Here is a 288,358-nt window from a genome sequence, read left to right as displayed (position 1 = left end):
CATAATAGCCGACTTCCTGTTGGGCTGGCGTAAAACTTGACCGGGGTAAAGTTGTTCGGCCCGATGAGATCTATATGTGTACCGAGTTTCATATTAATTCATGCGAGTGTGTTTGATATATGGATCAAGTTTTAGAACCCCGTTCAAGGGGGCACTGTTGAGCCCCCCAGCCATGCCCGGGTACCAGCTTCAGCCCGGCCCTGATGGCCGTGGGTTCTGACCTGTGTGCAAAGTTTCAAGAGTTTTTGAGCACGTTAAGGACCCCAAAAGCCCCTGAAACCTTGATTAACAATATAAAAGCAATAGTCAAATCCCCCCCTCCCCTCACACACACACAGACACAGAGAGAGGGAGAGAAAATTCTTCAGAAAATCCACATTCAAACCAAAATATCTCTCTTCCTGTTGGTCGGAGATGGTTCATGTAAATTAGAAAGTTGTCCGTCTTGATGAGAACAATACACATACCAAGTTTTGTTGCTGTTGATAAAACTAACCCCCCCACTTATGACTAAAGGTGGCGCTACTGAGCCCCTCACCACGCCCGTTTCTGAAACTTTGCACATGTCTACTGGATAATAAATGTGATGTGTCTGTCGAGTTTCATGCAATTTCAAGTATGTTAAGAGTCTCAAAAGCATAAAAAAAGAATATTAAAGTTTGATGCGTTGCCACGGCAACAGTATCTAAGATATCAATAATCCTTTCACAGGTTTACATCTGCCGTGTGTCTACATTGTACACATAAAGTTTGAAGCAAATCTGGTAAAAATAAGACAGTGATTTCAAAGCATTTTAATAGTGATGTACTTCCTGCTGCCTGTTGGTGGCGCTATAACTTTGACTCACAATAGTCACATCTGTGCGATCGGCCTCTTACAACGAACACACTGCTGAAGTTTCATCAAGATCAGTTAATGTATGCAGAAGTTATAACACACTTCCTGTTTCATTTTTTCGCCATAAATTCGTTTCCTCGCCACGGCCAAACCGTTCGAGATATCAAAAATCCGTCCGCAATTTAGCATCCTCAATGTCTTGACTTCATGCACACCGAGTTTGGAGGCGAATCGATGAATTCCCTAGGAGGAGTACATTAAATTCCACAGCATGCGTTTCCAAACAACCCTAAATAGCCGACTTCCTGTTGGACTGGCGTAAAACTTAGAGCACGAAAGTTGTTCGGCCCGATGAGATCTATATGTGTACCGAGTTTCATATTATTACATGCAAGCGTGTCTGATTTATGGACAAGTGTTCGGATCCCGTTCCAGGGGGCGCTGTCGAGCCCCCCTGCCACGCCCGGGTACCAGCTTCAGTCCGGCCCTGATGGCCGCGGGTTCTGACCTGTGTGCAAAATTTCAAGAGTTTTCGAGCATGTTAAGGGCCCCAAAAGTGGCCGAAAGGTTGACAAAATAATAATAATAATAAATATAGCTGCGAGCAGCGATTGCGGGCCCAAGCCGGTGGCACCGCCACCCTGGTGCCTTTAGTTACACTAAAGACCGCAGGGTGGCGGTGCTGCCGGCTTGGGCCCTCCATCGCTGCTCGCAGCTATATTTATATATATACATATATACATATATATATATATAACAAAAGATATATACAATATATATATATCAGACAAGTAATATTCTCTGTCTTGTCACTTCACAAAAAAAATGGTACAAATTGTACTACTAACTACTTAAACAGAGCAGTGTAATTTTAATACGTTAGGTTGACTATTTTATAATTATATTTTATTAGGGCTATAATGAACAGGCTGCGATGTCAAGATTGCAATGCTGGAGTGTGTGTGTGTGTGTGTGTGTGGCGTGGGCGTGATTGAACAGTGGAGACATAAAAATATACTTTATGGTGCTAACTTTAAAATTGAAATAAAATGCTCACGGCTGCACGGGCATTCATTCCTACTTCCATAGGAATTAATTGAAAATGCTCGCTCTGCTCCCAACCATAATCAATGTCAGTGCGGACGAACATATTTTACTTTCGTTTTTAAGTTAGCGATTCAAAAGCCCCCAGCGGTGTCACCTATTTTTTTACAGTCTATGGGTGTCACACGTCGATTAACCGGTGCTTATATTCTCACTGTCACATACCTAGTATAGGCCGCCTACCTGAAAGAGAGTTTAGCTTGCCCAACCATAGTAGCCTGATTAGAACGTCAATGACAAAAAAATAACTTGGGAATCACTAAAACGAGAGATTATTCTAATTATATTACATTAATTTTAAGTTGCAATCAACAGTTGATAATAAATGTATTACTGATCAATGGTAACAAGGTTGCGCTGCTGAGGCTCGTGCAGCTTCTCCAGGAGAAACGTAAACAACTGAGCGCAGCACACAAAAAAGAAACCCAGTTAACAACATACTGACTATAAAAATTACAAATATGGAGTTTTTATATATTTTATAACATGATAAGAGCAACCTCACTTGACGAGTAGGCTGTGTTTCCTGAATACAATCACGATTGAAACTGCGACGTTGATTTCATCAACAGGTTAATAAACAGTTACAATTAAGTCACTTACATTTAAGATGCAATATTGACTGTTTTTGTTCTGTTTCAGCAGCAAAAATAGTTAAACCAAGATCACAGCAGAACCATCGCACATCTCACAGCAACTTGTTTTCTCATTTCTGAATGATTCAGCATTTTGAACGAATCGGTTGACTCAAAGATTCAATGACCAATCCATAAACATCTGTCTCAATCATGAATGACTCAGTCATTCGAACGAATCGTTTGAACGAATGAATTAATGACTCGCTCATTAAGACGGTCGCCTGGCGACACCTAATGGCGGTTTAGTGTTATGTTTAAAAGTATCTTTCTTTCCAACGTGTGTGCACCATTATCAATGTCTGTGCGGACGTCTTTACTTTCACTTTTATATTAGCGATTTAAAAGCACCCGCTCGTGTCACACATCGATTAACCAATGGGACAATATCCTCACCGTCATATACCTAATAAATTTATATTTAAATACAATAGGCCTACCTAGTAAAACGTTTTATATACTATTTGGATATCCTTTTGGACACAAGAGGGCAGTATAGCCCTATGTTTGCTTTTTTGTTGAACCAAATAGCACTAAATAGCCTGTTTTTAACTTTTTCATACTTCTTGAATTGCAAAAAAAGAATAAAATAGGTTTAGTTCTAATATTTGTATAATTTTATATAAAAATAAATGGTGTATAATTACATTTTTAGAAGTTATGAGATGTTTCCTGCTTCCTTTTTGACATTAATTTAATCCCTCGCCATAGCAAAACCGTTAGAGATATTCAATATCTGTTCACAATTTAGCATCTTTAATGTATTTTCATCATGTTGAAAAAGTTTGGTGGGAATAAAATAAATAGTTTAAGAGGAGTGGCTAAAAATTCAGAGGCTGATTTTGCAAAAAAAATCCACATTCGCATGAAAATATCTCACTTCCTGATGGGAGGAGCTAATGAATGTAAATTAGAAAGTTGTCCGGCTTGATGAGAACAATATACAAACTATTTTTTTTTACTCTAGTTAAAACTAACCCCCCCACTTTTGTCAAAAGCATGTTGAAAGTGACACACTTCCTGCTGCCAGTTGGTGGCGCTATAACTTTGACTCACAATAGTCACATCCATGTGATCGGCCTCTTACAACGAACACACTGGTGAAGTTTCATCAAGATCAGTTAATGTATGCTGAAGTTATAACACACTTCCTGTTTCATTTTTTCGCCATAAATTCGTTTCCTCGCAACGGCCAAACCGTTCGAGATATTCAAAATCCGTCCGCAATTTAGCATCCTCAATGTCTTGACTTCATGCTGACCAAGATTGGAGGCGAATCGATGAATTTCCTAGGAGGAGTACATTAAATTCAACAGCATGCGTTTCCAAACAACGCTAAATAGCAGACTTCCTGTTGAGCTGGCGTAAAACTTAGAGCACGAAAGTTGTTCGGCCTGAGGAGATCTATGTGTGTACCGAGTTTCATATTATTACATGCAAGTGTGTTTGATTTATGGACACGTGTTCGGATCCCGTTCCAGGGGGCGCTGTCGAGCCCCCCTGCCACGTCCGGGTACCAGCTTCAGCCCGGCCCTGATGGGCGTTGGTTCTGACCTGTGTGCAAAGTTTCAAGAGTTTTTGAGCACGTTAAGGGCCCCAAAAGCCCCTGAAACCTTGAAAAACAAAAAAGCAAATCTCACCCAACAGACAAATCCCTCCCACCCCTCACACACACAGGGCCCTATTTTAACGATCTGAAACGCAAGTGTCAACGCGCAAAGCGCATGTAACTTTGTGGGCGGGTCTTGGCGCTGTTGCTATTTTCCCGGCGGGATAAATGACTCTTGCGCCAGGCGCAAATCTAAAATGGGTTGGTCTGAAGAGCTTCATTATTCATAGGTGTGGTTTGGGCGTAACGTGAAATAAACCAATCAGAGCGTCATCTCACATTCCCTTTAAGAGCAGGCGCGCTTGTTCTAAAGCGGATTCCTATTATAACGGCGGGTTTGCCAGACGCACGCGAGGAGCGGTTCACAGCCGAGGAGAGCAACGCTCTCGTCAGGGACGTTGGGGATGGAGAAACCCACCCAAATTAACTTCGGTTAAAAAGGCGTATGATAATTTGGGTAAATGTGTAAGCTAGATGTATGCTTTTATAATAAATTATCTATCTATCTATCTATCTATCTATCTATCTATCTATCGTAATAATGTATGATTTGCAAAAATGAAAACTGCTGCTTCTGTGTAGATGAGAGAATCAAAGTGTATGCGCGTTGTGCACACGCTACATTGATTATGGCCAAGCATGCGCCCTTAAAATAGCATATGAATAACATGCGCAACGCGCCACTGACTTTAAACCATTTTTTCCTGGTTTGTGGCGCAACTGTTTTCTAAACCTGCAAAATAGCATGAAGGAACGTTTGCGCTGGAACACGCCTCCTTTTTTGCGCTGAACCGCCCAGGGAGCGCAAGTTCATTCCCTAGTTTAGCGACGTGCTTCTGTGGAGGAAAAAACGCGCTTTGCGCGGGTGCAAAATAGGAATGATACATGCGTCGGTGTACAAAGTCAATTGCGCTGGGTGCAAGATAGGGCCCACAGAGTCAGAGAGAGAGAGAGAGAAAATTCTCCCAAAAAATCACATTCAAACCAAAATATCTGACTTCCTCTTGGTCTGAGAATATGACTGTAAATTAGAAAGTTTTCCGGCTTGATGAGAACAATATACATACCAAGTTTTGTGATTCTAGGAAAAACTAAGCCCCCATTTTTGACTAAAGGTGTCGCTACTGAGCCATTCCACCACGCCCGTTTCTGAAACTTTGCACATGTCTACTGGCTAATAAATGTAATGTGTCTGTTGAGTTTCATGCAATTTCAAGTATGTTAAGAGTCTCAAAAGCATCAAAAAAGAATATTAAAGTTTGAAGCGTTGCCACGGCAACAGTATTAAAGATATGAAAAATCCTTTCACAGGTCTACATCTGCCGTGTGTCTACATTATACACATAAAGGTTGAAGCAAATCGGGTAAAAATAAGAGGGTGATTTCAAAGCATTTTGAAAGTGACACACTTCCTGCTGCCAGTTGGTGGCGCTATAACTTTGACTCACAATAGTCACATCCATGTGATCGGCCTCTTACAACGAACACACTGCTGAAGTTTCATCAAGATCAGTTAATGTATGCAGAAGTTATAACACACTTCCTGTGTCCCATTATTCGCCATAAATTCGTTTCCTCGCCACGGCCAAACCGTTCGAGATATCAAAAATCCGTTCGCAAGAATTCATCCTCAATGTCTTGACTTTATTCTCACCGAGTTTGGTGGCGATCGGATGAAATCCCTAGGAGGAGTATTTCACATTCCATTGTATGCGTTTTCCAAACAACGTATAATAACCGACTTCCTGTTGGGCTTTTGTAAAACTTAGAGCACGAAAGTTGTTCGGCCCGATGAGATCTATATGTGTACTGAGTTTCATATTAATACATGCAAGCATGTTTGATTTATGGACCAAGTTTTCGGACCCCATTCCAGGGGGCGCTGTCGAGCCCCCCTGCCACGCCCCGGTACCAGCTTCAGCCCGGCCCTGATGGCCGCAGGTTCTGATGTGTGTGCAAAATTTCAAGAGTTTTTGAGCATGTTAAGGGCCCCAAAAGTGGCAAAAAGGCAAAAAAAAAAATAATGAAGAAAAAGAAAAAAAATAATCCTTACGGAAACAATAGGGCCTTCGCCCTTTCAGGGCTTGGGCCCTAATAATAATAATAATAATAATAAACAATAATCCTACCGAAAACAATAGGGCCTTCGCCCTTTCAGGGCTTGGGCCCTAATAATAATAATAATAATAAACAATAATCCTACCGAAAACAATAGGGCCTTCGCCCTTTCAGGGCTTGGGCCCTAATAATAATAATAATAATAATAAATAATCCTACCGAAAACAATAGGGCCTTCGCCCTTTCAGGGCTTGGGCCCTAATAAATAATCCTACCGAAAACAATAGGGCCTTCGCCCTTTCAGGGCTTGGGCCCTAATAATAATAATAATCCTACCGAAAACAATAGGGCCTTCGCCCTTTCAGGGCTTGGGCCCTAATAATAATAATAATAAATATAGCTGCGAGCAGCGATTGCGGGCCCAAGCCGGTGGCACCGCCACCCTGGTGCCTTTAGTTACACTAAAGCCACCGGGGTGGCGGTGTCACCGGCTTGGGCCCTCCATCGCTGCTCACAGCTATATTTATATATATATATATATATATATATATATATATATATGCCAGTTGGTGGCGCTATAACTTTGACTCACAATAGTTACATCCATCTGATCGGCCTCTTACCACGAACACACTGCTGAAGTTTCATCAAGATCAGTTAACGTATGCAGAAGTTATATTACTTGGTGTTTCTCTTTTCTCGCCATTGTTTCCTCGCCACGGCCAAACCGTTCGAGATATCAAAAATCCGTCCTGAATTTAGCATCCTCAATGTCTTGACTTCATGCTGACCGAGTTTGGAGGCGATTGGATGAATTCTCTAGGATGAGTACATTAAATTCCACAGCATGCGTTTTTCAAACAACCCATAATAGCCGACTAAAGTGGCAGTACCGCCGGCTTTTGCCCTCCATCGCTGCTCGCAGCTATATTTATATATATATATATATATATAAAAGACCAAAAATATTGCTTGACTTACCTTATTCTGATTTTATGATACACTCAAAATATTCCACAACAAATCCTTTAAATTTAATGTAAAAATAAAAATGAAAGAAAGCAGTGTTGGGCTCACGTAACCCTCTCATTAGAATCAAAATGTTTCAACATTTGCGATGTATTTGGATGCTAAACTATTCTTTATTATAGGCTTTGTTCTTCACTCGTGTTCCAATATCGACGCAAAAATGTGCTTGGAAACACCACAGTGGAGCGGTGCTTACTGTGAATGTATGAATTGTACTACTGACTATTTAGAGCAGTGTAATTGTTATATGTTAGGTTGACTATTTTATTATTATATTTTATGAAGGCCATAATGAACAGGCTGCGATGTCAAGATTACAATGCTGGAATGTGTGTGTGTGTGTTCATGTTTTTCTATCCCGGTGGGGACTTCAACCTGAATGCATACAGACTCATGGGGACTCGTGTCACAGTGGGGACCTAAATAGAGGTCCCCATGGGTAAACAAGCTTATAAATCATACAGAATGAGTTTTTTTGGAAATGTAAAAATGCAGAAAGTTTTCTGTGATAGGTAGGTTTAGGGGTAGGGTTAGTGTGAGGAGATAGCATATACAGTTTATGCAGTATAAAAAAAATTAAGGCTATGGAGAGTCCCCACAAAGATAGTAAACCGTGTGTGTGTGTGTGTGTGTGTGTGTGTGTGTGTGTGTGTGTGGCGTGGGCGCGTTTGAACAGTGGACACATAAAAACATACTCCGTCATTATACAGGACGACATTCAAACTGCAAAGTGTTAACTTATATTTGTGTACAGTCGCAATAAAACACAACATTGTGCTTTTGTAAAATAATTTCAAGCAATCCACCCCCCGAAAGGCGCTAATTTTAAAATTAAACTAAAATGCTCACGGCTGCACGGGCATTCATAACGGTGCGCGTCCACGGCGAGGAATGAGCGAGGAATGTTTTTCAGTTAATTCCTACTTCCATAGGAATTCTTTTGAAATGCTTGCTCAACCACTATCAATGTCAGTGCGGACGAACATATTTTACTTTCGTTTTTAAGTTGGCGATTCAAAAGCCCCCAGTGGTGTCACACGTCGATTAACCGGTGGTAAAATATTCTCAAAGTCACATATTACCTAGTATATTTTTATATAGATACAATAGGCCTACCTGATTTTGAACACAAGAGGGCAGTATAGCCCTATGTATAAGCAGGAGTAACTAAAAACTCAGAGTCTGAAATATCCAAAAAATCCACATTCAGACCAAAATATCTGACTTCCAGATGGCCGGAGCTAATGAATGTTAATTAGAAAGTTGTCCGGCTTGATGAGTACAATATAAAACTTTTTTTTTTTTTACTGTAGTTAAAACTAACCCGCCCACTTTTGTCAAAAGCATGTTGAAAGTGACACACTTCCTGCTGCCAGTTGGTGGCGCTATAACTTTGACTCACAATAGTTACATCCATCTGATCGGCCTCTTACCACGAACACACTGCTGAAGTTTCATCAAGATCAGTTAATGTATGCAGAAGTTATTCCACTTCGTGTTTCTCTTTTCTCGCCATAAATTCGTTTCCTCGCCACGGCCAAACCGTTCGAGATATCAAAAATCCGTCCGCAATTTAGAATCCTCAATGTCTTGACTTCATGCACACCGAGTTTGGTGGGGATTGGATGAATTCTCTAGGAGGAGTACTTCGCATTCCACAGCAAGCGTTTTCCAAACAACCCATAATAGCCGACTTCCTGTTGGGCTGGCGTAAAACTTGACCGGGGGAAAGTTGTTCGGCCCGATGAGATCTATATGTGTACCGAGTTTCATATTAATTCATGCAAGCGTGTTTGATCTATGGACCAAGTTTTGGGACACCGTTCAAGGGGGCGCTGTTGAGTTCTGACTTGTGTGCAAAGTTTCAAGAGTTTTTGAGCACGTTAAGGACCCCAAAAGCCCCTGAAACCTTGATTAACAATATAAAAGCAATAGTCAAATCCCCCCCTCCCCTCACACACACACAGACACAGAGAGGGAGAGAAAATTCTTCAGAAAATCCACATTCAAACCAAAATATCTCTCTTCCTGTTGGTCAGAGATCGTTAATGTAAATTAGAAAGTTGTCCGTCTTGATGAGAACAATACACATACCAAGTTTGGTTGATGTTGATAAAACTAACCCCCCCACTTATGACTAAAGGTGGCGCTACTGAGCCCCTCACCACGCCCGTTTCTGAAACTTTGCACAAGTCTACGGGCTAATAAATGTGATGTGTCTGTCGAGTTTCATCCAATTTCAAGTATGTTAAGAGTCTCAAAAGCATCAAAAAAGAATATTAAAGTTTGAAGCGTTGCCATGGCAACAGTATTAAAGATATCAAAAATCCTTTCACAGGTCTACATCTGCCGTGTGTTTACATTATACAAATAAAGTTTGAAGCAAATCGGGTAAAAATAAGAGGGTGATTTCAAAGCATTTTGAAAGGGACACACTTCCTGCTGCCAGTTGGTGGCGCTATAACTTTGACTCACAATAGTCACATCCATGTGATCGGCCTCTTACAACGAACACACTGCTGAAGTTTAATCAAGATCAGTTAATGTATGCAGAAGTTATAACACACTTCCTGTGTCCCATTATTCGCCATAAATTCGTTTCCTCGCCACGGCCAAACCGTTCGAGATATCAAAAATCTGTTCGCAAGAATTCATCCTCAATGTCTTGACTTTATTCTCACCGAGTTTGGTGGCGATCGGATGAAATCCCTAGGAGGAGTATTTCACATTCCATTGTATGCGTTTTCCAAACAACGTATAATAACCGACTTCCTGTTGGGCTTTTGTAAAACTTAGAGCACGAAAGTTGTTCGGCCCGATGAGATCTATATGTGTACTGAGTTTCATATTATTACATGCAAGCGTGTTTGATTTATGGACCAAGTTTTCGGACCCCATTCCAGGGGGCGCCGTCGAGCCCCCCCTGCCACGCCCCGGTACCAGCTTCAGCCCGGCCCTGATGGCCGCGGGTTCTGACGTGTGTGCAAAATTTCAAGAGTTTTTGAGCATGTTAAGGGCCCCAAAAGTGGCAAAAAGGCAAAAAAAAAATAATGAAGAAAAAGAAAAAGAAAAAGAAAAAGAAAAAAAAATATAGCTGCGAGCAGCGATTACGGGCCCAAGCCGGTGGCACCGCAACCCCGGTGCCTTTAGTTACCTAAAGGCACCGGGGTGGCGGTACCGCCGGCTTTGGCCCTTCATCACTGCTCGCAGCTATATTTATATATATATATATATAAAAGACCAAAAATATTACTTGACTTACCTTATTCTGATTTTATGATACACTCAAAATATTCCACAACAAATCCTTTAAATTTAATGTAAAAATAAAAATGAAAGAAAGCAGTGTTGGGCTCACGTAACCCTCTTGTTTCAACATTTGCGATGTATTTGGATGCTAAACTATTCTTTATTATAGGCTTTGTTCTTCACTCATGTTCCAATATCGATGGAAAAAATCATCCTCTTCACAAGCGCAAAAATGTGCTTGGAAACATCACAGTGGAGCGGTGCTTACTGTGAATGTATGAATTGTACTACTGACTATTTAGAGCAGTGTAATTTTTATATGTTAGGTTGACTTTTATTATTATATTTTATGAAGTCTATAATGAACAGGCAGCGATGTCAAGATTACAATGCTGGAATGTGTGTGTGTGTGTGTGTGTGTGTGTGTGTGTTCATGTTTTTCTATCCCGGTGGGGACTTCAACCTGAATGCACACCGACTCATGGGGACTCGTGTCACAGTGGGGACCTAAATAGAGGTCCCCATGGGTAAACAAGCTTATAAATCATACAGAATGAGTTTTTTTTGGAAATGTAAAAATGCAGAAAGTTTTCTGGGATAGGTAGGTTTAGGGGTAGGGTTAGTGTGAGGAGATAGAATATACAGTTTGTACAGTATAAAACCATTAAGTCTATGGAGAGTCCCAACAAAGATAGTAATCCGTGTGTGTGTGTGTGTGTGTGGCGTGGGTGCGATTGAAAAAAAAAACCATACTCCGTCATTATACAGGACGACATTCAAACTGCAAAGTGTTAACTTATATTTGTGTACAGTCGCAATAAAACACAACATTGTGCTTTTGTAAAATAATTTCAAGCAATCCTCCCCCCAAAAGGTGCTAATTTTAAAATTAAACTAAAATGCTCATATTAGCGATTTAAAACGGTGCGCATCCACGGTGAGGAACGAGCAGAACAGAGTGAACGTTTTTCAGTTAATTCCTACTTCTATAGGAATTCATTTGAAACGCTCGCTCAACCACTATCAATGTCAGTGCGGACTAACATATTTTACTTTCGTTTTTAAGTTGGCAATTCAAAAGCCCCCAGCGGTGTCACACGTCGATTAACCGGTGGGAAAATATCCTCAGACACATACCTAATACATGTATATTTAAATACAATATTGGCCTACCTGGTAAAAAGTTTTATATACTATTTTGATGTCCTTTTGGACACAAGAGGGCAGTATAGCCCTATGTTTGCTTTTTTGTTGAACCAAATAGCACTAAATAGCCTGTTTTAACTTTTTCATTCTTCTTGAATTGCAAAAACAGAATAAAATGGGTTTAGTTGTGATATTTGTATACTTTTATATAGAAATAAATGGTATATAATTACATTTTTAGAAGATTTTTAGTGTTTCCTTTTTGGACATTATTTAATCCCTCGCCATAGCAAAACCGTTTGAGATATTTATTATCCATTCACAATTTAGCATATTTAATGTAGTTTCATCATGTTGAAAAAGTTTGGTACGAATAAAATAAATAGTTTAAGAGGAGTGGCTAAAAATTCAGAGGCTGATTTTGCAAAAAAATCCACATTCAGACCAAAATATCTGACTTCCTGATGGCCAGAGCTATTGAATGTAAATTAGAAAGTTGTCCGGCTTGATGAGAACAATATACAAACTATTTTTTCTTTACTGTAGTTAAAACTAACCCCCCCACTTTTGTCAAAAGCATGTTGAAAGTGACACACTTCCTGCTGCCAGTTGGTGGCGCTATAACTTTGACTCACAATAGCTACATCCATCTGATCAGCCTCTTACCACGAACACACTGCTGAAGTTTCATCAAGATCAGTTAATGTATGCAGAAGTTATTCCACTTCCGTGTTTCTCTTTTCTCGCCATAAATTCGATTCCTCGCCACAGCCAAACCGTTCGAGATATCAAAAATCCGTCCGCAATTTAGCATCCTCAATGTCTTGACTACATCCACACCGAGTTTGAAGGGGGCACGGTGAATTTTCTAGGAGGAGTATTTCACATTCCACAGCAAGCGTTTTCCAAACAACCCATAATAGCCGACTTCCTGTTGGGCTGGCGTAAAACTTGACCGGGGTAAAGTTGTTCGGCCCGATGAGATCTATATGTGTACCGAGTTTCATATTAATTCATGCGAGCGTGTTTGATATATGGATCAAGTTTTAGAACCCCGTTCAAGGGGGCGCTGTTGAGCCCCCCAGCCACGCCCGGGTCCCAGCTTCAGCCCGGCCCTGATGGCCGTGGGTTCTGACCTGTGTGCAAAGTTTCAAGAGTTTTTGAGCACGTTAAGGACCCCAAAAGCCCCTGAAACCTTGATTAACAATATAAAAGCAATAGTCAAATCCCCCCCTCCCCTCACACACACACAGACACAGAGAGGGAGAGAAAATTCTTCAGAAAATCCACATTCAAACCAAAATATCTCTCTTCCTGTTGGTCAGAGATGGTTCATGTAAATTAGAAAGTTGTCCGTCTTGATGAGAACAATACACATACCAAGTTTTGTTGCTGTTGATAAAACTAACACCCCCACTTATGACTAAAGGTGGCGCTACTGAGCCCCTCACCACGCCCGTTTCTGAAACTTTGCACATGTCTACTGGATAATAAATGTGATGTGTCTGTCGAGTTTCATGCAATTTCAAGTATGTTAAGAGTCTCAAAAGCATAAAAAAAGAATATTAAAGTTTGATGCGTTGCCACGGCAACAGTATCTAAGATATCAATAATCCTTTCACAGGTTTACATCTGCCGTGTGTCTACATTGTACACATAAAGTTTGAAGCAAATCTGGTAAAAATAAGACAGTGATTTCAAAGCATTTTAATAGTGATGTACTTCCTGCTGCCTGTTGGTGGCGCTATAACTTTGACTCACAATAGTCACATCTGTGCGATCGGCCTCTTACAACGAACACACTGCTGAAGTTTCATCAAGATCAGTTAATGTATGCAGAAGTTATAACACACTTCCTGTTTCATTTTTTCGCCATAAATTCGTTTCCTCGCCACGGCCAAACCGTTCGAGATATCAAAAATCCGTCCGCAATTTAGCATCCTCAATGTCTTGACTTCATGCACACCGAGTTTGGAGGCGAATCGATGAATTCCCTAGGAGGAGTACATTAAATTCCACAGCATGCGTTTCCAAACAACCCTAAATAGCCGACTTCCTGTTGGGCTGGCGTAAAACTTAGAGCACGAAAGTTGTTCGGCCCGATGAGTTCTATATGTGTACCGAGTTTCATATTATTACATGCAAGCGTGTCTGATTTATGGACAAGTGTTCGGATCCCGTTCCAGGGGGCGCTGTCGAGCCCCCCTGCCACGCCCGGGTACCAGCTTCAGTCCGGCCCTGATGGCCGCAGGTTCTGACCTGTGTGCAAAATTTCAAGAGTTTTCGAGCATGTTAAGGGCCCCAAAAGTGGCCGAAAGGTTGACAAAATAATAATAATAATAATAAATATAGCTGCGAGCAGCGATTACGGGCCCAAGCCGGTGGCACCGCAACCCCGGTGCCTTTACCTAAAGGCACCGGGGTGGCGGTACCACCGGCTTTGGCCCTTCATCGCTGCTCGCAGCTATATTTATATATATATATATATATATATATATATATATATATATATATATATATATATATATATATATATATATATGGCTATAATGAACAGGCTGCGATGTCAAGATTGCAATGCTGGAATGTGTGTGTGTGTGTGTGTGTGTGTGTGTGTGTGTGTGTGTGTGTGTGTGCATGTGTGTTCATGTTTTTCTATCCCGGTGGGGACTTCAACCTGAATGCACACAGACTCATGGGGACTCATATCACAGTGGGGACCTAAATAGAGGTCCCCATGGGTAAACAAGCTTAGAAATCATACAGAATGAGTCTTTTTGGAAATGTAAAAATGCAGAAAGTTTTCTGTAATGGGTAGGTTTAGGGGTAGGGTTAGTGTGAGGAGATAGAATATACAGTTTGTAAAGTATAAAAACCATTAAGTCTATGGAGAGTCCCCACAAAGATAGTAAACCGTGTGTGTGTGTGTGTGTGTGTGTGTGTGTGTGTGTGGCGTGGGCGCGATGGAACAGTGGACACATAAAAACATACGTCATTATACAGGACCACATTCAAACTGCAAAGTGTTAACTTATATTTGTGTACTGTCGCAATAAGACACAACATTGTGCTTTTGTAAAATAATTTCAAGCAATCCACCCCCCGAAAGGCACTAATTTTAAAATTAAACTAAAATGCTCATGGCTGCACGGGCATTCATGGTGCGCATCCACGACAAGGAACGAGCAGAACAGAGTGAATGTTTTTCAGTTTATTCCTACTTCCATAGGAATTCATTTGAAACGCCCGCTCAACCGCTCACCCTGTGGTCTGTGTGAGTCCTAATGCCCCAGTGTAGTGACGGGGACACTATACTGCCAAAAGAGCACCGTCCTTCGGATGAGACGTTAAACCGAGGTCCTGACTCTCTGTGGTCATTAAAAATCCCAGGATGTCCTTCGAAAAAGAGTAGGGGTGTAACCCCGGCATCCTGGCCAAATTTGCCCCTTGGCCTCTATCCATCATGGCCTCCTAATCATCCCCATGTACTGATATACTGATTGGCTTCATCACTGTCTCCTCTCCACCAGTAAGCTGGTGTGTGGTGGGCGTTCTGGCGCAATATGGCTGCCGTCGCATCATCCAAGTGGATGCTGCACATTGGTGGTGGTTGAGGAGATTCCCCCCATCTATGTAAAGGGCTTTGAGGTCTCAGAAAAAGCGCTATATAAATGTAACAAATTATTATTATTATTATCAACCACTATCAATGTCAGTGCGGACGAAAATATTTTACTTTCGTTTTTAAGTTTGCGATTCAAAAGCCCCCAGCGGTGTCACACGTCGATTAACTGGTGGTAAAATATTCTCACCGTCACATACCTAGTATATTTTTATGTAAATACAATAGGCCTACCTTATTTTGAACACAAGAGGGCAGTATAGCCCTATGTATGACTTGACTTTTATGAGACTAAATAGTACAATTACTATTTTTAAACTTATAAATAATTATTAAATTAAAAAAAAAAAGAATAAAATGAGTTTGGTTGTGATATTTGTATACTTTTATAGAAATAAATGGTGTATAATTACATTTTTAGAAGATGAGGCTTTTAGTGTTTAATTTTTGTACATTACTTCAGTCCCTCACTATAGCAAAAACATTTGAGATGTTTAATATCCGTTCACAATTTAGCATCTTTAATGTATTTTCATCATTTTGAAAAAGTTTGGTGTGAATAAAATAAGCCAGTTTGGAAGAGTAGCTAAAAACTCAGAGTCTGAAATATCCAAAAAATCCACATTCAAACCAAAATATCTGACTTTCTTTTGCTCTGAGCTAATGACTGTTAATTAGAAAGTTGTCCGGCTCGGTGAGACCAATATATATACTCATGTTTGTAACTGTTGGTAAAACTAACCCCCCCACTTTTGTCAAAAGCATGTTGAAAGTGACACACTTCCTGCTGCCAGTTGGTGGCGCTATAACTTTGACTCACAATAGTTACATCCATCTGATCGGCCTCTTATCACAAACACCCTGCTGAAGTTTCATCAAGATCAGTTAATGTATGCAGAAGTTATAACACTTCGTGTCTCTCTTTTCTCGCCATAAATTCATTTCCTCGCCACGGCCAAACCGTTCAAGATATCAAAGATCCGTCCGCAATTTAGCATCCTCAATGCCTTGACTTCACGCTGACCGAGTTTGGAGGCGAATCGATGTATTTCCTAGAAGGAGTACATTAAATTCCACAGCAAGCGTTTCCAAACAACCCTAAATAGCCGACTTCCTGTTGGGCTGGCGTAAAACTTAGAGCACGAAAGTTGTTCGGCCCGATGAGATCTATATGTGTACCGAGTTTCAAATTAATTCATGCAAGCGTGTTTGATATATGGACCAAGTTTTAGAACCCCGTTCAAGGGGGCGCTGTCGAGCCCCCCTGCCACGCCCGGCTACCAGATTCAGCCCGTCCCTGATGACCGTGGGTTCTGACCTGTGTGCAAAGTTTCAAGAGTTTTCGAGCAAGTTAAGGGCCCCAAAAGCCCCTGAAACCTTGAAAAACAAAGATTAAATGGAATATACAACCCCCCCCCCCACACACACACACACACACACAGACACAGACAGACAGAGAGAGAGAAAATTCTCCAGAAAATCCACATTCAAACCAAAATATCTGACTTCCTGGTGGTCTGAGGTTATGACTGTAAATTAGAAAGTTGTCCGGCTTGATGAGAACAATACACCTACCAAGTTTAGTGATTCTAGGAAAAACTAAGCCCCCATTTTTGACTAAAGGTGGCGCTACTGAGCCATTTCACCACGCCCGTTTCTGAAACTTTTCACATGTCTACTGGATAATAAATGTGATGTGTCTGTCGAGTTTCATGCATTTTCAAGCATGTGAAGAGTCTCAAAAGCATCCGAAAAGAATATTAAAGTTTAATGCATTGCCACGGCAACAGTATCTAAGATATCAATAATCCTTTCACATGTCTACATCTGCCGTTTGTTTACATTATACACATAAAGTTTTAAGCAAATCGGGTAAAAATAAGAGGGTGATTTCAAAGCATTTTGAAAGTGACACACTTCCTGTTGCCAGTTGGTGGCGCTATAACTTTGACTCACAAATGTCACATCCATGTGATCGGCCTCTTACAACTAACACACTGCTGAAGTTTCATCAAGATCAGTTAATGTATGCAGAAGTTATAACACACTTCCTGTTTGAATTATTCGCCATAAATTCGTTTCCTTGCCACGGCCAAACCGTTCGAGATATCAAAAATCCGTCCGCAATTTAGCATCCTCAATGTCTTGACTTCATGCCGACCGAGTTTGGAGGCGAATTAATGAAGTTCCTAGGAGGAGTGCATCAAATTCCACAGCATGCGTTTCCAAACAACCCATAATAGCTGACTTCCTGTTGGTCTGGCGTAAAACTTAGAGCACGAAAGTTGTTCGGCCCGATGAGGTCTATATGTGTACCGAGTTTCATATTATTACATGCAAGCGTGTCTGATTTATGGACAAGTGTTTGGATCCCGTTCCAGGGGGCGCTGTCGAGGCCCCCTGCCACGCCCGGGTACCAGCTTCAGCCCGGCCCTGATGGCCGCGGGTTCTGACCTGTGTGCAAAATTTCATGAGTTTTTGAGCACGTTAAAGGCCCCAAAAGCCCCCGAACCCTTGAACAACAATAATAATAATAATAATAATAATAATAATAATAATAATAATCCTAACGAAAACAATAGGGCCTTCGCCCCTTCAGGGCTTGGGCCCTAATAATCCTTACGAAAACAATAGGGCCTTCGCCCTTTCAGGGCTTGGGCCATAATTAGAACCCTATATAATAAGATTAATAGCTCTGTAAAATTGACATATGGAACTTCTCATAGATTCGAAATTAAAAGGGGTATTCGACAGGGCTGTCCTATTAGTCCATTGCTTTTTTTGTTGGTTACACAAATTATGGCCATTCATATTAAGAAGGACAATTTTCATGGTATCAAAATAGAGGATACAGAAATTAAATGCACACAATTAGCTGATGACACTACTCTTTTCTTAAGAGATTATACTGAAGTTGGAAAAGCAATAAAGTGTTTGCAGTTATTTTCATCTGTATCTGGTCTTTCCCTAAATATTAATAAGTGTGAGCTTATGGCTCTAGGTTCATGTGACTTTACCACAATATGCAATATTCCCGTGAAAGAAGTTGTCAAATATTTAGGTATTAAGATATCAAAAAATAAGGAAGTCAGGAATGAGTTAAACTTTACTCCTATCATTCAATCATTTGAAAAGAAACTGAATTCTTGGCTGATGAGAGATATCTCTTTAACTGGTCGTGTGTTATTGGTTAAAGCTGAAGGTTTATCCAGGTTGGTTTATAATGCTCAAGTGTTAGAGGTACCCCCATTACTAACTAAAATGATAGACACTAAACTTTTTAAATTTATTTGGAAGAACAAATCACATTATATTAAAAAAGAAAATATTTGTAGATCAAAAGTTGAAGGAGGATTGAATGTTTTGGATTTTAAGACCTCTAATATGATATTTAAAATAAAATGGCTTCAAAATTATATAAAATATAAGCAAAGTATATGGTATACGGTACCTAATTTTATCTTTCAAAAAGTAGGTGGTATAGAATTTATACTAAAATGTGATTATGATGTTAACAAAATACCCGTTAAACTTGCAAGTTTCCACAAACAAGCATTACTTTCATGGACTCTTATGTATAATCATAATTTTTCCCCCCATAAATGTACCATATGGAACAACAGATGTATAAGGGTTAGAAACAAATCAATATTTTTTGAAAATTGGTTTGAAAAGGGAATTATTTGGGTTAAGCAGTTGATCAAAAATGATGGTGTTTTATACAATTATAATGAGTTTGTTCATATTTATAACTTTTCAGTTGATCCTGTCCAATATCTTTTGGTTTTACATGCAATTCCCAAGGAAATTTTGAGATTGATTATTAGAAGGTCATAATAATTGTTCTCTACAAACAACAGTAGAAGAATTTACTTCTTGTATTAAGTTGCAGGGTAAGGATTTCACAAGTTCTGGATGTAATAATATCTTCTTGCGGTCCCTTCTTCAATCTAAATGTATACTTGCTGTTACTACTCACTGGAATTCTTTATTTAAGAAACATATTGAGTGGAGTAAAGTTTGGATGACACCTCATAAGTATTGCAAACAAAGTAAAAGAGGTTTCATATAAAATTTTCCATTGAATTTACCCAGTTAAGTCACTTGTGGTACAGCGTTTTAAAGTGAACATTGAAGATATTTGTGCTTTTTGTAAAATTACCCCTGAGACTATTAAGCATTTATTTTGGGAGTGTCCCAAGACCCAAATGTTTTGGAAAGAACTTAGTAATTACTTGCAAAGTAAAGTTATGACTCTTGTTAACTTTGAAGAAATTGATGTTATGTTAAAATGTTTTTCATTTGAGGGTGATAAAGATCTTTTGTTTATATTTGATTTAATTGTTATAATTTCCCGTTACTATATTCATAAGGTCAAATGGAATGGAAAGATACCAAATTTTGAACATTTTAAAATTGATGTTAAGATATATTTAGAAACTATATCCAAAAGTAAAAACCTGAAAGCTATGAAAACTACACAGCTGTTTGACAAGTACAAGCTTTTTTTGTAAAAAGCCTTTCTTCTTTCTTTTTTTTTTCTCTCTACCCCTGACATGTATGGTTATATGTACTCTTGTATGTAAAATGTTTTGTTATTATTGAAATTTAATAAAAAAAAAAAAACAAAAAAAAAAAACATTCGTCTTTTAGCGCTCGGTAAGTAAGTAGGCTACTTCTTGAAATTAAGTAGCCTACCTACTTACTAGTTAGTGAGTAGGCTATGCGGTTTCGAACGAAGCCATCCTCAACAGAGCGACGAATCAACAAGTCACCATGGAAATGGACACTAAGAAAAAGTGCGCCATACTACTTCTTTCTTTCATCTTCTTTTGTTTAATGCTGATTTACATAGTGAATAGATCGCCACCTATTTGGTGGTTGAGCAATCATTGTTCAATCTTTTCCTTGTAATGATCTTTAAAGTCACTGTGTGGTCAATCATTTTATCCCTTAAATATTGTCTTTCATCACCAAAATGACATATTTAAGCGCTTTTTCCTTGAAAAAAAAATTATTCATGCCTTAAAGGTGGTATCAGCGATTTTTAAAGGTTTTCGCGTGCAGCCGTCATAGGCAGCCGTGCACGAGCGCAAAACCTCACAACACCCGCCCCTGTCGGTGATTGGTTGGAACACTATTTATTTTGGTTTTGAGTGTTTGGCTAAACCGGGTGAAAACAACTGTTTTTGTGTGCAGATCTCAGAGCCTAGGCTGCCTACAGAGACGCGGTTTTTTGACAGCATGCTTATGGGACGGGCAGCTAGCGGATCGTTAGGTAAGATTAGATGAATGTGAACATTTATGTTTGGGCCTGAAATCGCTGATACCACCTTTAATGTAACGTTTTTTGGCTTTTAGTAGGCTATGAATATAGCCTATGTTAGCCTTAAGGTTATGAATAAGCTGGTGTGTTCCAAAACAATGACATAATTCGAATTCAGGAGATATAAGCATTCAAATCTTACAGTCTCTCACTTCCGCAAAACATTATCACGTATTTTTATGACATCACCGCGAACTTCAGGTTCTCGTCACATCTTCTGTAAAGCGTCCTGCCCCCTACCTGGCCAAAGCGACCGTTGACATGTTACGGAGCAATATGAGTTGGAGATGTGTGTTTGATTGCTCAATTGCTCGAGTTTTATTCCGTTTTCCAACTGTACGTTGGTTAAGAATGAAATGGCTAGAATTTATTCACACCTCTACAACTGAATCCAACGTAGGCCTATCATCAGCGCTCGGATATAGGCTAAAATTACCTTGTTTTAATAGTGCTTTAATTAATATATATAATATATATATATATATATATATATATATATATATATATATATATATATATAAATATAAATTAAAGCACTATTAAAACAAGGTAATTTTTTATTATAATAGTTTCAGTTACTATCTATCTATATCTATCTATAAAATAAACATCTTCTTTTTCTTTAATAGTGCTATATAACTATATATTGTGCGCAATCCTACCTCTGAAGTACAGTAAACTAACCCTGGAACAGAACCCTCTCCGGAGCAGGTTGTGAGTGAGTTGCTATGGCTACTTACATACACTGAGAGTTACCTCCTTTATTTAACCAAATGTTAAGGTTATCCGCTACTTACCCTTAAACATACCCGGGCCGGGTAGGCCTACACTGTTAGACATTTTATCGTATTTTTGCGGTAACTTACTGGCAATAGTGCTGCCAGTAAGTTACCGCAAAAATACGATAAAATGTCTTACTGTAAGTTCCCCTTTACAGTAGCTTACCTGTAAATGTGTTTTACGGTAAGATGCCCTTACCGCAATTGAATTTTACAGTAAGATGCCCTTACCGCAATTTTATTTTACAGTATGATGCCCTTACCGCAATTTAATTTTTACAGTTAGATGCTCTTACCGCAATTTCATTTTACAGTATGATGCCCTTACCGCAATTTCATTTTACAGTATTATAGCCCATTTTACACTATTTTATTATTTATATTTTACATGAATGCTATTGAATTTAATAAATTCCAAAAAAGCGACTTGAGTCCATGTACATCAGCATATTCTTTATTCACTCTCACAATCAATTACATCCATTTTATTTATTTATTGTGATGCAACATTAGGCAAGGCAGTTTTATTTATATAGCACGTCATACACTTTGGCAATTAAAAGTGCTTTACACAGTAAGGAATTAAAATAATCACAAAATAAAAGCAAGGAAAATTAAAGTGCCCCTATTATGGATTTTTGAAAATGACCTTTCATGTAGTGTGTAACAGCTCTAAGGCCTCGTTTACAAGTGAAATGTAACCCAATTCTGATTTTTTGCTCATGTGACACAGATCGGATGTGTTCTATGACAGTATAAACAGGAAAAAAACGCATGTATTCAGATATTTCGAGATCGGTTTCAGGCCTCATTCATATGTGAAAATAAATCAGATATAAATCGGATATGTGCCAATGCGACTGTCATGTAAACAGGCTGATCGGATTTTCTGAGGCATTAGGCTACTTCTCCGCGGTTTAATGACAAGAGCAACCCCGATGCGCGTCTGCAAAGGGACGGATGGCCTGTCGAAACGTTGTGTCGTCGTAGGAGAGGAATGTGGACAAACGTTGACACAACATATCAAAGGTTGGCTTGCTCATCCTAAAATTTCGGACCCACTGCTTCTCGTTAAAGCTCGCCACAATATGCTCCTACCAGTCCTGAGATCTCTCTCGCACACAATAACTGAAGCATATGAACAGGCTGCAATGATGGCACTTTTCGTCCTCCTCCGCCTCATAATCATGGTGATGTTTGGCGAACTTCGCATATATCGCAGAGCTAGCATCAAGCATATTTCGCGTTCGTCCATCTGTGTAAGATAATTTAACCCTTTAAGCATGCGCAATGTTTCAGTTTCATTTCAGTTTTATTTTCACTGCCCAAGGACGAGCATGTGAAGAATCAGTGGTTAAAGTTCATCTTTACCATGATATCACAGCAGTATAATCCTAAACTTTTGCTGTGTTCCCTTTATTTCACTGACGACAGCTTCTCAAATCTCGGAGTTCAATGCAGGATTCGCAAACCGCTTGCTCTTGGAAGATGGAGTTCAAAATACTTAGTTTTGAGTTTTATATTGTAGCCTAATAGGTCTCCTGCTAACTGGCTAACTCACATTATCACTGTCTTACTTAAAGGGATAGTTCACCCAAAAATGAAAATTCTGTCAGTAATTAGGCTACTCACCCTCATGTTGTTCCAACCCCGTAAGACCTTCGTTCATCTTCGGATCACAAATTAAGATATTTTTGATTAAATCTGAGAGCTGGATCACTCTTCCATAGGCTTCTAAGGGATTAGAACTTGCTGGCCCAGAAAATGTATACACATCGTTAATATAGTCCAAGTATAATATAGTCTGCCTTTACATTGCTTTAAATGCCTTACTATTTTAATATGTCATATTTCGGTCCTGTGCAAAGTGAATCCAGCATTTATACGTAGCTGTCACATCTCTTACATCGTGTCTACACTTTGTTAATGAGAGTTTTCGCGAGCCTGCATAATTCGGCACTGAATAAAAACTCCTGCGTTCTCCAGAGCGCCAAAACAAATAAGCACAAATATGCACTGGAGCGTTTGGTTTGGCAAATCTGTTCGCCAATATATTATAACAGTATCAAAGTAGCTATCTCTTGCTTGCGTTTGAGGGTGCATATCACCCCCATAGAACCGGGCCTGGGGCAGAGAGAGCGCGAGGGAGTGCCTTTGAGAAAACGCGCTAGGCCTAACTTACTTCAAAACGCCACACATTTAACTGACGAGTAAAATATGCCATAACTGGTCGTAAAAAGGACAGAAAACCTTTGTTTGTGTAAATATTAGATTGGGTCCATCTACTGGAAAAGGCAGTCAGTCAATTCTATGGCATTTAATGGGATATTAAAGCGGCAGTTTCGAGGAAAATTAGACTGTCCTGTGAGCTGTTATTAAAAGCCTGTTAGATTTTATTATTTACTTTCTTCATAAATTTAGCTATATTTAATTGATATTGGTAATGGTTTACTTTGTAAAAGTAACTTATAAAATAAATTTGTTCAGAAAAAAAGTACTTACCTCAGAAAAAACCCAGCTGGCGTCTAGCGATCCACTCTCTCTCAGCAGGGACGTCCGTTATGCGCGCACTCGACACGTGACGTCACACAAACCTCAGTTTACATTCTGCCAGGTTGTGGCGGGCTTTGCAACAATTTAAATTTTGTGAGGTGTAAGCAAAGTTTATATATATAAAGTTTATATTAATTTAAAATAAAATAAAAATACATTTATATCATTTATTGCCTGTATGGGAACCAGTTGTGAATTTTTGTGTGTATATGTATATATATATATATATATATATATATATATTTTTTTTTTTTTTTTTTTTTTTTTTTTTGTATTTATTTATTTTATTTTTTTTTGTTATTGGAGAAAATGCTAATATAAAAATTACTCTGGTCTCTCACTAAGAACTAATTTTAAATCCTTCCATCCACGTGTTTTTATTTATTTATTTATTTTATTTAACTTTTAAACATCCAGTGTTTGCATAGCTTAAAAATGAGAATGCAGATTCATGATTTTCATCTGCAGAACAAGATGGGGGGAAAAAATATAAAACATTATCATATGATATTTTAATATGCCTAAAACATAAATACATATACAAACTTCAAAAAGTCTGTCTTCTTCATTTACAGTAGCACTACTGCTTTTGCGTAAACAGTAAAGTACTGTAAATTCCATATACAGTAAGTTACTGTAAATTTCATAAAAATACCAAGCGGCAACCTCCCCGTCTCTCTCTTGAAACCAACACGGAAGTGAGTTAAACTGCAATTCATTGACTAGCCGCTTGAGGCTGTTGTCAAAAGGGAGTCAAATCTGTATCTCCCCCATGTTAAAATGCCAAATTTTACAGCAGAAAAAAACGTGTTTACAGCCTGGTGTCTGTATGTGGCTTTGGTCTATACAGCTAAGTTTGCCCTTCATGACAACTGTGAGGGGGGTGAATTTTTTTATAACTCATCCGTTTAGTTGATTAATATTTAGTTCTGCATAATTAAGGGTGTGGCGTGGCCACTTGAGTGACAGGTGGATTGCCGCTGATGTCAATGCTAGCCGTTTGTCTGCTGTTAGCCGCGTCACTTCACCTCAGCAAATTTTAGCTGCTGAACTTGCCATCTCTGCAGTGTGTTTGTGCTTTTTTTCGGGATTATTTCATACAATTTAATACACCCATTACTTCGCCCACGGCTTAGGATTCCGTCGTTGTCGTCGAGTATCGAGAGAACAAACAGCGCTGTATTTCAGTTGTTTTCCTCTGTGAACATGCACTAATGGATGTCTGACAATTTCGTTGGTTTTGGGGGTTTTCAGATTTAAAAACGTCAATAAAGGCTCGTTCGTTCTGCTCTCACGGAACAGATAGATTATAATATGCTTATGTACCGTCAGGTGAAATCCTGCAGGTGTCGGCGCTTTCTCCGTCCATACTTGATCTTCATGGGCAGTATATCTATGATTTAACCCATTTGAGAGGCGGCCAAAATCAGAATTTAAAATGTACTGAATAAGCTCTCTACGAACTTGACGAGCGATGCCGCGCTGACGGACCATAGACTATAAAAAAAGTGACTGACATGTATGCACAAATCACTGTCACACACACACACACACTCAAGCGTAATATTAACTTAAGTTACTGCATAATACATTTTCAACTAGCAGAATAGTACAGAATCACGATACACAGTCTCACTTGCAGCCATGTCTTTTAACTATTATAATATTTCGAAGGGCAAAAATAGGAACTTTTAATTGGCTTTACATCATCAACTGTCACTATAGCGCGAGGCCCTGTGCAGTCGCGACTTGGTACTGTAAGCAGCATAACGTTATAGCATTACCTCCCCAGCCTGAGCTAACCATAGACAGTATCTGAGCTAACTCGATCACGTCGAGCTAGGTGGTGATTTCAGATAGACAGGCTCCTGAGTTCCACTCACGCCCCGCCTCTTTGCCCATTTTCTGTTATCCGGGAGTGACGCGAGGTGACGCGAGGCCAAGATGGCGACGGCCGGCTCCGCCCACTTTAGGCTTCAAAAACGGTCTTCAGAAACCTACGGGTGACGTCACGGATACTACGTCCATATTTTTTTACAGTCTATGAAAAATACCCATAATGCAGTGCATATTACAGTAGTTAACCGTAAATAATATAAGTGGTATTTTACTGGGCTTTTTTGCAGTAAGTAACTGTAAAATTGCGGCAAAGTCTAACAGTGTATGTCACATAACTTGCTTTCTGGAATACCCAGATGCGTGTGAATGTTGCGTTCGTTATAGCATAACAGAATTTAAGGCTCACTTGCGAGTTTTCTTCAGAAACTTCGTAAAGATAATTAAATAAAAAAGTAAAACCTGTAGTTTATAATATTTAAGAACAATCTATCAATTGAAGCATTGCTATTGGATACACTGGTGATTGCAATTTAATTAATTGTATTGGTAACACAATCATTATGAACTAACATGATCTAACAGTGGACAAGTGTATGTATATTCATAGATTAAAATTAACCAAGATGAACAAATGTGTGATAAAGATATGTAAGGTAATAGGCTACTAATAATGTTACATGTGCAAACGGTAACAGTATTTTTGTAAAGCGTTACGAATCTCAACATTATAAGTGATCCCCAGACCACCCATAGCCTACTCTCTGAGCCTGTTATTGCAGTGACGGCAGTTCCTGTGGAGTGTGCCGTTTTGAAGGAGACAGATTTTCACCTATGAGGTTGTTTTTGTAGATGTTGTCTGAATCTGATATGTGGCTGAATACAGCTAGCTCAAGGACTTTGATTTACAAGGGCAGTAAAGATAAGAAAAGTCTCTAATTCTGGATGTCAGGTGTTGTTTTTGCATTAGGGGTGTGTCACTAATGTACTTTGGACACCAAAAGGCTTCTGGCACCATTCGGCCACATTTATCAAATGCTTTCTAGAGGCCTACTTTTTTATATATATATATATATTTGCCTTTTGTTTGCATATGTTTATTTTATATAACACATCTTTTGTTAATACATATATTCTACTGTATACTGCTTGCTTTCAGAGATGTGTAGTTAAATAGTTTTATAATTCAATGAATATGAATTCTGATCACACATCAAGTCAAGATCAAGTCTAATCCCATACAGTGCAATTCAACAGTGTATATATCCCTGTATGCGGTGTAGGGGTATATATAAGTATTGCAAATAACGTAATTAGATGACTTTTTCAAGTAACTAGCAAAGTAACGGATTACTTTTAAATTTACTACAAAATATCTGAATTACTTTTTCAAATAAATAGCGTAAGTTAGGCCTACTTTGTTTTCACATTTATTGACTCACTGACACCTCTCCTGTCCCATTGAGAGAAATGGGGAGTAAGGTGTGCTGAAGTTAGATTGTTGAACCTTCTTCTCTTGCATCCTATTCTTCATGCCATCCAAAATGGCAGCACAGCTAAAAGGTTTGTTTGAGCTATGGCCTCTACTGTACATGCGTGAATTTGCATTTCCTTAAACCCGAGGCTTATTCATTTAACTTTTGGTGTGAAAGGGCCTTCACATTTGCCAAAAAAATTACTTTTTTTAATTTATTTTTTATTAAAAACAAACAAGCAAGCCCAGATGAGAAAAAGTTACACAAAAGAAATGTAACACATTACTTTACATAAAAAGTAACCAAGATATGCAGTTTGTTACTTTTTAGGGAGTAACTCAAAATTGTAATGAATTACTTTTTAAAGTAACCTTCTCTAACAGTGCATGTATATTAAATTTGGTAATGAACATACATGCACTTTGCATGTTCCAAAATGGTTCCAAAATTGTCATTTTGACACCCTTCTACAAAATGACAATTTTGGAACCAAATTACAGCGGGGTAAAAATTACTTAAAGATGGCAGCATCATTTTTTTAATTTTTTTATGCAGAAACTGGTATGTCTATTAGTTAAATCTGTTGACTATAGCAGTCTTTGTTGGATTACCGTAACAGTTTAAAGGTCCCATATTATGCCCCTTTTCACAAGATGTAAAATAAGTCTCTGATGTCCCCAGAGTGTGTATGTGAAGTTTTAGCTCAAAATTACGGTGGCCCAGTAGTGCACAACACAACGACATTTAAAAAGCAAACATAAGTTCACAACACAACGGAAACAAGCCACAACACAACGGAAAATCTACAACACAACGAAATAAAGCCACAACACAACGGAAATGAGCCACAACACAACGGAAATGAGCCACAACACAACGAAATAAAGTCACAACACAACGAAATAAAGCCACAACACAACGGAAATGCTCCCGACCAATAGAGGGCTCTCGGAGCGCGATAAAGTTAGTTTTCCTTGCCATTGTACATTAGAGAGTCAGCAGTCTATAAAAATATATCAACACCACGATTAGTTTTAACAGTATGTAGCTAACCATTGTATATCGACATTTATTAATTCAAAATCACTTACGTGCATTATAGCTGCATATTTATACTCTAGAATGCTTTGACGCGCTACCACAGCGCATGATCCCTGAGGGAACGTCTGCCAATTCCTCCAAGTTGTTAAAACGTATAATTTGTATTAATTAAAATTACTTTTAACATTCAAAAACAGACATGTTCAAAATCCAAAGCTTGATTGTATTTGATAGTAGACTGACTTAATAGAGGTGACTTTTTTCCAATACATGTATTTACAGTAAACAATTTTTTTTTTTTAGGAAATTTCTGTAAAAGTTTTTTTTTTCTTTTATCATGTTTCAAATGTTGTAGCTCCTATTAACCAGACTGACTTACAACTGGTGAAATTGTGCCAATAGCTCGTATGCACAGTTAAGATTTGTTTTTTATGCAAACACCTAAATCAAGTTTTTTTTTTTTCATGTCACAAAGCTTGTGGTTCCTAGTGACCAGACTGACTTATTATAGGTGGAATTGTGCCAATACCTTCCTATTTCACCAAATGGTTTTTATTTTTATCAAATTATATTATAATAAATTATACGTTTTAACCACTTGGTGGAATTGCCAGACGTTCCCTTATGGATCATGCGCTGTGGTAGCGCGTCCAAGCATTCTCGAGTATAAATCAAATACGCAGCTATAATTCATGTAGGTTATTTTGAAGTAATATTTTATGTCGATATACACTGTTAAAACTAATCGTGGTATTGATATATTAAGACTGCTGACTCTATAGAACAGGAAAACTAACTTTACCGGGCTCCGAGAGCCCTCTAGTGGTCGGGAGCATTTCCGTTGTGTTGTGGCTTTATTTCGTTGTGTTGTGGATTTTCCGTTGTGTTGTGGCTTATTTCCGTTGTGTTGTAGATTTTCCGTTGTGTTGTGGCTTATTTCCGTTGTGTTGTAGATTTTCCGTTGTGTTGTGGCTTTATTTTGTTGTGTTGTGAACTTATGTTTGCTTTTTACATTTCGTTGTGTTGTGCACTACTGGGCCACCATACAAAATACCCAACAGATCATTTTTTACAGCATGTTTAAATTGTCATTTTTTGGGGCTCAGAAAAACGCGCTGTTTTAGTGTATGCCCTTTAAATGCAAATAAGCTGCTGCTGCACGGCACAGGGGGCGGAGCTTCATGAGCTCGCGCTCAGTCTCTCAGGACAATTTCATCTCACTGAATGATGATAATATCAGAAACTCTCAGTAACGGTGTTCATTTCGAGTCGGACAATAATGCCTACAGAGTCAGAGTGCTGTATAGAGATGGAACAGGTATAGTTTAGTAGTTTAATCACGGTTATAACGTATTTGTCATCTGCTTGTATGTATCCATTATTAATAGCCTACAAGTCTGCTGTTTCGGACCAGGTCCGAATGATGATCAAACATATACTGATGAGTTTAATAAAGTTTATTGTACATCACACAAAAGATGAAGCGTCAGTTTTACTTCAGAAAATCACCGTAAGAGCTGAGTAAACACAGTAAGTTATAAGAAGTGCGCAAGTAGCCTACATAAACGAATTTCGGTAGAGTTGAGGGAGCATTTTCTTTAAAAACAAAATAATTCCACCTCGTCTTGGCTGCCTCAGATTTCGGGAGTAAATAGTGAGAGTTATGTGGATTAATACATCCAGCCACACAACACCTACAATGCTTGGGAGACATTCTCGTCAGTGCAGCAGCTGTGAACTCGATCAGGGCGGGTCTATGTTGAAACGGCAGTGTCTGTCAACACTCGTGGGCGGGGCCTGTGCTTAGTGACGTCACTAAAACAGCATTCTGAAAACAGGTCGTTGGGAGACACTGCTGATGATTTATGGGGATTAATAAAAAAGGAGTGAGTGGATTTTTATCACTATTGGCTGGTTGTGTACACACACTGCCAACACACATTTATGTCCAAACAGCATGCAAAAGTGAATTTTGCGTAATAGGGGACCTTTAAAATGGGAAACCCCACCCAAGAGGTATCAAAGTTATCTTACAGTTACAGTTTAACCATTTATTCTTGGATGGGATGGTTATTCTTGGGTAACTTTGAATACAGCTGATACTTGCATTCTTTTAAAGGGGTCATGAACTGCATTTTTTTTTTTTTTTTTACTGTGTTTTTATTGAACTTAATTCAATTCAATTCAATTCAATTTATTGTTCAATCTGCTGTCATCTTCTCAAACATGTATATCTGTTTCAGTCTATGTGTCCATTCTGTCACAGTGGGTTCACGCACCTTCATTCAGTTCACAGTGATTATCTTCCTAGCTGCCATTAACAATATATGCAATACAAATAAGTGGGATTTACTGAACTGATCTGAGGGGAAACCATCAAGCAAAAAAAAATTCTGGGTGCATTGGAATATCTCTTTCTAAAACTTTATTGATTTCCCTTTTAACCCCCTGCCAATACACTTGTATTTTGGGACATTCCCAGAATATTATGCTCATAGTCCCCCTCCATCCCACAACCTCTCCAGCATTGTGATAATGGCGAAGTACTGTCAAATTTGTCAACCACCAGTGGAACTCTAAAGAATCTCATTTTCATTTTCCAATCAAATTCCTTCCACATTTGACTGCTGATACCCTTATGACAGCCAGCACATATATTTATCCACATCTCATCCTCTATTACAGTATTTAACTCTAGTTCACAGTTTCTTTTGATATGAAATGTGTCATCAGATCGGTCCTGCATTAACTTCCCATAAATATGTGCTATAGTAGGTTTTTAGTAGGTAGATCATGTTCAATAATATTGATAAAATATTTTTCAACATTTGTTGGAGATCTTTTAATTATGTCCCAATGTTTATGAATTGTGATATAGTGTCGTAATTGTAAATATCTAAAGAGATCATTCGATCTCAGTGTAAACTTGTCACATAATTGAGAAAAAGATCTTATGGTTTCTCCATCAAAAATTTTATTAATTATCTTTAAACCATTCTCTTCCCATCTACTAAAGGCACTATCCCATTGTCATGATTCCTGTCCTGTGTTTCCCTTGTCTTGTGTGGACTTTTGTTATTTCCTGTCCTGTGCCATGTTTTGTAGTCCTTTGTAGTTTTTCTTGTTTATTAGTCTCCCCAGGTGTTTCTGATTAACCACACCCCCTTGTTATCTTGTTTAACTTGTTTGCCTGTGTATATATACCTCTGTGCTTCAGTTGTTGTTTGTCGGTCATTGTTACGGTGGCCGAGAGGTGCAAAACAAATCACAATTACAAAAACAAAATAACAATTCAGAAAACACAACGACAATTTATAAAACAAAATAACAATTCAGAAAACACAACGACATTTCAGAAAACACAACGACAATTCAGAAAACACAACGACAATTCAGAAAAAACGGAAAAGGTAGGTATATTTTGAGAATGACGTACTTATCACTGATTGGACGAGATACCTGTCAATCAAGACATTTGTGATCAACTTTGTTTTGCTATGCGAAACTAGAACACATTAAACTTTTACTTTGAAGAAGGACATTCATGTGCCGTGATTGTGGACGTGCTGGCGACATACCACATAATATTTACTATATTAGCCTAATAGTGTGTCATGAGTTTAGTATGCCTGAGCACATGGTTAGCATGAGTGTTTCGCGATTAGCGCGATAGCCCGCTATTCATTATAACTGGTCATTATGTCGATGTTATTTGAGTGTATGAGAGTACATGATGTTGTTTCAGTCATATTTAGTTTGTAAAAAGCATGAGATTAGAGTGTTACTACCAGCTGTCACACGTCATTTTGGGGCTAGCTAGAGCATGAGAACTGCACAGAGAGAGAGAGTGTTAAATAGCTTGTTGATCATATTTTTCCTTCTAGTGTAATGGAATGTGTACAACGGTCATTACTGTAAAAAAGTGATATACATGTTGAGATTGTATGTTTTGAGCTTTTGTTATGCATATTCTCTTATGCTTCATTCTGAGTAAATACACCAACAAAGAAGCCTTCACTGCAATGCTCTCTTTTATTTCATTTTTCGACATACCACTACACATGGGCGAGGCTAGCCCCTTTTTAGGGGTGCTTCAGCACCCCTAAAAAGGAGCTCAGCACCCCTAAAACTTGGAGTAAGAAATGTTGTTATTCTAAATATATATATATATATATATATATATATATATTTGTCTTTGACAAGGTTAAATAATGTTCTTCATCTTCAGTCGGCAGCAGCGCCAAGCAGAGCGCAGGTCAGAAACAGAGGCGCGCGCGTGTGTGTGTGTGTTTGTTCATCTGAGCCTCATTGGTCTTTCACTTCTCGTCAATGTCAGAATATTTGAGATGACCAATCAAATCAAAGTAGGCGGGCTTTATGTTCACAAGAAGCTGCTGAGCGCGAATTTTACATGGAATTTTAGCAGCACGACTGACGCTTCAGTTTACGGTCAAGTGCGAGTTAAGAAGATGTAAGTAGCTAAACTAAACATTTTATATTTGACAGTTTTTTAGGTCGTAGGCTAAATGTTAAACGAATGACAAAAATAATTAGAAAACTAATAAACTTTTGTCTAATTTCGCCATTTTGAGCTGAAAATAGGCCTATATAACGTGTAATTATGTCATTGTGAGGGGACAAGAAACATTAACAAAGCCGTTTTCATAGGCACAAGATTAATAGTGCACGTGTACATGTTGAGAATTAATATAATACAATTTGTAGCCTTCAGTAAATTAAAAAAGTTCAGCTTTAGGAGGGGAAGAGACAGGGCAAGATCAGGAGACTGAGAGAAAAAGACAAAAAGAGTAATGGAGATGAGGAGAGAATAGATTTTCTTATCCTTTTTTGGCCTTCAAACGTCTTGAAATGCACATATCAGAGAAATAAAAATGTTTAACCCCATAACAACTTCAAATGTATGACCTCTTTGATTATAAAGCCCTGTCTACGGCCATATATTAGGCCTAGATCAATATTGAATGTGTACATATTGTGAATGAATTTAATAAACTTAGTTACCTAGCTTTCCTGGTAGCTTTGTCTGAGAAAATGATTCATAAATCAACCTATCAGTTGACCCTATGTTTACTTTCTTCACTGACAGACAAAAATGAAAAGCCTATATCAGTCAAAGCTCAGCTTTAGGAGGGGAAAAGACAGAGCAAGATAAAAACAAAGAGAAGAAGAGTGTGATGCTGATGAAGTGTGGAAAATAATCAGCTGCCCGCACATGGTTTTAAAGCTTTTGTCATCCAATTTTTTTGGCCTTCAAAACATCTTAAAATGCACATATGTAGATCAGAGAAATCAAAATTTTCTCGGGGGAGCATGCCCCCGAACCCCCCTAAATACCTCGCATTTGGTACCTCAGTGATTATAAAATATAGTTAATAATGTGCATTAGACCATAAACTAACTTTTTTTTTTTTTTTTTATCATACCCTCATTGGGGGCTGAGCCCCCCTAAAATGAAAATCCTAGAATCGCCCCTGCCACTACATTAAAAGCTGCGTCGACCAGGACAGTTGTTCGGCTACCGGACAACGTGGTTAGTAGCCTACTTCTCTGCAGAAGTTGCGTGTTAAACGTGATGACATATGCGGCTGCTGCAAGAACTCGACCCACCAGGGACAGAACAAGGACACGTCGTAGATTCGTTAGGCGCACCTATCACTCCATGGGACCGAACTATCTTTGGCACGTTGATGGGTACGATTTGTTTCTACCGGTACTTCCAGACAGTATCGCTTGATTTCGGTTCTGGCTTGATTGACAGGTATCTCGTCCATTCAGCGATAAGTACGTCATTCTCAAAATATACCTACCTTTTCCGTTTTTTCTGAATTGTCGTCGTGTTTTCTGAAATGTCGTTGTGTTTTCTGAAATGTCTTTGTGTTTTCTGAATTGTTATTGTGTTTTCTGAATTGTTATTTTGTTTTCTAAATTGTCGTTGTGTTTTCTGAAATGTCGTTGTGTTTTCTGAAATGCCGTTGTGTTTTCTGAATTCTTATTGTGTTTTCTGAATTGTTATTGTGTTTTCTGAATTGTTATTTTGTTTTCTAAATTGTTGTTGTGTTTTCTGAATTGTTATTTTGTTTTCTGAATTATTTTGTTTTTGTAATTGTGATTTGTTTTGCACCTCTCGGCCACCGTACATTGTAGCTGTTTCCATGTTTCTGTCCTGAGTTCTATGTTCCATTGTTTGCCCTGGTTTTCCTGTTTTGTTTCATTAAATTAAGTGCTTGCATATGGATTCTCTCTCTGCTTCATTCCTGCCTCTTTGTAACACCCATATAGCAGGGAGGAAATCTGGGTTACCTTTAATAGGTATTGCACGTGATAAGGTGATTACTCCTCTAAACTTTTTTTTGTATTGTGGACCAAATTTTGACAGTATGCTGTATCCATATATTTGTTTTCTTCACTCTTTTCTGTGCTTGCAAGTCCATGAATGGCAGAACTGTCAAAGAGACTCCAGGAAGCGAATTCTGTTCAATATTAACCCATTCTGCCTCCTTATCGATGCCAAGCCAAGCAGCCATAGCCCTAAACTGAGCAGCCCAATAATAGTATTAGTTAGGGAAAGGTAGGAATTTTTTTTGCCAATCTGCAAAAAAAATTCTTACCAATAGCTTTTTTTACCATGTGTTCCTATAGGTGTCTAGTAACACCTCCCAATTTATCCACGGCCAAATCCTCGGGGAAACGCCTGGAGAGGCAATCAAAGTTGGGGTGCCCAGACGGCCTGGGTAAAAATAATGATTTTTTTTTTTTTTTTTTAATATTACCTTTTGAGATGTCTAACTAGGGGTTTTTAGGGGTGCCAAATCTATCCCAGCCATTAGTTTTGAGTAAAAATGACTTTACAAAAAAAAAAAAAAAAATGACCACATAAAATGGTTTTATTGAACAATTACAATACAAAACTTACTAAATCGGTTTAAGGCGAGACACTACAGGTGAATAGAGTCAAATTTTTAACTAGCAGATATCACCATGAAACTTTCCCAGTTGATTACCTATATTACGATGAGAAAAAAATGTATTACAAGTTTTCTGTAATTTAATGTTTAAATATGCAAATTAGGCAATATCTAATTAAATATGCGCTAATTTGCATATATTTTAAAAAACGAAATCTGAGTATTGGATAAAGCCAGGTTAAAAATTATTTTTTCATTGTGTTCACATATTAGATGGGAAAAAAATTACTGAGGGATTTATGGATATCTACTTTTGTTATCCTGTAAATCCCAAAAAAACTGTCAATAGCCTTAAAAAAATGATTTTCGCCATGTTTTTTGGAATAAAATGTTATATAAATCAGGCTAGGAATAATATATTTACAAATCCCTCTGTATATGTCTTCATAATATAACTAAGTACAAGACTGGGATGTTTGGTGTATATAGGTGCTACTGAATTGGAGATTTCGGACTTGGAGTATGAGAAAAAAGTCATTTTGAGAAAACGGGCTTTAAAGATTTATCATCAGCCAATGAGATTGTGCATTCAGCCCTTTTACTTTCACGATTGGTTGCTGATAAAAAGGAAATGACCATATTTGGATCCGACAGCATTGTACAGGAGAGAGAGAGCTTCCTAACGGTGTGTGTGATGACAGGGTGACGGCAGAGATCGCGGAGCAGCGTGTTGATTAAAGGTATAGCGGAGGATTTTCTTTTTCCGGGTGGATCATCAAGACTATTGGTCCTTCTAAGTGTCAATCATTCTGGTGATATGTTTACGTAAGGCCGTCGTACGTGCTCGTGCACACGATTCACACGATGGCGTGCGCTCAAAACACAGGTTGGGCTTCCCACTGATGCCTCAGTCGTGAAGTTTCTACTTGACAGGTAAAGTTTGGCATGCTATTTGGAGAAATCCATTTAAAATCACTGCTAGTAAAAGTTAATGTAAGCTATGATTAGCTCGTGGATGCTCTCTCGTGCACACGTTTAATAGGCGTTCCCTCTCGGGAGCAGGTAGAGTGTTGCGCATGTACATTTTTTCAAAAAGTGGAGAGGGCGGTTCTTTTCTAAAATTCGGGAAAATCCTCCGCTATACCTTTAAGGACGCCAACTTTTGTTGAATTTATGAGAAATCTACAGACGCAAACAGACAAAGTGTAGAAAAATAAAGACCTAAATGTGTATTTCAGACTTTTTTTCACCACAAGTCTGAAAGAAGACTTGTTATTGAAGACAAATATCCAAAAATCTCAAAATTGACCAGTAAAAAAACACGATGTTTTTGCCTGCCGTGTCTCGCCTTAAAATTTAACAAACCTCATCCAACTCCCCTACATCTCACTCACGCCTGTTATCATCTGGCTGGTTGATGTTCTGGCAAGAGTTACCATGACAGTTCCCACAAACAGAAATACGCTTGACACCTTGCTTTTTACAGCAGCACCTGAGAGTGTCACAGTTCCCTACAGTAAAAATCGGTCTTTAGAACTTTTACTTGTAACGGAGTAATATTTGACCAGTAGTATCTGTACTTTCACTCAAGTAAGGAAGTTGTGTACTTTGTCCGCCTCTGCCTCTCGAGGATAGGTGGAAGAATGGTGTCATTCAAGGGAAGACCGTGGTGACGGTCTGAGTGAGGTCAAAAAAGATCTGCAGTGAACTAAAGACAGTTTCAAAAATGCGATTTGAAATCACTGGTGTTTCTGACGTCACAAACTACCTTAAAGACACATCTTACGATGTCAGAAAGATCTGAAAGGCCCTCCCGGAGAGATACCGTAAATACCTGATCTTCCTACACAGCTTCTCTGGTTGCGATACCATATCAGCAATTTCTGGGTTTAGCAAACCAACTTTGCTCACCAAGCTCTGCAAGACTGACAAAGCAGAGGGGGCCATGGATGTGTTCAATGACATCAGAGCCAAGAAAAGTGACATCATCAAAGCTGGCTGCGAACTGTTCAAGCTCATTCTGTGGAAATCCACCTGAAGATTTGAAAGACTTAAGATTTGATATCATCAGCAAGCGGGTCGCAGCCGGGAGCATCAGGAGCTGCAGCACAGCACTCTCTGCGGGCATATCTCCAGACCAGAGATCGGCTACTGCTACAAAGTCCATCACTGGATGTCCTTGAGTATGGATGGAAACAAGGAGAACAAGGTTAAGCACCAGTCCCTACAACAGATCCCATTGCACTGCACTACCTTCTGAAGTTTGTTAGCTTCAACTGTGCAGGGGACTGTGACACTCTCAGGTGCTGCTGTAAAAAGCAAGGCGTCAAGCGTATTTCTGTTTGTGGGAACTGTCATGGTAACTCTTGCCAGAACATCAACCAGCCAGATGATAACAGGAGTGAGGAAGATGCAGGGGAGTTGGATGAGGTTTGTTAAATTTTAAGGCGAGACACGGCAGGCAAAAACATCGTGTTTTTTTTTACTCAATTTTGAGATTTTTGGATATTTGTCTTCAATAACATGTCTTCTTTCAGACTTGTGGTGAAAAAAAGTCAGAAATACACATTTAGGTCTTTATTTTTCTACACTTTGTCTGTTTGCGTCTGTAGATTTCTCATAAATTCAACAAAAGTTGGCGTTCTTAATCAACACGCTGCTCCGCGATCTCTGCCGTCACCCTGTCATCTCACACACCGTTAGGAAGCTCTCTCTCTCTCCTGTACAATGCTGTCGGATCCAAATATGGTCATTTCCTTTTTATCAGCAACCAATCGTGAAAGTAAAAGGGCTGAATGCGCAATCTCATTGGCTGATGATAAATCTTTAAAGCCCGTTTTCTCAAAATGACTTTTCTCTCATACTCCAAGTCCGAAATCTCCACTTCAGTAGCACCTATATACACCAAACTTCCCAGTCTTGTACCTAGTTATATTATGAAGACATGTACAGAGTGATTTGTAAATATATTATTCCTAGCCTGATTTATATAACATTTTATTCCAAAAAACATGGCGAAAATCATTTTTTTAAGGCTATTGACAGTTTTTTTGGGATTTACAGGATAACAAAAGTAGATATCCATAAATCCCTCAGTAATTTTTTTCCCATCTAATATGTGAACACAATGAAAAAATAATTTTTAACCTGGCTTTACCCAATACTCAGATTTCGTTTTTTAAAATTTATGCAAATTAGCGCATATTTAATTAGATATTGCCTAATTTGCATATTTAAACATTAAATTACAGAAAACTTGTAATACATTTTTTTCTCATCGTAATATAGGTAATCAACTGGGAAAGTTTCATGGTGATATCTGCTAGTTAAAAATTTGACTCTATTCACCTGTAGTGTCTCGCCTTAAACCGATTTAGTAAGTTTTGTATTGTAATTGTTCAATAAAACCATTTTATGTGGTCATTTTTTTTTTTTTTTTTGTAAAGTCATTTTACTCAAAACTAATGGCTGGGATAGATTCGGCACCCCTAAAAACCCCTAGTTAGACATCTCAAAAGGTAATATTAAAAAAAAATAAAAAAATTCATTATTTTTACCCAGGCCGTCTGGGCACCCCAACTTTGATTGCCTCTCCAGGCGTTTCCCCGAGGATTTGGCCGTGGATAAATTGGGAGGTGTTACTAGACACCTATAGGAACACATGGTAAAAAAAGCTATTGGTAAGAATTTTTTTTGCAGATTGGCAAAAAAAATTCCTACCTTTCCCTAACTATATCTAAGATTAGGAAGGTTCAACCCCCCTACGTTTCTGAAGTTTACACGGAGATGATAACGTTTTTTTTTAAAAATGCAAAACTTCCACCTTGGAACCTATTTCAAAGTTTGCATTCTCGAGGCACCAAACACTGTTGTCGTGCAAATGAACTACCAGAACGCATTGAAAGTTTTCTGTTTTCAGCTCAAACGGTGTCTTGTGGGTGTGGTGTGGTGTGGGGTGGGGTGTGGTTAATGGCTAATATGAGCCTATAAGTTATCCTTGTGACCATCTACTGAACTGGTTATAATGGTAATTTAATGTCTTTTTAAATTTTAAAATAAGTGTTAGTTTTCCAATATTATGAAACTTTTGGACCATCTTTGAAAATAATATGTGAAAGTCCTTGAAAAATTCCTTGATTCTTATAACAGGTATATAACTGTCTAATTTGCTGGGTTATGATCAAAGCAATTTGTGATTTATATTTGGATGCACCACACACACAAGGTTGTCAACAGCATTTTGGTTGTTTTTCTCTCCCCTATCATTTATGCATTTCAATTTGTCAAATGGCGGTATGTGTAAATGTGCTTGTTGTGATAATTGAGGAAAGATCATGGCTGCTGCAGCAGCATGAATAGGGTCAGGATTATCAGGAATGAAAGAAAATCTGTGGGATGAGGCAGTAGGATTTGATGACATCATCAGAGTTCGCCATACCTTGGCTTTTGGTGAATTGACACCACTGCAGTCACTGATAAACTCTTGCTGTGTGACTGACACCTCAAGAAGTCTTAAAGATATCTCAATATGATTTTACATTCTGGTTCTTAGCTAACTTTTCTTTTGGTATGTTAATTTTTAAGATCCTACATGGTTCAATCTAATAGGTATGAGGATCTCAACGCGACTCCATATCCAAATTGATGAATATTACCCATTTTTAATGATCAAAACCAAATGTGGGCCACTTTGCAGTTTGCACAAGGCTGATGCTTGTATTTAACCAAATCTGTGATATTTGTCTAATTGCATTGTCTAATCGCTTAGGCCAGAGGCTCTAATGATAAATTAAAAAGCAAGGGTGACAGAGTCATTCTTGATGAGTTCCCCTGCCAAGAAAGAAAAGAGAAATATGAGGACCAGTAAGTACTCTGGCTGAACATTCAAACATTTATCAGCTTGCAAGAAAAAAAAGCCAAACCCAAAATGCTCCAGGACAGACCACAAAAAATTCCACTCAAGTCTGCTTGTTGAATAATATGAAGAAGCTTACGCATATTGTCCACAGCAAATCTCCCCCTTAGAAAACCTGACTGATCATAATTGTTCAAGTCTCCTACACACCAATCCAACCTTAAGGCCAAGACTTTTGCCATCAGCTTTGAATCTGTGGATAGAAGGCTAATTGGCCTATAGCTACACTCAACACTCTGGTGCAATGTGAATCCAATTGCAAATCACTTTATTTTACACAAGATGATAGAATTCACAAGATTCTATTAAGAATCAGAATCAGAATGAGCTTTATTCGCCAAGTGTGCGCAAACACACAAGGAATTTTTTGTGTTTTTTACAGGAGCTCTTGGTACATACATACATACATACATACATACATACATACATACATACATATATGATATGAGAACAGGCATTTAAATGAGGCTAAGGAAAAACCATAAATAGAATAAACAATAATAATATTGTGGTATACGAAACAGAAGACTTATGTAAAGATTTGTGCATTGTGTACTGTGTGTACAGCTCTATAAATAAAATTTGTAAATGTATTTACAAAAAAGCTCTAATTGTTGCTTCTCTCAAGTGCTGAGAATGAATTATACAACAGGTGTTAATTGCTGTGTTAGCTGTTTAAGCTGGAGATGGCTTGGGGGGAAAAAACAGGTTTTGGCCGGGGTGGGAGGGGTCTGTGATGATGTTACCTGCCTGTTTCTTCACTCTAGCATTGTACAAGTCCTGAAGGTTGGGCAGGTGCACACCAATGATCCATTCACCTGTCCTAAAAGTCTGTTGCAGTCCTCTTATATCTGATTTGCTGGCTAACCCAAACCAGACAGTTATAGAAGTGCACAAAACCGACTCAAGTAAAGTCAAGTAAAGCTGAGTAAAACTGAGTCATCTGGGCTTGTGGTAGGTTGAACTTTTTCAGGTGACGAAGGAAGTACAACCTCTGTTGGGCCTTTTTGACAATGGAGTCAAGTCAAGTCATCTTCATTTATATAGCGCTTTTAACAATGTAGATTTTTTCAAAGCAGCTTTACAGAGACAAACGTATAATTTGAGGTAACAGAGATTGTTTTGGCTTTATAGCGGTTCTTTAATAAAGTTATTTTCCAGCTAAAGTTAGTTTTGATTGATTCGCTTCCATCGCAACAATGTGATTGTGATTGATGGTAGTGCCCAGGAACCTGAATGACTCCACTGCTGTCACAGTGCTGTCCATATTGGTGAGAGGGGGGAGTGCAGGGGTTGTTTCTCCTAAAGTCCACTATCATCTCCACAGTTTTGAGCATGTTCAGCTCCAGGTTGTTAGCACCCAGCTGTTCAACCTCTTGTCTCTAAGCAGACTCGTCACCGTCCTGGATGAGGCCAATGACTGTGGTGTCGTCTGCAAACTTCAGGAGCTTGACGGAGGGGTCTTTGGAGGTGCAGTCATTTGTGTAGAGGGAGAAGAGCAGTGGGGAGAGAATGTACTCCTGGGGGGCGCCAATGCTGATGGTGAGGGTCCGAGATGTGAGTTTTCCCAGCCTCACTAGCTGCTGCCGGTCTGTCAGGAAGCTGATGATCCACTGGGCACAGAGAGCTGGGTTAGTTTATTCAGGAGGGTATCCGGGATGATGGTGTTGTCCAGATGTTGGAGGATGTAGTGCAGTCCTAGCCTGGGTTTCCCCATGCTGCCTTGTGCGCACCGCGATTTTATTCACGCTGCTAGGCAGCCTGGATTCCATGGACCAGATTTTCGCCTCAGCTAGGGGACCAATCACAGAATGGGGAGGGAGCAGCAAGACGATGACGACATCTATGTGACACACCGAAGCAGTTTGTTTATATCTATGGATCTAACATGGCAGCAGACGCAAAGTTACCTTTCGGTGCAGCCTTAGATAGTGTTCCAAGTAGTTTAGAACGCAAGTTTATTTTGAAAAAAGAGCAACTTTTGGCGTTAAACCATTTCATAACCAAGAAGGATGTTTTTGCCCTGCTACCAACAGGCTTTGGCAAAAGTCTCATATATCAACTAGCCCCGTTAGTGGCTAAGGCAATGGGGCTTAGCGAGACCCCAGTCGTTATGGTTGTCTCGCCATTAATCGCCCTAATGGAGCACTAGGTACAGGAGGCGCCCAACCTTGGAATCTCTGAAGCTCAGCTGGGTCCAGAGAAAGACAAGGCAATAAAGAATTGTCGATACCAACTTCTGTTCGGCAGACCCGAGGCCTGGATGAGTGCAAAGTAGGAAGACATGTTAGCCACGGAGTTGTATAGGACCAACCTGCTAGGCATCGTCGTCGACGAAGCTCATTTAACTTATAAATGGTAAGAGGTATTTATTAATATCATATTGTCATTATGCCAGTAGCTTTCATACTGTGGTTGTCACAGTGCCACTAAGTTGTGTTGCTTTTCAATATCAAGATACAGCTACCGCTTTGGTAGCATAACTTTCAGCTGTGTGCACACGTACCCGATAAAAGTTGTTGACACTTGAGTCATTAAGTTGTAAATACACGTGTGAAGTACAAGCGCAAACAATTTCCAATGCAAATGACAATTTCAACATCTATGTTAAACTGTACTTAACACTTTGTGTTTTTCTTTTCTCTAACAGGGGGAAGGCTGCGAAAGGACAGAAGGCCTTAAGGGAAAGCTTTGCAAGGTTGGGGGAACTTAGAGCAATCGTAAAACCAGGTAGGTTAACAATAACACTTCAGAAATTACTGTAAGCTTTACCTGGCTCGACACTACCTATGGCATTTCTGTTACTTGGGCACTGAACTTTATTGACTCACATTACCCTTTCGACGAGAAGCCATCTTTCTAATCGTGGTTTTGCTAGTGTAATATCACACCACTCTCACACCATTGATTTACCAGTGTTAAGTAACTCACTGTCTGAACAAGAGTATTAGCCTCTGTGTAAACACTGACATTATAACATTACACATCGCAGATTTATCAGTTAATGCCTTGTTGTCGCTTTGACATTGTTTCTTGCAAAGTATTTCAGTCTTCAGTGTAAAAAAAACTATGCAGTGGGATAAATATTATGTGAATGACTTCAAGGTTTCTGAGTTGTTTTATTTAAACCTTTTTTTAGGAACTCCGGTACTGGCATTGACTGCATCTGCGGATTTGCACTCAAGAAACATTGTCAGGAGACAGCTACACTTCCAAAATGCAAACAACATCACTGTTAGCCCCAATCGAACCAACATTAGACTTGGGGTAAGACGACTTACAACAGATTCTCTGGACTGTTTCGACTGGCTGGTAAAGGACTTAAAAGAGAAAGGACTGGAGATGTTACCGATCATCATATACTGCCGGACAATAAATACTGTTACACGAGTATTCTGCCACCTCAAGGCTGAACTTGGGGAGAACGCCTGGGTCGGTGAAGAGAAAATAGGTAAAAACCTATTGATTGGAATGTTCCACAGCCAGACTCTACCTTTGAACAAGAGCAGGGTACTTTCTTCATTTAATGGAGAAGGCAGCTGCAGAGTGACTGTAGCAACTACAGCACTTGGAGTCAGCCTAAATTTCCCCAAGGTCTCCCATGTGGTCATGTATGGGTTACCAGAGGACCGAGAGGCCACTCTCCAGCAGGTTGGAAGAGCAGGCAGAGATGGCTCTCCCGCTCATGCTGTTCTCTATGCAAACAAACAGCTTGCCAACACAGACAAGGCAGTAAAGGGCGTTCTTCAAAAAAGCCTAAATGGCTGTTTTAGGAAGGCCCTATACTCACATTTTGAGAAAGATACGTGTAGTGTTGAGCCTGGACATTCTTGCTGCACCTATTGCCATTCAATATGCAAATGCAGCTCTGACAGTTGCTCTGTAGAAACACCCGATTACGAGATGTCAAAACAGATTCCATCACCTGTCAAATGCAGACAAGTCACATTAGATGAGCAGGGATTGGTCATCTAATGTGACTTGTCTGCATTTGACAGGTGATGTAATGCAGACAAGTCACCTTAGATGAGCAGGGATTGGTCAGAGAGCTTTTAGAGAAGTATAGGGACAGTCTAATTCCACCAGATGAACACCTGTACACAAATGCCTCATTCTGCACCGGTTTCAGCAATGTACTAATTGAGTCAGTTGTTGAAAGTGTTTGTGAAATATTTGACATCACCTATGTCATGTATAATCTACCTGTATTCGACATAAACCATGGCCTGGAAATCCTACAAATTGTTCACAAAGTATTTGAAGACTTTGATTTATGCAAGTTCCCAGACATGCCTGAAGAACCATATTTGCAGCCTGATATTGACTTCAAGGGGTACTTTGATGTAGAGGATGAGGATGATGAAAAATCATTAAGCAAGCATTGAGTCAGGCTTATCTGTGCTTCCAATATCAGATTAATTACTGAGCCCCTGTAAATAACTACACAGTTGTAAATATGTTTGATTCTGAATAAATATTTCTATTTAAACTTCATGTATGCAGTAATGTGTCCCCTGTGTCAAAATTCCTGAATAACCAAAGTTATAACAAGGCTTGAAAACATGTATTTTTAATAACACCAATGAGCAAGAGAAAATGTGAAAATATTTTACAAAAAAAAAAAAAAAAAAAAAAAATGTTTAAGTAGACATACAGCACAATTAACACAATATGGGCATGTTCTCAAAGTTTACAAAGGTAAAATGCGCCATTCATTGAGTTTGAGCATCATCCAGTTCCACAGTGCTTTATGATCCAGCTTTGCCAATAGGTTTTTTCGGAAGCCAGGAAAGGCAGCATACACTCGACCTGGTTGTTGTTTAAAAAGCTCTGCCTCTTGCAGAGTGTCCACCAAGGTGAGGATGTCTTTGGTCATGTCCACATGGTGAGCACCAGTTTGCCCAGATATGCCCAGCTCCATATCAGTGACTGCCATCATTTCTTTCACGACTCCTATAGTCCTGCTTATTCTGGCCACTGAAGTCTCATTCAGGTTAGGCCCCAGGCCCTTCAGGAAAGATTTCAGGAATCCATTTAAGTGCTCAAGATGTAAATGCTCCAGAATCTGTTCCACTTGAGACTGTGAGCAGCTTGTGGAGACAACGTGGCATTCATTTGTACAGTAAGCAGAAAAGTACTGTATGCGTAACTAGTGTGTCCGTAAGCTTTGTAGAACAACAGGGCAACTGTGTAGAGACGCATCAGCCTTTCACCATCTCCTTCCTTTACTGCAAAATGTCCAAAAGAATAAAACTGAAACCCAGTCTGGCAACGGTGTGTTCATACTTGTGGTCACAGTGAGTGCGGATGATTGGTTTGGAGTCTGTGGGCACAACCAGGTTGTGTGTCTTTATTTCGTGGGTTTGTCTGCTTTTGAAGTAAGTGAATATTCTTGAACAACCCTCCATATGACAAGGGAGCTTATTCTTTTGAATTGGTGTGGCTGATGGTTTACTTGCAGCCTCTGTAGCCTCTGTGATGTCAGGAAGAAGAACATATTTGTCTACGATTGAGGCAGTTAATCTGTTGAACCATGTCCTCCTTGCTTCTGGAGAGTCCTCTTTAATGTGTTCCGGTATGAGGGACTCAGGACGATCTGTAACAGGACAAACAAATCACGGACTAAGTAATAGAGAGAGTATTCAAACCCAACACATGCAGACATTTATTTGGCAGCTTCAATATTGAATCAGTGATCATGATGGTACCAAGACCAATGTGCGAGTTAACAGTTGTTAACAGTTGTAACTGTAATGACAGTTTGAAGCATAATAACTCGGACCGCACTTGGCCATCTCCCCTCTACTGTGTGGAGTTGAACCGTGACTGGGAGGAGGCTTTACCCTGGTTGTTACTTGCAGCTAGAGAGGTACAACAAGAGAGTTTGGGTTTTAGCCCGAATGATCTTGTGTTTGGTCACAGTGTACGTGGTCCTCTTTCTGTTTTGAGGGAGGGATTGGGAGAAAAGGATCCTCCTCAAAATTTGTTGGAATATGTAGATGGTTTCCATAGACGTTTATTTTTAGCTGGAATGAGTGCTCAGAAAAATCTTGTCGGAGCACAAGATAGGATGAAGAAACACTTCGACAAACATACAGAATGCCGTGTTTTTATACCGGGTGATCAGGTGTTGGTTTTATTACCTTCATCTGGCTCTCCTTTTTGCGCACGGTTTACTGGTCCGTATACTGTTCTTCGAAAGATGACTGACCAAAATGATCAAATTGCAACTCCAAATCGGCGAAAGGCTAAACAGTGTTTTCACGTAAATTTACTTAAGCCTTATCTTTCTCGTAATTCTGACATTCCACTGGTTAAGCCAGCTGTTACTGTTGCTGCTGTCCTTCTGGATAATTTTCAACCTTTTTCTGTAGAAGGAGGGGAGGATGTGATTGTACCTGGCGACTGTGTTTTGCTTCCACGGTTAAAGAATTCAGAGACCCTTCAGAATCTAGATGCTTTGTTTTCACATTTGTCTGAGTTAAAAAGGTCAGAATTGATAGTTGTTGTTTGATTTTCCTAGTTTCAACTTCGTCGAAATCTTCGTGCGCTTCTGCTGCGTTTGGCTGAGTCATGTCTTACGGTTAATGTGTTGGATTCTCTTTTTGCAGCCTTACAGTTTAACTGTAAAACACATCAAGGGAACTAATAACGTAGTGGCAGATGCGTTATCTCGTGTTCCTGATTAGATCGAATAGTGTACTGTAAGTGTTTGGACAGTTGTTACTATTTTTCTGTGCTCTCTGTTTGTTGCCTTAATGTGGTGATGCGCTCCATCATGATAATGATTAGGGGCGGACCGGGTATGCGCGGCGGATATAAAAGAGGGACGGGAATGGCGCCTAAGCGAGCGCGTCATTCTCGTTCTGGAAGTGACGTCATCCTGGCACGCAGTGTTTACGTTTGGGAGGTAAGAATTCTGCTTAATTCTGAACGTGCGTTAGAAAAGATAATTTAAGACTCGTTCAATTCACAGTGCGACTGAGGAGGACTGTAAACTCATTGATAACGTATCCGTTACGGCAAGCCTGTAATTTGCACCCTATTGAGTGTACTGAGCGGTGTGATTCACCATTTACCGGTAAGTCATACTCACTTCAATATCAGGTTCACAAGACCATAAATTCGCAAATTATAAACGATGCGATATATTGTTTTTTAGTGATCGATCCTATAATTCGCACCCTATTGAGTGCACTGAGCGGTGTGATTCACTATTTACCGGTAAGTCATACTCATGTCAATGTTAAGTTCATGAGATCATAAATGTGTAAATTACAATTATTGTGTAAATTACAATTATCGTGTGTTATATATTTCTTTAGTAATACAGGGGTGGTATTACAGCAGGCTTGGTGGGAGTAGCTGGGCTTAGTGACGACCGATTGGATTGTGTCTCCCCTTGCCAGAAACTCCTCGACCATTTCTCAGTGACTATTACTGGAACAGCGTATTTGTTGTGATCATCTGACTAATACTTTCTCTTATCTCTCATCCGTCTTGAGACGGCCGGAACAATAGCGCATTTTCGGCCGTAGTGACGCATTCCAAATCTAGCAAATTCAGTGCTGATCTTTGGGCTGGAGTACAGCGGCGAATAACTGGGTTGTCATTTCTACTTGCTCTTTTAGCAGAAACATTGTCATTTAAAGTATTTACGTTTGTAAAATTGTTATTGTCTGTTTTTGAATGTCTTACATGTATTTCTAAATCCGACCTGAGAAGGATATACTTTTAAAATACTGTAATCATCAGGCGACGCAGTGTTGGAAAGCTATTAATGAGCGTTGGCCAGTGAGTGGTTGCTTTTATTTTCTTTGTAAACAACTGATTCCATCTGTCCACATGTGATAAGGGTTCAACCAAAAGACTATTACGTGGAAAGTGTGTGTGTGTGTGTGTGTGTGTGTGTGTGTGTGTGTGTATGGTTGCTTATGTCTCAATTTGCCCTCTCTTCTCTTTATCCAGAGTTGGGGTGCCAGCTCAACGCCCACGTCCTCCGGTGTGGTGGTGGTGTGCTTATCGCTTGCAGTGTTCACAGAGGGTGATTAGGTGCTGTGTGGTGAGAGCACTAATAGTTGCAGTGTTCACCGGGCAGGCAAACTGAATCCCCAATTCTGAAATGGATAAGTGCTATGGTTGACATATTTATTCTAATATGTGTTTGTATTATGCCTTTTGATATTTTTCTTATTTGTATTTAATAAACAATTCGAAACGTTTCCTTGTCTGTTATCTGACCCAGTCACCGCGTATCTGTGTGCTTTGCACTGGATGTACAAGCGGGTCCCCGGCCCATTTCCCGGGGTGGCGTAGTCTATTTTGTGCCATAATTGGTATTGTATTGCGCTTAAGAGAGCAAACTGCCACATTAATATGCTTTCAGGATCCAGATTGCTGGGGATAAATTGAGTAGTCTAGGAGAATGGAGGTGACTGTGGAAAACGCTTGTAATACGGGAATCGGATCTCATTAAAAAAGAATGCTTTTGAAAGGAAAGTATGATTCGTTCATTTATTTTTATTTGTTTTTTGAGATTCTTTTTGAGAGGTTTTGAGGATCCTTATAAGATATCGGATCTTTTAAAGGGGGGGGTGTGACGGTTCAATGAGTGGTTGTGCAGTGTGTGTTTGTCCCCGAGTTACAGGCTGATTGCTGGGGGGCGTGGCTTTACACCTGAACCAGATCATGGTACTTTAAAAGACACTGGGTCAAACAGAGAGTTGAAACAGAGACGATGGCTCACTGGTGTTGTTGCGGCTCTGGAGGCTTCCGGAGAGCTGACGGGATGTGTGGGCTATGGGAGAGCACAACCGCTTCGGAGATCTGATGTGATACTTTTCCCTGATGACAATATTTTGATTTGGACTTCTCGTTATGTTTGGTTGAACTGATATTGAGCTTGCTACTTACAGTTACATGCTGACACGCTGATTAACATTTATACTGATCTCTTGACATTTCATGTTTATTACTTTATTTAAATAAATCTTATTGTTTACGAAGCGGTTGTGTGGCGTCTCCCTTACTTTGTTGCGATCTTTGAGAAGAATCGTAACAACAGTTTGTTATACACCACAGGGAAAATTTTACATTATATAATCATCAGTTTCATTTCTTGTGACACCAACATGTGTTGGTGTTAATTGATGGTTTACCTGTGACATGATGAAAACCAAGATGCTCAATCTGCTGGGAAGGAATAGAGCAGTCGTGTCCTTGATCATGAAGTCCCGGTAATCATTAAACGCAGCACTCTTGGCATTGCTGCACCTGGGGTGAGAAACTGTTTCAATATAGTGTAGGCCACACACATCATTGTCTTGTGTCACAAAGCAACCAGTCTCTCTGGAGCTGCTTCACATCCCATGTAAGTGCAGTAACTCATTCACTCACTCACTGAAACAATCAATTAGTAGCGCTGCGCGCACAACAGTTAGTCTCTCTGAAGACGCTTCACATCCCTAGGAAGCGCAGTGACACGTACACTCATTCACTCACTCTATTATGTTATAGTACGTTATAATGTGAGTAAACAATCAAACATCACATTCCACATTCATACAGTTCATAGATGAAATCATACCACCATAACAATGGCATAAACCACCTCCCCGGGAATAGCACAGCTGAGTTCATGATTTCCCATCCCACAATAAAGAACTTTATACAGACATGTTCGCAGTGGATTTAGAGTCATCAGAAACTGTGGGAAGCATTATAGACCGTTAACTCAACAAACACAATACACAGTTCAATGGCTTTGCAGTCAAAGTGCTTGAGGTGCCGAACAGCGTTCACAACCTCTGTCACAAAGACAATGTTATAATGTATATGTCGGTGAATACTATAACAATTAAAAAGTCTATAGTCATACCTCAACTTGGTCATGTTCGCAAAAAGTGTGCCAGGGTCCTTGGCAGACTCCTTGAAGAAAATCTTGTGATGGATCTACAATGTAATAATAAATACAATGTAAATAATAAAAACACATCCAAACATATATACAAGTGTACTAGTTGAAAATCCATGCTTTTTTTTTTTTTTTTAAGTATTGTACATAACCAAATAATGCAAATTTTTGTTGTTTTTCACATGGTCTCTCACTTCAAAGAGAACTCGAATGGTGTGCCAGTCCTCGAATTTAAAATGCATCCCCTCCATTCTTTCCTCCTCAGTGTCTGCATCTGAAAATCCCCACTGTACATTACGGCAGTTAGCCTCTGTGAGACGGTCCCTGTATTGAAGGCTGTAGAATGCACTGATTGCTATTACGGTTCTAAATCACCTTAGAGTATTAATACACAATTAATGTCCAGTAACTAGGTGAGGAGTAAAGAAACCAGAGTCAAAGATCAAATTCACTCACTGTATTGATACATTTTCTCACAATGTCAACAAAATGTAAATATCACAATAAACAGCGTAGGCCTACGTAAAATAAACAAACAATAAAAACAATGTGGTTATAGTCAAAAAATACAATTATATTAAGAGAGGGCAACAAAGTGGTGGTAATAAGTAAGTGTACTCAGTTTTAAGAAGTCCCAAGTATTCCAGAGGAAGTCCACTTAATGGAAGAAGGGTGCAGAAACGTCGGTCCTCAGACGCGATGCCGTCTGGTCCTGATATGATGATGTTCAAAAGGGCCTGTAGCTTCGTGTGCTGTGATGTTCAGTGTGTGTTTGTGTGATGGGTTTGTGTGATATGGTCAGCTGGACAAATGTAGATAAACGTGTGTGTGTGTGGTTCTATAATAAAACAAACAAACTCAATTAGTTTCTGTTACAACTCTTACAATAAAAATGCTGCGTCATTATCACTTCACGTGATTGAACATGAGAGACATCACAACTTGTGATACATGCATAATATAGCAGCTGTTCTTTTATAACTGAAGAAATATCTTGTTGATGCATTAAACAGAATATCAAACAATGACTATTAGACAAAATAAATGTAAGATAATCACTTACAGTCTGCAATGACGCACGCGCGAATATTCACCACAGAAATCCAACAACCTCAGGAGCGATCACACAACATCAGCCGCCCATCACATATGAAATACCAAACTGCTCACCAGCTATATTATCGATCTATAACTTTATGGCCTTCTGATGCACCTTAAAGGGGCATTCCACCCATAGGAACATTGTTTTTTATTGAAAAAGTGGGTCATATATGTAGTCAAAATGTAAAATAAATTTTGAATTTGGTGCCTTCGTGACCGAGGAAAGACAAAAAATAACTTCAGGACGCATTTGTATGAAAGACAACAACTCCCACAATGCACCACATTGCACAGCTCCGCAAGCCACTCCCACTAATCCAGAACACCGCATATCTGCCTATAGTCAAGTTTCCTGAGTGAAATAGGCGGGCCGCCATTAGCCTTTCACTCTGCCAACGACTTCAGGTTGTGTCTGCCAATTACTTCCGGTTAGCGAGTTAGCGTCTTTGGTTAGCGTGCAGAAAAAGTAAACTATGGATGGTGTTACACGCCGACACGGCTCCGGGACATATTGTGCTGTTCGCGGTTGCAACAACTCGTGGCGATTGCTGAATGTTTGGTCGGAAGGAGAATGTTTCGACCATCAACCATCTACAAGGCGCCAATGTGGATGTGCTCCCCCGTATGCGTTGTATGAGAAACCAAAAACAGATGTTGAATCTCGGAAGTGGCTAGCGGCTTTGAAGTTGAAGAATCCGCCCAAAAGACTGTTTGTTTGTTCTTATCACTTCATTGATAAAAAGCCCACAGAGGAAAACCCTTTCCCGGAACTAATAACCCCAGTACACATAAGCAGGTCATGCTGATTTTACAACATCCATGTATCTGGAACACAACTCCAGCCTTCCATCATCTAAGTCATCGACAACTTTTGGCAACATGTGGGTGAAATAGAAGGAGTGTAGCCTTGAGATATGTCCCTCAACAAAGGTTTGGTCGTAGAGCACGCTGAGCTGCAGACATTCAGTGTTACTCCAAATCACCAACAAGGCTTGCCGTAGCCCTGTGCAGTGCATGCCCAGTTGCACCTGCATGTAATATCCCTTTGGCCCATTGAAGGACAGATGGAAGTCCCCTGTGGGCATGCGTTTGATCTCACTGCTTTTAGCAGCAAGTGCTTCAGTAAGGGACTGGTTTTTGACTAAGACAGGGCACTTGATCTCCAGTAGTGTGTCTCTGTTCATGACACCATCCGGACTCGAAGCAAGCCATGGCTCACTCGGGCAAACCACCAAACCTTTCACATCGATGTCATGACCTTGGTCTTGCAGGTATTGCCTGGCGTGCTCTTCACCCTCTGCTCCTTGCCGGGTTGCCGCGTTACCGTGAAAGGTAGGATGGAGGTGTTCAGACAAGAATTTGTCTGGTGCTGTGGTAGCCCGAACTGGCACATTCTTGGCTGTGCTTGCTGTTATCCGTACCCGTCGCATGTCATGCCACAGTTGTTCCCTGCTCTGTTCTTTTGTGTGCTGCTCAATGTACATAAATTGGGTTGTGGTCATGTCAATGTATGTGGTGTAGAATGCCCTACATTTCTCACATTCAAGTTGTGTGTTGTGATCACCATGATGTAGGGGCAGTGGAGCTTTTGATGTCTCGGCAGACTGAGCAGGGAGGCTGGTGTTAAAAGTGAGCTGCATTAGTCCACTGCCAGGTGCAGTAAAAAGTGCTGCTATTGGTGTGGAGAGACAGTAATTTTGCCATTCTTCCAGTGTCTCATGGACTTTTACCTTGCGACTAGGTGTAGAGACTATGCTGGAGGAGGATGCCTGTGATGCTGGTTGGTATAGATTATTTCTGCTGTGTCTTCGGAAAGACACATCTCTGATTTTTTGCTGCCCAGTATTGCTTTTTGTCCCGGCATTCCAGCAATTCTGCACATCAGTGCAGGCAAGCCCTGTCTTCCCTTGCCTCACAGCATTTTCTACCTGCAGACAGATAGAAACAAAATCACACACTTTTTAAATAATGGTTTGAGCATCACAGCACAATTGACTTCTTTTAGAGAAAACATTTTGTAAATCAAAATAACAAGGGTATGATGAAGGTAGAGCGTTTTTGTTACTTTTCAAAACAATTAATGAGCTGGGCCTGCAGCCATCAACATCAATGTTTAACCCCTTAATGCCTGAATTTATTTAGACTTATATAAAAAAAATCTGGAAAAATCTGAAAAGAATAATAAAAGAATAAAAGAAAATATAATTAAATATTAAATAAATAAATAACATTTAATAAAGTGATAAATGATACGATATGGTTACACGTTTGCACAATAAACTTAGACACAATCTCTCTCTCACATGCATACGCACACACACACATACACACACACACACACACACACACACACACACACACTCACGCACACTCATGCACACACACTTGGATATGTGGTTTGCGGGGACTCTCCATAGGCGTAATGGTTTTTCTAATGTACAAACTGTATAATCTATCCCCCTACACTAACCCTACCTCTAAACCTACCAATCACAGAAAACTTTTGGCCTTTTTTGAATTTCAAAAAACACCATTTAGTATGTTTTTTAGCCGTTTGGTTTATGAGAACACAGATGTCCTCATAAACCATGTTTACGTTGTAATACCCATGTCATTATACACATTTGTGTCCTCATAAACCACACACACACACACACACACACACAAGGGTTAAAGCACTGTCAAACACCCCCGCATTCTGCGCTCACTGTAAACACCTTGCTGTTGTCTTAAAAGTAACTCTAAAAGTAAAAGTAACTCGCAATGTATGCAAAGTGTCTCTCTTCCTATCAGCGCCGATCAACGAGCATTTAAAATGCTAGGCAGGCAGGCTAGAGGGGATTACTTTTTATTTGTATTACTCTTCGTGTTCTGTTATAGATTAACACACGGATACATACAAACATCTTAATACAAGCATAAGATGGGCTAACGTACCTTCCACAGCACGGCGGCTGCATGGCTACAGGAACATCCGGGTCCGGCGATACAGGTACAGCCTGCAGTCTCCACATCTTCCGTCTTGGTAACCAAAACCCAGGCGTTATGCGCTGAATTGTTAACGGACTGGCTTGGTTGAACATCGGCCTTTAGGTAAATTAAACTACCCATATCGTGTAAAAGTACACAGCCCACTTTGTCGGAATGGAGGTACTGAAACGCCTCTGAGCTTTTCAGGTTATTAATTGCATTCCCATCCACCGCCATGGAATCAATAAAATAAGAAAAGATCTTGGATGTTGTGATGCTGGGCCATATCGACATGTTGTCTGCCCATGATGTTACCTTACTTGGATGCGGAATGGTCAAAACACCATTTTTAATAAGATTTTCGGTCGAATGTTGCCATTCCAAAGCCATTTTTACACCACTACTCAGCCTGCGCCGGAAGTTCTTGGCAGAAACAGGAAGTAAACCGGAAGTGCCCGGGAAACTTGTCTATAAGAGAAATCACTCTTCCGTCTACAAGGCTAGCTACCACCAGAGCTTGAAATTTATTTCACACAAAATGTCTAGTTAGTTGGCGAACTCATTAATGCATTACTCCTCGTTTGTATTTCTTTCGAAAAGGTGAATTATTGCATGGTACCGGGATGTTCAGTCAGAACATATGCGGTGCGAAACTAGGATAGTTCACAACACAAACGTCCGTGTCCTCGTCTGATTCAGAGATTTCGTCCAGGAGAAATTGTCATTGTTGAAATTCTTTGCCGCAGACGGACTCTATCTCTGTGTTCGTAGTTGCATCTTACAGTCTATGAGTTGCATAGTGAGATCACTGGCGCCACCAGTCCGCCCTAACTCGAGCCAGTCCGGGCTCCTCGTCCGCGGCAGGCAGGTCTTCTGCCTCGGCTGCTCTTCGCTATAATGCGGCTTGTAAAGGTAGCCACAAACACCTGATTCAAGCATCAGACTTCCGAAATCATCTTCTTCTATATCATATTGAGTACTCTCCTCCGCTATTGTCATAAATGTACATCTGTCTCCACAGCGCCTGTTAGCTTAGCTTCAAACAAGATGGAGGATATTGCTTTCAGTTTCAGAGAGTAAAGTCCCACCCACTGATCTGTAATAGGTCTGTAGCGTGAGCGGGTCCCGCCCCCTGGGAAAGATGAGGAACTAGTGCTTGTAGTCTCAACAGAAATCCCCCCCTCTTACACTTCCTCCGACAATGACGCAAAATGACGATTTTTGCGTCATTGTGGGAGGAAGTGTAAGAGGTAAATAACGGATTTCTCCCGTCTCAGGGGAAAATGAGAGCGTGTTGCACGACCATTCAATAGTATGACTGGGTTTCTAACAATGCAAAGCTTAGTGCAAATGGGTGGAGTGTCCCTTTAACTCGTCTCGTTTGCTCACAATAATAACTCGTGCCACATTTCTTCACTCTTTCCTCCATTGCCACGAATATGCGATCTCGCGTCATTCTCACAGAACTCGCGAGCCTTCCGATTCAAACCCCGCCCACTCGGCAAACTCAACACTTGAATGGAACAATGTAAACTATAATAACAACAAATATAAAATGACCATGCCCTTTTGCACAGTCCCCTCCAATTAGTAGGTGTTGTGCCCCATCAGGGTCTTTGGGCATACCTAAGCAATAAGGGACACAATAACATACTTGAATGCAAATAAAAGTGTGACGGAGTAACAGAATTGGTATATGATTGTCATAGGCTTGTTCACGACAGATTGTAACAGTTATCATGTTCAATACTTACTCTTGTTGTATATGTCTCATAACTTCCACCAAGTTATTTCTTTTATTCTCGTCCTTGAAGTAGAGGCCTAAGGGGAACTTCAGAAAGAGATAAAGGAAAAATAGAGATGTATGAAAATTCTAAACAATCTTAGAAAATATCGGCACATTTGAATGTCCTTGTAACATCTTACATCGGTTGAGTGTGTTGACATTTCACTTGAATATTCGTGAGGAATGTGATGCACCACACTGTCTCCAAAGCTTTCAAACATGGCCATGTGCTTGTTCAGCATTCTGGTGCCAAGAACAATGAATTCGCTGCGCATTAAAGCCTGGGTGCTCCTCTGTGGAAGTGATAAGGCAAGATTATATCGTTGAATGTCTGTTGTGGGTTTGATATTGGAGATGTGGTGGGTGGGTATACGGTCTTTGACGGCAATATGGTGTATCCAGTGTAGACTGCGGTTGCTGTTATCGATTGACTGGTTGTGTCTGTGTACAAAGAAATCCAGATTGTCCATGATGATTGAATATGATGATGGGCAGGTCACACGGCTGTCTTTCTGTCTGGGGGAAGATGCGCTGTTTTCATCTGTATAAATGCATCATTTGTGAAAAAGAACATTAGATCACCACATGTACTTAACAACCAAACAAACATTTAATGTAACTGTGTTTTATTTGGGGTGCATTTCTCCCTCACCTGACAGATGAAGGTCCTCCATGCTTCTGAATGCTTCTAGGAATTCTTCATCGGTGTCTGTAGCTCTGAAGCTTAGTTTGAATTTTTGGAAGTCAGCCTCACAGTCAAGTGCCAACTCATGTTGCTTCTTTATGGCTCTGCCGTGTGATGTGGTTATTGATAACTGGCTCAATCGGTTGAAAACTGACTTTTTGGCTCCGCCGTACTGAAGAATGGTGTTGACGTAATATGATAATGCAGCCAGGCAGGGTTGTCTGCCTCTGATTGCGATAGCTGCAGCAGTACATACTGTTAAGTTGTTGTTGTTGGTGATGCAATTGAAAATAGATAGCAGAAAGGGAGCAAGCCGATGGAGGTCATCTCTTAAACTGTGGAAAGAGAATGACTTAAGGTCTGCTGGTTTAGACCTCCATAGAATGAAGTCATTCCTTCGAGAGCACAGTACCTCATATTCTTCCCGAATTAACTGAATGATTCCAGATTTGAGTTCCTCTTGCAGGTGTTTATGTTATAGTGTATGACTGGCAGCCTCTTTCCATCTCTTTAGAATTATGAATTTTATGATTGGATCTTCCTCAGGACTGCACACCCTTGATAGTGTTTGCGACGGATATGTGATGGTAACCTGAAAGAAATGCTACACTTAGTTTCAGCAGTTATACACAATAGTTTCAGCATTGAAGTGCTTTCGTCTTTTTTTAAAATATTTAATGTCACATCTTAGAGAGATTTTTGATAGTTTTATAGTCACTGATCAAACATATCTGTTAAAAATGCTATATGCTCAGAGCCAAGTTAAGATAAGTCACAGCCAGGCAGATCGGTTGTAGGTAGATTACAGAGGAGATTTTATGATTAACCAGGTACCATTTGGCCATAAACAAACGTAAACCTGATAGTAGGAGTAAAGCTCTGGGATCCTTTTCTACCAGTGTTGGGGTATGGGGAAGTCAAATGCTCTCCCCTCTCTAGATTGTTTGGGAGAACTAAATAAATAACAAACCGTTAACTTTGTTCACTTTATATTGGATTCCAATGAAAAGTTACTGGCAGAGAGTTCAATAAGGCAGCGCCAAACAAGAGCTTCTAGGTTGCTTATCGTGAGATTTTAATGGGCTGTTACATCATTTAGTTAATGCATGCTATTTAAGAAGCTGGAACGACTGAACAGAAAATTAAACGTATGATACCTTTGTTGTGGTTTTCCTGGTGGAGCTGGCACATGGACTCGGTGGGTTTGGGCAGGTCTTTTTCAAAGCCCTCGGGGTCTTTGATGGTGTAGGCTTGCGTTGCCTTTTGGCTATGTTGCTGTCTGTGTTTCGGAACTCTTCTTCCCATTGCCTGAATGTAGGCAAGTCTCTTTCCAGCCTGGTAATTCGGGAGGAGCAACGCTGGCAGGATCTTCTTGATTGCCCTGACTCCTGTGCGACTGTCACCCCTAATAATGCTAACCTCTCGGATAAACTTGGTGGTTTTTGCGATAAAAACATGTCTGTAGAGTGTCCATATATACCTTCTATCCTCATGTTTGTCTTGCATAAACGGCAATAGTCACTAAACGACATCGCGTACACATACAGCTCTGAACCATCGTCCTCTTCCTCGTCGAATTTCTGTCGCTCTACATACGTCATCTGGTATAATTGAAACGATTGGCTATGAGCTACGTGCAGGCGCATTTGATAGACATTCGTATCGCACAATAAACGGCTCTGGGCATTCGTAAACCACGCCTCAAATACAAGAAAATGAACATGTGGTTCCCAGACCACGTCTCAAAGAGAAAGAGGTCTGACTTTAGCCAGGCTAGTGCAGTCCCATGTTGACTGCATCATCCACAGACCGGTTTGCTCGATAAGCAAACTGCAGGGGGTCCAGCAAGGGTTCAGTGAGGTCCTTCAGGTAAGCCAGCACCAGTCTCTCAAATGACTTCATGACCACAGATGTCAAAGCAACAGGTCTATAATCATTAAGCCCAGAGATTGTAGGTTTCTTGGGTACCAGGATGATGGTGGAGTGTTTGAAGCAGGAGTGGACTTCACACAGCTCCAGTGATCTGTTGAAAATCAATGTGAAGATGGATGACAGCTGGACAGCGCAGGCTTTGATACAGGCTGGTGAGACACAGTCTGGGCCTTTGGCTTTCCTTATCTTATGTTTCCTGAAGACTCTGCTTATATCCTCCTCACTGATCTGAGGTGCAGACTGAGAAGCGGTAGGGGGGAGGGAGGGGGGTGTTGATGGTTGTGTGTAGAGATGGTCAGAGTGGGTGTGGGGTGTGAGAGCAGGCTTTCCAAATCTGCTGTAAAATACATTGAGATCGTCGGCTAGTCGTTGATTCTCAACAGTGTTGGGGGATGGTGTCTTGTAGCTGGTGATGGCTTTCAGGCCTTTCCACACTGATGCAGGGTTGTTAGCTGAAAAAAAAAACGGGCTTTTCGGCTTTTCAGAGTAGCTCCTCTTAGCTTCTCTGATCTCCTTTGTTAGTGTGTATTTAGCCTGTTTGTACAAGGCTCTGTCCCCACTCCTCTAGACATCCTCTTTGGCCTGGCGAAGCTGTTTTAGTTTTGCAGTGAACCATGGCTTATTGTTGTTATATGTTAAATAAGTCCTGGTGGGGACACCCATGTCCTCACAGAAGCTGATGTAGGATGTCACAGTGTCAATGAGGTCATCCAGATCAGTGGCTGCAGCCTCAAAAACACTCCAATCAGTGCAGTCAAAACAACCTTGTAATACTGCTCTTTTTTGTTGGTCCATCTCTTTACAGTTCTTACAACAGGCTTAGCAGATTTAAGTTTCTGCTTGTAGGCTGGGAGAAGATGAACCAAACAGTGATCAGAGAGTCCCAAAGCTGCTCTGGGGACAGAGTGGTAGGCCATTAAAGCAGTGTAGCATTGGTCCAGTATGTTACTGTCCCTGGTGGGGCAGGTGATGTGCTGTCTGAATTTAGGCAGTTCGCGGGTGAGATTATCTTTATTAAAATCACCGAGAAGGATAGTGAAAGGGTCCGGGTAACGTTGCTCCGACTGTGTGATCTGATCAGCCAACTGTTGCAAAGCCACGCTCACACATGCGTCAGGATGAATGTACACACTCACCAGAATAAATGAGGAAAAATCCCGCGGCGAATAAAAAGGCTTACAGTTAATGAAGAGAGCTTCCAAATTAGGGCAGCACATCTTCGTCAACACTGTCACATCTGAAAAACAGCCTTCGTTGATATAAAAGCACAATCCACCACCTCTCGTCTTCCCAGTTAACTCAGCGACGCGATCCACTATGAACAGCTGGAAGCCCGTTAGATGTATTCACAAGAAGAATATTAGATGTACCGTTAGATGTTTTCACAAGAAGAATAGAAGTTATGAAATAAGCAACCCTGCTAAACTTTCACAATTAATTGTTTTAGTTAAATTCTACATAATAATTAATAATAGACCATTTAGTGCATATTTATTGTAAATGGCACAGACAAAGGTTAGCCTACTTAAGGGAGTAGTTGCAAGTTGCTGGATAAAGAGAACTATGTGATAAAGATTTATTCACAAATGTGGAGAAGATATGACATGCATAATTACCAAAACTAAATGGGAATTTATATGCATACTGACAAACACAAATAGGTGCTTTTCAAATGGAAGGCTACATCCTAATGAGCCTGCGTCCTTCCTTCAGAGGCTGGAGTCGTCCTCAACATTAAACGCTAGAATGAGTCTAGTAAGTCCGCAATCTCCGCATGGCTAATACTAATAAAACTTAATTTTTGAAAAACACTTTGTATTAAAAATCTTTATAGTAACATACTTTCTATAAATGTAATACAGTTAATGACAAACTTCTGTGGTCACTGGGAGACACTTACATTATTGGCAGTTTAGTGCTGATTAATTTAAACCAAAACAAAAGTTAACGTATGATTTCATCTCCGAAAACATTAATTGGTAACACTTTAACCAATGTTAACTAATTAACCTTATTCTAATGTATTAGTTAATGTATTAACTAACATGAACTAACCATGAGCATTTGTTACTGTATTTGTTAATCTTTAACGTTAGTTAATAAAAAATACAGCTGTTCATTGTTAGTTCACAGTGCATTAACTAATGTTAACAAGATTTTAATAAAGTATTACGAAATGTTGAAATTAACATTAACAAAGATTAATAAATGCTGTATACATTCAGTTCATTATTAGTTCATGTTAACTAACGTAGTTAACTAATGTTAACTAATGAACCTTATTGTAAAGTGTTACCCATTAATTTTGTCTTGCATTTCATAATGAACTCAGACAAGCTCGGTGCAGACTTGTTTCCATCAGTTCTTTTTGGGAATTGGAATGTGTGCAAAGGATTGTGGGTGATTGAAGGATGCAAAGAATACACCTTATGCATCCTTCAAAACCAGATGAATTGAAGGATGCAACATGAAGGCTGCTGTGGCAGCCGAGATATGTAGCCGTTTGAGAAGCACCTCACAGTCTGATCCCAAATATGGCCAGCATGCTCATGAAGTCCCAGTGATACCATTTACAACACACCTGTATGAATAAAATCTTGCCATTTAAAACGTTGTTTTCAAAAAGAAAAACTCAGCTTATCCCTACCCAATAACCCTATCCCCAAACTGAATTAGGTCAAGCTCCACTCATTAGAGGTGGACGTCATTTGGCTCTGCAGTGGTTTAAGTGAATATTTTGCCTGATGTATACAAGGATATTAATTGAAACAAGCCAATTTGGCTTTATTTGTGTGTAACAAGCACAAGTAATTTAGAATGTCTTCGAAAAGGAATCAAGGTGGTATTATGCATAATATTGGTTATAGCGTGCATCATCAACACACATTTTGAATGTCTCTCTTATCTGACACACTTACGCCTGGTTCACACCGGACGCCGAAGCGGCGCGGAACGGAAAATCACGCGCGGTCCGGCGCCTGCCTGTTCACACCAGACGCGTATTCTCCGCAGCGGTCGACAAGCGCTTCTGCTCAGTTGTTGTTTATTCAGAGCTATTTTTTACATCATAGGTAAGTAAATAACCTCATAAAATGAATACACCATGTTTCTGTAACCAAGAAGTTTGTACACTTCTTTTATTAATACGTTGTCGAGACACACACGCAGCCAGAGAGAGAATATGGTAGACAGTAGTAGTGTAGATATACCGTTGAAATATACATCCTCTCTTCAAATTTATTAAATCTATTTTGTTGTGTTTTTTCTTTGTTTGTTTTCATCTTTCTAGTCTGTTTAGATACACAAATATGATCGCATTTGTCACTCGCGGTATTTTAATTTCTGAAAATTGCTTATATTTTGACAATTGACCAGATTGTCTCGTGTTTCTTGGTGTGACTTCCTGCCGGAATGGACACGGATCACTCGCGGCTCGCGCCAAAAATAGACCAGACGCCGAAACTGGCGCTTTACGGCGCGGGCCAGCCACTCCGCGTCTGGTGTGAACGACACCATAGGTTAACATGGGCGCCGAAAGGAAGCGGCCTCTGTTCCGCGCCCGGTGTGAACCAGGCCTTAAGGTACATTTACACGCCAACGATATACTAAAAACAGAAAAGTGTTTCCTTTGCATTTTTCGCATACAGACGACAATGTTGTCAAAACAATCCCCATTCACACAGTCAGATCTGGGAAAACAACTACAAAATGCTGAATTACACATGCCAGGACAGTAGTTGGCGATGTCCCTTTGTAAAGGAACACTTAACGACTAGCTAAAACATTCTAAGACTGAAATGAACACACTTACAGACTGTTTCCAATGACCGGAGCAGTTGTAAGTATCAAATTACATTTACAAACGGCCTTACATACGTTAGCAGCGATATACTGTTAGCGGCTAACCCTTTTTATGGCTTTCCTTTTTAGGGACGTGTCCTTGCTGAAATTAAGAAAGAACTGCAGATTGTCTCTTTCGTAGCTCAGGGATGACCACCTTCTAGCTCCATTCAGGATCTCTTGCCCTTCAATTTCAATCATCTTCCCTAGCTGGACTGGTATTCACTTCCGAATTTTGGTGTGCAAAAATTTAGATTGCATTTAGCTCCTTCCCCTAAACACACCAGCCTTAGATTATTCTCTCTGGACTTGTCTTTGTAGAGAAAAAAACTACTTCTACAGTTCTTCCAGGCGAGACTTGCATCAGAATCTTTTTTAATACGCTGAAACTAGCTAGCATGCAATTAAATCTGTCGCTAAATGATTTGACATCTTCCAATGAGTAAAGTAGAAAATATTGATATTTACTTGCGAACGATCAACTTTTGTCTTTTTTATTTTTGGAAGGAGAGTGTGGTAATTCCTATTTGGATGCCAAGTCCGATTATGAATGTAATTTGATACTTATGACTAATCATAACCAAACACGCCGAGTAAGAGACAGTTGCATTCAGTCTGTGTTTAAAATCTGATCCAGAAATTGGAAGCAGTCTGTAAGTGTGTTCAATTCAGTCTTGGATTATTTCAGCTAGTCGTTAAGCGTGTCCCCGGCGTTAGCAGGGACAGGTAAAGAAAATTGGACATCCAAAGTGATGTGTAATACACTTAAGCCAGTGGTTCCCAACCTTTTGTCTTTGAAGTCCCCCCTCCTTACATAAGAAAACCTGACCAGTAATTATCAACTGGTTCCGATCAGTGACCGATCATTTGGAGCATTCCTAAAAACTACCTATGAAATGTTTTTTCATATCTATATTTGACCTAAAAGCATACAAGCTCCCGCAATCCACCTGCAAACTTCACATGGCTGTATCTAAGCAGATAAAAGGACTGAAATTAACTGTTGTATAATTATCTTTTGATAATGTGGTACTTAGGAGTGTGAGGATATCAAAGCCCAACTAAAAGCCATCCATGATCAAAAACTTTATTTTTTCTGATATGGACTGCCCAAAACAACAGCCAACACAAATATTTGAATAATCAGCAATTCAACAAAACATCTATTTATTAACAACAAATATCCTCAGAAAAAGAACACAATCTTTGTAACTTTACAACACAGAATAAAATGTTTATATTACAATTCTAAAAGAAATGTTTAAAATTAGTTCCTTTGTCACCAATACAATTTCATTTCATACAAACATTTGATTTCTATGGCTGCATATATGCAACAGTTTTAACAACTGATTTGAGGTCTGAAATAAAAGATTACATGCCAGGAATTATATAAAGTGTCCATACATTTGCACGTCTGGAAGAAAATTGGTCAAATCCCAAAAAAAGAGAGCGAAAACAGCCAACTTTACATATGTTCAACACCTCTGATTCGCCGGGCAAGCTGTATGTCACGTGGAAACAATGTCACCCTCTTGGCATGAATAGCACAGAGGTTGGCATCGGAAAACAGACGGACCAAGAATGCTTCTGCAGCCTGAAAGCACATAGAAGAGTAACAATTTAACAACTATAACATACTTTAGATGATTATAATTAAAGAAAAAAAAATCTAACTCCTAGTGTGAAATGTGCAGTCAATGCAATGAAAAAAATCATTAAAGGCAATGACTAAAGCAACTGCCATGATAAAAAGTGTGTGTTGCAGGTGTGACATTAGCTGTGATAGAGTTAATCACAATTACACTTGGTATTTACATGCATTTCAAATGTGTCTTCTGTTACTGCATGCTTTTCAGCAGGTCTGATTCTGCTTGTTTCAGATTCTAAGCGATTCTCAGTTTCAATTCCAATAAGGTAAAAAAGATTTTTTTTAAATGTGTCAAACATTTAGATAACAAATAAAGTAGGCGAAAATAAACCAGCCGCATTTCAAAGTCGTTCCCGAAATGACCGCCAGGTGGCGCAAAGGGACATTGTGCAAAACAGCAGCAATAGCCGTATTTTAAAATGTAAGCGGATTAAATATAAAACCCTAAGCCTGATAGGCATATTTTTCATATAGGCCTATTATGCTACAACAGAATAGAACCAAAGATAGAATCAATTTTAGAACTGAAAAAAATAGAATCAAAAGTTAAAAATAGAGACGATATTAGGAGCAATGACGCTGAATATTTTTACTATTCTATTGAGGAATTAGATAAATGAAGAGCTCTCGTGAGCGATACAATTGCATAGTAATTTATAGTGATTTCAAAAGCAGTCCTTAAAAAAAAAAATACATGGAGTAGTGTGGTATAATTTTTCAGAGATTACGCGGAACGGGTTTTAGTTAAGATCCTGGTTCCAATGCCCTTAATGTATAGGCTAGGCTACTGCTTTAAAAAAATGTCACAACGCGTTTTGAGATTGTTTTGAATTAAACATTGAAGTTTAAAATGTAGTGTTTTGGCACACCAGGCCGAGTGGCATGACGCATCGTTCAAAAATCAAGTTTTATTCTGACATGTTGAATTGGCGTTAGAATTTTTTTTTAGATTTATTAGATTTAGATTTTAGATTTCGTTAGATTTATTTTTCTCATAACAGCTAAAATAACTTAATATGCCTTGTCTTAATATGACCTACTTAATATAGGCAATAGGCATATACTAGCCTATATAATAGCCTAAATTAGCAAAACTTGGCCACTAAATATTTAATTTTCAATTATTTTAATTATCACAATTAAAGTTTTAATTTTATTAAATTGAACAAGCGCAACAATCAGCATTTAATCAAATATTCTAAAAGATGTATTATTAATAATAATGTTATTTCAACATAATATTTCGTTTTTTTGACATAATATGTGTGCGTGCAACAAGCAAGATGTGTATTTGTAAAACAAATATGATACTAAATGAGATTATTTAATGGCTACAACAGTATAGTAGGCCTATAGACTCTATTTGTACAAATTGCTGCACATTAATTTAATTAAATAAAACCTTGTAACGAATTCACTGTATGGTAGACTGTGTACAGTTGAGACACCTTAAATAACTTGCGTTCGCAGCAAGCACAAGTTGTGATTTTTTGTGTCAGCTGGGAAGGAAATATATACCAGACCTCTTGGAACTTTAATTGAATACATAGCGTTGGTGAAGCATACTGAAATTACATCCCTACAAATTTATTAGGCCCTACTGAAAATAAATGTATCGAATTTAAGCAAAGTAGCCTAAATATTAAGACTGTAAGCCCTTTGCTTTTTACTTAGCCTATAAAGGACTCTTGTAGCCGACTTTGTGTTAATTTAATTTGTAGAGGATTTTTTTAACTCAAACATTAACACTGAAATAAATTAAACTAAATTATTGTAAATTTTTTGGCACACGACGACGAGTGGCGCTATGCATTGTTCCAAAGCCAGGTTTTTTTCTGGCATGTTGAATTAGTGTTCGACAAACGCGGCGGCGCGTTCATTTGAATGAAGACACACTGGAACGTTAGGCCATGTCGCAACGAGTGAATCGTGGCCGAGTGGTTGAACTTACGTTACGATCATTTAGATGACACGGGTTCGAATCCCGAACTAACTTGGATTACTGATATTTTTATATTAGCCTATTAATGCATTTTATAGTCTATTGTTGATGCAGAGAGATTTGTCTAGTTCTAAAACATAGTTTTTTGCTTATAGCCTATTTACAAAATAAAATCACCATGCATTTCCATTTTACACTAAGGAACAAATAGCCTATTATACAATGACTTTACTTCTGTAACCTATAATGATTCCAATCGTAATTTCAAAAGCAGTTCTGTTAAAAAATAAATAAATAATAAAAAATAAAATATATATATATATTAAACGACAAACAATAAAATCAGAACCAGTATTTGCGTTCATGGTTCCAGTGGCAGTAATGCATCCACGGCTTTTCAAAATGTCACAAAGCGTTTTGAGATTGTTTTGAATGAAATATTGAAGTTTATAATGAAGTGTTTTGGCAAACCACGACGAGTGGCAAACTCTTTGTTTTGTTTTGCAAACTCAGCTAGCCTGTGGGGGGTTTGGAGAAGGCAATAGTTGCTTTATCGTGGGGGTGCAGGACAGAGGTGTTAATGTTCCGTCTTTCATATGGAGAGTGTCGGAGCCAGCCTGATGAGCAGGCAAAGGCAAAATTCTTTTAAGGATTAATCTCAAAATCTCCAAAAGTCCATAGCCTATGTACAGTAGGCCTTATATCTTATTAAATTATATATTGTAGTTTTATTGATTGTATTTAAAGGTTTTCCACACACAATTTCAATTTAGCAGATACAGAGCTCTTTAATTCGCGACCCACCTCGTTTTATTGTGAGGTGAATTCAGCAAGGCATGTTGTATCTTTGAAGGAACAAAAGCTATTTGTTACAGTTTTTTCTTTCGTGATTTGTGTGGATGACACACAGCGACATATACAGTATTATCAGCTGTATGGTGTTTTTTTACGCTGAAATGCTTAATTTCGAGAGAGACCCGCCGCGCGCAGTGAGGGAGACCAAACTTACTAAAAAAATATCCAGCGCGAGAGAGACAAAGAAAAACGCCTGTTCTTAATTTATGTTGCTTTGAACTTTTTTCGTTTTGTACCGTTTTAATTTTTTAATTTAGCTGCAATTTCTTTGACAATAGAAATTTAAAATGTTGCAAGAATAAGATTGTGTTTCTTATTTTGCATCACAAAGGGAATAAACTCTATCGATGCAACCCTGTTTAAATAAATAAACTGTTCCGACACTTTATTCATACCTTGAAATGTGCGATGGGTTTTCAAACTTAATTAATTTTCTTTTTCTTTTACATTTTCATTGTTTATTTTTTAATTGAAAGCAATACTGTATTGAAAGTATTTTTCTGATTTGTTCGATCTGTTTTGAAAAATGTCTTCCGTTGCTATGGCCGGGTATCACTGTCAGTCATCTCAATCTCGTGAATGATTCACACACAAATTTCTTTTTAGCAGATTAAAGACGAGCTTCATCATCTTAATTTTCTGGTGCAATCGGCTGACAGTCTTCCTCATCAGATGTGTCGTCTTTGCAGCGGCTCAACTGGAATGTAGCAAATTTATGTTGTAAATTGATAATTAAACAAGATGATTGACTTTAATAAACAGATGCATATTTAAGCATCAAGAATGGAAAAACACAAACACTGTCGGCTACACTGAGATTCGATCTCAGATCGTTTGAAGCTCCGAGAGGCTATTGTTAATGCATTGACCACAGAGCTATCGTCTGAATAGCCTAGGTCTACTATTTTCTCTGTTTTAAAAGTTTGTTATATTCTTTTTTTATTTGCTTATGTTTTTTAACATTGGCAATTTACTGTCTCGAAAAAAATTATAAAAAAAAGTGTTTTTACAAGACCTTGTGCGGTTTATTTATTATTATTATTATTATTATTATGCAGATGTTAATTCAGCCATTCTGTTGGATAAAAATTGTCCCTAATGTAAAATGGAAATTAATGGTAATTTTATTTTATAAATATAAAATATTTAATATAGGCTATAGGAGAAAAAAACAATATGGTGTAGCAATATTTTAGAACTATCAAATCTCTCTGCATTAATAATAAAAAAGTAGCCCATGTTTGTTCGGGATTAGAACCCGTGTCATCTGAATTATTGAAACGTAAGTTATAGCCTACCACTCGGCCACGAATTTGTTTTGTTTTAGTTTGTTTGAAATGTATTTTTACATATTTTGCTTTCGTTAATGTTAACCAATTCTGCTGTAGCATAATAGGCCTATATTTTTCCCCTAAAAGTTTGTTTTATTCTCTGCTTTGTTTGTTTATATTTTTACATATTCAATCAGTCTCATTTTTGTTCAAATAATGAAAAACGTTTTTTTTTTTTACAAGATCTTGCGCCATGTTTTTTTTTTTTTTTTTTTAAATAAACAGATAGGAAACTTACCTTTTAAAATGCCGCAGTTGCTGCTGCTTTGCCCTGTCACTTGCGGCACCCGGTATAGCCTAGTCATTTCGCGAACGACTTTGAAATTCGACTGGTTTATTTTTGCTGCGGCAGTAATAGGCATTGTGGTTGATTATTTATTAAAGAATTCAATTGATACAACATGTAAGCCTATTTAATTCTGAATATAACAAAGAATGCTTAAACCGACTAACATCGGTTAGTAACTGCAAGTCCTGAAAATGTTTTAATTTTACGGTAAATTATTTTAATTTATTTCACTGTTATGTTTCAGTTAATAAATCTACAAACACATTAAAATAACACAAAGTAAATGACAAGTAACCTATTGACATAGCCTTTCTAAATTATAGAAAAACTGGGCACACAATGTTAACGTGTGTCTACTTTGTTTAAATTTAATGAATTTGAATTCGTTTAACCACAATATTTATCTTGAATTTATCTGTGACCTCAGCTCAGATTACTGCCGCGGCAGATTACGTCATAAAGAGAATAAACTGACACTTTTCAAAGTCTGTGATTACAGCGCCACTCAGTGGTAAAAGGCAGCAAATACACATCCCAATTTTGCCGCCGCGGGAACGGCGGCGGTAAAAGTCTCATTCTGGTTGGGCACCATCTGTACAATGATTGGCTTCATCACTCTGCCTCCTCTCCACCAATAAGCTGGTGTTGCACATTGGTGGTGGCTGAGGAGATTCCCCCCTTCTATATAAATATAACAAATCATTATTATTGGGAATAACTGTACTTTATTACTTGGGGTTAATGATTGTACATTTTATCTTGTTATACTTGGATATATTTTATTGGAATGAAATCAAATCAAATAATCAGAGAAATTGTTAGTGCAATTTCTATGTCTTAATGACTGATGTGACAGATATATCAGGATGTCACAATGTGTTGCATTATTGACCTGCTCATTCAATATTAAAGAGCATTTTCCACACTTTAGAATAATATTCCTCAAAACAAAAAACAAAAAAAAAATGGAAGCATTGAAAATATCAAGTTCTGTCACGAATCTCAAGATGGCACAGGCTGATAGGTCCTTAGTGGAATCTGCAAGCTATCACATCATTCACTGCATGGTGAATGATTGGTCTGATTGGTCTCTGTTGCATCTGCAGCCAATGAGCTTGCTGCTCAACATTTAAATACTTTGCTGTTAGCAAGTCTTGAAGTGCACTAACAGAATTAGGTAAGTGAACAGTCTTTTCAATATTCCAGCATTCCGGCCAGCATTTATAAGTTCCTCAATTAAGCAAACATACACATGGTACAAAATCATGTTTGATGTTTAAGTTGTACCCCAATAAACAAGTCAAAGGTGACACTATCCAGTTGAAAATGAAATGTAATCATATATGTATAAAATGTAACCATATTATTATCATAATGAATCATATTTTTATTGTTGTTTTAGGAAGATTGGTTTACATAAATTTGCGATAAGCTAGATGGTGCTACAGTTTTTCATTGTGAAAGTAGACTAATACTTTATTATAAAATAAATTATAAAAAGCCGGGTAGTCTGGTTGAGGAGTGCCGGGTAGACTTAAGGGCTGCAACTAGGGTTGCAAAATTCTGGGAATTTTCAAAGATGGAAACTTTCCATGGGAATTAATGGGAATTTAAGGGAATTAACAGGAATTTATGGGAATAAACGGGAATAAACTGGGAATTTTCAAAGTTGAAGGTTGGCTCTTCATAGGGAACTTAAATATAGTTGAGGAAAGTATATTTTTAGCATAATCCTGACTAAAACAAACAGATGCCATTCAAATAAACTTGAATATCCATGCCATTCCTCAATCACATACACATAGCACACTGCTTACTGCATGGCTATTGAGACCACACCCCCTACTGGCACAAGACTATTGAAGGCACACATTTGAGCCTGTGGACTAAACAAAGTGAAGTAAGTTTTGATGATATTATGGGGAAATATATTGATTAAATGTTTAAAATGCAAATATCACATACAAATGTATTCATCTAGTAGATGGCAAGCTGATAGGTTAGATGCTAAATAAGCTAGCATAACTTTATTTACTACATAAGTAGGGCTGGGCGGTATGATGGTATATATCGTTACCGCGGAAGAAAATGTCCAGCGTAACAGATTTTTTTATTCTGTGTATACCGCGACATGTAAATAAGTAGGCGTGGTTAACTCACGTCCAGCGTACGTGAGACTGAGACACTGATATTTGTCAAAGAAACATGAAGAAAGACCAAGAGGATCCACAAAAGGAATTACGTTTTCAAAATTAACGTGATATTTTCAGGGGGGAAGGTGCAGAAGTCAACTAGAGCAGTGCAGCACACTGAAAGTTTAGAGAGACGCACATGCTCGCAATGGGGCTTTCTTGACAACAAGTTCATATATCAATATTCTAACAAATAGAAATAACCTTAAATAATGTATCTATCCGTCTCTTATGTGTACAGTTACTTTCAGAGTGGACGCGCAAGCGGTTGCCGTGGTAATGAATATTTCCAAAATTCCCCAGCTTAACTTCCCATGGAAATTTACCGGAAACTTTCTGGCAATTTACCGGAAATTTTCCGCCCCTTTGCAACCCTAGCTGCAACTAATGATTATTTTGATAATCGATTAATTGGCTGATTCTTTCTTAAATTAATCGGATAAAAAGCCCAATTTTATTTTATTTATTTATTTAATTGACAAAAAAAAAACACTATTCCACATCCTGCCCAATGCTGTCCTTCAAACAAACGTGCCAATTGAATGCTATGAAAACATATAGTGAATATATCTATAGCTATACTAAAGCCCTATTTATACTTCTGCGTCGAACTTACGCCGTAGCTACGTCGTAGGCTGTGTGTAGCGCGCGTACCCTTTGGCGTACCCTGACGTGCACCTCTCCAAAAATTTAACAACGCGTCAACTCTACGCGGCCGCAAGCGCTGTGATTGGTCTGCTAGGACCGCTCCCTCGGGTTTCACATGCTCCCTCTGCGCGCGTCAACGCGGACAATGACGCAGAAGTATAAATGAAAACCAACGCGTTGCCTACAACGTAGAGGCTCCGGCGTAGGTCCGACGCAGAAGTATAAATCAGCCTTAACTTAAAGTACATGAGTTATAAAGCAAAAGGACAGTTTAAATCTCAACATTAAAAATGAAGATAAAAATATAGATAATAAAGAAAAATATATAAAAAAAACCCTCAGTGTTAACAGATAAGAGGAATGTTCTGCAGGAACACACATTCACTCTGGACACAGTAACCGGTTACTGTCATTTCTTTATCCTGTAAATGTAAGAAACGTCTTACATTTAGATCTACCAATGTCGTTAATGGGGAAAATAAATACTCTCAAAATGAACGTACTTCCTAAACTGTTGTATTTATTTCAAAATTTGCCTCTGCCACCGCCAAGCAATTTATTTTCTCAGCTGAAGACACTTTATCAAGTTTCTATGGAACAATAGATGCCCCAGGCAGCACCTATCATTGTTGTATTTGCCTTATGATAGAGGAGGGCTTAAATGCCCAAACCCACTATGGTACTACTGGGCGGCACAACTGAGAACAATGATGTTCTACTACTCTGAGGAGAATGTGCCACTGTGGAGAGAAATGGAAGGTGATACATTGAAGCTGCCTTTGCCCATTTACCTGTACTCAGCTAAGTTTAAGAAACTCAAAAATAACACCAAGAATCCTATGGCTAAAAATATGATTAGCATGTGGCAACAGGTTAAGAAATATCTCCAAGTAGCTGACTCGCTCTCAGTATTTAGTCCGATATGGGGAAATGATCTCTTCCCCCCAGGAGGAGGTGGTGGGGGGTAAAATTTGGGCTGAACAGGGGTTACAAAAAATAGGAGAACTTTATAGTCCTGACGATACACATCTGATGTCTTTTGATGAAATTGTTGTCAAGCACGACATAGCTCGCAGCTAGTTCTTTAGATATTTGCAACAGAGATTTTATCAGAACTCAACTAAATCAGTCCCTGTCCATTCCTAGCCTATCAAAGCTCGAAGAAATGATGGTGAGAGACAGCCAGGGAGTGGGCGTGATTTCCAAAATATATAATGAACTGGTTGGTGAATCTTCAGAAACGTCAGTACATAAACTTGAGTCCTGGAGAGAGGACCTACAGGAGAATATCTCCATTGAGGAGTGGGAGAGGGCGTGTACCAAGGCACAAATACAAACAGTGAACTCACGTTTGAAACTTCTGCAGTACAACTGGTTAATGCGTTCGTATATAACCCCAGTTAAAGCTGGGGTAGGTAAGAATGGTCTAAAAAACTTATTTTTCAAATTTGTTTAAACTTTATGTATCAATACATAATTAAAATGTAAGTATTCTGAAAAAGAAAGTATAAAAATCGAGTGTATGTAGACCTCTAACGACTGTTTTAAAGACAGCTCATTATTTCCATTCAGTCCACCCTCTCCCTTCTGGGGTCCTTTCAAAGCCACGCCCCCAAAACACATGAACGTGCGACTCCGACCGAAGACGCATTATTTACCTGAGACAAGCGGAGAGGAAGGAGCGCAGTGCATGTAGCATCATGTCAGAATCACATGTAATGTAACTTTATAACGTTGCACTCTTTCTATGAGTTATAAATAGCCAGTAAGATAATATAACGGTAACTAACGTTGCAGTAGGCTATGTAAATAATTATTCTAGCGATATGTAATGCTAAATAAGGTTTGCTAGTACATTATTTTAGCAACATGACAAGCCAGTGAATTAGCAGGTTTCAATTGTTGCTTTGCACAGTGCGTGACATTTTATCTGTATGTTATGCGGCTAGAGTTTTAACACTGAGTCAATGTGCTCCGACGGGCTTGTTTATCGTCATCGATCTTTTCCCGTTTACCTGTCTTTGTTGTATGAGCAGGTTCCACTCGAGAAATTGGTAGTTTTGGTTGTTTGTCCGCCATTAGCACAGCTGCTCGGCACACCGGCAATCTTGATTTTGAATGACGGTACGCGCTGTGCAAGAGAGGGGCGATCAGCGCGTACGCGAACTTGATTGACACTGCTAAGACACTCCTCCTGGCTCTGAAGGCATCTGATTGGTTCTTTACACTCGAACCGAGTGGCAGTGATTGGTCAGAGTTTTTACTGTCCTGCAGCTGCTACAGAGGTCTGATTGTTTTCATTCCTTTTTCTGAACACAATGTATTGACTACTCTCAGGATGGAAGGACCATTTCACCCAGTATAAAAAAAAGTGTTTCTGAACAGGATTACCTACCCTAGCTTTAAACTTAAATTCAATAATGACATACCGGATGTTTGCATACAATGTGACAAGGAAAAGGGCATGATATTCCATTGTTTGTGGCAGTGTTCTCAAATAAAGGAATTCTGGGGAGAAGTGAAACAGTGTATTGAGGAAATATTAGAGATAAAATTACATTTAGAACCAAAAATGTTTCTATTGGGTATCGACCCAGCTAACTGTAACATATTTTTAGATATAGGTCTGTTGTTGGCCAAAAGAGTCATTGCAACTGCTTGGAAAGAGGTGGATAGACCAAGGATAGGTAGATGGCTTTTAGAATTAACAGCAACTCTGCCCTTAGAAAAGATCACGTATGCAATCAGGGGAAAGCAACCAATTTTTGATAACATCTGGGGCCCCTTTAGTAATTTCCTTGCTAATAAAGACTTGTCTCGTTTGGTGGAGATACCTGGGGATGACCCATAAGTAGCCTCCTGCAGTTCACTTGGGAAAAATGTTTACTGTCTGATTTTTAATGACCACTATCTAATTCACGTGTAGTGCACACTGGTGAGAGCTGTGCATGGTAGGATTTGTACTTATTCCCTCCATTTTTATTTACTTATGTAGCATGTTTTATTATTTTATTGTGTATTTCCGTTTCCTTTGTCTTTAGTTATTTATATTTATTTAATTATTTATGTTGTGATGTCATGTCTCGGTCAGGTTTTATGGACAGGGTTTGCAGGGTTTGGGGCAAGAGTTTTGAGTCCCAATGGTTATATGTAAATGTTACTATGTTTGGAAATAAATAAAGATATTGTTGGAAAAAAAAACTAGTATATATTATGTTAAATATAAATGTATAATAATGCAATGGGGGAATATTTGTGGGTCCTCATAATGCCAAATGTCTAATGCTATCAGTAAAAAGTGGTCTACATTATTTTAAAGGCACACGCTGACTTTTGGGGACTTTAGCTTATTCACCGTATCCCCCAGAGTTAGATAAGTCCATACATACCCTTTTCATCTCCGTACGTGCCATAACTCTGTCTGACGCACCCACCACTAGCTTAGCTTAGCACAAAGACTGGAGGCTCCAGCTAGCATACTGCTCCCAATAAGTGACAAAATAACGCCAACATTTTCCTATTTACATGTTGTGATTTGTATAGTCACAGTGTGTACAAATAACAAGATCACATGAGACACAGCTATCTTCTAACCGTATACATACTGGGAACTATATTCTCAGAAAGCGAAGCACTGCTGCTTGGGCAGAGTGATTTGCTCGCAGCACCTGAGAAGCCCTGTGGTGAGGAGCAGAAAGTTTGCTTAGAATTGCAAATGGTCCACGTGGAGGAACGCAGACCTGTAAACGCCCATTACCTCAAAAACAAAGAATCAGAGACTCCAGTATTCCTCTGCTTTTCATCGAGTTTAGAAGACTGTGTTTGTGCTGTGCTGTTTACCTTGGATTTACCTCAGAAGAATTAGAAGAACACGATTTGATTATGAGAAAGATTTTTAAGTTAAGACACTCATAACAGTAAGCATGTTATTGTTGCATAAACTTCACATTGTAGCTACTAGTTAAACTGGTGCCAGACTAAAATCTATGTATGCATGTATGTATGCATGTATGTATCAGTGATGCGCGGGTCAATGTATAAACAACCCGCACCCGACCGACGTTTTCAACTAACCCGCCCGCAACTCGGACCGCAAAAAAAAAGTAGAAAATATTGTACCCGACCCGCTTCCTGACCCGGACGGAGTGTTAAAAGGACGGAGCGTCGCCCTATTTCCCGCTCCAGTTTCGCTCCGCGCACACCACGATTCTGAAGCATGCTCAGTCAAGCCTGACTCAGTCTACTGTTGATGACTGCAAGATGGATTCTATTTTCAGTCAAAACTCGGCTCAATAATGGAGTTCAAAATGTAGGCTACTTCAAAAAGGAAAATAAGAAGTCACAGGTGTAGGCTATAATGTGGTAGAAGAAAACGAATGTGGAGACATCATTCCAGTCAGTAAAGATTCATTTTGGAATCTAAAAAGACACATCTCTCGTAAACATGCAGTGTGATGTGAACACGCTGGGAAGAAAGCAAAAGGTTAGCAAATTGAATACGGTAACCTGTAACAAAGTGTAAATTAAATATAGCGTAATAACAATTGATACAAGCCCATTTAAATTTTAATCCTGCGCGCTGCGCAAAAGTTCAGTTATAAGAATGTTGGCCTAATAGTTAGGTTAATTTAGCCTACTTTTAAAACGTTTATGTATATATTTTTTATATATTTTTGTTTATATAAATTTTATTTAGCCTATATTATTAGGCCCATTTATTTGTTTTATTTTACAGCAGTTTGTGTGTACAATGGATATACGCCCATTTAAATTGTAATCGTGCGCGTTGCGCAAAAGTTCACTTATCAAAATTCTGGCCTAATAAATTTACTTTTAAAATTTTTATGTAAGGCTATATTTTTGTTTATATACTTGTTATTTATATTATTAGGCCCATTTATTTGTTTAATTTTACAGGGCTTTGTGTACGTAGGCTATATTCCTTCTTACATAGGTCTAATTTGTAATTTGAAATAAAATTTCTATTTGAAAAATGTTGTTGTTGCTCATTAATTCTTTAGGAGGTAAGGCTGTGGTCTAAGCTAAAAGTGATATACATGTAGATTTTTTTTTTCCTTTTTTGGAGCGAGCGGGGGGCGATTTGAGTGGAGCACAGAGCAAACTGCGTTGAGCGCTGAGCGATGATGAGCGGAGCGGCCTGATGTAGCTTTGAGCGGGGGAGCGAACATTTCCGTGAGCGATGATGAGCGGAGATTCTTACCGCTCCACTCCGCTCATATGCTCTCTAGTACTATATAAATTACAAAGGTTTAATTGGCATCTTTATTTCAAACTACCCGACCGACCGCGACCCGAATATCATTAAAAATATTTTTGGATGACTCATAACCGCGGGTAACCGCAGGCACCCGCTCATTTCGGATCAACCCGCGCATCACTGGTATGTATGTATGTATGTATGTATGTATGCATGCATGTATATATGTACGTACGTACGTACGTACGTACGTGCGTGCGTGTATATGTATATATATATATATATACACTCTGGACACAGTAACCGGTTACTGTCATAAAAAAAATATCGCCGTTAATCTATTCTCAAAGTTGGGTTGGGAGCTGGGTCTATACTACGCCAGCTATGATGACTTTCACCTTGATATTTTAGCGCGGATGTATACCTAGCCGAATTCCGTTCGGTGTTCGGTATGCATTTTCAAACCGAACGGTTCGTTGGACCATTTTTCCTGCCGACCAAAATTTCGTTATTTCAAATGTAGGCGGGTCATTTGACATCACAACATTGCCCAACATAAAATGGCAAACGTAATGCAAGCAGAACGAAACTGAGCTACTCATTATTGTGTGGTTGAAGGACCGTTTATCAGTTTGGACCAAAGCAGCGTGAGCCGATCTTGATCATGCGACACTGTTACTACACAGCGCTAAGAGATCCAGTAAAGAAAGCATTTGAATTCGCTACTTAAGTAATAACATTGCTGCAAGATCTAGTGAGAAACATTCACATTTCTCCATTATTAACGGATCAAACTGTGCCAGGAAGCACAGTGGAAGCCAGGAAGAAACATTGTGCCATGAATGAACTATCCAGTGTCCACAGATCTACAACATTTACCATGGATTTACTGTAGTAACACTAACTGCAACCATGGAAGTTTGGCAGGAATAGTAGGCTATAATGCTTTCAAGTAACATTACGTTGGTTTTATTTTGACATTATGAATAAAATTGCTGCCTTCAAATGTTAATCTGAACTAAAAATAGACCTTTGTTTATAACTACTACAATATTAGGCTACATTTCATTTTTTCCAAGGAGCTGTTTTGTTTTATATGCTCATAAGAAGAGTCTATTATAGCTCCATCATTGCTCAAAGTAAAAAAAAAAATTGCATTAATGAGAAATTGAACAGGTGTTCCAAATAATCTTTTAGGTGAGTGTATAGGATTATTAGGAACACCTGTTCAATTTCTCATTAATGCAATTATCTAATCAATCAATCACATGGCAGTTGCTTCAATGCATTTAGGGGTGTGGTCCTGGTCAAGACAATCTCCTGAACTCCAAACTGAATGTCAGAATGGGAAAGAAAGGTGATTTAAGCAATTTTGAGCGTGGCATGGTTGTTGGTGCCAGACGGGCCGGTCTGAGTATTTCACAATCTGCTCAGTTACTGGGATTTTCACGCACAACCATTTCTACAGTTTACAAAGAATGGTGTGAAAAGGGAAAAACATCCAGTATGCATGCGGTAGTGATCGACCGATATTGATTTTTTATAACCGATACCGATTATTTGCGTGTTTATGTGCCCGATAACCGATATGCAGAACCGATATTTATTTACTGTTATACTTCTGTTTAGTCTAATGTTTTCATATGGAGAAAATAATTGACAAGGGAGTCATATCACCTTTGTAGAAATGTAATTCATTTTAAACAGTTTTAGAAGGTTTATGTGCCGTTTAATAGGTTTAAAGAGTGAGGAATAATTCACTGGGTAATATTAATCCACTGAATAATATTAGCTGGAATATAACATTGTCAGGAAAGTAACAAACAAAACAGCATATTTGCATTTTCCAACTAGTACGTTATTCATTATTAATAATGTTTTTGTCGGTCTAGATCATGAAATGCTTTCTGACAAAGTGCTGTTTATCTATGCATTTACACAGAACTATAACTTAGGCTACTCAACCGCGATCGCGCGTAGAGATAATAAATAAATTAATTTCCACAGAGCGGTATTTATTTAGATTTGTATTAGCAAAATAATGGTTATGTAGTAAATGATAATATAATTTAGGGTGTTTAAACGAGATAATCTTGTCAAAAGTTTCATGCAGTAGCCGTGCTTGAGCATGATCATCAACCCAGTGAGGGCTTAGCAATATGAACAAACTTTTTTTTTCAAGACTATATAAACAGCACTTTGTCAGTTGGCATTTCATGATCGATTGAATCTAGATCATGAAATGCCAACTGACAAAGTGCTGTTTATCTATGCATTTACACAGAACTATAACTTACTCAACCGCGATCGCGCGTGGAGATAATAAATAATTAATTTCCACAAAGCGGTATATTTAGATGTGTATTAGCGAAATAATTGCTATGTAGTAAATGATAATATAATCTAGGGTGTTTAAACAAGATAATCTTGTCAAAAGTTTCATTCAGTGGCCGTGCTTGAGCATTCCTGATCATCAACCCAGTGAGTGCTCAGCAATATGAACGAACTTTTTTTTCGAGACTAATGGTGATCAAATACAACAGAGAGAGAGTTAAATTCAGCGCTTTTATTTTAAACATGCACTCATTCATGTCTGTTTTATTTAATTCATGTAAAGTTACGTCTTTATTGGGGCAGGACATGACGGATTACGCTACGTGACTCCATGAGTTCGTCTCAATTTTTTAGAACCAAGCTGCATAACTAAACTATATCAGGCATTTATGTCTCAAATCATTTCTGCATGTCTGTTATGTTAAATAAAGTTGAATAATTAAAGCAAAGCAAGCAGAACATATACTTTACGTGTGCACAGAGTTGTTGTTGACTGATCTCCTCAGACGCGGGCTGCAATGGCGGAATTCTCAAAACGGCCACAAGATGGTGTCGTTTATCGGCGAATCCGATATTACAAAACCGATACCTGATTATGGGAAAATGCTTAAAGATCGGGAAAAATATCGGTAAACCGATACATCGGTCGATCACTAGTATGCGGCAGTCCTGTGGGCGGAAATGCCTTGTTGATGCTAGAGGTCAGAGGAGAATGGGCCAACTTATTCAAGCTGATAGAAGAGCTTCTTACTGATTGTATGGGGTGGACAGGTGTCTTTATGCAGCTAACGACCTCAAACAGGTGCATCTAATTTAGGATAATAAATGGAGTGGAGGTGGACATTTTAAAGGCAGACTAACAGGTCTTTGAGGGTCAGAATTCTAGCTGATAGACAGGTGTTCAAATACTTATTTGCAGCTGTATCATACAAATATATAGTTAAAAAATCATATATTGTGATTTCTGGATTTTATTTTTTAGATTATGTCTCTCACAGTGGACATGCACCTACGATGACAATTTCAGACCCCTCCATGATTTCCAAGTGGGAGAACTTGCAAAATAGCAGGGTGTTCAAATACTTATTTTCCTCACTGTATATATATATATATATATATATATATATATATATATATATATATATATATATATATATATATATATATATGGACAGAAACATGTTGAAATATTTTCTCTGCACACTCCGCATATACACTCACCTAAAGGATTATTAGGAACACCATACTAATACTGTGTTTGACCCCCTTTCGCCTTCAGAACTGCCTTAATTCTACGTGGCATTGATTCAACAAGGTGCTGAAAGCATTGTTTAGAAATGTTGGCCCATATTGATTGGATAGCATCTTGCAGTTGATGGAGATTTGTGGGATGCACATCCAGGGCACGAAGCTCCCGTTCCACCACATCCCAAAGATGCTCTATTGGGTTGAGATCTGGTGACTGTGGGGGCCATTTTAGTACAGTGAACTCATTGTCATGTTCAAGAAACCAATTTGAAATGATTCGAGCTTTGTGACATGGTGCATTATCCTGCTGGAAGTAGCCATCAGAGGATGGGTACATGGTGGTCATAAAGGGATGGACATGGTCAGAAACAATGCTCAGGTAGGCCGTGGCATTTAAACGATGCCCAATTGGCACTAAGGGGCCTAAAGTGTGCCAAGAAAACATCCCCCACACCATTACACCACCACCACCAGCCTGCACAGTGGTAACAAGGCATGATGGATCCATGTTCTCATTCTGTTTACGCCAAATTCTGACTCTACCATCTGAATGTCTCAACAGAAATTGAGACTCATCAGACCAGGCAACATTTTTCCAGTCTTCAACTGTCCAATTTTGGTGAGCTTGTGCAAATTGTAGCCTCTTTTTCCTATTTGTAATGGAGATGAGTGGTACCCGGTGGGGTCTTCTGCTGTTGTAGCCCATACGCCTCAAGGTTGTGTGTGTTGTGGCTTCACAAATGCTTTGCTGCATACCTCGGTTGTAACGAGTGGTTATTTCAGTCAAAGTTGCTCTTCTATCAGCTTGAATCAGTCGGCCCATTCTCCTCTGACCTCTAGCATCAACAAGGCATTTTCGCCCACAGGACTGCCGCATACTGGATGTTTTTCCCTTTTCACACCATTCTTTGTAAACCCTCGAAATGGTTGTGCGTAAAAATCCCAGTAACTGAGCAGATTGTGAAATACTCAGACCGGCCCGTCTGGCACCAACAACCATGCCACGCTCAAAATTGTTTAAATCACCTTTCTTTCCCTTTCTGACATTCAGTTTGGAGTTCAGGAGATTGTCTTGACCAGGACCACACCCCTAAATGCATTGAAGCAACTGCCATGTGATTGGTTGATTAGATATGAGAAATTGAACAGGTGTTCCTAATAATCCTTTAGGTGAGTGTGTGTATATATATATATATATATATATATATATATATATATATATATATATATATATATATATATATATATATATATATATATATATATATATATATATATATATATACAGGGTGGGCCATTTATATGGATACACCGTAATAACATGGGAATGGTTGGTGATATTAAAGTCCTGTTTGTGGCACATTAGTATATGTGAGGGGGCAAACCCATCTTGAGGAGTTTGCCCCTCACATATACTAATGTGCCACAAACAGGACTTTAAATCACCAACCATTCCCATGTTATTACGGTGTATCCATATAAATGGCCCACCCTGTATATATGGACAGAAACATGTTGAAATACCTCAGATAAATAAATAAAAATAAATTAATATTTATTTATTTTATTATTTCCATTAATTAATAAATTCAAATCAAATCAAATCATTCTCATCAAATTCAATGATTCTCATCATTCATCAAATCAAAACGTAATATCACCCCCTGGCCCCGCCTTCACAAACACGCTTCCCGACGTTATGTTCTCAGTCAAGGTTCTCCTGTCTGATTTAAATGCATCTACACATATGATCTACACCGGTTCACGCATGCAGAAAGTCATTCCTCCCTCCCGCTGAACGCCAGCGATTACTAATGCGTGAAATGCACTCACGGTGGTTTAGAACTAACTAAAGTCAGTTTTAGATTCAATATTTGCCGGACATTTGTTTTCCCTTGTATTATATTTGATTATTTATTATTATATTATATATTATATTTATACCTGAGAATCCTAATTTTCTCGGGGGAGCATGCCCCCGAAGCCCCCTAACTACCTCACATTTGAGTCAGTTTTGGACTTCCCATTTTTATGCTTAAATTTACATGTGAAAAACAGGCTTGTGTTACATATTGTGGTGGTCAGGAATTTTAACATAGTATCATCATCATATCAGTGTGTAGATGTAGATGGTCCAAAATAATACCATAAAAATATCAAGTAAATAAGTATTGTGATACTTGGTGCCACAGTGACACTCTTGTTCCAAAAAGTATTGCTATACCACGATACTCAATATGTTGTCCCATGGTGAGTAATTTTTCCCTGTAGCACCTACACAAAATTTGAGGGTTCCCCCACCTGCCGAATCCCACTTTAACCACTGCCTATTTTTATTATATTTATATGCTAACAAAGCACAACAAACCTGGTGTATATATATATATATATATATATATATATATATATATATACAGAGCCGGACAGTAAAGGAGTACATTTACTTGAGTACAGTACTTAAGTACAATTTTGAGGGATCTGTACTTTACTCGAGTATCATTTTTGGGGAGTACTCATGACTTTACTCAAGTACATTTGAGAGGCAAATATTGTACTCTTTACTCCACTACATTTCTATCCATAACCGTGAGTACCCGTTACTTCTAAAAAAAAAAAAAAAAACGAAACATCTCGGAAACCCTCAATTTGTTGTTTCCCTCTCAAATGTGATTGGATTGTGCAGGCGCCACTGTTTGGGACAGCCTATCAGCAATCACCTTCAGCTTTCCGCCAAAGTCAACTCCATGGTCAGATTTAGATAAGAGACGAAACCATGGACTAAACAATGGATGAAGACGCAGCAGGTCCATCCCGGGAGCGATATTTTTTTCCCCAGGATGGTAGGGGAAGACTGATGAATATTCATTAGGGAAGTCATCCCCGATTGGTCTTAACCCCAGTGCCGGGTAGGTTTAGGGGCGGGGTTAGGGAGGTCATAAGACCCCCAGTGAAGGGTAGGTTTAGGGGTGGGGTTAGGGGTAGGTCATCAGACCAATCAGGGATGACTTCCCTAATGAATATTCATGAGTTTTCCCCTACCATCCTGGGAAAAAAAATATCACATCCCGGGAATGTGCCAACCCCTGCCCCACCTTGCCAGACTATTTCAATTTTCTGAACAAGTTAATGATAGTTTTCGCTTCAAGTGTTTGCTGTGTTTACCAATGTAAGCACTGTGGCAGTAGTAATGCAATATTTAGAAAATGTACTCTTGTACTCTTGATACTCAAGTACTTTTAAAAACAAGTACTTTAGTACTTTTACTTAAGTAGACATCTGACTGTAGTACTTTTACTTGTACTTGAGTAAAATTTAGCAAGGGGTATCTGTACTTTTACTCAAGTAATGTAGCTGTGTACTCTGTCCGCCTCTGTATATATATATATATATATATATATATATATATATATATATACACACGTATACATGAACACTTTACAGTTGGTTTTATGACTGCAAGTCATTCTCTTCAAATGCTATTGAAGTTAGAAACGTGTGTTCCAATGTCTTATGTAACTTTAGAGACGGTCCCTAAATGTGCGAATATCCAGTGTCAGCCGAACTTATGCCAGTATATCACTGGAAAACCCTTAGCATGAAACTTTGCGCGTTACGTTCATATTCTGGTCCATCTGCTTGCCTGTAGCCTATTAATATAGCCTACATCCCCAATAAGGTGGGAGTTTGGTCTTTTATATCACTGTATTTTGTCCATTGAGTTACTTTGAGTGTCCTGAGACTGCAGGGGAATCCTGGAGACTGACCTATTGAGGGAATCCCCAGTTCTGAAGCACAGCACCGCAATATAAAGTTAAGAAAACTAAACAACCGAAAGAAATATATGTCTACTACCTCAGATTTAACGTTTGATCTGTACATCAGCATCGGGGGAATTACAATCTCGGTCACGACAGAGAAAGCTGTGCAAAACTTACACGTACAAAAGTAACAGTGAAGACTTAAGTGTAAACACAGCTTTTGTGTCTTTATCAGCTTTTCCATATAATAATCATCACAATTCATCACCCTGATAATAATCACAAATAGCCTACTGCTTGCTCCATTTCTGTAATTCAACGAATGAATGAGTCTCTCACCCGTTGCTCTATAGTTTTCTTCGTCAACAGCCGCTTTGCACCCCCTGCTGGTGAGGCCGACTAACAGCTATGGAGATCATCAATCGGCAATCTACTGATATTCCTGCAGTTCCCAGATGTCAAATGTTGAATTTTCTGTCGAATTTGAACCACTGAATTTGTGGAAATAAAATGGACCGAAAATTGCCGGTCGAATATTGTAGGCTGTATTTTTAAACAGAATGAACATTTTGGAAGTGAAATCTGAAAGGTGAATATGGATTATTGAATTTTTAATAATGAAAACGTGTGTGAAATGTTTTGAATTGAAATATTCACAGCTTAAAGCTACAATGTGTGATTTTTACCCCCATCTAGCGGTGAAATTGTATATGACTACCCAGTGAATATTAGTTTCTGTTCCTCTCAATTCCGAGGGCGTTTTAACTCCTACGGTGGCCGTATTATTCCAAGATTAACATGGCTTCCAGTTCGACTTCGTCCATGACAATAATAAACAATGCGTCTAAAATGAATAAAACTACAGGACAGATGTCAGGAGGTAAACGTCACCCTTGGAATCGGCTATCCCAGCATAATCAGATTAGGCTAACGTTACAATGTGTACAAAGTAAAAGCAATTAAAAATAACTAAAATTTACAGTGTCCTTTTTTTATAGCTTAAAAAATTGCGCCTTTAAAACTATTCATCACCTGTGATCCGTCGCAGCACAGATTTATGTTACAAGGTAAACAATACTTTTTCACCATTGACGCGAGGATGAAGTTATACTAGAGGTCGTTCTGGCGTTATGCACAACCATGCTATGGTTAGACAAGCAACTATAAAACTTAGAATTTACACAAATTAATTACAACAGGCTGAATTACCTGTCGAGAAGAAAGCAGGCAACCTCGGCGTCCGTTTTAAAATCGTCTCCTCATGAGCTCTTTCCATCTGGGAAAAGTTACTCCAATATTGACTATGGTCTTGCTGATTTGTCTGTCGCGTTGACGTTTTAATTCTCTCTTTCAAATGTGAGTACGCACGCACGCACACACACACACACACCGCACTATCTTTCAAATCTGCCGGTGTTGTACCGAAATCCGACTCCCCGGACAAATCGCACTCCCCTTCGCGTGCACGCGCAAGCGAGTTTAAATCTAAATGCACTTCCTTTGCCATATATCCGTTTATCGATCGATTTTTCACACAACAAGCACCCAGATCCTGCATGGAAGCTTTGTCTACACTTAAGGGCAATTCTTAGACTACGGGCACTTTCATGTCCTTTGATCATATTTTATAAAAAACATTTAATTTTGAAAAATTAACACTTTCATAGTTAAATTTACAATGAAAGTACTTTAGGAACTTTTTACCGGTAGTCTACAATGATTTTTTCACCTTTTTAAACATCATTATACATGCAAATATTGCTGTTTTGTGCTTGTCCCACACCCAGACTTTTGATCTTCAATAATGAAAAAGAAGTGTAAAAAAATTATTTATCTTTTTTTTTTATTATGACTGAATAAAGTTTCAGTAAAAGAATCAAAACATAATTGAGGTATTTAAGGTCAGACAACTATTAATGTGATTTTATATACAAAATATAGTTGTCCCACAGTATTGCCGTCATTTCCACCACAATGCTGTACCTTTAAAAAGTTTTTTTGAAAGATTGTTTGGGTAGTTTCTATGGAGATGAACAATGACATCAAAGCACATGTCTGACATGGAGGAGATTTTAAATTTCTTCAGCAACTTGGAGAAGAAAACTCAAGGTAAATGTTGCTTAAAATTAAAATATTTTTATTGTATGTCATTTCCAAACATGGCGTAACAATAAATGAGTTTGTAAATAAATTGATTTTTTAACACAAATAGATGTATTTTGCATGCATGCAATGCTAACTAACAGTTCATAGCTAATATGTAATACTAGCTTGGATTTTTTTACAAAATACTGTAGGATTATCATTTCCACCACCGTCATTTCCACCACATTACCTTCTTGGGTGGAAATGACAAAGGTGAGGTGGAAATGACATTTATGCTTACAAGGTGGAATTCATAGATTGAGTGGCTACATATGAATATTTTATTTATTGAAATGTACAACACTAATGTATTTATTCAAATATATATTTGTTTAAATGCCTTTTCATCTATTTTTAAGATGCTGCGGAGGTCAACTGGATAAAGGTCTCACTATTTGTGGTTAAAGTTGTTTACAGTAAGACTGTAACTGTTCATCTGGTTATGGAACCAAACAGACTAATGACTAATGATTTGTTAAATGGGTTTCAAATAAATGTTTTCTGTTTTTCTACATGGACGTCCATTCATTGTCATTTCCACAACACCCAGTCATTTCCACCACCTCATAACTTAAAAAAAAATATGTACAAAATTTTAATCACTCATTAAAAGATTCTGCATAGTTTATGGGATAATGTTCCACTTAATGTAATAACACAAGTAGTTATTTTTCTGAAATGTATCTAACCAATGCAATATTATATTTCAGGTTGTGGTGGATGTAAGCTTTGTGTTTGGGCCTCATGACAATTAATTTACTTAATCCACAAATCTATGGTAATTGCAATATAGGTATAAAGTGGTAAAACTATGTGTGGAAGTGGTTTTACACTGTTAAGAAATTATGTATATCATAAGAATTTTAAATAATAATAAAATATTTGCATGTGATGGAAATGACATTTGTTCAGTGCGGATCGGAAAATATGTCAAAAAACACCAATTTGTCTTATAATGTAAGTGCGTTCTCTTATGGATCATTAAACTAGACTAGTTATATTTAACTGTTAGACTGTGACAATTTTGATTGGAACACTTTTTTTTTACATCAAGTTCACAAGGCCAAAAGTGCCCGTAGTTGAAGAACCACCCTTAAATAAATTAACAGAAAGTGAACTAGTGTGGATAAAAGATGCAAAAAAACAAACACAAAACAAACAAACAAAAAAAAAAACATGGCAGATCGATTCAAACTATAAACTTCGACGGGTAAGGAATAAAGATCCAGCTATCAAAACAAAACTGTTCATTTCACTTAATTTAACTGAACTTATCGTTTGTGTGTTAAACACGCTGCGGTTCATAGTAAAATATTGTATTACTCTCCCCATTGCACATGAATGTCATTAAAAATAATAATATTTAACCTTTTTTCAAGAATAGGCTTTAAGAGTTCTCTTACGAGAGTCCTCTCGTACTGCGTTTTTGTAAAAACGCTACGGGAAAAACTCTTTTTTCACGAAATACTGAAGCAAAAAATTATCCTTAATTTTCATACATGTAAAGCGCGTTGCAGCAGTACTCAGCTATGGCGAGACGGCTTGCTCGCTCATTGGCTGCTCTGCGGCAACTGCATAAGCCTATCGAGCGAGGCCTGAGGTGACGTCAGGCCAATGAGGGCGCTTCGCGCCCTCCTTGCCATTTCCTGCCGAGACGGGTGTGGCTAACCTCTATAAAAGGAGCTCGAAAAGGCTGATTCACTTGATTTTTCATCTCTTCAGCGAAGCGCACGCATCGCTGGATCACGAGGAAGCAAGCGTCGTCTGAGGCAAGCACTTCAGCGGGACGAGCCCTCGAAGCCGCTGGCCAACGGCGTCTTCTACAGCCGTACCTGCTGCGCTTTCCGACGCCATATCCTTTCTATTATTACTACTGTTCTTGTGTGTGTGTGTGTTCACCTTGCGACACTCACCCCCTAAAAGAGCTGCGTCTTTTTAAAGATGCCTTCATGCGGCTCGTGCCGAGCCCCATTCACCGAGGGAGACCGCCATCTCATCTGCGTCTCCTGTTTGGGTGAGGACCATGCAGCGCTCGCGCTCGCTGACGGCGGCTGCCCTCACTGCGAGCTTTTGCTGATGGTGACTCTGCGGACTCGCCTGGCATTCTTCTCAGAGCCTGCATTCCCCGCCGCGCTGCCACGCCGTAAGAAGCGCCGCTCGCAGCGGGTCCCGGAACCCACTCCAGCCCGACTAAGCTCGCCGGTTCGCCCGCCTGCTTCACCGGCTTCTCCTGAATCACTTCCTGATGCTCAGCGCCCGCAGTCTGCCGCCGCTTCATCAGAGGAAGTCGTTTCCGAGGCCGCGTCGGGGGAGAAGGATTCCTGCTCTCTGCTAGCTTCAGGCAGCGAGGACTGGGCGAGCTCCGAGGATCTCGCGCCTCCTGCCCGCAAGCCGAGTACGAGAGTACGAGAGCCAACATCGAGAAGGAGCTCATGCGAGTACTCGCGCTGGCCGCGGCGAGCCTCGGCCTCGAGTGGTCTGCACCGGAACTCCCCTCTCGCACCCGGCTGGACCTAGCTTCCTCCCTGGTGAGCGCACTTCTCCGGAATCAAAGCCCGCTCCTTTTCTTCCTGAGCTTCATGAAGAAGTTGCGAAGGCCTGGAATGCGCCCTACTCTGCGCGAACGCGCTCGTCTGTGTCGCCAGCATTTTCCTCCCTGGATAATGCGAAAGACCGAGGCTACCTTTCACTTCCGCCGGTGGAACAGGCGATAGCGACCCACCTTTGCCCGCCCTCTGCTGGACGGCGGACTAAACCGGTGTTGCCTTCAAAAGCCTGCCGCATGACGTCGACGCTGCTCGCGCGAATTTTCTCCGCCGCTGGGCAGGTCGCGTCAGCACTACACACCATGGCTACGCTGCAGATATTCCAGGGTGATCTCCTTCGTAAGTTGGACGAGATGGGACCTGACGCTATCTGCATCGCGGATTTGAGGAGCGCTTCAGATCTAACACTCCGCGCTACCAAGTCTGCTGCACAAGCCATGGGAAGGTGTATGGCTTCCGCCACTGTTGCTGAGAGGCATCTATGGCTGACGCTCACGGAGATGGCTGATTCCGAGCGCACCGCGTTTCTCGACGCCCCGCTGTCTTCTGCTGGCCTTTTCGGATCTTCTCTCTCCGAGTTCGTGGAGAGATTTACCGAAGCCCAGAAAGCGTCTCAAGCCTTCAAGCACTTCCTCCCGAAGCGCTCCGGTTCTGCAGCGAGTCGTGAAAAACAGACTCCGCGGAGCTCTCAGCCTCAGCCCCCGCCTTCGGCCGCATCTTCACAGCAGGGACAGCAGCGCAGCTCGAGGCCCCGCTCTCGCTCTACCAACCGACGCCCCGCTCAGCGCGGGCCGCGGCCGAGGATTGTGGTGAAGCCGGAAGCCCCGAAGAAGTCCTAGCACCCCAAGACTTGCGACTGTTCCAGCGTTTTCTGCAAGACGCAAGCCCGCACAGTTGCCCGCTTGCCTGCACACAAAAGCCGTTTTCACGGCTACCCAGATATATCCCGAAAAGAGTGTATTTTCTGGTGTCCCGGCCACGGCCGATGGTGCTATAAATGTAGTGTCGATGCCCACTCCTCAGTGCCCATCCCTACACACAAGCACAGCCCTACACTTAGGGCTCGCGCACATAAAATCGACTCAGGTCGATTGCGCTTCCAATATAGTGAAAGTGCCCACTTCCCAGTGCCCACAGACACTATGTCTCACAGACCACAGGCTCTCTGTAAAAACGGGACCTGTGCGCGCTCGCTCTGCTCAGGCAGGCAGCGCGTCCAAAGCAGTGAATGTGCCCGCTTCCCGCCCACATTTACTCGCAGACATGAGTCCCGCGAGACTCTCTCAGCCCTCCCTCACTCAGTTAAGCACTGTAGTAAGGTCGAGGACGAGCGCTCTGCCCGCTGTAATAAGCGCGCCCCCCGCCTCAAATGCCACAGGCATAACGCCTATGTTATTGCGCCCCGAAGCACCTCTGTCGCACGGCGAACAGAGCGCGCTTCGCATCCAGCCCTTAGCCAGCCATGCAGAAGCATGGGCAGCGCTTCCAGGGGTTTTGGACTGGGTGCTAGGCATTATAAAGAGAGGCTTCTCGCTACAGTTTTGTCGACGCCCTCCCCGCTTCACAGCGCGCGTCGAAACTAAGGTGATTTTAGAAGTAGCACACCTACTTCGCGCCGAAATATCAAAACTGATAAGCAAAGGGGCGATAGAGCATGTACCCCAAGCTCAAAGCGAAGGGGGGGCTATACAGCAGATACTTTCTAGTCCCCAAAAAGGACGGTGGTATCAGACCCATACTGGATCTAAGACGGCTGAACAAAGCATTAGTGAAACGCAGTTTCAAAATACTCACGACCAGGAAAATCCTCGCGCATGTTCGCCGAGGAGACTGGTTTATGTCAATAGATCTGAAGGACGCGTATTTTCAAATACAGATAGCGTCACATCACAGGCGATACTTGAGATTCGCCTTCGAGGGTCAGACATACCAGTATACAGTCCTGCCGTTCGGCTTGTCCCTGGCACCTCGTACATTTACGAAATGCATGGACGCAGCGCTCGCCCCTCTCAGACTCAGAGGCATGCGAGTGCTGAACTATTTGGACGACTGGCTGATCCTAGCTCAATCACGATCACAGCTCGTGGAGCACAGAACCATTTTACTCGATCACCTCGAGAATCTTGGTATCACGGTCAATTGGACGAAGAGTTCACTGAACCCCAGTCAAACGATTTCGTTTCTTGGTACCATTCTGGACTCACAGTCTATGACAGCGCGGCTGTCGCCACAGCGCGTGCTGCACATTCAGCGCGCGGCGAGATCCTTCCGCTGCGGCGCGACTACCCCGCTCAGGACGTTTCAAAGGATGCTAGGTCTCATGGCCTCAGCATCACCAGTTCTTCAGCTGGGCTTGCTCCGCATGCGCCCTCTGCAGTTCTGGTTGAAAGCGCGAGTACCGCGCGGAGAGTGGGTGTCCGGCCGATTACGTCTCAAGGTCAATCAGAGCTGTGTGACAGCCCTGATAACTTGGTTGGCGGACGACTGGTACCGATCAGGTGTAAGCCTGGGGACTTCCTCGGGAGTGAGGATGGTGTCGACAGACGCATCCACCTCGGGATGGGGAGCGCTGCTCGAGGGCAGACCGTTCTTCGGCCTGTGGTCGGAACGAGAAAAGCTCCAACACATCAACTGCCTGGAAATGCTGGCAGTGCACAACGCGCTGACGCGTTTTTGTCCCCAAATCAAGGACCAACACGTCGTAGTACGTTCGGACAACACGGCCGTGGTGTCCTATATAAATCGCCAGGGCGGTCTGAGATCCACATCCCTGTACAGGCTGGTGAAACGCCTCCTAATATGGGCTCAGCACAATTTGCGCTCGCTGAGAGCAGTGCATGTGCCTGGGCTCCAGAATGTGGGCCCAGACAGACTGTCCAGAAAACAACATTCCCCTGGGCGAATGGTCTCTACACCCACAAACAGTCCGGCTGTTGTGGGAGAGATTCGGCAGAGCGGAGGTGGACCTATTCGCGTCCCGCGAAAACGCTCATTGCCCCGTGTTCTTTTACAAGAACGACCCAGATGTGGCCGCGCTGCCCGCTATATGCTTTTCCCCCCGTCTCCCTCCTGCCACAGGTGTTAGAGCGGGTCAGGGAAACAGAATGCCCAGTGCTGCTTGTAGCACCGTTCTGGAAGAACCAAGCATGGTTTCCAGTCCTGATGCAGCTAGCAGACATCGCTCCATGGCCAGTGCCATTGAGGAGAGATCTCCTCTCGCAGGCCGGGGGCTCGATTTGGCACCCACACCCGGAGCTGTGGTCCCTTCATGTGTGGGCGCTCAACGGATATCCGTTGACCTCGCAGAGGGAGTGATAAATACCATCACTCAGGCCAGAGCACCGTCGACTCGGCGGCTTTATGCCTCAAAGTGGTCGGTTTTCTCCGGCTGGTGTACAGCTCGGAGCCTATCACCTCTCGATTGTGAGGTGACGGAGGTTCTCTCCTTCCTACAGGAGCTGTTGGATAAGGGCAGATCCCCTTCCACGCTCAAAGTTTATGTGGCGGCTATTACAGTGTTCTCTGGAACAACGCTGGGTCAGTCACTAGGAAGGAACGATTTAGTCATCCGCTTCCTCAGGGGAGCTAGGAGGCTGAATCCACCCAGACCTCCTTCAGTCCCTATGTGGGACCTTTCTACGGTTTTGGCGGCCATGAAAGGTGCCCCTTTCGAGCCTATCCAATCTATTAGCCTCAAACATTTGTCTTTCAAAACAGTGTTTTTGATGGCTCTCGCTTCGGTGAAGCGCATAGGCGACCTGCACGCGCTCTCCGTGAGCCCAGCGTGCTTAGAGTTTGGACCTAATGACTCTAAAGTCATACTCAAACCTAAGCATGGCTATGTGCCAAAGTCCCTCAACACGCCGTTTCGGGCTCAGGTTATCTCCCTGTCTGCCCTGCCGGGATCAAGTGAGGAAGGGGACTCAAGTTTTCTTTGCCCCATTAGGGCTTTAAGAGCTTACGTGTCCCGCTCTGCTGTCTTCAGACAGACTGAGCAGCTCTTTGTCTCGTTCAGTGGACGTTCCAAGGGAATGGCTGTTTCGAAACAGAGCTTATTCAGATGGATAGTTGACGCCATAGCGCTGGCTTATACTGTCAAGGGCCTCCAGTGCCCGTTGGGAGTTAGAGCGCACTCCACGAGGGGCGTTGCCTCCTCGTGGGCTTGGTCCAGCGGGATTTCCTTACAGGATATATGTACGGCGGCAGGCTGGGCCTCGCCGTCTACATTTATTAGGTTTTACAACCTAGAGGTTCCCGCCTTGCAGGCTAAGCTACTATCGGTGTAGTCGATTCAGCTGTCTAACTAGAACACTGAAATCGCATGCGCAACGCGCTACCGACTGTCTTATGGGCAGAATTGTGTAAGACCCACATTTCCCACATTTAGTTCAGGTTCCCCACCCTGTCTATGTGATGTCATATTCGCGTCTGCTGACGCGACCATATAAGGACGGAGGGAATCCCCTCTTGTCTCTAGACTCTCTCTGTGAGGTCATGTTTTACGTCTGCGGACTCTACAGTATAGGGAATTAAGGTCCCCCTCCCTTATTCCCAGACTCTTTGTGAGTCTATCTGGTGGTTATGCACTGTACACCTGGTTTAGCTTCCAGTGATCGGTGTCTTTATCCCAGCACGCACGGCGTTTGACAAGGGGTTCCCGTAGCGTTTTTACAAAAACGCAGTACGAGAGGACTCTCGTAAGAGAACGTACTCGGTTACTAACGTAACCTCGGTTCTCTCTAGAAGAGGGAACGAGTACTGCGTTCTCTGCCGTGCGTACGGTTCACTCTGGTTCGCTTCGGCGATGAAAATCAAGTGAATCAGCCTTTTCGAGCTCCTTTTATAGAGGTTTGCCACACCCGTCTCGGCGGGAAATGGCAAGGAGGGCGCGAAGCGCCCTCATTGGCCTGACGTCACCTCAGGCCTCGCTCGATAGGCTTATGCAGTTGCCGCAGAGCAGCCAATGAGCGAGCAAGCCGTCTCGCCATAGCTGAGTACTGCTGCAACGCGCTTTACATGTATGAAAATTAAGGATAATTTTTTGCTTCAGTATTTCGTGAAAAAAGTGTTTTTCCCGTAGCGTTTTTACAAAAACGCAGTACTCGTTCCCTCTTCTAGAGAGAACCGAGGTTACGTTAGTAACCGAGTACGTTCATCAAATATTGTAGATATATGAGGCAAATACCTGTCTTTTTGTTTGTTTGTTTTTTGCTTAATTGCGTCGTAGAAATAAAACAAATTATTAGTGATAATTGACACTTAAAGCTAAGAATGTAAAGAAACCTTAAACATTTTTTAATAGTTATTTTCCAGCACATTAGGGCCCCAAAAAGCATTATTTTATTCATTCTTTCAATTTTACATCTTACATAGCTTATGGATATACAATTAAAATAGCTGGAGCAATTGCTTTGCGGTCAAGTGCCCTTTAAAAAAAAAAAAAAAAAAAAAAAAAACCTGCTAAAAAACAAGATGGGTTTAGCAGGGGGAGTCGGATTTTTACAGCATTAAAATATGGACTGGTGAAATCACACTGCCCTCTCCAGCACAGGTGTTTAAGGTCATAGACTCACCACACTACTGCCCCTGTCACATCTTGGTTTAGTGATTGTGTGTGGTGACAAAAGCATTTGATTGTAACTGCATTAAGATGGGTTTTCCAGGGGGAGTTGGATTTTCACAGCATTAAAATACGGACTGGTGAAATCACACTCCCCTCTCCAGCACAGGTGTATAAGGTCATAGACTCACCACACTACTGCCCCTGTCACATCTTGGTTTAGTGATTGTGTGGTGACAAAAGCATTTGATTGTAACTGCATTAAGATGGGTTTTCCAGGGGGAGTCGGATTTTTACAGCATTAAAACACGGACTGGTGAAATCACACTCCCCTCTCCAGCACAGGTGTATAAGGTCATAGACTCACCACACTACTGCCCCTGTCACATCTTGGTTTAGTGATTGTGTGGTGACAAAAGCATTTGATTGTAACTGCATTAAGATGGGTTTTCCAGGGGGAGTTGGATTTTCACAGCATTAAAATACGGACTGGTGAAATCACACTCCCCTCTCCAGCACAGGTGTATAAGGTCATAGACTCACCACACTACTGCCCCTGTCACATCTTGGTTTAGTGATTGTGTGGTGACAAAAGCATTTGATTGTAACTGCTTTTTTGCGTAGTGTTTTTTCCGTCTTGCTCAACCCAAAAAATATCTATCATAATACTAATATAATAAATATAATATTTATCATAAAACCAATTTCCAAGTAAAACCGTATTTTTTAATTATTATTAAGTTATGTTTATTATATTAATATAATATATCATAAAACTAATATCTAAGTAAAACTATATACATATATTGTAATTTTTATTATGTAATTTGTATTTTTATATATTATATATATATATATCTTAATGCATCCATCCATCCATCCATCTTCTTCCGCTTATCTGGGGCCGGGTCGAGGGGGCAGCAGTCCAAGCAGAGATGCCCAGACTTCCCTCTCCCTAGACACTTCCTCCAGCTCTTTCGGGGGGACACCGAGGCGTTCCCAGGCTAGCCGGGAGACATAGTCTCTCCAGCGTGTCCTAGGTCTTCCCCGGGGTCTCCTCCCAGTGGGACGCGCCCGGAACACCTTCCCGGGAAGGCGTCCAGGAGGCATCCGGAACAGATGCCCGAGCCACCTCAGCTGACCCCTCTCGATGTGGAGGAGCAGCGGCTCTACTCTGAGCTCCTCCCGAGTGACCGAGCTTCTCACCCTATCTCTAAGGGATCGCCCAGCCACCCTGCGGAGAAAGCTCATTTCGGCCGCTTGTATCCGGGATCTTGTCCTTTCGGCCATGACCCACAGCTCATGACCATAGGTGAGAGTAGGAACGTAGATTGACCGGTAAATCGAGAGCTTCGCCTTGTGGCTCAGCTCTTTCTTCACCAAGACAGACCGGTACAGCGACCGCATTACTGCAGAAGCTGCACCGATCCGGCTGTCAATCTCCCGTTCCATCCTTCCCTCACTCGTGAACAAAACCCCAAGATACTTAAACTCAGGAACTTTCCACCAACCTGAAGTGGGCAAGCCACCCTTTTCCGACTGAGGACCATGGCCTCGGATTTGGAGGTGCTGATTCTCATCCCAGCCGCTTCACACTCAGCTGCAAACCATCCCAGTGCATGCTGAAGGTCCTGGATTGATGGGGCCAACACAACATCATCATCCGCAAAGAGCAGAGACGAAATCGTGTTGTCCCCAAACCTGACACCCTCCGGCCCCTGGCTGCGCCTAGAAATTCTGTCCATAAAAATTATGAACAGAACCGGCGACAAAGGGCAGCCTTGCCTGAGTCCAACATGCACTGGGAACAAGTCTGACTTACTGCCGGCAATGCGAACCAAGCTCCTTCTTCGGTCGTACAGGGACCAGACAGCCCTTACTCCCGGAGCACCCTCCACAGGCCGCCGCAAGGGACACAGTCGAATGCCTTCTCCAAATCCACAAAGCACATGTGGACTGGTTGGGCAAACTCCCATGAACCCTCCAGCACCCTGTAGAGCAGGTGTGTCAAACTCAGTTCCTGGAGGGCCACAGCCCTGCAGAGTTTAGCTTCAACCCTAATTAAACACACCTGATCAGCTAATCAAGTCCTTCAGGCTTATTTGAAAAATGCAGGTGTGTGTGTGTTGAAGCAGGGTTGGAACAAAACTGTGTGGGGCTGTGGCCCTCCAGGAACTGAGTTTGACACCTGTGCTGTAGAGGGTATAGAGCTGGTCCAGTGTTCCATGGCCTGGACGAAAACCACACTGTTCCTCCTGAATCCGAGGTTCTACTATCGGCCGTATTCTCCTCTCCAGTACCCTGGCATAGACTTTCCCATGGAGGCTGAGAAGTGTGATCCCCCTGTAGTTGGAACACACCCTCCGGTCCCCCTTCTTAAAAACACCACCCCACAACATCCAGAGACTTGAGGTACTCAGGGACGGATCTCATCCACCCCCGGTGCCTTGCCACCGAGGAGTTTCTTGACTACCTCTGTGACTTCAGCTTGGGTGATGGACGAGTCCACCTCTGAACAAACTATAACTAGCACAAAAGTCCAATAACTGAACACCGCTCGGGTTCAGATCAGGGGGGCCGTTCCTCCCAATCACGCCCCTCCAGGTGTCACTGTCCGTGCCCACGTGGGCATTGAAGTCCCCCAGTAGAACGATGGAGTCCCCAGTTGGAGCACTTTCCAGCACCCCTCCCAGAGACCCCAAGAAGGCCGGGTACTCTGCACTGCCGTTTGGCCCGTAGGCGCACACGACAGTGAGAGACCTATCCCCGACCTGAAGGCGCAGGGAAACGACCCTCTCATTCACCGGGGTGAACTCCAACACATGGCGGCTGAGCTGGGGGGCTATAAGCAAACCCACACCAGCCCGCCGCCTCTCACCATGGGCAACTCCAGAGTGGTGAAGAGTCCATCCTCTCTCGAGGAGTGTGGTTCCAGAGCCCAAGCCATGCGTAGAGGTGATCCCGACTATCTGTAGTCGGAACCTCTCAACCTCACGCACAATCTCAGGCTCCTTCCCCGCCAGCGAGGTGACGTTCCACGTCCCTAGAGTTAGCTTCCGTGTCCAGGGATCGGGTTGTTGGGGCCCCCGCCTTCGACTGCCGCCCGATCCTCTCAGCACCGGCCCCTTACGGTCCCTCCTTCAGGCTGAGCCCGGCCGGACCCCGTGGGCCCCCCACCAGGCACTCGCATATGAGCCCCAACCCCGGCAACCAGGCGCTCGCATACGAGCCCCAACCCCGGCCACCAGGCGCTCGCATACGAGCCCCAATCCCGGCAACCAGGCGCTCGCATACGAGCCCCAATCCCGGCAACCAGGCGCTCGCATACGAGCCCCAACCCCGGGCCTGGCTCCAGGGTGGGGCCCCGGCTGCGCCATACATTAATGCTGTGAAAATCCGACTCCCCGTGGAAAACCCATCTTAATGCAGTTACAATCAAATGCTTTTGTCACCACACACAATCACTAAACCAAGATGTGACAGGGGCAGTAGTGTGGTGAGTCTATGACCTTATACACCTGTGCTGGAGAGGGGAGTGTGATTTCACCAGTCCGTGTTTTAATGCTGTGAAAATCCGACTCCCACTGGAAAACCCATCTTAATGCAGTTATAATCAAATGCTTTTGTCACCACACAATCACTAAACCAAGATGTGACAGGGGCAGTAGTGTGGTGAGTCTATGACCTTATACACCTGTGCTGGAGAGGGGAGTGTGATTTCACCAGTCCGTGTTTTAATGCTGTAAAAATCCGACTCCCACTGGAAAACCCATCTTAATGCAGTTACAATCAAATGCTTTTGTCACCACACACAATCACTAAACCAAGATGTGACAGGGGCAGTAGTGTGGTGAGTCTATGACCTTATACACCTGTGCTGGAGAGGGCAGTGTGATTTCACCAGTCCGTGTTTTAATGCTGTGAAAATCCGACTCCCCCTGCTAAACCCATCTTGTTTTTTAGCAGTTTTTTTATTTTAAAAAAGGGCACTTGACCGCAAAGCAATTGCTCCAGCTATTTTAATTGTATATCCATAAGCTATGTAAGATGTAAAATTGAAAGAATGAATAAAATAAATAATGCTTTTTAGAGCCCTAATGTGCTGGAAAATAACTATTAAAAAAATGTCTAAGGTTTCTTTACATTCTTAGCTTTAACCCTTTCACGCATAGTGGTCACTACAGTGGACAGCTATTAAAAAATCATTTTCTTGATTTTGCACGGGTTTTTATGGCAAAGTTGCACATCAGCCTCTTCATTGGACCCTGGTGCATCATCCTATACACTGCAACCAAGTGGCAAGCCGTTGTGTTTCGATTTTTTCCCCCTCCAAATCAAGATGGCCAAGGGTCAGTCAGACATGCTAAGTTGCTCCGGAATATCCACCCATTCCTTCTATTCTAGGAGACTCTTGTAGGTAAAAAAAAATATTGCAGCATCAAGCAATATCTAATGAGTCATTTCACAGTAAAAATTTCCAGGTTTTGATTTTAGATTGAGAGAAAACTCTGCTTAATCACATGTCCACTGTGGTGGACGTCATGCATCAATTGCTATATTTCAGCTACAATTCACAATTATAATGTGAATATTGTTTTTGAAACTTAAAACTTAAAAACTTAATCTGCAGTGACTTTTTTTACTGTAAATAAATGTATTTGTATTATTAGAATGTAATTTTCATTGACATCGAAAAAAGTCATGTGATTACGTAATGTATGGCACTTGTAATGCATTACTTTACTTGTTAGATCAAAAAGTAATCTGATTTCGTGATGCACGTTATTGTAATGGTTTTTTTACTCATAACATCAAAAAGTAATCTGATTATGTAATGCATGTTACTTGTAATGCGTTTCCTTACTCATAACATAAAAATTAATCTGATTATGTAATGCGCCTTATTGTAATGTTTCTTTACTCATAACATCAAAAAGTAATCTTATTATGTAATGCATGTTACTTGTAATGCGTTTCTTTACTCGTTACATCAAAAAGTAATCTGATTAGGTAATGCACATTACATGTAGTTAATTACTTGTTAGATCAAAAAGTAATCTGATTAGGTAATGCATGTTACAATACATTACTTGTAACATAAAAAACAAATCTAATTACATAATGCATGTTACTTTTAACACATTACTTTACTTGTAACATCAAAAAAGTAATCTGAATGCGTTATGCATGTTACTTGTAATGCGTTACCCCCAACAATGATCATTTCAGATGAGATTGAAAAAACTTATCGCTAGGTTTTCTCAGAGGAGGGCTATGATAGAAATGTGCATGTCCATCTTGAACATAATCAGAATTATCAGCTAATAAGGGTAAATCTCCATACTCTGGTGCACTGGAGGGAACATCTGAGTGGCTTCCACAGTTGTAACTTGACAGGCTGTAGAAAATTCTGATGGAATTACATCCTCATGTTCTGATATCAAAGATACGCGAAGTGCAACTTGTATGAAGTTGTATGAAGCCTTTGCAATATTTTGCATTTATAGTTTTTGTATATATCTTATAGTTTTCACATGATTTAATATAATTGTATTGATTAGTTTGTTAAATTCACATACTTTATCTGTTTGATTATTGTCTTATATTTAATTCTTAATATCTTCAGTTTAAACCATAACCGCATGCTGTCCACTCAAGTGGACATCTGAAGATCTCTTTGAAAAATTTGTAAAAAAAAAATAAAATAAAAATATTCAATTCTTGTTTTCCATGCCCTAAGAGCAATAAAAACACAGGAAAAAAAAATCCTGACTGAGGTTATCATAATTCATGCATGAAAGGGTTAAGTGTCAATTATCACTAATAATTTGTTTTATTTCTATTTTAAGACGCAATTAAGCAAAAAACAAACAAACAAAAAGACAGGTATTTGCCTCATATATCTACAATATGTATTTGATGAACTCTTAAATCCTATCCGTGAAAAAAGGTTAAATATTATTTTTAATGACATTCATGTGCAATGGGGAGAGTAATACAATATTTTACTATGAACCACAGCATGTTTAACACACAAACGATAAGTTCAGTTAAATTAAGTGAAATGAACAGTTTTGTTTTGATAGCTGGAGCTTTATTCCTTACCCGTCGAAGTTTATAGTTTGAATCGATCTGCCATGTTTTTTTTTTGTTTGTTTGTTTGTTTTTTTTGTGTGTTTGTTTTTTGCATCTTTTATCCACACTAGTTCACTTTCTGTTAATTTATTTAAGTGTAGACAAAGCTTCCATGCAGGATCTGGGTGCTTGTGTGAAAAATCGATCGATAAACGGATATATGGCAAAGGAAGTGCATTTAAACTCGCTTGCGAAGGGGAGTGCGATTTGTCCGGGGAGTCGGATTTCGGTACAACACCGGCACTCGCGAGCTCGCGAGTAATCTCCCCCTCGCATTCGTCACGGTGTCACTGAGTGAAAAACGCAAAAGGCGAAGCTTGAATTTACAGGTATGTCCCTCTTTAGCTAATGTAGTTTCAAGATGGAGGGGCAACATGGCGACCGGCATTCGAACCCCTCACCCGTATGTACTTTCAATGGCAGATTATAAACTTAAGAGAATACTTTATTACGTGAAAGAAGTAAATATACATTAATGAGCACATATATTTTTGAAAGAACTAAGTGTTTTTTGCTAAGAATCAACTAAAAAAGTTACACAGTGTAGCTTTAAAAATATACAACCATGTTGGATTTCAGCCCATTAAAATGCAAGCAGGGTTAATGCAATGCATATTTTTTCAAGTAGTGCAATTCAAGCTTTTTTGTTTCAAAAACATTTGTCATTATTTTACTTCCATAATTTTGTCTTTTGTAGTCTGATTAACTAGTAAAAAAAAACACAAAACAAAAAACACAGCAGCAGGTTTATTAGGCTGCTGTCCCTTTGAGACCGAATGTACGGATTCAATATACTGTATGCATTTTATTTGTTTGCGTTCATTAAAATATAACCGACTATGTTTACCAAGATCGCCAACACGGACGTTTTACATAATTTTGTGTGAATTCATCAGTTCAAACGCAAGACTGGAAAGAGAATTCAATTAAATTCGTGAGCTGTATTTTTTTTGGGTGCGCACTTCGGATGTTTGCATTTATTTATGAAACTTCTTGACCTACAAACGTCCTGTAATAATATAGGGAACCACTCTTTAAATACATAAATCACGAAAATGTTCATGTTTTCCTTGCATATATGATTTACTTTCTGTCAAGACCACTATCATCAAATACGATTAACAATTAGCATAAAGTATGGATTGGCGGTATGGTTCTGTTCTGGGCAAAAACTTGCACATCCATGCAGCCTAGTATGGATAAGAGCAGGGAGAGCAGCAATAATAACCCCCCTTAGGGTAAACAGAACAGAACCAACATGAATGTATTGCATTTATCAACACAATTTTTCCTTTCGTTTTGTTAATCTGTAATTATTTAACTGAAATATATTAAGGCATTGGGCCTATATATTATTTTTTATATGTAGCTTTATTCTGTTTTCTCATTCACAGAAGCGCTTTAAGTGCGTGATGTGACGTTGTGTGAATTCATGTTCAACACTATCCTGCAATTTTTGCTGGTTTCAAAACACACAACAAGCTGCATATATATTACCTGCTATTCATTTTCACTTAAATATAGGCCTAATGCATGACGGTTGGTGACATATATCCTTGGAAAAACTAACGCCAGCACATTGCCATTGCGACCAAGGCCTACCTATGATGACTTGACAGTGAAGCGCGGGCATTTCACTCACGTTGGATGCGTCAACATCACATTTGCATAGTCCGTACTATTTGAATTCGTGATTGTTTAACTGGCAAATTAAAATATTAAACAGAACGATAAAATAAAGTTATCAACCGGTTAATGGCCATTTCAAATAAGCGTTCTGTTCAGAACGATTAAATTTGATTTCGTCTCTGGTTGTTCCTGTCAAAATTTCGTTCATTTCCGATTTTGTTTTCGTTACTTGAACCGGTTCGGAGCCCTGCCTGGGGACCTTCAGGGAGCAGACACACTCTGACATCTTGGCAGGTGAAGAGGAGGTTCTGGTGTGCCTCGTAAATATATAAAATGCGATGAAGAACTCTTTTCAAAACTACTTTAAATCTTTTTAAAAGTAGCCTACTTTAAATCTTTAAATTTGTGTTTGTTATTTTTAGGAGTATGGTACTGAGCTGGGGCTAAGCAAATTCCCAACAGAGCTATATGACCCACCCTAGCGAAGCCAACATGCTTAGAATTTTGAGAACATTTAAAACAAATGTGTTAACTTTTTTTAAGAAAAACAGTTTCAATTTCAATTTATTTTTCTTTATTTTTCTTTTGGGGTTATTTGTGACCTGCACATTTACTGACATTTACCTTACTACATAGGCACAAATTTTCCCTTAAAAACTAAAAAAAAGTTCATAGTTGGCCTCTATCGTTACAGTGCAGTGATTTAGATACACTAGTAGCTTTTGCCATGGACCAATAATGGACCCATCCAAGAACTATACATTTTATAATACAATGTAAATGCAAAATAAATACTTTTTAATCGTCACCTACCTCCTGTAAAGCCATTAAAGCATATCCCTGCCACATCATGTGCTCTCGACTAAATGTCTGACACACCTCTCGCACCTGTCAGGAAAAATAAAATAAACTTTTACATCACTGTTACATCTATGAAAATAGCTTGTTCATGTTTTGAATTAGGTGTCAAAGGCTATTCATGGGGTCTGAAGTAAATTTTAAATGATGCACAGAACCAGTAGTACCAGTCGTGAAAATGGGGCCTTGCGCAGCAACAGATCAGTAGACTTCTGATATTTGCGTATCTCCATGAGAGCTCGCGTGCCAGGGCGAAATCTGTGTTTCTTCCGCGGAGATGCTTCTAGTACAAAAACAAAACAGTAGGTATTTAGCTGATACTTTGACATACAGTTCACTTTTTACAGGTGAAGCACGGTTAACCACTGATCTATATAGAGAACATTATACAGATCAGTGGGATTAACTGACCGTCCCATAAACCCAGAACTTTCGTTGATTAACCTAAACCTTTCTTACTCGTAGGTAGTAAGATAAGACCAAAAAAAAATAAAATAATCGCATTTAACGATGTGAAAACCTTATTTCATGATAATGAAATACAGGGGCGATGCTAGACCTAATTTACTTGCCACAGATTTGATCGATAACGTAGCTTGATAACTGCTAAAAGAATGCTTGCTCGCAAACAATGCCTTCTTATTTGGCATTTTTGCGAGTTGATTTAGTCATCATCAGTGAAATGTTTGTTACATAATGTATTAAATAAAATTAATAAATAAATATGACCCACAATGCCACCAGAATGTAATATTTTGGTGCTGTTTTTGCCTACTATGCCTATTATTTCTCAGTTTATCTCCCATAATTTAGATTTTTTTAAGAACCATGAGATATAAACTCAGAATTGCAAGAAAAAAAAAAGTCTGAATTGAGAGAAACTCGAAATTACCTTTTTTATTATTTTATTCCGTGACTTCCATAGACTGCTACTGCAGAACTGTTATTTTCTGCTACCAGGTAGCCCACAAAACACGTCATCGCTGTTTGCAAACACCCAAATGGACTAAAGGAAATATTGTGACGTGTACATACTCGGAAGAAGACTATAGAACAAGACGACTCAAGACTATAAATCAAGAAGTTTTAGCGATCAGATTGCTAATTCAGTGATGACAGCAGAACCTGGTATGAGATGCGATGTTAAACCTCTCATTGGTAACTACTTTCTGCACGTTTCTTCATCCACAGAAAAAGTGTGAAAACTCAGTATAGAGTTGCACTGACACAAGGCCTCACATAACGGGACACAATGTTCAGCCGAACTACTGTCTTCTTGCTTTGATACACATCACTATTGTGAAAAAATTATTCATATTAGATTTTGGTCATTTCGTCCACTCCTTATTAGGGCCCAAGCCCTGAAAGGGCAAAGGCCCTATTGTTTCCGGAAGGATTTTTAGGGCCCAAGCCCTGAAAGGGCGAAGGCCCTATTGTTTTCGTAAGGATTATTAGGGCCCAAGCCCTGAAAGGGCGAAGGCCCTATTGTTTTCGGTAGGATTATTGTTTATTAGGGCCCAAGCCCTGAAAGGGCGAAGGCCCTATTGTTTTCGGTAGAATTATTGTTTATTATTATTATTATTAGGGCCCAAGCCCTGAAAGGGCGAAGGCCCTATTGTTTTCGGTAGGATTATTGTTTATTAGGGCCCAAGCCCTGAAAGGGCGAAGGCCCTATTGTTTTCGGTAGAATTATTGTTTATTATTATTATTAGGGCCCAAGCCCTGAAAGGGCGAAGGCCCTATTGTTTTCGGTAGGATTATTGTTTATTAGGGCCCAAGCCCTGAAAGGGCGAAGGCCCTATTGTTTCCGGTAGGATTATTTATTATTAGGGCCCAAGCCCTGAAAGGGCGAAGGCCCTATTGTTTTCGGTAGGATTATTTTTTTCTATTATTAGGGCCCAAGCCCTGAAAGGGCGAAGGCCCTATTGTTTTCGGTAGGATTATTGTTTATTAGGGCCCAAGCCCTGAAAGGGCAAAGGCCCTATTGTTTTCGGTAGGATTATTAGGGCCCAAGCCCTGAAAGGGCGCAGAGCCCTATTGTTTTCGTTAGGATTATTATTATTAGGGCCCGAGCACCGATGGTGTGAGGACCCTCTTGGAATTGCTCTGTTTATTATTATTATTAGGGCCCAAGCCCTGAAAGGGCGAAGGCCCTATTGTTTTCGGTAGGATTATTGTTTATTAGGGCCCAAGCCCTAAAAGGGCGAAGGCTCTATTGTTTTCGGTAGGATTATTGTTTATTAGGGCCCAAGCCCTGAAAGGGCGAAGGCCCTATTGTTTTCGGTAGGATTATTAGGGCCCAAGCCCTTTCAGGGCGAAGGTCCCTATTGTTTCCGGTAGGATTATTATTAGGGCCCAAGCCCTGAAAGGGCGAAGGCCCTATTGTTTCCGGTAGGATTATTATTATTAGGGCCCAAGCCCTGAAAGGGCGAAGGCCCTATTGTTTCCGTAAGGATTATTTTTTTTATTTTATTTTTTATTTTTCTTCATTATTTTTTTTTTTGCCTTTTTGCCACTTTTGGGGCCCTTAACATGCTCAAAAACTCTTGAAATTTTGCACACACGTCAGAACCTGCGGCCATCAGGGCCGGGCTGAAGCTGGTACCGGGGCGTGGCAGGGGGGCTCGACAGCGCCCCCTGGAATGGGGTCCGAAAACTTGGTCCATAAATCAAACACGCTTGCATGTAATAATATGAAACTCAGTACACATATAGATCTCATCGGGCCGAACAACTTTCGTGCTCTAAGTTTTACAAAAGCCCAACAGGAAGTCGGTTATACGTTGTTTGGAAAACGCATACAATGGAATGTGAAATACTCCTCCTAGGGATTTCATCCGATCGCCACCAAACTCGGTGAGAATAAAGTCAAGACATTGAGGATGAATTCTTGCGAACAGATTTTTGATATCTCGAACGGTTTGGCCGTGGCGAGGAAACGAATTTATGGCGAATAATGGGACACAGGAAGTGTGTTATAACTTCTGCATACATTATCTGATCTTGCTGAAACTTCAGCAGTGTATTCGTTGTAAGAGGCCGATCACATGGATGTGACCTTTGTGAGTCAAAGTTATAGCGCCACCAACTGGCAACAGGAAGTGTGTCACTTTCAAAATGCTTTGAAATCACTTTCTTATTTTTACCCGATTTGCTTAAAACTTTATGTGTATAATGTAGACACACGGCAGATGTAGACCTGTGAAAGGATTTTTGATATCTTTAATACTGTTGCCATGGCAACGCTTCAAACTTTAATATTCTTTTTTGATGCTTTTGAGACTCTTAACATACTTGAAATTGCATGAAACTCGACAGACACATCACATTTATAAGCCCGTAGACATGTGCAAAGTTTCAGAAACGGGCGTGGTGAGGGGCTCAGTAGCGCCACCTTTAGTCATAAGTGGGGGGGTTAGTTTTATCAACAGCAACAAAACTTGGTATGTGTATTGTTCTCATCAAGACGGACAACTTTCTAATTTACATTAACCATCTCGGACCAACAGGAAGAGAGATATTTTGGTTTGAATGTGGATTTTCTGAAGAATTTTCTCTCCCTCTCTCTGTGTCTATGTGTGTGTGAGGGGAGGGGGGGAGGGATTTGACTATTGCTTTTATATTGTTAATCAAGGTTTCAGGGGCTTTTGGGGTCCTTAACGTGCTCAAAAACTCTTGAAACTTTACACACATGTCAGAACCCACGGCCATCAGGGCCGGGCTGAAGCTGGTACCCGGGCGTGGCTGGGGGGCTCAACAGCGCCCCCTTGAACGGGGTTCTAAAACTTGGTCCATATATCAAACATGCTTGCATGAATTAATATGAAACTCGGTACACATATAGATCTCATCGTGCCGAACAACTTTCCCCTGGTCAAGTTTTACGCCAGCCCAACAGGAAGTCGGCTATTATGGGTTGTTTGGAAAACACTTGCTGTGGAATGTGAAATACTCCTCCTAGAAAATTCACCGTGTCCCCTCTAAACTCGGTGTGCATGTAGTCAAGACTTTGAGGATGCTAAATTGCGGACGGATTTTTGATATCTCGAACGGTTTGGCCGTGGCGAGGAATCGAATTTATGGCGAGAAAAGAGAAACGCGAAGTGGAATAACTTCTGCATACATTAACTGATCTTGATGAAACTTCAGCAGTGTGTTCGTGGTAAGAGGCCGATCAGATGTATGTAGCTATTGTGATTCAAAGTTATAGCGCCACTAACTGGCAGCAGGAAGTGTGTCACTTTCAACATGCTTTTGACAAAAGTGGGGGGGTTAGTTTTAACTACAGTAAAAAAAACTCAGTTCATATATTGATCTCATCGACCCGGACAACTTTCTAATTTAAAGTCATTAGCTCTGACCATCAGGAAGTCAGATATTTTGGTCTGAATGTGGATTTTTTTGCAAAATCAGCCTCTGAATTTTTAGCCACCTTTATCTAAGTGGTTTATTTTATTCCCACCAAACTTTTTCAACATGATAAAAATATATTAATGATGCTAAATTGTGAACAGATAATAAATATCTCAAACGGTTTTGCAATGGCGAGGGATTAAAGTATTGTCTAAAAAGGAAACACTAAAAGGTTCATATATTCTAAAAATTTAATTATAAACCATTTATTACTATATAAAAGTATACAAATATCAGAACTTAACTCATTTTATTCTTTTTTTTTTCAATTTAAGAATGAAGTTTAAGTTTAAAAACTGCCAGAATGGTTGTTTAGTCTAAACCAGTGGTTCTCAATTCCAGTCCTCGTGACCCACTGCTCTGCACATTTTGTATGTCTCCCTTATTTAACACACCTGAACCAGATCATCAGGTCATTAGGAGAGAGTCCATGAACTGAAATGAGTGTGTCAGATAAGAGAGACATACAAAATGTGCAGAGCAGTGGGTCACGAGGACTGGAATTGAGAACCACTGGTCTAAACAATAAATAAATAAAGTCAAACATAGTGCTATACTGCCCTCTTGTGTTCAAAATCAGGTAGGCCTATTATATCTATATAAAAATATACTAGGTATGTGACGGTAAGAATATTTTACCACCGGTTAACTGACGTGTGACACCGCTGGGGGCTTTTTAATCGCTAACTTAAAAACGAAAGTAAAATATGTTCGTCCGCACGGACATTGATAATGGTGCGGAGCAGAGCGAGCATTTTCAATAAATTCCTATGGAAGGAGGAATGACCTAAAAAACGTTGACTCTGTTCTGCTCGTTCCTCGCTGAGGACGCGCACCATTATGAATGCCTGTGCAGTCATGAGCATTTTAGTTTAATTTTCGGGGAGGATTGCTTGAATGTATTTAAAAAAAGCACAATGTTGTGTTTTATTGCTACTGTACAAAAATATAAGTTAACACTTTGAAGTTTGAATGATGTTCTGAACAAAATGACAGAGTATGTTTTTATGTGTCCACTGTTTAATCGCGCCCTCGTTTTAGAGATTCCCAAGTTATTTTTTCATTAAGTTTTTTCATTGTTCTAATCAGGTCAGGCAAGTAAAACTATCTGTGTCTTATCCATTACATTTTTATATAATATATATACACTACTGTTCAAAAATTTGGGGTCAGTAAGATTTTTAAGCGGTTTCTTCTGCTCACCAAGGCTGCATTTATTTGATTAAAAATACAAACAAAAACAGTAATATTGTAAAATAGTATTCCAATTTAAAACAGCTGCTTTCTATTTTAATATATTTTAAACTGTTATTTATTCCTGTGATCAAAGCTGAGTTTTCAGCATCATTACTCCAGTCGTCACTGTCACATGATCCTTCAGAAATTATTCTAATATGATGATTGATGCTCAAGAAACATTCATTATTAATTTAAATGTCGAAAACAGTTGTGTACAGTCTTTGATGAATAGAAAGTTCAAAAGAACAGCATTTATCTGAAATCTAAAGCTTTTGTAACATTAAACACTACCGTTCAGAAGTTTGGGGTCAGTAATAATTTTAATTTTATTTTTGGGGGAAAGAAATAAAATAAATCAATACTTTTATTAATCGAGAATGAGTTAAACTGATCAAAAGTTACAGTACAGACATTTAAAATGTTAAAAAAAATTATATTTGAAATAAATGCTGTTCTTTTGAACATTACATTCATCAACGCATTTTGAAAAAAAATTTGTACACAACTGTTTTCAACATTGAAAATAATAATTAATATTTATTGACCATCAATCATCATATTAGAATGATTTCTGAAGGATCATGTGACACTGAAGATGGGAGTAATGATGCTGAAAACTCAGCTTTGATCACATAAATTAATTACAGTGTAAAATATTTTAAAATAGAAAACAGCTGTTTTAAATTGGAATAATATTTCACAATATTACTGTTTTTGTTTGTATTTTTAATCAAATAAATGCAGCCTTGGTGAGCAGAAGAGACTTCTCCTAAAAACATTAAAAATCTTCCTGACCCCAAACTTTTGAACGGTATATATATATATATATATATATATATATATATATATATATATATATATATATACACATATATAAATACATATACATATATATATATATATATATATTTATATATATATATATATGTTTGTATAATATATATATGTTTGTATAATATATATATATATATATATATATATATATATATATATATATATATGTTTGTATAATATATATATATATATATATATATATATATATATAAATATAGCTGCGAGCAGCGATGGAGGGCCTAAGCCGGCGGTACCGCCACCCCGGTGCCTTTAGGTAACTAAAGGCACCGGGGTTGCGGTGCCACCGGCTTGGGCCCGTAATCGCTGCTCGCAGCTATATTTATATATATATATATATATATATATATATATATATATATATATATATATATATATATATATATATTTATTATTATTATTCTTATTTTTCTGTCAACCTTTCGGGCACTTTTGAGACCCTTAACGTGCTCGAAAACTCTTGAAACTTTGCACACGGGTCAGAACCCGTGGCCATCAGGGCTGGGCTGAAGCTGGTACCCGGGCGTGGCAGGGTGGCTCGACAGCGCCCCCTTGAACGGGGTCCGAAAACTTGGTCCATAAATCAGACACGCTTGCATGTAATAATATGAAACTCGGTACACATATAGATCTCATCGGGCCGAACAACTTTTGTACTTTTACTTTTTACGCCAGCCCAACAGGAAGTCGGCTATTATGGGTTGTTTTGAAACGCATGCTGTGGAATTTAATGTACTCCTCCTAGAGAATTCATCCGATCGCCTCCAAACTCGGTCAGCATGAAGTCAAGACATTGAGGATGCTAAATTGCGGACTGATTTTTGATATCTCGAACGGTTTGGCCGTGGCAAGGAAACGAATTTATGGCGAATAAGGGACACAGGAAGTGTGTTATAACTTCAGCATACATTATCTGATCTTGATGAAACTTCAGCAGTGTGTTCGTTTTCAGAGGCCGAACACAAGGATGTGATTATTGTGAGTCAAAGTTATAGCGCCACCAACTGGCAGCAGGAAGTGTGTCACTTTCAAAATGCTTTGAAATCACTCTTATTTTTACCTGATTTGCTTCAAACTTTATGTGTATGATGTAGACACACGGCAGATGTAGACCTGTGAAAGGATTATTGATATCTTAGATACTGTTGCCATGGCAACGCATCAAACTTTAATATTCTTTTTTGATGCTTTTGAGACTCTTAACATACTTGAAATTGCATGAAACTCAACAGACACATCACACTTATTATCCAGTAGGCATGGGCAAAGTTTCAGAAACGGGCGTGGTGAGGGGCTCAGTAGCGCCACCTTTAGTCAAAAATGGGGGCTTAGTTTTACCTAGAATCACAAAACTTGGTATGTATATTGTTCTTATCGAGCCGGACAACTTTCTAATTTACACTTATTAGCTCAAAGCAACAGAAAGTCAGATATTTTGGTTTGAATGTGATTTTTTGGAGAAATTTCTCTCTCTCTCTGTCTCTGAGTGTGTGAGGGGTGGGGGTGATTTGTCAGTTGAGTGAGATTTACTTTTTCATTTGTTTTTCAAGGTTTCTGGGGCTTTTGGGTCCCTAAACGTGCTCGAAAACTCTTGAAACTTTGCACACAGGTCAGAACCCGCGGCCATCAGGGCGGGGCTGAATCTGGTAGCCGGGCGTGGCAGGGGGGCTCAACAGCGCCCCCTTGAACGGGGTTCTAAAACTTGGTCCATATATCAAACACGCTTGCATGAATTAATTTGAAACTCAGTACACATATAGATCTCATCGGGCCGAACAACTTTCGTGCTCTAAGTTTTACGCCAGCCCAACAGGAAGTCGGCTATTTAGGGTTGTTTGGAAACGCTTGCTGTGGAATTTAATGTACTCCTCCTAGGAAATACATCGATTCGCCTCCAAACTCGGTCAGCGTGAAGTCAAGACATTGATGATGCTAAATTGCGGACGGATTTTTGATATCTCGAACGGTTTGGCTGTGGCGAGGAAACGAATTAATGGCGAGAAAAGAGAAAAACGAAGTGTTATAACTAATGCATACATTAACTGATCTTGATGAAACTTCAGCAGTTTGTTCATGGTACAGGTAAGAGGCCGATCAGATGGATGTAACTATTGTGTGTCAAAGTTATAGCGCCACCAACTGGCAGCAGGAAATGTGTCACTTTCAAAATGCTTTTGACAAAAGTTGGGGGGGTTGTTTTACCTACAGTAGCACAACTCAGTACGTATGTTGATCTCATCGACCCGGACAACTTTCTAATTTAAAGTCATTAGCTCCGACCATCAGGAAGTCAGATATTTTGGTTTGAATGTGGATTTTTTGCAAAATCAGCCTCCAAAAGGCACTAAAAGCCTCAAATCTTCTAAAAATGTAATTTTATACCATTTATTTCTATATAAAAGTATACAAATATCACAACTAAACCCATTTTATTCTGTTTTTAAAAATAATTTTATTCTAATTTTATTCTAAATTTTAAAACAGTAAAGTAAAAAAAAAATTCAAGTCATACATAGGGCTATACTGCCCTCTTGTGTCCAAAAGGACATCAAAATAATATATAAAACTTTTTACCAGCTAGGCCAATAATGTATTTAAATATACATTTATTAGGTATGTGTCTGAGGATATTTTCCCACCGGTTAATCGACGTGTGTGACACGAGCGGGTGCTTTTGTATCGCTAATATAAAAGTGAAAGAAAAATACGGACGTCCGCACGGACATTTATAATGGTGCACACACAAATCACACACACGTTGGAAAGAATTATGCTTTTAAACAACACTAAACCGCCATTAGATGTCGCCAAGTGACCGTCTTAATGAGCGAGTCATTGATTCATTCGTTCAAATGATTCGTAATCCATAACATACAGATCCATAAACATGGATCCATAAACATCCAATGCATAAACATAAACAGATGTTTATGGATTGATCATTCAATCTTTGAGTCAACCAATTCGTTCAAAATGCTGAATCATTCAGTTATGAGAAAACACGTTCCTGTGAGATGCGTTCTTCTGTGATCTTTGTTTAACTATTTCCGCTGCTGAAACAGAACAAAAACAGTCAATATTGCATCTAAAATGTAAATGACTTCATTTTAACTGTTAATAACCTGTTGTATGAAATCAATGTCACAGTTTCAATAGTGATTGTATTCAGGAAAAGTTAGGTACGGAGAGCGAGCGATTTCAACGAAATCAGAACTAAACCCATTTTATTCTTTTATTATTATTATTATTCAATTTAAGAATTATGTTTGAGTTTAAAAAAAGCCAGAATGTTTTAGTCCAAAAAATAAATAAATCATGCCATGGATTGCTTGAAATTAAATTTTTTTATTATATTTATTTTTTCGTTTTGGCTTTGTTTATAGTTTATTTTTAATTTTTTATTCTTGTTCCGTTCTGAATATCATTACATTTAAAGGATTTGTTGTGGAATATTTTGAGTGTATCATAAAATCAGAATAATTCTCTCGATTTAGTGATCCCCTACTTATTATTTTATTTTATTTTTTTCTTTGCTCTAATTAGGTCAGGCAAGTAAAATTATCTGTGTCTTGTCCCTTAAATTTATTTATATATATATATATATATATATATATATATAATATATATATATATATATATATATATATATATATATATATATATATATATATATATATATATATATATATATATATATGTATGTGTGTGTGTGTGTGTGTATATATATATATATATATATAAATATAAATATAGCTGCGAGCAGCGATGGAGGGCCAAAGCCGCCGGCACCGCCACCCTGGCACCAGGATTGCGGTGCCACCGGCTTGGGCCCGTAATCGCTGCTCGCAGCTATATTTATTATTAGGGCCCAAGCCCTGAAAGGGCGAAGGCCCTATTGTTTTCGGTAGGATTATTAGGGCCCAAGCCCTGAAAGGGCGAAGGCCCTATTGTTTCCGGTAGGATTATTTATTAGGGCCCAAGCCCTGAAAGGGCGAAGGCCCTATTGTTTTCGGTAGGATTATTGTTTATTATTATTATTATTATTATTTTTTTCTACTTCTCGGGCACTTTTGGGGCCCTTAACATGCTCAAAAACTCTTGAAATTTTGCACACACGTCAGAACCTGCGGCCATCAGGGCCGGACTGAAGCTGGTACCCGGGCGTGGCACGGGGGCTCGACAGCGCCCCCTGGAATTATGTCGGAAAAATTGGTCCATAAATCAAACACGCTTGCATGTAATAATATGAAACTCAGTACACATATAGATCTCATCGGGCCGAACAACTTTCGTGCTCTAAGTTTTACACCAGCCCAACAGGAAGTCGGTTATTATACGTTGTTTGGAAAATGCATACAATGGAATGTGAAATACTCCTCCTAGGGAATTCATCCGATCGCCACCAAACTAGGTGTGAATGAAGTCAAGACATTGAGGATGCTAAATTGCGAACGGATTTTTGATATCTCGAACGGTTTGGCCGTGGCGAGGAAACGAATTTATGGCGAATAATGGGACACAGGAAGTGTGTTATAACTTCTGCATACATTAACTGATCTTGATGAAACTTCAGCAGTGTGTTCGTTGTAAGAGGCCGAACACAAGGATGTGACTATTGTGAGTCAAAGTTATAGCGCCACCAACTGGCAGCAGGAAGTGTGTCACTTTCAAAATGCTTTGAAATCACTCTCTTATTTTTACCCGATTTGCTTCAAACTTTATGTGTATAATGTAGACACACGGCAGATAAAGACCTGTGAAAGGATTATTGATATCTTAGATACTGTTGCCATGGCAACGGATCAAACTTTATTATTCTTTTTTGATGCTTTTGAGACTCTTAACATACTTGAAATTGCATGAAACTCAACAGACACATCACACTTATTAGCCAGTAGACATGTGCAAAGTTTCAAAAACGGGCGTGGTGGAATGGCTCAGTAGCGCCACCTTTAGTCAAAAATGGGGCCTTAGTTTTTCCTAGAATCACAAAAATCGGTATGTATATTGTTCTCATCGAGCCGGACAACTTTCTAATTTACACTTAATAGCTCAAAGCAACAGAAAGTCAGATATTTTGGTTTGAATGTGATTTTTTGGAGAATTTTCTCTCTCTCTCTCTGTCTCTGAGTGTGTGAGGGGTGGGGGTGATTTGTCAGTTGAGTGAGATTTACTTTTTCATTTGTTTTTCAAGGTTTCTGGGGCTTTTGGGTCCCTAAACGTGCTCGAAAACTCTTGAAACTTTGCACACAGGTCAGAACCCGCGGCCATCAGGGCGGGGCTGAATCTGGTAGCCGGGCGTGGCAGGGGGGCTCGACAGCGCCCCCTTGAACGGGGTTCTAAAACTTGGTCCATATATCAGACACGCTTGCATGTAATAATATGAAACTCGGTACACATATAGAACTCATCGGGCCGAACAACTTTCGTGCTCTAAGTTTTACGCCAGCCCAACAGGAAGTCGGCTATTTAGGGTTGTTTGGAAACGCATGCTGTGGAATTTAATGTACTCCTCCTAGGGAATTCATCGATTCGCCTCCAAACTCGGTGTGCATGAAGTCAAGACATTGAGGATGCTAAATTGCGGACGGATTTTTGATATCTCGAACGGTTTGGCCGTGGCGAGGAAACGAATTTATGGCGAAAAAATGAAACAGGAAGTGTGTTATAACTTCTGCATACATTAACTGATCTTGATGAAACTTCAGCAGTGTGTTCGTTGTAAGAGGCCGATCGCACAGATGTGACTATTGTGAGTCAAAGTTATAGCGCCACCAACAGGCAGCAGGAAGTACATCACTATTAAAATGCTTTGAAATCACTGTCTTATTTTTACCAGATTTGCTTCAAACTTTATGTGTACAATGTAGACACACGGCAGATGTAAACCTGTGAAAGGATTATTGATATCTTAGATACTGTTGCCGTGGCAACGCATCAAACTTTAATATTCTTTTTTTATGCTTTTGAGACTCTTAACATACTTGAAATTGCATGAAACTCGACAGACACATCACATTTATTATCCAGTAGACATGTGCAAAGTTTCAGAAACGGGCGTGGTGAGGGGCTCAGTAGCGCCACCTTTAGTCATAAGTGGGGGTGTTAGTTTTATCAACAGCAACAAAACTTGGTATGTGTATTGTTCTCATCAAGACGGACAACTTTCTAATTTACATGAACCATCTCTGACCAACAGGAAGAGAGATATTTTGGTTTGAATGTGGATTTTCTGAAGAATTTTCTCTCCCTCTCTGTGTCTGTGTGTGTGTGAGGGGAGGGGGGGATTTGACTATTGCTTTTATATTGTTAATCAAGGTTTCAGGGGCTTTTGGGGTCCTTAACGTGCTCAAAAACTCTTGAAACTTTGCACACAGGTCAGAACCCACGGCCATCAGGGCCGGGCTGAAGCTGGGACCCGGGCGTGGCTGGGGGGCTCAACAGCGCCCCCTTGAACGGGGTTCTAAAACTTGATCCATATATCAAACACGCTCGCATGAATTAATATGAAACTCGGTACACATATAGATCTCATCGGGCCGAACAACTTTACCCCGGTCAAGTTTTACGCCAGCCCAACAGGAAGTCAGCTATTATGGGTTGTTTGGAAAACGCTTGCTGTGGAATGTGAAATACTCCTCCTAGAAAATTCACCGTGCCCCCTTCAAATTCGGTGTGGATGTAGTCAAGACATTGAGGATGCTAAATTGCGGACGGATTTTTGATATCTCGAACGGTTTGGCTGTGGCGAGGAATCGAATTTATGGCGAGAAAAGAGAAACACGGAAGTGGAATAACTTCTGCATACATTAACTGATCTTGATGAAACTTCAGCAGTGTGTTCGTGGTAAGAGGCCGATCAGATGGATGTAGCTATTGTGAGTCAAAGTTATAGCGCCACCAACTGGCAGCAGGAAGTGTGTCACTTTCAACATGCTTTTGACAAAAGTGGGGGGGTTAGTTTTAACTACAGTAAAGAAAAAATAGTTTGTATATTGTTCTCATCAAGCCGGACAACTTTCTAATTTACATTCAATAGCTCTGGCCATCAGGAAGTCAGATATTTTGGTCTGAATGTGGATTTTTTTGCAAAATCAGCCTCTGAATTTTTAGCCACTCCTCTTAAACTATTTATTTTATTCGTACCAAACTTTTTCAACATGATGAAACTACATTAAATATGCTAAATTGTGAACGGATAATAAATATCTCAAACGGTTTTGCTATGGCGAGGGATTAAATAATGTCCAAAAAGGAAACACTAAAAATCTTCTAAAAATGTAATTATATACCATTTATTTCTATATAAAAGTATACAAATATCACAACTAAACCCATTTTATTCTGTTTTTGCAATTCAAGAAGAATGAAAAAGTTAAAACAGGCTATTTAGTGCTATTTGGTTCAACAAAAAAGCAAACATAGGGCTATACTGCCCTCTTGTGTCCAAAAGGACATCAAAATAGTATATAAAACTTTTTACCAGGTAGGCCAATATTGTATTTAAATATACATGTATTAGGTATGTGTCTGAGGATATTTTCCCACCGGTTAATCGACGTGTGACACGAGTGGGTGCTTTTAAATCGCTAATATAATAGTGTAAGAAAAATAATGATAATGTTGCACACACAAATCACACACATGTGGGAAAGAATGATGCTTTTAAACAACACTAAACCGCCATTAGGTGTCGCCAGGCATCCATCTTAATAAGCGAGTCATTGATTCATTCGTTCAAACGATTCGTTCGAATGAGTCGATCATGACAGATGTTTATGGATTGATCATTCAATCTTTGAGTCAACCGATTCGTTAAAAATGCTGAATCGTTCAGTTATGAGAAAACACGTGATGCGTGATGGTTCTGCCGTGATCTTTGTTTAACTATTTTCGCTGCTGAAACAGAACAAAAACAGTCAACATTGCATCTAAAATGTAAGTGACTTAATTGTAACTGTTTAGTAACCTGTTGTATGAAATCTAGGGGTGGGAGAAAAAATTTATTCTTAGATGCATCGCGATGCTGACGAGGACGATTCTGAATCGATTCACAAATGTCAAAAAATCGATTCTCTAAAAAAATATTTTCTAATAACGTAATATTGACGGAAGGCAAAAGGCGGAACTCTAAGCGGACGTGCGTGCAGTCTGTGGCGCAAACATAACAGAGAAGTTTCTTCTGCTCACCAAGGCTGCATTTATTTGATTAAAAATACAAACAAAAACAGTAATATTGTAAAATATTATTCCAATTTAAAACAGCTGCTTTCTATTTTAATATATTTTAAACTGTTATTTATTCCTGTGATCAAAGCTGAGTTTTCAGCATCATTACTCCAGTCGTGCACTGTCACATGATCCTTTAGAAATTATTCTAATATGATGATTGATACTCAAGAAACATTCATTATTATTTTAAATGTCGAAAACAGTTGTGTACAGTCTTTGATGAATAGAAAGTTCAAAAGAACAGCATTTATCTGAAATCTAAAGCTTTTGTAACGTTAAACACTACCGCTCAAAAGTTTTGGGTTAGTAATAATTAAAATTTTATTTTTTGGGGAAATAAATAAAATAAATCAGTACTTTTATTTATGAAGGATGAGTTAAACTGATCAACAGTTACAGTAAAGACATTTATAATGTTAAAAATATATATATTTGAAATATATGCTGTTCTTTTGAACTTTACATTCATCAAAGCATTTTGAAAAAAAAAAATCTGTACACAACTGTTTTCAACATTGAAAATAATAATGAATATTTATTGAGCATCAATCATCATATTAGTATGATTTCTGAAGGATCATGTGACACTGAAGACTGGAGTAATGATGCTGAAAACTCAACTTTGATCACAGAAATGAATTACTATGTAAAATATTTAAAAATTGAAAAGAGCTGTTTTAAATTGGAATAATATTTCACAATATTACTGTTTTTGTTTGTATTTTTAATCAATAAATGCAGCCTTGGTGAGCAGAAGAGACTTCTCCTAAAAACATTAAAAATCTTACTGACCCCAAACTTTTGAACAAAAAAAAAAAAAAATATATATATATATATATATGTATGTGTGTGTATGTATGTATGTATATATATATATATATATATATATATATATATATATATATATATATATATATATATATATATATATATGTGTATGTGTGTGTATGTATGTATGTATATATATATATATATATATATATATATATATATATATATATATATATATATATAATATAGCTGCGAGCAGCGATGGAGGGCCAAAGCCGGCGGTACCGCCACCCCGGTGCCTTTAGGTAACTAAAGGCACCGGGGTTGCGGTGCCACCGGCTTGGGCCCGTAATCGCTGCTCGCAGCTATATTTATTATTATTATTATTATTTTGTCAACCTTTCGGGCACTTTTGGGGTCCTTAACATGCTCAAAAACTCTTGAAATTTTGCACACACGTCAGAACCCGCGGCCATCAGGGCCGGACTGAAGCTGGTACCCGGGCGTGGCAGGGGGGCTCGACAGCGCCCCCTGGAACGGGATCCGAACACTTGTCCATAAATCAGACACGCTTGCATGTAATAATATGAAACTCGGTACACATATAGAACTCATCGGGCCGAACAACTTTCGTGCTCTAAGTTTTACGCCAGCCCAACAGGAAGTCGGCTATTTAGGGTTGTTTGGAAACGCATGCTGTGGAATTTAAAGTACTCCTCCTAGGGAATTCATCGATTCGCCTCCAAACTCGGTGTGCATGAAGTCAAGACATTGAGGATGCTAAATTGCGGACGGATTTTTGATATCTCGAACGGTTTGGCCGTGGCGAGGAAACGAATTTATGGCGAAAAAATGAAACAGGAAGTGTGTTATAACTTCTGCATACATTAACTGATCTTGATGAAACTTCAGCAGTGTGTTCGTTGTAAGAGGCCGATCGCACAGATGTGACTATTGTGAGTCAAAGTTATAGCGCCACCAACAAGCAGCAGGAAGTACATCACTATTAAAATGCTTTGAAATCACTGTCTTATTTTTACCAGATTTGCTTCAAACTTTATGTGTACAATGTAGACACACGGCAGATGTAAACCTGTGAAAGGATTATTGATATCTTAGATACTGTTGCCGTGGCAACGCATCAAACTTTAATATTCTTTTTTTATGCTTTTGAGACTCTTAACATACTTGAAATTGCATGAAACTCGACAGACACATCACATTTATTATCCAGTAGACATGTGCAAAGTTTCAGAAACGGGCGTGGTGAGGGGCTCAGTAGCGCCACCTTTAGTCATAAGTGGGGGTGTTAGTTTTATCAACAGCAACAAAACTTGGTATGTGTATTGTTCTCATCAAGACGGACAACTTTCTAATTTACATGAACCATCTCTGACCAACAGGAAGAGAGATATTTTGGTTTGAATGTGGATTTTCTGAAGAATTTTCTCTCCCTCTCTGTGTCTGTGTGTGTGTGAGGGGAGGGGGGGATTTGACTATTGCTTTTATATTGTTAATCAAGGTTTCAGGGGCTTTTGGGGTCCTTAACGTGCTCAAAAACTCTTGAAACTTTGCACACAGGTCAGAACCCACGGCCATCAGGGCCGGGCTGAAGCTGGGACCCGGGCGTGGCAGGGGGGCTCAACAGCGCCCCCTTGAACGGGGTTCTAAAACTTGATCCATATATCAAACACGCTCGCATGAATTAATATGAAACTCGGTACACATATAGATCTCATCGGGCCGAACAACTTTACCCCGGTCAAGTTTTACGCCAGCCCAACAGGAAGTCGGCTATTATGGGTTGTTTGGAAAACGCTTGCTGTGGAATGTGAAATACTCCTCCTAGAAAATTCACCGTGCCCCCTTCAAACTCGGTGTGGATGTAGTCAAGACATTGAGGATGCTAAATTGCGGACGGATTTTTGATATCTCGAACGGTTTGGCTGTGGCGAGGAATCGAATTTATGGCGAGAAAAGAGAAACACGGAAGTGGAATAACTTCTGCATACATTAACTGATCTTGATGAAACTTCAGCAGTGTGTTCGTGGTAAGAGGCCGATCAGATGGATGTAGCTATTGTGAGTCAAAGTTATAGCGCCACCAACTGGCAGCAGGAAGTGTGTCACTTTCAACATGCTTTTGACAAAAGTGGGGGGGTTAGTTTTAACTACAGTAAAGAAAAAATAGTTTGTATATTGTTCTCATCAAGCCGGACAACTTTCTAATTTACATTCAATAGCTCTGGCCATCAGGAAGTCAGATATTTTGGTCTGAATGTGGATTTTTTTGCAAAATCAGCCTCTGAATTTTTAGCCACTCCTCTTAAACTATTTATTTTATTCGTACCAAACTTTTTCAACATGATGAAACTACATTAAATATGCTAAATTGTGAATGGATAATAAATATCTCAAACGGTTTTGCTATGGCGAGGGATTAAATAATGTCCAAAAAGGAAACACTAAAAATCTTCTAAAAATGTAATTATATACCATTTATTTCTATATAAAAGAATACAAATATCACAACTAAACCCATTTTATTCTGTTTTTGCAATTCAAGAAGAATGAAAAAGTTAAAACAGGCTATTTAGTGCTATTTGGTTCAACAAAAAAGCAAACATAGGGCTATACTGCCCTCTTGTGTCCAAAAGGACATCAAAATAGTATATAAAACTTTTTACCAGGTAGGCCAATATTGTATTTAAATATACATGTATTAGGTATGTGTCTGAGGATATTTTCCCACCGGTTAATCGACGTGTGACACGAGTGGGTGCTTTTAAATCGCTAATATAATAGTGTAAGAAAAATAATGATAATGTTGCACACACAAATCACACACATGTGGGAAAGAATGATGCTTTTAAACAACACTAAACCGCCATTAGGTGTCGCCAGGCATCCATCTTAATAAGCGAGTCATTGATTCATTCGTTCAAACGATTCGTTCGAATGAGTCGATCATGATTAAGACAGATGTTTATGGATTGATCATTCAATCTTTGAGTCAACCGATTCGTTAAAAATGCTGAATCGTTCAGTTATGAGAAAACACGTGATGCGTGATGGTTCTGCCGTGATCTTTGTTTAACTATTTTCGCTGCTGAAACAGAACAAAAACAGTCAACATTGCATCTAAAATGTAAGTGACTTAATTGTAACTGTTTATTAACCTGTTGTATGAAATCTAGGGGTGGGAGAAAAAATGTATTCTTAGATGCATCGCGATGCGGACGTGGACGATTCTGAATCGATTTACAAATGTCAAAAAATCGATTCTCTAAAAAAAATATTTTCTAATAACGTAATATTGACGGAAGGCAAAAGGCGGAACTCTAAGCGGACGTGCGTGCAGTCTGTGGTGCGCACATAACAGAGAAGTTTCTTCTGCTCACCAAGGCTGCATTTATTTGATTAAAAATACAAACAAAAACAGTAATATTGTAAAATATTATTCCAATTTAAAACAGCTGCTTTCTATTTTAATATATTTTAAAGCTGAGTTTTCAGCATCATTACTCCAGTCGTCACTGTCACAAGATCCTTCAGAAATAATTCTAATATGATGATTGATACTCAAGAAACATTCATTATTATTTTAAATGTCGAAAACAGTTGTGTACAGTCTTTGATGAATAGAAAGTTCAAAAGAACAGCATTTATCTGAAATCTAAAGCTTTTGTAACGTTAAACACTACCGATCAAAAGTTTTGGGTTAGTAATAATTAAAATTTAATTTTTTGGGGAAATAAATAAAATAAATCAGTACTTTTATTTATGAAGGATGAGTTAAACTGATCAACAGTTACAGTAAAGACATTTATAATGTTAAAAATATATATATTTGAAATATATGCTGTTCTTTTGAACTTTACATTCATCAAAGCATTTTGAAAAAAAAAAAAAATCTGTACACAACTGTTTTCAACATTGAAAATAATAATGAATATTTATTGAGCATCAATCATCATATTAGTATGATTTCTGAAGGATCATGTGACACTGAAGACTGGAGTAATGATGCTGAAAACTCAACTTTGATCACAGAAATGAATTACTATGTAAAATATTTAAAAATTGAAAACAGCTGTTTTAAATTGGAATAATATTTCACAATATTACTGTTTTTGTTTGTATTTTTAATCAATAAATGCAGCCTTGGTGAGCAGAAGAGACTTCTCCTAAAAACATTAAAAATCTTACTGACCCCAAACTTTTGAACAATAATATATATATATATATATATATATATATATATATATATACATATATATATATATATATATATATATACATATATATGAATTTGTGTGTACGTATGTATGTATGTATGTATGTATATATATATATATATATATATATATATATATATATATATATATATATATATATATATATATATATATATATATATATATATATATATATATATAATATAGCTGCGAGCAGCGATGGAGGGCCAAAGCCGGCGGTACCGCCACCCGGTGCCTTTAGGTAACTAAAGGCACCGGGGTTGCGGTGCCACCGGCTTGGGCCCGTAATCGCTGCTCGCAGCTATATTTATTATTATTATTATTATTATTATTATTATTATTTTGTCAACCTTTCGGCCACTTTTGGGGCCCTTAACATGCTCGAAAACTCTTGAAATTTTGCACACAGGTCAGAACCCGCGGCCATCAGGGCCGGGCTGAAGCTGGTACCCGGGCGTGGCAGGGGGGCTCGACAGCGCCCCCTGGAACGGGATCCGAACACTTGTCCATAAATCAGACACGCTTGCATGTAATAATATGAAACTCGGTACACATATAGATCTCATCGGGCCGAACAACTTTCGTGCTCTAAGTTTTACGCCAGCCCAACAGGAAGTCGGCTATTTAGGGTTGTTTGGAAACGCATGCTGTGGAATTTAATGTACTCCTCCTAGGGAATTCATCGATTCGCCTCCAAACTCGGTGTGCATGAAGTCAAGACATTGAGGATGCTAAATTGCGGACGGATTTTTGATATCTCGAACGGTTTGGCCGTGGCGAGGAAACGAATTTATGGCGAAAAAATGAAACAGGAAGTGTGTTATAACTTCTGCATACATTAACTGATCTTGATGAAACTTCAGCAGTGTGTTTGTTGTAAGAGGCCGATCGCACAGATGTGACTATTGTGAGTCAAAGTTATAGCGCCACCAACAGGCAGCAGGAAGTACATCACTATTAAAATGCTTTGAAATCACTGTCTTATTTTTACCAGATTTGCTTCAAACTTTGTGTACAATGTAGACACACGGCAGATGTAAACCTGTGAAAGGATTATTGATATCTTAGATACTGTTGCCGTGGCAACGCATCAAACTTTAATATTCTTTTTTTATGCTTTTGAGACTCTTAACATACTTGAAATTGCATGAAACTCGACAGACACATCACATTTATTATCCAGTAGACATGTGCAAAGTTTCAGAAACGGGCGTGGTGAGGGGCTCAGTAGCGCCACCTTTAGTCATAAGTGGGGGGGTTAGTTTTATCAACAGCAACAAAACTTGGTATGTGTATTGTTCTCATCAAGACGGACAACTTTCTAATTTACATGAACCATCTCCGACCAACAGGAAGAGAGATATTTTGGTTTGAATGTGGATTTTCTGAAGAATTTTCTCTCCCTCTCTCTGTGTCTGTGTGTGTGTGAGGGGAGGGGGGGATTTGACTATTGCTTTTATATTGTTAATCAAGGTTTCAGGGGCTTTTGGGGTCCTTAACGTGCTCAAAAACTCTTGAAACTTTGCACACAGGTCAGAACCCACGGCCATCAGGGCCGGGCTGAAGCTGGTACCCGGGCGTGGCTGGGGGGCTCAACAGCGCCCCCTTGAACGGGGTTCTAAAACTTGATCCATATATCAAGCACGCTCGCATGAATTAATATGAAACTCGGTACACATATAGATCTCATCGGGCCGAACAACTTTACCCCGGTCAAGTTTTACGCCAGCCCAACAGGAAGTCGGCTATTATGGGTTGTTTGGAAAACGCTTGCTGTGGAATGTGAAATACTCCTCCTAGAAAATTCACCGTGTCCCCTTCAAACTCGGTGTGCATGTAGTCAAGACTTTGAGGATGCTAAATTGCGGACGGATTTTTGATATCTCGAACGGTTTGGCTGTGGCGAGGAATCGAATTTATGGCGAGAAAAGAGAAACACGGAAGTGGAATAACTTCTGCATACATTAACTGATCTTGATGAAACTTCAGCAGTGTGTTCGTGGTAAGAGGCCGATCAGATGGATGTAGCTATTGTGAGTCAAAGTTATAGCGCCACCAACTGGCAGCAGGAAGTGTGTCACTTTCAACATGCTTTTGACAAAAGTGGGGGGGTTACAGTAAAGAAAAAATAGTTTATATATTGTTCTCATCAAGCCGGACAACTTTCTAATTTACATTCAATAGCTCTGGCCATCAGGAAGTCAGATATTTTGGTCTGAATGTGAATTTTTTTGCAAAATCAGCCTCTGAATTTTTAGCCACTCCTCTTAAACTATTTATTTTATTCGTACCAAACTTTTTCAACATGATGAAACTACATTAAATATGCTAAATTGTGAATGGATAATAAATATCTCAAACGGTTTTGCTATGGCGAGGGATTAAATAATGTCCAAAAAGGAAACACTAAAAATCTTCTAAAAATGTAATTATATACCATTTATTTCTATATAAAAGTATACAAATATCACAACTAAACCCATTTTATTCTGTTTTTGCAATTCAAGAAGAATGAAAAAGTTAAAACAGGCTATTTAGTGCTATTTGGTTCAACAAAAAAGCAAACATAGGGCTATACTGCCCTCTTGTGTCCAAAAGGACATCAAAATAGTATATAAAACTTTTTACCAGGTAGGCCAATATTGTATTTAAATATACATGTATTAGGTATGTGTCTGAGGATATTTTCCCACCGGTTAATCGACGTGTGACACGAGTGGGTGCTTTTAAATCGCTAATATAATAGTGTAAGAAAAATAATGATAATGTTGCACACACAAATCACACACATGTGGGAAAGAATGATGCTTTTAAACAACACTAAACCGCCATTAGGTGTCGCCAGGCATCCATCTTAATAAGCGAGTCATTGATTCATTCGTTCAAACGATTTGTTCGAATGAGTCGATCATGATTAAGACAGATGTTTATGGATTGATCATTCAATCTTTGAGTCAACCGATTCGTTAAAAATGCTGAATCGTTCAGTTATGAGAAAACACGTGATGCGTGATGGTTCTGCCGTGATCTTTGTTTAACTATTTTCGCTGCTGAAACAGAACAAAAACAGTCAACATTGCATCTAAAATGTAAGTGACTTAATTGTAACTGTTTATTAACCTGTTGTATGAAATCTAGGGGTGGGAGAAAAAATTTATTCTTAGATGCATCGCGATGCGGACGTGGACGATTCTGAATCGATTCACAAATGTCAAAAAATCGATTCTCTAAAAAAATATTTTTCTAATAACGTAATATTGACGGAAGGCAAAAGGCGGACATAACAGAGAAGTTTCTTCTGCTCACCAAGGCTGCATTTATTTGATTAAAAATACAAACAAAAACAGTAATATTGTAAAATATTATTCCAATTTAAAACAGCTGCTTTCTATTTTAATATATTTTAAACTGTTATTTATTCCTGTGATCAAAGCTGAGTTTTCAGCATCATTACTCCAGTCGTCACTGTCACATGATCCTTCAGAAATTATTCTAATATGATGATTGATACTCAAGAAACATTCATTATTATTTTAAATGTCGAAAACAGTTGTGTACAGTCTTTGATGAATAGAAAGTTCAAAAGAACAGCATTTATCTGAAATCTAAAGCTTTTGTAACGTTAAACACTACCGCTCAAAAGTTTTGGGTTAGTAATAATTAAAAAAATTTTTTTTGGGGAAATAAATAAAATAAATCAGTACTTTTATTTATGAAGGATGAGTTAAACTGATCAACAGTTACAGTAAAGACATTTATAATGTTAAAAATATATATATTTGAAATATATGCTGTTCTTTTGAACTTTACATTCATCAAAGCATTTTGAAAAAAAAAAAATCTGTACACAACTGTTTTCAACATTGAAAATAATAATGAATATTTATTGAGCATCAATCATCATATTAGTATGATTTCTGAAGGATCATGTGACACTGAAGACTGGAGTAATGATGCTGAAAACTCAACTTTGATCACAGAAATGAATTACTATGTAAAATATTTAAAAATTGAAAACAGCTGTTTTAAATTGGAATAATATTTCACAATATTACTGTTTTTGTTTGTATTTTTAATCAATAAATGCAGCCTTGGTGAGCAGAAGAGACTTCTCCTAAAAACATTAAAAATCTTACTGACCCCAAACTTTTGAACAATAATATATATATATATATATATATACATATATATGTATGTGTGTGTATGTATGTATGTATATACAGCGGCCACCGGCTTGGGCCCGTAATCGCTGCTCGCAGCTATATTTATTCTTATTTTTCTGTCAACCTTTCGGGCACTTTTGAGACCCTTAACATGCTCGAAAACTCTTGAAACTTTGCACACGGGTCAGAACCCGCGGCCATCAGGGCCGGGCTGAAGCTGGTACCCGGGCGTGGCAGGGGGGCTCGACAGCGCCCCCTTGAACGGGGTCCGAAAACTTGGTCCATAAATCAGACACGCTTGCATGTAATAATATGAAACTCGGTACACATATAGATCTCATCGGGCCGAACAACTTTCGTACTTTTACTTTTTACGCCAGCCCAACAGGAAGTCAGCTATTATGGGTTGTTTTGAAACGCATGCTGTGGAATTTAATGTACTCCTCCTAGAGAATTCATCCAATCGCCTCCAAACTCGGTCAGCATGAAGTCAAGACATTGAGGATGCTAAATTGTGGACGGATTTTTGATATCTCGAACGGTTTGGCCGTGGCAAGGAAACGAATTTATGGCGAATAAGGGACACAGGAAGTGTGTTATAACTTCAGCATACATTATCTGATCTTGATGAAACTTCAGCAGTGTGTCTGTTGTAAGAGGCCGAACACAAGGATGTGACTATTGTGAGTCAAAGTTATAGCGCCACCAACTGGCAGCAGGAAGTGTGTCACTTTCAAAATGCTTTGAAATCACTCTCTTATTTTTACCTGATTTGCTTCAAACTTTATGTGTATGATGTAGACACACGGCAGATGTAGACCTGTGAAAGGATTATTGATATCTTAGATACTGTTGCCATGGCAACGCATCAAACTTTAATATTCTTTTTTGATGCTTTTGAGACTCTTAACATACTTGAAATTGCATGAAACTCGACAGACACATCACACTTATTATCCAGTAGACATGGGCAAAGTTTCAGAAACGGGCGTGGTGAGGGGCTCAGTAGCGCCACCTTTAGTCAAAAATGGGGGCTTAGTTTTACCTAGAATCACAAAACTTGGTATGTATATTGTTCTTATCGAGCCGGACAACTTTCTAATTTACACTTATTAGCTCAAAGCAACAGAAAGTCAGATATTTTGGTTTGAATGTGATTTTTTGGAGAATTTTCTCTCTCTCTCTGTCTCTGAGTGTGTGAGGGGTGGGGGTGATTTGTCAGTTGAGTGAGATTTTCTTTTTCATTTTTATTTCAAGGTTTCTTGGGCTTTTGGGTCCCTAAACGTGCTCGAAAACTCTTGAAACTTTGCACACAGGTCAGAACCCGCGGCCATCAGGGCGGGGCTGAATCTGGTAGCCGGGCGTGGCAGGGGGGCTCAACAGCGCCCCCTTGAACGGGGTTCTAAAACTTGGTCCATATATCAAACACGCTTGCATGAATTAATTTGAAACTCGGTACACATATAGATCTCATCGGGCCGAACAACTTTCGTGCTCTAAGTTTTACGCCAGCCAAACAGGAAGTTGGCTATTTAGCGTTGTTTGGAAACGCATGCTGTGGAATTTAATGTACTCCTCCTAGGGAATTCATCGATTCGCCTCCAAACTCGGTGTGCATGAAGTCAAGACATTGAGGATGCTAAATTGCGGACGGATTTTTGATATCTCGAACGGTTTGGCCGTGGCGAGGAAAAAATGAAACAGGAAGTGTGTTATAACTTCTGCATACATTAACTGATCTTGATGAAACTTCAGCAGTGTGTTCGTTGTAAGAGGCCGATCACATGGATGTGACTATTGTGAGTCAAAGTTATAGCGCCACCAACAGGCAGCAGGAAGTACATCACTTTCAAAATGCTTTGAAATCAGTGTCTTATTTTTACCCGATTTGCTTCAAACTTTATGTGTACAATGTAGACACACGGCAGATGTAAACCTGTGAAAGGATTATTGATATCTTAGATACTGTTGCCGTGGCAACGCATCAAACTTTAATATTATTTTTTGATGCTTTTGAGACTCTTAACATACTTGAAATTGCATGAAACTCAGACACATCACATTTATTAGCCCGTAGACATGTGCAAAGTTTCAGAAACGGGCGTGGTGGAATGGCTCAGTAGCGCCACCTTTAGTCAAAAATGGGGGCTTAGTTTTTCCTAGAATCACAAAACTTGGTATGTGTATTGTTCTCATCAAGACGGACAACTTTCTAATTTACATGAACCATCTCCGACCAACAGGAAGAGAGATATTTTGGTTTGAATGTGGATTTTCTGAAGAATTTTCTCTCCCTCTCTCTGTGTCTGTGTGTGTGAGGGGAGGGGGGGATTTGACTATTGCTTTTATATTGTTAATCAAGGTTTCAGGGGCTTTTGGGGTCCTTAACGTGCTCAAAAACTCCTGAAACTTTGCACACAGGTCAGAACCCACGGCCATCAGGGCCGGGCTGAAGCTGGTACCCGGGCGTGGCTGGGGGGCTCAACAGCGCCCCCTTGAACGGGGTTCTAAAACTTGATCCATATATCAAACACGCTCGCATGAATTAATATGAAACTCGGTACACATATAGATCTCATCGGGCCGAACAACTTTACCCCGGTCAAGTTTTACGCCAGCCCAACAGGAAGTCGGCTATTATGGGTTGTTTGGAAAACGCTTGCTGTGGAATGTGAAATACTCCTCCTAGAAAATTCACCGTGTCCCCTTCAAACTCGGTGTGCATGTAGTCAAGACTTTGAGGATGCTAAATTGCGGACGGATTTTTGATATCTCGAACGGTTTGGCTGTGGCGAGGAATCGAATTTATGGCGAGAAAAGAGAAACACGGAAGTGGAATAACTTCTGCATACATTAACTGATCTTGATGAAACTTCAGCAGTGTGTTCGTGGTAAGAGGCCGATCAGATGGATGTAGCTATTGTGAGTCAAAGTTATAGCGCCACCAACTGGCAGCAGGAAGTGTGTCACTTTCAACATGCTTTTGACAAAAGTGGGGGGGTTAGTTTTAACTACAGTAAAGAAAAAACAGTTTGTATATTGTTCTCATCAAGCCGGACAACTTTCTAATTTACATTCAATAGCTCTGGCCATCAGGAAGTCAGATATTTTGGTCTGAATGTGAATTTTTTTTGCAAAATCAGCCTCTGAATTTTTAGCCACTCCTCTTAAACTATTTATTTTATTTGTACCAAACTTTTTCAACATGATGAAACTACATTAAATATGCTAAATTGTGAATGGATAATAAATATCTCAAACGGTTTTGCTATGGCGAGGGATTAAAGTAATGTCCAAAAAGGAAACACTAAAAATCTTCTAAAAATGTAATTATATACCATTTATTTCTATATAAAAGAATACAAATATCACAACTAAACCCATTTTATTCTGTTTTTGCAATTCAAGAAGAATGAAAAAGTTAAAACAGGCTATTTAGTGCTATTTGGTTCAACAAAAAAGCAAACATAGGGCTATACTGCCCTCTTGTGTCCAAAAGGACATCAAAATAGTATATAAAACTTTTTACCAGGTAGGCCAATATTGTATTTAAATATACATTTATTAGGTATGTGTCTGAGGATATTTTCCCACCGGTTAATCGACGTGTGACACGAGTGGGTGCTTTTAAATCGCTAATATAATAGTGAAAGAAAAATAATGATAATGTTGCACACACAAATCACACACATGTGGGAAAGAATGATGCTTTTAAACAACACTAAACCGCCATTAGGTGTCGCCAGGCATCCATCTTAATAAGCGAGTCATTGATTCATTCGTTCAAACGATTCGTTCGAATGAGTCGATCATGATTAAGACAGATGTTTATGGATTGATCATTCAATCTTTGAGTCAACCGATTCGTTAAAAATGCTGAATCGTTCAGTTATGAGAAAACACGTGATGCGTGATGGTTCTGCCGTGATCTTTGTTTAACTATTTTCGCTGCTGAAACAGAACAAAAACAGTCAACATTGCATCTAAAATGTAAGTGACTTAATTGTAACTGTTTATTAACCTGTTGTATGAAATCTAGGGGTGGGAGAAAAAATTTATTCTTAGATGCATCGCGATGCGGACGTGGACGATTCTGAATCGATTCACAAATGTCAAAAAATCGATTCTCTAAAAAAATATTTTTCTAATAACGTAATATTGACGGAAGGCAAAAGGCGGAACTCTAAGCGGACGTGCGTGCAGTCTGTGGCGCGCACATAACAGAGAAGTTTCTTCTGCTCACCAAGGCTGCATTTATTTGATTAAAAATACAAACAAAAACAGTAATATTGTAAAATATTATTCCAATTTAAAACAGCTGCTTTCTATTTTAATATATTTTAAACTGTTATTTATTCCTGTGATCAAAGCTGAGTTTTCAGCATCATTACTCCAGTCGTCACTGTCACATGATCCTTCAGAAATTATTCTAATATGATGATTGATACTCAAGAAACATTCATTATTATTTTAAATGTCGAAAACAGTTGTGTACAGTCTTTGATGAATAGAAAGTTCAAAAGAACAGCATTTATCTGAAATCTAAAGCTTTTGTAACGTTAAACACTACCGCTCAAAAGTTTTGGGTTAGTAATAATTAAAATTTTATTTTTGGGGGAAATAAATAAAATAAATCAGTACTTTTATTTATGAAGGATGAGTTAAACTGATCAACAGTTACAGTAAAGACATTTATAATGTTAAAAATATATATATTTGAAATATATGCTGTTCTTTTGAACTTTACATTCATCAAAGCATTTTGAAAAAAAAAATCTGTACACAACTGTTTTCAACATTGAAAATAATAATGAATATTTATTGAGCATCAATCATCATATTAGTATGATTTCTGAAGGATCATGTGACACTGAAGACTGGAGTAATGATGCTGAAAACTCAACTTTGATCACAGAAATGAATTACTATGTAAAATATTTAAAAATTGAAAACAGCTGTTTTAAATTGGAATAATATTTCACAATATTACTGTTTTTGTTTGTATTTTTAATCAATAAATGCAGCCTTGGTGAGCAGAAGAGACTTCTCCTAAAAACATTAAAAATCTTACTGACCCCAAACTTTTGAACAATAATATATATATATATATATATATATATATACATATATATGTATGTGTGTGTATGTATGTATGTATGTATGTATGTATGTATGTATATACATGTATATATATATATATATATATATATATATATATATATATATATATATATATATATATATATATATATATATATAGCTGCGAGCAGCGATGGAGGGCCCAAGCCGGCGGTACCGCCACCCCGGTGCCTTTAGGTAACTAAAGGCACCGGGGTTGCGGTGCCACCGGCTTGGGCCCGTAATCGCTGCTCGCAGCTATATTTTTCTTTTTTTTCTATTATTTTTCTTTTGCCTTTTTGCCACTTTTGGGGCCCTTAACATGCTCAAAAACTCTTGAATTTTTGCACACGGGTCAAAACCCGCGGCCATCAGGGCCGGACTGAAACTGGTACCCGGGCGTGGCAGGGGGGCTCGACAGCGCCCCCTGGAATGGTGTCCGAAAACTTGGTCCATAAATCAAACACACTTGCATGTAATATGAAACGCAGTACACATATAGATCTCATCGGGCCGAACAACTTTCGTGCTCTAAGTTTTACAAAAGCCCAACAGGAAGTCAACTATTATGGGTTGTTTGAAAAATGCATCCTCTGGAATTTGAAATACTCCTCCTAGAAAATTCGTCCAATCGCCTCCAAACTCGGTCAGCATGAAGTCAAGACATTGAGGATGAAAAATTGCCAGGGGATTTTTGATATCTCGAACGGTTTGGCCGTGGCGAGGAAACGAATTTATGGCGAATAAGGGACACAGGAAGTGTGTTATAACTTCTGCATACATTAACTGATCTTGATTAAACTTCAGCAGTGTGTTCGTTGTAAGAGGCCGATCACATTGATGTGACTATTGTGAGTCAAAGTTATAGCACCACCAACTGGCAGCAGGAAGTGTGTCACTTTCAAAATGCTTTGAAATCACTCTCTTATTTTTACCCGATTTGCTTCAAAATTTATGTGTATAATGTAGACACACGGCAGATGTAGACCTGTGAAAGGATTATTGATATCTTAGATACTGTTGCCATGGCAACACATCAAACTTTAATATTCTTTTTTTATGTTTTTGAGACTCTTAGCATGCTTGAAATTGGATGAAACTCGACAGACACATCACATTTATTAGCCAGTAAACATGTGCAAAGTTTCAGAAACGGGTGTGGTGGAATGGCTCAGTAGCGCCACCTTTAGTCAAAAATGGGGGCTTAGTTTTTCCTAGAATCACAAAACTTGGGACGTATATTGTTCTCATCAAGCCGGACAACTTTCTAATTTATACTCCTTAGCTCCGACCAACAGAAAGTCAGATATTTTGGTTTGAATGAGGATTTTCTCCCTCTCTCTCTGCCTCTAGCCTACGTCTCTGTGTGTGTGTGTGTGTAGGGGGGTGGGGGATTTGTCTATTCCATTTAATCTTAGTTTTTCAAGGTTTCAGGGGCTTTTGGGGTCCTTAACATGCTCAAAAACTCTTGAAACTTTGCACACAGTTCAGAACCCACGCCCATCAGTGCCGGGCTGAAGCTGGTAACCGGGCGTGGCAGGGGGGCTCAACAGCGCCCCCTTGAACACGGTCTGAAAACTTGGTCCATATATCAAACACACTTGCATGAATTAATATGAAACTCGGTACACATATAGATCTCATCGGGCCGAACAACTTCCGCACTCTAAGTTATTAGCTCCGTCCAACAGGAAGTCAGCTATTATGTGTTGTTTGGAGAACGCTTGCTGTGGAATTTGAAACACTCCTCCAAGAAAATTAATTAAATCGCCACCAAACTCTGTGTGCATGAAGTCAAGTCATTGAGGATGCTAAATTGCGGACGGATTTTTGATATCTCGAACGGTTTGGCCGTGGTGTGGAAACGCATTTATGGCGAGAAAAGAGAAACACGAAGTGGTATAACTTCTGCATACATTAACTGATCTTGATGAAACTTCAGCAGTGTGTTGGTGGTAAGAGGCTGATCAGATGGATGTAACTATTGTGAGTCAAAGTTATAGCGCCACCAACTGGTAGCAGGAAGTGTGTCACTTTCAAAATGTTTTTGACAAAAGTGGGGGGGTTAGGTTTACCCACAATTATAAAAATCAGTAAGTATATTGGTCTCATCGAGTCGGACAACTTTCTAATTTACAATCATTAGCTCTGACCAAGAGGAAGTCAGATATTTTGGTTTGAATGTGGATTTATTTGCAAATTCAGCCTTTACATTTTTACCCACTCCTGCTAAGTGGTTTATTTTATTCACACCAGACTTTTTCAACATGATGAAAATACATTAAAGATGCTAAATTGTGAACGGATATTGAATATCTCAAACGGTTTTGCTATGGCGAGGGATGAAAGTAATGTCAAAAAAGGAATCAGAAAACGTCTCAGATCTTCTAAAAATTTAATTATACACTATTTATTTTTATATAAAATTATACAAATATCAGATCTAAACCCAGTTTTGGGTTTATTCAGTTTTTTTTTAATTCAAGAATCATGTACAAGTTTAAAAACAGCCAGAATGAGCTATTTAGTAAAAAGAAAAAAGTCATACATAGGGCTATACTGCCCTCTTGTGTTCAAAATCAGGTAGGCCCATTGTATATTGTATTTATAAATATATTAGCGATGTGACTGAGAATTTTTTCCCACTGGTTAATCGATGTGTGACAGCGTGGTGGGGGCTTTTAAATCGCTACCTTAAAAGCGAAAGTGAAATATGGACGTCCAGTAGGAATGAACTAAAAAACATTCACTCTGTTCTGCTCGTTCCTCGCTGTAGACACATATTGCCCATGCAGCCGTGAGCATTTTAGTTTCATTTTAAAAATGGCGCCATTTCGGGGGTGGGATTGCTTGAATGTTTTTTTACAAAAGCACAATGTTGTGTTTTATTGTGAGTGTACATAAATATAAATAAACACATTGCAATTTAAATGATGTCCTGTATGAACAAAATTACGGAGTAGCCTATATTTTTATGTTTCCACTGTTCGATCGCGCCCGCGCCACACACACACACACAAACAAAACAACAACATATTGTGCATTCCAGCATTGCAATCTTGAAATCGCAGCCTGTTCATTATAGCCTTAATAAAATATAATAATAAAATAGTCAACCTAACATATAAAAATTACACTGCTCTGTTTAAATAGACAGTAGTACAATCATACTATTCACAGAAATCACTGCTCAACTGTGATGTTTCCAAGCACATTTTTGCGCATGTGAAGAGCATGTGAAGTTTTCCCTTCAATATTGGAACGTGAGTGAAGTACAAAGCCTATAATAAACAATAGTTTAGCATCCAAAAAAAAAAAAAAAAAAAAAAAAAAAAAAAAAAAAAATATATATATATATATATATATATATATATATATATATTTTTTTTTTTTTTTTTTTTTTTTTGGAGAAATTATACAAATATCAGATCTAAACCCAGTAAATTATTGTATAATATTTATATATATATAAATATAGCTGCGAGCAGCGATGGAGGGCCCAGGCCAGTGACACCGCCACCCCGGTGCCTTTAGTGTAACTAAAGGCACCAGGGTGGCGGTGCCACCGGCTTGGGCCCGCAATCGCTGCTCGCAGCTATATTTAGGGCCCAAGCCCTGAAAGGGCGAAGGCCCTATTGTTTTCGTAAGGATTCTTTTTTTTCTTTTTCTTTTTCTTCATTATTTTTTTTTTTGCCTTTTTGCCACTTTTGGGGCCCTTAACATGCTCAAAAACTCTTGAAATTTTGCACACACGTCAGAACCCGCGGCCATCAGGGCCGGGCTGAAGCTGGTACCTGCGTGGCAGGGGGGCTCGACGGCGCCCCCTGGAATGGGGTCCGAAAACTTGGTCCATAAATCAAACACGCTTGCATGTAATAATATGAAACTCAGTACACATATAGATCTCATCGGGCCGAACAACTTTCGTGCTCTAAGTTTTACAAAAGCCCAACAGGAAGTCGGTTATTATACGTTGTTTGGAAAACGCATACAATGGAATGTGAAATACTCCTCCTAGGGATTTCATCCGATCGCCACCAAACTCGGTGAGAATAAAGTCAAGACATTGAGGATGAATTCTTGCGAACAGATTTTTGATATCTCGAACGGTTTGGCCGTGGCGAGGAAACGAATTTATGGCGAATAATGGGACACAGGAAGTGTGTTATAACTTCTGCATACATTATCTGATCTTGCTGAAACTTCAGCAGTGTATTCGTTGTAAGAGGCCGATCACATGGATGTGACTAGTGTGAGTCAAAGTTATAGCGCCACCAACTGGCAGCAGGAAGTGTGTCACTTTCAAAATGCTTTGAAGTCACCCTCTTACTTTTACCCGATTTGCTTCAAACTTTATGTGTATAATGTAAACACACGGCAGATGTAGACCTGTGAAAGGATTATTGATATCTTAGATACTGTTGCCGTGGCAACGCATCATTTTAATATTCTTTTCGGATGCGTTTGAGACTCTTAAGCATGCTTGAAATTGGATGAAACTCGACAGACACATAACACTTATTAGCCAGTAGACATGTGAAAAGTTTCAGAAACGGGCGTGGCAGGGGGGCTCAACAGCGCCCTCTTGAACAGGGTCTGAAAACTTGGTCCATATATCAAACACGCTTGCATGAATTAATATGAACCTCGGTACACATATAGATTTCATCGGGCCGAACAACTTTCCCTCTGTCAAGTTTCACGCCAGCCCAACAGGAAGTCGGCTATTATGGGTTGTTTGGAAAACGCTTGCTGTGGAATGTGATGTACTCCTCCTAGAGAATTCATTCAATCACCTCCAAACTCAGTCAGCATGAAGTCAAGACATTGAGAATGCTAAATTGCGGACGGATTTTTGATATCTCGAACGGTTTGGCCGTGGCGAGGAAACAAATTTATGGCGAGAAAAGAGAGGAGACGAAGTGTTATAACTTCTGCATACATTAACTGATCTTGATGAAACTTTAGCAGTATGTTCGTGGTAAGAGGCAGATCAGATGGATGTAACTATTGTGAGTCAAAGTTATAGCGCCACCAACTGGCAGCAGGAAGTGTGTCACTTTCAACATGCGTTTGACAAAAGTGGGTGAGTTAGTTTTACCAACAGTTACAAAAATCAGTATATATATTGGACTCACCGAGCCGGACAACTTTCTAATTTACAGTTATTAGCTCAGAGCAAAAGGAAGTCAGATATTTTGGTTTGAATGTGGATTTTTTGGATATTTCAGACTCTGAGTTTTTAGCTACTCTTCCTAACTGGTTTATTTTATTCACACCAAACTTTTTCAAAATGATAAAGATACATTAAAGATGCTAAATTGTGAACGGATATTAAACATCTCAAACGGTTTTGCTATAGTGAGGGACTAAAGTAAAGTAACACTTAAAGCCTCATCTTCTAAAAATGTAATTAAACACCATTTATTTCTATATAAAAGTATAAAAATATCACAACTAAACCCATTTTATTCTTTTTTTTTTTCAATTTAATAAATATTTATAAGTTTAAAAATAGTAATTGTACTATTTAGTCCCATAAAAGTCAAGTCATACATAGGGCTATACTGCCCTCTTGTGTTCAAAATCAGGTAGGCCTATTGTATCTACATAAAAATATACTAGGTATTAGGGGTGTAAATCGGAGCCTACATGACGATTCGATACGATACCGATTTCTTAAGCCAACGATTCGATTCTTTTCGATACTTCAGAATTCCCCGCGATACGATTCGATTCGATTCAATACTAGATTTTTACATGATATCTATTAAGTTTCATATAAATCAACAAAAATAATAAATAATTTGCCTTTTATTGAGAATGCAGAATACAATTGCAATGCATGTCACAAAGAAATTGTTTTTCCACCTCCACGAATGAGACAAGTGTTGTTCATTATGTTTGTTGAGGTAAATTGTAGTTTTCCTTGCTTTACCCCGGTCTTAAAGTAAAAAATATGACTGTGAAAAATAGTACAATTAAATTAAATACATTTATGGTGAGATTACTACAATTTATTTAATTAAACGCATTTATGGTGAAATTGCTACATTTTCATGTCAATCTGTGTTCATTTTGACCACGAACCATGCGCTGTCACTTTACAGCGCGTGCAGCACAGCACAAATAGACTCGGTGCGGAAACGATCTCTGCACTGCTGTATAGCCTATGCACCGCAGCTGGAACGGATAAACGGACCGCAACCGCGTGCAGTGTGAAAGCTCTGACCTGTTAACATGGGTACGGAAAAAAATACGCACTGCAAACGTATGTGTGAAACGGGCGCAATCAGACAAACGGCAACTCTTACCACTGCTCCATCTGTTTTCCTGAAGCCAAAATACTTCCACACCCATGACTTGACGCCGACTGGAGTGTGTAACATTTCACTGTCATTGCCAGCTCGCTCTGACGGTTCCATCGCTCTTGAAAGTCAGACTCAACAATGTGTCCTCTGAACACAGATAGACTATGAAACGTAACGCGTGTGAAGTAGAAGACAATAATGAGGTTAGCGCCACCCGCAGCTTAGTAGGTTGTACGCATATGTCGGAGTGGATGCTGAAAATAGACAGGCGGCAAAATAAACACATTAATCGATTCTCTTGCGGACGCATCGATACATCGAATCGTCGGCTGTATAATCGATGCATCGATACGAATCGATTAATATTTACACCCTTACTAGGTATGTGACGGTGAGAATATTTTACCACCGGTTAATCGACGTGTGACACCGCTGGGGGCTTTTGAATCGCCAACTTAAAAACGAAAGTAAAATATGTTCGTCCACACTGACATTGATAGTGGTTGAGCGAGCGTTTCAAATGAATTCCTATGGAAGTAGGAATTAACTGAAAAACTTTCACTCTGTTCTGCTCGTTCCTCGCCGTGGATGCGCACCGTTATGAATGCCCGTGCAGCCATGAGCATTTTAGTTTAATTTTAAAATTAGCGTCTTTCGGGGGTTGATTGCTTGAAATTATTTTACAAAAGCACAATGTTGTGTTTTATTGCGACTGTACACAAATATAAGTTAACACTTTGCAGTTTGAATGTCGTCCTGTATAATGACGGAGTATGTTTTTATGTGTCCACTGTTCAATCGCGCCCACGCCACACACACACACACCCACCCACACACACACGGTTTACTATCTTTGTGGGGACTCTCCATAGATTTAATGATTTTTATACTGTACAAACTGTATATTTTATCTCCTTACACTAACCCTACCCCTAAACCTACCCATCACAGAAAACTTTCTGAATTTTTACATTTGCAAAAAGACTCATTCTGTATGATTTATAAGCTTATACCGTAAAACTTCAAATAATAGCCGAGTCCCAAATAGACGCCTGTCTCTTTTAAACGCCTGGTGTGACGACAGGTTTGGGTAAATAAAGGCCGGTCTCAAATAGAGGCCTGGTCTGTTTTTTAGTATCGGGTTGTATATGATCTTCTAAAACCCGTCAGATCGTCTGTTCTATATGTTTTGATTAGATTTCACGTGACAGACGCAACCGTTCATGAACGACTCATCACTATTCGCGCACGCGCGCGCGTGTGAGGGAGAAAGAGGAGATACTATATTTCTAATATATTTAACTTCGGGATGTTATCCTTAGGTATGTGGCCTGACAGTAGATTCTGATGGAAGCGAGGATCACCTTATCCATTGTTTTAAAGAGGGAGAGCCGTGCGCATCTGGGCGGGAGCTGTTAGTGCAAGCAAGGCAGGCAGAGTTAGCGGAGGTTGGAGAGGGAGAAGTGGAGGAGAGCGACGTGGAGGAGGAATTCGCCAATGAACTTGTAATTGAGGATCGCGGGGATGATGATAGTGATGAATAGAGTAATTTTCTATCACATGAATGCAGTTGTTTTACAGGGTAGTCTGCATTCTTTCTTGTTGAATATGTTTCGGGCAACAAGTTCATATGCTCGATGGATTTTAGCGGTAACTTGTGTTCTGCCCATTGCTGTCACATCGTTTTTTTTTTGTTTTTTTTTTTATGCTGCCAATAGCCAAAGACATTTCTTACATTAAATGATTTGTTACACACATTCGAATTAATTATAAATAAAACATAATATAATGTGGTAACCTCCTACTGTCATGCTTGAACATCTCAACACTAAATTAAAGGCCTGTCTCTTATAGACGCCTGTCTCAAATACAAGCCGGTGCAGTTCGGCGATTTGGGTAAATAGAAGCCCGGGCTATTATTTGAAGTTTTACGGTATATATATAAATATAGCTGCGAGCAGCGATGGAGGGCCCAAGCCGGTGACACCGCCACCCCGGTGCCTTTAGTGTAACTAAAGGCACCAGGTTGGCGGTGCCACCGGCTTGGGCCCGCAATCGCTGCTCGCAGCTATATTTATATATATACCGTAAAACTTCAAATAATAGCCCGGGCTCCTGAAAGGGCGAAGGCCCTATTGTTTTCGGTAGGATTATTATTATTATTATTATTATTATTATTATTATTAGGGCCCAAGCCCTGAAAGGGCGAAGGCCCTATTGTTTTCGGTAGGATTATTGTTTATTATTAGGGCCCAAGCCCTGAAAGGGCGAAGGCCCTATTGTTTTCGGTAGGATTATTAGGGCCCGAGCACCGATGGTGTGAGGACCCTCTTGGAATTGCTCTGTTTATTAGGGCCCGAGCACCGATGGTGTGAGGACCCTCTTGGAATTGCTCTGTTTATTAGGGCCCGAGCACCAATGGTGTGAGGACCCTCTTGGAATTGCTCTGTTTATTATTATTAGGGCCCGAGCACCGATGGTGTGAGGACCCTCTTGGAATTGCTCTGTTTATTATTAGGGCCCGAGCACCGATGGTGAGAGGACCCTATTGTTTTTGCTCCGTTTATTATTATTATTCTTCTCCAAAGTGAATCGCTTTTTAGAGGGCCTAAACATGCTCGAAAACTCATGAAACTTTGCACACGCTTCAGAAGTGGTGAAAATTTACGTGTGATATGGTTTTCAAAATTGGGTGGGGCAAATTCGGTAAATTATTGCCCCCACATTTTGCCCCGGCTCCTGGTTTCACTTACAGGTATGAAATTTGGTACATACATGTAATGACCCAATACCTACAAAAAAGTCTCTTGGAGCATAGCCCTAAACACAACAGGAAGTGAGCTATTTTGAACTTCCTCCTAGATTTTGGGCATTTTTCGTAATTTCCTGATGTTGTACTTTAACGAACTCCTCCTACAGTTTTGATCTGATCCTCTTCAAATTTGGTGAGTGTAATCTGAAGGCCTTTGCGACGTTAAATTGCGAAGATCTTGAGTTTTCGTCGAAGAGTGTGCCCTCGGCGGCCTGACAAACGTTCACCCAATTTCGGCCTTTTGGTGATATATGCATGATCAGATAAGTTCAATAATAATGTTGCTTGCAGTTCCGATGTTGCTAGGCAACCACAGACAGCCTGCAGTAACTCAGCCATACATTTTTCAATCTGCCCCAAACTTCACATGTTTGATAAGAGTCCTGTCCTGAACACATGACCATGCTCATTATGGTTATAGCAATAGCGCCACCTGCTGGTAGCAGGAAGTGTGGCAAATACAAAACGTGCTTGAAAAATCATGAAACTTTGCACATGCTTCAGATGAAGTGAAAATTTACGTGTGATGTGGTTTTCAAAATTGGGTGGGGCAAAATGGCTTACTTATTGCCCCTATATTTTGCCCCGGCTCCTGGTTTCACGTACAGGTATGAAATTTGGTACATACATGTAAAGACCCAATACCTACAAAAAAGTCTCTTGGCGCGTAGCCCTAAACACAACAGGAAGTCAGCTATTTTGAACTTCCTCTCAGATTTTGGGCAGTTTTTGCCATTTCCTGATGTTGTACTTTAACAAACTCTTCCTACAGTTTTGATCTGATCCTCTTCAAATTTGGTGAGTGTAATCTTAAGGCATTTCCTAAAGGCGCCGGGTGGCGGTGGCAGGGGTGCGAGGGCCCTTTCATCGCTGCTTGCAGCTTTAATTATTATTATTATTCTTCTCCGCATTGAATTGCATTTTTGAGGGCCTAAACATGCGCGAAAACTCACGAAACTTTGCACACGCGTCAGAACTGGCGAAAATTTACATCTGATATAGGTTTCAGAATTGGACGGGGCAAAATGGCTCGATAGCGCCACCTATAAAAGTTCAACGGAGTGCGCCTCCCGCAACGTTCAACGTACGTGCACGAAATTCGGTACATACGTGTAATGACCTAATACCTACAAAAAAGTCTCTTGGAGCATAGCCCTAAACACAACAGGAAGTCAGCCATTTTGAACTTCCTCTCAGATTTTTGTGCAGTTTTTGCCATTTTCAGGCCTCGTACTTTAACGAACTCCTCCTACAGTTTTAATCTGATCATCTTCAAATTTGGTGAGTGTAATCTTAAGGCCTTTGCGACGTTAAATTGCGAAGATCTTGAGTTTTCGTCGAAGGGCGGGTCCTCGGCGGCCTTACAAATTTCGATGTTTCGCCATGAAACAGGAAGTTGCTGTAACTCAGGCATGGAATGTCCAATCTGCCCCAAACTTCACACGTTTGATAAGAGTTCTGTCCTGAACACATGGCCATGCTCATATTCAGTTATAGTCATAGCGCCACCTGCTGGCAACAGGAAGTGACATGTTTAACACTGTTATGGACTCCTAATAACATATAAAAAAGTGCCAGCAAGTGCTAAACATGCTAACAACATACTAGAAGCATGCTAAAACATGCTAGCAAACTCTTAGCTAAGTGCTAAAGCATGCTATTATTGCAATTAAATAGGAATTTGCTGTAACTCAGGCATGGAATGTCCAATCTGCCCCAAACTTCACACTTTTGATAAGCGTTCTGTCCTGAACACATCTACATGAGAATATTCAGTTATAGTAATAGCGCCACCTACTGGCAACAGGAAGTGTCATGTTTAACACGTTGATGCCATTCTAGCAACATGTTAAAAATGCCATTGAGGTCTAAACATGCTAGAAACATGTTAAAACATGCTAGCTAATGTTAAAACATGCTAGCAATACTTAGCTAAGTGGTAAAGCATGCTAATTCAATGAAACAGGATGTTGTTGTTACTCAAGAAGGCAATGTCCAATATGCGCCAAACTTCACACTTTTAATAAACGTTCTGTCCTGAACACATGACCATGCTCATATTCAGTTACAGTCATAGTGCCACCTGCTGGCAACAGGAAGTGACATGTTAAACACTGTTGTGGACATATAAAAACATATAAAAAAAGTGCCAGCAAGTGCTAAACATGCTAACAACATACTAGAAACATGCTAAAACATGCTAACAAACACTTAGCTAAGTGCTAAAGCATGCTATTGCTGCAATTAAATAGGAATTTGCTGTAACACAGGCATGGAATGTCCAATCTGCCCCAAACTTCACACGTTTGATAAGAGTCATGGCCTGAACACATCTACATGAGAATATTCAGTTATAGTAATAGCGCCACCTGCTGTCAACAGGAAGTGACATGTTTAACACTGTTGTGGTCTCCTAATAACATATATAAAAGAGCCAGCAAGTGCTAAACAGGTTAGCAACATACTAGAAACATGCTAGCAAACACTTAGCTAAGTGATAAAGCATGCTATTACTGCAATTAAATAGGAATTTGCTGTAACTCAGGCATGGAACGTCCAATCTGCCCCAAACTTCACATGTTTGATAAGAATCATGGCCTGAACGCATGCCTATGCTCAAATTCAGTTATAGTAATAGCGCCACCTACTGGCAACAGGAAGTGACATGTTTAACACGTTGATGCCGTTCTAGCAACATGTTAAAAATGCCATTGAGTTCTAAACATGCTAGAAACATATTAAAACATGCTAGCAATACTTAGCTAAGTGCTAAAGCATGCTAATTCAATGAAACAGGACTTTGTTGTTACTCAAGAAGGCAATGTACAATCTACCCCAAACGTCACACGTTTGATAAGAGTTATCTCTTGAACACATGTCCATGCTCATATTTAGTTATAGTCATAGCGCCACCTGCTGGCAACAGGAAGTGACGTTTAACACTGTTCTTGACTCCTAATAACATATACAAAAATGCCAGTAGGTGCTAAACATCCTACCAACATACTAGAGACATGCTAAAACATAATAGCAAACACTTAGCTAAGTGCTAAAGAATGATATTACTGCAATTAAATATGAATTTGCTGTAACTCAGGCATGGAATGTCCAATCTGCCCCAAACTTCACACTTTTGATAAGCGTTCTGTCCTGAACACATGACCATGCTTATATTCAGTTACAGTCATAGCGCCACCTGCTGGCAACAGGAAGTGACATGTTTAACACTGTTGTGGACTCCTAATAACATATAAAAAAGTGCCAGCAAGTGTTAAACATGCTAACAACATACTAGAAACATGCTAAAACATGCTAGCAAACTCTTAGCCAAGTGCTAAAGCATGCTATTATTGCAATTAAATAGGAATTTGCTGTAACTCAGGCATGGAATGTCCAATCTGCCCCAAACTTCACACTTTTGATAAGAGTCATGGCCTGAACACATCTACATGAGAATGTTCAGTTATAGTAATAGCGCCACCAACTGGCAACAGGAAGTGACATGTTTAACACGTTGATGCCGTTCTAGCAACATGTTAAAACATGCTAACAATGCTTAGCTAAGTTCTAAAGAATGCTAATTCAATGAAACATGACTTTGTTGTTACTCAAGAAGGCAATGTCCAATTTGCACCAAACTTCACATGTTTGATAAGAGTTCTGTCCTGAACACACATCCATGCTCATATTCAGTTATAGTCATAACGCCACCTACTGGCAACAGAAACTGACATGGTTAACACAGTAATGCAGTACTAACCACATAATTATTGTGTACTAAGCATGCTAGAAACAAACTGAACATGCTAGCAACACTTAGCTGAGTCATGAAGCATGCTATTATCACCATTATACAAAACATTTTGTAACTGACTTTGACATACTCTTACTATATATACCTCCTTAAATGTACATTTCCCAACCATGCTCTGCCTTCCTAAAGCCACCGAGTGTTGATGGCACGGGTGCGAGGGCCCTTTCATCGCTGCTTGCAGCTTTAATTATTATTATTCTTCTCCGCATTGAATTGCATTTTTGAGGGCCTAAACATGCGCGAAAACTCACGAAACTTTGCACACGCGTCAGAACTGGCGAAAATTTACATCTGATATAGGTTTCAGAATTGGACGGGGCAAAATGGCTCGATAGCGCCACCTATAAAAGTTCAACGGAGTGCGCCTCCTGCAACGTTCCACGTACGTGCACGAAATTCGGTACATACGTGTAATGACCTAATACCTACAAAAAAGTCTCTTGGAGCATAGCCCTAAACACAACAGGAAGTCAGCCATTTTGAACTTCCTCTCAGATTTTTGTGCAGTTTTTGCCATTTTCAGGCCTCGTACTTTAACGAACTCCTCCTACAGTTTTAATCTGATCATCTTCAAATTTGGTGAGTGTAATCTTAAGGCCTTTGCGACGTTAAATTGCGAAGATCTTGAGTTTTCGTCGAAGGGCGGGTCCTCGGCGGCCTTACAAAATTTCGATGTTTCGCCATGAAACAGGAAGTTGCTGTAACTCAGGCATGGAATGTCCAATCTCCCCCAAACTTCACACGTTTGATAAGAGTTCTGTCCTGAACACATGGCCATGCTCATATTCAGTTATAGTCATAGCGCCACCTGCTGGCAACAGGAAGTGACATGTTTAACACTGTTGTGGACTCCTAATAACATATAAAAAAGTGCCAGCAAGTGTTAAACATGCTAACAACATACTAGAAACATGCTAAAACATGCTAGCAAACTCTTAGCCAAGTGCTAAAGCATGCTATTATTGCAATTAAATAGGAATTTGCTGTAACTCAGGCATGGAATGTCCAATCTGCCCCAAACTTCACACTTTTGATAAGAGTCATGGCCTGAACACATCTACATGAGAATATTCAGTTATAGTAATAGCGCCACCTACTGGCAACAGGAAGTGTCATGTTTAACACGTTGATGCCATTCTAGCAACATGTTAAAAATGCCATTGAGGTCTAAACATGCTAGAAACATGTTAAAACATGCTAGCTAATGTTAAAACATGCTAGCAATACTTAGCTAAGTGGTAAAGCATGCTAATTCAATGAAACAGGATGTTGTTGTTACTCAAGAAGGCAATGTCCAATATGCGCCAAACTTCACACTTTTAATAAACGTTCTGTCCTGAACACATGACCATGCTCATATTCAGTTACAGTCATAGTGCCACCTGCTGGCAACAGGAAGTGACATGTTAAACACTGTTGTGGACATATAAAAACATATAAAAAAAGTGCCAGCAAGTGCTAAACATGCTAACAACATACTAGAAACATGCTAGCAAACACTTAGCTAAGTGCTAAAGCATGCTATTGCTGCAATTAAATAGGAATTTGCTGTAACACAGGCATGGAATGTCCAATCTGCCCCAAACTTCACACGTTTGATAAGAGTCATGGCCTGAACACATCTACATGAGAATATTCAGTTATAGTAATAGCGCCACCTGCTGTCAACAGGAAGTGACATGTTTAACACTGTTGTGGTCTCCTAATAACATATATAAAAGAGCCAGCAAGTGCTAAACAGGTTAGCAACATACTAGAAACATGCTAGCAAACACTTAGCTAAGTGATAAAGCATGCTATTACTGCAATTAAATAGGAATTTGCTGTAACTCAGGCATGGAACGTCCAATCTGCCCCAAACTTCACATGTTTGATAAGAATCATGGCCTGAACGCATGCCTATGCTCAAATTCAGTTATAGTAATAGCGCCACCTACTGGCAACAGGAAGTGACATGTTTAACACGTTGATGCCGTTCTAGCAACATGTTAAAAATGCCATTGAGTTCTAAACATGCTAGAAACATATTAAAACATGCTAGCAATACTTAGCTAAGTGCTAAAGCATGCTAATTCAATGAAACAGGACTTTGTTGTTACTCAAGAAGGCAATGTACAATCTACCCCAAACGTCACACGTTTGATAAGAGTTATCTCTTGAACACATGTCCATGCTCATATTTAGTTATAGTCATAGCGCCACCTGCTGGCAACAGGAAGTGACGTTTAACACTGTTCTTGACTCCTAATAACATATAAAAAAATGCCAGTAGGTGCTAAACATCCTACCAACATACTAGAGACATGCTAAAACATAATAGCAAACACTTAGCTAAGTGCTAAAGAATGATATTACTGCAATTAAATATGAATTTGCTGTAACTCAGGCATGGAATGTCCAATCTGCCCCAAACTTCACACTTTTGATAAGCGTTCTGTCCTGAACACATGACCATGCTTATATTCAGTTACAGTCATAGCGCCACCTGCTGGCAACAGGAAGTGACATGTTTAACACTGTTATGGACTCCTAATAACATATAAAAAAGTGCCAGCAAGTGCTAAACATGCTAACAACATACTACAAACATGCTAAAACATGCTAGCAAACTCTTAGCTAAGTGCTAAAGCATGCTATTATTGCAATTAAATAGGAATTTGCTGTAACTCAGGCATGGAATGTCCAATCTGCCCCAAACTTCACACATTTGATAAGAATCATGGCCTGAACACATGTATATGCTCAAATTCAGTTATAGTAATAGCGCCACCTACTGGCAACAGGAAGTGACATGTTTAACACTTTGATGCCGTTCTAGCAACATGTTAAAAATGCCATTGAGTTCTAAACATGCTAGAAACATGTTAAAACATGCTAACAATGCTTAGCTAAGTGCTAAAGAATGCTAATTCAATGAAACATGACTTTGTTGTTACTCAAGAAGGCAATGTCCAATTTGCACCAAACTTCACACGTTTGATAAGAGTTCTGTCCTGAACACACATCCATGGTCATATTCAGTTATAGTCATAACGCCACCTACTGGCAACAGAAACTGACATGGTTAACACAGTAATGCAGTACTAACCACATAATTATTGTGTACTAAGCATGCTAGAAACAGACTAAACATGCTAGCAACACTTAGCTGAGTCATGAAGCATGCTATTATCACCATTATACAAAACATTTTGTAACTGACTTTGACATACTCTTACTATATATACCTCCTTAAATGTACATTTCCCAACCATGCTCTGTCTTCCTAAAGCCACCGAGTGTTGATGGCACGGGTGCGAGGGCCCTTTCATCGCTGCTTGCAGCTTTAATTATTATTATTATTATTCTTCTCCGCATTGAATTGCATTTTTGAGGGCCTAAACATGCGCGAAAACTCACGAAACTTTGCACACGCGTCAGAACTGGCGAAAATTTACATCTGATATAGGTTTCAGAATTGGACGGGGCAAAATGGCTCGATAGCGCCACCTATAAAAGTTCAACGGAGTGCGCCTCCTGCAACGTTCCACGTACGTGCACGAAATTCGGTACATACGTGTAATGACCTAATACCTACAAAAAAGTCTCTTGGAGCATAGCCCTAAACACAACAGGAAGTCAGCCATTTTGAACTTCCTCTCAGATTTTTGTGCAGTTTTTGCCATTTTCAGGCCTCGTACTTTAACGAACTCCTCCTACAGTTTTAATCTGATCATCTTCAAATTTGGTGAGTGTAATCTTAAGGCCTTTGCGACGTTAAATTGCGAAGATCTTGAGTTTTCGTCGAAGGGCGGGTCCTCGGCGGCCTTACAAATTTCGATGTTTCGCCATGAAACAGGAAGTTGCTGTAACTCAGGCATGGAATGTCCAATCTCCCCCAAACTTCACACGTTTGATAAGAGTTCTGTCCTGAACACATGGCCATGCTCATATTCAGTTATAGTCATAGCGCCACCTGCTGGCAACAGGAAGTGACATGTTTAACACTGTTATGGACTCCTAATAACATATAAAAAAGTGCCAGCAAGTGCGAAACATGCTAACAACATACTAGAAGCATGCTAAAACATGCTAGCAAACTCTTAGCTAAGTGCTAAAGCATGCTATTATTGCAATTAAATAGGAATTTGCTGTAACTCAGGCATGGAATGTCCAATCTGCCCCAAACTTCACACTTTTGATAAGCGTTCTGTCCTGAACACATCTACATGATAATATTCAGTTATAGTAATAGCGCCACCTACTGGCAACAGGAAGTGTCATGTTTAACACGTTGATGCCATTCTAGCAACATGTTAAAAATGCCATTGAGGTCTAAACATGCTAGAAACATGTTAAAACATGCTAGCAATACTTAGCTAAGTGCTAAAGCATGCTAATTCAATGAAACAGGATGTTGTTGTTACTCAAGAAGGCAATGTCCAATATGCGCCAAACTTCACACTTTTAATAAACGTTCTGTCCTGAACACATGACCATGCTCATATTCAGTTACAGTCATAGTGCCACCTGCTGGCAACAGGAAGTGACATGTTAAACACTGTTGTGGACATATAAAAACATATAAAAAAAGTGCCAGCAAGTGCTAAACATGCTAACAACATACTAGAAACATGCTAAAACATGCTAGCAAACACTTAGCTAAGTGCTAAAGCATGCTATTGCTGCAATTAAATAGGAATTTGCTGTAACACAGGCATGGAATGTCCAATCTGCCCCAAACTTCACACGTTTGATAAGAGTCATGGCCTGAACACATCTACATGAGAATATTCAGTTATAGTAATAGCGCCACCTGCTGTCAACAGGAAGTGACATGTTTAACACTGTTGTGGTCTCCTAATAACATATATAAAAGAGCCAGCAAGTGCTAAACAGGTTAGCAACATACTAGAAACATGCTAGCAAACACTTAGCTAAGTGATAAAGCATGCTATTACTGCAATTAAATAGGAATTTGCTGTAACTCAGGCATGGAACGTCCAATCTGCCCCAAACTTCACATGTTTGATAAGAATCATGGCCTGAACGCATGCCTATGCTCAAATTCAGTTATAGTAATAGCGCCACCTACTGGCAACAGGAAGTGACATGTTTAACACGTTGATGCCGTTCTAGCAACACGTTAAAAATGCCATTGAGTTCTAAACATGCTAGAAACATATTAAAACATGCTAGCAATACTTAGCTAAGTGCTAAAGCATGCTAATTCAATGAAACAGGACTTTGTTGTTACTCAAGAAGGCAATGTACAATCTACCCCAAACGTCACACGTTTGATAAGAGTTATCTCTTGAACACATGTCCATGCTCATATTTAGTTATAGTCATAGCGCCACCTGCTGGCAACAGGAAGTGACGTTTAACACTGTTCTTGACTCCTAATAACATATAAAAAAATGCCAGTAGGTGCTAAACATCCTACCAACATACTAGAGACATGCTAAAACATAATAGCAAACACTTAGCTAAGTGCTAAAGAATGATATTACTGCAATTAAATATGAATTTGCTGTAACTCAGGCATGGAATGTCCAATCTGCCCCAAACTTCACACTTTTGATAAGCGTTCTGTCCTGAACACATGACCATGCTTATATTCAGTTACAGTCATAGCGCCACCTGCTGGCAACAGGAAGTGACATGTTTAACACTGTTGTGGACTCCTAATAACATATAAAAAAGTGCCAGCAAGTGTTAAACATGCTAACAACATACTAGAAACATGCTAAAACATGCTAGCAAACTCTTAGCCAAGTGCTAAAGCATGCTATTATTGCAATTAAATAGGAATTTGCTGTAACTCAGGCATGGAATGTCCAATCTGCCCCAAACTTCACACTTTTGATAAGAGTCATGGCCTGAACACATCTACATGAGAATGTTCAGTTATAGTAATAGCGCCACCAACTGGCAACAGGAAGTGACATGTTTAACACGTTGATGCCGTTCTAGCAACATGTTAAAACATGCTAACAATGCTTAGCTAAGTTCTAAAGAATGCTAATTCAATGAAACATGACTTTGTTGTTACTCAAGAAGGCAATGTCCAATTTGCACCAAACTTCACATGTTTGATAAGAGTTCTGTCCTGAACACACATCCATGCTCATATTCAGTTATAGTCATAACGCCACCTACTGGCAACAGAAACTGACATGGTTAACACAGTAATGCAGTACTAACCACATAATTATTGTGTACTAAGCATGCTAGAAACAGACTGAACATGCTAGCAACACTTAGCTGAGTCATGAAGCATGCTATTATCACCATTATACAAAACATTTTGTAACTGACTTTGACATACTCTTACTATATATACCTCCTTAAATGTACATTTCCCAACCATGCTCTGCCTTCCTAAAGCCACCGAGTGTTGATGGCACGGGTGCGAGGGCCCTTTCATCGCTGCTTGCAGCTTTAATTAGGGCCCGAGCACCGATGGTGTGAGGACCCTCTTGGAATTGCTCTGTTTATTATTATTATTATTATTATTATTAGGGCCCGAGCACCGATGGTGTGAGGACCCTCTTGGAATTGCTCTGTTTATTATTATTATTATTATTCTTCTCCGCATTGAATTGCATTTTTGAGGGCCTAAACATGCGCGAAAACTCACGAAACTTTGCACACGCGTCAGAACTGGCGAAAATTTACATCTGATATAGGTTTCAGAATTGGACGGGGCAAAATGGCTCGATAGCGCCACCTATAAAAGTTCAACGGAGTGCGCCTCCTGCAACGTTCCACGTACGTGCACGAAATTCGGTACATACGTGTAATGACCTAATACCTACAAAAAAGTCTCTTGGAGCATAGCCCTAAACACAACAGGAAGTCAGCCATTTTGAACTTCCTCTCAGATTTTTGTGCAGTTTTTGCCATTTTCAGGCCTCGTACTTTAACGAACTCCTCCTACAGTTTTAATCTGATCATCTTCAAATTTGGTGAGTGTAATCTTAAGGCCTTTGCGACGTTAAATTGCGAAGATCTTGAGTTTTCGTCGAAGGGCGGGTCCTCGGCGGCCTTACAAATTTCGATGTTTCGCCATGAAACAGGAAGTTGCTGTAACTCAGGCATGGAATGTCCAATCTCCCCCAAACTTCACACGTTTGATAAGAGTTCTGTCCTGAACACATGGCCATGCTCATATTCAGTTATAGTCATAGCGCCACCTGCTGGCAACAGGAAGTGACATGTTTAACACTGTTATGGACTCCTAATAACATATAAAAAAGTGCCAGCAAGTGCGAAACATGCTAACAACATACTAGAAGCATGCTAAAACATGCTAGCAAACTCTTAGCTAAGTGCTAAAGCATGCTATTATTGCAATTAAATAGGAATTTGCTGTAACTCAGGCATGGAATGTCCAATCTGCCCCAAACTTCACACTTTTGATAAGCGTTCTGTCCTGAACACATCTACATGATAATATTCAGTTATAGTAATAGCGCCACCTACTGGCAACAGGAAGTGTCATGTTTAACACGTTGATGCCATTCTAGCAACATGTTAAAAATGCCATTGAGGTCTAAACATGCTAGAAACATGTTAAAACATGCTAGCAATACTTAGCTAAGTGCTAAAGCATGCTAATTCAATGAAACAGGATGTTGTTGTTACTCAAGAAGGCAATGTCCAATATGCGCCAAACTTCACACTTTTAATAAACGTTCTGTCCTGAACACATGACCATGCTCATATTCAGTTACAGTCATAGTGCCACCTGCTGGCAACAGGAAGTGACATGTTAAACACTGTTGTGGACATATAAAAACATATAAAAAAAGTGCCAGCAAGTGCTAAACATGCTAACAACATACTAGAAACATGCTAAAACATGCTAGCAAACACTTAGCTAAGTGCTAAAGCATGCTATTGCTGCAATTAAATAGGAATTTGCTGTAACACAGGCATGGAATGTCCAATCTGCCCCAAACTTCACACGTTTGATAAGAGTCATGGCCTGAACACATCTACATGAGAATATTCAGTTATAGTAATAGCGCCACCTGCTGTCAACAGGAAGTGACATGTTTAACACTGTTGTGGTCTCCTAATAACATATATAAAAGAGCCAGCAAGTGCTAAACAGGTTAGCAACATACTAGAAACATGCTAGCAAACACTTAGCTAAGTGATAAAGCATGCTATTACTGCAATTAAATAGGAATTTGCTGTAACTCAGGCATGGAACGTCCAATCTGCCCCAAACTTCACATGTTTGATAAGAATCATGGCCTGAACGCATGCCTATGCTCAAATTCAGTTATAGTAATAGCGCCACCTACTGGCAACAGGAAGTGACATGTTTAACACGTTGATGCCGTTCTAGCAACACGTTAAAAATGCCATTGAGTTCTAAACATGCTAGAAACATATTAAAACATGCTAGCAATACTTAGCTAAGTGCTAAAGCATGCTAATTCAATGAAACAGGACTTTGTTGTTACTCAAGAAGGCAATGTACAATCTACCCCAAACGTCACACGTTTGATAAGAGTTATCTCTTGAACACATGTCCATGCTCATATTTAGTTATAGTCATAGCGCCACCTGCTGGCAACAGGAAGTGACGTTTAACACTGTTCTTGACTCCTAATAACATATAAAAAAATGCCAGTAGGTGCTAAACATCCTACCAACATACTAGAGACATGCTAAAACATAATAGCAAACACTTAGCTAAGTGCTAAAGAATGATATTACTGCAATTAAATATGAATTTGCTGTAACTCAGGCATGGAATGTCCAATCTGCCCCAAACTTCACACTTTTGATAAGCGTTCTGTCCTGAACACATGACCATGCTTATATTCAGTTACAGTCATAGCGCCACCTGCTGGCAACAGGAAGTGACATGTTTAACACTGTTGTGGACTCCTAATAACATATAAAAAAGTGCCAGCAAGTGTTAAACATGCTAACAACATACTAGAAACATGCTAAAACATGCTAGCAAACTCTTAGCCAAGTGCTAAAGCATGCTATTATTGCAATTAAATAGGAATTTGCTGTAACTCAGGCATGGAATGTCCAATCTGCCCCAAACTTCACACTTTTGATAAGAGTCATGGCCTGAACACATCTACATGAGAATGTTCAGTTATAGTAATAGCGCCACCAACTGGCAACAGGCAGTGACATGTTTAACACGTTGATGCCGTTCTAGCAACATGTTAAAACATGCTAACAATGCTTAGCTAAGTTCTAAAGAATGCTAATTCAATGAAACATGACTTTGTTGTTACTCAAGAAGGCAATGTCCAATTTGCACCAAACTTCACATGTTTGATAAGAGTTCTGTCCTGAACACACATCCATGCTCATATTCAGTTATAGTCATAACGCCACCTACTGGCAACAGAAACTGACATGGTTAACACAGTAATGCAGTACTAACCACATAATTATTGTGTACTAAGCATGCTAGAAACAGACTGAACATGCTAGCAACACTTAGCTGAGTCATGAAGCATGCTATTATCACCATTATACAAAACATTTTGTAACTGACTTTGACATACTCTTACTATATATACCTCCTTAAATGTACATTTCCCAACCATGCTCTGCCTTCCTAAAGCCACCGAGTGTTGATGGCACGGGTGCGAGGGCCCTTTCATCGCTGCTTGCAGCTTTAATTAGGGCCCGAGCACCGATGGTGTGAGGACCCTCTTGGAATTGCTCTGTTTATTATTATTATTATTATTCTTCTCCGCATTTAATTGCATTTTTGAGGGCCTAAACATGCTCGAAAACTCACGAAACTTTGCACACGCGTCAAAACTGGCGAAAATTGACATCTGATATAGGTTTCAGAATTGGACGGGGCAAAATGGCTCGATAGCGCCACCTATAAAAGTTCAACGGAGTGCGCCTCCCGCAACGTTCCACGTACGTGCACGAAATTCGGTACATACATGTAATGACCTAATACCTACAAAAAAGTCTCTTGGAGCATAGCCCTAAACACAACAGGAAGTCAGCCATTTTGAACTTCCTCCCAGATTTTTGTGCAGTTTTTGACATTTTCAGGCCTCGTACTTTAACGAACTCCTCCTACAGTTTTAATCTGATCATCTTCAAATTTGGTGAGTGTAATCTTAAGGCCTTTGCGACGTTAAATTGCGAAGATCTTGAGTTTTCGTCGAAGGGCGGGTCCTCGGCGGCCTGACAAATTTTGATGTTTCGCCATGAAACAGGAAGTTGCTGTAACTCAGGCATGGAATGTCCAATCTGCCCCAAACTTCACACATTTGATAAGAGTTCTGTCCTGAACACATGACCATGCTCATATTCAGTTATAGTCATAGCGCCACCTGCTGGCAACAGGAAGTGACATGTTTAACACTGTTATGGACTCCTAATAACATATAAAAAAGTGCCAGCAAGTGCTAAACATGCTAACAACATACTAGAAGCATGCTAAAACATGCTAGCAAACTCTTAGCTAAGTGCTAAAGCATGCTATTATTGCAATTAAATAGGAATTTGCTGTAACTCAGGCATGGAATGTCCAATCTGCCCCAAACTTCACACTTTTGATAAGCGTTCTGTCCTGAACATATCTACATGAGAATATTCAGTTATAGTAATAGCGCCACCTACTGGTAACAGGAAGTGTCATGTTTAACACGTTGATGCCATTCTAGCAACATGTTAAAAATGCCATTGACTTCTAAACATGCTAGAAACATGTTAAAACATGCTAGCAATACTTAGCTAAGTGCTAAAGCATGCTAATTCAATGAAACAGGATGTTGTTGTTACTCAAGAAGGCAATGTCCAATCTGCGCCAAACTTCACACTTTTAATAAACGTTCTGTCCTGAACACATGACCATGCTCATATTCAGTTACAGTCATAGTGCCACCTGCTGGCAACAGGAAATGACATGTTAAACACTGTTGTGGACATATAAAAACATATAAAAAAAGTGCCAGAAAGTGCTAAACATGCTAACAACATACTAGAAACATGCTAAAACATGCTAGCAAACACTTAGCTAAGTGTTAAAGCATGCTATTGCTGCAATTAAATAGGAATTTGCTGTAACACAGGCATGGAATGTCCAATCTGCCCCAAACTTCACACGTTTGATAAGAGTCATGGCCTGAACACATCTACATGAGAATATTCAGTTATAGTAATAGCGCCACCTGCTGTCAACAGGAAGTGACATGTTTAACACTGTTGTGGTCTCCTAATAACATATATAAAAGAGCCAGCAAGTGCTAAACAGGTTAGCAACATACTAGAAACATGCTAGCAAACACTTAGCTAAGTGCTAAAGCATGCTATTACTGCAATTAAATAGGAATTTGCTGTAACTCAGGCATGGAATGTCCAATCTGCCCCAAACTTCACATGATTTGATAAGAATCATGGCCTGAACACATGTCTATGCTCAAATTCAGTTATAGTAATAGCGCCACCTACTGGCAACAGGAAGTGACATGTTTAACACGTTGATGCCGTTCTAGCAACATGTTAAAAATGCCATTGAGTTCTAAACATGCTAGAAACATATTAAAACATGCTAGCAATACTTAGCTAAGTGCTAAAGCATGCTAATTCAATGAAACAGGACTTTGTTGTTACTCAAGAAGGCAATGTACAATCTACCCCAAACGTCACACGTTTGATAAGAGTTATCTCTTGAACACATGTCCATGCTCATATTTAGTTATAGTCATAGCGCCACCTGCTGGCAACAGGAAGTGACGTTTAACACTGTTCTTGACTCCTAATAACATATAAAAAAATGCCAGTAGGTGCTAAACATCCTACCAACATACTAGAGACATGCTAAAACATACTAGCAAACACTTAGCTAAGTGCTAAAGAATGATATTACTGCAATTAAATATGAATTTGCTGTAACTCAGGCATGGAATGTCCAATCTGCCCCAAACTTCACACTTTTGATAAGCGTTCTGTCCTGAACACATGACCATGCTTATATTCAGTTACAGTCATAGCGCCACCTGCTGGCAACAGGAAGTGACATGTTTAACACTGTTATGGACTCCTAATAACATATAAAAAAGTGCCAGCAAGTGTTAAACATGCTAACAACATACTAGAAACATGCTAAAACATGCTAGCAAACTCTTAGCCAAGTGCTAAAGCATGCTATTATTGCAATTAAATAGGAATTTGCTGTAACTCAGGCATGGAATGTCCAATCTGCCCCAAACTTCACACTTTTGATAAGAGTCATGGCCTGAACACATCTACATGAGAATGTTCAGTTATAGTAATAGCGCCACCAACTGGCAACAGGAAGTGACATGTTTAACACGTTGATGCCGTTCTAGCAACATGTTAAAAATGCCATTGAGTTCTAAACATGCTAGAAACATGTTAAAACATGCTTAAATGCTTAGCTAAGTTCTAAAGAATGCTAATTCAATGAAACATGACTTTGTTGTTACTCAAGAAGGCAATGTCCAATTTGCACCAAACTTCACACGTTTGATAAGAGTTCTGTCCTGAACACACATCCATGCTCATATTCAGTTATAGTCATAACGCCACCTACTGGCAACAGAAACTGACATGGTTAACACAGTAATGCAGTACTAACCACATAATTATTGTGTACTGAGCATGCTAGAAACAGACTAAACATGCTAGCAACACTTAGCTGAGTCATGAAGCATGCTATTATCACCATTATACAAAACATTTTGTAACTGACTTTGACATACTCTTACTATATATCCCTCCTTAAATGTACATTTCCCAACCATGCTCTGCCTTCCTAAAGCCACCGAGTGTTGATGGCACGGGTGCGAGGGCCCTTTCATCGCTGCTTGCAGCTTTAATTATTATTATTATTATTCTTCTCCGCATTGAATTGCATTTTTGAGGGCCTAAACATGCGCGAAAACTCACGAAACTTTGCACACGCGTCAGAACTGGCGAAAATTTACATCTGATATAGGTTTCAGAATTGGACGGGGCAAAATGGCTCGATAGCGCCACCTATAAAAGTTCAACGGAGTGCGCCTCCCGCAACGTTCAACGTACATGCACGAAATTCGGTACATACGTGTAATGACCTAATACCTACAAAAAAGTCTCTTGGAGCATAGCCCTAAACACAACAGGAAGTCAGCCATTTTGAACTTCCTCTCAGATTTTTGTGCAGTTTTTGCCATTTTCAGGCCTCGTACTTTAACGAACTCCTCCTACAGTTTTAATCTGATCATCTTCAAATTTGGTGAGTGTAATCTTAAGGCCTTTGCGACGTTAAATTGCGAAGATCTTGAGTTTTCGTCGAAGGGCGGGTCCTCGGCGGCCTTACAAATTTCGATGTTTCGCCATGAAACAGGAAGTTGCTGTAACTCAGGCATGGAATGTCCAATCTGCCCCAAACTTCACACGTTTGATAAGAGTTCTGTCCTGAACACATGGCCATGCTCATATTCAGTTATAGTCATAGCGCCACCTGCTGGCAACAGGAAGTGACATGTTTAACACTGTTATGGACTCCTAATAACATATAAAAAAGTGCCAGCAAGTGCTAAACATGCTAACAACATACTAGAAGCATGCTAAAACATGCTAGCAAACTCTTAGCTAAGTGCTAAAGCATGCTATTATTGCAATTAAATAGGAATTTGCTGTAACTCAGGCATGGAATGTCCAATCTGCCCCAAACTTCACACTTTTGATAAGCGTTCTGTCCTGAACACATCTACATGATAATATTCAGTTATAGTAATAGCGCCACCTACTGGCAACAGGAAGTGTCATGTTTAACACGTTGATGCCATTCTAGCAACATGTTAAAAATGCCATTGAGATCTAAACATGCTAGAAACATGTTAAAACATGCTAGCTAATGTTAAAACATGCTAGCAATACTTAGCTAAGTGGTAAAGCATGCTAATTCAATGAAACAGGATGTTGTTGTTACTCAAGAAGGCAATGTCCAATATGCGCCAAACTTCACACTTTTAATAAACGTTCTGTCCTGAACACATGACCATGCTCATATTCAGTTACAGTCATAGTGCCACCTGCTGGCAACAGGAAGTGACATGTTAAACACTGTTGTGGACATATAAAAACATATAAAAAAAGTGCCAGCAAGTGCTAAACATGCTAACAACATACTAGAAACATGCTAAAACATGCTAGCAAACACTTAGCTAAGTGCTAAAGCATGCTATTGCTGCAATTAAATAGGAATTTGCTGTAACACAGGCATGGAATGTCCAATCTGCCCCAAACTTCACACGTTTGATAAGAGTCATGGCCTGAACACATCTACATGAGAATATTCAGTTATAGTAATAGCGCCACCTGCTGTCAACAGGAAGTGACATGTTTAACACTGTTGTGGTCTCCTAATAACATATATAAAAGAGCCAGCAAGTGCTAAACAGGTTAGCAACATACTAGAAACATGCTAGCAAACACTTAGCTAAGTGATAAAGCATGCTATTACTGCAATTAAATAGGAATTTGCTGTAACTCAGGCATGGAACGTCCAATCTGCCCCAAACTTCACATATTTGATAAGAATCATGGCCTGAACGCATGCCTATGCTCAAATTCAGTTATAGTAATAGCGCCACCTACTGGCAACAGGAAGTGACATGTTTAACACGTTGATGCCGTTCTAGCAACACGTTAAAAATGCCATTGAGTTCTAAACATGCTAGAAACATATTAAAACATGCTAGCAATACTTAGCTAAGTGCTAAAGCATGCTAATTCAATGAAACAGGACTTTGTTGTTACTCAAGAAGGCAATGTACAATCTACCCCAAACGTCACACGTTTGATAAGAGTTATCTCTTGAACACATGTCCATGCTCATATTTAGTTATAGTCATAGCGCCACCTGCTGGCAACAGGAAGTGACGTTTAACACTGTTCTTGACTCCTAATAACATATAAAAAAATGCCAGTAGGTGCTAAACATCCTACCAACATACTAGAGACATGCTAAAACATAATAGCAAACACTTAGCTAAGTGCTAAAGAATGATATTACTGCAATTAAATATGAATTTGCTGTAACTCAGGCATGGAATGTCCAATCTGCCCCAAACTTCACACTTTTGATAAGCGTTCTGTCCTGAACACATGACCATGCTTATATTCAGTTACAGTCATAGCGCCACCTGCTGGCAACAGGAAGTGACATGTTTAACACTGTTGTGGACTCCTAATAACATATAAAAAAGTGCCAGCAAGTGTTAAACATGCTAACAACATACTAGAAACATGCTAAAACATGCTAGCAAACTCTTAGCCAAGTGCTAAAGCATGCTATTATTGCAATTAAATAGGAATTTGCTGTAACTCAGGCATGGAATGTCCAATCTGCCCCAAACTTCACACTTTTGATAAGAGTCATGGCCTGAACACATCTACATGAGAATGTTCAGTTATAGTAATAGCGCCACCAACTGGCAACAGGAAGTGACATGTTTAACACGTTGATGCCGTTCTAGCAACATGTTAAAACATGCTAACAATGCTTAGCTAAGTTCTAAAGAATGCTAATTCAATGAAACATGACTTTGTTGTTACTCAAGAAGGCAATGTCCAATTTGCACCAAACTTCACATGTTTGATAAGAGTTCTGTCCTGAACACACATCCATGCTCATATTCAGTTATAGTCATAACGCCACCTACTGGCAACAGAAACTGACATGGTTAACACAGTAATGCAGTACTAACCACATAATTATTGTGTACTAAGCATGCTAGAAACAGACTGAACATGCTAGCAACACTTAGCTGAGTCATGAAGCATGCTATTATCACCATTATACAAAACATTTTGTAACTGACTTTGACATACTCTTACTATATATACCTCCTTAAATGTACATTTCCCAACCATGCTCTGCCTTCCTAAAGCCACCGAGTGTTGATGGCACGGGTGCGAGGGCCCTTTCATCGCTGCTTGCAGCTTTAATTTATTATTAGGGCCCAAGCCCTGAAAGGGCGAAGGCCCTATTGTTTCCGGTAGGATTATTTATTAGGGCCCAAGCCCTGAAAGGGCGAAGGCCCTATTGTTTCCGGTAGGATTATTAGGGCCCAAGCCCTGAAAGGGCGAAGGCCCTATTGTTTCCGGTAGGATTATTTATTAGGGCCCAAGCCCTGAAAGGGCGAAGGCCCTATTGTTTTCGGTAGGATTATTGTTTATTATTATTATTATTATTATTTTTTTCTACTTCTCGGGCACTTTTGGGGCCCTTAACATGCTCAAAAACTCTTGAAATTTTGCACACACGTCAGAACCCGCGGCCATCAGGGCCGGACTGAAGCTGGTACCCGGGCGTGGCAAGGGGGCTCGACAGCGCCCCCTGCAATGGTGTCTGAAAACTTGGTCCATAAATCAAACACGCTTGCATGTAATAATATGAAACTCAGTACACATATAGATCTCATCGGGCCGAACAACTTTCGTGCTCTAAGTTTTACACCAGCCCAACAGGAAGTCGGATATTATACGTTGTTTGGAAAACGCATATAATGGAATGTGAAATACTCCTCCTAGGGAATTCATCCGATCACCATCAAACTCGGTGTGAATGAAGTCAAGACATTGAGGATGCTAAATTGCGAACGGATTTTTGATATCTCGAACGGTTTGGCCGTGGCGAGGAAACGAATTTATGGCGAATAATGGGACACAGGACGTGTGTTATAACTTCTGCATACATTAACTGATCTTGATGAAACTTCAGCAGTGTGTTCGTTGTAAGAGGCCGATCACATGGATGTGACTATTGTGAGTCAAAGTTATAGCGCCACCAACTGGCAACAGAAAATGTGTCACTTTCAAAATGCTTTGAAATCACCCTCTTATTTTTACCCGATTTGCTTAAAACTTTATGTGTATAATGTAGACACACGGCAGATGTAGACCTGTGAAAGGATTATTTATATCTTAGATACTGTTGCCGTGGCAACGCATCAAACTTTAATATTCTTTTCGGATGCTTTTGAGACTCTTAACATACTTGAAATTGGATGAAACTCGACAGACACATCACATTTATTATCCAGTAGACATGTGCAAAGTTTCAGAAACGGGCGTGGTGAGGGGCTCAGTAGCGCCACCTTTAGTCAAAAATGGGGGCTTAGTTTTAAGAAGAGTCACAAAAATCGTTATGTATATTGTTCTCATCAAGCCGGACAACTTTCTAATTTATAGTCATAAGCTGTGACCAACAGGAAGTGAGATATTTTGGTTTGAATGTGATTTTTTGGAGAATTCTCTCCCTCTCTCTCTCTGCCTCTGCGTCTCTGTGTGTGTGAGGGGTGGGGGGATTTGTCTTTTGAGTGAGATTTGTTTAAAATTCCTGTTTTTCAAGGTTTCAGGGGCTTTTGGGGCCTTTAACGTGCTCAAAAACTCTTGAAACTTTGCACACAGGTCAGAACCCGCGGCCATCAGGGCCGGGCTGAAGCTGGTACCCGGGCGTGGCAGGGGGGCTCAACAGCGCCCCCTGGAACGGGATCCGAACACTTGTCCATAAATCAAACACACTTGCATGTAATGATATGAAACTCGGTACACATATAGATCTCATCGGGCCGAACAACTTTCATGCTCTAAATTTTACGCCAGCCCAACAGGAAGTCGGCAATTATGGGTTGTTTGGAGAACGCTTGCTGTGGAATTTGAAACACTTCTCCTAGAGAATTAATTAAATCGCCACCAAACTCGGTGTGCATGAAGTCAAGACATTGAGGATGCTAAATTGCGGACGGATTTTTGATATCTCAAATGGTTTGGCCGTGGCGAGGACACGAATTTATGGCGAGAAAAGAGAAACACGAAGTGTTATAACTTCTGCACACATTAACTGATCTTGATGAAACTTCAGCAGTGTGTTCGTGGTAAGAGGCCGATCAGATGGATGTGACTATTGTGGGTCAAAGTTATAGCGCCACCAACTGGCAGCAGGAAGTGTGTCACTTTCAAAATGTTTTTGACAAAAGTGGGGGGGTTAGTTTTACCCACAATTACAAAAATCAGTACGTATATTGGTCTCATCGAGCCGGACAACTTTCTAATTTACAGGCATTAGCTGCAACCAACAGGAAGTCAGATATTTTGGTCTGAATATGGATTTTTTGTTAAATCAGCCTCTGAGTTTTTAGTTACTCCTCCTAAAAGGTTTATTTTATTCCCACCAAACTTTTTCAACATGATAAAAATATATTAATGATGCTAAATTGTAAACAGATATTGAATATCTCAAACGGTTTTGCTATGGCGAGGGATTAAATTAATGTCAAAAAGGAAGCAGGAAACATCTCATAACTTCTAAAAATGTAATTATACACCATTTATTTTTATATAAAATTATACAAATATTAGAACTAAACCTATTTTATTCTGTTTTTGCAATTCAAGAAGTATGAAAAAGTTAAAAACAGGCTATTAGTGCTATTTGGTTCAACAAAAAAGCAAACATAGGGCTATACTGCCCTCTTGTGTCCAAAAGGATATCAAAATAGTATATAAAACGTTTTACTAGGTAGGCCTATTGTATTTAAATATAAATTTATTAGGTATATGACTGTAAGGATATTTTCCCATCGGTTAATCGACGTGTGACACGAGCGGGTGCTTTTAAATCGCTAATATAAAAGTGAAAGTAAAAAACGGACGTCCGCACGGACATTGATAATGGTGCACGTTGGAAAAAATGATACTTTTAAACATAACACTAAACCGCTATTAGGTGTCGCCAGGCGACCATCTTAATGAGCGAGTCATTGATTCATTCGTTCAAACGATTCGTTCCAATGACTGAGTCATTCATGATTGAGACAGATGTTTATGGATTGACCATTGAATCTTTAAGTCAACCGATTCGTTTCAAAAAGCTGAATCATTCAGTAATGAGAAAACAAGTTGCTGTGAGATGCGCAGTGGTTCTGCTGTGATCTTTGTTTAACTATTTTTGCTGCTGAAACAGAAAAAAAACAGTCAATATTGCATCTAAAATGTAAGTGACTTAATTGTAACTGTTTATTAACCTGTTGTATGAAATCAATGTCACAGTTTCAATCGTGATTGTATTCAGGAAATAGTTGCCTACTCGTCAAGTGAGGTTGCTTAACTCTATCATATGTTATAAAATATATAAAAACTCCATATTTGTAATTTTTATAGTCAGTATGTTGTTAACTGGTTTGCTTTTTTGTGTGCTGCGCTCATTTGTTTACAATTCTCCTGGAGAAGCAGCATGAGCCTCAGCAGTGCAACCTTGTTACCATTGATCAGTAATACATTCATATTTAACTGCTGATTGCAACTTAAAATGAATGTAATGAAATTAGAATAATCTCTCGTTTTAGTGACTCCCAAGTTATTTTTTTGTTATTGACGTTCTAATCAGGCTATACTCTGGTCGGGCAAGTAAAATTTTCTTTCAGGTAGGCCTATTGTATTTATATATAAATATATTAGGGATGTGACTGTGATAAAATTTTCCCACCGGTTAATCGACGTGTGACACCGCTGAGGGCTTTTAAATCGCTAACTATAGTATACTATATACTAGTAAAATACAGACGTCCGCACAGACATTGATAATGGTGCGGAGTAGAGCGAGCATTTTCAATGTATTCCTATGGATGTAGGAATTAACTAAAACATTTTATTTATGTTTTTGTGTCCACTGTTCAACCGCAACCGCGTCACACACACACACACACATTCCAGAATTGCAATCTTGACATCGCAGCCTGTTCATTATAGCCCTAATACAATATAAAATTAAAAATAGTCAACCTAACATAAACGAATTACACTGCTCTGTTTAAATAGTCAGTAGTACAATTTGTACCATTCACAGAAAGCAAAGCTCCACTGTGATGTTTCCAAGCACATTTTTGCGCGTGTGAAGAGGATGATTTTTTCCATCGATATTGGAACACGAGTGAAGTACAAAGCCTATAATAAAGAATAGTTTAGCATCCAAATACATCGCAAATATTGAAACATTTTGATTCTAATGAGAGGGTTACGTGAGACCAACACTGCTTACTTTCGTTTTTATTTTGACATTAAATTTAAAGGATTTGTTGTGGAATATTTTGAGTGTATCATAAAATCAGAATAAGGTAAGACAAGTAATATTTTCTGTCTTATATATATATATATACACGTGTATATATATATATATATACGTGTGTATATATATATATATATATATATATATATGTATATGTGTGTGTGTGTGTGTGTGTGTATATATATATATATATATATATATATATATAAATATAAATATAGCTGCGAGCAGCGATGGAGGGCCAAAGCCCGCGGCACCGCCATCCCCGGTGCCTTTAGGTAACTAAAGGCTCCGGGGTTGCGGTGCCACCGGCTTGGGCCCGTAATCGCTGCTCGCAGCTATATTTATTATTATTATTATTATTTTGTCAACCTTTCGGGCACTTTTGGGGCCCTTAACATGCTCAAAAACTCTTGAAATTTTGCACACACGTCAGAACCTGCGGCCATCAGGGCCGGACTGAAGCTGGTACCCGGGCGTGGCACGGGGGCTCGACAGCGCCCCCTGGAATGGTGTCTGAAAACTTGGTCCATAAATCAAACACGCTTGCATGTAATAATATGAAACTCAGTACACATATAGATCTCATCGGGCCGAACAACTTTCGTGCTCTAAGTTTTACACCAGCCCAACAGGAAGTCGGTTATTATACGTTGTTTGGAAAACGCATACAATGGAATGTGAAATACTCCTCCTAGGGAATTCATCCGATCGCCACCAAACTCGGTGTGAATGAAGTCAAGACATTGAGGATGCTAAATTGCGAACGGATTTTTTATATCTCGAACGGTTTGGCCGTGGCGAGGAAACGAATTTATGGCGAATAATGGGACACAGGAAGTGTGTTATAACTTTTGCATACATTAACTGATCTTGATGAAACTTCAGCAATGTGTTCGTGGTAAAAGGCCGATCAGATGGATGTAATTATTGTGAGTCAAAGTTATAGCGCCACCAACTGGCAGCAGGAAGTTTGTCAATTTCAAAATGCTTTGAAATCACCCTCTTAGTTTTACCCGATTTGCTTCAAACTTTATGTGTATAATGTAGACACATGGCAGATGTAGACCTGTGAAAGGATTATTGATATCTTAGATACTGTTGCCGTGGCAACGCATCAAACTTTAATATTCTTTTCGGATGCGTTTGAGACTCTTAGCATGCTTGAAATTGGATGAAACTCGACAGACACATAACACTTATTAGCCAGTAGACATGTGAAAAGTTTCAGAAACGGGCGTGGCAGGGGGGCTCAACAGCGCCCCCTTGAACGGGGTCTGAAAACTTGGTCCATATATCAAACACGCTTGCATGAATTAATATGAAACTCGGTACACATATAGATGTCATCGGGCCGAACAACTTTCCCTCTGTCAAGTTTCACGCCAGCCCAACAGGAAGTCGGCTATTATGGGTTGTTTGGAAAACGCTTGCTGTGGAATGTGATGTACTCCTCCTAGAGAATTCATTCAATCACCTTCAAACTCAGTCAGCATGTAGTCAAGACTTTGAGGATGCTAAATTGCGGACGGATTTTTGATATCTCGAACGGTTTGGCCGTGACGAGGAATCGAATTTATGGCGAGAAAAGAGAAACACGAAGTGGAATAACTTCTGCATACATTAACTGATCTTGATGAAACTTCAGCAGTGTGTTCGTGGTAAGAGGCCGATCAGATGGATGTAGCTATTGTGAGTCAAAGTTATAGCGCCACCAACTGGCAGCAGGAAGTGTGTCACTTTCAACATGCTTTTGACAAAAGTGGGGGGGTTAGTTTTAACTACAGTAAAAAAAAAATTGTTTGTATATTGTTCTCATCAAGCCGGACAACTTTCTAATTTACATTCATTAGCTCCAGCCATCAGGAAGTCAGATATTTTGGTCTGAATGTGGATTTTTTTTGCTAAATCAGCCTCTGAATTTTTAGCCACTCCTCTTAAACTATTTATTTTATTCCCACCAAACTTTTTCAACATGATGAAAATACATTACATATGCTAAATTGTGAATGGATAATAAATATCTTAAACGGTTTTGCTATGGCGAGGGATTAAAGTAATGTCCAAAAAGGAAACACTAAAAATCTTCTAAAAATGTAATTATATACCATTTATTTCTATATAAAAGTAAACAAATATCACAACTAAACCCATTTTATTCTGTTTTTGCAATTCAAGAAGAATGAAAAAGTTAAAAACAGGCTATTTAGTGCTATTTGGTTAAACAAAAAAGCAAACATAGGGCTATACTGCCCTCTTGTGTCCAAAAGGACATCAAAATAATATATAAAACTTTTTACCAGCTAGGCCAATAATGTATTTAAATATACATTTATTAGGTATGTGTCTGAGGATATTTTCCCACCGATTAATCGACGTGTGACACCGCTGGGGGCTTTTGAATTGCCAACTTAAAAACGAAAGTAAAATATGTTAGTCCGCACTGACATTGATAGTGGTTGAGCGAGCGTTTCAAATGAATTCCTATAGAAGTAGGAATTAACTGAAAAACGTTCACTCTGTTCTGCTCGTTCCTCACCGTGGATGTGCACCGTTTTAAATAGCTAATATGAGCATTTTAGTTTAATTTTAAAATTAGCACCTTTTGGGGGGAGGATTGCTTGAAATTATTTTACAAAAGCACAATGTTGTGTTTTATTGCAACTGTACACAAATATAAGTTAACACTTTGCAGTTTGAATGTCGTCCTGTATAATGACGGAGTATGTTTTTTTTTTTCAATCGCACCCACGCCACACACACACACACACGGTTTACTATCTTTGTTGGGACTCTCCATAGACTTAATGGTTTTATACTGTACAAACTGTATATTCTATCTCCTCACACTAACCCTAGCCCTAAACCTACCTATCCCAGAAAACTTTCTGCATTTTTACATTTCCAAAAAAACTCATTCTGTATGATTTATAAGCTTGTTTACCCATGGGGACCTCTATTTAGGTCCCCACTGTGACACGAGTCCCCATGAGTCGGTGTGCATTCAGGTTGAAGTCCCCACCGGGATAGAAAAACATGAACACACACACACACACACACACACACACACACACACACACACACACACACACACACACACACACACATTACAGCATTGTAATCTTGACATCGCAGCCTGTTCATTATAGCCTTCATAAAATATAATAATAAAATAGTCAACCTAACATATAAAAATTACACTGCTCTAAATAGTCAGTAGTACAATTCATACATTCACAGTAAGCACCGCTCCACTGTGATGTTTCCAAGCACATTTTTGCGCTTGTGAAGAGGATGATTTTTTCCATCGATATTGGAACATGAGTGAAGAACAAAGCCTATAATAAAGAATAGTTTAGCATCCAAATACATCGCAAATGTTGAAACAAGAGGGTTACGTGAGCCCAACACTGCTTTCTTTCATTTTTATTTTTACATTAAATTTAAAGGATTTGTTGTGGAATATTTTGAGTGTATCATAAAATCAGAATAAGGTAAGTCAAGTAATATTTTTGGTCTTTTATATATATATATATAAATATAGCTGCGAGCAGTGATGAAGGGCCAAAGCCGGCGGTACCGCCACCCCGGTGCCTTTAGGTAACTAAAGGCACCGGGGTTGCGGTGCCACCGGCTTGGGCCCGTAATCGCTGCTCGCAGCTATATTTTATTATTATTATTATTATTATTTTGTCAACCTTTCGGGCACTTTTGGGGTCCTTAACATGCTCAAAAACTCTTGAAATTTTGCACACACGTCAGAACCCGCGGCCATCAGGGCCGGACTGAAGCTGGTACCCGGGCGTGGCAGGGGGGCTCGACAGCGCCCCCTGGAACGGGATCCGAACACTTGTCCATAAATCAGACACGCTTGCATGTAATAATATGAAACTCGGTACACATATAGAACTCATCGGGCCGAACAACTTTCGTGCTCTAAGTTTTACGCCAGCCCAACAGGAAGTCGGCTATTTAGGGTTGTTTGGAAACGCATGCTGTGGAATTTAAAGTACTCCTCCTAGGGAATTCATCGATTCGCCTCCAAACTCGGTGTGCATGAAGTCAAGACATTGAGGATGCTAAATTGCGGACGGATTTTTGATATCTCGAACGGTTTGGCCGTGGCGAGGAAACGAATTTATGGCGAAAAAATGAAACAGGAAGTGTGTTATAACTTCTGCATACATTAACTGATCTTGATGAAACTTCAGCAGTGTGTTCGTTGTAAGAGGCCGATCGCACAGATGTGACTATTGTGAGTCAAAGTTATAGCGCCACCAACAGGCAGCAGGAAGTACATCACTATTAAAATGCTTTGAAATCACTGTCTTATTTTTACCAGATTTGCTTCAAACTTTATGTGTACAATGTAGACACACGGCAGATGTAAACCTGTGAAAGGATTATTGATATCTTAGATACTGTTGCCGTGGCAACGCATCAAACTTTAATATTCTTTTTTTATGCTTTTGAGACTCTTAACATACTTGAAATTGCATGAAACTCGACAGACACATCACATTTATTATCCAGTAGACATGTGCAAAGTTTCAGAAACGGGCGTGGTGAGGGGCTCAGTAGCGCCACCTTTAGTCATAAGTGGGGGTGTTAGTTTTATCAACAGCAACAAAACTTGGTATGTGTATTGTTCTCATCAAGACGGACAACTTTCTAATTTACATGAACCATCTCTGACCAACAGGAAGAGAGATATTTTGGTTTGAATGTGGATTTTCTGAAGAATTTTCTCTCCCTCTCTGTGTCTGTGTGTGTGTGAGGGGAGGGGGGGATTTGACTATTGCTTTTATATTGTTAATCAAGGTTTCAGGGGCTTTTGGGGTCCTTAACGTGCTCAAAAACTCTTGAAACTTTGCACACAGGTCAGAACCCACGGCCATCAGGGCCGGGCTGAAGCTGGGACCCGGGCGTGGCAGGGGGGCTCAACAGCGCCCCCTTGAACGGGGTTCTAAAACTTGATCCATATATCAAACACGCTCGCATGAATTAATATGAAACTCGGTACACATATAGATCTCATCGGGCCGAACAACTTTACCCCGGTCAAGTTTTACGCCAGCCCAACAGGAAGTCGGCTATTATGGGTTGTTTGGAAAACGCTTGCTGTGGAATGTGAAATACTCCTCCTAGAAAATTCACCGTGCCCCCTTCAAACTCGGTGTGGATGTAGTCAAGACATTGAGGATGCTAAATTGCGGACGGATTTTTGATATCTCGAACGGTTTGGCTGTGGCGAGGAATCGAATTTATGGCGAGAAAAGAGAAACACGGAAGTGGAATAACTTCTGCATACATTAACTGATCTTGATGAAACTTCAGCAGTGTGTTCGTGGTAAGAGGCCGATCAGATGGATGTAGCTATTGTGAGTCAAAGTTATAGCGCCACCAACTGGCAGCAGGAAGTGTGTCACTTTCAACATGCTTTTGACAAAAGTGGGGGGGTTAGTTTTAACTACAGTAAAGAAAAAATAGTTTGTATATTGTTCTCATCAAGCCGGACAACTTTCTAATTTACATTCAATAGCTCTGGCCATCAGGAAGTCAGATATTTTGGTCTGAATGTGGATTTTTTTGCAAAATCAGCCTCTGAATTTTTAGCCACTCCTCTTAAACTATTTATTTTATTCGTACCAAACTTTTTCAACATGATGAAACTACATTAAATATGCTAAATTGTGAATGGATAATAAATATCTCAAACGGTTTTGCTATGGCGAGGGATTAAATAATGTCCAAAAAGGAAACACTAAAAATCTTCTAAAAATGTAATTATATACCATTTATTTCTATATAAAAGAATACAAATATCACAACTAAACCCATTTTATTCTGTTTTTGCAATTCAAGAAGAATGAAAAAGTTAAAACAGGCTATTTAGTGCTATTTGGTTCAACAAAAAAGCAAACATAGGGCTATACTGCCCTCTTGTGTCCAAAAGGACATCAAAATAGTATATAAAACTTTTTACCAGGTAGGCCAATATTGTATTTAAATATACATGTATTAGGTATGTGTCTGAGGATATTTTCCCACCGGTTAATCGACGTGTGACACGAGTGGGTGCTTTTAAATCGCTAATATAATAGTGTAAGAAAAATAATGATAATGTTGCACACACAAATCACACACATGTGGGAAAGAATGATGCTTTTAAACAACACTAAACCGCCATTAGGTGTCGCCAGGCATCCATCTTAATAAGCGAGTCATTGATTCATTCGTTCAAACGATTCGTTCGAATGAGTCGATCATGATTAAGACAGATGTTTATGGATTGATCATTCAATCTTTGAGTCAACCGATTCGTTAAAAATGCTGAATCGTTCAGTTATGAGAAAACACGTGATGCGTGATGGTTCTGCCGTGATCTTTGTTTAACTATTTTCGCTGCTGAAACAGAACAAAAACAGTCAACATTGCATCTAAAATGTAAGTGACTTAATTGTAACTGTTTATTAACCTGTTGTATGAAATCTAGGGGTGGGAGAAAAAATTTATTCTTAGATGCATCGCGATGCGGACGTGGACGATTCTGAATCGATTTACAAATGTCAAAAAATCGATTCTCTAAAAAAAATATTTTCTAATAACGTAATATTGACGGAAGGCAAAAGGCGGAACTCTAAGCGGACGTGCGTGCAGTCTGTGGTGCGCACATAACAGAGAAGTTTCTTCTGCTCACCAAGGCTGCATTTATTTGATTAAAAATACAAACAAAAACAGTAATATTGTAAAATATTATTCCAATTTAAAACAGCTGCTTTCTATTTTAATATATTTTAAAGCTGAGTTTTCAGCATCATTACTCCAGTCGTCACTGTCACAAGATCCTTCAGAAATAATTCTAATATGATGATTGATACTCAAGAAACATTCATTATTATTTTAAATGTCGAAAACAGTTGTGTACAGTCTTTGATGAATAGAAAGTTCAAAAGAACAGCATTTATCTGAAATCTAAAGCTTTTGTAACGTTAAACACTACCGATCAAAAGTTTTGGGTTAGTAATAATTAAAATTTAATTTTTTGGGGAAATAAATAAAATAAATCAGTACTTTTATTTATGAAGGATGAGTTAAACTGATCAACAGTTACAGTAAAGACATTTATAATGTTAAAAATATATATATTTGAAATATATGCTGTTCTTTTGAACTTTACATTCATCAAAGCATTTTGAAAAAAAAAAAAAATCTGTACACAACTGTTTTCAACATTGAAAATAATAATGAATATTTATTGAGCATCAATCATCATATTAGTATGATTTCTGAAGGATCATGTGACACTGAAGACTGGAGTAATGATGCTGAAAACTCAACTTTGATCACAGAAATGAATTACTATGTAAAATATTTAAAAATTGAAAACAGCTGTTTTAAATTGGAATAATATTTCACAATATTACTGTTTTTGTTTGTATTTTTAATCAATAAATGCAGCCTTGGTGAGCAGAAGAGACTTCTCCTAAAAACATTAAAAATCTTACTGACCCCAAACTTTTGAACAATAATATATATATATATATATATATACATATATATATATATATATATATATATATATATATATACATATATACATATATATATATATATATATATATATATATATATATATATATATATATATATACATACATATATATGAATTTGTGTGTACGTATGTATGTATGTATGTATGTATGTATGTATATATATATATATATATATATATATATATATAAATATAGCTGCGAGCAGCGATGGAGGGCCAAAGCCGGCGGTACCGCCACCCGGTGCCTTTAGGTAACTAAAGGCACCGGGGTTGCGGTGCCACCGGCTTGGGCCCGTAATCGCTGCTCGCAGCTATATTTAGGGCCCGAGCACCGATGGTGTGAGGACCCTCTTGGAATTGCTCTGTTTATTATTATTATTATTATTCTTCTCCGCATTTAATTGCATTTTTGAGGGCCTAAACATGCTCGAAAACTCACGAAACTTTGCACACGCGTCAGAACTGGCGAAAATTTACATCTGATATAGGTTTCAGAATTGGGCGGGGCAAAATGGCTCGATAGCGCCACCTATAAAAGTTCAACAGAGTTTGCCTCCCGCTGTGTTCCACGTACGTGTACGAAATTCGGTACATATGTGTAATGACCTAATACCTACAAAAAAGTCTCTTGGAGCATAGCTCTAAACACAACAGGAAGTCAGCCATTTTCAACTTCCTCTCTGATTTTTGTGCACTTTTTGCCATTTTCAGGCCTCGTACTTTAACGAACTCCTCCTACAGTTTTAATCTGATCATCTTCAAATTTGGTGAGTGTAATCTTAAGGCCTTTGCGACGTTAAATTGCGAAGATCTTGAGTTTTCGTCGAAGGGCGGGCCCTCGGCGGCCTGACAAATTTTGATGTTTCGCCATGAAACAGGAAGTTGCTGTAACTCAGGCATGGAATGTCCAATCTGCCCCAAACTTCACACTTTTGATAAGCGTTCTGTCCTGAACACATGACCATGCTCATATTCAGTTACAGTCATAGCGCCACCTGCTGGCAACAGGAAGTGACATGTTTAACACTCTTGTGGACTCCTGATAACATATAAAAAAGTGCCAGCAAGTGCTAAACATGCTAACAACTTACTAGAAACATGCTAAAACATGCTAGCAAACACTTAGCTAAGTGCTAAAGCATGCTATTACTGCAATTAAATAGGAATTTGCTGTAACTCAGGCACGGAATGTCCAATCTGCCCCAAACTTCACACGTTTGATAAGAGTCATGGCCTGAACACATCTACATGAGAATATTCAGTTATAGTAATAGCGCCACCTACTGGTAACAGGAAGTGTCATGTTTAACACGTTGATGCCGTTCTAGCAACATGTTAAAAATGCCATTGACTTCTAAAAATGCTAGAAACATGTTAAAACATGCTAGCAATACTTAGCTAAGTGCTAAAGCATGCTAATTCAATGAAACAGGATGTTGTTGTTACTCAAGAAGGCAATGTCCAATCTGCGCCAAACTTCACACTTTTGATAAGCGTTCTGTCCTGAACACATGACCATGCTCATATTCAGTTACAGTCATAGCGCCACCTGCTGGGAACAGTAAGTGACGTTTAACACTGTTCTTGACTCCTAATAACATATAAAAAAATGCCAGTAGGTGCTAAACATCCTACCAACATACTAGAGACATGTTAAAACATACTAGCAAACACTTAGCTAAGTGCTAAAGAATGATATTACTGCAATTAAATATGAATTTGCTGTAACTCAGGCATGGAATGTCCAATCTGCGTCAAACTTCACACTTTTGATAAGCGTTCTGTCCTGAACACATGACCATGCTTATATTCAGTTACAGTCATAGCGCCACCTTCTGGCAACAGGAAGTGACATGTTAACACTGTTATGGACTCCTAATAACATATAAAAAAGTGCCAGCAAGTGTTAAACATGTTAACAACATACTAGAAACATGCTAAAACATGCTAGCAAACTCTTAGCTAAGTGCTAAAGCATGCTATTATTGCAATTAAATAGGAATTTGCTGTAACTCAGGCATGGAATGTCCAATCTGCCCCAAACTTCACACTTTTGATAAGAGTCATGGCCTGAACACATCTGCATGAGAATGTTCAGTTATAGTAATAGCGCCACATACTGGCAACAGGAAGTGACATGTTTAACACGTTGATGCCGTTCTAGCAACATGTTAAAAATGCCATTGAGTTCTAAACATGCTAGAAACATGTTAAAACATGCTAACAATGCTTAGCTAAGTGCTAAAGAATGCTAATTCAATGAAACATGACTTTGTTGTTACTCAAGAAGGCAATGTCCAATTTGCACCAAACTTCACACGTTTGATAAGAGTTCTGTCCTGAACACACATCCATGCTCATATTCAGTTATAGTCATAACACCACCTACTGGCAACAGAAACTGACATGGTTAACACAGTAATGCAGTACTAACCACATAATTATTGTGTACTGAGCATGCTAGAAACAGACTAAACATGCTAGCAACACTTAGCTGAGTCATGAAGCATGCTATTATCACCATTATACAAAACATTTTGTAACTGACTTTGACATACTCTTACTATATATACCTCCTTAAATGTACATTTCCCAAACATGCTCTGTCTTCCTAAAACCACCGAGTGTTGATGGCACGGGTGCGAGGGCCCTTTCATCGCTGCTTGCAGCTTTAATTATTATTATTATTATTATTCTCCGCATTGAATTGCATTTTTGAGGGCCTAAACATGCGCGAAAACTCACGAAACTTTGCACACGCGTCAGAACTGGCGAAAATTTACATCTGATATAGGTTTCAGAATTGGACGGGGCAAAATGGCTCGATAGCGCCACCTATAAAAGTTCAACGGAGTGCGCCTCCCGCAACGTTCAACGTACGTGCACGAAATTCGGTACATACGTGTAATGACCTAATACCTACAAAAAAGTCTCTTGGAGCATAGCCCTAAACACAACAGGAAGTCAGCCATTTTGAACTTCCTCTCAGATTTTTGTGCAGTTTTTGCCATTTTCAGGCCTCGTACTTTAACGAACTCCTCCTACAGTTTTAATCTGATCATCTTCAAATTTGGTGAGTGTAATCTTAAGGCCTTTGCGACGTTAAATTGCGAAGATCTTGAGTTTTCGTCGAAGGGCGGGTCCTCGGCGGCCTTACAAATTTCGATGTTTCGCCATGAAACAGGAAGTTGCTGTAACTCAGGCATGGAATGTCCAATCTGCCCCAAACTTCACACGTTTGATAAGAGTTCTGTCCTGAACACATGGCCATGCTCATATTCAGTTATAGTCATAGCGCCACCTGCTGGCAACAGGAAGTGACATGTTTAACACTGTTATGGACTCCTAATAACATATAAAAAAGTGCCAGCAAGTGCTAAACATGCTAACAACATACTAGAAGCATGCTAAAACATGCTAGCAAACTCTTAGCTAAGTGCTAAAGCATGCTATTATTGCAATTAAATAGGAATTTGCTGTAACTCAGGCATGGAATGTCCAATCTGCCCCAAACTTCACACTTTTGATAAGCGTTCTGTCCTGAACACATCTACATGATAATATTCAGTTATAGTAATAGCGCCACCTACTGGCAACAGGAAGTGTCATGTTTAACACGTTGATGCCATTCTAGCAACATGTTAAAAATGCCATTGAGGTCTAAACATGCTAGAAACATGTTAAAACATGCTAGCTAATGTTAAAACATGCTAGCAATACTTAGCTAAGTGGTAAAGCATGCTAATTCAATGAAACAGGATGTTGTTGTTACTCAAGAAGGCAATGTCCAATATGCGCCAAACTTCACACTTTTAATAAACGTTCTGTCCTGAACACATGACCATGCTCATATTCAGTTACAGTCATAGTGCCACCTGCTGGCAACAGGAAGTGACATGTTAAACACTGTTGTGGACATATAAAAACATATAAAAAAAGTGCCAGCAAGTGCTAAACATGCTAACAACATACTAGAAACATGCTAAAACATGCTAGCAAACACTTAGCTAAGTGCTAAAGCATGCTATTGCTGCAATTAAATAGGAATTTGCTGTAACACAGGCATGGAATGTCCAATCTGCCCCAAACTTCACACGTTTGATAAGAGTCATGGCCTGAACACATCTACATGAGAATATTCAGTTATAGTAATAGCGCCACCTGCTGTCAACAGGAAGTGACATGTTTAACACTGTTGTGGTCTCCTAATAACATATATAAAAGAGCCAGCAAGTGCTAAACAGGTTAGCAACATACTAGAAACATGCTAGCAAACACTTAGCTAAGTGATAAAGCATGCTATTACTGCAATTAAATAGGAATTTGCTGTAACTCAGACATGGAACGTCCAATCTGCCCCAAACTTCACATGTTTGATAAGAATCATGGCCTGAACGCATGCCTATGCTCAAATTCAGTTATAGTAATAGCGCCACCTACTGGCAACAGGAAGTGACATGTTTAACACGTTGATGCCGTTCTAGCAACACGTTAAAAATGCCATTGAGTTCTAAACATGCTAGAAACATATTAAAACATGCTAGCAATACTTAGCTAAGTGCTAAAGCATGCTAATTCAATGAAACAGGACTTTGTTGTTACACAAGAAGGCAATGTACAATCTACCCCAAACGTCACACGTTTGATAAGAGTTATCTCTTGAACACATGTCCATGCTCATATTTAGTTATAGTCATAGCGCCACCTGCTGGCAACAGGAAGTGACGTTTAACACTGTTCTTGACTCCTAATAACATATAAAAAAATGCCAGTAGGTGCTAAACATCCTACCAACATACTAGAGACATGCTAAAACATAATAGCAAACACTTAGCTAAGTGCTAAAGAATGATATTACTGCAATTAAATATGAATTTGCTGTAACTCAGGCATGGAATGTCCAATCTGCCCCAAACTTCACACTTTTGATAAGCGTTCTGTCCTGAACACATGACCATGCTTATATTCAGTTACAGTCATAGCGCCACCTGCTGGCAACAGGAAGTGACATGTTTAACACTGTTGTGGACTCCTAATAACATATAAAAAAGTGCCAGCAAGTGTTAAACATGCTAACAACATACTAGAAACATGCTAAAACATGCTAGCAAACTCTTAGCCAAGTGCTAAAGCATGCTATTATTGCAATTAAATAGGAATTTGCTGTAACTCAGGCATGGAATGTCCAATCTGCCCCAAACTTCACACTTTTGATAAGAGTCATGGCCTGAACACATCTACATGAGAATGTTCAGTTATAGTAATAGCGCCACCAACTGGCAACAGGAAGTGACATGTTTAACACGTTGATGCCGTTCTAGCAACATGTTAAAACATGCTAACAATGCTTAGCTAAGTTCTAAAGAATGCTAATTCAATGAAACATGACTTTGTTGTTACTCAAGAAGGCAATGTCCAATTTGCACCAAACTTCACATGTTTGATAAGAGTTCTGTCCTGAACACACATCCATGCTCATATTCAGTTATAGTCATAACACCACCTACTGGCAACAGAAACTGACATGGTTAACACAGTAATGCAGTACTAACCACATAATTATTGTGTACTAAGCATGCTAGAAACAGACTGAACATGCTAGCAACACTTAGCTGAGTCATGAAGCATGCTATTATCACCATTATACAAAACATTTTGTAACTGACTTTGACATACTCTTACTATATATACCTCCTTAAATGTACATTTCCCAACCATGCTCTGCCTTCCTAAAGCCACCGAGTGTTGATGGCACGGGTGCGAGGGCCCTTTCATCGCTGCTTGCAGCTTTAATATTATTCTTATTTTTCTGTCAACCTTTCGGGCACTTTTGAGACCCTTAACATGCTCGAAAACTCTTGAAACTTTGCACACGGGTCGGAACCCGCGGCCATCAGGGCCGGGCTGAAGCTGGTACCCGGGCGTGGCAGGGGGGCTCGACAGCGCCCCCTTGAACGGGGTCCGAAAACTTGGTCCATAAATCAGACACGCTTGCATGTAATAATATGAAACTCGGTACACATATAGATCTCATCGGGCCGAACAACTTTCGTACTTTTACTTTTTACGCCAGCCCAACAGGAAGTCAGCTATTATGGGTTGTTTTGAAACGCATGCTGTGGAATTTAATGTACTCCTCCTAGAGAATTCATCCAATCGCCTCCAAACTCGGTCAGCATGAAGTCAAGACATTGAGGATGCTAAATTGCGGACGGATTTTTGATATCTCGAACGGTTTGGCCGTGGCAAGGAAACGAATTTATGGCGAATAAGGGACACAGGAAGTGTGTTATAACTTCAGCATACATTATCTGATCTTGATGAAACTTCAGCAGTGTGTCTGTTGTAAGAGGCCGAACACAAGGATGTGACTATTGTGAGTCAAAGTTATAGCGCCACCAACTGGCAGCAGGAAGTGTGTCACTTTCAAAATGCTTTGAAATCACTCTCTTATTTTTACCTGATTTGCTTCAAACTTTATGTGTATGATGTAGACACACGGCAGATGTAGACCTGTGAAAGGATTATTGATATCTTAGATACTGTTGCCATGGCAACGCATCAAACTTTAATATTCTTTTTTGATGCTTTTGAGACTCTTAACATACTTGAAATTGCATGAAACTCGACAGACACATCACACTTATTATCCAGTAGACATGGGCAAAGTTTCAGAAACGGGCGTGGTGAGGGGCTCAGTAGCGCCACCTTTAGTCAAAAATGGGGGCTTAGTTTTACCTAGAATCACAAAACTTGGTATGTATATTGTTCTTATCGAGCCGGACAACTTTCTAATTTACACTTATTAGCTCAAAGCAACAGAAAGTCAGATATTTTGGTTTGAATGTGATTTTTTTGAGAATTTTCTCTCTCTCTCTGTCTCTGAGTGTGTGAGGGGTGGGGGTGATTTGTCAGTTGAGTGAGATTTTCTTTTTCATTTTTATTTCAGGGTTTCTGGGGCTTTTGGGTCCCTAAACGTGCTCGAAAACTCTTGAAACTTTGCACACAGGTCAGAACCCGCGGCCATCAGGGCGGGGCTGAATCTGGTAGCCGGGCGTGGCAGGGGGGCTCAACAGCGCCCCCTTGAACGGGGTTCTAAAACTTGGTCCATATATCAAACACGCTTGCATGAATTAATTTGAAACTCGGTACACATATAGATCTCATCGGGCCGAACAACTTTCGTGCTCTAAGTTTTACGCCAGCCCAACAGGAAGTCGGCTATTTAGGGTTGTTTGGAAACGCTTGCTGTGGAATTTAATGTACTCCTCCTAGGAAATACATCGATTCGCCTCCAAACTCGGTCAGCGTGAAGTCAAGACATTGAGGATGCTAAATTGCGGACGGATTTTTGATATCTCGAACGGTTTGGCTGTGGCGAGGAAACGAATTAATGGCGAGAAAAGAGAAACACGAAGTGTTATAACTAATGCATACATTAACTGATCTTGATGAAACTTCAGCAGTTTGTTCATGGTAAGAGGCCGATCAGATGGATGTAACTATTGTGTGTCAAAGTTAAAGCGCCACCAACTGGCAGCAGGAAATGTGTCACTTTCAAAATGCTTTTGACAAAAGTGGGGGGGGTCGTTTTACCTACAGTAGCACAACTCAGTACGTATGTTGATCTCATCGACCCAGACAACTTTCTAATTTAAAGTCATTAGCTCCGACCATCAGGAAGTCAGATATTTTGGTTTGAATGTGGATTTTTTGCAAAATCAGCCTCCAAAAGGCACTAAAAGCCTCAAATCTTCTAAAAATGTAATTTTATACCATTTATTTCTATATAAAAGTATACAAATATCACAACTAAACCCATTTTATTCTGATTTTAAAAAGAATGTTATTCTAATTTTATTCTAAATTTTAAAACAGTAAAGTAAAAAAAAAATTCAAGTCATACATAGGGCTATACTGCCCTCTTGTGTCCAAAAGGACATCAAAATAATATATAAAACTTTTTACCAGCTAGGCCAATAATGTATTTAAATATACATTTATTAGGTATGTGTCTGAGGATTTTCCCACCGGTTAATCGACGTGTGTGACACGAGCGGGTGCTTTTAAATCGCTAATATAAAAGTGAAAGAAAAATACGGACGTCCGCACGGACATTTATAATGGTGCACACACAAATCACACACACGTTGGAAAGAATTATGCTTTTAAACAACACTAAACCGCCATTAGATGTCGCCAAGTGACCGTCTTAATGAGCGAGTCATTGATTCATTCGTTCAAACGATTCGTAATCCATAAACATATACAGATCCATAAACATGGATCCATAAACATCCAATCCATAAACATAAACAGATGTTTATGGATTGATCATTCAATCTTTGAGTCAACCAATTCGTTCAAAATGCTGAATCATTCAGTTATGAGAAAACACGTTCCTGTGAGATGCGTTCTTCTGTGATCTTTGTTTAACTATTTTCGCTGCTGAAACAGAACAAAAACAGTCAATATTGTATCTAAAATGTAAATGACTTCATTTTAACTGTTAATATCCTGTTATATGAAATCAATGTCACAGTTTCAATTGTGATTGTATTCAGGAAAAGTTAGGTACGGAGAGCGAGCGATTTCAACGAAATCAGAACTAAACCCATTTTATTCTTTTATTATTATTATTATTCAATTTAAGAATTATGTTTGAGTTTAAAAAAAGCCAGAATGTTTTAGTCCAAAAAATAAATAAATCATGCCATGGATTGCTTGAAATTAAATTTTTTTATTATATTTATTTTTTCGTTTTGGCTTTGTTTATAGTTTATTTTTTATTTTTTATTCTTGTTCCGTTCTGAATATCATTACATTTAAAGGATTTGTTGTGGAATATTTTGAGTGTATCATAAAATCAGAATATTCTCTCGATTTAGTGATCCCCTACTTATTATTTTATTTTATTTTTTTCTTTGTTCTAATCAGGTCAGGCAAGTAAAATTATCTGTGTCTTGTCCCTTAAATTTATTTTTATATATATATGTATGTGTGTGTGTGTGTATATATATATATAAATATAAATATAGCTGCGAGCAGCGATGGAGGGCCAAAGCCGGCGGTACCGCCACCCTGGCACCAGGATTGCGGTGCCACCGGCTTGGGCCCGTAATCGCTGCTCGCAGCTATATTTGTTTATTATTATTATTATTTTTTTCTACTTCTCGGGCACTTTTAGGGCCCTTAACATGCTCAAAAACTCTTGAAATTTTGCACACACGTCAGAACCCGCGGCCATCAGGGCCGGACTGAAGCTGGTACCCGGGCGTGGCAGGGGGGCTCGACAGCGCCCCCTGGAATGGTGTCTGAAAACTTGGTCCATAAATCAAACACGCTTGCATGTAATAATATGAAACTCAGTAAACATATAGATCTCATCGGGCCGAACAACTTTCGTGCTCTAAGTTTTACACCAGCCAAACAGGAAGTCGGTTATTATACGTTGTTTGGAAAACGCATACAATGGAATGTGAAATACTCCTCCTAGGGAATTGATCCGATCCCCACCAAACTCGGTCAGCATGAAGTCAAGACATTGAGGATGCTAAATTGCGGACGGATTTTTGATATCTCGAACGGTTTGGCCGTGGCGATGAAACGAATTTATAGCGAGAAAAGATAAACAGGAAGTGTGTTATAACTTCTGCATACATTAACTGATCTTGATGAAACTTCCGCAGTGTGTTCGTTGTAAGAGGCCGATCACATTGATGTGACTATTGTGAGTCAAAGTTATAGCGCCACCAACTGGCAGCAGGAAGTGTGTCACTTTCAAAATGTTTTTGACAAAAGTGGGGGGGTTAGTTTTACCCACAATTACAAAAATCAGTACGTATATTGGTCTCATCGAGCCGGACAACTTTCTAATTTACAGGCATTAGCTGCAACCAACAGGAAGTCAGATATTTTGGTCTGAATATGGATTTTTTGTTAAATCAGAGTTTTTAGTTACTCCTCCTAAAAGGTTTATTTTATTCCCACCAAACTTTTTCAACATGATAAAAATATATTAATGATGCTAAATTGTAAACGGATATTGAATATCTCAAACGGTTTTGCTATGGCGAGGGATTAAATTAATGTCAAAAAGGAAGCAGGAAACATCTCATAACTTCTAAAAATGTAATTATACACCATTTATTCTTATATAAAATTATACAAATATTAGAACTAAACCTATTTTATTCTGTTTTTGCAATTCAAGAAGTATGAAAAAGTTAAAAACAGGCTATTTAGTGCTATTTGGTTCAACAAAAAAGCAAACATAGGGCTATACTGCCCTCTTGTGTCCAAAAGGATATCAAAATAGTATTTAAAACGTTTTACTAGGTAGGCCTATTGTATTTAAATATAAATTTATTAGGTATATGACTGTGAGGATATTTTCCCATCGGTTAATCGACGTGTGACACGAGCGGGTGCTTTTAAATCGCTAATATAAAAGTGAAAGTAAAAAACGGACGTCCGCACGGACATTGATAATGGTGCACGTTGGAAAAAATGACACTTTTAAACATAACACTAAACCGCCATTAGGTGTCGCCAGGCGACCATCTTAATGAGCGAGTCATTGATTCATTCGTTCAAACGATTCGTTCCAATGACTGAGTCATTCATGATTGAGACAGATGTTTATGGATTGACCATTGAATCTTTAAGTCAACCGATTCGTTTCAAAATGCTGAATCATTCAGTAATGAGAAAACAAGTTGCTGTGAGATGCGCAATGGTTCTGCTGTGATCTTTGTTTAACTATTTTTGCTGCTGAAACAGAACAAAAACAGTCAATATTGCATCTAAAATGTAAGTGACTTAATTGTAACTGTTTATTAACCTGTTGTATGAAATCAATGTCACAGTTTCAATCGTGATTGTATTCAGGAAATAGTTGGCTACTCGTCAAGTGAGGTTGCTTAACTCTATCATATGTTATAAAATATATAAAAACTCCATATTTGTAATTTTTATAGTCAGTATGTTGTTAACTGGTTTGCTTTTTTGTGTGCTGCGCTCATTTGTTTACAATTCTCCTGGAGAAGCAGCATGAGCCTCAGCAGTGCAACCTTGTTACCATTGATCAGTAATACATTCATTTTTAACTGCTGATTGCAACTTAAAATGAATGTTATGAAATTAGAATAATCTCTCGTTTTAGTGACTCCCAAGTTATTTTTTTGTTATTGACGTTCTAATCAGGCTATACTCTGGTCGGGCAAGTAAAATTCTCTTTCAGGTAGGCCTATTGTATTTATATATAAATATATTAGGGATGTGACTGTGATAAAATTTTCCCACCGGTTAATCGACGTGTGACACCGCTGAGGGCTTTTAAATCGCTAACTATAGTATACTATATACTAGTAAAATACAGACGTCCGCACAGACATTGATAATGGTGCGGAGTAGAGCGAGCATTTTCAATGTATTCCTATGGATGTAGGAATTAACTAAAACATTTTATTTATGTTTTTGTGTCCACTGTTCAACCGCAACCGCGTCACACACACACACACACACATTCCAGAATTGCAATCTTGACATCGCAGCCTGTTCATTATAGCCCTAATACAATATAATAATAAAAATAGTCAACCTAACATAAACGAATTACACTGCTCTGTTTAAATAGTCAGTAGTACAATTTGTACCATTCACAGAAAGCAGAGCTCCACTGTGATGTTTCCAAGCACATTTTTGCGCGTGTGAAGAGGATGATTTTTTCCATCGATATTGGAACACGAGTGAAGTACAAAGCCTATAATAAAGAATAGTTTTGCATCCAAATACATCGCAAATATTGAAACATTTTGATTCTAATGAGAGGGTTACGTGAGACCAACACTGCTTACTTTCGTTTTTATTTTTACATTAAATTTAAAGGATTTGTTGTGGAATATTTTGAGTGTATCATAAAATCAGAATAAGGTAAGACAAGTAGTATTTTCTGTCTTATATATATATATATATACGTGTATATATATATATATATATATATATATGTATATGTATGTGTGTGTGTGTGTGTATATATATATATATATATATATTATAGATAGATAGATAGATAGATAGATATTTATATACACATATATATATATATATATATATTTATATATATATATATATATATATATATATATATATATATATATATATATATATATATATATATATATATATATATATATATATATATGTATGTGTGTGTGTGTGTGTGTGTGTAGATATATATATAAATATAGCTGCGAGCAGCGATGGAGGGCCAAAGCCGGCGGCACCGCCATCCCCGGTGCCTTTAGGTAACTAAAGGCTCCGGGGTTGCGGTGCCACCGGCTTGGGCCCGTAATCGCTGCTCGCAGCTATATTTATTCTTATTTTTCTGTCAACCTTTCGGGCACTTTTGAGACCCTTAACATGCTCGAAAACTCTTGAAACTTTGCACACGGGTCAGAACCCGCGGCCATCAGGGCCGGACTGAAGCTGGTACCCGGGCGTGGCAGGGGGGCTCGACAGCGCCCCCTGGAATGGTGTCCGAAAACTTGGTCCATAAATCAAACATGCTTGCATATAATAATATGAAACTCAGTACACATATAGATCTCATCGGGCCGAACAACTTTCGTCCTCTAAGTTTTACGCTAGCCCAACAGGAAGTCGGCTATTATGGGTTGTTTGGAAAATGCTTGCTGTGGAATGTGAAATACTCCTCCTAGAAAATTCACTGTGTCCCCTCCAAACTCGGTGTGCATGTAGTCAAGACTTTGAGGATGCTAAATTGCGGACGGATTTTTGATATCTCGAACGGTTTGGCCGTGGCGAGGAATCGAATTTATGGCGAGAAAAGAGAAACACGAAGTGGAATAAATTCTGCATACATTGACTGATCTTGATGAAACTTCAGCAGTGTGTTCGTGGTAAGAGGCCGATCAGATGTATGTAACTATTGTGAGTCAAAGTTATAGCGCCACCAACTGGCAGCAGGAAGTGTGTCACTTTCAACATGCTTTTAGCTACTGCTCCTAAGTGTTTTTTTTTATTCACAGCAAACTTTTTCAACATGATGAAAATACATTAAAGATGCTATATTGTGAACGAATATTGAATATCTCAAACAGTTTTGCTATGGCGAGGGATTAAACTAATGTAAAAAAAGGGAAGCAGGAAATGTCTCATATCTTTTAAAAATGTAATTATACACCATTTATTTGTATATAAAATTATACAAATATTGGAACTAAACCCATTTTATTCAGTTTTTTTTTCAATTCAAGAAGGATGTAAGTTAAAAACGGCTAAAATAGATATGTTTGGTCCAAAAAAATCAAGTCATACTTAGGGTTATACCGCCCTCTTGTGTTCAAAAATTTTTTCCATCATTTAGGTATGTGACTGTGAGGATATTTTCCCACCGGTTAATCGATGTGTGACACCGGGGCTTTTAAATGGATAAGTTAAAAGCGAAAGTAAAATATGCTCGTCTGCAGGGACATTGATAATAGTGCGAGCGTTTTCAATTCAAAAAGTGACTTGATGAAGTATGCTTTATCTTTCATTTATAATTTCTAAATTTGATCAATATATTCAATTATATAGGTCTGTTACCCTATAGGTAGGGCTGATCCAATTACATCTTTTACACTGAAAAATAACAATTGCATTAAATAAGATTATGAGATTGTTTTTAATATAAGTTTATTAATAATCGTTGGAAAGAATGATACTTTTAAATGGAACTCAAGTAATACACAGAAGGAAAAACTACAAATCTGATTTGTTTGCATAAAGAAATAGCAGGACAAAACGAGTCTATGTCAAATGTCACTGGAGAGGGAGAGTCTCCAGAAACTTTAGATGTTTTTAAACAATAGTCAAAGTGCTAAAATACATTTTCATTGATCAGTTTACTTCTTGCATTGTTGGTTTTGAAGTAGCAACACCACCAGACATGTTGACTGCCTTTTACCTTCAAGCAGTTCACACGTCTGCAGGTTGGAGACAGAATCTTAATCCTTTGAAAGGCTCTCTTTTGTATGTTACCCTTTGTAGGAGTAAATAGGTGCTTGTGCATTAACTAAATCAGGCCATGTTGTTTGGGTATGCAAATGTATCTTTAGAGACAAAAGAATGAGCTTCATCACTGTCTGACAAGGTAGCTGAAATGTATATTTCGTGAGGATACTAAAATAATCACTCTTTGAAAAAACTTAACCAAATATAGTAATCATCTGTAAGCAATTAGATTTAAATGAAATATATATTTTAATACACTTTACAGACAATAAAATAAATACAATTGGTGGTGCAACATATCACAAAATTCACTCGGATCATTTAATGTTTTTGAGCCACGGATCAGCAAAAAAAAAAAAAAAAAAAAAAAAAAAAATATATATATATATATCATCATCATCATCATCATCATCATCATCATCATATCGAGCCGGACAACTTTCTAATTTAAAGTAATTAGCTCCGACCAACAGGAAGTCAGATATTTAGGTCTGAATGTGGATTTTTGGGATATTTCAGACTCTGAGTTTTTAGCTACTCCTCCAAACTGGTTTCTTTTTTTCACACCAAACTTTTTCAACACGATGAAAATACATTAAAGATGCTAAATTGTGAACGGATATTAAATATTTCAAACGGTTTTGATATAGTGAGGGATTAAATTAATGTACAAAAAGGAAACGCTAAAAGCCTCATCTTTTAAAAATGTAATTATACACCATTTATTTATATATAAAAGTATACAAATATCACAACTAAACCCATTTTATTCTTTTTTTTTTCAATTTAAGAATTACTTATACGTTTAAAAATAGCAATTGTACTCTTTAGTCCCATAAAAGTCAAGTGATACATAGGGCTATACTGCCCTCTTGTGTTCAAAATCAGGTAGGCCTATCGTATCTATATAAAAATATACTAGGTATGTGACGGTGAAAATATTTTGCCACTGGTTAATCAACGGGTTAATCAACGTTAATCAATGTTGTGGAATATTTTGAGTGTATCATAAAATCAGAATAAAGTAAGACAAGTAATATTTTCTGTCTCGACAGCAAATATTTATTCAGTTTTTTTTTAATTCAAGAATTATGTACAAGTTTAAAACAGCTATTTAGTAAAAAGAAAAAAGTCATACATAGGGCTATACTGCCCTCTTGTGTTCAAAATCAGGTAGGCCCATTGTATATTGTATTTATATATAAATATATTAGCGATGTGACTGAGAATTTTTTCCCACTGGTTAATCGATGTGTGACAGCGCGGTGGGGGCTTTTAAATCGCTACCTTAAAAGCGAAAGTGAAATATGGACGTCCAGTAGGAATTAACTAAAAAACATTCACTCTGTTCTGCTCGTTCCTCGCTGTAGACACATATTGCCCATGCAGCCGTGAGCATTTTAGTTTCATTTTAAAAATGGCGCCATTTCGGGGGTGGGATTGCTTGAATGTTTTTTTACAAAAGCACAATGTTGTGTTTTATTGTGAGTGTACATAAATATAAGTAAACACATTGCAATTTAAATGATGTCCTGTATGAACAAAATTACGGAGTAGCCTATATTTTTATGTTTCCACTGTTCGATCGCGCCCGCGCCACACACACACACACACACACAAACAAAACAACAACATATTGTGCATTCCAGCATTGCAATCTTGACATCGCAGCCTGTTCATTATAGCCTTAATAAAATATAATAATAAAATAGTCAACCTAACATATAAAAATTACACTGCTCTGTTTAAATAGACAGTAGTACAATTCATACTATTCACAGAAATCACTGCTCAACTGTGATGTTTCCAAGCACATTTTTGCGCATGTGAAGAGCATGTGAAGTTTTCCCTTCAATATTGGAACGTGAGTGAAGTACAAAGCCTATAATAAACAATAGTTTAGCATCCAAAAAAAAAAAAATATATATATATATATATAAAAAAAACATTAAGGGACAAGACAGAGAATATTACTTGTCTGATATTTTTTTTTTTTTTTTTTTTTGTTACACACATATACATATATATATATACATATACATATATACATATACACATATATATATATATATATATTGTTGCATTATTTATATATATATATATATATATATATATTTATATATATTTATATATATATATATATATATATATATATATATATATATATATATATATATATTGTTGCATTATTTATATATATATATATATATATATATATATATATATATATATATATATATATATATATATATATATATAGCTGCGAGCAGCGATGGAGGGCCCAAGCCAGTGACACCGCCACCCCGGCTTGGGCCCGCAATCGCTGCTCGCAGCTATATTTCTATATATATATATATATATATATATATATATATATATATATATATATATATATATATATATATATTTTTTTTTTTTTTTTTTTTTTTTTTTTTTTTCCTACTTCTCGGGCACTTTTGGGGCTCTTAACGTGCTCGAAAACTCTTGAAACTTTGCACACAGGTCAGAACCCGCGGCCATCAGGGCTGGGCTGAAGCTGGTACCCGGGCGTGGCAGGGGGGCTCGACAGCGCCCCCTGGAACGGGATCCGAACACTTATTCATAAATCAAACACACTTGCATGTAATAATATGAAACTCGGTACACATATAGATCTCATCGGGCCGAACAACTTTCGTGCTCTAAGTTTTATGCCAGCCCAACAGGAAGTCGGCTATTATGGGTTGTTTGAAAAACGCATGCTGTGGAATTTGATGTACTCCTCCTAGAGAATTCATCCAATCACCTCCAAACTCGGTCAGCATGAAGTCAAGACATTGGGGATGCTAAATTGCGGACGGATTTTTGATATCTCGAACGGTTTGGCCGTGGCGAGGACACGAATTCATGTCGAGAAAAGAGAAACACGAAGTGGTATAACTTCTGCACACATTAACTGATCTTGATGAAACTTCAGCAGTGTGTTCGTGGTAAGAGGCTGATCAGATGGATGTAACTATTGTGAGTCAAAGTTATAGCGCCACCAACTGGCAGCAGGAAGTGTGTCACTTTCAACATGCTTTTGAAAAAAGTGGGGGGGTTAGTTTTACCAACAGTTACAAAAATCAGAATATATATTGGTCTCACCGAGCCGGACAACTTTCTAATTTACAGTTATTAGCTCAGAGCAAAAGGAAGTCAGATATTTTGGATATTTCAGACTCTGAGTTTTTAGCTACTCTTCCTAACTGGTTTATTTTATTCACACCAAACTTTTTAAAAATGATGAAAATACATTAAAGATGCTAAATTGTGAACGGATATTAAACATCTCAAACGGTTTTGCTATAGTGAGGGACTAAAATAATGTACAAAAAGGAAACACTAAAAGCCTCATCTTCTAAAAATGTAATTAAAAAACATTTATTTCTATATAAAAGTATACAAATATCACAACTAAACCCATTTTATTCTTTTTTTTTTCAATTTAATAATTATTTATAAGTTTAAAAATAGTAATTGTACTATTTAGTCCCATAAAAGTCAAGTCATACATAGGGCTATAATGCCCTCTTGTGTTCAAAATCAGGTAGGCCTACTGTATCTACATAAAAATATACTAGGTTTGTGACGGTGAGAATATATTACCACCGGTTAATCGACGTGTGACACCGCTGGGGGCTTTTGAATCTCCAACTTAAAAACGAAAGTAAAATATGCTTGTCCGCACTGACATTGATATTGGTTGAGCGAGCGTTTCAAATGAATTCCTATGGAAGTAGGAATTAACTGAAAAACGTTCACTCTGTTCTGCTCGTTCCTCGCCGTGGATGTGCACCGTTATGAATGCCCGTGCAGCCATGAGCATTTTAGTTTCATTTTAAAATTAGCGCCTTTCGGGGGGTGGATTGCTTGAAATTATTTTACAAAAGCACAATGTTGTGTTTTATTGCGACTGTACACAAATATAAGTTAACACTTTGCAGTTTGAATGTCGTCCTGTATAATGACGGAGTATGTTTTTATGTGTCCACTGTTCAATCGCGCCCACGCCACACACACACGGTTTACTATCTTTGTGGGGACTCTCCATAGACTTAATGGTTTTTATACTGTACAAACTGTATATTCTATCTCCTCACACTAACCCTACTCCTAAACCTACCTATCCCAGAAAACTTTCTGCATTTTCACATTTCCAAAAAAACTCATTCTGTATGATTTATAAGCTTGTTTACCCATGGGGACCTCTATTTAGGTCCCCACTGTAACACGAGTCCCCATGAGTCTGTGTGCATTCAGGTTGAAGTCCCCACCGGGATAGAAAAACATGAACACACACACACAAATTCCAGCATTGCAATCTTGACATCGCAGCCTGTTCATTGTAGACTTAATAAAATATAACAATAAAATAGTCAACCTAACATATAAAAATTACACTGCTCTTAATAGTCAGTAGTACAATTCGTACATTCACAGTAAGCACCGCTCCACTGTGATGTTTCCAAGTACATTTTTGCGCGTGTGAAGAGGATGATTTTTTCCGTCGATATTGGAACACGGGTGAAGTACAAAGCCTATAATAAAGAATAGTTTAGCATCCAAATACATGGCAAATGTTGAAACATTTTGATTCTAATGAGAGGGTTACGTGAGCCCAACACTGCTTACTTTCGTTTTTTTTTTTTTACATTAAATTTAAAGGATTTGTTATGGAATATTTTGAGTGCATCATAAAATCAGAATAAGGTAAGTCAAGTAATATTTTCTGTCTTATATATATATATATATATATATGTATGTGTGTGTGTGTGTGTGTGTGTGTGTGTATATACACACACACATATATATATATATATATATATATATGTGTATATGTGTATATATATATATATATATATATATATATATATATATATATATATATATATATATATATATATATATATATATATATATATATATATATAAAAATAAATATAGCTGCGAGCAGCGATGAAGGGCCAAAGCCGGCGGTACCGCCACCCCGGTGCCTTTAGGTAACTAAATGCCCCGGGGTTGCGGTGCCACCGGCTTGGGCCCGTAATCGCTGCTCGCAGCTATTTTTTTTTTTTTTTTTTTTTTGCCTTTTTGCCACTTTTGGGGCCCTTAACATGCTCAAAAACTCTTGAAATTTTGCACACACGTCAGAACCTGCGGCCATCAGGGCCGGGCTGAAGTTGGTACCGGGGCGTGGCAGGGGGGCTCGACAGCGCCCCCTGGAATGGGGTCCGAAAACTTGGTCCATAAATCAAACACGCTTGTATGTAATAATATGAAACTCAGTACACATATAGATCTCATCAGGCCGAACAACTTTCGTGCTCTAAGTTTTACAAAAGCCCAACAGGAAGTCGGTTATTATACGTTGTTTGGAAAACGCATACAATGGAATGTGAAATACTCCTCCTAGGGATTTCATCCGATCGCCACCAAACTCGGTGAGAATAAAGTCAAGACATTGAGGATGAATTCTTGCGAACGGATTTTTGATATCTCGAACGGTTTGGCCGTGGCGAGGAAACGAATTTATGGCGAATAATGGGACACAGGAAGTGTGTTATAACTTCTGCATACATTAACTGATCTTGATGAAACTTCCGCAGTGTGTTCGTTGTGAGAGGCCGATCACATGGATGTGACTATTGTGAGTCAAAGTTATAGCGCCACCAACTGGCAGCAGGAAGTGTGTCACATTCAAAATGCTTTGAAGTCACCCTCTTAATTTGACCCGATTTGCTTCAAACTTTATGAGTATATTGTAGAAACACGGCAGATGTAGACCTGTGAAAGGATTACTGATATCTTAGATACTGTTGCCGTGGCAACGCATCAAATTTTAACATTCTTTTCGGATGCGTTTGAGACTCTTAGCATGCTTGAAATTGGATGAAACTCGACAGACACATAACACTTATTAGCCAGTAGACATGTGAAAAGTTTCAGAAACGGGCGTGGCAGGGGGGCTCAACAGCGCCCTCTTGAACAGGGTCTGAAAACTTGGTCCATATATCAAACACGCTTGCATGAATTAATATGAAACTCGGTACACATTAGGGCTGTCAACGAATATTCTAAATTCGAATATATATTCAAATAGTTTTAAAAAACAGGAATTCGAACGTGAAAATTAATATTCGAATCGAATGTGAATTTCGAATATGGAAAAACACGCCCGCGGAAGCAGAGGCGCAGCTGTCTGCTTTGCGAGTGGGCGCGCGCGCTGCCTGAGGGACAGGTCACATGAGTCCCACTGTCTAGCACAGCGTCACTGCTGAAAGTTGACAGTGCACTAAAAAGACAATGGAATAAATTGCAGTCAGTTTTTCCTTTTTTTAATACAAGCACCAAGAATGTAAGTAGCCTTTTTCTTTTTTAATAGCACTTTATTTTTTATGAACCTCAGGGTAAAATTTCTTTGTTGTCACATTTCTCGGAATTGTGTGCCTCATTTTATTTAACGTTAAACAGAAAAGTTCCATGTTTACCACAGCACAGCTCGCTCGGAGCATTCAATGTCGGTTCTATACTGTAAAACTTCAATTAATGTTAATAAATTTGTTTCAATCACTGAATAAAGCCTGCTATATTTGGGACAAGAGTCGCGACCTTAAATTGCTTGCACAAAACTCTTGATCAGCACTCAACATGTGCTTATTGTTGTTGTTAATTTAACCATTATGCGCAGAGAGAGCGTGAGCGTGAGAGAGAGAGAGAGAGAGAGAGAGGGAGGAGAGAGAGAGAGAGAGAGAGAGAGAGAGAGAGAGAGAGAGAGAGAGAGAGAGAGAGAGAGAGAGAGAGCCTGCGAGTGAGCGAGAGTGAGGTCTGCGGTCTTGGCCATTAGTTTATTTACTTGGTTTTGTGCTGGTAATACATTGTCAAATATGTTTAAACTTAAATTTACTACCTATACAAGTAGTTATGTCTCTTTGTATTAATTTGTCCTGTTATTGACGTAATGCGCGTCATTGACAAAATGCGCAACCAGATGTTCGAATAGTTCGAATATTCGTGTGTTTTTTAGAGGGAATATTCGAACGTCATTTTTGAGCAATTTTGACAGCCCTAGTACACATATAGATTTCATCGGGCCGAACAACTTTCCCTCTGTCAAGTTTCACGCCACCCCAACAGGAAGTCGGCTATTATGGGTTGTTTGGAAAACGCTTGCTGTGGAATGTGATGTACTCCTAGAGAATTCATTCAATCACCTCCAGACTCAGTCAGCATGAAGTCAAGACATTGAGGATGCTAAATTGCGGACGGATTTTTGATATCTCAAACGTTTTGACCGTGGCGAGGAAACAAATTTATGGCGAGAAAAGAGAGAGACGAAGTGTTACAACTTCTGCATACATTAACTGATCTTGATGAAACTTTGGCAGTGTGTTCGTGGTAAGAGACCGATCAGATGGATGTAACTATTGTGAGTCAAAGTTATAGCGCCACCAACTGGCAGCAGGAAGTGTGTCACTTTCAACATGCTTTTGACAAAAGTGTTTAGTTTAACCAACAGTTACAAAAATCAGTATATATATTGGACTCCCTGAGCCGGACAACTTTCTAATTTACATTCATTAGCTCAGAGCAAAAGGAAGTCAGATATTTTGGTTTGAATGTGGATTTTTTGGATATTTCAGACTATGAGTTTTTAGCTACTCTTCCTAACTGGTTTATTTTATTCACACCAAACTTTTTCAAAATGATAAAGATACATTAAAGATGCTAAATTGTGAACGGATATTAAACATCTCAAACGGTTTTGCTATAGTGAGGGACTAAAGTAATGTACAAAAAGGAAACACTACAAGCCTCATCTTCTAAAAATGTAATTAAACACCATTTATTTCTATATAAAAGTATAAAAATATCACAACTAAACCCATTTTATTCTTTTTTTTTTCAATTTAATAAATATTTATAAGTTTAAAAATAGTAATTGTACTATTTAGTCCAATAAAAGTCAAGTCATACATAGGGCTATACTGCCCTCTTGTGTTCAAAATCAGGTAGGCCTATTGTATCTACATAAAAATATACTAGGTATGTGACGGTGAGAATATTTTACCACCGGTTAATCGACGTGTGACACCACTGGGGGCTTTTGAATCGCCAACTTAAAAACGAAAGTAAAATATGTTCGTCCGCACTGACATTGATAGTGGTTGAGCGAGCGTTTCAAACGAATTCCTATGGAAGTAGGAATTAACTGAAAAACGTTCACTCTGTTCTGCTCGTTCCTCGCCGTGGACGCGCACCGTTATGAATGCCCGTGCAGCCATGAGCATTTTAGTTTAATTTTAAAATTAGCACCTTTCGGGGGGTGGATTGCTTGAAATTATTTTACAAAAGCACAATGTTGTGTTTTATTGCGACTGTACACAAAGTTAACACTTTGCAGTTTGAATGTCGTCCTGTATAATGACGGAGTATGTTTTTATGTGTCCACTGTTCAATCGCGCCCACGCCACACACACACACCCACACACAAACACGGTTTACTATCTTTGTGGGGACTCTCCATAGATTTAATGATTTTTATACTGTACAAACTGTATATTTTATCTCCTTACACTAACCCTACCCCTAAACCTACCCATCACAGAAAACTTTCTGCATTTTTACATTTCCAAAAAAACTCATTCTGTATGATTTATAAGCTTGTTTACCCATGGGGACCTCTATTTAGGTCCCCACTGTGACACGAGTCCCCATGAGTCTGTGTGCATTCAGGTTAAAGTCCCCACCGGGATAGAAAAACATGAACACACACACACACACACACACACACACACACACACTCCAGCATAGCAATCTTGACATTGCAGCCTGTTCATTATAGCCTTAATAAAATATAATAATAAAATGGTCAACCTAACATATAAAAATTACACTGCTCTAAATAGTCAGTAGTACAATTCGTACATTCACAGTAAGCACCGCTCCACTGTGAATTTTCCAAGCACATTTTTGCGCATGTGAAGAGGATAATTTTTCCCTTCGATATTGGAACGTGAGTGAAGTACAAAGCATATAATAAACAATAGTTTAGCATCCAAAAAAAGGTAATTTATATATATATATATATATATATATATATATATATATATATATATATATATATTAAAAATAGGGGAAAAAAAGAATATATATATATATATATATATATATATATATATATATATATATATATATATATATATATATATATATATATATATATATATATATAATATAGATGCGAGCAGCGATGGAGGGATGGAGCGATATTTAAACTTCTGCGTCGGAGCTTGGTGCAGAATGAAAATGAAAAATCAATTATATAATCAAAAATCATTTGCCATTTCATACAATAGTTTTAATATGTAAATTGAATACATATTTTAACGCTTTATAAAAGTTGCAAAATTAAAATGTATAACAGAAATGATTAGATATGTTTAATATGTTTAAGCAAAAACTGTAGCAAAATGATCATTTAAATATTATTTTTCTTAGTTGCATTTACACTCACAGTTAAGACACTTGCGATTGCATTTTCATTAAATGTCCCGCAATGAATGTAGAAAAATTCAATATGCAAATTGAAAATGCATTCCGAGCCGTTATTCCAAGTCATTTTTGGTTTTTGGACAAGTGCATCCATAATTTTCGGTTTCGGCCCAGAATTTTCTAACATTCCAGGATTTTTCTACACAGAATGGACTTCAATGGCAACCAACTATACCAATGTTCAAAGAAGGTTAGAGAATATTAAGAATATTAGAATTAGGTAAGAATATTAGTGGTGGGCATAGATTTTTTTTTTTTAATCTAGATTAATCTCACTGTAATCTTGGAATTAATCTAGATTAATCTAGATTAAAATGGCTCATTTGAATTCTGCCGAAGGCATTCAGAATATGTGTGCTACCCAAATAATGACTAAAGGGCACGTGTTTCTTAAATACAAAGTGACATTTAAAAGAACTTGTGAAGAAATGGCAGATTTTTTTTTAATTAAAACTAACATAATAAAGTATGATTTTTAATAAAGTAATATTTTACTTTGAGCAATGATGGAGCTATAATAGACTCTTCTTATGAGCATATAAAACAAATCAGCTCCTTGGAAAAAATTAAATGTAGCCTAATATTGTAGGCTAGTAGTTATAAACAAAGGTCTATTTTTAGTTCAGATTAACATTTGAGGGCAGCAATTTTATTAATAATATCAAAATAAAACCAACGTAATGTTACTTTAAAGCATTATAGCCTACTATTCCTGCCAAACTTCCATGGTTGCAGTTAGTGTTACTACAGTAAATCCATGGTAAATGTTGCAGATCTGTGGACACCGGATAGTTCATTCATGGGACAATGTTTCTTCCTGGCTTCCACGCACTGTTTGATCCGTTAATAATGGAGAAATGTGAATGTTTCTCACTAGATCTCACAGCAATGTTATTACTTCTGTGGCGAATTCAAATGCTCTCTTTACTGGATCTCTTAGCGCTGTGTAGTAACAGTGTCGCTTGATCAAGATCGGCTTGCGCTGCTTTGGTCCAAACTGATAAACAACGGTCCGTCAACCACACAATTACGAGTAGCTCAGTTTCGTTCCGCTTACATTACGTTTGCCATTTGATGTCGGACAATGTTGTGGTTGCGCCATCATTACATTATGAGCGCGTGTGCCACGCGCAACCCGCCTACATTTGAAATAACGAAATTTTGGTCGGCAGGAAAAATGGTCCAACGAACCGTTCAGTTTCAAAATGCGTACCGAACACCAAACTGAATTCGGCTAGGTATATCCGCGCTAGAATATCAAGGTGAAAGTCATCATAGCTTGCGTAGTATAGACCCAGCTCCCAACCCAACTTTGAGAATAGATTAACGCCGATAACGGCCCATATATATTGTTACGTCCTGTGACGTAGTCTTGTTTATATTGTGCTGGTGATTTTTGTTTTCTCTTTTTTCTATCTCTCTCTCTCTCCCTCTTTCTCATGCAGCACTCCAAATTGTCCGCAGCTGATGCCAATTAGCAGGAGCGTGGCTTATCTGTTGGCAGCCTGTATAAAACCACAAAGAGACAGTGATCGACAGAGTCCCTCTCCAGCTATCCCAGACATTAGTGTGTGTGTGAATTGCTGTATAAAAGAGAACTTATATTCTTTGGTGAAACCTGTTGTCTGAGTCCAATGACCATTTAAACTATGTGAGTTTAAACCGTGTAGGGAGTTGGGCGCCAATTTGTTTGGAGTATCCACTCCTTAACTTTTTTCCTGTTTATTTCTAGTCAGGGAGAGAGGTAAGACAACTGTCTTTAATTTCTCATTTATTTTTGTTAGGTAAGTTATCTGGGTTTAAACTTTAGGAAGTCCTTGTCTTGTTTGTTATTTTGGCCTGGCCCTCTCCTGACGATATGGTTATTTAAGTTTGTTTGTCTGTTTATTGATCTTTGTTTGCTTTATAAATATATTGATTGAACCTTTATTAAAAAGAAACTCGTTCAGCACACTTTCTCTCAGTTTCCTTTTGTTGCTAGTAGTAAATCAATGGGTGTTGTGTAGCCTTTTGGTGATTTATAGGTGAAAAAGAATTAGAGCTGGGATAGATGGAAAGGAGATTTCTCACGTTTATTTACTTTTTGTTACATCTGTTACTCCCTCTTTGAAACCCCTAGACTAAAAAGTGGGAACGTAACAATATATATATATATGTGTGTGTGTGTGTGTGTGTGTGTGTGTGTGTGTGTATGTATATTCTATTTATTTTTTAGAAAATGACCGATCATTTCACTAGATAAGACCCTTATTTCTCGACTGGGATCGTGTAGAGACTTTGAAGCTGCATTGAGACGGACATCTGAACCTTCTTTGAAGGTTGGTATAGTTGGTTGCCATTGAAGTCCATTCTGTGTAGAAAAATCCTGGAATGTTTTCCTCAAAAACCTTAATTTCTTTTCAACTGAAGAAAGAAAGTCATGGATATCTTGGATGACATCAGGGTGAGTATTAATCAGCAAAATATTTTTTGAAAGTGAACTAATCCTTTAAGTTGAATCCCTAGTCAACACACTTAGCCTACTAACTATGCCCAAAGTGATTGTCTGATAAGATGTGGGTCTCTGGCAGTGATTTAATCATAGAAATATTGTATAAAGAGGCATCATTTTGCCATATTCAAATAAAGGTTTTAAAATGTAGGCTAAGTGTCACTAATTAAACAAGTACATGTATGTTCAGCTAATTGTCAGCCTCTTACATGTTTTTGCATCTCAAAATTGCAGAATTCAAGAGATACCTTTTCAAGAGATACCAGCCTCGGCTGGAGCTGAAAAATGGTTTTCTATATTTATTTTGTATATTTCCTTATTATAAAGTAATTGATTCATGTAGATGTGTTTACTTTACAGCAGTATTATTCATTAAAAGAATAAAATAATAGAGTTTGAGAAGAGATCCAATCACAATTAAGGGAGGTGAGATACACATAATTTTGAATTTAAACATGCTGATCTAAGTTACCAGGTGGGACACAACTTAGCATGCACTTGCTACACGTCTCAGAAAACATTAAAAAATAGAAAGAGAAGAGCATATGGATAAATTTCACATTTGATGTCAAGGAAAACAAGACATTAGTAAACCGTGTGGAGCGACAATCTCCAGAAAAAACACCACGAACTTGATGCGACATTTGCAGACGACTCATCCCGAATCTTAAAATTATTTTTTAACTGTTTGTTTCATAAACAGCCAGCTTACATATTTATATTTAGTGTGTTTTCACTAAACTTGAAATACAATACAGGGCTCGACAGTAAGGAATACCCAATTATGTAAAAGTTCAATGATTGAAGACGAGGACTTTGTTCTAATGATGGAGACGGTAGATAGAAGGCTGACTGTTCCAAAGAAAATTAAAAGAAGCAATATAATTGACATTAATTATGTATTTATTATGTATTTATGTATTATGTATTGTAATTATTATATAATTATGAAGATGATATACAAAAATTCAAAAAGAGATTGGCTGCTGCCCCAAGAGTATCTATTGGCATTGACTTGTGGACAAAAAAAGGACTGACAGCTTCATTCCTTGCTATAAGTGCATGATAATTTTTTGTTGAACAAAATAAACCTGAACACATATTGTTGGCCCTTGAACAAGTAGCCTATGTTTTTTTAAACAGGGTTTTCACTATATTTGTAATCTCATGTAAAATTATTTTCAACATTTAGATTTTTAAGGATAAATTAAAACCTTTTCTGAAGTTTAGTCTTATTTGTCTTTGTTCCTCTTGTTAGGTACCATCATGTCAACACTGACACCATGTGTAGTGCATACTTTACAACTTGCAGTCCAAAAGGAGGCATGCGTCAAGAGAATCCTTGATAAAGCAAGGTCAGTGTTAAGCTCTTTGCAAGTTCTCTGTTGCAACGCAAAGAATATTGGAGCAGTGTGGCCTTATTCTTGTAAATTACTGCCCCACACACTGGTCAAGCACATTCAACATGATTGCAAGACTCCTCAAAGTGTACAGTATGCATTGCATGAACTACTGCTGCCTTTTGTAGAACATACTAAAACCCTCCAAAGTGACACCATGTCCATGTCCCTGGTTGTCCCTGCCTTCTTCGATCTGCTCAGCCACCTTTCTGACTTTGAATAAAACACCAGCTACCGAGATCTTGCCACTTTCACAGAAAATGAAAGGAAATGTGAACCAGCGTTTTGCTTGGCTCTTGGATCCAACCAATGAAAGGTTCTCACCACTTGCAGCAGCAGCCTGCTTTGTAAACCCTACTGTCTGTGACACCCTTGTTGATGTGGCTGATGACAATAAACAGGAGCGGCTGAAACAGGCAGAGGAGTATGTGGTCAAAAAAAATCAACTTTGCCACACACACAACATGAGGATCAGTCTGAAGATGATACAGAAGAGGAGAATATTGTGGATATCCTCAGTATATTTTCCTGCTTTTTTGTCCTTAGCCAATCACATGCCTGATATATATATATATATATATATATATATGCGGGATATACAGTCGTGCTCAGAATTAATCATACCCCTGGTAAATATGATCAAAAATGGCTGTAAAAAATAAATCTGCATCGTTTATCATTTTGATCTTTCATTCAAAAAAATTGGCAAAAATCTAACCTTTCATTTAAGTAAAATTGAAAGTGGGGGTGAAATCACATTATGAAAAATGTTTTTCTCCAAAACACGTTGGCCACAATTATTGATACCCCTAGAATTTTTTTATGAATAAAATATCTCTGAAGTATATTCCCATTAATATTTACCTTTTTTTTAGCACACCAGGGTGACTAGGAACATGAAATTGTCCAGCTATGACTTCTTGTTTCACAGAAGTTTATATATGAGGAAACACAAAGGCCAAATTCCCTTAATCATCCATCACAATGAGTAAAACCAAAGAATATAGTTCTGATGTGCAGCAAAAGATTGTTGAGCATCACAAAATAGAAAGTGGCTGTAAGAACATAGCTAAATAATTGAAAATCCCCATTTTGACCATCAGGGCAATAATTAAGAAGTTATAATCAACTAAAGATATTACGAATCTGCCAGGAAGAGGACGTGTGTCTATATTGTCTTAATGGACAGTGAGGAGGAAAGTTGAGTGGCCAAAGACTCTTCAATAATCACAGATGGAGAATTGCAGAGATTAGTTGAGTCTTGGGGTCAGAAAGCATATTTAAAAAAAAAAAAAAAAAAAAAACCTATACATCCCCACATGTTGTTTGGGAGGTTTTCAAGAAAAATGCTCCTCCAAAAACAAACTCCAGCATATTCAGTTGTCAGACACGACTGGAACGTCAAACAGCACAGGGTTCTGTGGTCAGATGAAACTAAAAAAAAGAGCTTTTTGGCAGCAAACACGCTAGATGGGTTTGGTGCACACAAGGATAAAAAGTACCCCATGTGTACAATTTAATATACCATTGGATCTTTAATGTTGTGGGCATATTTTTCTGCTGGAGGTCCTGGACTTCTTGTTCAGATACATGGCATTGTTGCGGAAGCCCTGAAACGCAACGTTACAAAAAAAAAATCCGTCAAAAAAAAAAAAAAAATTCTAGTAGGCCTACCTTAAAAAAAAAAAAAAAAAAAAAATTCTAGCACATTAAAAAAAAAAAAAAAAAATCCGTCAAAAAATTTTTTTTCTAGTATTTCGAGATTAAAGTCGAAACGTTTTGAGATTAAAGTCGAAACGTTTTTAGAGAATACAGTCTTCTGTAGAAGTTGCGTGTGTGTGCATTCATAACGGTGCGCGTCCATTGGTGCATAGGGCGTTTCCAATTCTGAATTTTGTGTGTGTCTGTGTGTGTGTGTGTAAAGAAATGCACTTGTGAAGTCGAACTGCCTCGGACATGGATCTACACAAAATAGTAGCTTTTTACTTTTATCTGGGCTTTCAACAAAAAGAAAATTCGAGGTGCCAATCTACCAACATGCATTACCATGGCGTTGCCTATAGACGAGCACACAGACTCCGCCGGAGTAGGTTCACAATCTGATCGAAACTTTATGTGGCAGTGTTTTTGACGTGTTTTCGTGCTCGTCTATAATAGGCAACACTATCTGGGTCGAGAACACTTAACAGTAACCGCACTGATTCCCTCTTCACCGTTCTGGATAGGCCTACATTTTAAGTGCATCATTCTGTATCCAATCATGTGGCCGGATCCTGTTGTTTCCTCAGATATAAAGCTGGCTACCTCCATCCAGTCTGAAAAGTGTTTTCGCCTGTAAAGTCTATTCCGGCGCAGTATATTTTGTAACGTCCTAAGACAAATGGTAATGCCATGTTGGCAGATTAGCACCTGTAGAATGTCCTTTTGTTGAAAGCCCAGATAAAAGTAAAAAGCTATGTTTAGATCCATGTCAGAAGCAGTTCGACTTCACGAGCGCATCTTTCCTAAAAAAAAATTACGACTTTATTCTCGTAATGTTTCGACTTTAATCTCAAAACATTTCGACTTTAATCTCAAAACATTTCGACTTTAATCTCAAAACATTTCGACTTTAATCTCAAAACATTTCGACTTTAATCTCAAAACATTTCGACTTTAATCTCAAAACATTTCGACTTTATTCTCGAAACATTTCGACTTTATTCTCTAAACATTTCGACTTTAATCTCGAAATGATAGCATTTTTTTTTTCTTCAGATTTTTTTTTTTTTTTTTTACAGATTTTTTTTTTTTTTTTACGTTGCGGTTTGACTTTAATCTCGAAACATTTCCACTTTAATTTCGAAACGTTTCGACTTTAATCTCGAAATGATAGCATTTTTTTTTTTTTTTGAATTTTTTTTTTTTTTCAGAATTTTTTTTTTTTTTTTACAGAATTTTTTTTTTTTTTTACGTTGCGGTTCAGGGCTTCCGTACATTGTGGATTCTATCAAATATCAACAGATAAAAAATCTAAACCTGACGCCTTCTGCAAGTAGTCTTATAAAGGGTATCAATAATTGTGGCCAATGTGTTTTGGAGAAAAACATTTATTTCATAATGTGATTTCCCCCCCACTTTCAATTATTTTACTTAAATGAAAGGTTAGGATTTTGCAAAAAAAATTAATGAAAGATCAAAAGGATAAACGATGCAGTAGACATGTGCCGGTATTCGGTAATGCGATAAATCACGGTAATGAATATGCACGATATTGTTATCGTGGGCACATCAAAATACCGTGAAAAATAATAGATCAGAATTTATATTTATAGAACGCGCATTAGCTTATTTTCCATCAACCGTTTAAACAAACTCTGCGTATATGCTGCGCGAAACACGTGCACACTCTGATGTAAACAATCCCCACATGTAGAAGCACTGTGTGCATGCGACGAAGTGCGCACTCTAGTCTAATGTAACTTAATGAATCCTCACATGGGGAAGAAGCATGGCGGAAGGAGGAACTCTGCCGACGATTCATCCCCCTTCTAAAAGCAGGGCTGCCAATTCTACGCATTCAGTGTGAGACTCACGCAATCGACACTTTTCACACGCTCTCGCGCCACACATCCATTTTCTCACGCAGAGAAAAATCGCGGAGCAAAGACACTGATACCGACAGACTAGACCAAGGGTGCCCAAGTCGATCGCGGACTGCTTTCCAGTCGATCGCGAGAGTAAATTCTACTCTGGTTTGCCCTTTCTCTCTCTTCACCGCTCCCGCATCTCGGACCTCAAAAACATAAAATATTAACCTTTATAGACATAGTATTTCGTGAGTAAAGAAAACGCTGTACTTATTTTAGCAGTTCTTTATTTAATCTCACTGATTAGCCTACGTTCAGCTATGCGCTGGCCGGAGGACGAGGGGCGGAGCTACGAGGAGCTATGAGCTGTGAGGTTTTGCTTGACAGTCTAATCGAGTAACAAGATTTAACACAAGCTGTTTTAATGCTTTTCATTGGTTGTTAAATATTTGTAAAATTCACTGACTTACATAAAGTTTGACCAATAGCACTGATTTATTTAAAAAAATAACAGCGAAGAAATGATGGGCTGAATTTGAAATCGCATACTCACCTTCTTTTACGGTCTATGATACTCACATACTCCCAGTGGCGGATACAGAACGTCATTAATAGGTGGGCCTGGTGAATATACGGAGGGGCCTCGGGTTTTTTAAGCTTATACACACCTGATTCCCGGGCTCCGTATTAGAGCTTTCACACTGCGCGCGTGGATGCGGTCTGGCGATGCGTTCCATGTGCGGTGCGTAGAGGCTACAGCAGTGCAGAGATCGTTTCTGCACCGAGTCTATTTTTGCTGTGCTGCACGCGCTGAATTAAAGTGCCAGCGCATGGTTCGTGGTCAAAATGAACACAGATTGACATGAAAATATAATAATCTCACCATAAATGCGTTTAATTAAATAAAATGTAGTAATCTCACCATAAATGCATTTAATTTAATTATACTCTTTTTCACAGTCATCTTTTTAAGGCTAGCCTACTTTAAGACCGGGGTAAAGCAAGGAAAACTACAATTTACCTCAACAAGGCGACATAATGAACAACACTCGTCTCATTCGTGGAGGTGAAAAAACAAGTTCTTTGTGACATGCGAGATGTATTGTATTAAAACTTAAATGCAAAAGAAAAGGCATGAGAGTCGGCTGTGTTTGTCAATTTTAAGTTTTAATTTAAAATCTTTGCGATTTTAATATAAGTAGCCTACAGGGTTAAATATTTTACCACTTGCTTGAGCAACTTAAAATATTTATAGAAGTAGCACTGAATGATACGTTGTTTAAATTGTGTTAAAACGTTTATTAAAGAGTGTATGTGTAAGAGAATCGCAATGCTGACAAAACTTTTTTTAAATAAAAGTTGCTGAATAACTTCTGGATCATTTGAAATACAAATAGTGAGTAGCCTATGTTTTTTGATGAAAAAGCCACTAACGTTAAGTGTCTCACGACCATTCTCCTCCTCCTCAGGTATGACATGGTCCAGAGGTAGCCTATATCTAGCCTGGTTCTACCAGACTCTCGTACATTTCATTTGTACAGAGATTCTGGCCTCTCTCCATTGAGAAACGTTTACTTCCTTGTAGGCGGGTTCTCTGTTAAAGTTCAAAACTATTGGATCTGCCCAGAGTCACTCAGGATCTGCCATAGCCAATCGCTAACGTGTGGTCGTGACGTATGTCATGCGCCGAAACCGGCCGGAAACATTTACAAATTTTTGACACTAAGGACAGTGATGTATTCAGTCAACTGTCGAAGCTGGGTCTAATCATTAACAATACGCCGCTGCGGTCGTTTCGGATCTCAGTCCCTCCAGTTTTTCGCGATTCCGCGATCGCTGAATACAACGCAAAATCAACAAATTGTCGCATTTTTTTGCGATCCTGCATAATTCCTAATTTAACCGCAAAATAATCACAAAAATGAAAAATACCTCACAAAACATTAAATTATAATCACCCAATTGAAATATCTCTAGTTTAATTAAAGTTTCAATGCATTTTTACGTGGATACAGATGTTGCGGGGAAAGGGGAAACTCCTTTTCCTCGATTTACTGAAGCCTGTAATGTAAAACGCATTTAAACCCCAATCGCCGTCCCCGTGCAACAGGGCCACACCGGGCGGCACGTCACCATGGTTACAGATGGCAAAGAGATGCATTTTTCCTTCCTTTCCAAGTACAGGGATGCAAACAGCGCGCTTTTCGGCGCCTCCCGCTTTTTTTTTTGGGTGACAAATTCATCTGAAGCCTATTTCATAGCTTAATGTGAGGGACAGAAGTCTATTTACATCATTAAAGTTTACGAAAACTCGTTTTCCCTCCTTTGCGGCTGTCAATCATTCTCCATTCAGTATTCAAACAGCGCGCGCGCCTCGTCAGGTTACAGCAGCATACATGCACGGTAAAACTCTCTCCAATATGATATTCACATTATAATGCTTGATCTGTAGAGAAAAGGCTGTGTATTTGCATAAAATCACTTTATTTTGTTGGAGTTTGTTGCTGTTTTTAAACGACTCGCGCTACCGTGTGCCTGTTAGATCACACACATCACAAGGACTCGGTATCACACGCACAATAACTGGAATTTAAAACTGTGAAGATACAAATGATCAATAAACTGTTGGACAGATAGACACTAGGATTTGTGCGCTCGACATTTCTTCGCTTTGTGCCGTGAACTTATAAATGCGCACTTGTGCAGCGCTGCACACTGTGACTCCATGTTGCTTTGAGCACATCATTCTGCGCCCGCGATGCGCATACGCGCTTTGTGCGCTCTGTTTTGAAGCGTTTCATATTTTCATGGTTTTGCGCACTGAAAGATTATTAAAAGCCTATATTTTTGTATACCTAGCCTGCACAATACATTTAAAATAAGCATAATTTAATTGTATGTTATTTCTGTGTAGTGTAGTGTAGGCTATATAAATATACACACTTCTGAATTCTTGACATTCATATATAAATATAAAATTGTGAAATGTATGATTGCCTGATTGAATTTCAGTATATTTTCCTGCTTTTTTGTCCTTTGCCAATCACATGCCTGATTACTACACCTGCTGTTAATATTTACATAGGTCAGGTAAAAAAAAATTGCCCATAGGTTGTTTCAAAAGTTTTTCATTTGATGAGAATTTGATTAGACCAAAATAAACAAGTTTTATGCATTTTGTTTGTGATTTGTGTCATGTATGACTATTGTGCATCTGACATAATACTATTAATGTAAATGTGATGTCCTAATTATAAAATATAAAAATCGCAATTTTTTTCGCAAATTTCTGGAAATTACCACCACAAAATCAGTCATTTTGATCACAAAAATCACACAAAAAAAATCGCGAAATCCTGGAGGGACTGGGATCTGCCGCAAATGCTGTAGGCTACAGTGATCACCAGGCTACTGCGCGATACGGAAACAACTTTTCTGCCTCCTTCACTTGGTCCTCCATTAGTGCAACAAGAGGGGAGACGACAACAACTATCGGCTTTGCATCCCTATCGTTCGCCTTAGCTAACTCGTTCACCACTAGAACTGCCATGGCAGTCATTTTGACCGTTTTGAATTTTATATCTGCAATAACTTTGTTGAAAAAATAAATACAATCCTGCTGGTACCTGACTTTTCCTAAAAGTGTCTGTATTTTAATTTAAAATGTTTTTCATATAAATTACACATAAGGCAAAAAAAACAAATGAACATATTTACCTATTTCGGCCATAAACGGTCATATTGACCGCACTGAATTTCGCGGTATACCAATATACGCAACAATAAAATGTGGTAAAAAATACACTAAACATATTCAACAACAAATCATTTAAATGTAATGATATTCAGAACAGAACAAGAATGAAAAAATAACAAGCCAAAATGAAATGCTTTATAAGCGAAAGTGAAAGTAAGCGGCGTTGGGCTCACGTAACTCTCTAATTAGAATCAAAATGTTTCAACATTTGCCATGTATTTGGATGCTAAACTATTCTTTATCATAGGCTTTGAACTTCACTCACGTTCCAATATCGATGGAAAATATCATCCTCTTCACGCATAAAATGGTACGAATTGTAGCCTACTAGTAGGCTACTGAGAAACAGAGCAGTGGAATTTTTATATGTTAGGTTGACTATTTTATTATTATATTTTATTATGGCTATAATGAACAGGCTGCAATGCTGGAATATGGTGTGTGTGTGTGTGTGAGTGTGTTGTGTGTGTGTGTGTGTGTCGATGGGCGCGATCAAACAGTGGAAACATGAAAACATAGGCTACTATTTTGTTCAGGGCATCTACGAATATTATTTATTTATAAATTATAATTAAACTTGTTTAAATGTACAGTTTGGTGTTGTTTTGTTTTTAAAAGACATCCTAATACAATAAATGCATTAATCTCTCAATACATACAACCGGCACATCCGGGAACTTAACTGTAAATTTCGTAACCGCCCCTTTTTAGGGGAAAACAAACCAGACTTCCCATAGACTTCAATACAAAATAGCGGCACAAAACAACGTCCGTACACAGCCGGCAGACGTGTATAACTTCAGAAATCACTTAGATGAAATAATGTCGATTAATTATACGTTCACCCTGCCTTCCATAGAGCGTGAACGATACGTTTATAAACTTAATTTGGGCAACTTAAAAACATGTCCCTACCAGCGTCAAATTGGTCTAACAACCCCACCCAGTGGCCAGAAGTGTCTTACCCGGACATTTACTCGTACCTCATCGAGTCACCAGGTAGCCAGTGAATGATTTTACTTCGGTTTTAAGAAGTAAACATCTTTAAATGTATAATATTATGTCTTTATATTTAGAGGAGCTACTGAGTGCACTTTTCTGTCCAGCCATACAACTAGACTGATTTAGCTTTCGATAGCATCATCCGTAATTCATGATATTTCCATAACAGCAAGATATTGATGATGGCAGGCAGAGATGGGCATAAATACATGGAAATGTATTTAAAATAAAATAAAAATACAAAATACTGTGTGGAAAAATTTAATTAAATACAAATACATAATAGGGGTAGCCTATTGTGTGAAAAAAAAATGTTTAAATACAAATTACATGTTTGTAAGGGTTAGTACACGTCCTCAATCCGATACTGTGTATGGTGCTCGCCGGTTTGTTTTCCCCTAAAAGTGGGCGTGAACCTTTTCAGAGGCGTTCTATGACGCTACGCCGGTTGTATGTATTGGGGATTTATCATTAAAGATATAGAGTTTTGACCGCTTGCGGCAGTTCTAGTAGTTATGGAATTCTGGCACTTCTAGTGCTAGCGGAGTGAGCTGGAAAATCAAACTTTTCCTGAACCCCGTGGGGAGGAGGGCCACAACATCATGGCCACCAACAAAACTTAGCAAACATTGTTCTTGCTCCGGCTTTAACTTCTGTATATTCGGCAGTTTTGCAACAACGGACCGAATAGCTTTTCTCACATCTTTCTCCGCTGCCATTACTCCAACTCAAACTGACGCACTACATCAACGTCATCGTTCTCAGCCACTCCCTCTGTTCGCTGATTGGTCCAACAAAAAATTGGTTTCTGGAAACCTAAGAATATACAGCAGTCCCAGACAGGGCCGTGCACAGACCTTTTGAGGGGCATGTGCTGAAACTGAAAAAGGGCACCCCCCCCCCCTCCCTTTTTTTTACATCAAAATTATTTTGTAAGCCTACATAAAATGAAGAAATGGTCACATCTTCATGACAAATTCAATAACACAAAATAATAGTCTCAAAAGCTTTAGATTTATTCATGATTAATAACAACCATAATAATAATATAGATAATATAGATAAACAGGGTTTTAAGGGCTTCTTTAAACCTAATTACAACTTCTGTGAGCCAGCAATGAAAAAAATATATAAAATAGTGTGAAAAGTAGTTGCAGTGAAAAGCATTTCTTAAAGATCACGTGACACTGAAGAGTACTGGACTGGAGTAATGATGCTGAAAATTCAGCTTTGATCACAGAAATAAATTACATTTTAAAATATATTCAAATAGAAAACAGTTATTTTAAATTGTAAAATTATTTCACAATATTACTGTTTTTGCTGTATTTTGGATCAAATAAATTAAGCCTTGGAATGAATTAAATTATGAATTACATTCAGCATGATAAAATATAAAGATTTTCTGTAATCAGTGATCTTCTGTAACGTTTTTTTTTAGTTACTACTACAGCATTACTGTAGTATTTTATACATGTGAGGACTAGAGTATAGAATACTGTAGATAAAAAAAAATAGCTAGATGGCGAATACGACCTATTAACAGACTTGAATTAATCATAATTTACTATTATTAAATGTTAATAAATTAAGTGTATCAGCAATCATAAATCAAAGAAGAAATTTCTTAGAAATATATGTTACCTAGGTGACGATGCTATTGTGGATCATCGTCTCTTTGTGTAACGTTAAAAGTTCCCGTACGAAACAGCGCGGGGGCGCACCAGTTATGATTTTCCGATGGTAAAAACAAATTATATGTTGTTGTATTACTTATCAATATATAGTTTTTGACCAGCGAATGTGTGCAAATGTGCATTTTTTTTGTCCGTCATTAAAACGGTGCCGGCATCACATTACAATTTAATCAACTGGTTAGTTTGTTGTAGCTATATAAGCTGGGCGCTCATTTTTTCCTGTTGTAAAATACATTTGGCCAAAATCGCATTTTATAAAAGATAAAATGCTACTGTATGCACAGGCTATTTAAGAGTAGGCTATGACTAACGTTAGATGGCAAATGCTAGCCTAGACCTCTCTCTCAGGCGACGTCCCACATGTCTCAGTCAGTGAGTCAGACATCAAATAAATAAAATATGAGCCTCTATAGACATAGTGTTTAGTAGTACTTATTCAAACAACAAGATATTTATTTACCCTTCGCAAAATTTCAAAAATTCAGCTGCTGTCTACTGTGCGGCTGCTGTGGAACTTCAGTTGATTCAGTGAATATACACTCAAAAAAATAATCTGTTGAACGAACTTAATTAAATTAAGGAAAGGTTTTCCACGAAATTGAATTACATTTTTCCAACAAAATTGAAATAGTTTGAAATAATTTGTTGTAATCTTGTTGTATGAATTTGAATTAATTTAGTCATTCCTGCTAGATAAAGTTTTGTCAGGTTAACTACATTTAGTTTTTGTCCTGCCTTAAATAACCAACATTATAATTTTAGTTAATTTGACTCTATGGTCACTTCTAATGATAGACACTACTAGTGTTCAATTGAATTATTACTTGTGCAGGTCTGTGAGTGAGGTTTACACAGTGTATACTGAGTGCCCACAGCCTGAACACGAGGTTTAATGCACATATAGCATAATACTGAGCCCACAGCCTAAACACAGTCGCCACTCTTCTGCATAATGGTAACCACAAAATTAAAAAAACATTACAGAAAGTCCTCTAAGTTTATAACATAACTGAACATTAAACACTAACATTAACTAACAACATCTTTCCATTTACTGAAAAACACATAAAATAACACTTTTTCCCTAAATTGACCCTCTTAATGCAGTCCCTTGCAAAGCATGCTGGGAACTACAGATCCACTGCCCAGTTAGATGTCAACAACAATGATTCATGTAGTTTTCACACAAATGAATTAGGTTGATTGAACACAATTAAATTAAGTTGTGACAATATTAAACAATCATGTTACTTTTGCTTATTGTAATTAATTATTTTAACAAGAGGCCAAAATTCTTTTTTTGAGTGACATCCGGTTAAGACGAACGAAAAATATTCATGTTGACTCAATTAAAAAAAATTTGGTAAACCAAATTTTTTTTAAATTACATTGATTACATTTAATGAAATTAAGCTGGAATCATTTCTATGAAGGGTTGTGTTGTATATGCTCATTTTAATTAATGAAATTGAACAAAGAGCTAAAATCATTTTTTTGAGTGTAGAGGGGGTGGAGTTATCTTACTGACAGCTTGAGGATCGAATAAGATTTACACAAGCTCGTTTTAAGAACTTTCATTGGCTAAATATTTGTAAAACAGACAGACAGACGTAAAGGGTGACCAATAGCATTGATTAAAAACTCCACCAAAAAAGGGCACTTCGGAGTGTAAGGGCAAAAAGGGCATGTGCTCTGCACAGGTTCAGCCCTACCTGTGCACGTGCCTGGTCCCAGACGTAGTACTGAAGTAAAATGAAATTGAGCGGAAGTATGTAGGAGGGCGGAGCCAGGCTAGCCTATATCATCATCTAGACGTGTTTTTTTTTTTTTTTTAAGTGTGTCAATGATAGCTGTTTAAAAAATGTCTGATGAAGAGCCTGTGTGCTCGAAACGTCACATACGCTATGCGATAGTTGTCTTGAAAATAAATATTTTTGATAATTTTGGAGCTTAGGTGTTGCCGACTTTACTTTATTTTTTACTTGTTGTTTTTTAGTCGAGCACCCTTTTGAGACTGATGTGCGTGCTTTTGTTTCATTTTTCTTCAATGATAGCTGTTTAGCCATAGCTTAGTTAGGTTGCCGCTGCGACGGAAAACTTTTGGTCCGAAACGCGCCCGCGGTGTTGCGTGATAGCATCACTGGACTGACACGATATGTCAACATAAAATTTTTATTTTGTAGCTATTTTTCGTAGCTACTGTACATAAATTTCTATAAAAAAAAAAAAACTATTAAACATTCTAAAAAACTATTACAATGAAATTATTCATTATTATTAAAATTAAAAATGTAAATTGTTTTTATTAATCTGATTGGGTGGGCCACCGATCAATCGTGCCCACCCATAAATCCGCGCCTGATACTATTTCAAATACATATCAGAAATATCAAGAGTAGTATGTTAGGACGCTAATCTGAATTCAGACAGGGCGTTACATTATTAGTAGGGACTCCCTGGCATTCCGGCTCGTTGACTCAGCTCACTGAAAAGATCTTTTGGGTCACAAACGGCTCTTTAGAAAATAAATGTTTTAACTATGACTTTGACTATGATAGGTGTGAAAACATTCTAATTAAATTATTAAACGAAATCACACTCACAATGTCTAACTTTTTTTTTTTTTAAAGCCTTGATTTGTTATTAAAAAAAAACTAAACCTTTCCATTTAAATTACATCTTTTTAATGTATAGAAACAACATTCAAAACAATATAATAGAACCCATATTAAAGAAAAAAATATTAAATATTCAGAAAAATAAATAGGCCTAACTGAAAGGATTAAACTGGTCCCTCTTTTTCTCTCTTCTTTATTGCCATGTTATAACCAGCACTCTAGCATTATAACTAGCATGAACACACACTATTATTTTAAATAAAATTATTCAATATTTAATTATTACATAATTATTTAATTTCTATATAGGCTATATTTTTAAAAATAGAGTCTTCTCCATTATATATGGATTAGAGCAACTTTTCTGTTTGTTGTGTGCATATTAAATCTGCAGATGCGCTGTGAGTAGCGACTGGCTTTCTGTTTGGACTGGTAGATCTCGGCACACTGATAAATCTAAAAGTAGATCTTTGTTCAAAAAAGGTTGGGCTCCCCTGGACTAGACAGAGCAGGTTACTTTTGATATGAAAAAAAATTCTCAGCTCTCAGGTTCTGTCCATTTTATTATGAAATTCAGACAATAAATACCGTTTTGGCGCTTGTAAATGTGACGTGACAGATCGCTGTAGCGCCTCAGTTCAATTAAACCGATCATCTGTTACTTTTTATTTAAAGATACAGTACAACTTACCAAAATGTATTTATGCCTTATAAATAATAGCCTATCGATCAATCAGTGTTTTTCAGCCACGGAAAGAGGTCAATAAAACTGCAGGACAATGTCACAGAACGTTACATTTACCTCAGGAAAGCCATTTAATGACCAACACTTTAGTTGACTAGAACAAATAGCTGTAGAGAGGAGTATTTTGCTAAATATGTGCACTATATTAGGCCTACATTTGTACTATTTGTACTTGTGTCATAATTGTTATTATAATGAAAACCAAATTATATTTATTTTAATTTGTTATTTTTAACCTTTAATAATACCAGCTTTTCTTGAAAAAATTAACATGTAGGCTATCTACAGTAGCCTACCTAATATTTATCCAAAGAGTCAATATTGAATCAAGATTGAAATCAAATCCCAAGAATTGAATTGAAATAGTGAAAATTGTGTAAAATTATTTTTAGTTACCAAATATTTTGACAATTACACCTATTGTGATGCAAGTTGTTGTTTTTTCTACAACACCCCCAATCCATCCGTTTCTCTTGAGCAATTAAAATATCGTGATAATACCGTATACCGTGATAAAAGCTCAATCAATTAATCGCAGCATGAAAATTTGATACCGGCACATGCCTACGATGCAGATTTATTTTTTACAGCCATTTTTTATCATATTTACCAGGGGTATGATTAATTCTGAGCACGACTGTATATAGTCTAATGTCCCCACCCCTCATTTTCTTTTTATATTTAATATATACATTTGTTTTATTTATTTTTATTTTAGCTTTTCCTCCAATACACAGCATATATATTACATGTCCTGTATTGTTCGATCTCAAATATTACCAACAAATGATGGTGAATAATGTTGAAAAAAAATTCTCGAATCGGCAAAGTAAAATGCTTTCTGTTAAGATTTTGGAATATGCAGGCCACACAGAAAAAAAAAGAAAAATCAAAAATTTATGTTGGAAAAGTTCTTGAAGAAGAGACACTGAATTACTTTAAATTCAGTTACTTTAATTTTTTTATTATGGTTATTATTTCTTACATTTGTGTATGTCTGGGTGTTATTTTTAGATGTTGTGGAAAGTATGTATGAGTGAATAGATGTTGGTTTATATGTGTTGTATGGTTTTGATATGTCTTAAAAAATACAATAAATAAAGTAAAAAAATTAAATACAACCTATAATATTCAACAGGCAATCCTGGCAATAAGCGACAGAGAGCAACCGTTAAAGATGCCATTTTATGTGATAGTATGTCCCAAAGCTTGTCTACTCTTCTGCTACACATTCAAAAGTATGTACTTTTTTTTCGTAGTATAAGTAGACAAATTGAGACGCAGCAATTCATTCATTAAAACAGATTTACTGAAATGGAGCAATCGGTCAGTATATGTGATGATTATCAGTGTATATATGCGGAAAAGCTGCTAGATACAAAAGTTGTATTTATGTTTAATTCAATGTCTTCACTGTTACTTTCCCTGTGTAGCCTACATGTAAGCAGCTTTCTCTACAGTGAATAAGATTATAATGTTATTCCCCGAATCGATGCTGATGTACAGATCAAATGTTAAATCTGTGGTAGTAGACATTTAGACAGTACTAGTGTTTCCCTCATACTCCAGGATTCCCCTGCTTGGGGACATTTTAAGCACTTAACGTAGCTTAATGGACTAATATAGTGATATAAAAGACCAAACTTGCACCTTATTGGTGATGTATGCTCTAAAGATACATATGCCATTCACTGTAAAACTTTTCACTGTAAATTTACAGTAAAATACTGGCAGCTGGGTTGCCAGCCACATACTGTATTTTTACAGAACTAGTACTGTAAACAGCATTTACAGTATAGTACTGTAAAACGCTGCACTGTAAATTTACAGTAAAATACTGGCAGCTGGGTTGCCAGCCACATACTGTATTTTTACAGCACTAGTACAGTAAACAGCATTTACAGTACTCCACTGTAATTACCAAATACAGTATATACCACATACTTTTACAACAATAAATTGTATTTTTACAGGGAATACTGCTTTTATTATTACATAATTAAAATATTATACTTTAAGGTTTCATAAGAGTAGTCACACTAGGAAAAAGAAAACAACATTTTCTGGGTTTTAAAACATTTATTTTGGTTAAAAGCAAAGATCAGAAAATTGCCTTCTGTGAACATGTTGGCTGAATTTTTTTAAACATAAAATTCAATTTTAACACTTAACAACAAACAGGTAACACTTAGCGCTTAATTAAAGGGATAGTTCACCCAAAAATTTAAATTAGTCCATGATTTACTCACCCTCAAGTCATCCTAGGTCTATATGACATTCTTCTTTCAGACGAATACAATCGGAGTTCTATTAAAAAATGTCCTGGCTCTTCCAAGCTTTATAATGGCAGTGAATTGCTGTTTCTGTTTTGAAGTCCATACAAGTGCAAACGAAACATTAATGTTGTTAGTTAATGTCCCATTCAAAGTCTGCAAGTTTTTGCAGAAGTGAGGAAACCTGTAGGCTTACAGTGTTCTTTTTTTGCACAACTTGGCAAGTTGGCAAGTTACTTGTCCTTTCTTTGTTTTTGATCCACGTTCAGGATTGAAAAAAAAAACAATGAAATATTATGGACTGAGTTTATATATTTTGACTGAGAGACAGCACAAAAGATGTGTAAATAGAAACCAGATAACGTTTTTAATGACTAGTTTGTTTGGATAAAACTGAACAACATGAAAAAAAAATGCAATGTTGGATGTCGTGATCAATAACTGATATTTTTTCTGCCCTTGTTAAAATACATCAACTCAATGTGTCTGTTTACATGCACACTGTCAACTAAACTAAACTTTTGGAAGTGGGGTTGCCAGATTTAAAGTTTTATTCTACAACTTTTAATAACATCCCCTCATCAGGTCCCATCAGAATATCAGTGGAAAGGCAGTCATATAGACTATTTAGTATAGACTATACTAGTTTATATAGAGCACACAGAATCCAGCCCAAACCTTTGTGACAGAAATAATTTAACTTTAATTGCAAGCCTTGCAATGTTTATTGCATACATGACTACATGATAATGTTAAACATGACATTTACCAGACTAAAATGCATGTTTGCATCCAAAAATGAAAATTCTGTCATTATTACTCTTAAGACTTTCGCTCATCTTTGGAACACAAATGAAGATATTTTTGATGAAATCTGTGAGGTTTCTGTCCCTCCTTTGACATCAATGTCATTGCAACTGTCAAAGCCCAGAAAGGTGGTAAAAACATCAGTAAATAGTACATATAACTACAGTGGTCCAACCTTTAATATTATGAAGTGACGAGAATACTCTACACTCTTCATTCTCCTACACTGTTGACGTAGTGTAAACAATGCAGTGCTTCTGGGTTCTACATAAGAACGTAGGCTCACTATTGGCTAGCTCCTGGGTCATCACACACAACCAGAGTCGGCCAATAATAAGCCTACGTTCTGACGTAGAACCCAGAAGCGCTGCACTGGCTTGCAACTTAAAATCTATAACAGGGTTTGCGTTCTCGAGCCACCAGGCACTGTTTTGTGCGGATGAGTGGGCCGGAGCGCGTTAAAGGATAACTCTCGCCAAAATGCAACCTAGGGTCTTTTTGTTAATTTACCCGAGGCAAACTTTCATTTAAAGTCTGCGTGAACCGGAAGTTGCAAACGACTTTTCTCCAGTGTTGTGACGTATTTCCAAGTGAAAAGGAATATTGAACAGAGGGCAGGGTTTTACTCTAGCGCTCCTCCTCTCCATCTCTCGCTCATTACAGACTAACGATTTGAGGGGAGTGGTTAAGCGTTTCCCAAACCAAGCCGTCAAACCTACGTCATCAGAGAAGGAACGCTATTCCAGACCGGAAGTAACTTTTCAGACTTTGATTAAAGATTACGACGGCAAACAATTTTTTTCTGTGTATTAACTTGCACGGATTAATTGTTCACCACAAGACTAGTAATATGCGCTAACAAAGTAAATAGGGTCAATTTTGATTTCAGTTGGACTTTAAAAGCATAATTAGGATGGAAACGCCACTTTTAAGTTTGACCATATTTTCGTTTTCGGTCAAATTACCTTTTGAATGGGAGTGCTTGGTGCACGACTATGATAGCATCAAAAAACACTATTTTTAAAACACTAAGAAGGCTCGACACAACATGAAACTGTGCTCGAAGTATCACCAGGGGCTCTACACATGAACTCGAGCACTGAGAACATTGTTTGTGTAGAATTTACTAAAAAGAAAGATTTTGAACAACTCGCTGGAGCTGTGTCCGCCTGCATTTTGACGGTCAAAAATAGTCGATCAAATAACTTTATTCTAGATCTGCTGTAAAGCCTAAACAATCTGTTACTGTAATTTCCTATTATCACTGTGAAGCTGCTTTGAAACAATCTAGATTGTTAAAAGCGCTATATAATTAAGATGACTTGACACTTTACACTACGTCAACAGCGTAGGAGAATGACGTGAAAGAGTAGAGATTGTTGAATAATGTTTTTGTTTTTTTTGTGCACAAAAGGATTCTCGTCGCTTCATAATATTAAGGTGGCACCACTGTAGTTACATGGATTATTTAAACAATATTTTTACTACCTTTCTGGGCCTTGAAAGTTGCAAAGATGTTGCTGTCAATGGCTAGTTCAGAAACCTCTCAGATTTAATACAAAATATCTTCATTTGTGTTCTGAAGATAAACGAAGGTCTTACAGGTTTGGAACGACATGAGGGTGAGTAATTGATGACAGAATTTTCACTAATCCTTCAACTGAAAACAACTTGCACACTGACATATCTTAAAATATGTGACTGCCACTGTTTCTTCTCAAGATGCACACCAGTAATGTTTTTTTTATTAGACATTTTTATAAAAGCTGCTTAAATACCCTAATTTTATTAAGGCCTAGACCTGGCTTAAAGGTAGGGTAGGTAGGAATTGTCTAAAAAACTTCTTTTCCAAATTAGTTTAAACTTTATTTATATATCAATACATAATTAAAATTTAAGTACTCTGAAAAAGAAAGTATAAAAATCGAGTGTCTGTAGACCTCTCACGACTGTTTTAAAGACAGCTCATTATTTCCATTCACTCCACCCCCTCCCTTCTGGGCTCCTTCCAAAGCCACGCCCCCAAAACACATGAACGCGCGACGCCGACCGCTGAGCTGGAGGACGCATTATTTACCTGAGACGAGCGGAGAGGAAGGAGCACAGTGCATGTAGTGACATCATGTCAGAATCACATGTAATAAAAAAATCTAACTTTATCATTATGAATATAAACAAATAAGATGTATTTTAGTACTCACTATCAAGCTAGCATATTGATATTGGTAAAGTTTAAAATATATATTTTTTGATTCGCTAACGAGCTAGTTATATCTATACGGCAAAGCTAAAAACAGGTTGCATTGATACACATTTTTCCATTACCATCAGTTACACTGTGATGAAGATGAATTTCGTGTAAGATTCATAACATATATGGTGTTCTGCATGTAAGAGTTTCCATGATGAAAACATTGTTGACTCTGATGAGGACTACACTCCAGAGACAAGTACCGCATCGTCAGCTCGAGAACAGGTCCGGGGTCGAGGGCGAAGCAGAGGAGGTCGTGCAAGAGGCCGTGCAACTTGGGTCTGAGGATATTGACACGTGTTTTATTTCTTTGTTTATCCAAAGACTTTTTGTTCATTACCTTTTCTAGTACTGTCTTCCTTTTTTGCCTTGTTTGCCTTCGCTAACTGCATATGCCGGTAATGTGAATTTTGATTGCTCTTTCTCTGCCATTGTTTTGCTATTCCTAGGTTCCGTGCCTGTTGAATTCCTCAAATCAAACGGGTTCGTGCAAGTGGGCAGATCCTGTGTGGCAAAAGGGTGGTTGCCATGGTTGAGAGAGTGACAGTCGCCTAAGCCAATCCTTTGTTTCGTCCCGAATGGAAATAATGAGCTGTGTTTAATGTAGATTAAACGGTCTAGAGTCACTCGATTTTTATACTCTTTTTTTCAGAGTACTTACATTTTAATTATGTATTGATATGTATAGAAAGTTTAAACAAATTTGGAAAAAAGTTTTTTATAAAATTCCTACCTACCCTACCTTTAAGCTAACCCCAGTATGGAAACCAGGGCCATATTGTTCATACCAGTAGTCAGCTTAATAAATACTGTCAAGACAAGTCACAATTCAGTCTAATATTTATATGAATGGCAAATATGCTAATGACTAACCTCTGAACAAACTCAAGGGTGCATGCTGCCTCTTCCTAGTACTGCAAAATGAAGTCAAAGGAGGAGGCAAACAGCGCTGCCAGGCCAGTGATGAAGTTAGGCTGTGATCCTTTCCACACACACCTTGACCTTCCAAACGTAATGTCCAGCACTGGTTGTTTAGAGATTGACCTGTAATTGGAGAAAAAAAAATGAATTAATAAATAATATTAATAATTAAAATAACTATTGTGGGTTCCATTGTGGTTCGATGTAGTTGTCTATTCATAGTTCTATAAATTTAATTTTTCATCTAAAAATTGAAATTGATTTGGGTTAGAACGCTAAAATGCACTGGCATATTATTTTGCTTGTTTTAAGCATAAACTCACTTAAATTTTGACTTATTCTTTCAGAAAAGAAGACCATTTTTACTTGTCTATTAAATGCTTCTTCATGTAAGAATTTTAGATATCTGGACTGGAAACAAGAAAAAAAACTAATTAAGAAAAACATTTTGCAGTAGGGTGATTAAATGATGGCTTTTAATTTTAGGTTAAAACTACCCCTTTAATGTTTACATACCAGGAAATAAGGCATGGACTCTCTGGCAAATGTAGATTGCTGGACATCAGAGTTGCAAATTCCTGAAACAATTTTTAAAAAGGACAGCACAACCATGATCAACAGAACCAAAACATAAAACATATTACAGATTAATGAGATTTGTTGAATATCATCTACTTATCTGCTTGAAGGATAACACCGTCTAACATCTCTTTGAAATGTGGGAGTAGTTAGACCATGGCATGGCAATCAGGAATTCTACATTTGAAAACGTACTCTGTTACTAACGTAACCTCGGTTCTCTCTAGAAGAGGGAACGAGTACTGCGTAAGATATCTTACGCTAGGGGAAAATCCTTTTTCCGCGAGATATTGAAGCCAAAAATTATCCTTAATTTTTCAATAATGCAAAACGCGTTGCGGCAGCATACAGACATAGGCGAGGCAGCTCGCGCGCCTATTGGCTGTTCTGCGGCAACTGCAGCAGCCTATCGAGCGAGGCCTGGCGTGACGCCAGACCCAATGAGGGTGCTTCACGCCCACTGCGTCACATCCCACCGAAACGGGCGTGGTCTAGGCCTATAAATACCGCTCGCAGGCAGCTATTATCTGGTTTTTCATCACCGAAGCAACCAGAGAGTGTGCATGCACGGCAAGATACGCAGTACTCGTTCCCTCTTCTAGAGAGAACCGAGGTTACGTTAGTAACCGAGTACGTTCTCTTACGAGAGGTCTCTCGTACTGCGTAAGATATCTTACGCTAGGGGACCCAACGCAAGACGCCGTGCATGCAGGGATCTGACACCATAGACCCAAGGGCGAAAGCCCGGGGTTCATATAGTCCACAATCACCCAGGGAACTCACAGGGAGTCCGGGAAGAGGGAGGGGCGAAACCGCACTCTTCCACACATAGCAGCGTCGCTTAGACGCTAATTACATCATACAGACAGGGCGGGGTATGGCCTGAACTGATGGGGAAGTGTGGGTCTTACACAGTTTGCCCAAACACATCTTGTGCTATTATTTTACACTGTCGATCATTGAGCTGCGCTCAGCAGACACAGCATTCTGAGCTGATAGCATCAGGACAGACAATACAGGTTAACTAGACCGACAGCAGCCTGGCCTGCAGGGCGGGATCCTCTAGGTTGTAAAACCTTATAAATGTAGACGGGGAGGCCCAGCCCGCCGCCGTACGAATATCTTGCAAGGCAATCCCACTCGACCAGGCCCACGAAGAGGCCATACCTCTCGTGGAGTGCGCTCTGACACCCAACGGGCACTGCATGCCCTTAGAAGCGTATGCTAGCGCAATAGCATCAACTATCCATCTGGATAGGCTCTGTTTCGACGCGGCTAGTCCTTTAGAGCGCCCACTGAACGAAACAAAGAGCTGCTCTGTCTGCCTGAAAGCAGACGAGCGAGACACATAAGCTCGCAACGCCCTGACTGGGCAAAGGAGGCTTGCGTCTCTTTCCTCATCAGGGACCGGTAGGGCTGACAGGGAAATGACCTGCGCCCTAAACGGTGTTGAGGGATTTTGGAACATAACCGTGCTTAGGTTTGAGTATAACCCTGGAGTCATTCGGCCCAAATTCCATGCACGTCGCGCTCACTGAGAGCGCGTGTAAGTCCCCTATGCGCTTCACTGAAGCGAGAGCCAGCAGAAACACGGTCTTGAAAGACAGATGTTTCAGATCAATCGTCTGCAAAGGCTCGAATGGGCCACCTTTCATGGCTTCCAGCACCGTAGAAAGGTCCCATACAGGGACTGAGGGAGGTCTGGGAGGATTCAGTCTCTTAGCCCCTCTAAGGAAGCGGATGACTAAATCGTTCCTTCCTATCGACTGACCAAGCGTTGTTCTTGAGAACAACATAACCGCCACATAAACTGAGCGTGGAAGGGGTTCTACCCTTATCCAACAGCTCTTGTAGGAAGGAAAGCACCTCCGTCACTCCACAGTCTGTGGGTGACACGCCACGGGCTGTGCACCAGCCCGAAAACACTGACCATTTTGAGGAGTAGAGACGTCTCGTAGACGGAGCTCTAGCCTGCGTGATCGTGTTTATCACTCCCTTAGGGAGCTCAACATGTACCCGTTGATGGCCCAGACATGAAGGGACCACAATTCCGGGTGAGGATGCCAGATCGAGCCGTAAGCCTGAGAGAGGAGGTCTCTCCTCACTGGCACTGGCCACGGGACAGTGCTCGCTAGCTGCATCACAGCTGGGAACCAAGGCTGGTTCTTCCAGAGCGGCGCCACGAGCAGTACTGAGCATCTTTCTTCCCTGATCCGCTCTATCACCTGAGGCAGGAGAGAGACGGGGGGAAAAGCATAGAGCGGGCGGCGGGGCCATACATGAGCCAGCCGTTGATGCTCTTGGAGAAAAACTCCGGGCAGTGAGCGTTTTCTTGAGACGCGAACAGGTCTACTTCCGCTATGCCAAATTTCCTCCACAGCAGTTGGACTGTCTGTGGGTGTAGAGACCATTCGCCTGCCGGAACATTGTTCCTGGACAGTCTGTCTAGTCCTATGTTTAGGAGTCCTGGCACGTGCGCTGCTCTCAGCGAGCGCAGGTTGCACTGAGCCCACACCAGGAGGCGTTCCGCTAGCCTGTGCAGGTTCTTGGACCAGAGGCCGCCCTGGCGATTTATGTAGGACACCACAGACATGTTGCCCGAGCAGACCAGGACGTGGCGTCCTTTTATTTGGGGACAAAAACGCGTCAGCGCGTTGTCTACAGCCAGCATTTCGAGGCAGTTTATGTGCAGGAGCTTCTCCCGTTCTGACCACTGGCCGAAGAACGGTCTGCCCTCGAGCAGCGCTCCCCATCCCGAGGTGGATGCGTCCGTAGACACCACCTTCACCCTCGAGGAAGTCCCCAGGCTTACACCTGATCGGTACCAGTCGTCCGCTTTCCAAGGTTTCAGAGCTGCAACGCACTTCTGATTGACCTTGAGACGAAGCAAACCGGATGTCCACGCTCTGCGTGGGACTCGCGCTTTCAGCCAGAACTGCAGTGGGCGCATGCGGAGCAGGCCCAGCTGGAGCACTGAGGATGCTGAGGCCATGAGACCCAGCATCTTCTGAAATTTCTTGAGCGGGACAGATGCGCCGCAGCGGAAAGAGTTCGCTGCGCGCTGAACGTCCACCGCGCGCTGTGGTGATAGTCGCGCTATCATAGACAGCGAGTTCAGCTCTGTGCCCAGGAAAGATATCGTCTGACTGGGGGACAGAGAGCTCTTCGCCCAATTGACTCTGAGACCCAAATTCTCGAGGTGATCGAGTAAAATGGTCGTGTGCTCTATGAGCACTGAGCGAGATTGCGCTAGAATCAGCCAATCGTCCAAATAGTTCAGTACTCGCAAGCCCTTCATTCTGAGGGGTGCGAGCGCCGCGTCCATGCACTTCGTAAATGTACGGGGTGCCAGGGATAAACCGAACGGCAGGACTGTGTACTGATATGCCTGGCCCTCGAAGGCGAATCTCAAAAATCGCCTGTGACGTGACGCTATTTGTATTTGAAAATACGCGTCCTTCAGATCTATTGACACGAACCAGTCTCCTCGGCGAATCTGCGCGAGGATTTTTCTGGTCGTGAGCATCCTGAACCGTCTCTTCACAAGCACTTTGTTCAGTTGCCTTAGATCTAGTATGGATCTGAGACCCCCATCTTTTTTCGGTACCAGGAAGTATCTGCTGTATAGCCTTCCTTCGCTCTGAACTTGAGAGAGAGGCTCTATGGCCCCTTTGCTCAATAGTTTCGCCACTTCGGCTCGAAGTAAATGTGCTACTTCTGTTTTTACCGTGGTCTCGACGCGCGCCGGCGAAACTGCAGCGAATAGCCTCTTTTTATAATGTCTAGCACCCACTTCGAAACCCCGGGCAGCTTTGCCCATGCATCTGCATGAATAGCTAGGGGTTGAATACGAAGCGCGCTCCGTTCGCTCAGCGATGGAGAGGCTTCGGTGTGCTGTAACACAAGCGTCGCGCTCGTGACATTTGAGGCAGGGGCCGCGCTGATAACAGCGGGCAGATTGCCCGCGCTCGACTCCTCTGCGGCGGTCAACCGAGAGGGGGAGGGCTGGGCGAGTCCCGTAGGAACTGTCATGTCTGTGTGTGGATGTGGGCGCGGGATAGCGGGCACATTTATCACACCGAAAGCATTTTTCGCTTGAGTGAAGCGAATGCCTGTTGGTTTCGTTTTTACAGAAACCGTGAGACATGCATAACGTAGTGTGTGTGGGCACTGGGTAGTGGGCACATTTACCACGTTTGATGCGCAATCGATCTGAGTCGATTTTATGTGCGCAAGCCCTGTGTGACAGGCTGTGCTTGTGTGTAGTGATGGGCACTGGGCAGTGGGCATTCTTTCTACACATAAAACACCATCGGCCGTGGCCGGGACACCAGAAAATACACTCTCTTGGGGATTTATCTGGGTAGCCGTAAAAACAGCTTTTGTGTGCAGGCAAGCGGGCGACAGAACCGGCTTGTTGGCTGCAGAAAACACTGGACCAGTCACATTTGCTGGAACTGGACGAGCGAATAGCTTTGGTGGAAGTCCGGCCGCAGCGGGACTCGAACACCGTCGTTTTCCTAGGCCGACTTCGGGGCCTCGGGATTTACCACAATCCTAGGCCGCGGGCCGCACATGGTGGGGCGGCGGCCGGATGAGCGGGAGCGCAGTCTCGCGCCTCGGGCCTGGCGGCGCTGCGAAGTGGCGGCAGTGGGCGGTGGCTGGGGCTGTGAGCTCTGTGCAGACGGTTTCGCACAGCCTGCTGCAGAGCTGGAGCGCTTCGGGAGGAAGTGCCTCATAGCCTGTGACGCTTTCTGTACCTCGGCGAATCTCTCCGCAAAGTCCTTCACGGAGGATCCGAAGAGGCCGGCGGGAGAAAGCGGGGCGTCGAGGAACGCGGTGCGCTTGGACTCGGCCATCTCCGAGAGCGTCAGCCAGAGGTGCCTCTCAGTCACAGTGAGAGAGGCCATAGTTCGCCCAATGGCCTGTGCCGCGGACTTAGTGGCACGGAGAGCGAGGTCCGTGGCGCTCCTCAAGTCCGGCACGCAGATCGCTTCAGGTCCCTTCTCATCCAGCTTTCGGAGGAGATCGGCCTGTAAGATCTGAAGTGTGGCCATGGTGTGCAGCGCTGACGCAGCTTGCCCGGCGGCGGAGAAAGCGCAGCGGAGCAGGCTTGACGTCGTGCGGCAAGCTTTAGAGGGTAGGGCCAGCTTGGGCCGCTATCGCCTCTTCGACCGGCGGCAGCGAATGGTATCCCCTGTTCTTGGCATCGTCGACTGCAGAGAATGCCAGAGAAACAGATGGACGCACTCTAGCTGAATAGGGGGCGTTCCAGGACTTAGCGACTTCTTCGTGTAACTCAGGAAGAAAGGGCGCTGGTTTGGACGCAGGCGAAGCGTGCTCCCCAGGCAGGAAAAAGCCATCCAGCCGGTTGTGAGCGGGCTGCTCGGGCGAAGACCGAGGCTCACCGCGGCCTGTGCGAGCACTCGCATGAGCTCCGTCTCGATGGACGCTCTCTTGCCTGACGGGCAGGGGGCGCGAGATCCTCAGAGCTCGCCCAATCCTCACTGCCTGATGCCAGGATAGAGCAGGAATCCTCTTCTCCCAGCAGGGCTTCCTCGTCAGCAATGTCGACGGAAGCGGCGGCAGATAGCGGCCGCTGTCCGTCAGGAAGAGAGGCTGACGAAGCCGGTGAAGCAGGCGGGCGAACCGGCGAGCTTTGGCGGCTGGGGGAAGGTTCCGGGACCCGCTGGGCACGGCGCTTTTTACGGCGCGACACCGCGGCGGGCGGGGGAGCAGTCTCGGCGAAGAAGGCCAGGCGAGTCCTCAGAGTCGCCATGGGCAGTAGCTCGCAGTGAGGGCAGCCGCCGTCAGCGAGCGCGAGAGCTGCATGTTCCTCACCCAGGCAGGAAATGCAGATCACATGGAGGTCCAAGTCGCTGAGTGTGGCTCTGCACGAGCCGCAGGAAGGCATCTTTAAAAAGACGCTGCTCTTTTAGGATGTGTGTCGCGGCAGCAACACATACACACACAATACAGAGATCGAAAAGGATATAGGCGCCGGAAAGCGCAGCAGGAAGGCAAGGAAGGCGGCGCGGCCAGCGACTTCAGTGACTCGTCCCGCTGAAGGTGCTCTCTCTCAACGGCGCGGCTTCTCTCCAGCACCAGCGATGCGTGTGCTTCGCTTGAAGGATGAAAAATCAGATAATAGCTGCCTGCGAGCGGTATTTATAGGCCTAGACCACGCCCGTTTCGGCGGGATGTGACGCAGCGGGCGCGAAGCACCCTCATTGGGTCTGGCATCATGCCAGGCCTCGCTCGATAGGCTGCTGCAGTTGCCGCAGAACAGCCAATAGGCGCGCGAGCTGCCTCGCCTATGTCTGTATGCTGCCGCAACGCGTTTTGCATTATTAAAAAATTAAGGATAATTTTTGGCTTCAATATCTCGCGGAAAAAGGATTTTCCCCTAGCGTAAGATATCTTACGCAGTACGAGAGACCTCTCGTAAGAGAACAGCATTAGGAACATGGATTTTCATGTGCTAGCAAAATTCTGACAACAATTCAAAAGCACGATCACAGAACTGACAGCATTTGATAGCATTTTTTTTTTTTTTTTTTACCCCATAGATAACTGTAATACTACTTAAAAGCACTTACATTAGCACTGGACCGTCATCAGATTACAAAGCCTGAAACGAAATATATATAACGTTATATCAAAAGCAGGTCATGCAAATAACATGGGAAATATTGCCTATTATGTGAAATATCGAAGTTAACGTTAGCCTACTTGGTAAACAGGTGGAACAGAGTGAATTGTTTGCGCGGCCGCGGTAGAAAACCGCGTTCGCAAAATCAAACCAAATAGACCTAGCAGCTAACGTGGAAACAATGTAGAAATGCGAACACACACACACAAAAAAAAAAATATATTGGCTTACCGTATATCACTCAGTTGAACAATTTTCCATCTTCTCAAACTCTAAATCCCACTAATCGTCACATGCGCAGGTTAGATTATTCAGATGACAAATTCTTCCATCCGTCTTCATGTAACGTGAATGTCGTCCATTTTCTGCTGCGTCGCAGGCAACTAATGTTTGAAACACGAACCGAAGCTCACAAAAGCTTAAAAATTGCTCACAGATTCACAGACACTGTTTATCTTGATAACAGGAATGATTATTATGTTCAGTTGAATCCCGCTGACAAATCAAGTTTGCTGTCTGCTCGCATCACATTTGAACTGAATCGAGCGCGAAAGAAATCAATCCCACAATGCAATGCCTTTTACAGTATAATACTGTATTACGAATTTATCGGGTTGAAAACAGAAATGTGCTGTATATTTACAGCTGTTCTGTAAAATATACAGCCTAATCCTGTATTATGGAAATACAGTACAATTTTGTAGGAAATTCGCTGTAAATTTACAGTAAAGGGTTACAGTGTTGGTATACACGTTTCTAACTTTAATAGCATTTGTAGACAGTGACTTAGTCAAAAAACCAACTGTAAAGTGTTCATGTAGGTGTCAGGCATGATGCACAACTTTTAGATTGTTGAATGTTTATATTAAAACAAATATGAGCTCATATGGTAGTGAAAAAAAACAATATTTACACATGATTTGACAGTTTACTTTATTAAATATCAAATATCAAAAAGGTGTGCATCTGACACCTACATGAACATTTTACAGTTGGTTTTATGACTGCAAGTCATATCTTCAAATGCTATTGAAGTTAGAAACGTGTATACCAATGTTGTATGTAAGGCAGGGGAATCCTGAAGTATGAGGAATGAGGCAAACACTAGTACTGCAGCACAGCGCCGCGATATAAAGGAAACTAACCGAGAGAAATATGTCAACTACCTCAGATTTAACGTTTGATCTGTACATCAGCATTGGGGAATAACATAATCTTGTTCACGGTAGAGAAAGCTGCTTACATGTTGCCTACACAGGGTAAAAGAAACAGTGAAGACATTGAATTAAACAAACACAACTTCTGTGTCTTTAGCATCTTTTCCACATATACACTGATAATCATAGCATATTCTCTCTGGTCTTCATCAACAGCCGCGTGCACCACCTGCTGTTGAGCCGACTAACAGCAGATGGAGATTATGGATCGCAATCTACTGCTATTTCTGCAGTTCCCGGATGTGCTATGTTAAATTTTCTGTCGAATTTGAACCACTGAATTTGTGGAAGCAAATTTGTAAAGCCAAATAAAATTGACCGAAAATTGCCTGTCGAATATTATAGATTGTATTTTTAAACAGAATTAATATTTTGTAAGTGAAGTCTGAAAAGTGAATATAGATTATTGAATTTTTCATAATGAAAATGTGTGAAATATTTTGAATTGAAATATTCACAGCTTAAATATACAACCATGTTGAATTTCAGCCCATAAAAATACAATGCATTAAATTGCAACCACGGTTAATGGAAAGCATATTTTTTCCAAGTAGTGCAATTCAACAAGCTTTTTTTATTCGTCATTAATTTTCTTCCATACAGACGCCGCTTCCGCTTATTCAGGTCAAGTGTACGTGGGGCGCTGTTATCATTTACATCTGTCAGTTGAAAATTATGTTATAAAGTTACTCTGTGCATTCGCTCGGCAGCTGCTATGAGACACTTGTTGCTCACTACAGTAAGCTAGATCGATATTAGAATATCATATTAATAAATGCTGGATGGTTTGTGTTGCTAAATTGCATGCAATTAATTTTAAAACATATTGTATGACAGAGAAAATGCATTACTGTTACTAAAAATAAAGCTGCATCTGATTATGTTATGTTGGCCACTTGACAAAAATAGTGTTTTTCTCTGAGGCATCTAATAAAGGCTCTGATAAAACATATAATATATTAAAGGGTTAGTTCACCCAAAAATGAAAATTCTGTCAGTAATTACTCACCCTCATGTTGTTCCAACCGCGTAAGACCTTCGTTCATCTTCGGAACACAAATTAAGATATTTTTGATGAAATCTGAGCTATGTCTCACTCCTCCATAGGCTGCTATGTGACCGAAACTTGCTGGCCCAGAAAAGTCAAAGAGATCGTTAATATAGTCCAAGTGACTCCAGTGGCTCAATCTTAAGTATATCAAGCGACGAGAATACTTTTTGTGCGCAAAAACAAACAAAAATAACGACTTTATTCCACTTTTCATTTCCTTCTCTCTGGGCCTCTAGTTGGTTCGCGTAGTCTTTTTGCGCAGCGCGTCTGTGTTCACGTCACCACGTAGGCTCACTATTGGCCGACGCCGGTCATGTGTGTGATGCGTGATGACGTGCAACACAGACGCGCAGCGCAAAAACACTACGAGGCCCAGAGAGAAGGAAATGAAAAGTGGAATAAAGTCGTTATTTTTGTTTGTTTTTGCGCACAAAAAGTATTCTCGTCGCTTGATATACTTAAGATTGAGCCACTGGAGTCACTTGGACTATATTAACGATGTCTTTAATAACTTTTCTGGGCCAGCAAGTTTCGGTCACATAGCAGCCTATGGAGGAGTGAGACATAGCTCTGATTTCATCAAAAATATCTTAATTTGTGTTCCGAAGATGAACGAAGGTCTTACGGGGTTGGAACAACATGAGGGTGAGTAATTACTGACAGAATTTTCATTTTTGGGTGAACTAACCCTTTAAAGCACCTTTGGTGTTTTAATGGTTTCTGCAAAAGGTATGGGGTCACTGATAAGCGACGCAATGACACATCCGTGTCCTGGTTAAAATTGCTTATTTATCTGGATTTAAACATTCTTGGAAACATATGGGATGGTGAAGGTATACAAGTCAATAAAATATATAACACTGTTCTAGTGGTTTTGGGGTATTTTAATCAAAAAATCTTACATTTTGTGCCTTTAAATCAAGTACCAGACTGTTGGAGCTGTTTTAACTAAAAGCATCTTGCACTGACATAGCCTATCTTAAAATGTGTCACTGTCATTGTTTTGTCTTAAAATGCACATCAGTAATGTTTTTTTCAAAGGCATGTTTATAAAAGCTATTTAAATGTCCTAATTGAACTAAATTAATCTAAACTCTGTCTGTGAAACCAGGCCTTGGTTATACTTGTTTAACCCCACCAGTGACATTTGTGACCAAAATTGCTTGCGAGTGAAGAATCTTATAAGAGTTATATTTTAACTTAACTATAAAACTGCTAATCTCTTGAATTATTATATGGTTGGTACAAAACATGAATAATAACATGATCAGAGCCCTTAATGGCAGTTGCATGATGCTGCTGCTGCTGCTGATGATGATGATGTTGTCTTTAACCACTACGCCATCCCACCTGCCTTAAAAACTGCATGAAAAATGTTTAGTGCGTGCATTATGCACATTGATAAGAGAGGGAAGCCAATGTAAGTGCTCACCGGAGGGTCCGCTGGTGCGGCGGGTTCTAGCTGTTAACGGTGGTGCAGGGGGAGATCTGCGTCTGGGGATCGATGGCTTTCGCTTGTTTGCCGATTTATCGTGCCGCATGGCCAGAATATCAGATCAACAGCACTAGACTGCAACACAACAAATGCAACTGTTGATAGCGTGTCAAATGATGCAGATCATAGTATTCTCTGAACACACATCAACTGTTTAATCTATGAGATTACGTCTCCATAAATAACCGACACGTAAATGAAAAGTGTCAATCTCACATTAACCTTCAGAAAACGTATTTTTCAATTCACATGCAACACTACAAAACTAAAAACTATTAAAATGAATAAATGAACAGCGACTGCTCGACATCAGACACTTTCTCTCTATTCTGGGCAAATTCAACAAAGTCCAGGCAATCAAAATACACAAAAAAATAACATAATTTAGATTTACCAGTACTTAATATCGTAGTTTAGAAGTCTTCTATCACGCACGAATTCAAACAGTGCTGTACACTGCCCACACAGCTCCCTAGCCAATGAGGGAGATAATTTGCGCGTGACGTCGTAAGGAGATTTTCTTCTTCATTTGGGTTTTTCGGCAGCCCGCATCCAATTAGTTGCATTGCTGCCATCTATGGGAGTAGCACCTTAGTGCATTATATCCTGCTATACAGTCAGTGACTATTAAAAATTTCAACAAACAGCGTTTTCCCCTCTCGCTTAATCCTACTTCTAAAATACTTTTCAGAGATAGGCTACTTCTTCCAAGCCAATTTCTCGCAATTCTCTGAGTACATCTTGTAATCATAATTTCTACAAGAAATCAAAACATGTTGCACTGTCTCAGGTTCCATACATGAACACAAGTCACTCATGGTGTTTTCTTAAAATAAATAAAGTGCAGAAACGAAACGTGTTCAGAAATTCAGAAACGTGTGACCAATCCTCATTCTAGAAATAATAACCTGTTCCTTACATCTGATTAATTATCTAGTAAGTAACTGACTCAGTTAATGTTTGTAAAAGAGGGGTCTTTTACAAACATTAACTGAGTCAGTTACCATAATGAGAATAGGTGTCGTCTCCCTTTGTTTTCTTGCTCCCAGAGCTGTTGCCATTTTAAAATGGTTCCCTGCCACACAATACTTTTACCCTCCGCCTTGGATCGTTATATGTTTACATCTAGGCTACTGTTTCCTTATGAGTAGCTTCTTTGGCCAACTTATCAACCTTTTCATTTTTTGCAATACCTACATGAGCTGGGACCCATACAAATGATATTTCTACCCCTCTCCTTTTCACATCTCTAATTGCCAGAAGAATATAAAATACAAGGTCTTGTCGACTCTTTGATGACCCTTTCCCAATACTATTGATAGCTGACACACACTGTAAAAAAGCCAACTTACTGAAAGTTCTCCAAATAAACATAAAACAGTAAAATGAACTGAGATATTTTTATTGGAAGTGTTCATGCATCATACTAAGTTGATTCAACAAATTCGTGACTTAAATGATGAAAACGTACAATGTTTTGTTGTTCAAACTAAATCGTTTTAGTTTTCATTGAAGTCCGCGTTTTTTGTTAGCGCGTGCGCAGTTTGAACCCTGAACGCATGCGCAGTGTGAGACTCGGCGGTTAGGTCTCTGTCTGCAGCTGGTGAGAAGCATAGACGGATGAGAAGTCGGTAGCAAAGTGCTGCCTTCAATTCAGCGTTTCTGCAGAATCACTGGTATGTATTAATCATTTTTATAATCGACTGTATGTTATTTGTCATATATGATGTTTTGTGCTCTTCCCAAACTGATGGCCTGATGTAATTCACCATCACTGTTACAGGCCGCTGTTACATCACTCTGACCAACTAATACTGGAAGAGGCCAATGCTGATGTTATCCTGCCTATTCAATCCAGCGTTTCCAAAGAGTCACTCACAGGTATGTATTAACGACACACTGACGGGAATATTGCTCTTTGTGTTGTTTACTGTTACCACCGGCGCTCTCTCTGGAAGACTACATTACCCATCACTGCCTAGAACTACAGCAAACTACGGCAGCTCAAATAGCTCAAAATACACAGCACGTTTAGTTGTTTTTGTTTTGTTTTTGTTTTTCTCTCGTGGTGACTCTCCCTGCATTCAGAATGGCATAATGTTATGTATTTTAAAAATAATATTTTTTTATTGTGAATACAATTTTTATTTTAAAGTAATTCATTATTTTTTTAAGTAATAATTGATGTGCTATGTTAGACATTTTTGAAGTAGAAATCCGTTTTGAAAGTTTAAAACACTGTTAATTACAATTACTAGGTTAGCTGAAAGAAATATTGTTAAAAAAAGGTACAAACTAAGACTTGATTTGGCCTTTAGGGACTTGAACATGTCTGGTATTTATCATTTTTATAATCAACTGTATGTTTTGTCATATCAAATGAGATGTTTACTCATTATGTATTTACACTAGTTGAGGAGTTCAGAGAGAGATGGCCTGCCACCTGCACTTTTTCTAAAGGATGAGGTAAACCATTTAATAGCAACTGTTAATATTATTATTATTTTAATTATTATTTCTAAAGATTATTATTAATTATTATTTCTTTAGAACATTTTAGGAATACTTATAGTAGTAAAACTTTGTGGTGATTCCAACTGACTTGTTTTTTACAGATCTCCATGGAGTTTTCGTGTATCTGTAACGTCGACCATGAGAATCTACTTTGAATGAACACATATAGAGAGGAAAATAGTAAGTAAATAACTTTATAATATCAGTTATCAATATCATAAACTTAATTATGACATCAGTCTGTTTTTCATGCAGTTGTCAATTGGGAAACTGTACATGATTTATTGACAAATTTTATGATTTTACTTTTTTGATTCCACTGTATGTAAAAGAGCAATCTGTACATTCTTTAAAAAAAATCTTTGTTATGGACCAAGTCATATGGATTTGGAATTACATGAGGAAGAGTAAAATATGACAGAATTATCATTTTGGGTGTGCTGTATACATTTAACTCCCAAAGCAGATCCCTATGTTAAATTATTAAGAGTTAAGGTCATAGTGCATCTGCAGATTAAAATAATATATATATTTTTTCCTTTCTTTTTAGGTGAGTGACATTACCACACGTCAGAAAACAGATCTTGAGGGATTGCCACTTTTCCAGCATGAAAACTCTACAAGTTTACCCAGGAAAATTACCATTTTCATTTTCATTTCTGGTAAATTACCATTTTCATTTTCATTTCTTGGTCATTTTTTAATCTATTTATGTTTTACATGTATTCAGGTTATTTACACAACAACATAAATAATAATAATGTTGTTGTTGTTGTTATTATTTTTAAATGTACACTTCAATTAATACCCTTATCTCATGAATTATTCTCCCAGGATACTGATCCTTTAGACCACGGCATCAAAGATGTAGAGATCGGAATCCTTACTGTGGCCGAAGATGCCGCTGTTACATCCCTACCAACTCCGACCAACTAATACTGGAACAGGCCATTGTTCTTGAGGACATTACAGATCTACCAGCAGTATATGCTTGTTCGGACTCATGAATGCACTGAATATGGATTGATGATGACTGACTTTTCATTTTTGGGTGAACTGAAACTTCAGGCTAATGTTCTTTAACATGCATTGGTAAGTACCATGCACTGAGTTAACAAATTCAAGACTTGCTACGATAATGTCATTGTTGTGCATCAGACACAAACTGTTTAAATAAAAAAAGTTATCTGACTCGTGTTATGGTCTGTCTCTTATTTAATTAAACTATTTAAATAATATATAATAAATCAATATAGGCCTATAAGATAATAGGCCCATTTGTGTTCAGCCAACTAAAAATACTTTGTTCTGTTATTCATTAGCTAAACATGACTATTTATGTTGAAGCAACTTATGATTCTAACGTAATCTTTTTAGTTGCGTGGACTTCAGTCCCTGTTTGTGGAGTTTACTCAAAAAAGAGCTTGCGATAAGTTGCCTTATTTTTTTAAGTTGACCCAACTTTTTTTTTTTACAGTGCAGAGTCACTACATATCAACTCTTGATGGTTCTGAATCTGCTCAGTCCATTGCACTGCCATCAGGATTGCATATAATTCCACTGTGAACACACTTAGGAAATTTTATGTTCTCTTAAAAGCTTGGACATTCCACCTCTGAACAACAAAAGCTGCTCCTGTAGCACCTGTTTCTTGATCTGGTTCTTAATCCTGTGGTTTGTTCAGTTCCTGATGTGAATCTTGAGATGTGCACACAATTTTCTGAATTTTTTGTTCAGAAAATACAGGAAATTAGATTACGCCTCTCTCCTCTTGACATAGATCACTCTGAACTGGTCCTTACATCCAGTCGTTTTACAAACTTTCAACCAGTGTCTTTATCTCAATTACTTAACATTATCTCTCAGATGAAATTCACATTCTGTCAATCAGATGTATTGCCTGGACGTCTGTTTAGAGAAGTTTTAGACACAATTTGCCCCATCCTCTTAGCTATAATAAATAGCTCTTTAATAAACGGGGTTTTTCCAGAAAGTTTTAAACATGCTACAGCCCCTGTTGAAAGGACATCACCTTGACCACACCGTGCATAACAACTACCGGCCTATCTCTAATCTACCTTTTATTTCAAAGATTTTGGAAAAAGCTGCACTGTTACAGTTTACCTCTTATCTGAATACTTTTAATATTTTAGACCCATTTCAATCTAGTTTTAGAGTGCTGCATAGCACTGAGTCAGCACTGCTGAAGGTTACAAATGACATTCTATTGTCTCTTGATTCTGGGTCTTCCGTTATCCTGATACTTTTAGATCTGAGTGCTGCATTTGATACCATTGATTATAATATTCTACTGAGACGACTGGAGTATATTGTTGGAGTAGAGGGCCTTGCTCTACAGTGGTTCGCCTCATATTTGCAGGGGAGGACCTTCTCTGTAAATATCGGGTCATTTACTTCACCCTCTGCGTCGATCCATTGTGGCGTTCCACAGGGATCCATTCTTGGCCCCCTTTTGTTTTCCCTCTACATATACCTTTAGGCTCAATATTCAAGAAATATAACATAAATTATCACTGTTACGCTGACGACCTCCAATTATATCTCCCAATCAAACCAGGAAATGACATTTCATTAGACAACCTCTTTACATGCCTTAATGAAGTCAAGACCTGGATGACAAATAACTCACTCCAACTGAATGAAAATAAAACTGAAGTGCTTCTACTGGGTCCTGCTGCTACCAACAACTCCATTAAAACACAGTTAGGTCCCTTAAGTAACAACTTACACAATCATGCAAAAAATCTTGGAGTCTATTTTGACCCTCTTCTCCAATTTGACAAGCATGTAAATGCAGTTGTAAAGAGTAGCTTTTTTCAACTACGATCTATAGCAAAAGTGAAAAACTTTTAAATCAAGTATCAAGTAAAGACCTTGAAATTGTGATTCATGCCTAATTTCCTCTCGATTGGATTACTGCAATTCTCTATACGTTGGCCTACCTCAAACTACACTGTCTCGGTTACAAATGGTTCAAAATTCAGCAGCCAGATTGCTAACAGGAACTAAGAAAAGGGATCACATCTCCCCTGTTCTTGCCTCATTGCATTGGCTACCAATAAAATTTAGAGTCGATTTTAAGATCCTTATTTTTGCATACAAGGCCCTACATAGTTCGGCCCCAATTTATATTTGTGATCTTATTAGGCCATACACAGCCTCTAGGTCGTTAAGATCTTGCGATCAGTCACTTTTATCTGCCCCACGCTCTCGGTGTAAATCAAAAGGTGATAGAGCTTTCTCTGTAGTTGCCCCAAAGCTCTGGAACAATTTACCTTTAAATATCAGGACCTCTCCATCTCTGGTTGCTTTTAAATCCAGCTTAAATACCCATTTTTATTCTCTTGCATTTGAGTAATATTGTGTATGTATTTTAAATAACTCTGTGTTCTACGTTATGTATGTACTGTATGTATATACACTGAATGGTTTTGATACTTGATTTTATCTCTCTTTCTTTCTTTTTTTTCCTACTACTATTCTTTCTCTTATTTTGTTTTTATTCTATTTTTGTACTGTAAAGCACTTTGGATCAACTACGGTTGTGTTAAACTTGTGCTATATAAATAAACCTTGGCTTGACTTGACTTGACTTGACTTGATCCTTTGAACCATCAGTAAAAAATAATATATGTTCCTGATATCTCTCTTATATGACACTAGAATTAATGCGCCAAATTTGACTCAGGATTATCTGACTTAATCCCCAGTATCTCTAAATCAGTCTTTGGGACCTCCAATTGCCATAAAGGAACTGATGGCCACAGTACTCCTAGACAAAAGTTATTGTCATGTATAGACATTTCCTGTGGCCTCCCGTCCATCCAAAACTTGGAAGTCTTGCCACTTCTCTCTCCCAACTTGCCTGAATTATTATTTTAACTGGGTGATCACACCTTTGACCCATCAAATTGACCTAACAGTTAGCCTGAAGCTGCTTTCTTCGCAAGCATAATGGCATTTCTCCTGTTTCTATCTGCAAGGAACACACTGGAGAAGATCGCATAGCTCCTGTACATATTCTCTTAGCTTGGATTATATCTAATCTAAAACTGACTTGGCTGCAGATCCATAAACCAAACACCCATATTCAATTCTTGCTCTAATTAAATATATATAAATTTGCTTCAAACAAACTATATCTGCTCCCCATTCTGTTCCAGCAAGACATCTCATTAAATGCATTACCCTACATTTATCTACTACGTTACATACATGATCCCTCCATGTAAGTCTTGTGTCAAAAAACAAACCAAGAAATGTAAAACTTTTAACCCTTTCCAAATTCCTACCATACAGCTCCAGTTTTATACTTTCATCTATTTTATTCCTAGTAAAAAACATAAACTTAGTCTTCTCAATATAATCTAAAACCCCATTTCCTTCCCCAATCCTCCACTAGGGTTCGAGCTTCCTGTACCTTCTTCAGAGTATACTTCACATTTTTTCCCCTTTTCCATAGACTACCATCATCTGCAAATAGTGACTTTCCAATTCCTGGCTAAACATTAGAAAAAACGTCATTAATCATTACGTTGAAAAGCAATGGACTAATAACACCTTGTGGTGTCCCATTTTCTACCAAACACCTTCTAGATGTCCCTATTTTCACCTGAATACTTCTATTATTTAAAAAGTCAATAACCCAGTTGAACATATTTCCCCCAATTCCTATGCATTTTAATTAAAAGACCCTCAACCCATATCATGTCATATGCTTTTTCCATATCTAAGAATACTGCCACAACAGTTTCTTTCTTTATCTGTACTTTTCTTATTTCATCCTCAAGACATGATTGAATCAATAGTACTTCTCCCCTTTCTAAAGCCACTCTGACAGTCAGCCATCAACCCCCTTTCTTCAATAAAATGCATTAGCCTTCCATTCACCAACCTTTCCATTAACTTACAAGTGAGAAGTTAGAGCTATTGACCTTTAATTTGCTGAATTAGCATCTTTTCCCGATTTTCTTATGGGAAAAATAACTGCCTCCTTCTATCCTGCAGGAATCTTTCCTTCCTCCCAGACTTAATTAAATACGTTTAAAACCTTCTGAATTCCCTTATTTAAATGTCTTAACATACTATAACAAATTTCATCTTTACCAGGAGCCGAATTCTAACACTTATCCAATGCATTTCTTAACTCTCTCAGTGTAAATGGAACATGATCTTTATCCTCTAACTTTTTTTTCTTTTGAATATCCTCAGCATATAGACTCCTTGTTTCTTCCCTTTCCCTTCTTTCTTCCTCTGATAGATTACTGGAACTGTGTACCTTACTCAGAGTGTTCACCATCATTTCTGCTTTCTCTAGGTTTGATACAGCCAACTGTTCTCCATCTGAAAGGATTGGATAATTCCACTCTCTTCTACCTTCCATATTAATAGTACTTTCCAATTGTGCTACAGTAATCCCTCCAATATGCTCTTTTCCCCTATTCCTTTTAAATAAGGAAGTGTTAGAACTAAGAAACTGATGATTTGCTCAAAGCTGTTGATCTGCTGAATTATAAACAATGCTATTACTTACTTTCCTGTATTCTGCTTCAACTGTCTTTCCATTGCTAAACTGTATGCATGTGTGTGTATGAGTTAGATTAGTCTAAGTGTTTAGTCTAGTTAATTAATTTAATTCTAGTTAATTAAAAGTTATAATTAATTATTCATATTTAAGTAAAGAAATGATCTATAAGCATTTCACAGATTCTATGTACACTAATTATATAAAACAATACTGTCGGTACACCATAGATATACAAATGAACAAGATCAATGCATCTATTTCCATTCAAAGGGATAAAAACTGACAGGCTGGAGAGATTCCTTATCCTGTGGCTCTCTCTTGTGGGCAACATTATTTTTTAGCTGGAATGGCTGATAATTTAGAATTTGCAGTTAGCATCATAGGGACCCAATATACCTTTGGTGCTTGGACCCCTAATAACAAAATATCAATATCCAGGGCACAGAGACCCTGTCTATTAAACACTTCAATACATTCTAAATGTCTCTGAGTTTATTAATATTATGTAGGCTAAATTTAGACTAAGTGTTTATTAAGTTTGTATTTATTAGTTGCCATATCAACACTATAAAGAGAAAAAAATTGCACCAAAATTCAGAAATCTTTGGAAGATGTGACTGAAAATGTATTTAAACATAGCAAAAGTAAATTTCCTATATGTTAATTTTTCATCTCTATTTTTTGTTTATTTAAAATTAGACAAATCTGATATTATTTTAATCTCCAATCTGTTATTTTACAGTTAAGATAGTTCTTTAATGGTTCGCTAACTAGCAGAAGACACTAGCAGGGTTTAAATCCCAGTTCTGCAGACGGGGAACGTTATAACACTGCATTACAATGTGCCCCTATTAGAACTATGTTATTCTATTCAATACTTTTATGAATTCTATTGAGAAACCATGAAAAAAAAGGTGAATCAAGACTAAGAGTCAGTGTTCAGAAATTATTAATTATTATTATGTTTTGAACTATGCTGTATAGCTGTGTTTTGTGGTGTGTTTGTTGTCAAACTCAAAAAATATATATTTTTAATTATAAAAAAATGCCATTATTTTATATGAAAAAGTTAATAATTGTATTTTATTGAGAAAATATTTTAGTTTATTTTGTATATTTTTTGATTAGATCAGAAAACATTTTAATCTTTGATATGTTCATGTTACAATGTACCCCTCATATGTTTCAATGTACCACCTATGGGGCATGTTGTCACATTTCACTTCCATTTTTTTGGGGTAAATCAAGAAAAAAGTATAAACTGTATTATGAAACAAATCCACATAACTATAGCCTACTAGACGTGTGAAATTAATGCGGGAAAAAGTAAATACTCTGAACCCCAAGTAGGTTTAGTGAAAAAGTAAAAAAGTGTTATGTTGTACCCCACTCTCCCTCTATACCCTCTCAGTTCCACTTGCATGAACTGGATTTAGAAAAAAAGCTTTTTGGTATGTGGCACCCAGTGATTGGAACTTTATACAAAATGACCTGAAATTGCAAACCCTGGTGTCAATGAATATTTTTAGATCTTTGCTTAGTGAGCTGTTAAAGGAAGAAACAATTAATAGCAACAATAGCAACACTTGAGTTAGTAGCGTTGTGGAAAATAATAGGCTACTATACATAAATAATGGAAAAACAGTAAAAAAAAGAATTGTGAATTGGGATGGTTGTGTTGTGTTTTGGACTCACCAAAAAGAACTGGTTCATAAGAGTCATATCTATTAATGAAGTTATCTTCGTGCATGCAGCAGACATGTTTCTTGCCATTATTTCATGGTACATATTTTTTATATAATCACGTTAAAAGCGCATTTGCTAAAATGTGCTAAAAACACTGCATATAATAATATTTTATACTGTAATAAATCTGGGATGGCTGATGGGGAGGCAATGCTTTTTCTTAAGGTGCTGTTTTGCCAATTTCGACTGCCTGCCAGAATTCCCAAGTGTGGGTATCTGCAGGTTGGAGTAATGGGCGTGCTGAAAGGTCTTTACAAATGATCGCGAAAGCTGCCTGCCTGCCTCTTCCACATAAAGGCAGACCATAAGCTTAAACGATATTAAAAGGAAGTTATATATCCAACATAGACAATAAATCTACATCCGAAATCGCATAGTCTCTTACTTACTGTGAACAAGTAATTACTTCACGACTGTTAAACAAGTATGTTCTACATAGTATGAGTGTGTGTAGTATGAATGAAATCTGGACGTACTACATTCGCCATGCTGTCATTATCATGTGACCTAACAGCTTCAGTTGTGTCGCCTCAATGCCATTCACAAATTCTCTACCGTGGCCTCAAGAGATAGTAAAGTGTCCATATATGCACACTTCAGTATCTCACCGGAAGAAGTATAGGTCATCTGGGTATGTTTTGCCTACTCTTTCATGAGTACTGTGAATGGATTGGACATCCTTCTTTTGTCACATACTGTTTTTCACCTACTGTATAGTAGGGAAGTATGCGATTTCCGATGCAGCCCACTTGTGTATCTTGTAGTCATAAGCCTATCAGCCCAATTCCCTTCTTTAAAATGGCAATAATGATGTTAAGAATATTACATTCTGCATGGCCGCGGGTTAATGACGTCATCGCCACCGTGAGTTTGTTTTGGTCTTACCCAGCCAGCACACCCAAATGGGCTTGACATGGACTACTGTATCTAACTGGGGCCCAGCCAGATTTGTCCTCAGTTTCCATTTAGGCCCCACATGGCTTAGCTCAGATGAAATGAACACTGCTCGGTGTGCACACTAGGGTGTTAAATGTAACACTGAATCAGTGTTGGAGTTAATGAGATAAAGTGATAACAAGCAGAATCACTGGACAGAGGAACAAGAAGAACAGAAAAAAAAGAGAAACACAAGAACTACAACTGATTTCCAGCCAGAGCCTTAGATGAAATCAACTGAAGATAAAAAGACAAATCTCTCAAGATCTCAGCCGAGGAGGATTAAACAATTTTATAAACAGCATTACCAGCTTCACTTATAACTAACCAGGTTGACCTTATTTCTGCCATACATCTACAAAAGTTCTTATTAAGAATTAGCAGAGGTTTAGATGTTGATGTTTTATTGAAAATGATAGTTGGTTTGATGCCACCATTAAGGAGATCAGTGCTTTAGTTGGGCTCTTAATTAGATTTTTTAACATTAGTTTTTCTCTGGCTGGTGTATCTGTTTGTTATAGCAAGAGCAGCAAGAGAAATTGTGATCAAATGATGTTGGCCTCTTGTTGATGATACAGCTGTCATACTCATCGCTGGCCTTATTTACTGATATCTTGAGAATAATTGATTTTAGTTACTCTGTGACTGTGACTAAAATGAGATCCAGCAGTGTTTTAATTAGATAAACTGAATAATTAAAAAAAAAACTTGTACAAAAAGTTTTGAGCTCCTGTTTAAAAACACATTGTACACAAAACACTTTTAAACTCCTGCAAGGTTTAGACACAAACAGACATCAAGATTCACAGCATGAATCTCATCAATGGTGACATGCTTCATGCCGCGATGTATTCTGGGTGCATCATAGAGAGCAGTCCGGAAAAGCAGCAAGAGAGCAGTCCGGAAAATGGAACACAAAATGGAAATTCCAGTAATTTTTTGCTATAGAAGAGGAAGAATGGTATAAACTTGTTAAATCATCTAAATCAACAACATCTAGGCCTATGTTAGACCCTATACCGACTACAAGTACTGAGTAAGATGCTTCCAGAAGTCATATCAGGGGTCATCAATAGCAGACAGAGAGACTTAATTACAACGCTACCTTGTCATTACATCTCGCGGTCCAGCAAATACAATTAGCCAATTAGTAATACAAATGCCTCCAACCTTTTTAAATAAACAAGTTTATATGTTTTTTTTCCCTTCAAAATTTAGCATTATTAATCAGCATGTCAAGAGCATTTCATAATAAACAATGATATAATTAGGAAAATTCCACCAGTTACATGAGAAAAAAATAGGTTGAAGGGTGTATAATTATATTTTACACTATTGTCAACTATAAAAGTGATGATCTTGAATTCATGTGAACATTTTACAAAAAGCCACATGAGCAGTTTTAATCCCTGTGTTTGCCCTTTATTATACGTCTCAAAATACTAAAAAGGAAAGCAATTAAAACGTGTCAAATGCAGATGCCATATTTACAATTGCTAGGACTCTATCCTAAAGTCATTTATTTTTTCAAAACTCTTCACACAATTCTCCTAACCAACTTTCAAAATGCACTAAAACCATCAAAACACATGTCTCAAATCAAGTCATTCTTCCATTACACTAGCAGGGCCCTATTTTAACGATCTGAAACGCAAGTATCAAACGAGAAACACAAGTAACTTTGTGGGTGGATATCGGGTGCTGTTGCTATTATACCGGCGGGATAAATGACTCTTGCGCCCGACGCAAATCTAAAATGGGTTGGTCTGAAGTAGCTACATTACTCATTGGTGTGGTTTTGGCGTAACGTGAAATAAACCAATCAGAGCGACATCTCACATTAAAAAGACAGAAAAGTAACATTGTATGGGGATGGAAGAAACCCACCCAAATTAGCTTCGGTTAAACAAGAGTATAAGAATTTTGGTAAATGTGTAAGCTAAATTTATGCCTATTTTTTCACATCTTCATGGACACCACAATGATTTCCCTCATGAGGAATATTTTTCCTTGTAATTATGTATGGTTTGCAAAAATGGCAACTGCTGCGTCTGTGTGTAGATGAGAGAAGCAAAGTGTATGCGCGTTGTGCACACGCTACATTATGGCAAAGCATGCGCCCTTAAAATGCGCCCTTAAAGACCAGTTTTTCCTGGTCTGTGGCGGAATTGTTTTCTGGAACTGCAAAATAGCACCAGGGAACGTTTCCCCCGGAATACACCTCCTCTTTGCGCTGAACCGGGAGCGCAAGTTCATTCCCTAATTTATCGACGTGCGTTTGTCGAGGGAAAACTATGACCACAATACACAAGCTCCAGATCTTGGTTACTTGATTAAATACATTTTTTAGACTGAAGATAGCATCTACAGAGGTGTAATACATGACTAGTGTACATTGCAATACATACATTACTACGGTATTACAGAATTAAAACAGCAGTAACTGGTCTAAATACATGACTTTGGAGCACCCCAAACAAAGTAGCCTACACCTCTCATATCAGAGGAGATCGACCACCTGTCATAAACCAAAAAAAGACCTGGAGCTTGTAGGTGGTGTGGTCTAAATAACTGCAATTAGACTATATCGATTATTGCTACTACACATATGTACTACACATAAACATACATTCAAAATGTATGTTTTTCTTTTTTTGTTCAGTGTTACACTTACTACAGACAGTACATACATAAGTGTGTTGAGAATATTGTTTTTATACTCAGAACACACAAATACACGGTAACAAATATATTTTATTTTTCCCACAAAAACAATGTACACAGTGTACATCCCAACCAACACAAAGTTGTACATACAGTGGTCTACATACAAAACAACAGAAGAATTGACTGTATACAGTTACAGTAAAAAAAAAAAAAAAAATCCAATGTTGGCATCCATTGCTCCATTGAAGAGCTCACCTGTTGCCATTTTATGCTAAAGCTCTGATTGCTAATTGTAAAACTGTGTGATGGGTGTTTGCCCATGTGATGAGTCAGTGTGCATATTTGAATGGCAGTGTGTTCCTTGTGAAAACGTCTCGGTTACTGATGTAACCCTCGTTCCCTGAAGGAGGGAACGGGAGACGTAACGTCGACGTGACGACGTAATTGGGATCACTTCAGGGAGCCCTATCAACTTCGAGTGTCTACAGAACGAGCCAATGAACGTTGGCGTGCGTGAATCGCGTCACGTGCCCCCGCCCCGCCGCGCGGGTATAAACTGGAAGCGGGCGCACGCACACATTGTTTTTCGCTGAGGAGCCGAGATTTGTGACGGCCATGCAGCGATGGTCAGCAACGGTGGCGACGGGACGTTACGTCTCCCGTTCCCTCCTTCAGGGAACGAGGGTTACATCAGTAACCGAGACGTTCCCTTTCAGTCGCTCACGTTCGACGTAACGACGTAATTGGGATCCCATGGAAAACGCCACGGTTGCTGCCACATCCAGCGCCCTACGCAAGACTCTCAGACCCCCAACTGTTGGGGCGGAAGACCTGCGTAGAGGGAGTTCAACTGCTGTTCCATTACACCCCACACAGCGGAACTCTTGGATAACACTGGGAAAGCGTACCCCTCCAGGGGAAAGAACGCTGCGGAGCCACATCCTGCCCGAAGGGAGGTAACATGTGGAGAATACACATATGGACTGGCCGAAGGGGCAGTGCGACATATGGAATGTCACTGGGGTGGCTCCAGCCAAAGGGGGAGACTACACCGACAGTGACGGCAGAGCAGACTCTGCCGAGGGAAGACACGGGCTCACCGCAGGGAGCTGGTCGTGGAGGAATACACATATGGGATCGGCGCAGGGATCACCACATATGGAACCCAGCCTAGCACAAGTTACACAAGCATCCAAGCACTAGGCCTGGCGTCGGACGCTCCGCAACGTCCGACTGCCGAAGGGGTGCGGAGGAACTCACAGGGTTCGCCAAGTGGGGAACTCGACTGGAGTAAAAAGCGCACGTATCCGTTCCTAGGAAGGGAGTGGCGCAGCAAGCCGACACTAGAGCGGGAACTTCGGTGTTACCGGCTAGTAGAAGCGAGCACACAGGAAGAAACCGGCTCAACACGTAAGCTATAAAACCTAGCGAACGTGTTAGGTGTCGCCCAGCCCGCAGCTCTACAGATGTCTGTCAGCGAGGCGCCGTGTGCCAGCGCCCAGGAAGAAGCGACACTCCTAGTGGAGTGGGCTTTCAACCCAGGCGGGCAGGGCACGCCTTGGGCTTCGTAAGCCAAGGCGATGGCATCCACTATCCAGTGGGCCATCCTCTGCTTGGAGACAGCCTTCCCTTTCTGCTGGCCTCCGTAACAGACGAAGAGCTGATCTGAGGTCCTGAGGCTTTGCGTTCTGTCCACGTACAGACGCAGAGCGCGAACGGGACAGAGAAAAGCCAGGGCTGGGTCTGCCTCCTCCGAAGGCAGCGCTTGCAGGTTCACTACCTGGTCCCGGAAGGGAGTGGTAGGAACCTTGGGCACGTATCCGGGCCGGGGTCTCAGGATGACGTGAGAGTTATCCGGGCCGAATTCTAGGCACGATTCGTCGACCGAAAATGCATGCAGGTCCCCTACCCTCTTGATAGAGGCCAATGCAACCAGGAGTACTGTCTTACAGGACAGAATTTTTAACTCAGCTGATTGCAGAGGCTCAAAGGGTGGTCTCTGAAGTGCCGAAAGGACCAGAGACAAATCCCAAGAGGGTATAGAGAGTGGGCGAGGAGGATTCAGTCTCCTTGCTCCCCTCAGGAACCTGACGATCAGGTCATGCTTTCCCAAAGACTTACCATCAACAGCATCGTGATGTGCAGCAATAGCGGCAACATACACTTTAAGGGTGGAGGGAGACAGCCTTCGCTCCAGCCCTTCTTGCAGGAAGGAAAGCACGGCTCTGATCGAGCAAGATCGGGGGTTCTCCTCATGAGATGAGCACCAGTCAACGAACAGGTTCCACTTCAATGCATAGAGGCGCCTCGTAGAGGGGGCTCTAGCGGAAGTGATGGTGTCAACTACCGCAGGGGGTAGGTCACTTAGAACCTCCGCGTCCCGTCCAGGGACCAGACATGGAGTTTCCAGAGGTCTGGACGCGGGTGCCATAGGGTGCCCCGTCTCTGAGAGAGCAGATCCTCTCTCAGAGGGATGGGCCAGGGAGGGGCTGTCGCGAGGAGCACTAGTTCCGGGAACCAGGTCCGGTTGGGCCAATACGGCGCAACTAACAAGACCTGCTCCTCGTCCTCCCTGACTTTGCACAAGGTCTGTGCAAGAAGGCTCACTGGGGGAAATGCATACTTGCGTAGGCCCCGGGGCCAGCTGTGTGCCAGAGCATCCGAGCCGAGGGTCCCCTCGATCAGGGAATAGAACAACTGGCAGTGAGACGTGTCCGGAGCGGCAAACAGATCTACCTGTGCGGTCCCGAAGCGCCTGAAAATCAGCTGGACCACCTGGGGATGGAGTCGCCATTCTCCCGGCAGCACCTGCTGACGTGAGAGCTCGTCGGCTGCACGATTGAGCAGGCCAGGAATGTAAACGGCACGAAGCGACCTCAGATGCTTCTGACTCCAGAGGAGGAGATGGCGGGCGAGTTGTGACATGCGGCGGGAACGTAGACCACCTTGGCGGTTGATGTACGCAACGGTCGCAGTGCTGTCCGTACGGACCAGTACGTGCTTGCCTAGTAGCAGCGTTTTGAAACGGCTCAGTGCAAGACGTACTGCTAACAACTCGAGGCAGTTGATGTGCCAATGCAGTTGAGGCCCCGTCCACAGACCTGAAGCTGCATGCCCGTTGTACGTGGCCCCCCAGCCGGTGGCAGAGGCATCCGTGGAGACCACAGAGTGCCTGGACACTTGTTCCAGGGGAACACCTGCCCGCAGGAACGAAGGGTCCGACCACAAGCTGAGAGTTTGGCGACAGTGCGGAGTCACTTGGACCCGGCACGAGCCGCTCTGCCACGCCCATCTCGGGACTCGATCGTGGAGCCAGTGTTGGAGCGGCCTCATATGAAGCAATCCGAGCGGCGTAACCGCGGCTGCAGATGCCATATGCCCCAGGAGCCTCTGAAAGAGTTTCAGTGGTGCCGCTGTTCTGCGTCTGAGCGTGCTCACGCAGTTCAACACTGACTGGACACGGGCCTCGGTGAGGCGCGCTGTCATGTTGACCGAGTCCAACTCCATACCGAGAAAAGAGATCCTCTGCCCGGGGGTGAGTTTGCTCTTTTCCCAGTTGACCCGAAGCCCTAGGTGGCTGAGGTGACTGAGCACCAAGTCCCTGTGTTCGCACAACTGCTCTCTCGACTGGGCCAGAATAAGCCAATCGTCGAGGTAGTTGAGAATGCGAACACCACGCTCGCACATGGGAGCAATGGCCGCCTCCGCGACTTTCGTGAAGACGCGGGGCGACAGGGCCAGCCCGAAGGGTAAGACCTTGTACTGATATGCCCGTCCCTCGAACGCAAAGCGAAGAAACGGTCTGTGTCGAGGGAGAATCGAGACATGAAAGTACGCGTCCTTCAGGTCGATCGCTGCAAACCAATCTTGGGGACGGATGCATTTGAAAATGCGTTTCTGCGTCAGCATCTTGAACGGTAGCCTGTGAAGGGACCGGTTCAGGACGCGCAGGTCCAAGATTGGTCGTAACCCACCACCTTTCTTGGGTACAATGAAGTACGGGCTGTAGAAGCCGGTCTTCATATCGGCTGGAGGGACCGGCTCGATCGCGTCCTTCGCCAGTAGGACTGCGATCTCGGCCCTGAGCACAGGGGCACTGTCCGCCAGAACATGGGTGAACAGAATGCCCTTGAAAGCAGGGGGACGCCGGGCGAACTGAATCGCATAGCCGAGTCTGATGGTACGGATGAGCCAGCGAGACGGGCTGGGAAGCGTTAACCAGGCTCCCAGAGACCGAGCAAGCGGGACTAACGGCACCACAGACGTACCCGGGGTGGGGCAGCGCGGCGGAATGCAGGGACCCGACTCGGACGGACAGCGGCCCGAAGTGGGGTCTGAGTGTGTGGTGCAACACATACCTGCTTCCGACGAAGGGCAGAGTGAGTGTGAGGAGGCGACAGCACGTCTGGAACACAGCCACTGCTGCTCGCTGGCGATGGAAGAGGGGCTCGGGAGTGACAAGGCATGGCGGCGTCGTCGACTGCCAAGCGCGCCCTCTTGGGGCCCAGAGGTTTCAGAAATTGCTCTTTTTTTGAAAATGTGGGTACCACTGACCCGTGGGTCAGTGGCGGAACAAAAAGAAAAGGAAACAAAAGATTCTCCGCCCGGCCCTCCACCGGGGGAAGGAGTGGCGCCTTCGCCATCTCCTGAAGAGCAACTTGATCCACCTCCGGGCCGCCCGTCTCAGGGTCGTTTGCACCGTCGCTTGCCTCCTGGTTTGGCAGCGGCCTGGACGGGCGGGGTCGGCTTCCTACGGCTTGCTCCGCGCTGAGGCCTGGATGGTTGCTGCTGCTGCTGGGGCTTAGCGGGAGCGGAGGACGCCGCAGAAGGCCGACCTCGGCGACGAGTAGACGGAGGGTCTGCGGCCGGCGGACGGGTGGGAGCAGCAGCGGTCCGCCGGGGCAGGATGTGCCGGATGGCCTCCGTCTGCTTCTGTGCGGCCGAGAACTGTTGGGCAAAGCTCTCGACCGCGTCGCCGAACAACCCAACCTGGGAAAGAGGGGCATCCAGGAACCGATATTTATCGGTGTCCCTCATATCCGCCAGGTTGAGCCAAAGGTGGCGCTCCTGGACCACCAAGGTGGACATCGCCTGACCAACTGAACGTGCGGTTTCCTTCGTCGCCCGGAGGGCGAGGTCGGTTGCCACACGGAGCTCCCGGAGGAGCTCTGGGTCAGAACCACCCTCGTTCATGTCCATGAGCGCCTGGGCCTGGTGGACCTGCAAGAGCGCCATGGCATGGAGGGCGGAAGCAGCCTGTCCACAGGCCTTGTAAGCCTTCGCCGTTAGACCGGACGAAAACTTACAGGCCTTGGACGGGAGGCGTGGATTACCCCGCCAAGAGGAAGCGGACGCCGGACACAGCTGCATCGCGACGGCCCGCTCCACTGGGGGGATATCCACATACCCCTTAGCTGCCCCGCCGTCGAGGGTGGCGAGGGGTGAGGAGCCACTAGAACGGCTTCGGGCACTATACGGTGCCTTCCACGTCCTAGAAAGCTCCTCATGCACTTCTGGAAAGAAAGGTACCGGGGCGGCGCACTGAGAACCAGCACGGCCCGCCCCGAGAAACCAATCGTCCAACCGAGAAGGTTCGGGACGTGGTGGAGGATTCCACGCAAGCCCGACCTTCTCGGCGGCCCGGGAAAGCATAGCAGTCCATTCTGGATCTGGCTCGGACAACGCTACACACCCCGAGGGGGGCAACGCAGCCGAGTCGTCATTTCCAGAGGACAGCTCCCCCTCCGACGCTGCGATCGACATCTGATCGTCAGCTGGAGCCCCAAAGGAAACGGTTGGCCGTTCCGGAGAAGGACCAAGACGTTCACTAAGGAGCCCCAATGGCGACAGCGCTTGTGAGGCGTGAGGGGCCCGCGGAGGATGACTCGACAGGGAAGCCCTCACGGTAATCCTCAGATCACCCTGGTCATGCACCGAAGTAGGTCTATTCTGCGGGGCAGAATAGATACTAGATCGGGGCATAGGCGAGGGGACTGCACCTCCCTTGAGGTAAGCGAGTCTCGATCTAAGCGCTGCGATAGTCATATTCCCGCAATGGGAACATGAACTATCCACAAAAGCTGCCTCAGCATGTTGAATGCCCAAACACGAGAGGCAACTGCTGTGGCCATCTGCTGGCGCCAGGGAACGACGGCATCCAGAAACGCACAAGCGGAATGACATCTTGAAAAAGACGCAGGGTCACGCTTATGTTGCTCTTTTAGTGAAAACAAAAAAATAGAAACTCTCTTTCAGTGCTGAGGCACCCAGGGGTAGCCGTGGTGTGAATAACACACAGGGGAAACGCCCACCGATACCGACACACACACACAATACACAAACAGCAGTGCTGTGAAAACAGCAGTTGAGAGCTGCAATGCTCGCGGCCACCACTGATCGCGCCGTCACACCAACACGAATGAGAGTCTTCTCGTTCTCAGTAAGCAGTCTGTAGGTTCAGAAGTCAAACGAAAGCTCGGCTCCGAAGTGAAAGACAATGTGTGCGTGCGCCCGCTTCCTGTTTATACCCGCGCGGCGGGGCGGGGGCGCGTGACGCGATTCACGCACGCCAACGTTCATTGGCTCGTTCTGTAGACACTCGAAGTTGATAGGGCTCCCTGAAGTGATCCCAATTACGTCGTCACGTCGACGTTACGTCGAACGTGAGCAACTGAAAGGGAACAAGAGATTTTCTGCATGAAAATTGTGCCAAAAGCAGAGAATTGTGTGAAGTGTTTTGAAAAAGGTGTGTTTTAGAACTGCAATCTGAGTGTAAAGCAGGAATTGTGCTTGTATTTTAGCAGAACTGGTTCAGGGGGTGGTGAATGAGTTACATGTTGTGGTCATTGTGTCTCAAGTACCAGTATTTGTGTGTAAACAATTGAGAAAAACTGTAACATTACTGCCCTAACTATTTCTGAATAGGATGTCTACTTCACAAAATTTGGAATAGTATGGAAATATAAGGTTCAGATCACTAAAAACATATATGGGAATCGAAGAGTCATCGGTGGAGTCTGGATGTCATCTAGTGGAAAAGTTTGGTAATGCGCACAATAAAATCTTTCCTAAAGCTAATTTATTGAGACATCAACCTAAGATTTGGCCCAGAACTTGTCCAGATATTTAGCATTGATTTTCTTGAAGTTTTAGGATTGAAAATGGTTTGTAAATACATATAAAAAACAACAATATGCATTTTATAAATGTTCATAAGCTTAAACTTCATAACTTTTTTAAACTTTACCAACTTTGTTTTACTTCTTTACTAATCTGAGAAGTGTACCCTTTTAGTACCCTGTTAGTTCACAGTGCATTAAGTAATGTTAACAAATACAACTTTTGATTTTAATAATTATTAGTAAACGTTGAAATTAACATGAATAAAGATCAATAAATGCTGTAGAAGTGCAGTTCATTATTAGTTTATGTGAACTAATCTAGTTAAATACCCAGTCAACACGTGAGATCATGCGATGATCACAGTGACATCACACAATCCTCATACTGTGATCCTCAGCATGTGTGTAAAGCGTGAGCTCAACGTGAGTTCATCTGATCCTCATACTGTGATCCTCAGCATGTGTGTAAAGCGTGAGCTCAACGTGAGTTCATCTGATCCTCATACTGTGATCCTCACCATGTGTGTAAAGCGTGAGCTCAAGGTGAGTTCATCTGATCCTCATACTGTGATCCTCAGCATGTGTGTAAAGCGTGAGCTCAAGGTGAGTTCATCTGATCCTCATACTGTGATCCTCAGCATGTGTGTAAAGCGTGAGCTCAACGTGAGTTCATCTGATCCTCATACTGTGATCCTCAGCATGTGTGTAAAGCGTGAGCTCAACGTGAGTTCATCTGATCCTCATACTGTGATCCTCACCATGTGTGTAAAGCGTGAGCTCAAGGTGAGTTCATCTGATCCTCATACTGTGATCCTCAGCATGTGTGTAAAGCGTGAGCTCAAGGTGAGTTCATCTGATCCTCATACTGTGATCCTCAGCATGTGTGTAAAGCGTGAGCTCAACGTGAGTTCATCTGATCCTCATACTGTGATCCTCAGCATGTGTGTAAAGCGTGAGCTCAACGTGAGTTCATCTGATCCTCATACTGTGATCCTCAGCATGTGTGTAAAGCGTGAGCTCAAGGTGAGTTCATCTGATCCTCATACTGTGATCCTCAGCATGTGTGTAAAGCGTGAGCTCAACGTGAGTTCATCTGATCCTCATACTGTGATCCTCACCATGTGTGTAAAGCGTGAGCTCAAGGTGAGTTCATCTGATCCTCATACTGTGATCCTCAGCATGTGTGTAAAGCGTGAGCTCAACGTGAGTTCATCTGATCCTCATACTGTGATCCTCAGCATGTGTGTAAAGCGTGAGCTCAAGGTGAGTTCATCTGATCCTCATACTGTGATCCTCAGCATGTGTGTAAAGCGTGAGCTCATTGTGAATGCTTCACACTCCGGTCCAGTTGGCGGTGGTAAATGCACCATCTAAGCTGGTCTTCCAACCACCATAAAACATGTAAAGAAGAAGAAAAAGTTGTGCATGGTATTGTTACACCGCAGAAATGGTGAGTGGCCTATTTACATACTTTTAGATGTGCAATGTGGTCTGGTCTTTTTTTTTTTAGCAGAGTACTGCTCACACATGCTACATGTGCACCAGCCATTTTACCTTCAGTAATCACACCAAAATTGCTAGCTGCAGCTAGTTTGCATATCAGTATTTGTGAATTGTTAGGCCTGTTATGTCAGATCATTACAACATTACTAACTTTATATTTCAATATATTATTTTTTTTTATTTATACTTATATTTCAACTAGATGTACCGCATCGCGGTACAAAATATGACCGCCGCTCAGGCCTGCACTGGCTTTCCACAAAAATAAATGACGTGGAGTAATTTGGCTGTATTGCGTGTTTATGTATATACCTAAAAAAAGTAGTAGTATGTGCATGTCTGTCTGTGTGTGTGTGTGTGTGTGTGTGTGTGTGTGTGTGTGTGTGTGTGTATGTGTGTGTGTTTGTGTATGTGTGTGTCTGTGTGTGTGTGTGTGTGTGTCTGTGCGTGTATGTATGTGTGCGTACATGTGTGCGCGTGTGTGTTTGTGTGTGTGTGTCTGTGCATGTGGATTTGTATGTGTGTGTATGGGTGTGTGTCTGTGCGTGTGGATGTCAGTGTGTGTGCATGCTTGCGTTTGTTTGTATTCCTGCATGTGTGTGTGTGACAGTATCATCCTAAACCAGCAACCCTTCGCTCAACAGCACCATCTACAGGCCGATGAGTGTACAGTCACTAAATGTGCACATAAATGAATTTATTTTATACCCCCCCATGGATGAAATTCTACGAAACTTAGCAGAGGATACCCCCAGAGGATGTCAAGTTAATCATACACATGAAATATGGTGCAGTTCTGAACATCTCCACTGAAGATAGGGGCGATTAAAGCAGAATAATAATGCATTTTCATTTTTTATGGGAGGGGCGCAAATCACAAATGAGTGATTATGGGCTAGGTTGATGTGGGCCCTTAAGAGCAACATACCATAAAAATTTCTTCATCCTCGGTGCCACGGTTCAGGTAGTTATTTAGGAAAAACTGCATTTATTTGGTTTTGGGGGGGCCCAGCGCGGGGGGGGGGGGGGGGGAGTGGCCCCCGGGGACCAAACGAAATTTTTCCGTAGAAGTCTAGTGGGGCTACATGCCCACCAAATTTCATGTTCCCCGGTGTTTCGGTGTCCCTGGTATCGTTGACGAAAAATTTACGGGGGCCCCAGCGCGGGGGGGGGGAGTGGCCCCCGGGGACCAAACGAAATTTTTCCGTAAAAGTCTAGTAGACCAACATACCATAAAAATGTCCCCCCCCAGGGGGGAAGTGGCCCCCGGGGACCAAACGAAATTTTTCCGTAAAAGTCTAGTAGACCAACATACCATAAAAATTTCTTCATCCTCGGTGCCACGGTTCAGGTAGTTATTTAGGAAAAACTGCCTTTTTTTGGGTTTGGGGGGGCCCAGCGCGGGGGGGGAGTGGCCCCCGGGGACCAAACAAAATTTTTCCGTAGAAGTCTAGTGGGGCTACATGCCCACCAAATTTCATGTTCCCCGGTGCTTCGGTGTCCCTGGTATCGTTGACGAAAAATTTACGGGGGCCCCAGCGCGGGGGGGGGAGTGGCCCCCGGGGACCAAACGAAATTTTTCCGTAAAAGTCTAGTAGACCAACATACCATAAAAATGTCTTCATCCTCGGTGCCACGGTTCAGGTAGTTATTTAGGAAAAACTGCATTTTTTTGGGTTTGGGGGGGCCCAGCGCGGGGGGGGAGTGGCCCCCAGGGACCAAACGAAATTGTTCCGTAGAAGTCTAGTGGGGCTACATGCCCACCAAATTTCATGTTCCCCGGTGTTTCGGTGTCCCTGGTATCGTTGACGAAAAATTTACGGGGGCCCCAGCGCGGGGGGGGGGAAGTGGCCCCCGGGGACCAAACGAAATTTTTCCGTAAAAGTCTAGTAGACCAACATACCATAAAAATTTCTTCATCCTCGGTGCCACGGTTCAGGTAGTTATTTAGGAAAAACTGCATTTTTTTGGGTTTGGGGGGGCCCAGCGCGGGGGGGGGGGGGAGTGGCCCCCGAGGACCAAACGAAATTTTTCCTTAGAAGTCTAGTGGGGCTACATGCCCACCAAATTTCATGTTCCCCGGTGCTTCGGTGTCCCTGGTATCGTTGACGAAAAATTTACGGGGGCCCCAGAGCGGCTGGGGGAGTGGCCCCCGGGGACCAAACGAAATTTTTTCGTAAAAGTCTAGTAGACCAACATACCATAAAAATTTCTTCATCCTCGGTGCCACGGTTCAGGTAGTTATTTAGGAAAAACTGCATTTTTTTGGGTTTGGGGGGGCCCAGCGCGGGGGGGGAGTGGCCCCCGGGGACCAAACGAAATTTTTCCTTAGAAGTCTAGTGGGGCTACATGCCCACCAAATTTCATGTTCCCCGGTGCTTCGGTGTCCCTGGTATCGTTGACGAAAAATTCAGTAAGGTGACGGGAAAAAAAAAAAAAAAAAACTTTGACAATCCCTATATGACCGCTTTCGCTAGCTACGCTAGCGGCGGTCATAATAATTAACAAGCGCTGTAAAACAACAGTAAGCAAGAATGCTGCACTGGTGGAATAGCATAAACTATCATTGCTCTTTGGATAAAAAGATGAAGTACGCCTACTCTTAGACACTCATATTAAAGATAAAAAGCCTTATTTCACCACGCTATATGATTCGTTTTTTAACAACAACTTCTATCTGCGGAACTATAGCTGTTTTATGTTAAAAGCTTCAACGTCACTTCCCATTTACCAAAACTCAAAGTGACTGACATTCATCCTCTTATTAACATAACAAGCAACTTTACCCAGACATCAGATGCAACACTACATCATTAAGAATGTAAAGTGTAGATCTACAAAAGTGTAGTTTAAAGTACTTTAGGATACACACTTTCTTTAGGATACACAACAATTGTCCAAAGAAGACTTCTTAAACAATTATCAAATACAGTAATCAGTGAGAGTGGCTAAGGTTGTCCTCTCAAACAAAAAAAAAATTGTAAAAGATTTATGTGTTTCATATAATGTTTTACTAATACAGAAGTTCTTTTTGGCCTGTTAGGGTTTGGAAACAACAATTAAGGCATTGAAAAGACAGCAACAAAAAGCTCGTAGAAAATCAAAAAAGATCATTTTGGCTCTTCAGAAAAAAAATGAAAACACTTCTGATAGTGAACACTCCTCCAGAGAACTTGAATCAGACTACTCATCAGACGACTCAGGAAATATGCTGAATGTTGTGGAGCAGCATCTAAATGAAGACTTGCAAGAACAGTATGATTCAGAATCACAACAGAATACCATAATTAATATGCAAGATCAAGTGCTATGGTATGAAATTGATAGACTAAATGATTCCATGGATGTTACCAGTGAAACTAACTCAGAGCTAGCTTTGTCTCTGGAGAAAAAGCTGTCTGAGTGGGCAATGAAATTCAACATCTCCATGACCTCTCTCACTCATTTGCTTAAGATTTTGAAGGAACATGACATTGATGTTCCAGCAGACGGACGAACACTATTGAAAACACCTCGTTCTGGCAGTTTGAGAATAACTGAAAAATCAGGTACATTTTAACTTTGAAAATGTCCATGCACTCATTTGGCAATATTATTCAGAAATTTCACTGAACTGTAAAATCTTGTTTTTGATAGGTGGCAAATACACATATTTTGGATTAAAGGAAGGTCTTACGCATACTCTGTCTGAGCAAGACACTTCAAAATACGACCACTTTGAGATTTCTTTGAATATTGATGGCCTACCCATTTTCAAGTCCAAAAACCTCACAATGTGGCCACTTCAGTGTGCTGTCATCAACATTGATGAAGTGAAAAACAGTCCTTTTGTTGTTGCTCTGTTTTCTGGAGCAAAGAAACCAAATGATTTGGAGTTTTTGAGGGATTTTATGGAGGAGCTGCAAGAACTGATGGAAACAGGCTTTAAAGGGAAGAGAATTGTCCTCAAAAACATCATATGTGATGCACCAGCACGAGCCCTCATCAAAGGAATAGTTCAGTTTAATGGCCGCTATGGCTGTGACTTTTGTGATGTAAAGGGAGTTCATGAGAGCAAAATGCTTTTTTTGTATAAAGGAAATCTCAGAACCAATGAGTCATTTAGACAGAAGACAAATCCTGAACATCACAAAACAGATAGCATTCTTTTGAATCTGGACATTGATATGATCAGGCAGTTCCCAATAGATCCCATGCATTGTGTAGATCTAGGAGTGACTAAGCGAATGTTGATGCTGTGGAAAGAAGGACCTTTGGCCCATAGATTATCAGCTGGACATCTTAGCACCATTACTTATTTTCATCAAGCTGTCCGACATCACATACCTCCTGAATTCAATAGGAAACCCAGGGGGTTAGATGAACTGAAGCACTGGAAAGCAACTGAATTCCGAACATTTTTGCTTTATACTGGACCAGTGATTTTGAAATATGTTCTCGATAAGGAGAAGTATATTCACTTCCTTTCACTTAGTATTGGAATGCGCATCTTGTACACTTACAGTGAAAACCTAATGGAGCATCGTGATTATGCAGATGAGCTGTTAACATATTTTGTTGAAAAAGGTAGCAGCCTGTATAGCATGAGTTTCATCTCATATAATGTGCATTGCTTGCTACATCTCACTGATGTTGCAAATTACAACAGATCATTACACTATTGTTCAGCATACAAGTTTGAGAACAATATGGGTCAAATCAAGAGGTTTATCCGCGGTTCAAGTGATCCACTGATTCAAGTAGCTAACAGATTGGCAGAGAGGCAAGCAATATCAAGTTCTAAGAAATCAAATGTTAACTCTGGTACGCCAAAGACAAAAGAATGTTACAGAATGACCAATGATAGCTACTGCCTTATACATGGAGTTCAAGAAAATCTGATTTTTTGTGAGGTTTTTTGCAGAATGGAACCTTTGTACACTAAGCCATGTGACTCCAGAATAATTGGCATATTCAAAGGATTTCGGAATCACACTAAAATGTTACATACTGACACCACTCAACTGAGACATAAAGCAATCATGATACCTTTGTCATTGATTGATAAAGATGAATACAATGCGGTAGCGCTTATACCGCTCATGCATTCAGTTTGATTAGTTAGTCAAGTAAGTCAGTAAGGCAGGGTTTTTGCCTTTTTTATTGCATGTTATCCTGATTTTGATCCAAAGACTATGAATAGTGTGTGTGTGTGTGTGTGTGTGTGTGTGTGTGTGTGTGTGTGTGCGCGTGCGTGCGTCTTTCAGTATCGAATTTGTTTATTCGGTGATGGACAGACATCTGTTGTACCAATCAGTTGGATTTTTGATGACAATGGAACATTGAAGTGTCGATGGACATCATAACTGGAAGGTTTATGACATTGTGAAGATCGTTGGACCATCAATTGGTAAGAAATTGCAATAATGGTGCATTTGAATTGAAAATGAATGTGATGCTGAAATGTGGGTATAAGAACACAAATTCAAGTTGTTGTGCCTAATATAAGACAATCACAATTTTAGTTTTACATAAGTATTTAACATTTCTGGAAGATTTTTTTCTCAATATTATGATAGGTGGTCTTATAAATTTGCTAATCATTATATATTTATGTATTCTATGATGAATAAATAGTTGACTGAATTTCCATTATACACATAGTATACATAAATGTACCACTTACAGGAGACTATGATCAAGCAAATCAATACATCTCAGATTACACAACGGGGGTCTCAGCAGCAGAGGACTCAATTACTTATTCAATGACAGACCCTGCAGTTGTGGAATTACCTGAGAAGAGAAAAAGGAAAAATAAGCTCTGTGATGAAAGTGACATCAATTCAGAGACATCTTCCTGTGAAGGTCTGTATATATTGAAATGATTGGTATGCAGAAAACATAGCCACAGAGCCATAACTCTGTGATCAATCTTTATTTGTATGTACTAAACAGATGATATGAACTTGAAGCAGTCAGGAAATGAAGTGAAGCAATCTGGTCTGAAGTCAAGAAATGTCCCACTGCCCAAACCTCCTATATACCATGGTTAGCCTGTTTTAACTTTGATGTAGAACTTTGAACTTGCTAAAGCACTTTTATGTTTTTTCAATCCATTTTTTATTAGTTTGTTTTTTTCTTCTTTTGAACATTAGTCAATATTCAGCTCATTCAGAAAGTTCAGTGTGACAGTGTTTTAACTTTTTAACTAAACTTTTATTTAATAAAAAATATTTTTCTTCTGCATGATCTATCTTTAAAGATACTCTTCAGAGAAGTGGGAAAAAAGATGAGGATGATCCCAAGCCCACAAGCTCTGATGTCTCAGGTGATTTAAACATATACACACATATACAAAAGATAAATTCATGTATTAATGGTGTGTATAATGTGTTACTATGCAGAGGTTTTTACACTTTATATTGCCAAAACCCACCATATATGATGAACCTTTAGCTAAGGAGTAATGTTGGACATGTAAACCTGAAGATAAACATTTTTAGTTCAAATTTATTAGTTTTATAGAAGCTTTACAAAGAATTCTGTTTTACAAAGAAATACAAATCCCATACTACAGATAAAAAACAAATATAAACACTTAAATGTCTCTATCAAGAACTTAAAAATGTGACTGTAACAATGTTTGAATATATTAATGTTTATGTTTTTTATGAATTTTATGAAGACCCTTACAACCCTCTGGAGGCCTGTTGTGGGTCCCCTGACCCCGGTTAGAAAACCCATGCATTCATGTATTGATGTACATTAAGCCACTTACTTCTATATCTTCCTCTCAGAATTTCATGATCTTCAACAACATCACATGACTTATAAAGAAATTACAGTGCAAACCAGGATACCAGGTGTGTATACATTGTTTATTCATTGTGTATACAAGGTTTGTTATGGCAAAAGATTAGGTGATCATACTAATTTTAATGTGATAAACAGATGATGTGCATTTAAAGAAGTCAAGAAATGCAATGAAGCGAGTTGGTCTGAAGACAAAGAATGTTCATGTAGCACCCTCAAGGATCAACGAACGCACGATGTAGAGTCATAAAACAGGGTTTATTCTGGTCTTGACAACCCGTGAGAACTGCTCACAAAAGAAAACAACAAAAAAAACAAGATATCAGAGCTTGTTCTTATCCAATGTTACAACTTCGTTGATAAGACATTAATCACAGAAAAAACATTTAAAGAACACAAACCTCGTGAGCTGACATCCCAGAGGGGGCTAAATAATCCTTTATCTTCTTCTCTATCTTCTTTCTCTCTTATTTCTTAATTTTATCTCAAATTTTCACGTTTCTTTCATTCTTAGTGGAGCTAACCGGCAGCTACAGCCTGCAGATAGCATGTGTCTCAGCAAAATGGGCTCAGGCAGAAACCCAAACATAAAACAATTGTACCTGCTATAATCTACCAGTAGATGGCGCAAAAAGAGCATGCCTGGACACAGCTCAATGGGACATTAAATGCTAATACTGTTACACTCCCACCAATCACTTGTGATTTTTAAAGAACAAATTATCAACTATGACTAATGAATAGCTTATGAATTAAAGAATATGAACTATATTTTAGGCAGAGCGAGGTTGAGAATCATCTTCCGCCTCCATCAGAACGACTGTCTTCTGAATGGGCCTTTCCAGATGAACGGGTTTGGAGGTACGTTTTCCTTCTTCGTCCAGGTTTTGATCACTCATTAACAATTTCACCTTCCTCACTATTCCATCCTTTCCAGGGTAGACTTCAGTGATCTTCGCCAATTTCCACTGGCTGCGTGGAGTTATCTCATCCTTCAGGAGAACAACATCATCGACCTTAGCATTTCTATGCTCCTTGGTCCACTTCTGTCTACCTTGAAGGTTTAACAAATACTCTTTTTTCCACCTTGTCCAGAAAGTGTTGGCGAGGAGTTGAACAAGACGCCACCTCTTACGGAGATAAAGATCTTCCTTTACAAACCTTCCTGGAGGTGGGGAGATGATTGTTGACTTCATGGTCAGTATGTGGTTTGGCGTTAAAGGTTCTGGGTTTGATGGATCACACAGTTGGTCAGTAGTCAATGGCCTGCTATTGATGACTGCCATAACCTCATACAGGAATGTCCTTAGAGAAGAGCTGTCGAGTTGTTTGCTTGATTGATCCAGGATTGACGTGAGTACACTTCTTATGGTGCGGATTTGTCTTTGCCAGACACCACCCATGTGACTTGACGCTGGGGTGTTCATGAGAAACTCGCAGTCCAGTTTTTCCAGCTTTGCTTGATCCATTTCCTTGAATGCTTCAGCAAACTCATTTCTGGTGCCGACAAAGTTCGTGCCTTGATCACATCTTATCTGCCGAACTGTACCTCTGATGGCTATGAATGCACGTAAAGAGTTGATGAGGGAATCCGTTGATAGATCATCAAGCATCTCAAGATGTACTGCTCTGGAGCACATGCAGGTGATTAACAATCCATAACGCTTTAACTCCTTGCGGCCATCCTTGATGTAAAAAGGACCGAAGCAATCCATCCCACAGTAGGTGAATGGTGGTGTAGTTTCCATCCTATCCTCCGGGAGGTCTGCCATCTTCTGCTGCTCTGTGCACCTTCTGAATTTTCTGCATTTTACACATTTATAGATGTAAGATGAAACAATCTTACTGCATCCAAGTATCCAGTATCCGTTAGCTCGCAGCTCGTTCATCGTGATTCCTCTTCCTTGATGGTATGTCTTCTCGTGATAATGTTTGACGAGTAATGTAGACACATGACTGTTTCTTGGCAGGATCACAGGATGTCTGACATTAGGATGCAAAGCAGCATGTGTTAAGCGTCCGCCTACCCGAAGAATGCCTTGGTTGTCGAGAAATGGACATAACTTGCTGACCCTGTTTTTGGTCTGCATCACCTCATGATGTTGTAAGGTTTTTATCTCCTGAGTAAACGCTGCTGCTTGGACCATCTTTATTATGGTTACCTCTGCTTCTTTTCTCTCTTGTAGGTTAACAATGTTACATGACTTCTTGTGATCCTTTGATTCTTTAACATAGCGCTTGAGTCTGGCCACAGCTTTAATCATTCTCAACCAGTCGGAAAACTTCTGAAGCCGATCTAACAGTGACCTTTGTTCTTCTGCTTGTATCGTGTGGACTTGAACTTTCCTGACCTCTGGGTCACTGTTTGATAACTCTCCCACCTTGAGTACACTACTGGTTATGACCTTCTGCCAGAGAAGATCTGGGCCCTTGAACCAGTTTGAAGCTACAAGTTGTTCTGCTGTAAGGCCTCTTGAGGCGTGGTCTGCCGGATTGTCTTTGGAAGTTACATACCACCATTGTGTTGACTCTGTACTTTGTTTGATGCGTTCGACACGGTTTGCGACAAACACGTGAAACCTTCTGGCCTCATTACTGATATAGCCAAGCACCACTTTAGAGTCAGTCCAGTACCTTTCTTCTGATATTTCTATTCCCAATTCCTTTTTTAGCATGTCACCGGTGCGAACAGCAACAACGGCCGCTGACAACTCTAGACGTGGTATAGTTGTGACTTTGGATGGTGGAACTCTCGATCTTCCCATCACCAAGGTGCAGTAAACTTCACCAGATGTGTTTACTGCTCTCAGGTAGGTGCACATGCCATATCCAGATGCACTTGCATCGGAAAAATGATGCAGTTCGTAGTGTTGTGCCTTGAAGTTTGAAGGAATGTAGCATCTGGAAATCTTTACATCTGCCAGGTTTCCCAGGTCCCGCAGCCAAGACTCCCACTTAGGTCGAAGACTGTCAGGTAAGCTATCATCCCAGCTGAGCTTATCTCTGCACATTTGTTGCAAGATTTGCTTTCCTAGCAAAATGAAAGGCGACACAAACCCAAATGGATCGAACACAGAGGCGACTGTGGATAATACTCCTCTTCGGGTGAGTGGATTTTCCTTAACAACCACTCGGAACTGGAATTGGTCTGATTCCACACACCATTGTACGCCAAGTGCTCTCTCCATATGCACTTCACCAAGTGCCATATCTAGATCTTTGGCAACTACAGCACATTCTTCCTTTGGAAGCGAAGCTAGAACTTGGGTGCTGTTTGAGATGAACTTATGCAGCCGAAGGTTGCCCGTCCTGCAGAGCTTGCGTGCTTCATTGACCAGCTGAATTGCTTGATCTTCAGTGTCGACACTTCCTAGTCCATCATCGACATAGAAGTTAGTTTTGATGAACTTGATGGTTTCTTCATCAAAACTTCCTTCTCCTTCAGCTGCGAGGTGTTTGAGGCCATAGTTTGCGCAACCTGGAGAGGACGCTGCGCCGAATAAGTGTACTTTCATTCGGTAGACAGTGAATGGAGTTTCTAGGTCTCCGTTCTCCCACCACAAGAACCGCAGGTAATCTTGATCGCAAGCATTCACATGAAACTGGTGGAACATGCGTTCAATATCACACATGAAAGCCACTGGGCCTCTTCGGAAGCGACACAAGACTCCAAGCAGGGTGTTTGTTAGCTCTGGACCAGTCAGGAGATGGTCATTTAGTGAGGTGCCTCTGAACTTGGCGGAGGCGTCAAAGACAACACGAATCTTTCCGGGTTTTTGGGGATGATACACCCCATGGTGTGGGATGTACCAAGCTGGTCTCTTGTCGATGTCTTGCTCTGGTACTCTTTCAGCATCCCCAAGGGCTATTATCTCATCCATGAACTTCTTGTAGTCCATGTAGTACTGCTTGTTCCTCTTGAGCTTTTTTCCTAAACATTTGAGGCGATGAATAGCACATGCCTTGTTATCTGGCAGGTTAGACCTTTCACTCTTGAATGGGAGTGGCATCTCAAAATGGCCATCCTCCTTGTGTCTAATGCCTTTCTTTATCGTTGCTAGAAATCTGAGATCTTCTTGAGAGATGTTTACATCTTCTGGGAACTTCTCAACAAAGTCAGATTCCAACATTTTCAGGACCTCTGTAGGGGAGATCATTTCCTTTATTTGAGTTCTGAAAACATAGTGAACCTTGTTGGTGATGTTTGAGGAGGTTTGAATATCCGGCACCACTTCCTTCACAATGACTTGATGACTTACTCCGAAAGGATCTCCATAATCGAGACATGGATTGCCATAACCCACAATACTCCATCCCAGATCAGTCCTTTGTGCAAACGGCTGATTTTCGTTTCCTGACACAACTTGACGAGGAACAAGTGCTTGGGGGCAGTTGTAGCCAATCAGTAGGCCAATATCACAGCTTTGTAGTGGAGCGATCTCCTCCGCAATGCATTCAAGATGAGGCCATGCCTTGGCTGTTCCAGGGGTTGGAATGTGATCTCGGTTTGCAGGTATGAAGTCCCTTGCATATGTTACTGGTAGGGAAATTGTCTTATTTGAATAAAATCCTCTTACTTGTAGACCTGAGAGCTTGCGACACGACACAACTGTGTTTCTTGATGACATGGTGGTAAGCCTTAGCTGAGCTGATTTACTTTTAATATGCAGAGCTTGTGCTGTTTCTTCGAGAATAAAAGTCGTGTCGCTCTGCGTATCAAGGAGCGCGTACACAAGAACTTCATGCTCTGGCTTGCCTTCAGCTGACACCCATACTGGAACAATGGAGGATGTGTGAGTGTCATCAACATTCTGTGCGACTCTGTTAGATGTTGCTTCGCTTGTTGTTGGTGTGACGGTATCGTCTTGTAAAGTGTCTGGGTTTCTTTGTCTTGTCCTGTCACTGCTGGTTTGATTTTTTCTTGTTCTTTCTTCTCTGGTACGGTTATCATGAAGACATGTTGGATGTTTTTTATCACATGTATCACAGGTGGCTCTGCTTTCACAATCCTTGGAGTGGTGACCAGACTTTAGACAGCCAAAGCATAACTTCTTGTCTTGAACAAAATTTAGTCTCTCATGAATACTCTCACTCATAAACTTCCAGCAGTTAAGTAGGCTGTGACCCAACTTCTCACAGTACGCACAACTAATACTGACAGATCTTTCATTTAAGTTAGTTGCCAGTACCTTTGCTCCATAGCCTTTGTTCTTTGGTGTTTTTGTACTTTCAATTTCAATTGGTTTCAGAGCGAAAAGAGATGTTATAGGGTTACAGGCAATTTTGGCTTCCCGTGAGATGAAGTCCACAAATTGGCTGAAGCTCGGGAAGGTGTGGTTTTCCTCTTGCACTTCCATAACCTTTCTATTCCATCTTGAAGTGAGCCAATCTGGGAGTTTTGCAAGCATTTTTTGGTTTTCATTGCAGTCATTGAACACTTCAAGCCCCTTCATTTGTAACATGGCTGTCTTGCAGCAGCAGAGGAAGTCAGCAAATGCCTGAAGTTCCATACTGTCTTTAGAGCTTATCTTTGGCCATGCATCGAGTTTGTCTCGATAGACTTTGGCTACGAGGAAGGGATTGCCATACCTCTCTTCGAGAACTGACCATGCTGCATAGTATGCTGATTCTGAGCCAAGCGGAAAGTAGCCTTCTATTGCCTTCTTTGCAGGCCCACTTACATACTTTCTCAGGTAATAAGTCTTCTCTTCAACTGGTATATTTTTCCTTTCGATCAGAGTTTGAAAGGAAATCTTCCAATCATTATATCTAATAGGATCGCCACTGAATATTGTTGGCTCTGGTACTGGAAGACGGCTTACACTAAGAGACTCTGCAAATGCTTTGACCAGATCTGTCGTGTTCACTTCTCGTTGAGGTGTCATAATTTGCGGTGAAGAACACTGTTTGCAATGTGAGTCATTGTTTTCAGACTTGACTTCATTGTTTTTGGCAGGACTGCAGTGAAGTAGGCTGTATATCTCTTCATCTGAACATTCACTTTGTTCATACACCTGCTGTCGAGCCTTTGCTGCATTTAGCTTTTTTATTGTCTCAAGTCGCTCTACTTCTCTGCGCTTAGCTTCTAGAGCTCTCTGTCTTTGTGCTATTTCCGCTTCTTGTCTTTTGATTTCCTTCATATGAGTTTCTTGTTCAAGCAGAACTTGCAGAGCAGCTTCATTTGCTGCAACATCAGCAGCTGCATCTTGTCTTTTGGCTGAAAGCCTGCTGGAGCTTCTAGAGGAGACCCTTGAGCGAGAAGAGAGCTTAGTGTGGTGTGACTTTACACTCATCTTGTCTGAGGCTACTAACTTAGATATAGGCTCAGTCTCTTTCCAGTTTTCATCTCCTTGAACTTCAGATTTACTTGGGTTAGAGCACTTTGCTACTGCTCCGATAATTGTCTTTGTTATGGCTTCACATGTATCCATTCTCCGTCTTGTCTCATTATCTGGAGATTCAATGCGTCTCAACTCAACATAGGCAGCATTCACACCCTCAGAAGCATTTGAAACCTTGGAGACATGGTCCTGTAGCAGATCCTCTGAGTACTTATCATCTATGGCTCCTTTAGCGTCCTTAACAGCAGCTTTCCACTTCTCATAGTGTCCTCTGAAACGACATGCAGCCTTCTCTACGAGCTCCTTGTGGAGTTCTTGGCCCTTTTCCGTCAGTGTACGGACTCTTTGGCTTCTCCGTGCTCTTTGTGAGGTAGTAGAGACATCATCAGCTGTGCCTTCTGCTGCTTGTAATTCCTTGTCTGTATGAGGTTGTTCCACATCAACATCTTCATTTACTACTGGATTAACCTCATGCTCTGCCATTGTTGGAGTTTTTATTTATTCTATTTAATTTTTATTTGTAACTTAGACTTAAGTGCAGAATTTGATGAAGCAGCTTAAATTCGATTTGGTAATGAGTGAATGAATGTTGATCTTATTTTAGCTTACTGTTGTAACCTTAAGCACAGTTATAACTCTTTAGATATAACTTAAAGTCAAGATTTAAATAACTGTAACTACGAAACACTATTAAATATCTTTACCAAGCCAGAATATTTATCTTCTGGTACTTACTGAAATCCACTGAATGTGCAGGTTACTTATCACAACATCAAATTTAACACTGTATGAATATCAGTCACTTAAGCAGTAGAAATTTAAACAATAGAAAATATTCCAGTCTTTTGCTTTGTTCATTAATAGAGAGAGATTAGTCTTAATTCCTTTAACAGTCCATTTTCTCTCTCTCTCTTGTAGAAGAATTCAAGTTAGTCCTTTAACCAGGGCAACACTTATTTTTCGGGGCACCTGGACCTTCCAGCGGTGGCTCCTTCCTTGCTGTGCATCGCCATGGCTGATGGTGGCACCTGTTGCTCGTTGTCGGCACCGTCCATTATCTACCCGCGCTCAGCAGACGGGAGTTCTCACTGTAGCAACCTCAAGGATCAACGAACGCACTATGTAGAGTCATAAAACAGGGTTTATTCTGGTCTTGACAACCCGTGAGAACTGCTCACAAAAGAAAACAACAAAAAAAACAAGATATCAGAGCTTGTTCTTATCCAATGTTACAACTTCGTTGATAAGACATTAATCACAGAAAAAACATTTAAAGAACACAAACCTCGTGAGCTGACATCCCAGAGGGGGCTAAATAATCCTTTATCTTCTTCTCTATCTTCTTTCTCTCTTATTTCTTAATTTTATCTCAAATTTTCACGTTTCTTTCATTCTTAGTGGAGCTAACCGGCAGCTACAGCCTGCAGATAGCATGTGTCTCAGCAAAATGGGCTCGGGCAGAAACCCAAACATAAAACAATTGTACCTGCTATAATCTACCAGTAGATGGCGCAAAAAGAGCATGCCTGGACACAGCTCAATGGGACATTAAATGCTAATACTGTTACAGTTCAGCTGGCCAAAACTCCCAGATACCATGGTAAGCTTGTGTTTTAACTTATCTAAGGAACTTAGCAGAATCAGCTTTATAATTTTATTTGCAGATTTTGAATGTCTTATGTCTTTTCTTGAAAGTAGTCAAGAGTCCACTTATTCAGAAAGCTCTGTGTGTCAAAACATCTGGTGAGTATGAAACACTTTTTCTCTTAAATTGAATCTGGTTAAGCTAATTTGATCATTCTAATTCACATTGTTCAGGTGACTGTCTGGATGATAACAATGAAAGCCCTGATGACAGTTATTTAAACTCAAGCCAGCCCAACCCAGTATTCTTAGGTGAGACAATAGATATTCCCTTTAACACATGCAAACACATCACAAGGTACCTTATAAGAGAATTTTGTGTCATGACTCTCACAGATACTCTTCAGGGAAATGTGGCAATGCATGAGGATGATCATCCCAAAAGCTCTGCTTCTTCAGGTGAGTTATAATTTAATATAATTTATTGTGTGTGTGTGTGTGTGTGTGTGTGTGTGTGTGTGCGTGTGTGTGTTTTTTTTTTTTTACATTGTACCAAATGTCCCCACAATTAAAGTGAACCACCTACATGTGCATTGTGGATAAAACGATCAGGGAAAAAACGGTTTAATTGATGTAGAAAAATAAATATAGAAACAATATAACTGATTTAGATAAATGCAATTTCACTGACCTTATGTATGTAATTTTGATAACAGGGAAGGAACCAAAGGAAACAAAATGCAAAGTCACCATGGAGAAATTGTTTGGTATGTGATATATCAATTAGACATTATTTATTTATACAGACATAAAACATCCTTTGCTATATAACAATCTAACTTTACAATTTTTCAGATCTGAATACTAAGATACTCCAACAAATTCAAATGCTGGAACAGAGACAAGCTGTCATCATGAATGACTTGGCAAAAGTTAAGTCTGTTCTCATGAAGCGGGCAGAAGAAGATGCCCATGAGGAACTTTTTAAACAACAACAGTGCTCCAGCTTTGAAACGTTTGAAGCCTTCTGTCAGAGGCTTGAAGAAGACAAAAATTATCGAGAGCTTTATGTTAGTACTACTATATAAATTTAGCATTTATTTTTACAACAAAGCCACAGTTTTTTTTTTTTTTTTTTTTTTTTTTTTTTTTTTTTTGCAGCAGATACCATGTAAAAGAAATGTTGAAGCCTGGTATATTTTAATCATGACAATATTATGTATGTTTTTGTCAGGTACACTATCTCATCCATACTCACGGCAGCTCCAATATAGGTGAGATGGTGAGACAGGCTTTAAAAAGCATAGCGTCAGACAATGTTCTCTGTCTGTATAACAGAACGGGGAAAGATGGGAAGAAGGTGTTGCCACCTGTGCTCCTGACATGTTTGAAAAGTAAGTGTTTAAGTTTTGGTTTGTGCATCTGGATGCTGCTATAGAAATTGTAATGTTAACACCTTGCTCTTTGTGTTTTTAGAATGTGTCAGGTCTTTTCACAAACAAAATGAAATAGAGGTGAAGAAGCTAAAAGTAACCACCAGAACAACACCAGACGCGGAATGTATTCGCCAAGTAGAAATTTTTTTGTCCAACGCCAACACCAGGTTGAAAAGGAAACCAAATAAAGGAAAAAGCTGACTTTTTGTTTGATTGTTTTTATTGATGGAAATAAAGAATGTGGGTGTAAAAGTTTGAGTTAACTGAATCATTTTAGATAACAGTGAACTAACACAATTATTGCATAGTGGTGTTATATGGTGATCTCACGGTATGAGCACACAGTGATCACAGTATGAGCACACAGTGATCACAGTATGAGCACAGTGACCACATTATGATCACACAGTGATCACAGTATGAGCACAGTGACCACATTATGATCACACAGTGATCACATTATGATCACACAGTGATCACATTATGAGCACACAGTGATCACAGTATGAGCACACAGTGATCACAGTATGAGCACAGTGACCACATTATGATCACACAGTGATCACATTATGAGCACACAGTGATCACAGTATGAGCACACAGTGATCACAGTATGAGCACACAGTGATCACAGTATACAGTGATCACAGTATGAGCACACAGTGATCACAGTATGAGCACACAGTGATCACAGTATGAGCACACAGTGATCACAGTATGAGCACACAGTGAGTGCGCAGTGACCTCACAGTGATCACAGTATGAGCACACAGTGATCACAGTATGAGCACACAGTGATCACAGTATGAGCACACAGTGACCACAGTATGAGCACACAGTGATCACAGTATGAGCACACAGTGAGTGCGCAGTGACTTCACAGTGATCACAGTATGAGCACACAGTGACCACAGTATGAGCACACAGTGATCACAGTAAGTGACCACAGTATGAGCACACAGTGATCACAGTATGAGCACACAGTGATCACAGTATGAGCACACAGTGAGTGCGCAGTGACCTCACAGTGATCACAGTATGAGCACACAGTGAGTGCGCAGTGACCTCACAGTGATCACAGTATGAGCACACAGTGAGTGTGATGTGACCTCATATTTCGACCACAGTATGAGTGCACTGTGATTGTGCAGTGACCTCATGTTGTGAACAAAGTATGAGCACACAGTGAGAGCTCTGTGTGGTTACACTTTTAGTTCACTGTGACACTCACATTATGACCGCACCATGAGAATATTGTGAGCTCATAGTGACATCATTGTGAGATCAAATTGTTGACTGGGTAATGTATGAAACCTTATTGTAAATAATTTTTACCGAAATTATAACTGGAAAATTTGCGAGATGTGTCTCGAACGGGATTAGCTGTCCTAGGGGCTGAAATAAAAAACTGTCTGTTTTCGACCATTTTTGTTAAACGCGCGTCAAAAACGTGTTTTCGGTGACCCCAAAGCGCACGTCGAGAACGCGCGTTTTACAGTTTTTCTCGATTGCTTAAACACATTTCTTGAAACTATGCCTCGTATTCTCAAAACTGTAAACACAAATCCATAACGTCTCACCCAATTGCCCAAACATCCTATTTTCAGTTCAAAATGAAGCTCTAGACTCAAAACCATTCACTCTTGCTGAAAAACCAAACTTTGCCCTCAGACAGGACACACAAGCCCTCAAAATCACACACACTACAACATAGTCTAACACATTGGTTCCAATAAATTCAAAATAACATTTCCAAAACTGGTAAGTTATGTTGCTTGCACTCTAAAAAATAAAACATTGGGTCAACAAAAAAAAAAATATGTTAACGTTTTCCACTAGAATTTTTATGTTAAAGGGGGGGGGGGGTGAATTGCTGTTTCATGCATACTGAGTTTTTTACACTGTTAAAGAGTTGGATTCCCATGCTAAACATGGACAAAGTTTCAAAAGTTAAGTTGTACGTTTGAAGGAGTATTTTTGTTCCAAAAATACTCCTTCCGGTTTGTCACAAGTTTCGGAAAGTTTTTTTCGAGTATGGCTCTGTCTTACGTAAGATAGAGCGGAATTTCCTTATATGGGTCCTAAGGGCACTTCTCCGCGGCCGCGCGCGCACTCGCAGACCAGAGAGAGAAGAGAGCGAAAGCAGTACGTTACCTCAAAGCGCTCTGCTCGGCTTTAGGGAAGTCAATGTCACCAAAGAAGTGGGTTTTTGGTTGGCAGGGCAAGACAACCCTGCACAGATTCCCAAAGAACCCAGCGTTAAGGGAATAGTGGATGGAGTTTGTTTTTTCGAAGCATCAACGGAGGTTGTGCACGACTCTTTGTTCCCTGCATTTCGACGATGATTGTTTTATAAACAAAGCCCAGATCGACTTATTTGCAGATCGTCTAATGCTTAAGGATCGAGCAGTCACGGTGAGTAAACTACTTCAAATGTCTCTCTGTGTTGTTGTTAGATCAGTTAGCACAGCTATAGCACACCGCCCACACGGCCCGCCCCCAGCCGCTCGGTTTTTTCCGGAAAGACTCGGTACAGCCAATCTTTAACCACATAAACTCCACCGACCCGGTACCGGGATCGAAAATCTTTGTTATGATGTTCGTACGTTCTTTTAATAAACTTCCTTATATGGTATTAGACAATTCATGGTATCATTTTAAAGCTTAGAATCTAAGCTTTACAAAGAATACCATCAGTTTCGTTTTCATGATACATGTCGAATGAAATATTAGCTTAAATATGCATTGGTCCCAGGCAAAAAATTCCGCTTTATGATTGCGAAGAAATATTTCTACAAATATTTATTTTTTATATATTTCACAAAACAGTCAAGTCATATATCACAAGAAAGCTCTCATTCTAAGGAATTTGACGATGTAGATTATTACATTGTGAGACAATCATAGACCGAAATATCTTCAAAAGAATCGCGCAGTGAAATAAAATCAAACAGAGATGACAGATAAAAGTATCACATTCCTGCTCCGATGGCGGCTTCAGTCAGCCGCAAACAGCCACATAATCTATATCACCTTTTAGCTTAGGATGTAATCTTTCAATTGAGACCATTTTCACGTTTCTGTGAGCTTTCCTTGGTAAGAAAAACCTTTTCGAATGAACTGAGAGAAGACGCGCTCTGAGCGCAGGACACTGGATCTCCATGCCATCTGTACAGGCGCGAGCCTTACTCACAAAGCTACTGCTAAGGCAAGCCTTTAGTATATATATCTAACCGGAACTAATCTCGCGTCGCATATCTGTGACGGACTTATTACAAAAGACGCGAGTTCAACAGAGTCGGATCGGATGCGCTTCCTTGATCACTTCCGGGTAAGCGCGAGCTCTCTTTTGAGTAAGATAGCCGCGAGTTTGCGTGTGTTATTATAGTTTATGAACTGTTTTGATTTTTAAAATTGCATCTAGAAAGATAAAAGCATCAATGGCATTGATAAAAGTAGTGATGGCCAGATCGAGGCCTCGTGAAGCAATGAAACAGTTGAACCAAATGTGCCATATTGTTTCGAGGCTTCGAATCAATCCGACACCCATCTCAACGGTGACACCTAGTGGTCACTTGCAGGTGTTGATCTGAAACAACCTTGACGAGCCATTAAAAAAATGCGTTTTTTTTTTATTATTATAATTTTCTAATATGTGAAGCTTGTAACCTATAGGCTCCTCACTGTGCATAATGTTATTTTGGTCATGAAAAATGAATATTAATAAAATAATTCAAGCCACAATGTCTCACTTTTTTAGAGATTTTTATTAAAAAAATATTAATTTCTCTGCTGTGGAAGGACTTAGCCTACTTCTTTTTTTACAGATAATTTCTCCAGCCTTTGAAAAAATCCTCTCACAAGGGACACTTGTTGCTGGCATGCAAAGATATTTTTTAGCAAGGACATACAAATGAGGAAAGATTACTGCTCTCTCTTTCCAGTAAGTTAGTGGATCATGAGTTCTGGGCAAATATGCATCGTTGATGTATTTTTTCACTTCCACTGTGGCATCAGCTGCAGTATATTGGGTACTCATATGTAGACCTATAAAATGTATATTCACACAATATTATATTATATTATATTCACATTGAAGCTATTTTTAACATGATTGGCAGTTGTGATTGGGACATTAGGTTGTAGGGCATTGGGCTATGGACTTTATAAACAGTGTCCCAAAAGGTTGTAATTATATTTCAATTATAATTATATTTCAATTATAATTATATTTCAAACAATGCATACATTGCATAGATGGCCCAACAGTGTCAGTAGCAGGCCTAGGTAGCCTACAGGGGGAATGCCATCCTCTGCACCCTGCAAAATGGCAGGATGAGTGCTCCTCAAATGGCGCATCATGGATGATGTATTGTTGCAGTAGTCTAGATACCGATCACAATACACACATCTCACTTTATTTGGGGTTTCTAAATGGAAATGCTCCCACACCACAGATGTACGGGATCTCTTCTGGGGAGCCTCCATTTTATCTATCCAAATCAATCTATCTATCTATATGAATCTATCTATGTATCTAGATATGTATCTATAATCTATGTATCTATATATGTATCTATCTATAACATATGTATTTATATATGTATCTATAATCTATCTATATATGTATCTATCTATAATATATGTATTTATATGTATCTGTAATCTATCTATATGTATCTATCTATTAGCCTAATCTGTCTATGTATATCTAGGCTATGTATCTATTAATGTGTCATATATACTCTGTCTGTCTCTAGCATCAGTCAATGTGTTGTGTAAATTTAAATGTAAGCCTAAATTGCCTATAACTAATCAAATCGCACTATGTCACTATATCACCAAAAATCCGCTACCTCAAAGTCAAACTCCTCTCACAAAAACCCACGAGGTCAAAATGCGTTTATTTCACTTTTATACAGATGTGCGATTGTGTGGTTTGTTCCCGACCGTGTCAATCAAACGCTGATTCGGCGGACCACACCTGATGAAACACTTAGTGAAACACTTCGAGGCTTCGTTTGGTCATAGTCACGTGACATGGGTGTTTCGAATCACGCTTCGGATCAGTGTTTCGACACATCTGCGCTTCGGGATCTCGCAAAGCTTCGGAACGACTGTTTCGCGTCAGCCATCCTTAGATAAAAGCGATCTTTGGAAGTGCAACTGGTTTCTAAATGGACGATTTGGAGTTGGAGAATGCGCACTCTACAGACTCTCCAGAGCTTTTGGGTACGTATGGTACATGGTTTTTCAGCATTTACAATGTTTATATAAATATTTTAATTAAAATATTGTTAGTTTGAAATGTGAAAGCACAGCAACCAATCTGATAAACTATTATTTGAAAATAAATGTCAAACGTTTTGGATATGGAAAATATTATTGCGCAATATTAGTTTACAACTTTGCATAAGTGGAATAAAATGGTCATTTCAGTAAATCTACATTTTGATATTGTGAAATGGATATTATTACAGTGCAGAAATTATGTATAAATAGTGTTTTTCTTTGTTTCATGTTCTGTTGAAGATTGGCACAGTGGGCACAGTTGGCACAGTTGGCATCAGATCTCCAGGAGGCTGGCCGGTGATGTTGAGGTGATGCACAACACAGGTGACAAATCTGATGCCAATATAATGAATTATATAAATCTGGAGGATGAGGATCCTGTTCTAGATTGTAATAGACCACAGATTTTAGGCAAATAATTTGTAAAATGATAAGTCTTGTATCTTCTGAAAGAATAAAATGATAAAAATCATAAAGCGCCTATTTTTTTCTTTCTGTTTATTATATCACAGACACCATATACTATAATATTTATAACATTCAGCAGTGTTTTATATAATTTCAAAGTGTTTTCTGTAAAATGACACTGGAATATTGCATATATTCCACTGTATATGGGTATGAGCAGAGTTTAGATTTGGGTAGGTGGATATTACATAAAAAAAAGGTAATATTCCTCCCTTCAGATTAATATGCACATCTTTTTCATTTTTTAGTGTAGAGAAAAAAATCTTTTTTCCAGTGTTTGCTGGCATCTGGAGGAAACAGCCATAAGTGTCTGCATGTTGCTAGACCCCACAGGGCCTGAGTTACACACTTTCAAAAATGAATTTAAAATTAAAAAATCAAAAAGCGCCTATATTTTTTTGGCTTTATTACAGCTCAGACAACATATACTTAAATGTTTATCACTTTTAGCACTGTTTTATGAATCTGCAAAGGGTTTCCTGTAAAATGACACCAAAATTGTCTATTTTGGAAAAAATATGTGGAAATGGGAGGCTTTTCAATTTCGGTAGGAAAATCCAGGCGGAAATCCCCAAAAATGGTCGAGGAGTGTAAGCGGTTAACTTATAAATATAATAAAACTAAAGACGTTTTGGAGATATGAAGGATGCAATACTACTCTATAGGTACTCAAGATTAACAGGAGATTGAGTGAAAATGAGCATTTCACCCCCCCTTTAAGACTGCTGGCAGAATTACATTAATTCAAAGCGATGTTTTGAGTACGGTGAATTACTTTTTTTGGCCACAATAAAACGCATTTCTAAGTAACATGAACTTAATAATTTTCAAGATGAATGCAAGTAATTAAGTTGATCCAACATAATGTTTTAAGTTAGGTGAAGCAGTTTTTTGGCCACAATAAAACACATTTCTAAGTAACATGAACTTGATAATTAAGTTGATCTCTGCAAGAGTTAAGTTGAGCCCTTTTGATTTTATTTGAAGTTGATTACTCTTTTAAACATACATGTAACATTCATCTTTTAATATATTTCCCTTTCAAAACATTTAAATGAACTGTATTACCATGTCCTTTCTAATACAACGTAAAGCATACATTTTCTTAGAAATCAACCAACTTTTTTGTTTTCCTCCGATCTACATTGATCTCATAAATTGCCTCTGTGAAGTTTGAACACAGAAAACATTTCATCACTGGATAGGTTTCGTTCGTTTATTTAAAGTGTGGTTTATGTCAGCTGAATGTGCGCTTTTCAGAGAAGATAAGGCAACGTTATATTAGTACAATTCACACCCAGCGGTAACTCATGGAAAAAAAAAATATCTCTGAATGCTTCACGTGAAACTTCGGTCTTCCGACCTATTACCATCGTGTCAATTCTCTATTGATTTTGATTGTAATATCAATTTTGATTAACGTTAATATGCGCGAGGGAGGGAGGGAGGGAGAGCAAGACAGTTGAAGACTGTGAGAGTGCGCGCGCGCGGCCGGAGGAGGCTCTCTCTCTCTCTCTCTCTCTCTCTGCTCGTTCTCTCAGTAAAATGCGCGGGCGCCTGTCACAATTGTAAACAATAAAAACGAAATTTGGAAAACTAAAACGGAATTCATCGGGCCCTAACTCCGACTTGTTTTGAGCAAAGTATCTGAACAAATAGTGTAGCTACTAGCTAACTTTACCTCGGCACACAGACTAACGTATCAACACTGCTCAAATTTCAGAGTAAGGACTTCCAGAATTCGGTATTCGGTTACAGTAGGCTATCACCAACAGAATCCTGAGCGAATGCGAATATGTAAGCATAAAATTACTTACCATTCATTCACCACATTACGCTTCAGCGAGTTTCAGCTGTGGCCACACTCGTCTGGCCTTAAACATGCGCACGGAAACTGTGGACCGTTTACACGTCATCAAATTGTTTTTTACATTAACAGAACTTAAAATTAAATTAATTTTTGATCAACTGAAAATGTTAAACTCTGACAAGTCATGATAGTATATTTAATCAATAGGCATAATTTGTGTGTCATCCCAGCTCAATAAAATAACAATTACAAGTAAAAAGTCTAACAGTATCTCAGAACTTGATTTTTTATTTCACAACAATATATATATTTAAGTAATGACTAAAGGTCCTCTGAATTAGTTTTTAGAGTGATGTTGTTCCCCCCCTCACAAACCTTTTCACATGATGAACACAAAAGACACAACCAATGGATACATTGGCACATTTTTATTCATTCATGTACTACACAGTACAACACACACACACAACAAAACAAAACAAAAAATGTTTCCCTGTTGTACTTTTTTTTTTTTTTTTACTCTCTCCTCTAAAAAAATGTGTATATTTACTTACAGTAAGATGTGTATGACCATCATATGACAGTAAAAGAGCACACACAAACCTTATTCTAATATGGAATTGTATTGGAATAGTAAAGAGTGTTGGTCGTGACAGGAGGGCCTCCACTCAAGGAGACAATATGATGAACACGTCTAAGAATGTTCCACATATGGTTAAAATACCATCATTTGCCTAGAAAGATAACATTCTGGGAGTCAAGACTATAAAGGAGAAAGGATGCCCTCCCTTCACTGTCACGCTCTGTGTCACTCTGTGTGACTGTATGACTGCTGACCTTTTCTTGCAAGAAAATACACCTCATCAAAGACTATTGGAAATAGTTGACGATAAAGCAACTCAAATTTGGCCTTACTCGTAGCCCAGCCTCCCTCATAGTCATACCATTGATAAAGACATGGGCAAGAGTGGCTTGAATTTCACCTGAGACTGCTTGTCTTCTTGCCCTTGCACTTCGTCGTCCTCCTCCTCCTCCTCCTCCTCCTCCTCCTCCTCCTCCTCCTCCTCCTCCTCCTCCTCGATCTCTTCCTTCATGTCTTTCTGGATCCATTGTTCCAGAACTCAATAAACTGATTTGGGCCCTTTTATCTATCTATTGAAGGATCTGATTGATGTGTGTTCAATTTTGACTCTTAGTGTTTCCACCTGGGTAATTGTGTGCTAACTGAGCTGAAGCTGTGCTGACTTGAGTGAACAATATTGAATGCTAGTGCTTTCTAAAGGACAACATGGTGTAGGCAATGAGAAATGAAGGGATTTGTGTGTAGAGTTTTGCAGTGACAGTTCAACAAATCTGACTCATGTCAAAACAGGGAATAGTGTTTATAGTTTAGGGAAATGTGTGTGCTTTTTGATAAATGGCATTATGGTTTTGAAATTTTAGTTCAAAAGCCTGGTTATAGTGTTTAAGCAATCGAGAAAAACTGTAAATAGCAGATCACCCGTCGAGGACGCGCGATCTATTTCGACCTCACTCAGACCGTCACCACGGTCTTACCTTGAATGACGCCATTCTGCTAGCTCTCCTCGAGACCTAATGTAAACAATGTCAGATGACTGACCCCTAGTGGTTGGTTCCCTATAAAACATCCGGATGAACCGAACACTTCCTCTTTGCCTTTCTCGCCTCTCTAGAGACCGGTTTGGAGGAAATCCGCGTGTATACGCTGTTATTTGGAAATCTTTACCCATTCAATCCGTCACTATAGTGTAGGCGCCTGGTGCCCCTGAGGATTGCGGTAATTTTTTTCCTTTTTCTTCTATATTTCAGGTGAGTGGTTGGTATTATTTACATTACAAATTAACGAATTTGATTCATGTTAAAATTTGTTTTGTAGGGATTGTATTCCGACGCTTAAGAAGCATACGGATGTGGTGAGTAACTTTTTGCTCTATATTCACATCAGTTGAAAGGAGGTTTATTTGTTTACCTGTTGATCTGCTGTTCGCAGCTGAGGGGACTCGGTCACCTGTCTTGATCTGTGCGTTCGCGCATAGATTGGTGTTGCATAAAAAAAAAAAAAAATAAAAAAAAATAATAATAATAATAAAAAAGAAAAGAAAATTTGAATCAAGGAATTTAGTTATCACACTGACTCCACTGTTCGCAGCGGCTCAGTGAAATTAAGTATATATATATATGATTTTTGATTGTGTATACACACATTTACATATCATTGGCAAACTCCTGTGCGCAGGAGTAGAGTATTCATATTTTTGTGTGTTATCTGAGCTACAACTGTACGCAGCTGTCTAACAATCATGAGTCAACCTCTGTGCCATTATTGTCGTGCTACTATGCATCCTCGGGATGGACATCGCGAGTGTCCATCATGTCTGGGTATGGCCCATTTACTGGAGGACATTGAAAAACCATGCCCGGCCGCAGCTGAGTTCTCCCTACAAGAGAGGGTGCAAAGAGCTAGCCTTTTTGAACGGCCATCTCATGATAGAGGTACATCAGGATCAGTGGTTGATGCACGCTCTCTTAAACGGAGAAGGGAACATTCTCCTGTTGAAGTCCATGATGGACCTAGCTGTTCTGATGGAAGAAGGTCAAGGGCTTCAGAACCTCAAACTGACACCCAGATGCAAATTCTAGCAACTTTACGGGATTTGGCTGGGAGAATGGATAATTTTAGGCCCCACGATAGGGGGTTAGGTGGACAACAACATGCAGTTTCATCTGTTGTTTCTGAGGATGATATCCCTCCAAATCAGGGCGGAAGAGGTAACATTCCTGACACTATTTCTCTTCATGCTCATGACTCTCTTTTTGGTAGTAATGATCAGGATGTGAGTGAGGAAGATCAAGGAGATGAGTCCAGGTCTTCTGCTGTTGATAGAGACAGTACACAACCTGACATTCTTAACAGAATTCTTAGCGCTGCAAGAATTTTAGGTCTGGAAACCCAGGCTGAGGCATCAACGACACCAGTGGTGCAAGGAGTGTGGGCTGGGGTCTCCCAGTCTCAACCATCTGTTTCGATTCCTGTTACTGAGGACTATTCACAAATGCTAAGCAAAGCCTGGAATCATCCCAAAGCTGCACCCCAGTTCAATGCCGGTTGCAGACGCTTTGCTAATATACAATATGCTGCAGAAACAGGCATGGGCGGTATGCCAGCGGTGGAGCGTGAAATGGCATCTTTAACATCCTTGGGTCTAGACCGGGTGACTGATGACCCACGCTGTCCCCGGAAAGAGTGTGAGAAGACCGATATCCTAGTGTGTCGAACCTACAATTCAGCCACACGTGCAGCCCGATCTGGTAATGCCTTAGCCATAATTCTGGCTTCTTTACGGAAACTTGTAAATCCGGAGGATCGGGACATTATGGGTTTGGTCGATGCAGCCCTGGTTACGCACGCCCAGCTCACTAGAGACATTGGGGCTTCTATGTCATCTGCAATCCTTTCTCGTAGACAGATTTGGTTAGCACAGACTTCCCTACCTGATTCTATCAGGAAGGAACTGACCTACATGCCCGTCACACCAGGCCGTGTGTTTCATCCAGACTCTCAGACGACACTTGATAAAGCTGAGCAAGCGCGGAAGAGAAGAGAATCAGTGCAACGCACGTTTGGTCCCGCTAAGGCAGCTAGACAGTCATATCGGGGCTTTCAGCCCCCTCATCATCCCCATTTCAGTCGGCCAGGACCATGGGAGTTCAACAGAAGACAAAATACCCATTCTCAGAGGTTTGATAGCAGCCAAAGTGCCAGACAAGCACCACGGCATTCACAAATGGCTCGGTCTCGTACATCATTTAGAGATGCACCACAAAAGAAGCGAAACCCCAGGGGCTCAGGCCCCTATGGGGGAACTGCGTAGCAATCCTGGAAGAGCTGCTGGAATCTGCTCCCAGCTATGCCTGGACAGCTGGGAGAGGAAAATCTTAGATCGTTGGGTACTCGCTACGATAAAAAGCGGATACAGAATCCAGTTCCGGCAACGACCTCCTTCGTTTTCAGGGATTCACTTAACTGTGGTCAAAGACGCAGTCCAGGCAGAAATTTTAGCCAAAGAAATAACAACCCTTCTTGGGAAGAAGGCAATTACTCGGCTACAACCCTACGAACAGCACACTGGGTTTTATTCGAACTATTTCCTTGTGCCCAAAAAAGATGGTGGTCTCCGACCCATCTTAGACCTAAGACGTCTGAATGCATACATAAAAGTGTTGCCATTCAAGATGCTGACCACCGCCCAAATCTTGAAGGTTATAGAGCCAAACGAGTGGTTTACAACACTAGACCTCAAAGATGCATACTTCCATGTGCCCATTCATCCAGATCACAGGAAGTTCCTTCGCTTTGCTTTTCAAGGCCAAGCATATCAATTCGAGGTCCTTCCCTTTGGCCTTTCCCTCTCTCCCCGTGTATTTACCAGGGTGGTGTCAGCCGCTCTTTACCCTCTTCAGGCAGTGGGTATAAAGATCCTCCCATACCTGGACGACTGGTTGATCTGTGCACCAAGCCGTCACCAGGTTTTAAGAGATACAGAGGCTGTTATCAACCATATACAAGAGCTTGGGTTCCGCATGAATCACGAAAAAAGCAATGTCGAACCACGGCAAGAAACCGTATTTGTAGGGTTAGTTTTGAACACCTTAACAATGACAGCATCTCTGTCCCCACAGAGGGTTCCTACAGGACAGGCATGTCCTTGTAAGAACCGACAATATGTCGGCAGTTTATTACATCAATCACCAAGGAGGCACCAGGTCATTGTGCTGCCTCCAGGAAACCAGGAGACTTCTGTTTTGGGCTCACCCGAGACTTGCCTCTCTCAGGGCAATCTACATACCCGGAGAAGTGAACCGGGCAGCCGATCTCCTCTCCCGAACTGGACCTCTCCCGGGGGAATGGCGATTACACCCGGAGGTGGTGCATCTGATTTGGACCCGGTTTGGAAGGGCCCACACCGACCTGTTTGCATCAGCCAAGACAACCCATTGCAAGATGTGGTTCTCTCTGAGCGGCCAAGGTGGGCCTTTGGGACTGGATGCACTGTCTCACGAGTGGCCGGGAGGTTTATTATACGCTTTTCCTCCCCTACCATTGATTCCTCATGTGCTCAAACGGGTGGATCTGGGGCGTTGCAGGATCTTACTGATTGCCCCGAAATGGCCAAAGAGACATTGGTTCCCACTTCTCCTACGTCTGGTACAGGGCCATCCATGGCCACTACCAATCAGAACAGACCTTCTCTCTCAAGTGGAGGGACAGATCTGGCACCCGAACCCAGCCACGTTACAACTCTGGGTTTGGCCCCTACTGAGCCCCTCTCTTGTCAGCTAGAGGAGGCAGTAAGGAAAACCATAAACAATGCTAAAGCGCCTTCCACTTGGGATAACTACTCGAGCAAGTGGCGTGTGTTCTCTAACTGGTGTCAGGACAAAAACTTAGACCCCATGAATTGTGGTCTTGATTCTATTTTATGCTTTCTTCAGTCACTTTTAGACTCAGGAAGAAAAGTCAACACAGTAAGAGTTTATGTGGCGGCTATTTCTCATTTCCACAGTATTGTGGAAGGTTTATCAGTTGGTAAACACATGTTGGTTACTCAATTTCTCAAAGGTGCACGTCGCCTCTATCCAGAAAAAAGGCTGAGATCACCATCCTGGGATCATCCCATGGTTCTACAGTCATTGACTAGAGCCCCATTTGAACCATTGGCCCAAGCGGATCTTAAATCACTGACGTGGAAAACAGTTTTTCTTCTTGCTATCTGTTCAGCAAAGAGAGTGGGGGAGTTACATTCTTTAGCAGTAAGTGAAGACTGTCTGAGATGGAAAGCAAACTATTCAGGGGTCTCTCTTTGGCCGAACCCGGCTTTCCTGCCTAAAGTTCTTAATACTTGCACGATCAATCAAGTAATCGAACTTGCAGCGTTTCAACCTGATCCTGATCTCTCTTGTACAGAACTTGATCTTGCTACCTTATGTCCAGTTCGAGCACTTCGCACATACATTGAGCGGACACAGTCGTTACGACATTTACACACTCAGTTGTTTTTGTGTTTCGATAAGAAAAGTATCGGAAAACCAGCCTCGAAACAGCGCCTATCACATTGGATAGTAGACACTATTGCACATACATACTCCAGTCAGAGCTTACCAGTCCCAGGGAACCTGGTAGCTCATTCTACCAGGAGTCTGGCCACATCCTGGGCAGCACTGAAGGGGGTGGCACTAACGGACATATGTGCAGCGGCATCATGGAGCTCACCTTGTACCTTTGCCCGGTATTACAGGGTCAATGTGGCGGACCCAGTTACGCTTGGGTCCACAATTCTGCTCTCGGCCGCTAAGCAGGGATGTGAAGAAGGAGAGGCTTACATTCCCTCGTGACCTTGATGGCACTAGTCATCCAAGGTAAGACCGTGGTGACGGTCTGAGTGAGGTCGAAATAGATCGTAAGTTATGACTATAACTATGGATCTATGAGACCGAATGATGACCGTCACCATTTCTTGTCACTCGGGATGAACTCGGGGTTCCACTCGGGGTTCCAGGCAAGAGGAAGTGTTCGGTTCATCCGGATGTTTTATAGGGAACCAACCACTAGGGGTCAGTCATCTGACATTGTTTACATTAGGTCTCGAGGAGAGCTAGTAGAATGGCGTCATTCAAGGTAAGACCGTGGTGACGGTCATCATTCGGTCTCATAGATCCATAGTTATAGTCATAACTTACGTTTTGATGCAAAAACCGCGCGTTTCTGACGCGCATTTTCCGTGACCACTAAGTTAAGAACTCGCGCTTTTATGGCAAATCCCGCGTCAGGGACACGCGTTTGGCTGTCGAAACACAAGCTTTTGGAGTGTCAGTGTGCAATCAGATGCCTGATTGGGCGTTTATGAATACTTTGGCTTGCCATAAAAGTCCGCTGTGCGTCGGGTGCAAAATAGGAATGATACATGCGTCGGTGTACAAAGTCAGTTGCGCTGGGTGCAAGATAGGGCCCGCAAAGTTTCTCACCCAACAAACAGTTTTCTTTTGTAAAATTTATTTTATACATTTCATGGTCCATATATTACAGTATACACAATTTGTCCTAAGTTTCCCCCTTTTGTATAAATGGTGATGAAATTGAAAGACTAACACCTGAGTGTTTGCATCTAATAATTTTGATAGCATTTTTTTTTTTTTAGATTTGGAATATTTTCAATATGGTATTATACTTTTGTATTATGTTAGGATTTAACAGATTTGAAAAGAGAGTATGTAAACATTCAAATTGGCCTGTTCATTAATGAGAAAATACACTGCTCAAAAAAATTAAAGGAACACTTTGAAAACACATCAGATCTCAATGGGGAAAAATATCATGCTGGATATCTATACTAATATGGACTGGGTAATGTGTTATGAACGAAAGGATGCCACATCGTTTGATGGAAATGAAAATGATCAACCTACAGAGGATTGAATTCAAAGACACCCCGGAAATCTAAGTGAAAAAATGATGCAGCAGGCTTGTCAATTTTGCTGAAATTTCATTGCAGCAACTCAAAATGGTACTCAGTAGTTTGTATGGCCCCCACGTGCTTGTGTGCATGCCTGACAACGTCGGGGCATGCTCCTAATGAGACGACGGATGGTGTCCTGGGGTATTTCCTCCCAGATCTGGACCAGCGCATCACTGAGCTCCTGGACAGTCTGAGGTGCAACCAGGTGATGTCAGATGGACCGAAACACAATGTCCCAGAGGTGTTCTATTGGATGTAGGTCAGGTGAGCGTGGTGGCCCTTCAATGGTATCATTCCTTCATCCTCCAGGAAATGCCTGCATGCTCTCGCCACATGAGGCCGGGCATTGTTGTGCACCAGGAGGAACCCAGGACACACTGCACCAGCATAGGGTCTGACAATGGATCCAAGGATTTCATCCTGATACCTAATGGCAGTCAGGGTGCCATTGTCTAGCCTGCAGAGGTCTGTGCGTCCCTCCATGGATATGCCTCCCCAGACCATCACTGACCCACCACCAAACCGGTCATGCTGAACGATATTACAGGCAGCATAACATTCTCCACGGCTTCTCCAGACCCTTTCCTGTCTGTCACATGCTCAGGGTGAACCTGCTCTCATTTGTGAAAACCACAGGGCACCAGTGGCGGACCTGCCAATTCTGGTGTTCAATGGGAAATGCCAATCGAGCTCCCTGGTGCTGGGCAGTGAACACAGGGCCCACTAGAGGACGTCGGGCCCTCAGGCCACCCTCATGAAGTCTGTTTCTGATTGTTTGGTCAGAGACATTCACACCAGTGGCCTGCTGGAGGTCATTTTGTAGGGCTCTGGCAGTGCTCATCATGTTCCTCCTCGCACAAAGGAGCAGATACCGGTCCTGCTGATGGGTTAAGGACCTTCTACGGCCCTGTCCAGCTCTCCTAGAGTAGCTGTCTGTCTTCCTGGAATCTCCTCCATGCTCTTGAGACTGTGCTGGGAGACACAGCAAACCTTCTGGCAATGGCACGTATTGATGAGCCATCCTGAAGGAGCTGGACTGCCTGCGCAACCTCTGTAGGGTCCAGGTATCGCCTCATGCTACCAGTAGTGACACTGACCCTAGTCAAATGTAAAACTGGTGAAAAACAGTCCAAAAAGATGAGTAGGGAAAAAATGTCAGTGGCCTCCACCTGTAAAACCATTCCTGTTTTGGGGGTTGTCTCACTGTTGCCCATCTAGTGCACCTGCTGTTAATTTCATTAACACTAAAGCCCCTCTGTTACTTAACTGACCAGATCAATATCCCAGGAGTTTAACTGACTTAATGCTATTCTCTGATTAAAAAGTGTTCCCTTAATTTTTTTGAGCAGTGTAGTTTATGTAATTTAAAAGATCTAGCCATTGAATGCATTTTGTGCTAAAGCAATGATAAATGATCCACAGTTTAGCCTGTTGTGCTCACTGTGTGAAAAGATTTTTAAAAAACAAATGGTCTTAGTATTGAGAAACTGGTCCTATAGTGATTGTAGGTACTTTGCTCTTGTTCATACATTTCATGATCACAGGACACATAAACAGGTGGTGTCACAAACTTTGCATATTACAAAACAATCTAAAAATTAAATTATACTTTTTATATTTATTCTTTATTTATGATGCCCTTTCCCAACATAATTGCATTTTATAAAAAAAAAAATTACAATATTTTTACAATAAAATATTGCAACTTTATAATGGGTCTTATTCAGCAACTGATACATTTTTAACTGACTGATTTATAGTTCCCCACCGGTAACAATTGTGACCAAGAATAATTCTCATGCTTTCACTAGCTTTAAATATTTAAAAGGCATGCAGTTTGTTTCTTCATGAGTTTGTAAATATATAAATAAAAATATGTATAAATATGTCTGCTCACTTTGCTGTGAACAATGTGGTAGTAATAAATTTTTGAAAAATACAGATTTCCCATCATGTTGAAATATCTGGTTGTAAAGCTCTTATAAGACAATACAAATATTTATGGTTAATATTGCCTTTGTATCCAACAAATGAATATTTAGCTTGATAGTTTAAAAAAAAAAAAAAAAAATACAACAAAAATGACAATCTTTCATTTTTTAATCTTAAATTTTATTGAATGGACTATTTTATGTCTGATGGGTTAATGAAAGGTAAGGAAACACACTTTTTAATATTATGCATTTTTGCAAAACAGTCTTGAGTAGCTCAAATGCAAATTACTGAATACATGGAAAGTCCTAAAACATATGGCTACTTCTAAAATTATGAAAAATATAGTTTTCCATTTTTATCCAGAAAGGAAACCTATTCACATATACCTTATTTCCTAAAGAGTGAAAGAAAGAGTGTAAAGAAATGTGAATATATTCTCATTCAGTGTCCATCACTTGGACAGATTCATCCACAACATCCAGTGGTAATGGAATAACTGTTTTTGTGAGAACAGCAGTAGTGCCTGGCTTGTATCTGTAGGTACCCTCCCTGGTGCATTAGAAGAAAGAGAGAAAATGTTTTTTAATGTTAAGAGATTTTATGAATAAATATGTGCAGTTGTAAACTCAGAAGGTTATTAATAGAGAATTGATCAGGATGAGAGTTGATTAGAGGTATATTCCAGAAAGCAGGTCTTGCATAAGTTTACTTGGTAAATATATATACAAGTAAATATATAGCAATATATAGTATTATAATGAAACCTTAACATTCAGTTTCATTAAAAATGTCTACAAATTTATTGTCTTTAGTAAATCCTGACAGAGTTTTATTTAACCCCAAAAATCTGGCCCTATGTTTACTAAAAAATGGCATAGAATAGTTCACAAGTAAGTGAATAGAGTGCTGTAGGGATGACATTTTGTAGGCCAAAACCCAGAAATGAGTTAGCATTTTAGCACTTCCGGTTCCATCATCCTGAAGTCAATAGATTTTTACAGTTTTTTACGATTGTTTACAAACTAAAATAAAAATTTCCACACACTTTGCAAAATTCTACTCCAATGAGCAAAACACCTCCACAGATTTGCACAACATTACACACAATGTCTGCTTCACCCATTTTGCAAAACATTACACACAGTGATTTGTAAAACTCTACACACATTTTCACACCTTAAACACAGATAAGGATTGTGAGGTTACTTCCTTGTCATTACAAAGCCCCGGATTGCCAATGACCACACTAATGAACGAATTGGATAATCACATCCACCAGGTGTGGAAGCACACATGTGCTAATTTGAAAACGCAGCACTCAGGTGTGCTATAAAAGGCAGCAGGTGAGTTCACCTGTCTTCAACAAAAATGGAAAGAGCTAGAAGAAGAAGAGTGAGAATGAGAGGGGGAGGAGAGGAGATGAATAGTTACAGTATTCTTGTTGCTTTTACAGTAGTTTGACTTCAGAGTAGTTTGACTTCAGAGTCAAAGTGTATGTACTTCATGCAGTAATTTTTATTTGTCTACATATTTTATTTGTTTCATTGATTTCATTGTTGGTTGATTAATGTAACTGATTATGGTAAGAAATACTGTAAGTATTTAAATAAATACTTGAAATATTCAGTCTGCATCAGTGTTGTGCAGTGCTTGCTAAGTTTATAGTAGGCCTATTTGTGTACATTCTCCCTATATCTCAAACTAATCATGAAGAATGTTGTGGGTTTGTCACTATTTTTTTTTTTGTCATCTAAATTATCCCTTACATAACAATGTCTGGACAAAAATATAGCACATGCTATTTCCTAAAATTATTTTTTACAAATGTGTTTTTTATTTATCACAGCAGTGTGAAACTGGCGGCAATAATGTCTGATCATTGAGGACTGTGTTGGTTAAATGAAAACTAATAGCATTTTCACAAATATGTGTATATGTTTTGACTGAAGTGTGTATGTTTTGACTGAAGTTTGTAATTTTGCAAACAATCTAGGAATTATGCAAATTGAATGTGGTGTTTGGATAATTGTGATCTATATTTTGAAAAAAAGAACCCGGTTTTCAAAATTGCGTGTAAACAATTGAAAAAAACTGTAAAAGGTTGTTTTTTTTTTGTTTTTTTGCCAGAAATAAGGTCTGTGGGTTAGGGTTAGGGTTAGGATTAGGGTTATTGAAATTTTGTAAAAGTTTTTACTTGTCTTGAAAAAGGCTGTTGCTAACAAGTGGCTTCGTGAATGGGACTACAAGGTTGTCAGGGACATTAAATGTCATCACACTGTACTGGAAAAATCATCTACTCGCTAGTCGGAAGTTGTCAATTTGCTGGAAGCTAGTGATGGTGAAGCTGAGGTCCTGCGATGTGGTGTAGTTTGTTTATAGCTCTCTGACAATTGTATTTATAGGCTTCAAATTTAAAAGTTGTTAATTTGTGAAGATTATCATGATGAACAAAAAGTGTAAGAATCTTTTTTTTATTATTATTATTATTGTTCACAGAGCTTATTTTCTGCAATAATACAAAAAAGCCAATGAAAACATCTTGAGTTTTTGTTGAGGGAACCAGGGTGATGCTAACTTCTGGGTTGGCCAACAAAAATAATAATCACTGCAGAGCTCTGTACTAGGATGTACCTTTCTGTATGAGTGTGTTCACAGTGAACATACTCTTGAGTTGACTGAACTTACTT

General features: G+C 39.6%; 4 protein-coding genes and 3 long non-coding RNA genes across 10 annotated transcripts in view; 3 read left to right on the top strand and 4 right to left on the bottom strand.

The window, feature by feature from the left end:
- The first annotated feature begins 47,176 nt into the window (after positions 1–47,176).
- On the top strand, positions 47,177–48,181 carry LOC307163105. Its single transcript, XR_013822018.1, has 3 exons — positions 47,177–47,222; positions 47,304–47,365; positions 48,110–48,181. It is a non-coding gene; the product is annotated as an uncharacterized lncRNA (long non-coding RNA).
- A 7,520-nt stretch (positions 48,182–55,701) lies between these two features.
- LOC307163816 (uncharacterized protein) lies at positions 55,702–57,059 on the bottom strand. The gene is made up of 4 exons (XM_079880048.1): positions 56,564–57,059; positions 56,052–56,452; positions 55,880–55,956; positions 55,702–55,751 (listed from the first exon to the last, which is right to left on the bottom strand). Exons 1-4 carry the CDS (start codon positions 56,583–56,585, stop codon positions 55,733–55,735), a joined length of 519 nt encoding a protein of 172 aa, XP_079736174.1. The 5' UTR covers positions 56,586–57,059; the 3' UTR covers positions 55,702–55,732.
- A 6,382-nt stretch (positions 57,060–63,441) lies between these two features.
- cenpa (histone H3-like centromeric protein A) lies at positions 63,442–230,921 on the bottom strand. 3 transcript variants are annotated; one of them, XM_079878968.1, is made up of 5 exons: positions 230,835–230,921; positions 230,378–230,515; positions 102,875–102,990; positions 102,663–102,737; positions 63,442–63,965 (listed from the first exon to the last, which is right to left on the bottom strand). In XM_079878968.1, exons 2-5 carry the CDS (start codon positions 230,484–230,486, stop codon positions 63,837–63,839), a joined length of 429 nt encoding a protein of 142 aa, XP_079735094.1. In that variant the 5' UTR covers positions 230,487–230,515; positions 230,835–230,921; the 3' UTR covers positions 63,442–63,836. The 3 variants fall into 3 exon arrangements, with proteins under 3 accessions (XP_079735094.1, XP_079735095.1, XP_079735096.1); XM_079878969.1 differs by having other exon boundaries at positions 230,841–230,921; XM_079878970.1 differs by having other exon boundaries at positions 63,443–63,965; positions 102,875–102,987; positions 230,835–230,913.
- On the bottom strand, positions 219,399–228,122 carry LOC307163231. The gene is made up of 5 exons (XR_013822038.1): positions 226,909–228,122; positions 226,625–226,656; positions 220,122–220,202; positions 219,963–220,024; positions 219,399–219,569 (listed from the first exon to the last, which is right to left on the bottom strand). It is a non-coding gene; the product is annotated as an uncharacterized lncRNA (long non-coding RNA).
- Positions 230,922–231,993: 1,072 nt separating the features above from the next.
- Positions 231,994–236,561, top strand: LOC307163383. 2 transcript variants are annotated; one of them, XR_013822063.1, is made up of 7 exons: positions 231,996–232,116; positions 232,224–232,321; positions 232,853–232,906; positions 233,056–233,134; positions 233,505–233,616; positions 233,789–234,046; positions 234,432–236,561. It is a non-coding gene; the product is annotated as an uncharacterized lncRNA (long non-coding RNA). The 2 variants fall into 2 exon arrangements; XR_013822064.1 differs by lacking the exon at positions 234,432–236,561 and having other exon boundaries at positions 231,994–232,116; positions 233,789–234,145.
- A 21,601-nt stretch (positions 236,562–258,162) lies between these two features.
- LOC307163562 (uncharacterized protein) lies at positions 258,163–260,973 on the top strand. The gene is made up of 5 exons (XM_079879656.1): positions 258,163–258,322; positions 258,413–258,505; positions 258,720–258,785; positions 259,255–259,320; positions 259,409–260,973. Exons 1-5 carry the CDS (start codon positions 258,223–258,225, stop codon positions 259,510–259,512), a joined length of 429 nt encoding a protein of 142 aa, XP_079735782.1. The 5' UTR covers positions 258,163–258,222; the 3' UTR covers positions 259,513–260,973.
- Positions 260,974–285,367: 24,394 nt separating this feature from the next.
- LOC307162652 (proteasome subunit beta type-7-like) overlaps positions 285,368–288,358 on the bottom strand; it is a 5,791-nt gene continuing 2,800 nt past the window's right edge. The window contains exon 8 of the mRNA XM_079878110.1: positions 285,368–286,220. Coding sequence (XP_079734236.1) covers positions 286,109–286,220 — 112 coding nt within the window. The 3' untranslated portion in view covers positions 285,368–286,108. The remainder of the gene's footprint in view (positions 286,221–288,358) is intronic.

The sequence above is a fragment of the Squalius cephalus genome (genome assembly GCF_949319135.1).
Source record: "Squalius cephalus genome assembly, chromosome: 8".
In the NCBI taxonomy this organism is placed as follows: Eukaryota; Metazoa; Chordata; class Actinopteri; order Cypriniformes; family Leuciscidae; genus Squalius; species Squalius cephalus.
Note: the sequence above shows the minus strand (reverse complement) of the source record. Positions and strands in the feature narration are given on the sequence as shown.

Excerpts from the sequence above, each read along its gene's own strand:
- LOC307163816 (XM_079880048.1), bottom strand. The coding sequence starts at position 56,585 with ATGGAGGACCTTCATCTGTCAG. Across the intron at positions 56,453-56,563 it reads GGAGGACCTTCATCTGTCAG|ATGAAAACAGCGCATCTTCC; the intron begins GTGAGGGAGAAA and ends GCATTTATACAG. Across the intron at positions 55,957-56,051 it reads TGTCAACACACTCAACCGAT|TTCCCCTTAGGCCTCTACTT; the intron begins GTAAGATGTTAC and ends CTCTTTCTGAAG.
- cenpa (XM_079878968.1), bottom strand. The coding sequence starts at position 230,486 with ATGCGGCACGATAAATCGGCAAACAAGCGAAAGCCATCGATCCCCAGA. Across the intron at positions 102,991-230,377 it reads CCGCACCAGCGGACCCTCCG|AAGCATCTCCGCGGAAGAAA; the intron begins GTGAGCACTTAC and ends TTTTTGTACTAG. Across the intron at positions 63,966-102,662 it reads CTTTAATGGCTTTACAGGAG|GCTGCAGAAGCATTCTTGGT; the intron begins GTAGGTGACGAT and ends ATGTGCTTTCAG.
- LOC307163562 (XM_079879656.1), top strand. The coding sequence starts at position 258,223 with ATGACAGACCCTGCAGTTGTGGAATTACCTGAGAAGAGAAAAAGGAAA. Across the intron at positions 258,506-258,719 it reads CAAACCTCCTATATACCATG|ATACTCTTCAGAGAAGTGGG; the intron begins GTTAGCCTGTTT and ends CTATCTTTAAAG. Across the intron at positions 259,321-259,408 it reads AGTGCAAACCAGGATACCAG|ATGATGTGCATTTAAAGAAG; the intron begins GTGTGTATACAT and ends TGTGATAAACAG.